The 221,597-nt window shown below is 39.6% G+C and overlaps 2 protein-coding genes and 1 long non-coding RNA gene across 8 annotated transcripts; 2 read left to right on the top strand and 1 right to left on the bottom strand.

Moving 5' to 3' along the window:
• The first annotated feature begins 19,468 nt into the window (after window positions 1-19,468).
• On the top strand, window positions 19,469-141,165 carry CDK19 (cyclin dependent kinase 19). Its single transcript, XM_031504391.2, has 13 exons — window positions 19,469-19,699; window positions 38,342-38,417; window positions 66,301-66,411; window positions 76,605-76,745; window positions 105,004-105,061; window positions 106,311-106,442; window positions 121,817-121,960; window positions 122,222-122,291; window positions 123,476-123,548; window positions 127,204-127,301; window positions 128,793-128,871; window positions 133,445-133,711; window positions 136,501-141,165. Exons 1-13 carry the CDS (start codon window positions 19,572-19,574, stop codon window positions 136,630-136,632), a joined length of 1,509 nt encoding a protein of 502 aa, XP_031360251.1. The 5' UTR covers window positions 19,469-19,571; the 3' UTR covers window positions 136,633-141,165.
• A 29,720-nt stretch (window positions 141,166-170,885) lies between these two features.
• LOC110483715 (D-aspartate oxidase) lies at window positions 170,886-216,987 on the top strand. 5 transcript variants are annotated; one of them, XM_021553815.2, is made up of 11 exons: window positions 170,886-171,033; window positions 185,973-186,449; window positions 189,020-189,137; window positions 191,022-191,571; window positions 193,436-193,563; window positions 193,957-194,066; window positions 194,565-194,664; window positions 211,061-211,268; window positions 211,485-211,593; window positions 212,403-212,579; window positions 215,088-216,987. In XM_021553815.2, the coding sequence occupies exons 1-11, from the start codon at window positions 170,984-170,986 to the stop codon at window positions 215,653-215,655; spliced, it is 2,595 nt and encodes an 864-aa protein (XP_021409490.2). In that variant the 5' UTR covers window positions 170,886-170,983; the 3' UTR covers window positions 215,656-216,987. The 5 variants fall into 5 exon arrangements, with proteins under 5 accessions (XP_021409490.2, XP_021409493.2, XP_021409495.1 ...); XM_021553818.3 differs by lacking the exons at window positions 170,886-171,033; window positions 211,061-211,268; window positions 211,485-211,593; window positions 212,403-212,579; window positions 215,088-216,987 and adding an exon at window positions 199,569-202,545 and having other exon boundaries at window positions 185,819-186,449; XM_021553820.3 differs by lacking the exons at window positions 170,886-171,033; window positions 185,973-186,449; window positions 189,020-189,137; ... (2 more) ...; window positions 193,957-194,066; window positions 194,565-194,664 and adding exons at window positions 206,891-207,001; window positions 209,163-209,269.
• LOC116183419 (uncharacterized) lies at window positions 197,201-207,133 on the bottom strand. 2 transcript variants are annotated; one of them, XR_013339729.1, is made up of 4 exons: window positions 206,999-207,133; window positions 206,570-206,747; window positions 202,198-202,279; window positions 197,201-199,220 (listed from the first exon to the last, which is right to left on the bottom strand). It is a non-coding gene; the product is annotated as an uncharacterized LOC116183419 (long non-coding RNA). The 2 variants fall into 2 exon arrangements; XR_004148050.2 differs by lacking the exon at window positions 206,999-207,133 and having other exon boundaries at window positions 206,570-206,834.
• Window positions 216,988-221,597: the final 4,610 nt, after the last annotated feature.

Consider the following 221,597-nt stretch of genomic DNA (forward strand, 5'->3'; position numbering starts at 1 on the left):
CTAAGATCTCAGCTGAACATTGACCTGAGACCACTTGTCTTCCATCTTTAGAGCACCAGCACTGGAATTTGCATTATCTAACTTAAGATGTCTGCAGTTCTGATGTCTGCATCTGACGGGGAGTCAAAGCGGAGTCGGTAACTGACAAGCCCAGGGTTTGTGGATGTGGCTCCATGGAAAACTCTGCTGTCAGCCTGCAACAGCTGACACTGCAACACCGGAGTACACTCATGCAGGCTGCTCAGCCTGACACAACCCAGCCTCACCAAGTGTGATTGTGCAGGGTGGAGCCACACCAAAAGGTGATGTCACCCTGTGCTAACTTGCACTGCACTCCTCTGTGCAGAATTTTTTCCATTAGAGGCATTAGGATCAGTTTCACACATTTCTCTGTTGCACAGTTTTTATTTTCTTTTTCTGTTTAACAAAAATCCATACTTTGCAACTTTCTGTCACCAGCACAAGATCTGTAAAAGATACTGTACCTTGCATTTCTTATCTGCATATCTTTCATATACATGGAACTTAACTAAGTCCTTCTAAAATGATGACTCATTATAGGAAAATAATGATTTAATTTTGAACTGGAAAAAATAACACTGTGGAATAATGTTTCTGGGCCTAAAACTCACTGCACCAGGAGGTGAATCTGTTTTGCAGGTCTTGTGTGACTAGCACTGGATGAAGAAATTCAGAGTGAAGAAAGCCACATAAATGAAATTGCGTGCTGAAGAGGTGCTGGCCCTGGCCTTCATCAAAGAGACACCAAAGTGAGAGCCACTCTGATGACAGATAAGCAAATAGCATTCATACTCTAGAAGTTAGCAAGCCAGACAGTAGGCAATCAATTGGGCTGGAAAATCCACAGGGAACACAGTTGTCATGCAGGTCTGCAAGATTACCAAGCATCTCCTACTTTCTTGAGATTATGAATCAGGGTGGTGCCTGGGGAACAGAGGAATCTGAAGTGGGGGATGATGAGGTTGTGGTAGGGAAATAGGTTGGGCGCATCCTGAGTCTGCATCCTCTGAATACAAATGGGCATATTTGTCCATGATGTAAACCTTGGCTGATCAAGGAAGGTCTATAATACTCAGAGGAAACATTTTTCTTTGACTGTTTTTATTGAAGGGTGGATAGTGAAACTTGGCCTTTTCTTCCCAAATGCAGAAACCAAAAAGAAGAGATCCAACTTTTGTTTTAGAAAATGCAATATGAATGTCATTGATTTGCTTAAAATTCAGAAGCAACACACCCTATTAAGCCTGGTCTGAGTGAAATAAGCATGCCGTTGTGACTGCTGCGTACTTTTAGTTCAGGTTTTGTGAGGTCTGTTTTAAGCAATAGGAAAAGCACGGTAGTAGATTGGTAAGTTGAGTAGGCAAACATCTGGTCAGTTTCTATGGCATTGTTTGGTTAAGGGAAACAGAGGATCCCTTCAGAATTGTGTTCTCAGGAGGGTTATTTGCTGATAGTCCGTTTTCCTATTATTGACCTTGGAAACAATAATTGGTTTCAAATTAACTACATGCATTACTGAATTCTCCTTGGTTTGAGGTCAGAGTCCAGAGACTAGAGGAGGGTTTGGAAATACCCAGGAGTAAAGAACACACTTTGGAAGCAAAGAGAACACGCAGCACCGATGCAGGATACTTCTGGGGAATCCACCTTTTGCTGCCACCTACACGATCTAAATGTACACCTCTAGGAAGGCATCTGCAGAGCAGAAGACCTTCCAAGCCAAAAGACTAATGTGTATTCACTCGCTGCTCGGCCAGAACATTCTTTCTGAATTCCCTCCCCCTCTCTTCCTGCCCTTAGAAATTCACCACTTCAGGCCCTGCTCTTTTCGAGCTGCCGGGCAGCGCGGTGCCAGAGGGCGAGCGGCAGGAATCACCCTGCCCGCGCTCAGCCGGGGAGGACGAGGATTGGTTTCGATGATCTCAGAGGCCTTTTCCAATCGAATGGGTGCTGAGAGACTCTGTGACAAGTAAAGGACAAGGCAGACGGGAGTTAGACACGGAGTGCATGGCTGGTAAGGGCAGCTAGGATTGAGGAGGGGGCTGCGAGTCCCCACTCGGGTGTGTGGCGTGTGGTCAAGCTTGTGTTGTACAAGAACGTGTGGTCAAGCTTCAAATGAAAGTGTTTTTACAGAAAATTCTGTTTTTCAGTCAGCATTGTCATTACAAAGCAAACCTATTCTTATGCTAAACCAAAGTGCCGGGGTTTGGTGCTGCTAACATTAGCATATGGACACGCAGCACGCCGGCAATGTACTCTGCTGTTTTCCGTGCTCAGGGAGAAAAGCCCAACTGGTATGGTAGAACAACTTCACAGGAAGTTAATTTCGCAATTTAAATATCCTTATTGAAAGCAATCAGAAGTAAATAGAGCAATGAGCGAGTATGTATGGGATCAAGAATTCCTCAACACTTTTTGGCTTGACAGATTAATGGGCTAAACCTGCCTTTTCCCAGTGAGCCAGTTCTGTACAGGTACTCAGATCAGCGGGTTTCCCTGGCTGGGTAATCAGGCTGGTAAGGAACGTGGCGGTAGCTGCTGTTCTCAGGGCAGACCGGGAATTACAGCTCTGCAGCCATGGACATTTGAGAAATTCCAAGAAGGAATTTGAGCCTGAGGGAATGCTTGTTTCTTTTGCTCCACGACTCCTCAACTTGTCTAAAGAGCTGATTGATAACAGATGCACCTATCTGTCTTTCTGTTTCTATTGAAGCATGTTGTTTTTCTGCAACAGGATTTTCTCCTGTGATCTCCCCAGGATATTTCTCCCTTTACTGTGTATACTCATGGTCAGCATTCTTTGTGTAATAAAGAGGCTATGGAAGTCTATTATCCCTTGTTTAACCCGTTTTCCCCCTAAATCTGCAGCCATCCTTTGGCAGTTACGGAGACTGCAGTTGTCTAGGTGCTTCCATCAAAGGAGAGAATGTTAGATTTTCTTGGTTACAGAAGGAGATTTCTGAACCTTCTTTCTCTGCAGGAATTTCTGTCCCTTTCCAAACAGCTTGCTGGGGTGAAGACATTGCTGCAGGGAAGCTAAATTGCTGGGGATTGCCTGTGAGTCTTATGAAAGGGGGAACTAATGTAGTGGATCTTAAAGCAGGAGGACTGGAACAGTGCAGTCAGTGTCAAACTCAGTACAGGAAGCAGTGGTTATGTCCCCAGCAGTGACAAAGGCCTAGGTACACACAGTTGCAGGTTCCCAACCATATGTACCGAGATGACCCAAGGGCATATCCTCATGGAGTGAAAAAAGCTTGGGAACCTAAGAAAATTATGTGGAGGGATTAAAAACGATCCAGAAGGATGAAAAGGCCATTTTTCTATAGGTAAAATATATATTCTGATGCAATCAGAATTTTTCCCTTGTCTGTGAGCTGAAAAAAATCCAGCTACCACTAAAAGCCTTCCTTTCTTATGCTAAGAGATAGAAGAAAAGAAAAGGCTGCTCCTTTCAAGTGAAGAAAAAGTCAAGTTCAAGCATTCCCACAAAGGAAAAATCATACATTTTAAAGCAATATGTAGTAGGACATTCTTGAGCTCCTATCCCCTTTCCTTGATGTACTTGATTCTTTGTAAATCTATCTCTAATCCCATCCTGTTTCAAAAAACCCGTGTCTCTCCACACTGAAGCCTGCTCTGCCTTAACACTCTGCACTCTGCTCACTCTTCAGAGCTGGGGGTTTTGATCCATTTCAAATGTGAGCTCTTTGGCAGAATTATATCATTCAGGCAACACAAAAACTGAGTTTTGACATCAGTTTTGTGATGGAAATATGGATAGAGATGACAAAAATTAACACTTTGATTGCTATAGAGGATGTATTCATTAGAGGTTCAAGACAGTAAATAAAAAACCACTCAGAACTATGGCATTACTATGGAGGTTGACCAGCAGAGCATACTCTCTGCTGTGTCCTCTCATATGCTTTTCATGATGATATACGAATCAAAAGCAAATAGATTCAGGATCAGTAGTCAATCTGTAGGTCATAGATAAAGAAATGATAAGCCTTTCCAAGAGCCCTTGTGGTACCAGAGAAACTAGATACAAACAGCTTTGGCTTCTTAGAAATACATCCAACTTTAATAGAAATTGCAGTTATTAATGGGCTCTCACATAATAGCACAGAATGACTTGAGCAGGACTCTACCAAAAGCTCTGCCCACTTTGGTGAGCCCAGTTCAGTCTGGTGTTAAATATGATTAACTGCAGTGGCTTTGGGTGGCTTAACATTTTATTTCCAACACCCAGTTTCTTACAATATATGAAGCAATCTGAAGATAATCACAATCTGAAGATAATACGGCCATAGATTTTTTTTAAATGACATAAGAGCATTTAATGGAAAATGATAGTATTAAAAAGAAAGCAAGAGTATATATGACTATTAACAATATATAAGATAATGTAATAAGCATAATACAAAAGTAGCATTCTTAGTATGAGAGTAAAGTGGTTAATTTTGCCACATAATTCCAGATGATAATAGACTATACAAAGGTGGAAAATATTCTGATTACATGCCACACACCACTCAGGAGCTACATTGGTTCAAAAAATGATAGAGAAATAAACTCCTTATTCTCTGTATTGTGTGCTAATTTCTCAGTCACAACTGGATCTGGGACAAACCTTAAGTCCATCAGTGAAACAGAGAGAGTACCTTCCTGTCAAACCCTACCTCCAATGCAACTTCTTGCAAGCCACAAATTTGGCTTCTGAGCACTGGGTTTGTTTAGCTCTTCTGGGGCTCGTGCTCCCTCTTGTACTGATTGTCTCACAGTATGTGAAACTTTATGCAAATTACTACAAAGTATTTGTGTCTGTCCGGGACACACCTTGGTTGCTGAGTGTTCCTGCATTTTCTGCATAAATGTAGTAGCAGTAGCAGACAGGCATCTCACTGAGGTAATGTGAAGGCAGGGTCCACAGTCCCTGTACAACACAGCCACATGTTTATCTGCTTGAACTCAGGGCTGTGAGGACCACGTGCAAAATACTCCGGGCCAGGAGCTGACACGGTGTGTTTGGGGAAAAAAATGGGATATAACACTCCCTTATTTTTTATCAACAAGGGTGAGGGTGCAAGGTGGCGTCTACTTGACAGGAGAGTGCAAGGATAATGAGACCTCCTTCAGCCTTCCCACCCACAGTACCAAATGGTCCCGTTGTTTTGAGCTGCTGAGCAGTTTGGAGTCATGTTTTGTCAAATCTTTTCTGAGACAGGGTGTACTTCAAGTTTGCTTTGTGTCTTGACTTTCAGAGGGAAGTGCTGTTTTTTTGCTTCAGGGGTAGTTTCGCTTCAGGATTCTTGTCCGAGGTTTCTGATTCCTGAGCTGGGAAACATATCTTCCATCAAACTCTCTATGTTATACAAGGTTATTCTAAAGGAAAAACAGGGAAGGGTAAGCATAATCCCATTAACTCCAACCAGATTACATAATTATTATGCTGTCAGTGCGCTGTCCCAGAATTTTCCCTTACTCTGGGATACTCTTATACAATTAATTATTGGGAGATCAGCTTCTGCCATTTCTTTTTGCTACTTGCCTGTCCAAATGTTTTTATTCCAGTAAATGGAATCTTGGCTAGAAATAGTAGGTAGATTCAGGTCTTAATGTGCGATCTTAAGTCTCATCTAAAGATTTTTAATGATAAATCTAAATTATTTGAATCAATAAATAAGATGTCTTGCTTTCATATACTGGTACTGCTATTTTTAATATTAACAGGCTATTTATTTTTATATATATCTAAACACACACATAAATATATCTATATTAATTACAGTGGGGCTTTCAGAATGACTTCAGCTTCAGCTGACTAAGAAAGCTAGCTGAATTTGCTATTCTCATGCAGAAATTGTTCCACAGGATCAAATTATGTGATTTGGATTTGTTGTAAGATTACAGAAAAGAAACCTCCTGCCATGATCAGAGTGCTGCAAAATATTTGCATTCCTAAGACATTGTGGATTGCCTAGGTGGAGCTTCTAGCAAGTATTAAGCCACTTCTGAACTCTCTAACTCTGATGCTGCCTTTGGGAAGACTGTCATTCAGTTCTTAACTCTATTAGAAATTTGGGTGGCTGACAGGCACAGCACAGGATTACTTGCCCACCATGTGGCCATGGGCACTGGCAAGTGCTCAAATATGCATTATTGCCTGCAGGTTTTGGCTCCCCAGATCTACTGTGCTTGTCCACAGCTTCACAGCTCAGCAGGACAGTATGTTCTGAGGACTGTGTGATTCAGGCGCAGGGAAAGGGAAGAGCAGACCTTTACAGTGGCATGTAAATATGCAGAAGGCACGGTGCTGAACTGCACCTGAAGGTTACACCCACAAAGGGAATGCACTGATAGAAGCATCCAAGCAGGTAAGCAGCCTTGTTACCCATGTTAATGCAATCTTATGATTAGAAAAAGTTAGTAATTTTATGTGTTATGTATTTATGCATTCTATATACATTTGCATATAGCAATGAATTCCGGCTAGGTTTCTTAAGGAAGATATTTTTTAAACAAGGGGTATAATTTTGAAATATATTGTATAATAAATAGAATGTTGTGGTTGAAGGAATTTAATATCAGGGACTATCAATTTATTCCGCTGTTTTACTTGGTTTCAAGTTGTATCCTTTCAAATTGCCACCAAAGGGCATTCAGGAGACCTGCTGCAGCTGAGGGCTATAAGCACCCCTCAGTGTGGCACATTCCATGTCACACAGCATGGGAACAACATAATAACTTACAGCCCAACCCTCCCAGCTATCCTGCAGCTTCATTTGGCCCTGCTCAGTAGTTGTTTTTTTTTTTTTTTCTTTTGCTTTATTTGGCTGATAAAGACATCCTAAAACTACTTAAAAATGGTACTATTTTACATTGCAGTGCAATTAGATAATATTAAATTAAAATTGCCTAATGAGATGATAAAGATACTAGTTTTTTATGCTTATATATTGGGTCAGGATGCAACAATACTTCATGCTGTAGATTATGATAAAATTTCTTATTGTATTAGAGAGAAATTTACAGGAATATCCCATCAGTGAAAAAAACTCCTTTAGAATGCTGTAAATGTGCTTGCACAGGGGGGTTACCTGCTTAGCATTATTGATTTTTCCAATCAATATAGCAAGTATATTACACAAGGCTGTTTGCAGTCAAGGCTTTAGCATGGTTTAGATCTGTTTACACTGGTTTAGCTGTCAGCAGAGCTGCAGATGGATGTTTCCTTCCCGACACAGCTGGAACTGATGTAGATCCAGCACCTGGTTGCTTGTTACCATCCAGCAGCAGGTTACTGCACCCACACCTGTTGTGTAGGTGCTCTTTGGCTCATCCCCTTGGATACTTCCCTGGAGCTTGCTTGCCAGCCTTGCTGGCACCAGGGACCTGTTTGGGGTCAGTCTGGCAGAACTGTGGTGGTAAGTGGCCTTTTGCAAATGATCAGTGATAAAGGGCTGGGGAGAAATAATGACTCTGAATGGAGCAAATGTTTGAAAACTTAATTTGTGCTTATGGTGTAAATGTATAGTCATAAAACAAATGGATAAAAATAGTTCTAAGTCGATGTAAGAGAAACCACACACAAAAATTGGATTTGTTTGGTTAATAGCGCATGAAATAAGTCCATATAGCTTCTGTATGTAGGAAAGAGGTCCTGAAGGGGATTTTTATGTGACTTGCCTGCTGAAAGCTCTGCAGTGGTCAGGGCACAGCACTTAGATCTGCATTTTACACACGATCTGTTTGAGCTGGGAAATCAAATTCCCCATATTCTCAGGGTTTCTTCCATATTTCATCTTTATTTCTAATAGTGTTTCTCATATATATGTACAGAATTTCTCTATTAGCCCCCTTCTCTGTGAAAGTGTATGATGTGCTCTGCTGCCTGACCAACAGGAGCTACAGTCACTGTATATTATTTCCTCATCAGTAATTTACCAGATTTACTCCTCTATTTTCAGTTTACTTAGAATTATATGATCACCTGAATGGTTTCAGACATTAAGTTCTTCTGAAACATATTTTTTTATACTAGATGGATTTTGTTACTATTTCAGGGACCTGACATATTTTCATTGCAATCCAAATTCTTGCCAGTCAAAAATAATTTAATTAGAAATACCACAGAGTTCAGCACATATCTTTGTCTTTCTTCCATCAAGGTCACGCCAAGGTGAATTTGCATCTGGCTTTTTTTTTCTCTTTTTCCCCCTCACTTTTAGTGTGCTTTGGAAGGGATAAGCATGACACGTGGCATCAATATTCAAATGATATCAAGGAGAAGAGATTATACAGTAAAGAAAGCATACAATTTTATCAGGTTTTACAACAGACATCATGCTACTTGAACTATGCCAAAACTAGTTCTTTTTGCGTCTGAATTCAGGTCAGGTACAGCCTAAAATGCCCAAAATGTGAAAAAAATAATGCTCTTAATAAAAGCAGAAAGTACAGTCATACATACACTGCCAGTGATTCTCATCTGTGGATGTTCAAGTAGAGGGTCTTTTGTATGCAGGAAGTCCTAAAGGAAGTGAAAATCTTTCATTCAGTAGAAGTTTATAGTATGGACCTATTAATTTTTTCTTTTTCCTTTCTAATTTATATATAATCCTGTCTAGGATTATATATAATTCTGACAATAAACTACAATTATATTTGTTTGGGAATGATGCCTAACTGCTGAAGCAGAGACATTTAACAAGGACGCATGTTCTGGCTCCTGATATGTGCTCCCAATGTCTACTAATTTCTGTATGAACCCAAATAAATCAAACCCACTGTGCATTTTCTGCTAAATGGCTTTGGAGATTTCCCTTGAATATTGTAAATGGTAAGGAAACTCCTGAGATCAGTATTTTGCATAGTGCCCATACCTTCCGTCATTAAACCTCATTTATAAACTTCTGGGAACTGTATCTATTACATTGTCAAAGGATACTTCTCTGGGACTGTAAGCCTCAGGAAACAGGGCTTAGATGATATGTTGTTTGCCTACCCATCTTGTCAGACCCTCTCTAATAATTTTAGAATCTGTAAGTTCATTTCAGTTACATTTGGCTCAGAAACAGAAAACTTCAGTCTATGAAGTTCCTCCAAGTTTTAAGAAACATAACAGCTCAGTAAAGGAAAGACTACTTCCTTCAAATTACTACTGTGACTGAAAGGCTGCTGCCTGAGCTCAAAGGTTATTTATTATGTTGGGTTTGCTGGCAGCCAGTACATGCTCAGCTCAAAAGCAGTCCCTTGGTTCTCGCCCAGCTGGTAGCAGGGAGGCAGGAAGAAGGAGCTGGGCAGTGAACCTGAGGTGTGGACATGGGGAAAGCATGAGGAATAGGACAGAGACCCAAAGAAGCCAGGCCTTTTCTTAAGAACAGAACTTGAGCTCTACTTGGGAGTGACTAGAGTCAAAAGCAACACATCAAAATTAAGCAGACTGATGTGAGCTTAGCACAACAGTCACCATTTCAACAAATTATCTTAGTTTATCTTCTTTCCCTTAAGCATCCAGTTCATGACATACAAAGGTTGGGATTTCACTACTGAGAACAGCTTGATAATCTGATGCCAGTCTACTGTTATTGTTTCTGTTACTGTTGATAGCACAAGTATTTCTATTTCAAGTATGCTTACTTCTACAACAAGCATGATAAAATTACACCTCCCAGTGTTTTGTCTTATTCCAGAGAATCCATTGCAAGTGAGGGACTCAATGGGTTATATGAAGATACCTTTGTTTGCACTGGCAGCTATAATTTTGCAATAATAAAGTACTACTAAGGAAAGGACTACTAAAGGAAAGGTTACTACTCAGAGTGCCCACAGTTACCAATTAGATTTGAGACAGCCCTATTAAGGATGTCTAAAGAGGATTGTTCCTACTTTATAGCCAGAAGAACTGAAACATGTGATACATTTTTTCCACTCTCCTAACCAAGTGGTTTGAAACAGACTCTGAATTAAACATGTCTCCATTAACTTACTATTAAAGCTCTATTTAAAGAGTGTACTAAATGCACATCCTAAAATTTGCGTCTCCTTACTCTGAGATGACAAACAAACAATAAAACCCTTTCCATATTTTTTTTTGCTTTCCAACAGTCCTGAAAAGTTCATGCATGTGTAGAATCCAAATTCTTGCAGTTCCTCAGAAGTCTCAGGGTTACTTGCTCCTCTCAGAGAGGAGCTTGTTTTACCACAGGTTTACCCATCAATAGAAAAACTTAGGGAAAAATTTCAGTTTGGATGTCATGGTATCAGACTGGGTCTGTGCAGAATCAAACACAATTTTTCAGAATAAGAAAGATAAGAGATGAAAGCTCAAGTTCATGTGACATCCCATCACGCCAAGGAGAGGTCAAACTTTAGAATGACTTTATAGGCTATTGGTAAGGATTCTGCTGGAGAGTAGAGCTGTGCCCAAGGTGGCAGGGTAATTTTGGCTTTACTGGCCTTAATCAGTTTGCTTTTTTCTGACAGCTGGACATACAGAAGGTGCAGAAACTTCCACAGCTACACTGCCTGCTATCTGTCTGTCATTTGGTGTAGCTCTTGCAGAAGCCACATATGAGCTATAGATTGCCTATGCATGCATTAAAGGTTGGAAAAAACAGCACATTTTGTTTACCGCTTTGTTAATCCCTTTGAGATCCATACTGCCTTCTTGCTTACACCAGCAGATGTGAAAGAGAGAATGAACTGTAACTTCTTGCAACAAGTCCCTAACAATTAGAATTTGGTTGTTTATACCTACAGAATCGAAGAAGAGAGCCATGGCCAAGCAATTAGCCCAGTAAGATGCATCCCATTTCCTTCTCGTTCTTTCTCGGAGCTTTTCTGTGGGTGGTGGGTTGACCCGGCCAGCCACTAAACACCCACACAGCTTCTCCCTTACTCCCCTGGGTGGGATGGGGGAGACAGTTGGAAGGGCAAAAGCAAGAAAAAGGCATGGGTCAAGATAAAGACAGTTTCATAAGGTAATGAAAGAAAAAAGGATGAAAAAAAAGAAGTAAGTGATGGAAAGGTACTCACCACCTCCCACGAGCAGACTGATGCCCAGCCTGCAAGCAATGGCAACTTTGCAAAACCTCCCCCCTAGTTCCATAACTGGGCATGATGTTACACAGTGTGCAGGACCTCTTTGGTCAGCTCATGTCAGCCTACGTGCTGTGGGGGCAGAGTGAGAAACAGAGAAGGCCTTGATGCTGTGCTCAGCAGTAGCTTAAACACGGGTGTGTTATCAAAATTGCTTTGGTCACAAATCTAAAACACAACACCACACAGGCTGCTGTGAGGAAACTTAACCCCCTCCCAACCAGACACAATATACTAACAGAGGCTGCAGGAAACCAAGGGCACTTTATCCTTCAAGGAAACATTAACATGGAAGTTAAACATACTTCATCTTAGGAGCATTGATTCAACACTTTAGATAGTTCTAATTTTACTGAGTGACTGTGTAAAATTGGAGTGAAGATAAGACAGAAGCAAGTGATAAGAAGTTAGCAGCAAGGGCATTCATATTCTGTAGTAAGAGTGACTGAGAATGCATCATCCCCATGCTTCTAGTCTTGTTTTTGCATCTTCTGTGAGGCCACAGTCACCTTCTCCTTGATACTTCATCCAGCCAAAAGCACTGTAGGGGTTTGACAATAAAATTTTTGAGGTCTGGTAGCAAGGGCTTAATTTTTTTTTTTTCAGCAGTCAGAGCTTAAGCCTTTTCTATATATGGCATTAACAATACGAATTTGACTCAGGATATTTTTTTTTTCCTGATTTGTATTGGCAGTATTGTAGCCTGCAGTATAAAAATATTTTGGTCAGTTCTTTTTTTAGGCTGGTTGAAATTTGACTGAGTGCAAATTTTTTACTGGTTGATGGACAGAGCTAGTAAAGCTAAGTGATAGTTTTTGTAATACTTAAATATAAAAGTTTTCCTAAAGATGGAAAAATATTATACCTTGCATTACAGGTAGAAAACCTGCTCCACAAAGAAATATAACCATGCAGGACAATGGAACTTCTGGTTCCTGCTCTCATTGGACCATCTGGAATTCTTTTAAAATTCAGAGTTGCTCAACTTCTTCAGCATTGTGAGCCAGCAGCCAATGTTGTCATTTCCTATTTGGCTGTAAATACAGTTCTGGAATCTAGATAATTTAGGATTTTGCCACTGAGGCACAGATGGAATTAGGAAATAATAAAATTAGGGTGGAAATAAGAAAACCAGAACTTTAGCAATATATTGAGGCTCTCAGAATAGGAGTTCTTAGGTTTTTCTAAATCTAATTCCACCACAGTTACACAAAATCATTCACAGGCAGGAGGGATTTAGCTCTTGGATCACTCATTTCTTTTGTTAGCACAGCTCCTCATATTCTAACAAACTGTGTTCCAGTGAATTCCTGTGCTGGAAGTTTTGTCTGGACCATAGTATATAATAGCTGTAAATGACACAATATTAATCAAATATGCCTTTTGTCTCAATTTATTTTTACCATTTATCACCTCCCCTCCCCCAAATAATTTATCCTCCCAGCTAACAAATCCAAATGTATTTAGCCTTTCTCCATAGGGTCATAAGAATGGTGGCTGTAGTAGACAAGACCAGAGGCCCAACGAGCACACAATTAAAAAAGTATCTGAAAAGGGCAATGAGGTAGCAATAATGCCTTCAGTATGCCTTCCCATTTTCCAGAAATATGAGTACTGCAGACGTGCTAAGACAGTGCCAGTATTCTGTATTTAAAAGCTGTTAATGTATTTGCATTTTGCCATTTCGATTTTCTGGATTTTGTTTATTCAATTCTGAATGTTACTGTAAACCTTGCTATATACACTTTGAGATAGGGTAACTAGAACTAATAATGAGGGTGCTCTTACCCCTCTCTCACCAGCACTGTGGACTTAAAACATGCAAGTAGTGTACTGCACTATAAATGTGAATTTCATTATGTTTTCTTATCCTTTTCCTACAGAAGTTCATCTTTCTTGTGTTATTAATCACTTCCGAGCACTGAACCTTTGTTCAGAGAATTACTCACAGTGACTACAAGGCTTTTCCTGGTTGACACTAGCTTTTAGAATTTGTCATGTCTGTATGTTTTTATCCTCTTGTGCATTATGCTGCTTTGTGCTTTGGAATACTGTTTCTCAACTACCACTTCTCGCATTGTTGTGAAGCCTCTCTCAGTACTTTTCAATCAGCTTTAGATCTGAATTACTAAATATGTTCTTCAAACATTGTCACATCATTATTCGTGCCTTTTTCCACTTCATTTATGAACTGTGAACAGCTCAGTGTTAGGTATGAATCCTTGTGGGATAACCTTTCTGTCACGAAAAGACCCAGATTACTTTTGTCTTTTAACTGGTTAGTCCGTGAACTGAGGATCCTTCTTATTCTATATAGAATAACAGAGACATGGGAAAATAGGTCTGGAAAGAAAAACAAGAAATCTAATTTCTCATCATGTTTATGCCACCTTACCGACAAAATTTCTGACAGAGGTTTATCTGATCTTTTCTTTAAAAAAATCTGATTATTTTAATTTTAGTCTAATGATTACACAGTATCTTCATCACTAAAAGATTTTCCCATATATACATCTCATTGGTACAACTGGTATTTGTTATTCCTTGTTCCATGTGTCCTACTCTAAGATGATTTATTGATATCCTTATGAACATTTGCTGTTGAAAACATTTGTAATAGGGCATCAGAATCTGATTGGCTAGGAGCAACACTAATCTCCATATAAATGATGTACATTGTATAGACCTGTCATCAAATATTGTTCTGTAGCTGTAGCTTGCATTTAGGATGGATTCTGCCAAAACTGATTATATCCAAGCAAGAAGGTGAAAACCTAAGAGTAGAACTCAATGTGGCTCAGGTTATCCTTTTAGCACAATTCTATTTCTTCTGTGGGAATGAACAGCAGAAAGTTATCAGAGTAGTTTAGCTATATTCTCCTTTATATGCTTCAAGGGTAAGCAAAGAAACATCTTTCCTTTTTCATTACATAGTACTGTCTTTTCCAGTGGATTTTAATGCAAAGTTTAGAATTACTTAACTTCCAAAAACTTTAACCACTGGCAAGGAAATACAGTGGATGGAACATGATAGTGCTAGAATGAGAATGCCAACAATGCAGGAAGACTGAAACCATGTATACCAATGAAGACAAGGAAACATAGCTAAACTGACTGTGAAGCTCCAAAGGATGAAATTTTAGGCTGCTATATTTGGAGTTAGGGTTTATGCTTTCTCTATAATTATGGGCAAATTCTACATTTTTGGAATTCAAGGTTTTCTCTAAATCTCTGCTTTGGGGGTATTGGCTTGCCTTCTAGACCAGCTGTCATACTGATTCTCAAATGTGAACACAAAGGCATCAGTTAATAGTATCCTCTGGCTCTTTTGTTATTTTTTTTTCCCTATCAAACTGAAGCCAGCCCACAATACTGCATGCTGCACCCCAAATGAAATAAGCTTGTGCATCTTGTTTCACAATTCACAGGGAGTAAGTGGATATCCTAAAAATGATGTACATGTGGTTACGCTGCTTGAGCAATAAGGTTGAGGTATAGAGGCATAATGATGAACTCTAGCACAGTGAGCAACACAGAATTATTTCATTTTAATTCATTCACTTTAACCACTTTATTTCACATAAACTATTTTACTTTGCTGTCTCACACTGAATTACTATGATTTTGTCAAGTAAGTGTTCATACTTGCTAGTCTGTAAAGAGAAGGTAAGGAATAGCTTTTGCAAGAGTTCTCTTAACATGGAGTAAAGCAGTACAGACTATTCTGGAATCAGCTTCCTGGATTATGCTCAAGAAAAGCAGCACGAGGTTTCTCATTCAGTACTATTTGGATTATGGTACTATAAAAATGAATTAGAAAACCCCCAACAAAACAGAGCTAGCCAAATAATTATATCATGAGTGCAGAAGTCAGCCCTCCCTTCTTTCATTCCTAGCATGCTCTCTAGATTTACTGTAAAATTATAAAAGAACCCCTGAGTTACGTACTTTGTTTTTTTACAACAATATAACAAGGTTAATACTTTTACTATAGAGGTTTAGAAGTTAATTGACATAAAAGATTCCAAAATTCAGAGCTTTACTGGGAATCATAACATATGAACTTGAATTGATATTAATCAGTTGGGGAGTTTCTAATCTATCCCTATTAGAAGTCTTCTGGTATTCTGTCCCATTTTCATTAGCTCTTCACACTGCCATTAGTATGTTTAAAAATTCCAAGTATATCTCTACACATTCTGAAACAGGTCTGCTAGTTTTCCTCTGCTTATGAAGAGATGATAATACAGTACATACGAGACTTCTATCCATCCTAAGGTTTCTCTACTTATATCCCTGGGAATTCTGAGAGCCATCCTTCCACTCTGAAGTGAAGCAACATTGGCTTTAAATGTGACAGACAGAAGTCCACACTGAGTGCATATGTTTATTAATATCACACTCAAGATCTACTGGAAAAAATGCTATCTTGATCCCTAAGAATAAAAAATTTCCTATTTGATTAACAAGTAAAAGCTTACAAAGAGAGTGAATTAGGAAAAGGTGCTGCTACTTCCAAATGTGGCCAAGAAAAAGAAAAAAATCCCACCACCTATCTTTTAGTCTCATTAAAAAATGAAGAGAGATTTCTAACAGATTGCCCAAGGAATGAAACATGCTGGAAAGCAAATAGGAGTGTATTTTAAGTGCAAGGCAATCTACAAAGAACAACAAAGTTCTGCATGTATCACTTTCTTGGCACTGAAGTGTTAAAAACCAAATTTTTCCTTTTTGCATGAGAAACTCATGTCTTATCTGTGTTGGAAAATTGCTTAGAGATCTGGTAAGGATACTCAATTCCTCAACTTTCAGTCTTGCTTGACATATCTTTTACCTCCAGTGCAACTTGAGTTTTGACTCCAGTGACTTGAGTTTTGGAAGAAATGGTGATTCTAATGACTGACAATATGGCATCTTCAGTTAGGCTAGCAGGCTGAAAAAAGTCCTTCTTGCAATCTGCAACCTTGTAATTTTCTGTTTCCATTGCTAGGACTACTCAAACTTTATGTGTCAGTACAATTAACAAACGATATGGCACTGCATATTAAAAATGTTACATGAATGCTATTAAATATGTGTTACTGGTATCACAACTGTTCCACTAACTTGGAAGCGCAATGAAAATGTCATAGTATTTTTCTGTCTCTTTCTCTCGAACAATTTGCTGTCACTGCTCTGTAAATGGCTGCTTGCTACTGCTTCTCCTCTGGGAACCACCTGGAGAGGAGATGCCAGGTAGCTGTTTTCCAGCAGGTCTGACAGCCTGTGCCACATACAGTGTTTTTTCCACCTTTATGAATTTGAAACGGAATCCTGCTGTATACTCCAATCTCAAGAAGAAACAAATGGGCCCATTTCCATCTTCCAACCATAATAAAACTTCTGCACAAATGAGATGGTAGCCTCATTCTCATCAGCTCTAATCTGGCCCGTGCTTGAAGCTGTTTAATTGGTTCTACACTTTTAGTGGCTTTTGTGTGGCCAACATAAGGATTCAGAAAGTAGAAGTAGGGCTGAGTCATGAGAGAAGGAATCAGGGCACAGATCACATTCTGGGCTTTTCCACAACCTGACTTGTACCAGTCCAGCCTTCACTGGTGGGGCTCACAAAGGGAATGAGAAGAGCATGGCTTTATTAGTCCAGCAAAATCAAGGCTGCGTGGGGATGAGACTGCTGTCTATAAATACTTTTGGCAGGGGTACACACAGGAGAGCAGGAAAGGCTACTTCAGGACAGTATTTGCACAGCAAGAAAAGATGGACGTGGTACTGGTCACAAGGAAACGTAGGTTTGACATTTTTAAAAGGCTTCCAGCTGTTAGAGAGGTTTTTCCTCGGACAGCCTCCCAGTAGCAGCACTGAAGGCCAAAAAATTTACTGGCAAAGCACAATTAATTTAGGGAAGAAAGGATAAAATGGCTGCTTGCAACACTAGGGAACAGTGTACAGTAGAGGGTGGAGGGAAAATTATACTGCCTTGGCTTACAATGCCAGGTCACCATAATGAGGGTGCTCTTACCCCTCTCTCACCAGCACTGTGGACTTAAAACAAATTATAGTAAAAGACAGTCTTGTCAGTACACTGTAAAATTAAAAGAGTAAAAACAAATGCCTTACTGATGAAAAGGGGCAATAATGGTTATTTTTCTTGGTCAAAGAGGGCAATAGGAACTACTTGAAGAGTTTATTGTTACAAATATTACCAACACCAAGGTAGTCTGTATTCCATTTGATGTTAAAACTGCCAGAATGAATCTGGGTAAAATAACCTTCTACAGATAAGTTCTCTTTTTTATGTCTGCATCTTTCTTCTCGGTGTTCGTTTTGATTACTAGTTGACCAAAGATGTGAACGCTTTGCAAAATTTAAATAGTTAGCTCTAATTTTAGTAAATGTCTTTAATGGTGACTGTGAAAGATCGATGGTGTTCTTTGTCCTGTTCAGGAAAATTGCCAGCTCATGATCAGGCCTTGCTCAGAAAGATCCACATCTGCAACTGCAAAGCAAAGCACTTGAGCTCTCTGGAAATTATTACTTTGGTAAAGGAGCAATGAAGTTTCTGAGAACTTCAGTTGCTAGCTACCTGTCTCAAGGGAAATTCTGAATCATCTCTTGCCTTCTGGAAGAAATAATCACCTCAAAATGGTTACACTCCTGCCTTTCCTTGAGAAACAAACTTCTGGCTATGACCTCATGACTTAGCTATGCACTAGTAATCATATATAGTACCCTACCTTATCATGCACTTGACACCTCCCTTTGCTTTGTCAGCAACGACAGCTTCTCATCAGCTTCTCTACCCCTCCCATCCAGCATGTGGAAAAACTTTCCATTGTGGTAAGTAATGCTGGCAGAGCAGGTGACGAACTGAGATTGTTTTTGTGTATGGAGAGATGCCATTTTTATTCTCCCCTCCTCTAATTTAATTCTGCTTCATTCACTTGCTGCTGGCGGGAGTAATCGAAGGTTGAACACACAAGGTGGACGCTCAAGTGCTTTGCTTCTAGAGTGGGATGTAACCTGCAGGTCAGGTCAAGGCTGACCTTACACTCCCTACAGCTCCCTGAAAGGAAGCTGTAGGTGCGGGTCAGCCTCTTCTCCCAGACAACAGGTGACGGGATGAGAGGAGATCATCTCAAGCTGCTCCACTGGGGGCTTATGCTGGACATGAGGAAGAATTTCTTTACAGACAGGGTCATTAGATTTTGGAATGGAATGCCTGGAGAGGTGGTGGAGTCACCATCTCTGGAGATATTTAGGGAAAGAACGGACATGGCACTTAGCGCCACGGCCTGTAGTTGATATGGTGGTGTTTGGTCATGGACTGGATTCGCTCTCAGAGGTCTTTTCCAGCCTGACTGACTCTGTGATTCTGTGTGACTCTTCGTACAGTTGCCTCTGCCTGGCACTTCCATAATGCAAGTAAGATTGCAGACTGGTGCTTTTCACAAAAAAAGATCTTCGAGAGACCAAGACATAACATTAAAAGGCCTGAATGTTTCTGTGATCTCAAAGTGCTTTGACGAAATCTGAACCCCAAAGCAGCGCCGCGTTTATCTAAAAATCTCTCTGCTCGGGGCTGAAGGGGCACAGCCTTGCTACGGCATCGGATCATAAAGACGCAGCAATACGCCTGGCTTCTATCCGAGCGCAAACACAGTATGTACCCCCGTATTTCTGTAAGCGACCGGTTTATTTAGCAGCACCTAACGACGCGAATCCTAGCAGGATTCCCGTTTCCAACATGGACCCGCAGCGCCAAGCCCTGGAGCCGGCCGGGCCCGGCCCCGCCCGCCGCACGGCGGGGCAGCACTGACCAATCACAGGGCAGCATCCCGCAGGGAGGCGGGGCCGGACCGTGAATGGCAGCTGGCGAGATAAACAAGTCGCCGCACTGTTCGGCGCCCCGCAGCATGGGTGCGTGTGCACTGTCTGCTCCTCTGTTCCTCCCTCCATCTCTCCCTGCCAGCCAGAGGCGCCGCGTCCGGCTGTGCTCGCCGCTCCCGCCTGTGCGCGCAATGTGAAGAGTCAGCAAGTTCCCAGCGGCCGCTGAAACGCTCCGGTGTCTCCGGAGAGGGCAGTGCGCCGACGCCGCCCGGCCGGGGTGGCCCGAGGCATGCCGGGAGTTGTAGTTCTGCCGCTACGGCGTCCTGCCTGCGGCGGCGGGGCCGGCTCCCGCAGCCGCACTACGACTCCCGGCACCTCGCGCGCCGCGCCGCGAGGAGCCCAGTTGAAGCGGGTGGCGGCGGCGGAGCGCGCCCCCTCCCCCCCGCCGAAAAGCCCCAAACCAAAACAAAAACAAACCGGCCCCCCGTCCCCCTCGCCCGCCGCCCCCGCCGAGCCCCGGACATGGCGGCGCCGGGAGGGGGCTCCGCCAGCTGCGGCTGCTGATCCGGCCGCCGCGTCCCCCTGCCCGCCCGTCCCTCCCCGCCCATGGGCGAGACATGGACTACGAGTTCAAGTCGAAGCTGGCGGCCGAGCGCGAGCGGGTGGAGGACCTGTTCGAGTACGAGGGATGCAAGGTGGGCAGAGGCACCTACGGGCACGTCTACAAGGCCCGCCGCAAGGACGGGTAAGGGCCGCGCCGAGAACCCCCTTCCAACCCCCCCATCCCCCCGCACCAGCGCCCTCCCCTCCCTCCCTCCCTCCTCGGAAAGTTTCTGGCAGCGCGGGGGCCGGAGCGCGGAGCCCGCCCGGGTAGCGCCCGCCCCGCGCCGGGAGCGGGCCCCCTGCCCCGGCCCCGGCGCCGCTGCCCGGCTGCTCAGAGCGACGGAATCGGTTATCTGGAAGAAACCTCTGAGATCATCGAGCCCACCCTGTGACCGTACATCACCATGTTCAGCTATACCGTGGCACCGAGTGCCACATCCAGTTTTTCCTTAAACACCTCCAGAGACGGAGATTCCACCACCTCTCTGGGCGGCTCATTCCAATGTCTAATCACCCTCTATGTAAGCAGTCCTACCTAATGTTCAACCTAAAGCTCGTCCCGCTCTGCCCCGTTTTCCCCCCGCCATCCCTGGTGGTGCGGTGTCAGCAGGCTGTGCCCTGGGGTCGCCTTTGCTTTGCACGCCGTGTTTCAGGTCGTCGCTTTCGTCTTTTGTGTGACCGCGTTCGTAATTTGACGGTCTGTTCCGATTACTGGCAGGGGATTGAGAAGGGAGGAGCACCTGGCTCCCGACGGCCCCTCCCCGGCTGCTCCCTCCCTGTGTGTTGGTCCCTGGTGTGTCCCCAGCCCCAGGCACCCTGCTGGTGCCAGTGCCGGGCAAGCTTGGCTTGATGGCCTGTCCGGGATGCTCCTTGTAGGCAGAGCTGGTGGCTTCTGTCCAGTACCAATGCACAGGTGTGTCTCCATCAGTTTCCCATGAAAGAGCAGGATACAAGTCCCTGTCCCTAAACACTTGGCTGGTGGCTTTATACAGAGAGTCCTTTAGGCGTTAAGCCCATGTATGTTGGCTAAGCAAGGTTTATTCTCTTCTTTGGGGAAAGCCAGTATCATGGGATAAGTATTCCATGGATGCTGTTTTCACAGTATTGTGGTTAAGAGAGCAGTGGGGAGGTAGGGTTGCAATTTGAGATTGTTTGACTGGCATACAGTTGTTAAAGGGGAGCAGTCCTGAGGCCTGAGCAAGGCTTTGTGCAGGTGTGGGTTCCAAATGGAATAATTTGCTTTCAGAAGAGCCATTGAGCACTTTTTCACTGTGATGTGTGCCTGGTGCACAAACCCAGGCTGTGTTTTCAGAGTGTTCTAAGCATACTGTAAGGTTGGATAAAATATACCTGTGAATTACAGGTGATTCCTTTCTGTCAGAATGTTAAAGGGAATAGCCTTCCATTATAGCCAATGGAAACTTTGAAAAAGAAGAGACTGAACGTGGAAAAATGACAACTTTTATTTAAAATTTTGGAAGTGGTTAATGGAATGCTGCTGCTTTAGATTAGTAGAGAAGTCTAGGGATTCTTCTGTAGGATTAAATGGCATTCTTGTGTGTCGTGAAAATTTAAACTCTGAATTAGGAGGTTGTAGTATAAAAGTGATTAATAACTGAAAGGTAGACACTAATTCCAGTGAAGGATTAACTACCCAGAAATGAGCTCTGATTCTGACTAGCTTGCTCTGCAACCTTAGGAATACTAGAGCGTAACTAACTTGAAATATCAAAGCTTTTCCAGGTATTACAGTGCCACTGAGCTCTTCCAATATTTTTGAGTTAAGTGATCCTGGTTGCTTCTTTTTCCTAATTATTAATTTATATATATATATGTAAAACATACATGGGATAGGAGGAAAGTGGTAATAAGGAAAGGAAGCAGTAACAAAACCACCAAAAATGCTAGTTAGATGTCTGTTGCTGTTCTTTGATATAGTAAGCCTAAAATTGCTGCTTGTATGAACAGCATAAAAAACGGCAGCACTTGGATTTACTGTTTCAAGAAAGAAAGAAATTCGGAGTAAGTTAAAGTCAGACATTTTTCCTTTCCATCATCTGAAAGGAAAGCCATCACAGGAATTATATTGCTGCTACAAAGCACCATAAAGAACATGTCTTCAAAATCCCTAATGATATGACAAATGCAAATGGGTAGTAAAGCAAAAGTAAATATGATAAAAAGATAGCTAATGTGTCAGAGCTGGGAATAATCAAAGGGAGACCTTGAGCTGTAAGACAACTAACTGGTAAAAGGAAGTGCAAAGTTTCAGTGCTGTCAGATAGATTGACATATAATATAACATGGCACAAATTCAACTGTACTATATACTCAGAGGCTTTACTTCATGAAGTTTGAAAGTGACTTATTTTTTCTCTTTTTTCTTTATATTAATTTTATGGCATTGGTGAGTTCACTCTTAGTTGCTCTTGTGTAAATTTAGATCATTGGGTGAAAGTAATATGTGAACAATTTAGGAAAATATTAGAAAACAACTAAAGCCATTAATATGAGATAATTTCCTTATGTAAACTCCTAGCTAAAGTATATATTCAGGTTGGAGGATATTTAGCATTAGTTATGAACTTTAAGGGATCCCTAATAAAAGAAATTAGCAAAAGAAATCTAGCAGTGGTGCATATTCATTGTGTGCTGATCACTGGGGGCTTTTGAGCCTCGTGTAAAGGAATTCTTCTTTAGCTGATTGCAGAAACTGTTTCAGTATTTCCAATTTGCAAAGCATTCCTGTATAAAAGAAACATTCTGTCTTCTTGCTTCATGTAGGTAATTTACAATCTCAGGAGGCTGAGGGCAATAAGAACCTTGTAGCTCTGCAGAAATTCCACTGAGAACTTGTCACTTCATGTTTCAAAAAGTTGGCATATGAATTTTATGAAATAGTAAAATGTGTTTTTTACAGAGCTTGGCAAGCTGTTAGATAAAATGCTGGTAGAAAAAGTGGTTGCGTTGCTTAGATCTCTGTGAATGGCTTGTGCATAAAAGCAGTTTTTTGACAAAGTAACAGCTTAGTTTGGCTTTTTCAGCCTAGAGTAGAATATAATTTTGGCATGTTTCTAGTGAGCTGACTGGTTTCTATGAAAGTTAAAAGATTTTTTCTTTTTTAAATAGTCAGATTTGAACAATGTTGGTGTTACATTTTAATGCACTGCATCATTATATTTTTAGAGATTTTGAGCAGCTGCAGCTTCTATTTAGTTCAGTAGTGTTTATATGGTCTGATGAGGTCTGGAGGTACTACTTGTGTTATACATTTAGCTAAATTAGGCACCTGTGTTTACAGAACTTTCATTAGTACCTCTGTAGTCCAGAAAGTGTAGAAAATAGGCATATGTATAACCTGTCCAATCCTTTATTTCATGTACACTAAAACCAGACCAGTGACTTTTATGGGGGAAATCATGATATAAGCTTCATGATTGCAATTCAGTCATCAATATTAGGTTTTTAGCTCTTCATGTAGCTGGAAAATCTGTTACAGTTTTTTTGTTTGTGTACTGCTTCAAAGCATCATGTTGACTTTTGCTAAGTGTTTTTTTCGGACACATTCACATCTGTCTAGTAAAGCAAAGAATGCACCTTTTCCAGTAATGTTTAGGAAAATGCAGTTTTGTTTCATGCCTTACCTCTCCTCATTATGTTCCTTGCTGCTTCTTGGATCACATTGTAAGCTACAATGTTGTGCTTAGTTGTTTAATTTCTTGGATCTCCTCCTCATATGAGAGGCAGGTTTTAGGATGAGTGAGGTTTGGAAATTCTGTTTGCAAGAGTTATTTTTCTTTACTTATTTGCAATGATCAGTCTTTGAATGCAGGCCACTACAGGGTATTTCTTCACCAGGATGTCAGTCCACCCTCAGGTGGATGTTTGCATGAGTCAGCAAGCTGAAAAGACACTACTGATGGTTTGTCAGGAGCGCAAGGAATAGTGGGATGCTTGAGCCAAGTAGAAAATAGGCCACTCTGTTCTTCATTTTGTAGCAGCAACAGCAGATGCAACACTTGCAAAAGCTGCATCTTCATGTGAATAAAACCTTTCTATTTATTGCTGCTTCTGTTTACCTGTAAGCAAAAAATTGAGGTAGTTACTTTTTCTCAGTCTTGGGCTATAAATATTTCTTCTTCAATTCCATATCTGGGTTTGGACAACAAAGATTATTATAAAAATTACCTATATAGCTACCTGGAAAGAAAAAAAAAGTCTGTAATTTTAATTTAATCTGTATGTTTCAGAACACCTTTCAAAAAGCAAGTATGTACTTTTTAATCTTGTTACTGAAGGAATGCCAGAAATACGAAGTGATCAGCTTTCCAATTGATGGCTGTAGAAGGGCCAGCATGTGTATCCTGGGCAGCTCCCAGGCTCACTGCCAGCTCAGTAGCTGGCGCTGCTGGGCAGACCCTCCTGCCACTTTATATTTTGGCAACATAAAAGATTTTGCACTGTCCTGGACTTACAATGTATCAGCTAAACCAAGGATGTAGATTTATGTGCGACTGTAGTAGTGTACTTTAGTAGCTTGTCAGATTACTGTACCTGTAACTTTTCAAAAGGGAGTTGGTATAAAATAAGTTTCACCTTCGTTGCCAAATACGGAATTCCCTTTTGAAAACTGGACAACAGTGATGCAAGTCTAGAAACATCACTGTGGAATACAGGCATAGGAAAGGGAAGACAAATGAAATATTCTTTCCTTTTCTTGACCCTATTTTTCAGTACTCTAAGTTTGTAACTGAAGAGGAGAGTCTGTTTTCTTCGTTGGACTGGCACTGGTGTGCAGCATCATTAATGTAAGGTTCTTAACTCACAGCTTCCAAGTCCACGTTAAGAGATGAGTGCCCCCTTCCTGGCAGTGTTCAAGGCCAGGTTGGATGGTGCTCTGAGCAATCTGGTCTAATGAAAGGGTTTCCTGCACATGGCAGGAAGCTGGAACTAGATTATTCCAACCCAAACCATTCTATGGTTCTATGAAAGGTAGGAATGGGGAGAGAAAGAAGGATGATGTATAGAACCAAGGCAAGTGTATAATCTTGACACAGAACTTCGGCTTGTGGTTGTGGCTGTGTCAACTTTCCTTTGTTTTAGTTTTTTTTTTTTTATTTGATGAATATTTTTTGTTTGAAGCAGAAGTAGAAAAATATTGATTGAGAGAGAAAAAAAAAATCTGCTATGAAGCATGGCTCCATTGGAAAACAGAATTCCTGCTGGAGTAACTTGGTTTATTTGGTATTTCTGCTAATATTGTTAAATTGTTCAGAGGTTGCATCTGGTCAAGGTGATGACTCAGGTCACTGTGGTAGTAGAAAACTGAAAGTGTGTAGAAGAGGTAATCTGCTTGATCTCTTAAATCAGTATTCATATAGCAATTAATTTGTGTACTGTTGCCCCCATATTCTCATTTTGTAAAACTGAAATTACTTAAGCTATATAGCAGGAGTTTGTCAGGAGAGGAAACTTCTACTCAAGTTAGCTAAATGCTGCAAATGAGCAGTGTTGGTGGCAAAATTTCGGGGGACGAGTACATGTGTATTGCAGTTGAATTTACTCTTAAAAGAGAGGGAACTCATTGATGTGGTAAGGATTATACTCTCTTGAATGTGAAACTAGAATATTATTTACCAATGCAAGTTGATACTTGTAAGACATTTGAGAGGCTATAATAATTTGTATCTTTACATTTTCTTACGTCCTCTATTTGACATTGCCTTGAACATAAGTAATTTGAATGTTGTGCTTAACACTCAAATTTAAAAGCAACACTCTAGTTGCTTTTAACTAATATAAATCTGTGACAGGCTAAATCACAGAATTACTGACTGAAGTCAAAATGCAATGTATCAGATCCTTAACAATTTAGGAATCTGCAGGAAATTTTCTCTGCAGGAAAATGCCTTACCAGTTATGGTATATGCAAACCTGTGGTTTGCTTTCCAATTTCATATTTTTTCTTTTCCTGATAGAACTTCTTATCTTTAGGAGGGTAGAATGGCTGAAGGTGTTTATGCTTTGCTAAAATCTCTCAAAAGCAAAGAAAACCTAAATACTAGATTTATATGCAAATCCTGAAAATACCTCTTAACCACTGAATGCTCTCAATATGTGTGAGAGGGAGCAGCAGAACTAAACCAAACCTGTCTAACTAGTTGCCTGCCATGCATTCTAATAGAAAAGTCCCCATCTAGGAAGAGATAATTAGTGCTTCATATCTGTGCCTTAATGAGAGCTGCTGTTGCAACTATACCGTGGCTTTGCTTCATGCCCAAAAGGATAGTGCAAGTGGTGATGAGTAATCTTTAGTGCTTCCCACAGACTCTTGCGTGTAGTTTCTCTCATGGCTATTTCGTAGTTTCTTCTCTTACTCTCCCTGAAACTAAGTTCAGAAATGAGCTGTAAAGTGCATCATCACCTTTTGGTGGTGTGGTGAAGGTAGGAGCTTGGGGAAGAAAGGGGGTCAGTAAGATGTAGGAGGGGTTGTGTTCATGCAAGAAGGTTCATGTTTCTGAGTGACGGGGCTAAGAGTTTTCCAGTAGAACTGCAGGAAAAGGAAGTGAGAGGTTCAAAGGGGAAAAGAGTTTCTTTTATATCCCACATCTGGTAATAAGGTGTAAAGCAAGACAGACCATGGACTAGGTCAGAAACGAAATGTTTCTTGTGTGAACTGCTTGACATAGCAATTTAATATGTTGCATTTCTGGGTAGTCCAATCTAACATGTTATTGTGAGTAGATGTGTAGAGGTGTTTTTTGTAAATTTATTTTCAACATGAGTATTTTTACATCGTGTATGATCTGAAAAGAAACCAAAAAATCAGCAAAAAAACCTGAAGCCCCAGAAACTGCTGTAGTTCATGATGCTGCAGATGTGTTTCTACAAGTAACCAAAATTTCTGTGGAATGTCCTAACCAAATTGCACTAGACATTTACCAGTAACATAAAATTTTCGCCTATGTTTTGAAAATACCTCCTGAAATGCAGTTTGCCTCTTCTGTGGCCCTAACAAGCTCATGGCTTGCACAGACTTGGGTCAGAAGGTGCCTTCGTGCTCTGGTTGTAGCAGCTGAGTTCTGTGTTGAGAAGTGACTCTGCACTTGCTGCTGCTTGTGCTGGGTCCTGCTGGAGGTACGGTCTGCGTGTGTCCTCAGGAAGGGATTGTTAGCAGCAGTGATAGGCAGCTCTCACATTCTGCTTCCACAGATGTGTTGTTCTTTGAGCTCCTTTGCTGGCATTTGAGAACTGACATACACTGCAGGTGTGCTTTTTTTTTTGTTTGTTTGGTTTTTTGTTTGTTTGTTTTTAACTGAAACAAAGTGTTAGAACTTAAAGATTTATTTGTTTCAATAACAGCACATTTGCTTGAAGGAATGCTGAAACTGGTCCAGGACAACTGCATTTAGAATAAATTGGCTAACTTAGTATGTGACTTCAGGAAATGAGGAACAGTTTCTACTTGTGTAGCAAACACAAGAAGTTTATTGTTTCAACTTTACTTGAGTTTCATGTTTTCTAAATAGTATAGGTTTCTAAAAGACCTCCCAGCTCTGGGAACTTAGTTTCCATGGTTTGCTTGACTGTAAGTTAGATGACTGACAGATAACAATGCTAGTTGTGATGATATTAGAAATCATTACACCCCTTGTGAAGTTCACTGTCTCAACAGATTCAGGAAAAAAAATGTGCAGAAATATTTTAAACCAAAATTTGTTGTTGACAAAGTTAACAGGGAAAGTCTTTAACTCAACTGAAACTTAACTTCTATATCTGAATATTTTATTAACATTTTTTAGACTTTTCTGTGGGAGTACAATCCTTTCCTTTAGTGGTGGGAGTTTGTTTGAGAGAGTTTATGAAATACTAGTGTATCTAATAAGATACTAATACGATATCTAATAAGAATCAATGTTGTGGAGATAGTGTCAACTGACTTTACAAAATGGGTGTCTGTAAGTGTGGATTGGCTTTTTTGGTTAGTGTGTTGTGATTGAGGTTTTTTATCTATCCTTTATTATTTATTTTATTTTACCTTATTGGAAAGAATGACTGACCTTTCTGTTTGTGAGAAAGATTGAGAGGCTGAGATTACTGAAAGAGTGAATCCCTGAAGGGCATTATTCATGTTCATGTTTGCTTCTCTCTTTTCTAGGCTTAGGAATCTTTAAAACAATATTTTCAAATGAGGACACTCTATAACTGCTTGTTTCTCCTCAGCTGTCATCTGTTTTCTACAAAATTCATAATCCTGAAATATTTTACAGTTGTTTATTTTGTAGATGAAACCACACTGAAGACAGGCTTTCTAATAGGCAGAGTAATGGCCATAGCTTGTGGTGTGTGTTGGGAGTGTCAGGTTGCTCAGTTAAGTATCTGGGTTTTGGGCTAAATAAAAGCACAGATATAACATGGAGTGAGGCTGGGACATTGTGGCTTTAAACATGTGTTCCCATAAAGTGGGCCTTGTGTGCAGTATGATTTTTTTTGTTCATTCTGTGCTGACTTAAGTAGAAAATGCTATTGATTTCTTTTTACAATCAAGTGAAAATTAGAGTTATAGGCAATTGACTTAGAGGCAGAAGCTAAATCTACTGGAATGGAAACTGCATCTGGAGGTATGCTTCACTATTTTTAAGCAATATATCTGCTTTCCTCATGCATTAGTTGAAGGAAGAATCAATCCTTTTTGTGCAGCCAGAAGGTTTTTTCCCTCTTCTGTCCTTCCTTTGTTTTGCTGTCTTTATTAGAGCACTTGGAAGCATTCACCCAGGTTATGCTGGGATTCAGCTCTGCCTCTGATTGTCCTTGACTGTCCCACCTCATTGGTAATGTTTTGGGGCCTGAGAGCGTGAAGAGATACAAGGGCCACTCATGTGTGACATTTCTAGCAGCATTTTGGCTCTGAAGTAGATTGTTTTGAGAGAGATACTTCTTATAAGTTGTGAATTCTGCAAATTCAGAGGTGTTTAGAGAAAATTCTCACCTGTGTTAATAATGAATTACCATGGATTCATGCTAAGATTTAACACCTTGCATCTTCAAAAATGCTGTGTTTGTTGCTTGCATTAATTATCATCAGTGCAGCTGAGAGTGGGTGTCAGCTCATGTCTTTGAATGTGTCTATTCCTAAAACGGAGTTTCTGTATCACTTGTTGTCTTGTTCCCAAGGACATTGTACACTTCAAAGCTAGCTTATGTTCATATCTTTTGATTAAAACCAGGCAATGTACTGGATAGCCAGTTGTTCCTTTGCCCAGTTCTGCCATGCTTCAAATGAGAAGCAGAGCTAGACAAATTGCCAAATTTAACTTGACCTTCAGAGTAACCAAGACTTGTTATGAGTAGAATGCCATTTATTCTCCTTTTAGTGTCAATTCACTGATGGGTAAAAACCAGCATAAAACTTCATCAAGTGATGTTCTTAAACCTCAGATTGTGACAGACGCCTGTTCTGACTATGGGACATGGAGTTCTAAAATTCAAAGGAAGCAGAATGCCCCTCCCTTTCCCCTGGAACAGATATGATAGATGACTAAAGACCTTGTTTGTTTTTGAGAAGTAGCAAGGTTGTCTTAGTGGCAGGAATTAAGACCTCTATCTTCGAGAAATCCTCACGTCCTGACACTAAAGTGACAGAGAAAAGTGGAGATGTTCCATTAAAAAAACCCATCAGAAATGATGGTTTTTTTACGTTTCAGACTCGGACCGCGGGATGACTTTATGTAGTTTCATTCCAGTCCTTCTACTTTACTGTGAGGGTGTTGTTTCAACTTTACAACTTTTCAGCTGTAATAAATGTGCTCTGTTTCACTCTGCCCTGCTCTGACCATATGGAATTTGGGTCTTGCTTCTTATTTATGATCTGGGTCCAGCTTTAGCACCTAAAGGCTAATTTACCACCTAAGAATTACACTCAACGTTGTGTTAGCAAGCTTTCGTGTAGATCTGGCTTTGAGAATTGGTAGTTTCACTTTAGATGGTTTGAGTTAGGAAGTCTGAAGGAAAAGAACAGAAAATTTATGATAGATCTCTGATAGATATGGGCTTTCATGTGCTTTAGGGGAAGCATTTGATTATGCCATGAGTCAGAAAAGGAAAATTGAGTAACTGGAGCTTTTAGGCCATTGCCCTGCTGTTAGATTTTACATTGAGTCAATAATTATTCATATTCTGCTATAGGTGAACCTAATGAATTATAGGGATTTAGAAAAAAAAAATCTGCACCTGGTATTTCAAACATGTTCTTGCTAAAAATACCCCAAAGCACAGGTTTCCTATTATTTGGTGCTTTGATAGTAATTTCCCACCTATCAAAGTTGTAGTATTTAGCCAGATTTAACACTACAGAGAAAGAGCTCTGATACACATTAAGCTGGATGGTGTAGTTACAGTATGGCTTTAGGACTTAAAAAATTCCTAAACGAGACAGCTCATGTCTTCACATTTATAGTTAGTTGCAAGCATTCTTCTTAAGTGATTTTATTAAGCAAATGGTAGATTCTTTTTTTAGCATAGTCTTAGGACCCTGTTTTTATGATCTTGGTATGTAATTTGCTGACAAATAAAAAATTGTTTCCTTTTCATTTCAGAGTTATTTTTCTCCTTGCTACTGCTATTCCTTCTTTTAAGGTAGCAAATCCTCACATTTGGTGCCCTTTCAGGCAGGGAGATATTTCCTAAATCTATCCGTTATCTGTAATCAAGCCTGTTTGTAAAGAAATAAAATCACTGCAGCTCTCTCTCTTCTGCTTAAATATAGCGAATGCTGGAAGAAGCTACCTGGAGCAGCAGAATAATTTTACATCTTTCAGAGCTTAATGTGAACACTTTAGTTTTTACCCTTACAAACAGGCTGTCAAATCTGCTTACCCCAATCTGCTATGAATGTACTTGTATGAAATTCACAGTTCTCAGTCAGTCCAGATACTTAGGAATCAGTCTAATTTTAGCAATAGCAACAACCCTGTAGCTGGTGGAGGTTTCTGAATTTTCATCAATAAGTCTGGAATGGGGGTGGCACTTACTGAAGTTGTGCTTTCTTTCCATGCAAATAGTTTTATTATTACACTGTAAAGGCTAAATTTTTAATAGATTAAGGTTAGTAAGATTTCCAGTGCTCTGGTATTACATAGATGACTGTGCTCTGGTATTACATAGACTGTGATGTGAAATAATCTGAGATTATTGTTAACAGTTAGAAAGTATCTATGCTACAAAGATTTGTTTTTAAATTTCTAAATTAGAAACTACTGGAATAAAGAGAAGAGCATATGGTTAAGTTAGGTATAATGGTGCTGGAATACTTTCAGTCTCCTCACATTAATACTAAGAGATCTCTACTCCTTACTCCCAGTCTAGTGAAATCATAACTAGGAAAAAGCATCTTTTTTTAATGACAGAAAACCTTATCAGTGCTCAGATTCACTTTTGATCATTTTAATCAGCTGCTCCTCATGCATGAGGAACATATCATATATCTTAGGTGAAGTTTGTGGGTGATTTATAGGTATTCAGCATCTGTTGTGAGGCTTTGTGGAAGCAGGCAATGTCAAGGGCATTGTGTTTAATTACAAGTAGCTTAGCATCACTTTAAGAACTTGCCTTGTTCTTCAACATGCACATTTCCCCCTGAGTTCATAAACTGGTTTGCAGAGGAGTAAACAAGGGGAAGGATAGCCATATCACTAGTGTGATTTAGTGATAGACTTGGGGTTGTTCTACAGATTATAAATCAAAATCTGTTTTAATTTCTCAGGAGTTTCTGTGATAGCACAAAGTATCTTAATAATATGATGCAGTTAGTACTTACAATATGAAGTCTTCTAGTCTGACAGGAACATGGCAGATTTTCTAGCAGGTGAAGCTGTGTGTAATGGTTCTTCTGCCTATTTTTCATAGTGTACATGATGAAAGGTAACTTTTCAAAAAGCTTAATTGTAGTAATCAATTGCTCTGTATTTGAATACCAGTTTATAGTAGACTTAAGCTTAGAATGCTAATTTCAACCAAAAAAACCACCCCTATTTCTTGAAAGGTTTTTTTTTTAACTAACCAACCAAGAAAAAAAAACCTAAGTATTTAAAAAATTCACTGATTGCATTATGATTCCTGAGTTAGCCTTCTTTGGCATGCATTTATGTCTGACATTGGCAAGTCAATGACATTGGCAATTACTGAAAAATGGAGTAGTAAACGATACAGTGTTCAGGAATGCAACATGGTATTGTTGCATTTTGAGAAGAGTAACATCTAAAATTCTAAAATGACTCACAAACTTCTGCCTTTTGCATGTATTCTGAGGTTGTTCTAAAGGGTTTCATGGGTAGACTTTAAGTCTTGGAGGTAGCAGAAGATAGAGAAAAGTGCTTCTGCCTTGTGTTATTCTGTGTATATACTGAGCTATCTGGTGTCATCTGATGTTTGGAGTGAGACCTGGTAGAGTTCAGTAGGTATCATCAGGCAGTGATGCCAATGGAGCTGAGAAACACTTAAGCACCTTTTTGAAAATTGAGATTGTAAGGACTTGAGACCCAAAAAACCCCCAAAAAAACAAATCAGCAAAACCCCAAAAACCAGAAATGCAATATTTACTGTAGCATACTGTCTTGATTCCAAAATTCTTTTTTCCCTCTATTTACCTGGATCAGCCTTGGACATTCTATTTTCACTCTACTTTTTTTTAATACTGTGTAGTAGAGACTGTCCTCTTTGATTAAAGTTTGTTGCATTGTTCCCACTCCTCAAGTTAACTTCCGATGTTTCTGATAAGATACAAACTCAGCTTTTAAAGATTGAAGGGTTACTGCCTGATGGGGAGGTTGGTTTACCACCCTACTGTTGTTCACAAGAATTGGTTTAGTTACCCAGTGGGCAACAAGCCGATAACTACACACTTGGGAGAGACATTGATGATTTTATTTCAGAGTTCTGCAAGCCTGGGTGCCCAGTGGAATTCCACAAATCAAGCACAACAACTGTCAAAACCTTTTGCTATTTATATGTTTAGCAAACAAAGGAATTAGTGTTCATTGGCTACATGTTACATAATCCTTGTATTAATTAGTCTTCTACCTTCTATTAGTTAATGATTCTCTCTTCTCATGCTGGTCAGTCCCATGGTGTTTCTCTTCCTTTGGGCCGATGGGTTTTTGGGTCAATGATCTGTGAGTTGGTGGCTGGGATCTCCCCCTGCAGAATTACCTTTTACCCACTCACAGCTGGTTCAGCACAGTTGCTGGGTAAGGTTTATTAGTTTCTTCCTTATCTTGGGGATTCTGCTCAATGTCCTTGTGGCCCATGAATTCTGCATTCCTTGTGTCTGCTGTCAGTGGTAAATCCTTCTCCCCAACTTTGTTAACTTCCCTCTGGGTGTGAGATCACTGAAACCTGCCAGGCCCTAAAGCTTAGCAAGGCAATTCTACCAACCAGTAATTTGTCTTTCTAGCACCTGCACATCACTTAGAACTTGTGGGCTGCTGTCTGTTTTACAGATTAAATCTCCCATCTTGTTGGTAAAGCTTGAAAGTATACAAAAATCAAACATTAAATAACATCCTTTTCTTAAGAAAATTTTACATATTCCACATTTTGCAAAACTGCCACTAAGAGGAAAGCCCAGGTCCAGGTGACATACATGTCTGCTCTTTCTGTATGAGAAGTCCTTTCCTGTGACTGACACATGTGATGTTCTGTTTGCAACACCAAGAAAGCTCCCATCAAACCCCTGGGGGATGCATCAACATAGAGGCCAGACATTACTGAAACTCTTCACAACAGCAGAATGAGGTACACACCTGCTGATTTCATCCATTCTTTTCATGGCCAAAAACAGCCAGTTGTACTTCATGTTGTAGTTTACTTGTCTGGGTCTGGGTTGTAGGAGTAGCCTGTAGCTACTGTGACGTTTTAGTTGTTGCCTGTGAAGGTGAAGGAAGACAAACCTTTCAAAGGGCAGATGCAGTTAGAGATTTCTTTTCAAATTTCTGGTTGCCATCCTTACTGTTTTACATTTTGTGTTTCTTACGTAGCTCTCAAAATGAACTAATGGCAGTGCATTGAAATACAAAGTATATACTCCTGGATAGAAATAAATTAATAGCAATCTGTAGATTCACAGCTTCTGTCATTTTGACTGGTTGTCATGTAGATGAAAATGAGCTGGCTGAGCTGCTGACTGGGTAAGGCTTGATAGGTTTGGAGGATAGCGGTAAAAGAAAATTACTGTACAGTCTGGTAAAGAACATGCACCCTAGAGACACCATGTGTAGATTTTTTTAATCTAATAATTATTTTGGCTTAGTGACTCTTCTACATCCATAAAAACACTAAAGCACAAGAACTCACTACTTTTTAGAAAGGATTATGTCCCCTTTTCCAGTCAGTCATAGATTACTTTTCTGGTACTGATACCTTTGTAAAGGGCTATGGCCATGTGCTAAATACAGGATTAAATCCATGTGCAGCTTGCCTAATGTAACCAGTGCTGAGCATGATCTATTTAGTAGTGACTTGGCTGCTGTGTTCCAGATGAGGTTTTCAGTCAGCTTCTAGTTGCACTTCAGTGTCATGGTTTTGCGTTTTCGCAGGGGGAGAAAGGTTTGCAACTCTTTGTGATCTCCTGCTGAGTGATTAAGTTAATGAGGTCTGGCAGCAATTAAACAAAGTGATCAGAATGTAACCAGATACCTCTGTGGACATTGTGTTCCAAGCAGTACTGTGAAGGACACTGAACTCCATAGTGTTCCCAGGCTTTGTCCTACAAAGTCACAAATACTTAAATTCTAGTAGTGTTGTTATGGGAGTGAATTGTTGTTCTTTTCTATTACTTTTTTTTTTTTTCTAGATAAGTCTTGAAATGGTTTTATGGTGCACTTTTTCCTGGTTAAGAAAATGTGCACTTGAATTATTATTTATTTGTGGTATTGTGCACTTAATTTAAGGCAGCTATTATTAGTTATACAGTAAGCATAATATCTCTATTAATTGATGTGATAGTCACAGTTCCAGGTTCAGAGTGATTGCAGTTTTTCAAGCCAGTTCCTTGATGTGGATAATTAATTCTGAAGTTGGGATGCATGTTAAATTATCTGTAAATTCAAGAGAGACCATCATTGAAAGTCTTCAAATTTGAATAATAGGGATAAAACAATTGTTTGAACTATGCACTGTTTTCAAATCCTTCTATTTTTTATGGTCTCAGGCAAGTTGTTTCTAGTTTTTCATTCACTTGTTTGTAAAGTAGTTTCTCATATGATGGGAGGTCTCTGAAGTACAATTGCAATGGTTAAGACAGTTTAGCTCCTTTGATATGTTGTAATTATTCCCTAAGTCTTCTGAGCTACATTTTTTTTTTTTAGTGAACTTGGTATTTTGTTCTTTCCAAAGCATTTGAAAAATGGAAACTGAAAGTGTTACCCAGAAGAAGTAGAAATCACATTTTTGTTTTCTTTATTGAGTACAGCTGGACATCAACCACTGGGTACAGTTTTTTTGGGCAAGAGAACAGTGTTCCTTTGAACAGTACCAATTAGAATATTGACAGCAACCTCAAGGACTGCAGAATCGGATATTTATTGTGAGGGAGAAAACCTTGATCTTGAAGACCAAGTTTTTATAGTGGAGGAATGTTCTCAATACTTGCTGATATGCATGAGGACCTTTGTTTTTTGCTACCTATGGCAGTTTAAAATACCATTTGGAAGTTTTTAGGAGGGCACTATCTCATACTGGCAGTGTCATTTTGGTAAAAAGTTAATCCCTCTTAGAATTGCATGAATTGTCATATTTCTGAAACCAGAAGCAATGCTGATTTTCATCTTTAACCCTTAGTTTTGGATAAGGGAACTTGAAGCTTAGAGAAGCCTTGTAGTGGTGTGATGTGGTGCTTGTTTTATCAGGCAAATTCTGCTTTAGTTTTAAAAGCATTAATAAAAATTGTTAACTCAAAGCTTCCAAAGTATGGTTTCCCTTTGAGTTCCCTTTGAGTTCTGCTTTGCTATGTTTTTTACTCAGATTAGTGAACACACTGCCACCATCAGCCTGGGGTGGCTGTTTGATACAACCTGCTTAATTAACTCTTGATCCATGGCACTTGCTTCCTGCCCTCTGACAAACTCCCTTACAGCTGGAGGTTAAGACCTTCAAGTTAGTTGGCCTGTTCCTGAGGCAGTGTTTCTGCAGACCAGATAAAAATGATTGTGGGCAAAGACCTTGCTTTCTGCTTGGCTATCCCTGGCATGGGTGTCTTGCCTCATACCAGAGCTGTGTGGTTTGTGGTTGTTGTTTGGTTTTGGTGTTAACTTGATCATGCTTGCTTTGCTCCTGTAAAAAATGTGCTGATATAGGATCTGTCAGAAAAGGATTTATAAAAACTTTCCTGCTGTGTAGTTCTGTACAATTTCTTGGAATGTGTTCAGAGTTCACTTAGAGTTTTTCTGAAATGAAATATAAGAACTTTCCCCTGTCTCAAATGTTTCGTGAGAGCATTGGTCTTTAGGGAGTTGAACAGTGTACTCACCTATCACACACACCATTTGATATTATTTATTGAATTCTTACAAGTGGGGAAATAGCTAATAAAGTACCTATGTATTCTTTTCGTTAAGACACTTCACTGAACAACCAGAATTGTTTGTTTCATCAGATTGCACTGGCTGACTTGCTTTTCAAAAGCATATAGAATATTCTTGTTTCTTTTTCGAATTGTCTTGAATGGAAAACATTATTAGCTAAAATACCACTTGGTGCTTTTTGGACATCTTTTGGAAAGTGCTTTAATTAGCTATTATATTTCCATAATAATGACAGTTAACTTTGGAAAAGAACTATCCCAGTTTCAGAAATACCTGGGTTGCAGCTCAGTAAGACTGCCTCCTTTCCCCACATGCTGTAATACCTTACGTTGTTGGATTGGTTGGGGTTTTTTTTAAACACCTTTCATAATTTCTTATTAGTATCTTGAAGTCCTGCATGGAGAGGCTGTCTGTCGTGTGCTGACAGCCTTGCCGTGGCGGTGGCGTTCAGCAGTGCTGCTGAAGGCAGTGTGTGCCAAGTGTCATGCCTGGTCTCTGCAGTGACCTTCACTCTGTGAAGGTCTGCGTAACTGGATGCAATGCTTTGCTTGTAGAACTAGTTCAAGGTTGGCCATATCAGTGTGGTCCTGTGCCTAGTTCAGTAGATGTGCCAAAAGAAGGATGTGATGCAGTGCTGTAGTGGCTACATTGCTTTGGGATTCCAGCTGATAGTTGTGTGCAGGATTGTTTGTGCTGCATAGTTTAAACATCACCATAGTTTAAATGCCATGATCAATTTTATATTTCCAGAGTTGGTTTTGGTTCTGCAGACAATATAGTTTTGTCTTCACAGTCTCTGTAAGCAACTTGAATTAATGGAATTGACACTTTGGAGTGTATGGAAATTCTCTGCATAGACAGCAGGACCATGTATAAGAGGGGGTGGGCATTTATTATTTACTGTTTAAAATTTAGACTAATTAATAAAATTGGAAACAGTTCCTGAGAGATAAGGTGTGATCTTATGACCTGTGAAGTTACACAATTTAATGTGTAGTTGGAAAACATCTGGAATTTTTAATGTTAAAATTTTATTTCAAAAAGTGTAGCTCAGTGTTAATTATGGACATGTATTGAGGGTTTAGCTGCTACTGAAAATTAGTGAGAATAATGCTTGCCTGTGTTACTTATAATATGTGTAGACAGCTATTATTTCAAGTTGTCTTGTCTTGTTCCCACATTTTTCCACTCAGTCACTTCTTACCCCATTCATTTTGGAGGGAGAGGGTCTGGTGGAAGGTGGGAAACAGGCTGAAGCTGGCAGGGCACAGACTTGGAGTTCAAAGCCAGAGAGTCTGAATCAAGTGCAAGTTCAGAATCTTTCTGTCTGGCAAAACAAAATGGTTTGGAACTGGAAGAAGGGCTAACTGAGGTCTACCAGAAATGCCACGGGAATTTGGACAGGGGCTTGTGGGTTGTTGAATTGTGACTGGTGAATTTGCAAAGGGGCATCAACACTTGGGCATTGGTGCCTACCAACATCTGTCAGTGACAGCTGAATCCTGCAAAACCATGTTGTAGGCTGGTTCTGTTAAATCATGAAAGCTTCAAGATTCTACCTCCTTTTCTTGTTCTTTTGGTGGTCCCTCTAAATCACTTCAAGCTGTGATTATTTAAAAGGATAATACAATGTTTGAGCTGAACTCTTTCGCATTCTGTCTTTGTACATCAGAGCACAGCGTTTCATGTGCTTTGTAGGGATCTGTCAGTAGCCAGTGCTTATTATATAATTAATTTAAAATAGTAGTATTTCAGAAATAAAAGTGGATTGAGAGTAGCTCATGAAATCAAGAAAAAAGCTTGTCATTCCCAGATATTTCTAGGAGAATTTTCCAGGCATGGGATACAACTGCAGTGCTTTCACAGTAGTAGACAGTATCAGAAAGTGTCCTCTAAAATTCTGTATTTGCAGTTATCTGCAGATATTATGTCTGTTTTCAGAGAGAAATGGATGTAGTTTAACCAGGTTTTCTAATAAAGAAATTTTTGTTTGGGAACTGTAAGGTCTTTGTTAAAAGAAAACTTGCTTTTCATATCAAAGTATAATTTATGCATAAAAGCAGACTGGCTTTTCAGCTTCTTGATCCAGACCAAATTAAAATGTTTATCATTATACTGATATTGAGTGGTGTAATGTAAGTCAGAGCTAAATATATTTTTCTTTCTCTCTCCTTTTTTTTTTTTTTTTTTTTTTTATGTGTGTACAGAAAAGATGAAAAGGAGTATGCACTGAAGCAAATTGAAGGTACAGGGATATCCATGTCGGCCTGTAGAGAGATTGCAGTAAGTGTACATAAATTAAAGTAATTTTACTGACATTATTACTCAACAGGTATTTTATTTTACTAGAATTAAGTAACATAGAGATTATCCAAATGTTTTCTTTAAAGTATGCAAGCATAGAAGTTTATTCAGATCTGAGCCTTTTAAAGAAGCTTTTATAATCATAATTTTCTTTTAGTCCTTTTCAGGTAATAGCAATGATTCTTTCTGATACAATTTTCTTTCATTTTATGTGTTGAGAGGGAAATAAATATGAACTTCTAAATGAAGACTTACTTTAAAAAGGAATATTTCTAAAATGACTTCTAAGAAAAAGGTTCTGAAACATTACAACTGCCATCTGAAGTCCACTTACTAATAATGTATTTATTTTAGACTAATCGTGACTTCTTGTTCTTTAGTATCCGAGAACAGTTTGTTCTCCTCATTTTTGTTTTGCTAAGTACAGGGAAATTTCATAACAAAATGAAAACCAGCTTTAATTATATTTTTATTACACGTGTCTTTTATTACATACCTATTATTCCTTCAAATTTGGTAAAAATTAAGTGTTTATAAATAAAGGTAGAATTTGATCTTTGTGTGTTTTTTATGTCTGAAAATGTGCATTACTAACAAAATGCTGGATACTGAGTAGAATTTTGTAATGCAAGTATTTCTAGCATTGCAAAAGAAGTACACTTGCTTGATTAAATATTTACCTTGTCTTACTGCTGTCACTATGCAGTCAGCTGTTGAATGTATTTTAGGATTGTGCCTAAAGCTTTTTATAATCTGGTAGTGTTGCATTGAAATACAGCATTCAGATGTACAATGCAATGTGAGGCATTAGAAACTCATGGTGTCCATGAACGGAACAAACCACTGGGTTGTGTTTTGTGTCCATGGTGATTCTGTATGAAGAGACTTAACAGATATAACTGCTGTCCTTTTAAAGTACTTATCACTATAAGGTCAAGGTCACTCATAGATTTGAGAGGTGGCCATATTGCTGTCAGTCACTTTACACCGGGTTTACCCAGTGACTTTTTTGGGTAATATTTCTGCCTTTGGAGGAAATAGGAAATCCTCTTTTAACATCAGTACTAGGTTATATTCTTAGTATTACAAAGTCATTTTTGACAATATTGAGGGGTTTTTGTTTCTTGGATTTTTGTCCTTAGTTTTAAATTCTACTGCTGTGGAGATGTGTGGATTAGTCTGAAGGAGACTTTCCTGTGAGCATGGTAGCACTGTAATATGGAGCTGGTTCTGTCTACCTGGACAAAACAATGTTAAGGAAGGAGAAAGTGTCAAATTATGTTTTAAATCCCATGATACATTTTTTTTTTTTTTAATTAGTGAAGCTTTATGCAAAGGTTAGTACAGCCTGTGAATTTTGGCATCTACTGTGTAAGTTACTTGACTGCTTTCAGTGGTTTTTCTGGTAATTCTTCCATAAGTTAGATTTCATTCTTCCTCTTCAAACCTTATTGTAAAACTCTGTAACTTGAGCTAATACAGCACATCAGCATTTGCCTCAGTGAAATTTCAGGTCAAATATTAGAATTGTGACAAAGGTAAAGGTGAAATAGTTGAAAAAAATTACCAAATTTTTGTCATACGGCCAAAATCAAGTGCATTTTCCATAAAAAGAAACAGACGTCTAAATAATGCATCAGTAGCTTATCTTGTATTTAAAGACTTAGATAGGTGACAAGGAGGGCAATGTTTACTGATTAAATAAAGATTATCAGCCTGGACAGAGGCCGTTTAAAAAATGTCATGAGTACTTCTTTTGGCACTTCTTTCCCCTTTGCTCCAGCAGCAAAACAAACCCAAATCCCACTTTGGAAGATGAAAAAATGACAGGGACACCAGTGTACCTGTTTCTCTGTGTGTATGTTCAGAATATCTTAATAGTTCTGTAAACTTTAGGCACTTGACATTGTACTCAACAAATATATTGCTAACTGAAAGGCATTCAGTTTTACAGTCCAAGACAATTTTGTGTGTCTTATTGCATAGATACCTATAATAGGATCTGCTCGCTAGCTTTCCCTAAAGGAAAAGACAGATGACTCTTCTCTTCTGACATGACAAATCAAGTTGGTCTGTCTTTGCTTAGGACTTCAAAACCCATAAAGTTTCTCTTACCGCTGTTCATTTGTAGGAGCTTTTTCTGGAAGAAAGTTTATATCAGTAAAAACATCATATAGGCAGTGGTTCCTGTGGCAAGGGATTGTTGCTTTGTTTCAGCTGTAGGCTGATCCCTGCTTAAGGAATCATTATTTCAGCAGTTCTATTGTAGCGAGTATGAAAGTATCAGAAAGGATTCTTTATACCTCAAAGAATTCTGTGAGTGTGTGAAAACCGAATTAGTTCCCTGTAACTCAAGTGTGTTCTGAAGATAACTGAAATGCTAACTATTTTCAGTGTTCTTGTTATGAGGCAGATTTTTCGAAGAGCAAAGCTGTAAAATGTAAATGGGAGTAATGACATAGTGTTTCTATGTTTAGATTATTTAGTTAATGAATGTGACATTTCTTTCAGCTCCAGGCTTGCATTAGCTTATTTTGAAACCTGAAGTGGGTTGAAAGGAAGACTTTAATTCTGCTGCTTTTGTGTTTTATATATTTCCCTTACCTTATCTAAGTAGGTTCTTTAGAACAAGAAGTGGAGATACAAGAAACAGACCAGAGGAGTATTATTCATTAAGGCTGTTTTTCCTGTTGAATACCTTGGCTGTCATCTGTTAAGAACCAAAAGCTATGATTTTAAATATCTGCAAGCATGTAGTGGTAATAGAATTTGGTATTTCTGTATCAAAAAACATGAGGGTAATACAGCTTTATCTGAGATTTCTTGTCCCAAAGGCTTCACTTCCTGTGAGAGTACATGCAAGTTAATTCAAGGACTTTGTTTTTCACAGTAAAGAGACTGTAAACTTTTAATTGTGGATTTTGGGAAAACTTAATTCAGAAAAAAAGAAAAGTAATAAGCCTTTTCTTAGTCAGTGCCATTCACCAATAATGCAAATTGTAAATACATGGATATATATCCTGTCCCTGAGCATGGAAGAACTTCAGTGCAATTGTTATTGGCTTACTTAGCTGATATGATGAGATTGAAGATGGATTCACTAAGTGAATGGAGCATGGCAAAAAGCAGGATCATGACCCTGGACTTCAGGAGAGCAGACTTGAACCTCTTCAGCTATCTGCTTGGAAGTGTTCTGTGACATACAGCCCTGGAGCCCTGGAGAGAAGAGGGATTCAGGAAAACTTGTTGGTATTCAAAGATCAGTCTGTCCAAACTTTAAAGTTTCCACCTCAGCAAGGGGGAAGGCAAGTAAGGGCAACAGGATGCCTGCATAGTTGAGAAAGAGGCTCCTTGTTGATATGGAATGGATATGAAATGGAATTATATATGAATTGGATATAGGCAGAACAAGAGAAATACAGAGTTGCTGTTTGACCTTGCAAGAACAGGAGTTAGAAAAGCCAAGGCTGACATGGAGTTGGGTCTTGCAAGGGACCAGAAAGATAACAAGAAAAGATTCTACATGTACATGAGTATCAAAAAGAAGACTAAAGAAAATCTGAGCCTGCAGCTGTATGGGAATAAGTGGTATGGGAAAGGCCAAGGTAGTCAATATTTTCTTTGTCTCAGTAAGTCCAGCCTTCAGGAGTCTCATGTCTTGAGACCAGAGAACAAACTGAGGAAGGAAGCCTTACCTTGGTGGAGGAGGTCCAGGTTAGGCAGCACTTGAACTGGACATACACAAGTCTGTGGTACCTGATGAACTGTACCCACAAGTGCTGGGAGTGGCTTGGATTTCCTTATGAGACTACTCTCGGTTATCTTAGAATAATAGTGAATGGAAGAGAACAAGTGTCGCTCCTGTTTCCAAGCTGGATCAGGGGAACTGCAAGTTGGTCAGCTCCTTAACCAACGTGCTTTTCTTGTATTATAAGATGTCTGGCTTGGTGAATGATGTAGATTCTGTTAATCTTGACTTTAGTAAGGTTTTTTAATAGTATCTTCCATAATATTCTTACAGAGCAGCTAACACAGTTCACAGACAAAAATGACTCTACTAAAGGTTTCACATGAACCAGAGACTGAGTCAAGACTTAGATGTTCTTTGTTCAGCTTCTCATCCTTTATAGCTTTTTTTTGCACCCTTGCCAATAAGAACTTCCATTTTTCCAAGGATAAAGATCCAACTCTAGCCTTCTTCTTTGTAAACAGTGACCTTAATTCTAAATATAATTCAATTTTTCTATAACAGGGTGGTTTTATAGCTCGTTCTTTTTTTTTCCTGTAGGGGAAAAAAAGAGACTGGGCTGTTGCAGATGATTTAAATGGGGGAAGCAGAGCCACAGACCACCATTGCTAGCCTAGTGTTTTTTAAGGAGTTCCCTAAATTGGTGCTGTTTTGCCCCATGTGAATGCTGGGTTTGGATCCTGTAACCATTTCAGTTGCCACATCCTGTGCCTGTGTGTGCTGGTTATTAGGGAAGGCTGCTCCTTCTGGGAGGCCTTGAAATGATGCCAGTATGCTGTGGCACACTAGTGGGAGCATTGGTTGGCCTTTGTTGTTCAAACTTGCATTTATGGGTACAGGCTAAAGTAAATTCAGACTATAATGTTAAATGAGTTACTGAAAGCTCAGTTGAACAATTTAGCATGCACAAATCATTCTCAGGCCTTTTGCCTACTCATGCAGTGTATATTCCAAAGTACTACAGCATACGAATATTTTGGTTTCTGAGGGTGGGCAAAGTTTTAGAAGCCTTACAGGTTAAATAATATATCTTTGTAACCTTCTTGTGTTTGTCAGCTCTCTTGAAAGTGTCACTTTCTCACTGTATTTACATTCTATTCTGCCTCTGTTACTTTCCATGTGGGCAGTTCTTCTGGAGTTGTGTCACCCTGTTCTTGGGTTTGGCTATGCTGTGATGTTGTGGTGCTGAAGCTGAGCCAAGGAAGTCAGCCAGACTTACCATCTCCATCTTGAAGCACTTTGTGCCTCTGCTATGTGTTTCCTCTGGTGCCATTGGCAGTGTGGCACAGGGACTCAAGGGGATGTGTTGTGCCTTGTTGGTAGAGCTAGTAAAACTTCCTTGCTTTTACCTCTGTCAGGTGCTGCACATAATTTACGAGCTGCTCTCAGCTCCCTGGTTGGAAACTGCTTAGTCAAATGAGCTAAATATGAAGTTAATTAATTTGATTGTAGACCAGGCTGGCCTTAAACATCTTTGACCTATCTCTGCATCTCTTAGTAACATGGAAAAGGTCAGCTGTACAAGAATAATGGTAACTTTTCCGTATTTATAAAACACTTAAAAGATTTGTAATGCCATTGGCTCTCTTCAAGTGAAGTTGCATAGAATTTCATAATAGGTACAAATTCTGTGCTTCACCTATATCAACCTTTTCTTTGTCCATGACTATCACAGCGGCTTGCAGTATTTGCTGCTGTGTAGACTTATGTAGGCTTTGATCCCTGGCTTTGTTGGAGGCAAGGTTGAGTAAAAAAAGGCTCAAAAAAAGTCTGTGTACCTGAGTACATTTGCTGTAGGAGATTCCTTTTGAATGTCAGGACTTCTTTTCCCATGCCAAGACAGAATAAATGAGTAGAATATTTGGCAATGTAAAATCTCCCCATAAATTCTCTACTACCTAATTAGAAAAGATTGTTTGTGGAAACTTTGAAACTCCATTCTCTCTTTCAATAGCTGGAGGTAGTAAAATAAGTGAAAAAAACCTTTTTGTGAAGGGATTTTTATTAGATAGCTAAGGCATGTGTTGGCTAGAAGTGTCTATGCATTGTGAATCAGCTGGAAAAAGGTTTTTTGGTTCAGCTATCTGACATCTCATATTTTGTGTGCCGTAGGAAGAATAGGAGCTCTCTGTATTACATGGTCTAGTCTTGTATAATCTTTGTAATTTAAATGCTTTTTGTGTAAGGGAGTACTTAAATTCCTGCTTTGGTTATTCTTCAAAAAGGTTTTGTGGACATTTTTTGTTTTCTTTATTTTATTGCATCTGAAAGAATAATTAACTTCGTTAAATGAAAAAGTACACAAGAAGTAAATATATGGAATTAAACTATTTTTGTGTAATCAATTAAGTTGATGTTTCTGTCAGTCCATAAATACACTGTAGTGTTTATAAAATAAAGTTTCACAGCTTGAAGTGCAATTTTATATCAAGAAATCGGACAGAAGTAGAGCATCATCTGAAGCAGCTAGTCAGCTCTGTTGTCTTAACTACATATATGTCCCTCACCAATTTAACAACAAAAAAGAGCATGCAGAAGAGAAAGGAAAAGGAAGATTCTGCTTTTAGATTTCTAAATGCAAAATTTGCAACTTCTTTTCACACAGAGGTTACTTGAAGTTGTGTTTCTGCTCAAAGAAGGAGAGCAATATCAATACATCTATGGAAAGTACATTAAAAAGAATAAAAAGAAAGCTTTTACCCCATTCTAACATGATATGAGCTGAGAAAATTAGTTTGATACTTGACATCAGTTAGGATATAATCCAAATTCCCAATGCAGCTGACTAGGGAAAATGACTGTTCAGTGTCATTTAGGCTCAGTTTTCACTTTGAATTTGCTGTTTTGTTCAGATTCTGAATATTGTCAGAACACACAAATCGAAAACCAACTGAACCAACTGATGGTGCCTTCAGCAGAAATGAACAAAAAACCAAAGCCAGACTGCTTCAGATTAAGCTTTAGGCAGCAATGCACCGAAAGCAAGTGGCTACTTTACCACTCAGATAAAGAAAACCAGTGTTGCCCATAATGCAAAGAAGAGATTTTAAAATACTTACTTGCCAAACTTAAATACTCCCTGCAAGACTCTGTGTGTGTGCGCACAAGTGAATATATATACTTACATGTTTTAAAGCTTCAGTTGGAATGTTTTATAAATTATGTTCTTTCCTGAATTTGCCATAAACTTTCAGTTTTCTGTTTCTCATTCTTTCTTTCACATTGCATATTCTCCTTATGTTCCTTCATTTGTGTTTTCCCTGTAGTTAAGTAAAATTAGTTTGTCCATGTTTTCAGTTTATTCTGTGTGGAGTTGTAAAATTGTTTGAATTAATATATCGATTTTGCATATCTAGAATGTCTCTAATTTAACATTACATGTAACTATTTTTATGCCTCAGGCTGAGAAGTGCTGGCATGGGTATCAGATGATGGATTATTTTTAAGTTGGAACTCCTGTTATTGAATTGTCCACTTCATTTAGAAACAGGCTCACATTTTCCTGTTCAGCCTTTCACAACCACTGTTAGGAGAAGCTCTTGTTGCACTCAACACCCCTTGTAAGTGTCAAGTCAAGGTGAGCTTCAGCTCTCTTGACAGCATCCCTACATGCCTGGGCAATGTCTGTAAACTCCTCCCATGTAGCTTGTCCCTGTTTGCACCTCTCTATACACTTGCACTTGAACTCTGACAGTCTGCTTAGCCAAAGAGGTCTACTTGTATTTCTTAACAGATCTGCCATTTTCCTGAGCAACTTTGCTCTTCAGAGCTGCTTCCTACTGGCTACCTACCAGTTTCTTCAGTAAGCTGAAGTATGCTGTTCTGAAACGCCAGGTCTGTGCTCTGCCTTCTTCACTCAGGATCTTAGAATCATAAGATAATGGAATGGCTTGGGTTGGAGGGGGCCTTAAAGATCACCTAGTTCCATCCTTCCTGCCTTGTGCCAAGGGTGCCACTACTAGATCAGTTTGCTCACGGCCCCATCCAACCTGACCAGGAACACTGCAATTGATGGGGCATCCACAACTTCTCTGGGCAACCTGTGTTAGTTTTCACTGCTCTCTGAGTAAAGAACTTCTTCCTAACTTCTAAAATATCTTTCCTTGTTGCAGCGCACCATATGGGGTGTGCTGGGTGGCTGCGAGAGGGGTGTGACCGTCCCCTTGCAAGCTCTGCAATTCCCAGTAATCACTGGTCCAGCGCAGGGACAGATAACAATGACATGGATCTTTGGAGTAAAGGCTGGATGAGTGTGGGAACTCAAAATGTCTCTCAGACATTATTAGAGGTTCCAGGCCTTGGTCAGAGGCATTCTAGACCCTGGCAGACAGCTGGAAAACAGCTGTGATTTTGAGTTTGAGCCATGGAATGAGTTACCAACTTTGGAGGTGGAACAAGCAGTCACAAAAGGTTAGATAGTATAGTAAAAGTAATTACAAAGTAGAGGGGAATTTTTTTTAGTATTGTACAGGGGGGTTTTAGCACAGGTACAGGGGGGTTTTTACTTTGTACATGGGGGTCAGAAGTTCTAAGATGGAGGAAAGTGGGCTGATCCTGTTCTTCCTCCTTCTTCTTCCTTACCTCCATGTTCTTGGTGATGTTGGCACTCACAGATTGGTTTAGAGTAGAAAAACACTTGGCAACGTAGGTAGTAGGTATTGGGGAATAATTGTAAACATGTTATACGTAATATATCTTATAAAAGATAGCAGCAGCCCTGGGCGGGGGGAGAGACGAAGAAGACAGCAGATAGAGAGGATGTCAGTGTGTGTGTGTGCCTCTACCCAGGCCGCTGATCAAATAGCCACAGTCCAAGAACATAATCTGTTAGATAACTAGCAATAAACTGCCTTGAGACCGAACAGCTAAGCCTGCGGAGTTTTTCTTTGGAAGCACGGGTTGGAGGAGGAATTTCACCACCATATGAGGCCCCAGAGCAAGGCTGGGGTTTTCACAGATGAGTTTATTGGGACAGCCAAAGACCAAGCTTGGGGCGGGGGGTGAACAGAAGTTTTTATACAGTAATTCAGGAGGAGGGGTGTAGGAACATTAACCAATGAGGGTAAGGCTGGGTAGGGGTCAAAGGTGGGGATAACTTTTTATAAACCTATCGGGGAGAACAAGGGAGGGGAATAATACAACATAACATGGGGTGTTGAGTATTACAAAATAGACAGGGAACACTCTGGAAGAAGGGGTTGGGACAAGGAGGATTGACAAGGAATGACAATGAAAGGGGTAGGCATAGGGAGGTTCTACAACTTGGAAGGGAGGAGGTTATGGTAGGGCTTAGGAAGATTGGCAGCTGGGGAGGGGAGGAGATAAGGGAGGAGAATAGGGGGCAAACTTGAACTTTAAAGCAAAACACACCACAACATTTCCTCTCTTTTTAAATTTAAAATTCTTCTCCCTTGTCCTATCACTGCCTGCCCATGTAAAAAGTCCATCTCATTTTTATAAGCCCCCTTTTACTAAGTACTGGAAAGCCACAGATGATCTCCCTGGAGCCTTCTCTTCTCTGTGCCGAATATGCTCAGGTGTACTTGATGGTTGCAACAGCCAAAGCTACCTTGTCGAATCTCCAACCAGTTCTTCCTTGTTGGAGAGCAACTGTGTGCTACCTCTATTGGCCCTTCCAGTATGTATATCAAGAAGCTGTTCCTGCTAGTCTCCCAGAACTGAGTTAATTCCATTGGATGTCAAGGAAGTAGATGTCTTCTCATAAGAATGATGGCTTGTGGATCAGAGACTTCTCTGAGTTGTAGAGAAGACTTCACCCTATTTGCCATCCTTATCAGATGGCTCTGTAATGTACTCCCAACACAATGTCCTCCTTACGTGTCTCTGGTGTCCCAGATCCGTAAACTGCCTGAGACTTCTTGGTTCCCATGGAGTCTGTGAGGCAAAAATGAAATACTATTGGTAGTGCCTAAACTGGATAAATTTGATACAGAACAGAGATGACTGGATAGCAAATGGATCCTCACTGGAAGAAAAAAATTCTAGGAATTTGTTTAAATATTGCTTTTTTTCAGTAAATTACCTGTGTATGGCTAAGTGGATAGTGTTTTTAGTCTGCAGTCATATTTTACTCCGCAAGTTTTGTGTGCAAATTGTAGTCAGCTTTGGTATTGAAGGCAAAATGTCGCCTTCTACTGAAACTTTATTGACTTAATGCAATTCCATTATGTGAACAGTTTCAGTGTGGTATTTGTTTTCTTGTGAACCTCTGTGTCTATTTCTGTGGTAAACTTAACAGTAGCTCTTTTTAAATACAGCGTCTACTGTACCCTACTGAGATTTTTCTTGTCTTTATGATGACTTGAGACATTAATGTATGGGGGTTTTAAGATGCAGGAAGCCTTTCCTGTTTTGCCATTGTAATCAAAAGTACAACACAAAGTGGAATAGCCTGGTGTCTTTAATTCTGTAATGCGTCTTACAGTGTGATGCTTTGTTTGCATTTTGATAAGAAAGGTGTGAGCATCATACTCCTGTTCTCCACTCTATTTGGCCATCTAATTGGCAAAATGTTTCTGACTTGTAGAAAGAGCATCATGCTCATGCTTTCTCTGTCACTGCACGGTCAGGATGCTTCCTGGAAGCTGCCTGTTGCCTGCATGTAGTGGATGTACTGACTTGTTGGTATGTGAATATGCCACAATTGCACTTGACCTTGAGCTTTTTCATATGCCACCACCTGAGCATACTGAAGTTAATGTAGTTCAGGCAGGCTATACTTCTGGGAAAAACTATTATTTTTTTTTAATTTGTGGAATTTTGAAAAAAGCTATCAGTAGAATGATTTTGATTGGAGGCAGTTACGAAATGGGAGATCTATTGCCAGTTCTTGAAGACATTGAGTCCCTGCCTTTTCTTTCTTGCTAATGAACTTACTCCATTCCATGGCCCCTGCAAAGTTTATTTCTCAACTGTCATTGTCTTTCCATATTTTCACTTGCTTATTAGATTAGTTTCATTTTTACCTCACTTGCCTTTTGTACTATTTCCCTTGCTTTCCTTTATCTCCAGATGTCTTTAATATTTACAATATTAAAGGCAATATAGTGGTTTTGTGTCTGCTATTTTGGATCAAGTTCTATCTTGGATCCATTTTGGTTTGATTTCTCTAAGGTCCTCCCCTAAAAAAGCTTTTTATTACTGTGATTAATGATCTCTTTCTGACCAAACTCCAAGGTTTTTTCAGTATCCTCATTTGCCTTAATATCTTTGCACTTCAGACTTTTTTGACATATTTGTTATGTATTAGTGATTTTCTGCTTGCCTAGGTTTCACCTAGTCTGTTTAATTTTTCTGAGGATGGGTGATCCTTTTAGCTTTTACATTCTGTCTCTAAATATTACACTTGTGGCCTAAAAAATATTTTACTGTTGCTAAATTGTCTTTTGTACTGTTTCACATTTGAAATTCACTGAACTTTGCTCAAAGCTGTGCAGTCAAAATAAGGAATTCTACTGTGACTTTATGTTCTAATAGTTTTTAGCTATCTCCATTGTTCAGATTTTCAGTCTAAGGCCAGATGGATGATTTATTTTTTGCTTTTTCTGAAATCCAGACCATTTTCAAGCTTTTATGTTTTTAGTCTCAGTACTTTTAGAGCTCATGCCTTCCCCCCCCCCCTTTTTTTTTTTTTCCTTTTTTTCCCCAACAGCGATGAGCCTGGAAAACGGGTCTATGGTGCTTTCTCCCTGGGATTATTTGAATAAAATTATGAAATGGTTTGGGTTGGGAAGGACCTTAAAGATCATCTAGTTCCAATCTCCCTACCGTGGGTGGGAACACCTTCCACTAGATCAAGTTGCTTCAAGCCCGATCCAACCTGGCCTTTGAACATTGCCAGGGATGGGGCAACTTGTGGCAGTATCTCATTCCCCCCTCGCAATGGAGGAATATCTTCCTAATATCTAATCCAACCCCACGCTTTTTCAGTATAAAGCCATTGACCCTTGTCCTGTCACTACATGCTCTTGTGAAAAGCCCCTCTCTGACCTTAATGCTTCTTCAATTGCGGTTTCTCTGTTTGTTGGTTTTCTATCACATGCAGATAGGAAAAAATTAAATCGATCCATCTTGCTAAAGCATGCAAAGGAATTTGGTCACCTGGTACACTTCATTGTTGTTGTTAACATTTTATTACAGAATTGTGGTGAGTTTAAGGCAACAAAAGGCATCTTCAAAGTTTAGTCTGCTGCTTCTCTCCTGAATTTGGCTAGAGGACACTAGTGAGTGTCTGTAAGGGATGAGTCCCTTTAGTGCTAGAATAGGTCCCTTTAGTGCTAGAATAGGTCCAGTAATCAAGAGGAATGGCAGTGAAAGTGACTCATTCTGCACCACATTCAGGGGGACTGAGCTGACAATTCTAGATTTGATAAGACTTGCTCTCAGCATACTCATAAGCTGCAGCATTTTCAGCTTGACAACTTGGCAGTCATGGTGGTGGAAACTGGCTGAACACAGAGCCTCAAAGTGACTGTTGCTTGGCCAAAGGACAGCGACACAGCTGTTGCTTTCAGTGCATGTGAAAGTGGACTTGAGTGTATGGGATCTAATAAATATGGGCTTAATGTTAAAAAGTCACAGCATTTGGCTGCATTAGTGGCAATGAGGGAGCAGTGGGGAGAGCGACTGTGCAGTGTGACTTAGGCTGATACTGCCCTTTTACAGTGCATGATGCTCAGAAGGATTCTGTTGTCTAGGTAACAGGGTCTGTACTTCATTTCTTAAGAAAGATGGAACAGATGTTCCTACAAGAAGCAACCAATTATCACCAGTGAGAGCATTGGCAGTATTTAAACTAATTGCTTTGTTGTTACATACAGTCCAATTCATAGGCCATGAATAGTGAAGAAAATTTAAAGGAAGGATTCTTCCTTGCATGGATTTCCCTGAATGAGGCTTTTAAAAATTGTTTGCAGTTTATAAAATTGCACTCATCCATATGCCTTTTGAGACTTCGATTTGTCACCCCTTTTTTCTCCATATAATCCAGTCTTTTCTATTTGATATTTGTAGTGTCTCTTTCATGATCCTCTGAATTCCATTGCTCCATCACATCTGTGTGTCAGATCACATTAATTTATTTTGTTTATTTAAAATACCTAAAAATCTGAAGGCAGTGGGATAAAAGGATGCTTGCAGTGGAGTAAGAGATGGAAGGGCTTTTCTAAGAGATATAAATTAGATTGAATTTTTTTTTTTCGTGGCAAAATCCAAGCATAGCAAGTACAGCAAGTCAGCTAGGGACTGTGCTATTAAAAGCTGGGGCAAAAGGAAGACATATAGACAGGTGTATACATGAAATCCAACCATGAGCTGCTTAAATGGGGATGCAACTTGTGTGTGCTGAATTAAGCAGGTGGTGACACTGGCAAGAAAGAGAGAAGAGCTGAAGGAGACAGTGTGGAACAAGGAGTGCCCGAGCTCTCTCACTGCAACACTTCCCAGCAATGTGCCTTATTTGTGTGAAAAGTTGTGCTAAAGAAACTTCATGTATGGATTAAAGTGCGTGTTTTCTTTATGGATATAGCTTTGTTAGTCTGGGAGATTATTGTAGTCATTACAGCATAAGATATGCTTCTGTCTTTTATAAGAGATTTATAAGATTTATAATTTATATTTTTATAAGAGGGAGGTGTGTGTGTAAATCTACTTTTATACCTTTGGGATAAAAATCTGATGTTGGATATTAAATAAGGAGAGAGGGCATTGGGATCAGATTCTCAGGGCACTGTTTGTGAGTCCTTAGCAAACCTAAGCCATAACGTTATGCATTTTAGACAAAAGATCTGGCCCATTTCCTGAAATTTTCCATGCTTCTTGCCAAATAAAAAGGCAAATATATTTTTTATGTAGGGCATTGCAAAAACATGGTTTTTGTCTTGGCAATAATAGGATAAAGGAAGAATCCTTGACTTTCTCTCTTTTTTGCCTTTTTTTTTTTTTTTTTCCTCTGATAAAGGACATGCTGTTTTGATTTTTATCTAACTGTGGAAAATGTCATAATGAGTGGAAACAAAGTGCATGTTGCTCTTCTTAGATTATTTGGCTGAGTTATCCTATTGTATAGTAGTGACATGTTGATTCGGACAAAATGTGTTACTACATCCAGTTATTTCAATAACCATTGTAAAATATTTGCAGTCTGAGTAGGAAAAAAAATATTAATTCTAGAGTTTTAAAATCTTCAGACTCCTTGTGTAACTTACAATCTTTTATTTGTTGTCCTTCCTCCGACTCTGGCTCCTGGCTTTTCAAGTGTTATCTCTAATTTCTATTCCAAACCTTTTCTTTATTGTACAGTTTCTTTTTTCTATGGTACCCTTCATAGTCTGTTGCTCAGACCTTCTTATGATATGTGGTGTGTAAGTATTCACAACTTCTCATTTGTGACTTCATTCCTGCTTGCTTTTCTTCTGTTAATACAGTTTTTGATTATCTCTATTTTCTCATAGGGTCTGTCAGCAGCAATATTTACTACTTTTGCTAATTCTTTTGTATTCTAGACTACTTGAAATAAAATCTTAATCAACTTCTGCAGATTTTTGACCTATTTTTATGAGAATTTTCTCCATTTTTGCAATTTAATTATATCATATATTGCCAGTCCCAGGTTCTTCTCATCACCCTTGACATAAACTTTGAGCTCTTTTCCTCTGCTACCTCTTTCCATACAAATAATTTCCACTGATTTTATTCCTGAAAGTTGTGCTCAAAGAATAAAAGAATTTGACAAGGACTATTTATTTTTCCATTATTTTCTGTCCTTGGAAATAGAAGTTTTTTTCCTTATGCTCCTTCATTTCCCTGCACCAGTTCATTTCCCTTAAGCCTCCTTTTTTCTTTTTGTGACCTGCTCACAGCACAGCCTGCCATCATAAGTAACCTCACTGTCATGGGAGCTAATGCTTAAAAGAGGAGAGCAAGAGGACAGTTTTGTCAGAGGGCTGGTGGGCCTCTGGACTTTGTGCCAAGGTTAGGAGGAGCATTTGCTATGTTGAACACATTTCTGTGCATCTCTCCTCCCTTGACATTTTTTGTATTTGCCCTTGCTTTCCCCTCCACTACTCTTTCTCTCTATTCTTCCCACATAGTTCAGTCCTTTTTACACTTCCATATCCCACTCCTCACCTCACCAGCACCATTTTTTCTGTTTTCAGCTTTGCTAGCGTCCCCCACTTTTTTTCTCTTCTCCCCCTCTTCCCTACTGTTTCCACAGCCAGTTGAATTCCTCATCACTGCTATACTGTTGTAATCCACGAATCCTTTTCACATGGTCTAGCATCTTTCTCCAAGGTCTTGCAGTTATCCTCACTTTTCATTCCAGCTCTGCCATTTCTCCTGCTCAGTGTTGCTGAGCAGAGCAGGTGGTAAGGTGCACCTCTGTTCTTCTCCTCCTGTGGCTGCCATGCTGATTTCCTTCTCCCTGGGATGGTTCTCCTGACAAGCTTTTCCTTCACCTTCTTCCTACATCTCTTTCTGGAGTGAGTTTCATGTCCATTGCCCCATAAGAAGTCAGCCTTCTCCTCAGGGACTGAATAAAGCAGGGGAAAAATGAGGGATGCTTTCTCCTTTGTTTTAATGCCAGAGGTGTCTCTGACCTGCATAATTTAATATCTCTAAAGGTTTTTCCTACAGAGTGTGCTGAAATAGCTTTTTTTTTTCCCCCACGGGAAAAAGAAGCACCAGGTGGCAGTTTGATGATCAAAATTTGCTTAGCCTGATTTTCTTTCTTTGCTAACCTGTGCAGAAGTGCAAAAGATCTCATAATACTGTGCAGCTTGTGTAATAAAATTACATTTATGTCTGTCATCTTTGAATTTTAATGTAGTGGAAATGGGAGAGAAACTATTCTACCTATTTAGAGATAGCAGTGGCTTCTTGTATGATCATTACTTCAGTGCAAGTTGAGGGTGAGGGGAGAATGTTTGTCACTCTTCTGTAAAGAGCTCCAAGATTAGGAGCAGTCAAAAAAGCAAATTCAGTGTCACTAAAATTATTTTCTGGTGAGTTTCTTAAGTCAAGACCTGAGAGCAAATCACACTTGGTTAGCCACATAAATCCCTGTGTTCAGATCATGAGTGTCTTTGTGCTATCCTGGTGTCTTTCTACTTTGGAAAGGATACAGTAACACTAGTAAAGGTAGAGAGAAGGGGAATCAAAAAAGTCGGTGAAAGAAAACTACTTCTGTATGAACAGAAACAAAGTAGACTGTGGGCTGGAAGGGAGGGAAACTGAAGGTAAATGTGGGAGGTCTAAAATCACAGACTTACATGGGAAAGTTAATTATGGAATTGTTATTCCGTGTTTATCAGAACAGAAGAACTAAGGCAACTGAAGGAAGATAGTCTCTGGATCTTAAATCCCTGATCCAGTGGGTTGCTGAAAGCTGACTGCTCAACTCTTAAAAGGCTTGTACTGTCTGTGCACTGCTCAACCTGTTATTTTCCTTGGTATTTGCGTCAGCTATGTTGGGGTAGGATAGTAAGCAGACTTTAAAAGAGTCTTCAGTCTGAATCACGTACAGCAGCTCTTACTTTTTTGGCTAAAAACACACATGTATTTTGTGTTGTTATTGCAGTGGTGTTCTTATAAGTGGCTAGATGGTTTATGTGAATAATCAGGTGTTCGCTAGTGCCCAGTCTAGAAAATTAGAAGCAATAAACATGCAGGAGGCTTGCTGTATTCTTAGTGGGTCATGGCATCATTGTGTAAGAAATTTACCTAACATGTGAAAGATAAGAGTTCTTTTTTTTCAGGCAGTCCAAAGTTGTTGTTTCGGAAGGAAGATGCACATAAATGAATGCTGTCATTTTTGCTGGGATTAGAAGAATGTTATTTGCTACTGCTAATTGCTTGCTTCATGAGATACTGGAAGAGTGCTGTTGCAGGTCTTAGGAGACTTCCAATTACTCCTTTCTGCATAACATCTGGGGCAGTGTCTGCAGTTCTCAGGAAAAAAGTCTAATGTGAGTGTCTGTAGTATGTTGCTTTCAAGGCCACATGGCTTTTGCTGCCTTGGGCAAAAAGTCAGTTCACTACCCATTTGCTTGCTGTCAAAGTCTGTTTAGAGATGAATTATATTCATTGGAAGATAAATGCATAGTGCCACATGCTTAACCTCTTATGTTGGTAAATATTAACCAGTTACTAGAAACAACCAGTTACTGGAAACAACCTACTGTTGTTTCCAAGGCCTTCTTACAAAATGGATGTTCTGATTTCTTATGGGTTGCTGTAAGAACATATTTACCATACCTTGTTTATATTTTTATCTCTTTGCCTACCAAATTTTGTAACTTGCTTTAAGTCACCTTTTGAGCCTTCCCAACTCATATTGGTCCTTATTGAGGAAAATGTGATTTTGCTGCATTCATTGTCTCATTAAAGTATTTTTTATATTTAATATAAGATTGAGGAAATAGCAGGCTATAGATTACAAACTGACTTTATTTATCCAGATGCAGTCTGATCCTGAGAGTATGAGAAGAATCTTGTGGTAGGCGTTTAATGACTTGGGAGACTGCCAGTGAACATCTTGTTTTAGCTTGCTTCACACATTAGATTAGTCTAATGTGTGGCTGAGGATTGAAGAAGATTTGGGTAAAAAGTAGAAACCTATGAGCAAAAGCAGAACAAATTTAATGGGTAATTGTGTTAATAACCTCTAAGAATGTTCTAGTGTTGTGCTTCCAGAATGAATGCTGAATTTGTTGTAAATAACTATCAACAGACTAACTGTAGAAATAATTATTGAGTAAAAACTCTAGAAGAGTAATATTTCTAAATTAATCTTATTTGGAAACAATATATAAAAAGCCTGATCTATGTGTGTTGTAAATGAAGATTTTCTGTCTCTCTGTGTACCTGTATAAAAAAATCCTGAGAGAGAGAGAAATGTGCTACTACATATGTGCACAACTTCTGCTATTATAAACAAATACAAGTTAATAAAAGGAAGTTAAAACCCCCAAAACAATACATTTACCTCCTGATGTCTGCAGGCATGTTTCTCATTTGGACAGTGGCATTAGACTCAATTTACACTTGCAACTACAGGCTTGTGTATTATCTTGTTTATGTAGAGGTAAGACATCTAAGACATTAAAGCACATCAGTTGACGTGCATCAAAGTTTAATGGATGCTGTCATTCAGAACTAAAGCGGTTTTAACTTGATTCCCATAAGGAACAGAGGTTTAATATGCTTAATATGTTTTGAATTCATACTTCTGATTTGATTTAATTTAATTTTCTATTTAAAAAAGACTGTAAGTATAAATTATGTGTCTAAACGCCCATATCCCAGTCTCAGGTAAGTAGAATGAAGCATATGAGCATAACCATTGAAGCATAACCATTAGGGTAGTGTTTGGTTGGTTATTTAGCTGGGTTTTTTCCCCCTTGTTATTTCTTTTTTCTTTTCCCACATTAACGATAAAAAACTAGTATTTTCTTTTAATCCTGAAATGCTAAAATACATACAAGTTGTCACATAATAGTATAATGGAAAACTTAATGGGATTTACAAGATTGTGTTATTCCTCCATGAAAAATCTGCTATTTCTGTGACTCAGTATCATGGAAATGGTATGTAATAGAATTGTATCCCAGTTGGAGATTGCTGTTTTGTTGGTGGATTAACCTTCTTGTTTGGTCCAGACTGGGGCATAGGCACTTAATTTAGTTTCTTCTGGGTATGTCAGAGCATGGACTTTATGCTGGCTTTAGGCAGACAGGTGTCCTGATTCTGGCCATGACAAGGTTAATCTCTGCACAAGAACCACCTCATGCCATTTTCCAGGAAGGGGAGAAGGGATCCCTTTTGGGTCTGTGTTGTCAGATGCCCTGTGATGTGGTGGTGAGTATTTGCATATGAATCATTCATCTCTCTTGCACGCACTTTTGTTATTAATATTGTTGCTGTTTCCAGTAAATTGTTCTTGTCTCAAGTCTGACCTTTGCTTTTTGTGCCTTCAATTCTGTCCAGCCCTCCACAGGAGTTGGGGAAGAGGGAGGAGTGAGCAACTGACACATGGTTTGGAGTGGTTTTGGTGGGAACACTAAATTGGAGAGTACCATTCCTAAACCATGACACAGGATAGCTGATACCTGATCTGGCATACAGCCCCTGGATACAAAATTAAGCCAAGTTAGTTATTTTTTTCCAAACAGTTTTTGAATTACAAAAGAGTGTTTCAGTAGTACTTTGTATTATCAGAAGTGTGCCTTTTTAAATGCTGTTGAACATGTTAAATTATTGTTAGACTGCTGTCTCATCATAACTGTTGATTTATATTCCTGTATATTTCTGTATTGGAGAAATAATTGTCTGAAAGTTGAGAACATGTATGTGAGAGTACTGAATAGCAGCACACCTGACTTTGAATAATACACCAAATCTTTTTATAAAGTGGGGTAGATTTAAATTCTACAGTTGGATTTGTAACTTGCAGCATGAACACTTGAGAAGCTGCATTTTTGGCCCTTTCCTGGGAGAGGGTTGGGATGCCTTCCTTCAAGCTGTAGAGAGTAACCTCTTTTACCTGGAATACTGTCCTGAGGTGCTCAAGCTGTGTCTCTCCAGGCACTGAGCCCCTTGTGATCAGCAGGTCTGAGCAGTGGAGGGGAGTGAAGCCACGTTTGCCACTTGGTGGGAGTGCTCTGGTTGTTGGAGAGGAGATGCTGGCTCACACCTTATGCACTCTGGTTCTAGAAAATGTGGGAAATTTTTATACCATAGGATATAGAACTTCAGGATAAGAAGTAGAGGTGCAGAATTGCACTTTTTCCTGAGCCCAGGTTGGGAGGCTGGTTATTAACCCTGTTCAGGTACACGAAGTTGTTTGGTGGAGGTTTTTTCAACATCTGTTTTGTTGGGCTTGTTTTTTTTTTTTTTTAATCTTTTTTGGTAACTTCAACAATTTGTGTTTATACTGCATAAAAACATGGGAAATGGTAAATAATCACAAAAATAAAAAAATTAATAATGGAAGGATTAATCAAAGAGTCAGTTAAGTAGAGGAGATAAGTAAACTTTGGGGGGAAAATGGATTGTAAAACTACTACCTTTGCAGAATAGTACTGCAATCCCTGCCCAATATTTTGTATAGGTTAGAAATTGAGAGATGCATCACTATGGTGCCATAATTAATTGAGATTGGAAAAACATGCTTTTTGACTGTTCTTTGCTAAAGCATTGTTTGTCTTACTTTGGTTCATATAGTGTTTATCTTTCTGAAGTCCTCTTGAGAGGAAAATCTTTGAAAAATGAATGATCAGCATTGATGTCTACTTATCCTATTTGCTCTTCTGCAAGAATTTTAGAGCACCACAGTTGCCATCACTGTTTATTCACTATGAGATACAGTGCTAGAGCAAGGTGATAACTGGTTGTCAGGAATTCAGAAAAGTGTGGAAATGTTAGAATAAGACCTGCAAGAGAAAACTAGTTACAGTTTAAATCTCCAGAGTGAATGTGTGGGTTTGAGAATGATGTGATGCTACTTGTGATGTGTTGTATTCCCTCTCTCCCATTTTAACATTTTAGTATAGCGTTAAGATTAAGAGTCTTTGTAAGTTTGATAGGGAAGTTATTTATCCTTTCAGTAACAGAAGAAATTTCTAGTCAACCCAGAAGCAAATTCAGGGTATCTTCAATCTTCAGAAAGGACAAACATTCATTATTACTTTTTCAGCAAGTTACTTTCAGTTTAGTTGTTGGTGTTATCAGAGTGGTTGGATGTTCTTTTATTGTAGGCCAAATAAGGAGAAAAATCTCTATAGACAGAGACAGAGCTTTGCCTTATCTATACCTTTCAGGTGGGAGGAAAAGGGTTACTGCTAATCTGTGCCAGACTGACCGAAATGAAATACACAGTTGCCTTTAAAAAAAAGAGAGTGTAGAATTCAATTGTCCTAAAGGAAATGAAGTTTCCTTTAGGAAGATGTGCAAATTCAATAATAATTCAGATTTTTTTTTTCGAGAAAAAATATGAAAAATTATATTTCTAATATGTGCACTGGAGCAAAGCTGATACTCTGTGTTCCTAATGTCAGTATTTCCTTATATAGTTGTATTAATATTGAGAAAGTTCTTGATTTGAAAGTAATTTTACAGTCATTCTTTGTCTCTATTATTAAGAAGTCTGTGCTCTGGTATATGATATTGGTAAGTAAGAAATGGAAAAAATGTTAATACTTGTATTTCTGCTCATGTGCTTAAATATAAATGCCAAAGATATATTTTTTGTTTTTGCTGGAGACCTTAAGAATTAAAAGTGCAGATATCCTAGTTTCTATTTCTTTAGCTGTGTTAGAATGTAATACTTACAAGATGTCTTTTGCCAAGCTTTTGTTTCAGAATAATAATGTTATTTAGCAATGCCAGACCATTTTCAGCTCCTGAAATGAAAATATTTATAGAATAAATACTTTCTTAATCCTTCTCATAGGAGAAGGGTGGGGCACATTTTTGCCTTCTTCCTGTCCTGACATTTGGCAATTTACTGGTTAGATTCTGTTCGTTGTCTTTTTTTTTTTTTTTTTTTTTTTTTTTTTTTAACATACTTGTTATTTCTCTTCTTGTAGTCTGAGGCTCTCACAGCTTGGGGACTGTATGCTTTGAAGAGATGCAAGTTTGAAAAAAGAAGGTTAAAGAATGTATAAAGCATACTTGGAGGGATCTTCTAATTTGAAGCTCTTCTTGTGTTCAAACTAGTCAAAATCAGATGCATGTATAGGAAGAATTAGAGGGAAGAAGAGAGTCTGCATGGACTCTACTTAGAGTCTGTTTTGAATTATTTTAGATTGCTAATTTTAATTTGCAGTGTGCCTTGGAGTAAACTCAGGCAGCACTCTTAGCAGTTTGTGTAAGAATGGCAGTTGTTAATTTTTGGCATTTTACTCTACCTCCCCTACTTGGTTTTGCATGCCAAAGGCAGTCTAAGGACGGGCCTTACCAGACCAGAGTATGATGAATATGTCTTTTCTAAAGTAGTCCTTAGGCTAATGCTTAAAATTTTACTTTCTTTTAATGTTCTTTGGATGGCTTTTTTTTTTTTTTTTTTTTTTTTTTTTGTCTATGTGTGTATCTATATTTCTCCATGTCCATTTTTATGTTGCCTGCATATTTTTGAGCCATCTCATATAAAAGTGTCAGCCATGGACAACTTAAAGCTGGAAACAAACTCTCCATGCCTGCTCAGTTTGAAGACATTACTGTAAAGTCTTTTGGTACTTGGGTTATGCAGTAACTCTGTAGTTGTAATTTCCCCAAGTAGAAATGGGGAATCCAAATTGGAAAATCCCTAACTTCAGAATCAACTGCATCACTAGAAAAAGCTGAATTTTGAGTAGTTTTCTAATGTGGTACCCTGTTTGAATTTGAATTCCCTTCTCTTTTCTTGATAACTTCTCTTAACTTGATAACTTCAAGATCTGTAGCACGGTTAGCAAAGGATTGTTCTTACATGTTATATAAAATAAATAGCCTGTTTCTTATTGTGGGGTTTTTTGTTTGTTTGTTTTGCTTTTGGGTTTTTTTTGTGGGTGGGTTTTTTTGGGTTTTGTTTTGGGTTTTGTTTTTTTTTTGAGAGAGAGGCCCATATATACCCATATATACCTTACCTGAAGGAAAAGCTGCAGCATGAACTGGATATGATAATAGGCAGCAGAGGGTCTATGGAAAGGATAATATTAATAACACAGAGGAGAGGTTCTAGTATTGATAAATAGCATTGAAACCAGTTAGAATTTTAAAAGACCTTCTGAAGAAGTAAAATTATGTTCTTTATGTTCCTTTGAAAAGCCCAGTTTCAATTAAAAAAAAACTTCAGTGGCCCTAGAGGCTTCAAATAGATTCATCACAGAAGAGGCAGCTTTAAAATTCTGTAATGTGCAATTGCTTTTATAAGCAATCAGCCTCATGCTTTGGCCTTTCCTGTGATTTCTTGTGATCCACGTTTCTGCCTGTTCGAGGTTTTTGTTCTAACCTTGAAAATGGTTCAATGCACTATGGTGTGCATTTCTATCAAAGAAACTACCAGTGCTGTTCCAGATCAGCTGAAGTACATAGATCAAAAGACTGAAGTAAACTATGTGAAAGGTGGGTACACCTCTTAGATGAGATTGCCCCCTGAATAAATTTTTGAAGGTGGTTATGGGTTTTGTCATCACTGACACAGATATACATGTTTGCTGCAAGATTAACTAGTGTTAGTCATGAGAGTGCTGGTTTGTCTTCCTGTTTTCTCTTAATTTTTCTTAGGTTTCCTTCACAGAGAGATGGAAGTGTTTGTCCTCACCCTGCTTTTTTTATGTGGTAGCTAGAAGGCATTATTCATCCAGTGAAATAAAAGTATTTCTGGGCAAGATTTATTTCCTTGAGGAATATATTTTTTGACTAGTATTTAAATGTGCTAAGTGCCTTCATAATGGATCATGCTGTTTAGCACTGCAACTCCTCTCCCATTTTTCTCCCAAAGAGATAGAAGTTGTCTATCTCTTTAGGAAAAAAAAGGAGAATTTTACCTATGTCAAAAGATCAAGAGACTTCCTAGTTGCTTGTCTACTTCTTGTAAAAGGAACTTGCATTATATGGTGATAGATGATTTTCAGGCTCAGTTCAAGCATTTAAACCAAATTGCTGTAGGGCTTGCTGTCAATCATCTTTTCCATCTGCTGGAGATGATCAGTAAAACATCACTAAACCCAGTTTTCATGAAGGCTTCTACAAGAGCACGTACTGCATAGGCATCTGTCTAGGGAATCTAGTGGACTTTTATAAAATTCATCAACTAAATTTGTTGTCCAATGTTGATAAAGAAGCAAATGAAATATGCTGTTTTCCCTGCTATTGAGAAGCTTTTCCTGAACCTTCCTGTTTATGAGATGCTAACTTGCAGGGTGATTTTTATCTTTTATTAGCCGTCTTTCTGTTTTTCAGCCATGATTATCATCTAGTGTAATGATTTCTTTCATCATTGATGCTCATATCTTTGTGTTTTAGTGGGTATCCATCTTATTTCTTTCAATATTTGATCAGTTACAGTAATTGAGAATTCCCTGCTGAGAGATGGATTGTTTTGCTCCTTTGGTCACCCTTTGCCTCTTCCTGGGAGAGTTCATATTTTGTGTGGGTGTGGAGTGGGAGGTGTTTGAGCAAAGAAAACTGCATATATTATTAAAAAAAAATCTTGGAAGCCTTTTATATATTGATATAAATAGATTCCATCCTCTCTTGTAAGAACTTCAACTAGGATATTTAATATCAGATTTACCATCTCAATTTTATTTGTTTTATGACAATCCAGTTCTACCATTTGTCACTTGCATCTGATGACTTTTCAGCCTATAGTAGAAATTCTTGGTTAGTTTTTAAGTGCATGAATTCAGATTTTGTGCTGTTGATTTAATCTTGTTTCTTTTACTCTTTTTTTACTCAGTCACAGAATAAAGTAGCATAAAAGATGATACATTATCACATTCCTTTTCTTCCTTGGAAATGCTGCCTTTATTTATTCAGATAATTTCATTCACACTCATGATGTTGATACTGAGATGGTTTTTATTAATAAACACAATACTTGTTCTTTGGTAACTCTTCAGATAGTTACTATATAAAGCTACTATACATTGAAATGTGTACCATTGTCAGCTACCCCTTTAGGGTATTTTTTTCCTCACCTTGAATGTATTCCAGTTGTCATCTTTTCCATCTGATGAAGTACTTAAAACTATTATAGGGTTGAAATTTAAACACAGATCTTCTGCTTGAGTAGAAAATAAATTATCAGAAGTCAGGATGTTTTTTTCCACACATTTTTCTTTATGTGCATTGTTTCAAAATTGTGGTTTTTTTGTATGTTTTGGATTCACAAATGTCCAAATGTCTCCTTTGTGTCCCTTTTTTGAATGTATGTGATGTATTTGCTAATTATCTGATACCACCCCTGACTTTTGCTTGTATATGATTTGTGCTAGTTTTTACTTTCTTAAGCATGAGGCATTTTTTATCTGTGTATTCATTAATTCCATAGTCAGTATCATAACTGTTATTAAAACCTGAGGTAAAACATTACAGATTTTTTTTTTCTTTATGATATCCCACTTTTACTTGCTTAATCTTTTATACTCTCTTGTGCTCCTTCTCTGGCTAGACAACCTTTACTCTCTACTTGGATTTTCTATGAAAAGTCTACCTCAGCATGACTACTGACATTTTACATTTCCAAGGCTTCTATACCAATACTGTTGCCAACTTAACTTTTTTCCTGGCATCAGAGACTCTCACATCATGACCTTCCCCTACCCCTGCTATAAGAGACATTCACTTATGAGGGAAATTCACAGTGTGCATCATAAAGAACTTATGATTGGTCAGATGGTTGAAGAAATTACTAGCAATTCTGCATATAGCAGATATCCATCTGGGAATCCTAGAAACTGTTCCATGTTGTTTGGGCTATCCAAAAGCATAATTTTAAACTTTAAGCTGTGGCATCAGCGGAGGATTGTGATAAACAAAAGATGCTTGTACAATTCTCTTGTTAATACTTTTAATAATAATCATCATAGTCTGTTTAGATGAAAGCCATTGTACAGGACAGTCAAAGTTGCACAGATATTGATAATTCACTATGAAGTCCTTCTCAATGCCTTTCTGTCTAAGCTGCCTTGTGTGCTGCTACAAGAAGGGAATGTATTGTAACTGAGACACAGGTTTTTATTAGCATTTTATCTCAAGTTGGGTATGAGGGAACTTAAATTTTAGAGGAACATCAGGTTAAAGTGCTATTCAAATGCAATGCTGTGTTTATTTACTTATAAATTATAGTAGTTGCAGATCCTTTTTATGTTCAGGTTGCTATCTTGCAATAGAAGATGTTGTCAAGTACACTGGAATTTTTCAATTACTAGGACAGTATATTAATTTCTTCCTTCTAACTTCAGACTTAAATCAACCAAGTCTTCAAACTGATTTACTTCTGCAGAAGACCTAAGAAAATAATATTGGTATTAAGCTTCATTTATCTGTTCTGTTTGTTTAAAGTTTGTACAGCAATTTGCTGCAGAAAAATTGTAGACAATGATTTACTGCATCCCTGATGTTGTCCGCATGGTTCTAGGTAGGACTGAAATGCACATTTGTCAAAGGTGATGCATGGACATAACAATCATGCCACATAAAGGTGCATCACTTACCTGTTAGATGGATGTGGCATGTGTAGGAGGTAAGTATTGACAAAATTCTAGTCAAACATCAAAGTTGTTAGGGTAGGTGGTAGATTCAGTCGTGATGCAAATAGCTTCATGATGTCACCCTTATTTTCACATTGTTGGCTTCCACCTGTCTGCTGTAATGTAAACTTCAGTTTCTGAAATGCCTCATTTCTTTTTGTCTCAGCCTTACATCGATACTTGTCTTTGAAACACTTGTCTCAAACTTACTGTCTTCTGATTTCCAGAGCTGTGTATTTGGTTCTGCCCAATATTTCTTTCCAATCACATAATTCCAGTGCTTTTAGAATGACTTCCCTTATCTCCACTTTTTATGTACCTAACAATTACATGTCTTCAGTCCCTGTGGTCACCCTCTCTCCTGCAGTAGCATGTTTCTAGATGAGATGCTTTTTAACATAAATCCGACCAACAATTTGTGTTTGTGGCTCACGCTCATCCCTTTTACCTTACATTGTAATTTTGACCTCCTGTAGTTGGTGTGGAGCACCACTGCAAGTCCAGCATAGCTAGAATAGAGCTCTCATTCTTGATGTGGTGTGTTGAACTCCTAGGGCCAACATTTCCTTGGTCTCTCTCGTGTTGCTGGAGCATTGGCTGCTGTGGCATGCACCCTTGACAGCCAGAGTGTATCAAAGAACAAGTCTCACAAGGAGCTGCTGAGGGAATTGGGGTTGTTTGGCATGAAGAAAAGGAGGCTCAGGGTTAGGGAAAGAAAGAAAAATAAGAAAGCACTTCTTACATGGTAAAAAAAAAAAGCATCTAAATTATTTCATTTGCTGGAAAACTGGAATACATTTAAGCAGCTATGATATTCCTTAGATTTCTTGTCTTGACAGATATCTGTATAGTCAAAAGATAATACAATTTAAAATAAGCATCTTGAGTCTTTTCATGTAGGGTGAAAAAATGGAAGACTCATTTCTCCCAAATGTACCTTGGAACATACTCAATTTACAATTTTGCCATCATAAATTGATTCTTGGCAATGTATATACTAGTGTTGCAGATGTAAGCAATTTCCAGATAAGACAGAAATGATCAATCATTCTGGTGACTGCAGCATAGGGGGGGGGGGGGGGAGGAAGTGATTCAATGGAAATTATGTTTTTGGGTGTACCGCTTCACAGCTCTTCCTGAACCTGGTTTAATCTGGCAGAAGGATGACTTCAGCAGCAGTGCCTGCTTTAATATGCTGTTTAATTAGTGATGGAACCAAGTTTTCTTTCTGACAAGCAATAAATAAATATGGGATGATTTCTAGATTACAGAATAGTAGTTGAAACAAACAGAAGGAAATCCATTTTGGTAAACTTTTCTTTGGAAACAATCTGTTTTCTGAGAACAACAGTCTATGAACTTTAGGGCAAGTGAGATAAGGATCCAAAGCAAAAGAAAATTATTGATAATAAAATATTTATGTGGTGATCAAGAACTGTGTTGTCCAGACAAGAACTGGACCAGCTGCACAAGTTTCATTCTGACATCCTCAAATCCTGATGTTCACCTTTGATAAGAAAACTATTATACTTGTATGTAATAACTTTTTTTAAGAAAGATACTGATGGCAAGCAGGATGAATAGGTGGGATGGGCAGCTCTGTGCTGAGTGCAGGACAGAGAAAAAAGTAGGGAGTGATGGGCAGCTATACTGTTAGAAGAACAGCCCATGCCACAGAGGCTGTGTACATCCTGATTTTGATCTTTGGAAGATAATGGGCTGAATCAGTGGTGTCTTTCCTTCTAGGGCCTGTTTTAGGACTACTTGTTTGCTATTTGACCTGTTTGGTGGTTTTGTTGCTGTGTTTGCTTTTCTTAACAAGCACAGAAGTAACAAGAGCTTCTCTGTTTCTCTGCAGCTTTTACGAGAGTTGAAGCACCCAAATGTGATTGCATTGCAGAAGGTTTTCCTTTCTCACAGTGACAGAAAGGTTTGGCTGCTGTTTGATTATGCTGAGCATGACTTGTGGGTAAGTACAGATTTCCCTGAGTATTTGAGATTGTGCAATAAGATTTTATTCAAACTGATATATGTGTGATGTACCTTTATACAGGCAGAGATGCATTAATGTGTTATTCTGTAATTAAGGGTCTAACTGATAATCCTGTTACTTTTACACTTTAAAGCTTGCCAAAGACTACATAGAAATTTTGAGTCAGATTGGGTTTTGAAGTGAAAAGGATTTTTCTGCAAGCTTTAATTAGAGTTAAAGAAAGCATTCCTAAATTGAGAGCTTCTAAAACTGTGTTTGGAAATGTATTTAATACTTTTTTTCTGACATTTTGCACATAGACACACAAGAAAAAAAGGAGAGGGACTGCTTTGATGAGTCCTCTTACTGAGAGTGACTGCAAGCGACTAGCATTCAATCATCTATATTTTAAACAGAGAATTTTTGACAGTATGAGTGGAAATAAAATAACAAGTAAGCTAGTTGGGCCTACTGATGGACACTTATTACATGGAAGAGGAGTAGTGACTTAGATGTCTGTTTTTAAGTTTCTAGCAAAATATGATTTGATTTAGTTTAGTCTGTTGTAGAGGTGGACATCAGTAACATTGTGACCTTGAAAATATTCAAGCTCCACATCTGTTGATAAGATGTAAATTACTTGAACCTGGATTTGTGTTTAAACCTGAAAGATATCAAACACGAAGTGTAATCAGTATGTTTATGATTCCTTTGAAAATACTGGCAGGGAGGGGAAGTGGAAGTATAAATTCCTTTTATTTTTGTATTACTTTTGAAGTATTACTTTTGAAGGCTTCAGTAATGCAGATGTTGCCATTACAAATGTTAGTGACAAATTGCTCAATTTCTTCATCCTTGGCTCTTGAGCTTGTAAATAACCCAAGATTTTAATTGGTTAGCAAGTAAACTTAGACAATTCAAAAAGACACTTCTGTTTCAGAACATGTAAAATCATGGTAATTTGTTCCCCTTCAAAAGCTTGAAAGATGTTTGATTTATTTCTCTTAAGGGCTAGCAGGTTTGTATTTTGCGAGTTTTCTTCATCACAGTTAAGTGGACATTGAGAGTTTGTGTATTTCACATAACGGGTAGTCATGATGAAGAGAAGTGCATCAGCTAAATTTCTGTATGACAGACTTTATTTGTGCATTAAATGAGTTTACTCATTTTATGGAACAGTCATAACAAACAAATTTAATGCTACATTTATTGCCATGTGTTTTAAACCTTTTTTCCTAACCTTTTCCATTCGTGTATGGTTTTTACACTACACAGTGATTTTTCACATGATTTAACAGCTTCAGAAGAAGAATCACTGCAGTTTGATGTTCTTGCTACTCCTCCCATATGGCTGAGTATTATAATCTCAGTGAAGTTAATGATTTTCTATTATTTAAGACTAAAATGTTTGTTACAATGAGGTTCTTGATATGAACTGGTCTCCCACTTCCTAACTCTCTTTTGTTTTTATTTTTTTCTATGGGACATGCTACACAAGTCATTTCTCCTTTCCTGTATAATTGCCCATGTTTCCTCGCTTCTTAAGCCTTTGCCAGGAATTTTTTCCTCCCTTGCATAAAGTTGGCCGTGTTCAAGGCACTCTTGGTTCTGGCTTAACCTTGGTCCTCATTTCCTTTACTGTCAGCACTTCCCAAGCATCGCTCTTAAATCCCCTTTTGTCTGTTTTGCTCACTCCCAACTTTGTGTCTTTTTCCACGCTGCCTCCTACACATGGAACAGCCTCCCAATTAACGTACGTAAAGATCCTTCACTATCGTCCTTCAAAAAACTCCTGAAAATCCACTTATTTTGTAACGCATTTCAGTAATACCAACCACTTGTCATCCTGTCTGTGTTGTGTTGTGTTTTGCATTTCCTGTGCTTTACAGCTTGTGCCCTTTCAACTTTTTGGGGTAGAAATTTTAGTAGGGGTTTAGCACTTTTTTTTTATTGCTTAGCACCATGTGCTTTGCCAGCACTACATAAAGACAAAATGAGTCTGTTTATTATGGATATATCAGTTTTTCAAGATTTAAGTTTTAGAATTAAAGGTATACTGTCACTAGAGACATGTAGATTTCCAGAGACTAATGGTTTTAAATCTAAGTAGCTTAGAGTTACTTACCAAAATCAGTAAGTATGGAAATTGTATTTCTATTCAAATCTGCACAGCTTTTAGTAACTCCTGTTGGCTTCAGTGAGAAGAATAAAAGCTCATCACATTCAATCATGAGATTAATTAAAATCATTATATTTTTCAGCTTCTGTACTGGAAACATTGGCAGGAGATGAATAAACTATATTAGATGCTATGCTATTCTGTTAATTTTCTAATGCTGAAAAATTGTCCTGTTCTAAAAGTTTGGTGCTAATTAAACTTATTAAAAAGTTCTTCTATGGTGAGCAAAAACTTTTTTTTTTTTACTTCTCATTTAATTCCCAAGAATTAAAGAAGAAACTGCTCAGATCTGAATTTTTATGTTTAGATAGCACATACTTAATAATGTTCTGCAGCTTTGGCCGATACCATTACCAAGGAATGTAGAAGCTTTGCTAATTTGAACAGCTTTAGGCGAGTATTGGTGAACACCCATTCTGCTGTCCTTGACAGCCAAGATAGTCATCATTTTTAATAACTAAGCCTATCAAAGATACTTTCTTTCCTTATCTCTCAAGATACATTGTACAAAACAGTGCAAAACGAAGAGATTACCATGGAGAAAATCTAAAAATATAGGAATTCTTTTGACAAATTGATTTATTACTAGTTTCCTTTGATTACCAGAATTCTTAGTATAATACAAGATGTTACGATTTTTCTTGGCTCTGTCTCTGCCAAAGAGAACTGGTAAAGTTCTCAGGCTGTAGGATGTTAACTTTTTATTTTTAAAGGTCAAAAATTTGTTTCAAATGCCAGAGTTCCTGCTGTCTTATCAGCAAAAGAATAACTTATTTTTTTGTTGAACTTTCATGGATGCTCTTTATAACCCTAGTCTTATACTTCTAGACAGTATACTGCTGTCCAGAACTTCCTGCATAAAGCTAGTGCATTTAAAGACATCGTTCAAATATATATCATATGCTTTAAATGCATGATGATTACTAAATTAGACTTTAAAAAAAATTTAATACAAATGAGATCTGTCCCAGAGGTGAATTTTTTGTCAATCTAGTTGCTTTTAACCACTGTAGAGGTTACAATATTTAGAACTTTTCTTTTGCTCCTTTTTACAGTAGATTTCTAATTTTGGAAGTATTTTCTAAAGCTTATGTTCTTAGTACCATAGATAAATACATCTGATGACTTCAATTTCATGGTCTCTATATTTTAAGCAGGATTTTTTATTCTAACCAACATTTTTATTATAACTTTTTAACAACTTTTTGTATTGACAGGTTATCTATATACCTTCACTAGCTATAGTATAGAGTTAATTCCCAGACTCATTTAGTATGTCAGTATAATGCCAAATTTTTAAGATCCCCTTTCCTGGAAATATATGTTGTAACTTAAATAAGAAGCTTCTGGATGGGTTTATCTCATTCTGAAAAAGGGTGACATTTTCATCACACTAAAAATGTATTAAATGTGTTTTATAGCAATAAAACCCACTGCTGTATAAGTAAGTACATAACGAATTAACTATGATTTGGTAATACTGAATGTGATGATACATTCACTATCCCAGACCAGTTAAATCATGATCTGTGAATTTTTTCAATTAGGTTGATTGTTTCTCTTTTATTATTGTAGTCTAGTGATCTCCTACAACTAAATCCTTAGCAACAAATACTACTGAGAAATGTGGAGTAAAATTAATCTTGGAATTATTGTTGATAATAATAAATATATATGGGCAGACTGACTTTGTTTTATACTAATTACTTTTATATGTTCTGCTTTTGAAAAATATAGGGTAGAGATTATTAGCACAGTCGTGAGTACCTAAAAGTAATCATCAAATAAGGGAAAGGAGAAGCTATTCTTCCTACATGTGAATTTCATAGCACTACTTGATGCTCTCAGTCTACAAATAAATATACTTAATTTCATCTAACAACGTTTTGAATAATCTTTTATGATAAATGAAATTGGGAAAATGTTGCATACTGATGTGTAAATAAACCTGTTCATTTGTTTAATCACATGAATATTGTCTAACAGCTGAGTTTTAATATATTCCTTAAATATGGTATGATCAATTATGATTCTTTCTTCAACAGGCTTCAGTTTAGTTCTTAATCATAAATATAATTGAGATGATAGTTGATGACAAATATCTTTATATACATAAAAATACTTTTCTCAGTGTAACAGTGATGGGGTTTTTTTTTAATATTTTGATTTCTCTAAGTCACGTCTACACTTTTGGTGTAATTCAGGTGATTCTGCCAGGTGGTTTTTCACACAGTCCTCTCTCTTGTATACGTATGTACCAATATAGTCTGGAAGAAGAATATAAGGTTTGTTGAGACACAAGGGAATGGGCTGGCATAGGTCTTTATGTCATGATTGATTCATTCCAAGTGCAATGAATGGGGTTTTTTGACCATCAAAATGATAGCTGAATTTCTTGCAGAGGGCAGTGCCATTCCTTGCCCATAGCTGTTTGTCATATTTTCAAAACATACACTTGCTTTTTCTGCCAGACTTGTATGAATTTGAAGGTAGTTTATATGGACTAATTTTCTGCACCGCAAAGCATGAGAAGTGGAGGAAACAATAGGTAGGAGCAGGCCTCAAAACAAAGACAAGGCTCAAAAGTATAAATGTGTGAAAAACTAAAGTGAACAGAGTGGTGTATTCCACTTTTTTTGTGTACTGAAAGGGTATCTGAATTCTGCTGATTTTTATTAACACTGTATAGAGTTATTTTGCAATATTTCTGCTGATTTTTATTAACACTGTATAGAGTTATTTTGCAATATTTAAGGCTGAAAGATACTAAAAGACATAGAAAGAGGCAGGCAAAACCTAGGAAAATTATACAGGATTTTTTTGTGGGTATGTATTATATGGGATGTGTTTGATCTGTGTTTCAAAGCTTAGATAATTAAAGCAGGCTGGCATTAGCAAAAGTTGATGTATTAAAGTTCCTTTCCCTGTTACTAAAACTGTTCACCTCTTGTCACTTGGAGTAGGGTCTTTCATTAGGCAGTTTGGTTAATGACATTTTAAAGAAGATACTGATGATGGCCATGCACTGGTACCATTTAGTGGAAACAAGCATTCTCCCTTCCCCTTCTCTTTTGAAGGACAGTTTACGTTAATTGCTCTAATGTTTCCAAAATTGGAAAATAAAGTGGTTGATCTAGAAGTACTTCTATCCGCTTCTGTTTTGATTTTATACTTGTGATAAGTACATTGACAAAATTTACTTAGTTTCTAAAATTCTAATGTCTGAAATGAGTCGTAAGTGTAGGCATATCAAACTGTGGTTTATTTTTGGAACAGCAAACAAATTACTTGGGTTCATTGGGTCTTTGCTTTCTCTTTTTGAAAATTGTGGAAACAATGTATGATACTGCCTTAAGATTTTGATTTGTTCATTCATACCCTTTTTGAATGCTTTACATTTAAAGCAAATGTAGTAATTTGAGGTGGTTTTGTGTTAAAAATGAGATTAGAAGCTGTATAAAATAAATCCTCTTGGTCTTAGTACGGATTTTACAGGTATCCAAGCTTCCCTCTCCTCAGTATTAAAATGTAACTTTACTTTTTATTGGCACATTGACATAATTCTGTTTTGTTCTCAAAAGCTGGATTAGGGATTGGATAGAATGCAGGGTTTTTGCTGAAGCACGGGAGCACAAACAGTTTGTTTCAGCAGGGAGAGCCATCTGCATTGGCATGATTGCATTGCAGTTTGAAGGAGATGCATGTAATTTTCAACAAGCATTGCCTTCAGTAGAACTCAAGCAGTCAGGTTTTCTAGAGGCTTGTGTATATGGATGTCTCATATATGTTGAGGTGGAAGCTCACTCTAACTTCATTTAATCAGACATGCATAAAATCCCTCTGTTAGCTGGCTTCCTACTTGACTAAAAAGTTTCTAGGTCTAACTTGTTTGTTTGCTTGTTTTAACCTCTGTCACACTGAACAGCAGTTCTTGGAATTGGGAATGGGATGACACAAACACAGACAGATTTGGAAGCAGACTAAAATTAGGATCTTATTGAATGCTCACTTAACTGCTGGGTAAATCCTAGGGATTTGAATTTGCTCTGTGTTGTTATGCATTATGTTTGCCTTGTTTGTGGTGGAGAATGTAGAGAATGCACACAGTTCTTCACCAGCCAGGTTTCAAAGCATTTTCAATGCACAAGGTAACACAGAAGAAGGCAGTCAAACTCCTAGATTGAATATTGTTTAATTTTATTTCCAAATGTCTAGTTTTGTTTCTCCTCTTCATTTTTTCATCATTTATATGGTCTTGCCTATGCAAGAGGTAAAATCATCTTACTGAAATAATGTGGTTCATCCAGTTTTCCTTGCAATTTTATTACATGTTTTAAAGTTGAAAATTTGGAATAAGCAGTTATTAAGTAAATCCAATAGTTCCAGATATTGCAAGCAGCAAATTATACCTTCATTGCTTTCCTAGGCTCTTGTTGAATGTGTACTTTAATGTTGGTCAGTGAAGTATTAATTTAATTTAGAATAAAGACTTAAATTACTTCTACAAAGTTGCTGTCTTGTTTAAATTAAAGCAAAAATATGTACAAACAATAGAAAAAATTTTACATTCTGTTTAATAATGAATACATAATTGGCTCACACAATTTTTGGGATCCAGTCAGTGGCAGCATATTTTTAAGATTTAGGAATCAGAAATGTACAGAAAGGGAAAATGGCTATTTTGCTGAATAGATTTCAATATTGCTTGGAGTTATGTTTGCCTCTTATGATGTGTGTTCTTCTTTTGTTTTGAAAGATTTAAAATATATCAGAAGAGAGCTTGCAGTGTTCTAATGAAGTAATTAAAATGAATTTATGTCTGCATAACATTGTGGATAGGTTTCTGTTCTGTAGCATGCAACTGGGTATAGTGTGGACTGACAATAACTTTCCATTAATTTTGCTGAATGAGTCTGTGTGTTTACCAGCTTTTTTGGCTAAGTGATCTATCAGGATATGTGAGTTATCTTTAAGGAATTTCAGTGAAAAAAGACATGGGATATACTGAAGCTTTTTGACTTTCTGCTTGTTTTTTTACAAATGTGCCTCTGACTTGCCTGGATTGTGGAAGTCCTCATGTTTTGTCCTTAATGGCTATTCATTAGGGGTAAGATTCAGCAAAGAACTTGAGTATACCTAAAGGTTACAAACTGTAGTGTACCAAGTGCACCTCATGCTTCCTAGAGAGAGGCAGAACATGCTTCATACCTGTCATGGTTCAGATTTATAGTCAGCTCACAGGAAAGTCTTAATTTTGTGCTATTCAGCAAAAAGATTCATTAAATGAGGGAAGGGTAGTTTTGAAGCCTGGTGGTTAAGTCAGTTTTCTGGGAAATGGGAAATGCAGGCTGTAATTCCTGTAAATTATTCAATGCCTTTATTAGGTCTAAGATTCTGGCTGTTATGTGCTGTACTTGAAGCAGCACCTGTTTGCTCGTCTATTTCTTAGATGGACACTGCCATTAAAATTGCTGTTTAGTGTTTGCTAGGTGTGTTGTTCTTTCTTCATATGGCTAGTTGCTTACAAGAAATTGGATGAACTACTCTTTTTTAGACAACTTTTCAGTGTAGGACTTGATCACAAACACTGTGGATTCATTCCAATGTCATGGGGCAAATATCGATTTTCAGTTCTCTATACTACTTGGCCCTGCAGTATATTTTTAGCTTTTGTTCAGTTCTCTAAACTGTGACGATTGCAGTCTTTTGGATATAAACTTCCATAGTGTAAGCTGGCAACAACATGTTTTATTTGATTTTGCAGGAAATTGGATTTTACCTAGTGGTGATATTGCTTGCTTTGAGCAAAACTATCCATTTTTATTTGCTTCTGCAATTCAATAACCCTTTGAAGAAAGGAGCTTGTTTCCTTAGCCTTTCTAACTGAGAGCCACATGGGCGGGGCAGGGACAGAAATCCAATGGCATCAACCTGGTGCTGTCTCACTCCTGGCTTCCAGAGGTATCAGAGCAGCTGAGGCAGAGCCACATGTGTTGTTCCTCCTCAACACATCTGTGGTTGTGTCCCTTTCTGTCTCATAAGACTCCTTCATTTTCTCTGTGCCTAAGGACTAATGTTTTGTGTGAGTAGTAATTGGTTTTTAGATGGGTGTAGAAATCCCTTCTACTGATCACATGCATCTTGAAAAAGGGCAGGACTGGATTTATGGGCCTTTCTGTATGACCTTTGCCTATTGGTTCCTCTGTATTTTTCATTTCTCATTTCCTGTATTAATAAATATACAAATTTGTGAGTTTATGGTATCATTACTGCTTTATAAATCATATTGTAATTGCACATGAAGGTTGCTGTCTGGTGAACATTGTGTAGTACTAGGGACTCCTAGTTGAAGTTATGAGACAGAATCTTCTTGTGACATCACAAGAAAAAATTTCTAAGGAAATAATCCCTTAAGGCATTTCAATAGTTTCCAGAGTGCACAACTAAGGATCAGGTACTAAGAGCTCATCTTGTTTACTGATCCTCATGAGTATATTGAAAACTGACAATCCTGTAAATTTCTACTGTTTTTTAGTACAGAGTCATAAATACTGTACATTTACTAGTGGAAGGCTCTGTGGGAACATTGTTGATAGGGAGTAAGCAGGCTGTTTTGGTTCATTTGGTGTTGTCTGCCTTTCTTATTTCTCTTTAAACACTATTGTTTACAGTTTTGCTAAATACAGTTTGACAGTGGCTAAAGTACTGGTGTCAGCCAGAGGCAGCATTTACCATGAGCAAACATTAACTCATTACCATTGTCACTGGGAGCAGCAGTGACAGACTGAGTGGGGAGTGGGGATGGTGGAGGAGGGAGCAGTGGTCTAATTAAAACACGGCCTTTGGCTACCTCTTTAACCTGGGAAGGGACAAGATTTTCAGCTAGACATATCCTATTTAAAAAATTGGGTAATTAATAGGCCTACTCTAGCATTTTGTATGGTTTTCAGTAAAAATGCAGACTGCTTTTATCATTCCCACCTTTCAAAAGACACATAATTAAAAACTATTTTGTTATTTGAGGTGCTTCATTGAATTGCCTTCAAAAAGGAGATTTTTTTTTTTCCATCTCAATGACCATATTTAGTTGTTTGCTGAATATATTAGGATTGGATTTGTGCCCTGCAAAGCCCCACCTCTCTGAGGATTGAAATGGTAGAATGGCCTGACTCCAGTTAATTTTTTGTACAGGGTAGCAAGACCAGACCTAACCCATCATCTCCACATTGATCTTAGAATTTATTAGTTTATGACTATTTCATGATCTCTCAGCAATCTTTCAATTACTTTTTTTTTAATTCCTTCAACTAATACTGGGGTCCTTTACTGCATTATATGTTTTCGAGTGGTGTTTGTCCTCCAGTGGACAGACTGACTTCTGTAACCCAAGAGCCACCAGCTTGTCATCATCAGTGAAGTACGCAGCCATAAACTGGGAGCAAGAAGATAACCATTTTTAGATGTTTGAACATGATCTCACCCAAATGTTGTGGTGTGGGGTTTTTGGAGTTCTACCTTCCCCGCCTTCAAATATTTATTAAAATATTTATTTAATCTGTCTACTGGGATCCTGATTTTGGGAGGAATAGTAGTTGCAAGTATGCTAGCCTGGGTGTTTCTGAAGAGGAGGAGGGAAAGTCTCTATGAATAGAGTGTGGTCCTCCTACTAGTAGGCACTCCTGGTTTGAAAAGTTCTGGTCTAGCTGCCAAGGGTAAGAGGATGCCATATGGGGAGAAGGGAGGAAGGAGAATGTCTAAGATCCTTTACTGAAGGTAAGTAGCCAGTATTTAGATATTCACAAAAATTTCACAGCTGTTCTTTGAAGCAAGTCAGAGAATAAAAACAATTTTAAGAGAATTGTGAGTGCATCACTATTACTTTAATTCCAGAATTCAACAGACATTGTATCTCATTCCATTCTTTAGTGTTAGAAGTTAAAATATCCCAAAACGCCCAACCTTCTCACCTAATACCTAACTTTCTTCATGTTTCTACTTGTTTTATTTCTAGCATATTATCAAGTTTCACCGTGCCTCAAAAGCAAATAAAAAACCCATGCAGTTGCCAAGATCTATGGTTAAATCCCTACTCTACCAGATCCTCGATGGAATCCATTACCTCCATGCAAACTGGGTGCTTCACAGAGATCTGGTAAGTGTGGCATGTGATACCTGGCTGAGAGAGTTCCATGTGCGTGTTGCTGGGTAGGACAAGAACAGCCCCTGTTCATAATCTTGCGTATCGATCCCAGCAGCTCTTCCTGTTATTGTTGCAAGAGACCAGTTGTGCCTTTAAACATGAAAACAAACTATGCTTTCACATTGTTTTTATCTGAGTCATCTGAGCTCGGACAATGATGCCAGATCCGGTAAAGGGATTGCAGATATCAATATCCAAAAACAGTACATGAGACAGCTGATATATGTTGGTTGAACATTCTTGCAACTTTTCACATGACTTTGAAAATGCATCCAAATAGGCGAGTGATTGATACCCTTTTACATTGTTTGGTTTACGTGCAAGTTAGCATAAAAGCTAGTGAAAGAGTAGTTTTTTCATGGAGTATTTCTTTTCCATGTGGTATTTTTTTCTGACCGTGGGAAGAGAACTATAAAAGAGTTATCATCTTGAAATTTCTCATGACCTGAAGTAGCTCTTGAAGTTGATTGCAGATTACAAGGGCAGCCAGTTGCCTTGTCTCTAGTTCCCCTTTTCCCCTTAAAGTTTTCCATCTCTCTCATAATTACATGAAGTGCTACCGTGGTTTACGAAAAGAATACTAATACAGGTATGCTTCCACTTGCATTCTTACTAGAACATTTGGCATGAAACATAGTGATGGTTAATAACCCAAATAACACTCTTAGGTATGCTAATCTGTGTATGAAGTCACTGCTTTAATTTTGGTTATTTTTGGTTTTTCATAGTTGCCCCAGTATGTCAAAATAGAGCTGCCTGTCCAGAAACTTAGAGTCACTAATTGTTATTGAGTGTTTAATAATAAGTAGGAACTTTGATTAATTTTTGATTGTAGACCAATTTTTTTTTAATAGATAAGTATAAAGTAAGGCAGGCCTGGAATACAAGTCACAAACATTTTCTGAACAGAATCTTGTTTAATTTTGTTTAATTTTTGTAATACCCAACAACAGTGGTCAGAGTGGGTTTCAGTTTTTGTTGTGGATCTTTTTTTTTTACTTTGTTCCTTGGTTGTTTATTGTCTATTTTTCCGTGAAATTCCAGATGTTAGTATATTTGGGGAGGGGCAGAGGGTGTGGTTTGCCTTTGGAATAGTAGCCATGACCAAAAAACAGGAAGCATGTACAACTCTGATTTTCAAGTTACAATTACTACTTTCCTAAAGAGTCAGCTGCTGCTTTGGCAGAGTGATCAGCTGTGATTAGCCACAGCTTGAGAAGTAACACCTGAAAAGTCTATATCCAGCTCTGCCTAAGGGGAACATAGCTGTTCATGGAACTGTTAATTACATATACACTGAAATGGCATACATGAACTCGTTATTTTGATAGGAAATACAAGATGGTATCTAAGATAATAACAACAAATAGCCTTGAGAATTTTCTTGCTGGTGTTGTTATTTTCAGCCTGCAGCACCAGGTGTTTTGCATGACTAGTGCTGCTACTTTGCAGTTTTTATCTGTTGCTGATGAGTTGCAGCAAAGCTGTTGTCTAGTATCTTTGTCTTTTCTTTTGGAATGTTGGGAGATGATGGCTGCTGTTGTGAAAAAGACTATATTTTTTGGTTTTGGAATGATAGTGCTTGAATGATGTTGGCATAATTGATAAGAGAGAAGAACAGTAATTTGTGAAGTCTTAATGTATTCTTGATCTGCAAATAAATGTAAACTGATGGATTCTGGGATGGCTCAGTTAGGCAAAGGAAACAATTTCAAAAATTGTTTTGATACACTAGTTATTTAAAAGTATAATCAAAATCCTTTGCCTTTTAAATTTTTTTTCTGGATTTCTAGAGGATTCACGTATGCCAAATAGTTCTGTTTTGAGCATGGTAAGAAAAAAACTGATGTCATTCTGGATGTGTCCTTGTGTCTGCACTTGAAATTAGAGATTAATATAACTAGTAACCAATTTAAATCCTGGATTAACCAAAATTTTTTATTTATCTGTAATTTTTATTTGTATGCTTGTGTTTGTAACTTTTTGCTACTAAGAATGATACCTCAGGCACAATTTCACTGGAATCAGTTTCTTGCATAATACATAAATACCAGTTCCCCAGTGTCTTCTTAAGATGGGGAGCAGTTTTTCTGGTGGTTATCTCTTAGCTGTTTGAATTTACAGCTGCTGGAAAAAGTATTTTTCTATTTTGTATAAACCAAATTTTGCATCAAAACACCTTGTACTTTCTTGGTTTAATATAACTCTGTTCTTACTATTTTTAAGGTCTATTTGGATGTAGACCAGAAATGGTGACATCCATAAAAGTCATGTTATGCTTATTTCATTGCTCAATAAAATCAGATTTTCCAGGAATATTTATCATAATATTAGTCAAATTCTCCTGAGCCATGGAAATGACCTCTGTAATTTATTTAACAAATGCTGTTGTGAAAAAACTGACACCTGGGAGGTTAAGTATTTGCTTAGCAGTATTTGAAGAACATTATTTAAATCTTAATTTGCTACTGCCTTAAATCAAAGAAGTTTTTAAAGAAGCTGAAATACTGAATTCATTACTTAAAAACCTTAGAATTACTAAGATATTTTTAGTTAAATCATTTTTAAGATCAGCAGTAGCCAGCAAGTGCATGACAGGGTCATAAAAGTGGTGAACAATGCGAACTTGGTGACTTGAGTTCCATGTCCTTTCCTTGGGCTGAGCTGATGGGTGGCTGTTACCCAAAGACACAGTCTCCTTCTCCCAGCCCTGCTGATGGCCTGGCAGGGGACACTCGCCTGGCTCCTGGTGAGCTCATTCAGGGAGTTAAACCCACACAAAGTGTCACAGAAAGCTTTTCCCCTGCAGAGCTTGTTTTCTGCAGGGTTAAGTCCTGGAGGAACCTCACTGGGGGCTTATCTGAGTGTGTAGGAGCTTTTGGAGGCAGTGTGAGGCGGGAGGTGGTGGCAGAAAGCTTAGCAGAGGCCATTCCAGCATCACTTGTCATAAAATCTGGTTATTTTCTTGTTAAAATGCACTATTTTGGTTCTTAGGAGGGAGTGCAAGTGTTTTTAAAAGATTAAACTGGTATAACTTTATAATGCAAGACATACAGCTGCTTAAGATTGCCAACACAAGTCCAGCTTTAGGAAAGTGCCCAAATTGAGGCAAACACCAAGTAGACTTGTACTCATGCTTCTAGAAATTGGGAACTAATTTAGTATTGTGTATCTTTCAATTTTTTTGTAGTATTTGGGTTATTTTGAGTCTGGCTTTTGTATCCTGAGGGTAGCTGAAAGGTGCTAAATTACTTTTTTTTTTTTTTTTTTAATTAAGCTAAGCTATTAATTTCTCTCACGTACAAAACATTCAGCCTTTATGGCATGATTCAAACAAGTATAGACTATGGGACAGGAGCACTGGGTTACTGATTTCTTTGACTAGCATTGTGTCAGTTTATATGTCTTGGAGTTGACCTAAGTCTGTGAAAATCCATACATTTGTTCTCCTGTGATCTCATTTTGAGTGAGATTTTGCTGTTGAATTGTGTGTCCTTGGGCAGTGATAATTTTGCCTTTACAGCATAGCAGCGTTCCTGAAAGCCGTGCACAAGAGGAGGGAGGATTTGCTGGCTTTCCTAGCTGCTGGAGTGTTTCATTATGAACAAGAGGTTAATAGAGATAGATATTGGAGAAAAAACCTTTGAGTACTAAGCTTTTAGCTTTTTAAAATACTCTGTTTACACTGTGAGCTGTCTTGAATGGGGTCTAACCAGTGCTCCATACCGTGAGGTAAGAGCAAGCACTTGAAGTACACTATTTCAGAGTGTTCTGAGATCTTTGCCCCCTCCTCTCCTAGAAGGGAAATACTTAGATTACACAGGAATGTTCAGCAAAGTTCTTAGTTTGCCAAGATGTCAACAAATGGAGATTTTCCATACAGTGCTTGCAATGGCTGTTCAGGTTAGCAACTGAAGGGATTTGAACACTTCCTTGTTCTAGCAATCCTTCTGTAGATTAGTTCCTTAAGGTCAAAAGCAGATAGAGACCATATCCTTTATAACCTGACAAAAGCAATTTCTATTTGTAACAGAATGTGTTTTCCTGAAGGTAGGTGTTACCTATGGGATATTTGAAGTGCACAGAATCCACACAGAGAAATTAATTAAATGTTCCACTTACATACCTTGGGCATTTCTGTAGACCACTGCTTAATATTAAAAGACTGGTTGAAAAATAAATATTGGAATTCAAACTCATCAGAGAAAGGCATATTTCTTCTTCCCCTCCCCACGGAGTTAAATGGCTGCTCTAAGAATTCTGAAATAGAAAACTTGCTTGTGATGGTCATACAAAGTAACTTTGTAAGATGAGCAAAGTTGCTTAAGTGTTTTTATTATATAAACATTAATCTGGGCACATCTATGTCCATGTGGGGTTTTCTCAATGTAACACATTCTCTCCAAATTAACCTTTTCACTCTAATTTCACAAATTCACTAAGAAGAGAGAGGAGGAATCCAGTTGTGGTAAAGACTTTGCTACTGGTTTCCTATATTCAGCTTTTTTATTACCATCTCTTTTTCTCTTAAAGAAGGAGAAAATAATGTCTGTGTTCTGTAGTTTGTGTCACTATGTCATCTGTATTGGGAAAAGCTGTTTTCATTGTGTGCTTAAACTAAGGTTTTCTGTTTCTTTATGGAGTGGATTAGGGGGGGACTATGTGCTTCTCCCACCTTCAGAATTTATGGAGAGCTAATCTGGGCATTTTTGGTGGAAGGACATAGCAGACAATTGAGGTTGACATAATTTTGACTCCACATATCTGTCTGTATAGTAAATATCTATATGCAGCCTTTAGGTGATCAAATGTGTGAGCTGTCAGATTCAGGCATCTTAACAAGTTTCCTGGATACCCAGCTGGTGTAGGAGCAGGAAGCCAAGGGTATCTTTCCAAGGGTAAATTCTGAGCAGAGCCAAGAGATATCAGTGTGGTATCTAGCACTGGCTGGCTGTGATTGCATTCAGGACAAGCTGTCTTCTCCAGTGGTCCTGCTCTGCATCTCTTTTGGAACTGTGTGGAGTGGAAAATGCAGTATTTTTGTCTCTTCGGGTTTTCTGGAAACTGCAGCCATCTGGAACCTGGGTTTTCTTCTGTCAGAAGTAAAGCAGAAAGGGATAGCCCAAACTGAAGGGGTCAGACAGATAATTTTCTGTGGGAATCTGTAATTTCTGTCTCCATACAAGCACAGCCTATTCAGAAATAATTGAACTAAATAGGTTTTCATCCTCTAACTTTGATAATTTATGGGGTTTTTAAAAAATATTTTTGTTTATTCAAAATAAGTATTTTGAATGACCCATGACAATTTTTCTGCAGATTAGCACTATTTTAGTAAATTTTCAGTAATTCAGTTCAATAAAGTTCTAACAGTTTTCAGGTTTTTAGTTGACTTTTAGTTTAGGAAAAGCCCCTAGTAATTTTCTCATAGTAATCCTTTTCTAGCCAGCAGGTAAATATAGAGTTTCTTACCATGGACTCTGCTCTGAAACTTTGCACTCACATTATACAACTCACTTAACTTGTCTTTGCCTCTGTTTCCCAATCTGTAACCTATTTATGGGTCTATTTCATAGCTCACTGCTTAATGTGCTGTGAAATTGGTATGGTATGGTTTATGTAGGTGACTTATTTTTTGTTGTTTGATGCTCTTCTTCTAAAAATAAAAACAATTGCAGGTTGAATGAAGGCACCAGAAGACTTTCTGTTGTATAGATACTCACTTTTTTTTTTCTGCTCTTATGCTTTAATTTCAAAACCTTTGATAAATGCTTATTATTACTAGTTTATATCACTTAAATACTTCCCCCACTTCCTCCCTGTGCCCTCCCAAGATTTTACAGTAAATGATTAGAAAAGTTACCCAAAAAGCAGCAGAACTGAAGTGGATTTTAAATTTCTCACTTGCATTTTGCTATGCAAGCAAACTGTGGGTTTGAAGAATAAAATGTAAATAGATGAGTGTGGGAAACTCCCCTTTTACTAGCAATTTTAAAATGGGATTTTTATGTGCTGATATCAAAAGTAAATTTAGATACAGGTTCATGCATCCCTCTCTTGACAGGCAGCTGCTGTGTAGGAATGTAGAACTGTTGAGTCCTGCCTTCTGCCAGTAATTTTGTACTGGCTTGAAAAGCTTCTTGGCCCTGTTGTACCCATTTGTGCATGCACATGACTCCTATAAATAAATACCGAGTCAACCTGTCTACCGGTTTCTTTAAACTTTTAAAACCACTGTAATTGTAATGCCCACCATTCTGTGTCATGGTGTGTGTGTGTGTGTGTGCATGGGGAGGGTGCAGGAATATGTCCGGACATGCACTCCTGGCTTGTATTCTTCCCAAGCTGTGTATGGGTTCAGGACTCCTAATAATTTATTTTTCCATCTGCATCATCTCTTTGGGGTAGAGGACACTTTGCACAGTCTCAGAGAATCTTATGAATGATCATACTCAGCTTGAAGATTTCCCAAAGGAAAGAAAATGCAGGCTAAACCCATGTTTCAAGAAATAGAACTCCACTGATGACTTTAGAAAGTGACTTGAATTTACTAACTCAAAGGTCAACACATTTTTCTCCTTTTATATCTGGTTAGCGAGAAGATAATTTTTTTTTTTATTTACTAGTGAGGAAGAGCAGTGTGGCAGTGCTTATACATGTATCTGTACATGCTTCTAGATTGATAAATGAACCAGAAATTTTGCATGATGATTAACAAACTGAGTTTTATCAGCATGTACTTTTATATATATATTTTTTTTAATATTAAGCATATATTGAGGGCACCTCTTAAAAATGGTGCATTTCTCATTACTTGGAACTTTGCTTTTGTCCTTCAGTTGTAAAAACTAATCTTCACATGATTTAAAAAGGTATGTGAAGACGTGCAGATCGTTACCTGTGTTGTGTACATGGAAACAGCAATTTTTCCATGGCTGACTAATGCATACCTTTTGGTTTGTGGCAAGAGTATTAAGATGTTTGTAGATTAATTTTTACTAATAAAAATAATTACAGTTGAAGAGAAATACTTTACCTCAGGTTCTGAAACAAGCTTATGCTTATAAAACCCTGACTGCATATAAATTCAGATGAGTCAGAAGAAACAAAGGGACTGATTTAATGTTCTTTTGGCTGTGTTTTGCTGCTAAAGTCAACAAATTGCATATGGCCTGTGGACTTCTTATCTCTTTTCCTGAGATGGAAAAAGGATGACAAGGAAGTGAAAGTATTAAAATAATTTTAAAATTTATTTGGTTTTTTTTTCCCTGATACAGAATAAACAGATTGAAAATGACATATTTTCTAATAGCCTGAGTTTAGCTTCCCATTTGCTGTGAGGAGGCTTCTAGTAAGTACATGATGTATTTAAACTTACTGTTGCAGCAAACTGTTTAGGGTGAGCATACTGAGTTTGCCTTCTAAATAAAAATGCAAATGTTAGAAGCTGCTTTTACAAGTTTTTCTTTTGTAGAAGTATTACTATCCTTATTGTGTTGGAAAAGGTACCCTTGGGATAATGGGAGTGACTACAAGTGCATTTATGGGATTATTTCTGTTTGGACTCATTACCTCTTCTGAATAAAGCTACAGAAGTTGGCACCATATTGTTTTATAGTAATAGAAATTAGTGAGACTTAAGAAAAGTATGTTACAATCAGTGAATACAACTAATCCAAGAACATGTAATCGAAAAATAATAAGAAAAAAAAGCCTTTTTTTCTCCATGTTGCTTGCCATCTTGTGCTTTCTCATGTGCATTTCTCTTAATTTGCAAATATGCTCTAGTTATTGCTGCTCTACTATGCAGTTGCAGTTACATTGCAGATTGTCTTGCATTTGAATTAAGGATCTTTGATTGGTGATCCAGGAAGCTGCAGTGACTATCATAGGATGTTAGTTTGTTTCTCATTTTACTATGTGTGAACTTTGTCAAAGAAACTGGCTCTGCTGCAAAAAAATGACTGATAGGCTGGTATTTCCCAAATGGCTTAACTTGGGACCTCTGTCTTCTCCAGCCTCCATGCTTTCTGCTTTCTGGCTAATGCTTCAGAAATCACTGGCCTTATGGTAGCTCTTAAGACTGAATACCACAGTTATGTGAGTTAAAACAAAGGAAATACTTTGCATAATCTGTCAAGTGACCCTACTGTGTGTAGTGATCCTGTCAGAAACTGGGCATTAGGTCTTCAGATTCATCTTTAGGGAGGTTTCTGAATTTCACATAAAACTATCTTGGAATTAAAATTTCAATACACTTTATTTAATACAAGAACAGTTCCTTCAGGATTTCTGGACCACTGGTAAAATATTTATAATATTCTATCACCTATTTTAACGGTGAAGCACCAAATCTTTCAAGACAGAAAAGGTTTGTCATAGTGCAAGTAGTCAATAGCACAATTTTCTGAATACCAAATTGAAGTACTAAGAGGATTCTTTAAACTGCTATTCTCTGTAGTTTTCCTGCACTCTGTAAGCTAAATCCCATGTAAATATGACCATTGATTTGACAGATCCCATTTGACTTTGTTCAGCGCCTCAGTGGTGTTACAGCACAGTTCACCTTCTGGTTTCCTCTGAGTGGCTTGGAGAAGCACTTCCAAGCAGTTCAGTAACATTTCTGTGCTACTATGTAAAGTAGTTGAAAACTTTGTGGAAATTCTTTTTTTTCTATTTAAGTTATATGGTGGCATTTGAAAAATGTTCTATATATTAGACTTACTTACATTTTCCTGAAACTCCTTCCTCCCACCCCCAAGCTAGCTCTCCATCTGTGACGTTGCTCCTACTGCTATAATAATCTTTGAACATAGGTTGAGGCTATTTTTCTATTATTTTATTTCTTCTTAACCAATTCTGGTGTGTTGGGGATGTTTTTGTGTGGTGTTTTTTTTTTTTTTTTTTTTTTTTTTTTGGTTGAAGTATTTTACTTAACCAAAAAAAATAATCATAAAAATGAAATTAGGTTGTACTAGGATTTTATGCCTGCTTGTTTTGCTAGTTTAAATATTGAGGCCAAATCCCAAAATTTAGTGTGGTACTGTTCTGTGTAGCTGGTGTTCTCAAACATAACTAATGAAAAATAAAATTCCATAGCCAGTATTTTGCATTCCTGGAAATCCTCTTGGAATGGGAGTTTTCAAGATTTCAGCTACTCAAGCAATTTTGTCTTACACAGTAGTTTTTGCCAAAGAGAAGATTTTTCAGAAGTGTGTCTTCTGTTTTGCATTCTTCTCTAATTCATGAAATGCACTTGTACATTTTTACTTTGATTTGCCTTTCATGTAGTTACTTTTGATGTAATAGTTGTGGATGATGAATGTTAGAATTATGAAATAATTCTAACCAGTAGGTTACATTTTAATGAACTGATACTGACTTCTAATGCTATGAAAACTGTTTTTGTGGCTGTTCAACTGTGAGCTAATGATTAGTTATTTGCCAGCTCAGCTGAAATACAACTTCTTGAATAAGATATTTAAAGTTTGGGTTGTTTCTTGATATTCAGAGGGTGAATCCCAGTCTCAGCCCTAAAACTATTTATCAAGTAAATATTAATTTGAATTCTTGATAACTAAACCAAATAGAATTGCAGGCCCATTTAAGGTTTTGGGTAAGGCTTGTGCTTGAAGTTCTGGTTATAGCTGGATAATATAATACGTTTTCAGTAGCTTCTTAGTAATTTTGCTGTCAGCAAATATATATGCTGTTGCTGGCTGGCTGCTGCTCTTTTCTTGGATGCAGGATTTACTTGAAGTTTGTTTCTCTGTGCACACCCTTGCTCTGGTGGGGAGCTCTTCTTTGGTGCCAGCTTCTGCAGTGCAATGGGAAGAGCTTTCAGTAGCAGTGGACCTTTTAGGGGACCTAAAAGTAATCCTTTCTACCTACCAGAAGAGTGCTGGAGTGTATATTGCAAGTGGTTTGTTATGTTTGAAAAAATGTTAGATCAAGCTGTTTTCTTGTTTATCTCATTTAAAGATCTTTTTTACCTTCTGCAATGTGAAGTTTTGATTCTTATTTTTTCCCTTCTCTACAGGGATGTGTGTTCCTATTCTTTTGCACTCCTTTTTACATTCCTTTATAACTTGTAGCTTACTGAAATGCTGATCCCCACTGTTCTGCTCACTTCAGGAGTCTAATTTTTGCTTCATTGAAAAAATACTGGATGCTAATCTCTCTTCCTCACTCTCATGGGTGGTGTACATGGGGACACTCAATAAATTCTGCATAAAGTGTTGAACTAGATTACCTAAACTGCATTAAACTTGTCCTGTGGCTCTTCTGAGTGGTCTGAAAAGTGCCTATTTGGCTGTTCTGAAAGTGGTCTGTGCCCTGTCCAGCTGTACCAGTGCGAGGCAGTGGTGTCCCTGCCCAGCCCTCTGCGGCACTGGGGGCGATGCTGGGTGCTCAGTGATGGGAAGGTGCTTCTCCACTGTGTCTGACCCAGCCCATGGCCCCAGTGCTGCCTTTGAGGTGCTAAAAGTGGACTGGAGTGCTATAGCAGAGGAGCCCATCCACTCCATCCATCTGCTTGCCTGGGCGATTTATTTCCAGCCAAGATAGCATGGGCTGTTAGAGGAAGGAACATTTTAAACTATACAGCTGTTTCTCTTGGTGCACATGATGTGGAACCCTATTTTAGTATTTTGGTAGTTTTAATGTAGTTGAAAACTTTAAACTAATGCAGAGGGTATGACTACATGAACAAGTTACAGAAAGGTAATCTAGGGTGTGGATTTACTCTTCATTAGGTGCTCTGTAGTATGTGCTCACCTGCATGATTTTTTCTGCAGAAAATGCATAGTCCTTTGATATTTCACTCCTTAATAGGATGAGATAAAATTGTCTATTTACTATCATTAAAACTGGACAACTATTTCAGTGATTTCCAAGTGCTTTACATTGTTTCTGAGAGTGATTTAATTAAAATGCAAGTGACTAAAATGTCAGGGTAGTAATAATGACAGTATGGTATTGGGCTTTTCTGATTGGTACCCACATGCTAAGCTTGTAGAACAATGCAGCATTTTGGGTACAGTTTTTCTACATTGTATGTCTAATTTAGGCTTCAGCATGCAAGAAGCACTTCAGTCTTAGAAAAAATTTTGTTCAGAATTGAAGGTGTGAGTGTCTCTTTTCATCTTAATAATATTAGATTTCAAGTTGTTAAATGTATTGATAGCTTTGGGATTTTTAATATTAGGAACGTTGCAGCCATTAAATCTTTATCAAAATTATTATTGCCTCCAATAAAGCTTCCCTAAACTTTAATCCTGGTCCTAAATTTGTAACTATTCTCAAAACTGATGTTGCAACTTATAGAGAAGAATTTCAGCTCGTGAGCATAGACTATACAAAACATGGGACAGAGTAAGAGGAAGTATAAAGAGCAGGGATTTTCTCAAAGGCATTTTGTTACACAGTAAACTTTTCAAAAGTCATAATCTGGCTTTGAGTAACAGGATTTGAGAGTCTAGCCTGTTTATGCAGTTTGAAAAAAAGAAAAAAAAATTTCACAGAGAGTTTGTTTGCATTTTAAGCACTTGATTTTTGTGAGAATATTTAAAGACTTATTTGCAACATCAACAGTGAGGTAAATCCTAAGACTTGAGCACTGAAAACATAGATATTTTATCTAGTAAGCTAAGGCACAAATTTGCTGTAACAAGTACAGTTGTGTCTTACTTTGAAAGTGTGGTATGTGTTTGGAGTTGTTTAATTAAAAAAAAAAAATTAAAAATTAGGGCAGCTTGACCTGCCACTCTTTAACAGGCTCATGTTTTTTACATGAATCACAATGTTTCTCAGGAATCTCACAGCCATTGCATGTCTATGCAGGTTGTTTTTCATTTTTAAAAAGGGCATAATTGTTGAATGGAAAAATATTATAATTAGTTCTGAACTACTTCAGATTTTGTTTTTGGCATGTAGAATGTTCACAACTATTTTTCTGAGCTTTTACTTGACACAAATCTTTCATTTGCTTCCAGCTTCCTTCTCCTCTGCCCACGTTCCGTATCGGTTGATCTGCCTTTTGCCACTTCTTTAACATTACTCATATAACCTTGACTCAGCTTTGACTTTCCTGAAATACTCCTCTATCTCATCTTCACAATCTTAATTATCGCTCCTCCCTTTGGCCTCTGTAACTTTGAGTTCTGTGGCTGGTACAGGTAGAATGCTGTATTTCATAACTTGACCCCCATGTAAGAAAAGCTCACACATTCCAGGTGGAGTGACTTTCCTTTGTTTTAGGTTCTCATTAAGAGTACCATGTTCATACAAAAACTTTACCCACTCATTAAAACTTAATCTCTAGATTCTGAATTCAGTAACACTCTTTACTGTAGTGGCTCTGCCTCAGAAAAGGTGTTGAGATTGACTTTTTTAAGGCTTTTGTTTCCCAAAACAGCCTTCTGTGTTTCCCCACTCAAAATTATATGTACTAAATTGTCTTTCCCTATCTCTTCTAGCTTTTAGCTTCCATTAGTAACTTTATGTGTGAATATGGTCATGTATGTTTAAATTCCTATGATCTATAGTTCTGATATGTCTTAGTTTTTGAATAATTCTTCTAAAGCATTTGGAGATCATTGGGAAAATAGTTTACAAGATAAAAGGGAGTTAATCCATTTTGGGTTTGGCAGGTTTTTTTTTTAAACAGCAAATAATTTTTTTTGTCAGTACACATAAAAAAAAAAAAGATTAAAAAAATTGAACTTTCCAGAAATGTTTGTGTTATTTACATTACCAGTAGTATATGTATTACTGCAGGATTTTTGGAGTTAGTTATCATAATTAACTAGCTTGCATGAAAGTTGAAAATCTTCAGCCACAGACTTCAGTCTAGGGTCAGCCTTGATTGACAATTGATTGAAAAAACTGTTAGTAATCGGTGCTGTAAACTGTCTGCAGGTATTCCAAGTTAATAATTAATCAGCCATTCCACATGGTATTAGATACAGCATAGCAACTTCAGTGTGTAAGAGGCATCTTGATGCTTGCTAGAAACTATTGTAAAGCTGCTGCGAGTAACTCCAGAGATATTAACAAGGCTTTATTTAAATGCTAATGTGTTTAATTTTTCTGAGGTGACTTAATTTCTTTGTTTTGTGTTGCGTGTGTCATTTGGAAAGAGCCTAATCTTCAAAAGTAATTAACACTCTCACATCTTGTCTTAAGCTAGCTCATCTAAAATATTTAAGCATCACCTGTTAATATCCTGCCAAGAAATGCTTTTTAGTTTGCATTAATGAGGACAAGTAATACTAATACCTGATGTATTTATTCATTAAAACATCTCTTAACATAATTGTCTTCTGATGCATTTTTATTAGGTAGTAAAATAAAAAATGGAGATTCTGGCAATATGCTACAGAAACAAAATTTTAAGAATTTGAAATGCTATGTCGTAGCAGTATGTTACACTATATAAATATATTTAATGTACTTTCTTTGCCCCCAAAAAAGCTCTTGTACACTTCTGAAGAAAGGAAATAAAGAACCAACTTGCTTTTTGTGTAAATTAATCTGGCCTAGTTGCCATCACTGCTTCCCCAAATTTTTTTTCTTCTGATTATAGTCACAAATCAAGATTATTTTTAGGACAGAAAATTAGCATTTTGCTTTAGATACTGTGCAGTTTTAATAAACTGTAGTAATTTCCATTAACACTTCAAGTCACTGTATCAAGTATGTTCAGTACAAACACTCTTCTTTATCTACCTAGGTTATTTTAAATTTACGGGCTGAAAAGCTTTCTTATGTATTATGGAAGCCTAAATGGAATACTCATATCTCTGACAGAGTGTCATCACCTCAGTCTTCTGTAAGATATTGGGTCAGGTGGATAAACTCATTAATAATCTAGAGAGATTTCATCACTGATCTGCTGCACCTCAGTTTTCATTTCAGCTATCAGTGTAGTCTATAACCTGAGGAACCTCTTGCTCTGAGGCTTGCAGGTTAGAGCATAAGCATGTTTTCTTGAAGGAGATGTTTTTTATGCTGTGGAGAAGTATGCCATTGAAAACCTACTGCTTTTGGTTATTCAGGCAAATATATATGAAGGGTGCTGGCAACTTCCCATTAGCATAGAAGGGCTGTGTAAGCTCTTTGTGGCCAGAGCTTTCAACCTGGTTCAAAACCAGGTTGTCTAAACTCTTGTGAAGTTTTTGGTCCTCAAACATAATCTCATTGCTAGTAAGAGATTCACAGACTGAAAGAAGGGAGCACCTCTTACCAGCTCTGAAGTGATGATGATGTGGAGTTAGGAACCTTCCTTGCATGTGTCCAGCATACTTCAACTCAGCATCTACAGAGTCTTTATTTTTAAATTTTGGAGGTACTGGTTTGAAATTAATGTCTGCAAGTATTCTGTGGAAAGACTCTTCTGAATAAGTGATGTTTTTCTGTGTGAAAACCTGGAAACTGGATTAACACTTAGGCAAAAATACTTGTGCCCAAGGTGGCAGGGTACATAAGTACTTAAAGCCTTTGCTTCTAGTTTGTCTTAGGCTGTGACTGTTGATACTAAAGCACAAATTACAAATGTCATTTTTAAAGTGAAACTGTTTGATTTTCAATAATAGTTTTTAAAATATAAATATTTATCAAGCTGTGTAAATGATGTGATATCTGGAAAGGAATATTTTTTCTATTCCTAGGCAAGAAAATTTAGCAATCTTGGACTATACCTACAGTAGCTAAGTAAGTGGGATAAGTGCTCAAGAGTCTTAAAAGATAATTTGTGGTCTCCATAATTTTTTAATTGGCATATTAAATCTTAACTTTAAATAGTATTCCTTTTCTTCAGCCAATTTCAGATTTTCAGTCTCTGTATTCAGAGCCTTTTTACCCCATGTTGCTTATACATTTTCACAGCCTTTACCAGCTATGCCTGTGGCTGGAGAAACCTTCCTTGGTCTCAGTCCCTTGGTCTCAGTCCCTCCCAGTTTCAATGTTTTGTGTGTCAGTCTTTGCTTGAAAGGACCTCTCTGGTTACTGTTCTCCAAGTTCTCTCCCTCCCTGAAGCCAAAGCCCTGAGCTGTGTTGGTGCAGTTGCTGCATCTTCCTTACACAGCGTGCACTGCTCTCTGTTCACTCCCATGTTTTGTTGCTGTACTGGCCTTTCCCAGGCTCCGGCTTACCAAAGCAGGAGCTGGTTTTTGGTACTTTAGATACTGTGCCCTTTGTGCAAGAAAGGCTGCATAAACAAACAGTAAAATACTTGAATTGGTACTTGTGTAGGCACTGTTCACTTCTGTTTGGAATAGCAGTATTCCAGATCTATGCCTTTCAGTTATTTATGGTAATTTTGGGAAGTACATTCTGTATTGAAAGGGTTCATGCTTGTTCCTGCCTGGCCTGTTAGAAAATTATTTTAATCGATGGGAAACCTTTTTAAACACAGATAACCTTTAATTTATGTGAATAATTGTTGTGATGAGATGCTTTTAAATTGTTTTGAGGTGATGCTAGTTCTGAATTAGTGCTGAATTAAGGGTTAAGTCTTCAGTTCTTCACATCTAGACCATCTAGACCTTTATTGTTACACTGGATTTATAATGATTGAAGCTTATGCTACAAAAAGAACACCATAAAAATTTGAATCCAAGCTGAAGATTAAGCTCCTTTCCCCCTAGTATTTTCTGATAAAATGAGAAAAAAGGGAATGCAGTATTATTCTAAATCTGAGTGCATTGTATTGAGAAACATTACCAAGACATCATGAATGTAAATACATGCAGATGTGCTGCTTCGTATCTCTTAATCTTGTCTGTGTGTGGGAGTAATGGCAGATAATGAATACGTCTCAGACTTCAAAAAACAAGTAGAAATACTATAACTTATGAATCAATCTGCAAACATAGCCTTTGTTACATCTTTCTGACTTTTTCATCTACAAGAAAAGAGCCTAAAAAGATTTCAGGGAATCATCCTGTAGGGAGCACTGTGGTGGCCCCACACTGGGCACCAGTCTGTAGGGAGAGATGTGCTCCAGGACAGTTTAGATGAATGGAGATGAGAGATCCCTGAAGGCTGCTCTTGGGGTATAAGGTTTATTAGGGATGGAGAAAGGTCTTGCTTGGAGCTGCCAGACGCAGCACGTGGCAAGGCTTGAGGTGATGGGGGAGGGAAGAGACAAGAGGATGCTCTAGGAGAGGGTGGAGGTCCTAAGAAGGGGGGAGATCCAAGAGAGCGTCTGGCCCCTCGGAGACCCCTGGGCTGGAACAAAGCTTGGGCCAATGGGGTTACAGGCACTTGATGTTTTAGGGGAGGGTTACAGGTGCGGGGTGAACCATACATTTTGGGGGCTGAGATGGAACAGTCCACTTGACCCCTGGACCCATCCGTAGGCAAGAGCATTGTCCAGCCAGCAGGGAGGATAGGTCTCATCCTGGCTGTATTATTTATGAATAATTATAACATCATCCTATCTTGTTGGTTCTTTACTAACTTTGTAAATACTGCCTCATAAAATCTTATCAGTGCCGTTTCATCCAAGGGAATTGTTGAGCCCCATCCATGACAGAGCACCTTGAGCACATGAGCGGGTTGGCTCTGGGGTGAGCACTGTAGCTACCCAGGGACCCTGCTTTAAGGAGTACAGTACTGTAATGGAGATGTGGGCTGCAGAGGCAGGGCAAGTCTTGAGATGGAGTGGGGATTCTGTAGTCTGGTTAATGTGAAACAAGTGCTCTGAAGAACAGTGGAAATAAGTGTCTGTGACCTTGTTTTAGCATGCCATTGTCTGGCTGCATTTACTGATTACTTAAAAGACTTCATAGCTACTTGTTCAGGTGGAGACACTTAAGGAAAACCAACAAAAAACTAGGAGCACAAGACTCCTCTAACTTAATGTTACAAGACTGGGTTTGAAATACAACAGCTGAAGAAGCTGGCCATTGATGCTTGTCTTCTTAAAAGTCAGAGTCTTCATGAGCCTGAAGATCTCCTGTAAGTCAGGAAGCTGAGAACTGACTGAGAGATAAAGAGAGATTTAATCTGCATCCTGAGGTGAACAGGGTGATGGTGATAACTAGGAGAAAAGCTTCTGTTAGGACAGGTTTCAAAGGTTATGTTTTATTTAGCTTTGTTTGTAATGCATGTGTCAGCTGAACAGTGGTACTTTGTCTATCTGCTTGCTTTGGGGTCTGCATTTGCTTTTATTGCACTTCAAGACACCTGGGGTCATGCTGCCTCAAGTGATACATCAGTTAATTGCCTAAACATGGTAACTGGATGTTGAGGTTGAGACCTTAAGGTCCAGACGACTGTTATGTCCCAGTCAGTATTGCTGTAGGCACAAGGCTTGTATTAGGGTGATAAAATTTCTTTTTGAAACATGAAAACTGATCTGCTGGACAAATCATGAGGAAAAAGGGACACTTAACCTAGCCCTGCAAAGAGTGGAATGTGGGAGATTGCTTTAAGAAGATGCTCCAAGAAAGACTATATATAAGGATTTGTCTTACATTATAAATCACTGATCTAGATTGTTTCCACACAGAGAAGGTTGATGCTATAGTATAACAAGCATTTGAATGGCTCATATAGGTAAGGGTTATTTTTAGTCTTTAGACTCAACATCAAGGAAGGAGGGAAGAAGAGATGGCATTTCACTTTTTTATTCTTGAGATAATGAGAATAGAAAAACAGCATATGTGAAAATGAATAAAAAAATATAGCTTGATGCTACAAAATTAGATATGTAATAAAGTGACAAAAGCTAATAAAAATATATTAAATACTATTAGACATAAACCTTTGATTGTTAAAGTCCTGTAAAATGTTTTTACTGCTTTTCTAAATCTTGCCAAGTTTATACTCCAATAACAAAAGAAAAATGTATTCCATAGTTCTGAGTCCTTTCAGCTATATGCCCATTTCCATATGCAGACAAAAGGGGACTCGTTAAGATCCACTCACTATGGAAGTAACCACTTCAGGTAATCATGCTACCCTATTCTTTTCCTCCTTTGAAATTTCCATTAAAGGCTTTTAGTATTTCAACCTAATTCAGTCAATCTAAGCTATCCAAGCAGAAGCTTGTTTGTAATGAAAATGGGTTACATTTATATCTATTCATTTGGTACTATATTATTTATTGCAGTCAGAAAAGCTTTGTTAATTATTTGACTCTACCAGACTCTTGGGGGAATGGAGATATTGGAGTTTTACTGCCAAAAATACTTTGTGAAAGGCAATTAAGAAAATGTTTTATGATTTTGTCACCAGTCTCACTTTCAGTCATTTATTGTTTGATTGGATAGAGGCTTCATGCTCCTGTCTTAATAACCCTACTAAATCAAGAGGAGTTGTCAGAATGTAAAACAAATACCAGATTTTGGCAGTGTTGGAATTTAGTGCTGCAACTGAAAGAATTAGCAGTTATGGTATCTATTTTTCATGCTGCTGTAACAGAAATAAAGTAATGCAAGGAACAGGTGAGAATTGCATCATGTCATTTCCCCCTTCTCTTAAGTTCTAGTCCTAAGCTTAGTACAGGCATAGGCTTTCTTATATTAGTGTTCTGTCAGACTTACTGTCTCCTGGCTTTTGCTTTTAAAAAGGTGAAGAAATTAGTAGTGTTGTAATGTTTCACGTGTGCACATCACAGTTTGGAAATGGGGTAGCAGAGGTTGGACAGTCTGTCTTGTCCTGTGCTATGCCTGGTGCTCCCAAAAAGCACAGGCAAGGTCTAAAAAAAAGGCTCTAGATGGTTGCTGGGTATCTTCATTGGAATTTTGCTGGAGTGTGTACTGCAGTTTGTTGAAAATTCTAGGGACAATGTGAATTCAGAATATTATTTGAACGTTTGTATTATGACCTTTTATTTTTCATTGAAAAATTATAATCATATTTGTTTCTTTATCCTTCTCAAGGTTGCATGTAACATTTTAAGTTCAAGTATGCTATTGCAGCACTAGTAACGGCAGAATGCTTTGGATAATGTTGCATAGCAACATAAAATTTAGTTTGTGTCAAATGTTTTGGCATTCTCCTAATGTGATTTTTTTCATTCTTTTCTTTTTCACTTAAATTGCATAGCATTGATTGGATTGAAACTATTGGTACACTGGTATATTGTAAAGATTGTTTTAATCAAAGCAATGCCCAGCATCCAAGCTTGTCTGGAGTTTTTGTTATTTTTTTTGTCGTGCATTGGTTTAATGCCTTGTCAGCCATAAGAAACCTGAAATGGTGTGTGAAAGGAAGACTGTTTCATTTCTGAACTTTTATGCAGCCCAGAATTATATTATCTTCTTGTGATTACTCTTATTTCATATTCCTCTTGTGTGTATAGTCCATTTCCCAATGACGTAAGTGCAACTATATTATCCATTGGTTAACCAGGGAGTAGAGTTGTTGAACAGTCTTTTCTTGTTTCAACAATAATCAAAGCATCTTTGAGTTTATAAGTCAAATATTTTATCTAGCAATTGCCTAAGAAACCATTGTTTCAGATGGATTTTGAACCAGAGTATTCTTATAAGGAGCATGGATGTTTTGGCCATTTCTGGGGAAGGCCTAGACAGAAGTGAGGGGAGTGAATTTAAAGAATTAATATCACTTGAGGTATATGCTTAATTACATCTCAAGAGAACATCTGACTTATGAAAAATCAAGTCAGAGACATGAATATTCTACCTGACCACTGGATTTAATTGAGTGGTTATATATGAGAGTAACTGAAGGAGTAGTAACTTAATTAGAATGTACATCTATGTGTGATATGTGTGATTTGGTTAAAATGAAGGTGGGAGTGGAAAAGTCTGTTTTTCCCTTTGATGAAATATTTAAGTTGTTCTAGAGACTGGACTTCCAGGCTGACGCTGACATCTCAGATTTATTTTTCTGGTGCTAAATGGCTCTGGAGCTGTTCAGCCAAAGGTGCAGTAGGGTTGGTTACAGCAGGGTGACAGAGATGCTCTGTGAGCCTCAGCTGTCCTGCCACTCAGCTCGGCAGCATGAGTGGTTTGAGGGGACTTGAGCTATGGAGGTTGTAGAAATGGTGAAGCTTTCTTAAGGAGGATTACAGGAGGAGGATGGGGGAACAGATCTATGTTTTAACAAGAGACATTTTGATTAGGTGATGGGAAACAGTTTTTTGCCAGGTGTTGCCCACCAGAAGGGCTTGGTAACCTCCAGTGTTGGAGACTTGCAGCTCCCTTGGTCATGATGCTGAGTAATCTGATGCAGCTTCAAATTTGACATTTGCAAAATGTCCACATGACCTCTAGAGGTCCTATCCAGCTCAAAGCATTCTATGATTTTGGCTGATCCTCCAGATGAGTATCCAGAGTCTTGGGCTGTTGAAATCAGTCTGAAATGAAGCCTGTGTAGTGACATCTTTGCTTTTGTTGAGGGCTAGATCACCTTAAGCTTAATTAATGGACTTTTTAAAAAGAAATATATGCCAATCTATGGTTGCACTATGGCCACAGTTTGGGGTTTTTTCTGCTTTCCTTTACCTTTGCTTTTTATGCCATGTTTTATAAGAGTATATAGCATGAAAATATTTCTTTGATAACTAGCTTACATATGAAAAGAGCACATTTCCCTTTTCAACACATACTGAATACAAGCAAGGAATGTGTTTAACCAAAATCTTTACCTAAGGCATTCCAAAGAAATATTTCAGGTATCTTCTGTGTGTTTTGTTCCTACTTCTAGTTAGTAATATGTTTTACCATCAGTCTTAGGTAAATTCTGCAGATGTAGTTGCTATAGAATTCATGGTAGCTGGAGTTAAATGCCTATTTTGACCACATCTGATCAGCTGCTATACATAATAGCATAAATACATAATGTAGAATGTAGACTAGTAGAAATACATAATGTAGAAATACATAAGTCACTTCCATAATCTGACAACTTGGTTTTTGACTGAATATGCAGTTTCCATATCTCAGAATCCCATGAAAGCATTTTTCCTTTATTAGTTCTGTACACATTTAATTTTAAAAATTATTTTATAAGTACTAAGAGTGGAGATAAAAAGTTACTGTGCACTTTTAAATGTTTCTGTTGTCACTAATATTCCTCTAATGGTAATAAAATTAATTTTGGGAACTTTTTAAACACAGTCTGGTGACACTTAGCTGTAAAATTTTGTGTACTGTTTTATGGTGGTTGGACCTGGGTTGGATGCCTTGTGCCCACCAAAACCCCTTCAACTGGACAGGGGAGAGAAAATAAAAAAAAAAAAAGGCTGATGGGGTGAGAGAAGGACAGGGAGAGATCACTCACGAGTTGCCATCACAGGCAAACCAGGCTTAACTTAAGGAAATTAGTTGAATTTATTCCCAATTGAAATCAGAGCTGGATAATGAGAAGTAAAACAAATCCTAAAACCACATCCCTCACTCTCCTGCCTAGGATTAACTTTGTTCCCAATTCTCTACCTCCTCCCCATTCAGTGGCACAGGGAGATAGGGAATGGGGTTAGCAGTGAGTTAATCCCATGTTGGTTCTGCCACTCAGGGAGGGAGTCCTTCCCCTGCTCCACTGCCATGTCCCTCACATGGGAGACACTCTTCCATGAACTTCCCTGAGGAGTCTTTCCTATGGATTTCAGTTCCTCACTGGCTGCTCCAGCATGGGTCCTTCAGCATGGCTCCCCCATGGGATCTCAAGTCCTGTGTCACAATTGTCTTTTGGGCATCCACCTGCTCCAGCATGGGTTTCTCCACAGGCTACAGATGGATCTCTGCTTCACTGTAGATCACCATGGGCCACAGGGAAACATCCTGCCTCACCATGGTCTGCACCACAGGCTGCAGGAGAGTTTTGGCTCCAGAGACTGGATCACCTCCTGCTCCTCCTTCTTCACTGATCTTGGTGTCTGCAGAGTTTCTCTTATATATTCCCACTCTTCTTTAATCTGACCTCAAATACTTCTGTGCAATAACATTTTTTTTCCTTTTAAAATCTGTTATCCCAGAGGCACAAGCACTCTGCTTGATCAGATAAAAGTATTCTGTGGTACTCTTTGTTTCCCCGTGTTCTTTTTATTTACTTAGTGTTTACATTTTTTTTTTCCTCCTTTTCAGATTTAAATAAGTTTTAAGTTCACTTGAATGCTCTACCATTTCAAAGCATTTTGTATGCCTTGAGAGTTTGCTGACTCTTTAGATCATGTGCTGTTGTAATCAGCTTTATGTTTGGCCTTTTGATAATTTGATAATATCTGTATTATTACATTATTGATTCAGATGAAATAATAATTATCTTGATGGGATTTGTTAAAGATATTACTTTGCAAGGTGAATAATTTCAACAGAATAGAGCAATAATGGAAGAAAATAGTATGATTACAAATCTAGGCCAAAAATGTAATGAAATATGGTTGGGTTTTTATAACATTAAGGATAACAGCTGATAAAAACCAAACTGAAAGTGATGTTATGTAATCAGAGTAGTGACTCTTATATGAGTGTGCAATATGTAAGGCTAAAAAGAAGCAGATGTGGAAATATTTTACTCTATATGGTATACTTCTGTCTAGTGCTTCAGTATCAGAAAAATGTTGACCAAACAGTTTTCTGAAAAAGAGAAGTGGGAATAACAATTTTCCTGCATGCCTTTCAATACATGGAAGTATCTTAAATGGAAATGATAATGATTTGGAGGTTTGCAGTGCATAATAAAATATTTTAAGAACCTTTAATTTTTAAAATTAAATTTAATTTAGCTCAGTTGTTACCAGCAGTGTTAGTACCTGTGTGCCAGTTTATTGATCTGAGCACTAGGTTTGAACAGTGTTGGTTTAAGGCAGGGAAGTGCCTACATTTTCCTTACAGATGAGAAAAACAAAAGCTTTGTTTGCACATTTCAATGAACAATCAGCATCTCCCTCTTAATCTTGAACTGAGAGGTTCAGTGGTCTTTGGAGTAGTGCCTGCAGAGTGGAGCACTGCCATCTCACTCAGGACCTCTGTCATTTGGGGAGCAGCATGCTGAAAGCTGAGACAAAAATACTATTGCTCTCCTCTTGCTTGTGAAATGAAAGTGTCTCTATATATCAACACTGTTCTGTTTACAATTGTTTTTTCAAATAATGGAGACTTGAAAAGACCTTATCACAAGGCAGTGTCACTAACTGTGGGGAGAGCTTTTCTGTAAGGTTTGCAATTTCTTTTACAATAGATGCCTCCTAATTTGATATTATTCTTTTTCCAGTGGCACATTCCAAAAAGGAAACACATTTGTTTGGATATAAACAATAAAGAATTGTTTATGGGAAGTGGTATACCCCTATGGACATTTTCTCATAGGACTAATTCTGCACCAAATCTCTTATGAATTGTGTCACTGCTGTATTAAGGAGATCACAACAACCTTTAAAACTGAAGTGTTGCCATCTATTGTTAGGTTGTTGTTCCTGTTTTGAACTGTTATACTCTTTTAATACCATAGATGGTTTATTTTCTTTCAACCATTCTTCTGTTTTACTGTCTAAATATTAAAATTAGAAGTGTGTCTTGACATGGATGTCTGTACGAGTCCCAGTCATGACACATCTAGTATTTGTGAAAACACATTTGTTAATTTGACATTTTAATTCCTCTTCCACCAAGATTTTTTAAATTGTTTTTTTCCCTCTCCTCCACCAGTGTAGAAAAGTAAATGTTATTATCTATGCATATTACTTGTAAAGAACCTCTTGTAAAGACTCATAAAGAATCATTGTCATCTTCCTCCCTTTTTGCAAGTATTTCAGTTTCTTGCTTCGACTGTTTGTTGCTGTTAACCTTGCTCTTTTTGCAAATGTTTTTTAGACCATCAAACCTCAACTGAATTTCTCAGCAGGGATTTGCCTGTTCATTTTTGTGGCTTATATTAAATGTGAGACTCCTAATTCTTACTGTTTCTGTTGTTCCTATAGCAACTAGGTAGGGGGAGATGCAGCAGCATCACTTTGCTTCCCAGCTGGTGTTTGTGTTCTCAGCAAAGGGGGAGAGTAAGAGGAAAATAGATTATTAATTAGGATGTAACTGGTTTAAAAGTATACTCCTTGTTGGGTTGTCTCACCCAACTACTACTCTAGAGGAGTTAGTTAATGATTTTAAGCAGGGCTTTTCAAACTTTCTTTATTAAAATTTTGTCCTCTTGGATAGAGACACAATTTATTCTAAGTATGTGCCAACTTTCGGTCTTTTAGCTGCTGCTTGGTTTCTGATGGTTCCTTCCAGCTAAAATTCTGTTTTCCTCATCAGATAGCTGACAGTAGGATTTGTGTCAGTAGCTAGATTGGTGTTTATGACTTATATATAGCCTGAACATAAATAAAGTGTGGGGCTTTTTAATACCTGATTTTTGCAGCTGTACAGTAACTGTAGTATACTAGGCTGTAGTTTTATTTTTGACTAAGTGATGATCTTGGAGTAAAATGTTTTGATATTTAAATGCTACATTTTCAGAGATTGCTAAGAACTAAGGTAGAGCTAACATGTTCTACCTTCTCCAAGAAGCAGAGGTTGTTTGAATTCTCCTTCAGTAGTCCTTTCTCTTACCTTGTGATAGAAACCTTCATAGCATAGTTTTCTGAGGATCTCTGATGCCAAATTACTCTCTCTGAGGTAAACCAAAATCTTTCCTCCATACCTGAGCACCTGAAGTTCTGCTGCTCTGCCTTGGTGCCTCTTTTTTAGCTGAGCACTACTGCTCTGTGAGGGTTGTGTTTCTCTCACCATGGTATGTGCATTGTGAAGACTCTGGGAAGAGTTTTACAATATTCAAGCCATTATTATATGAAACAACCACAGAATATTTGACCTATATTTTAAGCTCCTCTGAAGCTGTTTGTTTTTATTAAATAAAAATTATTTGGCACAGGAACTGGATATCATATATTGCATCTCAAGAAGATGGGTCCCATCTGGTTTAGCATATATGCATTGAAAAGCCTTTCCTAGCCAGAACAGATCTGATTAGCAAGAGGAACTTAGAAAGTGCTGATTAGTAGATAATCAAGTGGTTAATTTGCTCATGTGGGAATAAGAGGTTGAGATGTAGACTTCTTGTTACTTAAAAAACAGGTTGGAATCAAGACTTATAACCTCTCAGGAAGGTGCCACGATGCAGTGTTACTGACACAGTGGGGATCCTGCAGGCATCAGGTTGCCATTCTTGAAATCCCTGCTGTCTTCCCACTGGTGGTGGTGCCTCAGGAGAAGCGCTTACTATTTTGCTCAATTAAAGTTTTTAATTGTTTCCCATTTTATTCCTTCCCTGTTTCCCCTGCCCCTGACTCTCTCAGAGGGGTTCACAAGAGCTAATGAACATGACATCTGCTAAGTTTATAAATCAGTATGTTTCTCTGCAGGCGGCCTAAGCAGGGTTCCAATCCTCAGTGGATTACATATTAGAACAGATTTAAATTTTAATCAGAACAACATCTCTTCTAAACATTCTGGCTTTAAAAATATATAAATGGACAAGTCACTTGCTTCCATAGGCTCTAACCTAGCATATCTCCTGTATTCATGGGACCACTAAGTCTCCTAGGACTTTGGGGAGTTTTTCTGAGGCTGAGGGTGCTGGGGCTATTCTGCCTCTAGAAGGCTCATGTGGGATCTTATCAATGTGTATGTGTGCCTGATAAGTGTGATTAAAGAACACTGAGCCAGACTCCATGCAGTGCTACCCAGTGGCAGAACAGGAGGCAGTAGATGTAAATGTACTGTATTGATAAGCCTTTTTTACTGTGAGAGTGGTCAAACACTGGAAGTTTGAGAGAGAGGCTGTGAAGTCTCCATCTGTGGAGAAGTTTAAAACCCAACTTGGCTTAGGCCTGAGCAGTCTGCTGTAATTTGTAACCCTCCTTTGAGGCTTGGTTATCTCCAGAGGTCCTTTCCAACCTGAAATATTTTGTGAATATTGTGGATTATGTCAGCAGATAAAAGAGTTGGGAGTTTTTTTTCTGTGAATAAATTGCTGCTTGGAGAATATTATATTGCCAAAGATAAAATACAGCTTTTGTGAGTTCTGAAAGTCCTTTCTTCTTAGATTTTAATTTTTATCTTACAAAATCTTCTGAATTGGAATGTTTATTTATTACAACTTAATTCAATTATTAGAAACAACCTAACCTATAAATCAGTGCAGTAATAACATTTTTATCAGCTTGCTTCGCTTGACAAGTAAATGTATTTTTATAGTTTTTAAAATCCAATCCTGAATGTAAAGGTCTATTGAAGTATTTTTGATTCATAGAATCATTAAGATTGAAAAATCCCTCTAAGATTGAGTCCAGCCATTAACCTCACATCACCATGTGTAGAACTAAACCATACCCTCAAGTACCAAATCCTTGGTTTTTTTAAAACTTCCAGGGATAGTGATTCTAAGTTTCTTGGGCAGGCTGTTCCAATGCCTGCAGCTACAGCTTTCCAGCCACTTTTCCCCAGCCTGCAGCACTGCATGGGATTGGTGTGACCCAAGGGCACGAGACAGCACTTTGCCTTGTTGAACCTCATACAGTTGGCTTTAGTGCATCAATCCAGCAAACTCACCATACTCAACTCTGAATCAAAGTTGCTAGGCAAAAGTTTAGGAAGAATTTAATCAAGAAAACTGGAGTTTTGCTCCCTTGGTTAGGACAATTGTATCCATTTGATTTCTAACAGGTAAAATGTAGTGTGAACTTGCATGCATCTCTTGCTGCCTGGTTACTGAATATGCAGATAGTGATTGTTCTGTTCTCTGGAATATTCAATTCAGGGTAATACATAAATGTACAACCAGAGTTCTACAATTGCCTCGAGGTGTTGATTTTATTGTCATTAAATATTACCTAAGAGCAAGTATCTTCTTTCCTAGATTTGCTGGTGTTTGCTCAAGGTCAGTTGAAATGGCTTGTGTTTTCCAAGAAGGGAGTGCATTTTGCCCCTTAAATGGTCCCAATATATGTTGGAGAATTAAAAGTCAGTGATGGTGTTGAGAATTACAGATTAAAAAAGGAAGAATAAAAGAGGCATCTGGAAAGAGAGGCAGTGGTTGGAGCCAGGGAAGAAACAATGGGTGTGGGGTGGGAAGAACAGCTTCCTGGAGGAAGGAGAAAGAAGAGGTGAAGTAGGGTGCTTTTTATTGTTTGTTTGTTTGCTTTTCCAAAAAAAGCTAAAGATGTGTAGTTTTGAATCAAATGAGTAACTCTAGTTTGAGTATCTCATTTCAGGTAAATAGTGACAAAGAACTGAGAATTTAAGTGAGATTCACTCATTGGTTTTCTGGACATCTCTTTCAGATTCTTGAATAAATCCTGCTTGAGCAGACCCTTCTGCAGGCATTAAAGATTTAAATATAATTATTGTTTGGATGAACATTCGAAAACTTCTGCTTTGAAGCTTTGTTATGCATCTCTTCATTCAAATCCCTTAATGTTTTCAATCTTGTTTACTTTTTACAGCTGTTAACACAATAGGGCAAAAGCTTCCAAGGAATGACTATTGATGTCTGAGGGAACCTAGATGCTAATTGCTGAACAATTGCTGTGATGTCATGTGCAGATTTTATGTGGTGTTCACAAACAGCTGGTTGCAAACAAATAGATTGCAAAAAATGCATATAAAGGTTTTGTTCTACTTGTAAAGCTGCTGTCTGCACTCTCAAAAGCTTTTGGGATGTAGTTGTGTGTGAATACTCCTGCTTCAAGAGAATTCTCATAGCATGAAATCAAATTTGTGGAAAAAAGTGCTTTTGCCCATGTGATTTTTATAATTCGTACACTAAAAACAAACACAGCTCTAAAAATGTAGTTATATAGGATGAAAACAGAAATGGCTCTCAACTATGCATTTGTATACCAAGATTTGGCATCACTTTAAATAAGTTATGCCAGCAAAAGTTGTTCCTGCCAGATTATTAATGTGTAGCATAAAAGTTAGCCTAATATAAAACTTTCCCCTAGAAGAAAATCTCTCCAGTGAATATGATTATTCTAGTAACAATAGAAATGCACATTTAGTTAAAGATGGCATTTCTTACTGTGAAATGTCAAAATATATTTCTGTTTTCTAATTGTGAAATTGGTAACTAGAGAGAAAAACTAAATGTCAGCAAGATAAAGGAATGATAATTTTAGATTTCTAAAGTTATTTGTAGACATGATTTAGTTATAAAATACATGTATGTAATTTTATTATTCTCAAAAGTAATCATCAAAGGCTGATCAGCTAAAAATTCTGCTTTTGTTTTCCAGAAACCAGCAAACATTCTGGTAATGGGGGAAGGTCCTGAAAGAGGAAGAGTCAAAATAGGTAAACTTTTTGAGAAAATTTTATTGTGCAGCTGAGAAATTGCTATAATAAAAAAATGCATCTTCTGTGTAAGATAGAAACAGATCTTCAGTATTCTTTGAGTGTATGTATTTACAGCCTCTAGTTCAATTTTAAATCTCATTCACTGGGTATACAGACTTAAGAAATTCCAAATATGTAATTAGGCATTTCTAAACTTGCCAAGGGTATTGGATGAGACATAAAAGTATCTGTATGAAACAAAAAAGTTATAAGCACAGAGAACAGTGGCAATAACGAGATTTCTCTTGAGTTCTACTATGATTAGTTAGCATAAGTTAGCATTGTTACTTATGAATTGTGTTTGGTTTTTTATTTTTATATAAATAACATTACTGCACATATTTGTAGAAATCAAAAGGTTTGTTATGCAGAAGTTATTTGGTGTCAAGGTGAGCAACACATGTAACTGTGATGGTCTTTATCCAAAATCGAATTGCCTTCTCAGTTTTAGTGATGTTACCTATTTTAGGTTTTAGGATATTACCTATTTCAAATAAATCTTGTGGTAATACTGAAGTTTGTGTGAAAGAAAAGTTTTAGATTTGAATTGGGTTTAAAATGTGTGGGTTTGACAGTACACCAAATTTTGTGCTTTCCCTCTAGCATTTCTTACGGTTACTTACCAGGCTCATTCTAAGGAGAACTTCTGAGTTCTATAGAATGAATGCTTAGTTTTAAAATACACTTCTGTAACAGTGCATGCTGACTGACTCTGGAGCTCAGTCCTCCAAAGCATCTCAGAGACATGCCTTGAAAAACAGTGCAAAACAATCTACACTGCAGTCATTTTAATTTTGCACTTTGGGTAAATATATAGCAGTCACAAGGACTCACAGTTTTGCAAGCATGTATAAAAGTAAAGGAGAAAATGTACATTAGAGACCTACTACTGTTGACTTCAGTTAACCAAGTTTCTGTTACAGTTTTAAAAAATGAACAGGCATCTGTAGTATGTAAAGTTTTACAACAGCAAAACACATCAGATATTATCCTTCATAGTTTTAGGAATTAATTAAATGGAATTTAGCCTTAGAAAAATTTGGTCCAGTATTATTGTAAGTAGTTTTTATTTTGTTAGAAACTTTGACTTGTAATATTTAATGTTTTTGAGCTGTTGTTGTAATTGTTTTTGACAATACTGTTGAATTTTGATTTATTTGTATTAAAATTTGAATATTCTTCCCATTTTTTTCTCCTCATTCTCCAGCTGATATGGGTTTTGCAAGACTGTTTAACTCACCTCTGAAGCCATTGGCAGACTTGGATCCGGTTGTGGTGACATTCTGGTACAGAGCTCCAGAGCTGTTACTTGGGGCCAGACATTACACAAAGGCCATTGGTGAGTTGTCCTGTAAGAAAGATGTTTGCCTGCAAGTTCTCTAAGGATAGTAGCCCTATAATAGATAGTTTGCTCAGCTGACCAGCTAGTTTTGGGATTTTGTCACTGAAGTAGTAGCAGATGATCCCATCCATGAAGGGTTAATCAAGATTAAAACTTTTTGAGGACTGTGCTTTTGTATTTTGATATAACCTAGACATTTTAAATATCTAGTTTGTTTTGTTTTTAAAACAGTAATATCCTTTGAATTGGTATGTATGTTTTCTTAATATTGCCTTAGAGATCTTGTAATGTTGTAAACCTTTGAAAGGGAAAGAGCTGTGGCATTCTTGTAGGGTGTTACATGTCCAGATGCTTCTATGAAATGTGTGTCTTGATAAGTAGAAGGCTGGGCTCCTGTGCTGTGCATAATGTGCAAATCATTTCCTCCTGATAACTTACGAAGCTCCATGTTCAGGAAATGCTGATAGCCAGGCGCTTTCTGCCATAGTAAGTTCCAGAAACAGCCCAGCAGTCTAGAGAATTCTAGCATTGAGGTGTATGGGAGGCATGATTGGCTTATATATTGAAGTGCAAAGGAAACAGTGACCTTGTTTTAATAGTGTTAAATCATTCCTATGAGTACAGAGGTGGCTTTCTTGGCAGGCATTTTTCTGTTGCAGAAGTTTTTGGAGATGCTCTTTGGGCCTTTGTTCAGAGAGTTACAAAATACTGTGTTGTACTGGCATCTCAGTTTGAGTGTTGTCTTGGGTGGATCAACACTTTTAAGGCTCATGGTGTGTTTTTTTAAAAGTATTTCCTTTTTATTCAACTACCATATACAGCAAAAAGTTTGGATAATGAATGAACTGACACCTGACTTGTTGATGTAGACTTGCGCTTCCCATTTCTTTATTGCTTTTCCTCTTCCATTTGGAATCCTCCAGTGCAGGAATTTATTTGTGTACTCTAGGAAAACTCTGCAGCAAAAGCTGAAGTATCAGAAGGAAAATCGAATCCATTTCAAAACCAAAAACCTGGTCCAAAGAAAAATACTAACTGCAGACAGTTTCAGTCAGGTCAGAAGGGACCCTGGGAGGTTTCTTGTTCATGCTCCTATTCAAAAAAGTGCCCACTATGAATTCTGCCTGGTCTGTTGAGGGATTTGTCCAGCTACATCTTGAAAACCTCTAAGAACAAAGATTTCACACCCTCTCTGGTTAACCTGCTCCACTGCAAAATCATCCTCGTAGCAAAGAAATTGTTTTTATACTTAGTTACAACTTTTGTTTTGGTTTATGCCAATAATCTCTTGCTCTTCTGTTGTATACCATTGTAAGGCCTTAGCTCCATCATCATGGTCACCTCTGTGTAGGTTCTGGGTGGGTTGCTCATAGATTCCTCTTCAGTCTGAACAAGCCCATGTACCTCATTATCTTCTCCTGGAGCAGATTCTCCAGCTTCTAACCATGCTGGTTACCTCTGCTTCTTGCCTTTGTTACTCCACTGTTCCATGGTCGTTAGAACCAAGGCTGCCATTGATTATCATATCCCCAAGCAGGTTCTTCCTTCCTCCTCAACAGCAGATCTGAGGGATGACACATATAGTTTACCCCTAAGTCCACTAGAAATCTTTTCAGCATCCCTGAAGTGACCCTGCTTATGTTCTGTTTGTTCTCCATGATGCCCCATGGTCTGTTCACCTCCTCTCACAGCTCCTTTTGCTAGTGTCCCAGTGCCCTAACCAGAGTGTCTCTCCCAGTGTCACCCTGCAGACTGACTCCTGCATGGCAGCACCCTCCCTCTGGAGCTCTACCTCGCCTGAGACAGAGGCATCTCAGGGGATCTGCTTCCAGTGGGAGCTGGGGATGGAGCCTTGTAATGCCTCTGTCTCCTGCATGGTTTTGGAACGATCCATAGTGGCAGGAGCAGACTCTTATGGCCTGCTTTGCATCTCTCACTATGCAGAATGGGCTGCTGACTACTAAATCTGTGTTTGCTGGAGTGTTTTAAAGAAAATACCAACAGGATTGCCTCAAACACCTACAGATCAGATGCTTAAATTGCCCTTTGTTCATAGTGGAGAACACTGATGTGAATGGACCAGATTACTGAGTGACCTGCATGTGTGGTACAGGGAAGTTACCTCAACTGACAGCTACCTGGTTTTGATAGATGGCTTGTTGTTTGGAGATTTGGGTGAGTGATATGTACCACTATCTCAGAGTATCTCTTTGAAGGGTGAATTAGTATAATGCTGTTGTTTGTTTAATTATGTCATAAATAACTTAGTTCTTGCCCTGAGGGATCTCTAGTCTATACTAAAACACAGGCAAGAAGTTCCTATGAAATGTCAGGGGATGATAGTACTTTGGTGAGATCTGGTTTTGCTAGTAGTTTATTATTTCTGAGGCTTTTATTTCTTGTATCACACCAGTGAGTCACCCAGGAGGGGTGTGAATGGTTACATAGTACCTGGCATTCAGTGTGAGTGCTGAGGGCACTCAAAACTGTTTGGGCAGCAAAATAAAAAATACGGAAATGAAAACAAGGAGAATTGCAAGTTGAGATTTGTAGGCTGACTGAAGGGTTAGAGAACATGTGATTGAAGAGAAAAAAGGTACATGGAGCTGATCTATTTAAATGCAGCTTTAAGGCAAAGAGAAGAAGTGAGTAACAAAATGACAGTAGTGATGATGTTCATGCAGTTTATTGAGTCCAGACTTGTGTTTTGCTTCTAGCACTATGTGCACTTTAAAAAAGGCTGTTTTCATGAGCTAAGCATGCTAGTGAGTTTAATTCAATCACTAATATTTTTGGCAAAAGATGCAACTCTTAAAACTTTCTCTTAAGTCTCTGTGCAAGAAATACGATTTTAATATCTCTTAATATTACATAATTTTCAGGAAGTCTAAAGTGTTGCTTTTAGTTAGAACTCAGAAATTAAGTAAGATTCTCATTTAAATGCTCTTAAGTTGGAAACAATAATTTTGAAGAAAGGTGATCAGATACAGCAAATTATGGGGGAAAAATATTATTTAGTGTAGCTACTTGTTTTCCATAGCTATTTTCCCATGTCTTTTGGATAATACATAACTTTTATTGATTAGTAAATACAACTAAGATAAGGCTAAAAGCAGAGTTTTCTTTCGATTTTGTCATAGTGAGAAATATTTGTGTTTGAATTTACCATGAAGTCATTGTCATTAGTTCTCTTCTGCAATGTCCTAACATTGTCCAAGAGTTGCTATATGATTCAGATATTTGCTTAGGTTTTTACTGACTTCATCTTGATTTTACTTAATATAATTTTTTTTTTGTATTCTACATGTAATACTCTCTTATCTTTGTTTCACATATAATTTAATTATTAGCAGTGTATTCAAAATATCCTGGACACTGTCTACTATAGTGTGGAATTTGGTTTTATTTTTGTAATAAAGCCTTTAGGTGTGCTTGCTTGCATGTAAATAATTCTCATACAAGATCAAAGACTGAAATTAGAATTTGACTTTTGACTTATTCAGGATTTTTGTCTTTGATTTCTGAACCTGATCTTAGTTGCATTTTAAGGGTTTGAGGGAAATTTGGAGTAAATACAATCTGTTTAGAAAGTGCTATATATTACACAAAACAATACATAAGTATATTTTAGTATTATTTTAGGTGTGACTTTTCAGTGATATTTGTCTTTTATTTAGTTTGTCTCTTCCTACTAAGTAAATATTCTACTTTTAATTTATTTCCTTGCAGAACAGATAGTTGTTCATCCTATATATAACATGTTTTAAAGAGATGTAGAAATCAGGAAAATATTGTTGCTGAAAAGCAGAAATAGCTTTTGCTTTCTCCATGTTAAAAGGATAATAAAAAGCCCATGCTAGGATTTCATGGAGAGTAATATTTTATTGTGAATATTTGTAATGTAAGCCCTACTTGTTAAAAGAAGTTTCACATGTAATATCTGTTGCCATAGTTACAAGTAACTAACTTACCAGATGAATGCAAATTGGGAAAATGGTGTAGAAACCAAAGTTCATTCTCTATTCCTTTACCTCAATATGAATTTGTACTAAATTCATTATTGCCTGTGAAGGTTTCCTGCATTTTCAGCATCAAAATTCAAAAACAAAATATGTTTCTCTGTGTTCATCAGGTCTTAATACTTCAGCAAAGATGTAAAACCTGCAAATAAAAGTAACTTGAACAAGCTTCAGGTGAAACCAAGTAGCTGCAAAAATGTAAATTGCTTGCAATCATGAAAACTTTTATAAAATTACTGAACAACTAGAAAGTCCAGGACAACACAAAATGCCTTTATGCTCAAAATACTGAAGAAACAAGGCTGAAGTTAGTGGCAAGGTACAATGGTGCTTTCATGTATGAGCAAAGACTTCTGCAGTTTAATTTTAAGGAAACTAAAGGAAATGACTATGGTAAAATGAAAGAAAAGTTAAGCTGACTTTGAGCTTGAAAGGAGACATTAATCAGAGTGTATTTTTTCACTCTGGGAACATCAGATTAGAAAAGAATGTTTTAGTAGGTGAAGCAAATAGTAAAAAACTCTTTCATCATTGGTTTTTAAGAAAGCATGTGGCAGTCTCCAATATGATTCATTCTGAGGCATCTTGTAGCATATCAAGGTAATAACATAATTATGACTTGTTTTTATCAAGCTGCAGCTTGTATAGTTATCAGTGCTATCAAACAAGCTTGTTATCTTACCTCTCTTTACCACTTGCCTTAATTAAAGCAATAGCTTAATGTTTGATAAATGGCAGATGACTTATAGTATTTTAGATAGTTTGGATTTTATTCACAAAAGAATTCTTTAAAGTTCAACCACCCATTAAGCAAGGCTAAAACACTGTCCTGAACAATAAAAAAAAAGATGGGCTTGTTTATAGTGAAAAATAAATCTGGAAACCTGGGAAATCTCCATTTCTTAGGTACCTTTTTGCACTTCTCTACATTATAGCAGAAATGTCAGAAATGGCTCTGTGGCAACTGCATTTACCAGCCCAAGTGAGACTTAGATGTAGAGAAACTGTAATTCAAAGCCTTGGTAGTGCACTGCCACCTCATTCTATTTCCAGAGTACCATGCAGTTATGAAAGCTGGAAATGTGTGAAAGGTATAAGCAGATACCAAAACACCTTTGAAAGCAAATGTCACAGGAAAATATTTGGTGTATCAGAAGGAATGAATTTATAACAAATGCTGGGATCTGTCAGAGTTTCAACAATTCCATTTGACCTCATGAAGGAATAAAAGAGAGGGAAATATCTGGGGTGTATTATGTAGGATTTAGGATGGAAATATGTGCATATGTGTTCCATATTGCCCATGCAGTGAGTCCCACACATTCCAAGTGCATCAGATGTCCCTACTGTGCATGCACAGATTGTTGGCATGCTGGCCAGCCTGTGGGGCCTCTGGAAATCTTGGACTGATGCCCGAAGCTCTTTTGGTCTCATGTTCTGGGAGGGTTGGAAGGAAAAAAAAGAAGACCTCTCTGGAAAATCTGGTAAACCAGAAATTACAGTTGGGATCAGCCAGAAGATTGAAAACTCTTCAGGAAAAATGTACAGGGGAGGTTCCCACCTGTCATCTGTGGAGCCGCAGGAGCAGGGGGACTGCTTTTTAGCCTCCATGAGAAATAATTAAGAAGAACAAATCCATGGTCAGCATTTGGTTGCTGTATAAGAATTCACATTCTTGTTTGTGAGAAGTTGTGATTTGAAGAAGGGGTTGTGGAAAAACTAGAAAAATAAACTAAATTAGAGAGTTTTAGAAAATACTCATTTATGCACGCTGAAAAGAAAATCTCAGGCTGCACTGAGAAGGGAGCCCTGGAAAATGTTATACAACATGAGGGGTAATTGGATTCAGATGATATTTTGTGTTAAACTTGTTTTGGCATGTGGTAAACTTTCTAAATATTTATTATCAAAGTTGTTCTTATGCTTTTTCTGAGAGGCAAAATATTTTAATAGCAAGGATTAATTGTTGCTCTCTTATCTAGTTATTGCAGGTACTGGGTGATTGACTGCTGTTTTTTCTTCTTGCTCTCTAAAATAGTAAAATATGTCTAAAATACTATACAAGCTTCTTTTATTAAAAAATAGAGAGCATTTTTTACTACAATAATCTAAGAAAGGTAAAGTTATATAAAGGATTATTAGATCACCTAATTAGAACATTTTAAAGCTATATTAGTATTTTGGGAAGCTTGGGATGCTGACAGCAACTCACGGAATATTGTCTGCAGGATTGTTGCACACTTTGACACATTATCAACTGTTTTGTGCTCTAGTTCCTTCCTTCTTCTAACTCCTCTATTACTCTTGCTTCTCAAATATGTTAAGTCTGGAAATCAGCTTGTGGTCATTGTCAACTCTGAAGAGTCTGAGAGGTGTGTAGTAGTTTAATAGTCAGAAGAATGAGCACGGTGCTGTGGGTCTGGCCTGTCCCTGCTGGTATAAAACCAATGGACATACTGTAATGTCAGGCAGGCTAAGTTTCATTTCTTAGGACAGTAAGCTGGGTCTCAAAAGACTTGGCTTTAAATACTGATTCAGTCCCAAGGGTTGTATGTAGTTGGCCACACTTAATTTATTCCATCCCAAGTGTTGTTTCATTATCTATAAATTGAGGACAGTACTTAATGGTATTGTCCTGAAGACAAAGTCAGTTAAGGATAATAGTGAACTCCAGTACAAGTATGCTGTAAATTGTTTTTCTTAACTCAATGAATGGATTATTTGTCTGAGAAACTGAGATGTCTCTTGGCAATTAACTTGAGACATTTACACATTCTGGACATTAAAAAAAGCAAAAAGGAAAGAAAAGAAAAACAAAACCACTAAATCTTGAACACAACTACAATCTGCTAATTGTCCTGATTTGGATTGCTTGGTAAATTAACCTGTAAACTTCCACATGTGGTCACCCACTACTTTTTCTATTCTTACGACTGTTTCCCCTTGCAGCACTTATGAAGGGACGTACTGGATGCTTTTGCCATTTTGTTTAGTATTTTGACAGATTTGCTGCTGCATGATGATTACTAAGACTTAACTGTATATGGCTTATTTTAAAGCAGAAAAAATAAGATAAAAATACTCAGAAGACAGAATATCCTCTGTAGCAATACCTCTGAGATAAAAACCCACTTTTGAGCAAGAGGTGCCTTTAAAACTCTGTCTACACTTAGTCCTATGTGCATCAAGAGTCGTTAATGATTTGTGGGCTAAAAAGCCTCTATACTGGTCATAATTTTAGTTCCATGTCTTTTTTCCTTCTAAATCTTTTTCCTCCAAGTATTAGCTTTATGTTCTTTTAAACTGTTAATAACCATGAGGACTCACCTGGGCAAGCTTTTTCTTCCCTAGTATCTCACTGACTTTGCCCTTTACCAGGCAGATAGATGAGTTTTGCAGCTGCATGTTGATTCTTTAATCTTCCTGAGCAACATATGCCATGAACTCAGTTAAAAAAAAGATTTAGATTTTTTTTTAAAAGAAAGATTACTTAGGGAAGTAAGACAGGAATTTTTCTCATGAAAGTTGGTTCCATAAACATGTTACTCTCACTGTACTGTGCAGTAATGAGTAGCTTTTAATGTGCACTTTTTGCTACCAAATCTGAAAAGTTGGCTCCTAAAAGTTCATTTTGGCTGAAAACCAAGTGCCTACTCTCCTAACAAGATGCATACTTCTGGTGCAGAGGAGTTGTTTTAGCTGATCCTTCAGTTTGATCATCAAGCATAATTACTTCAGCAATTATCAACTGAAACTTTCAACATTACAGCACTGATTGAGTAGAATGACTGGTTTTCAGGACAGGTGTGATTGCTTCATAAGTTGACTTCTTGTCAATAACTGTGATTGACAGCAGAATTACTCTTCACACCAGTTTGTTTCATGTATTATCCAGTGGAGTTGCTTATAATTATGTTGGAGTTATTGTCAATGCCTTACTGAAAATAGTTGTAAGGCTGAAAACCTTAGTAACAGACATGTTAAGATATTGTAAAGTAAAACACTCTGTTTGGAAGGACAAAGAAGCTTCTCCAGTGGTACTGTCTGGGAGGCAAGGTTTCTTCATGCACATTCCTCTCCACTGACTGAAATAAAGTAGGTATCAGAATCTTTGATATCTTCTAGAAAAGACTGTCATGTCTTTTGAAGTGGAACAGTCCAAGAAAGTATTCTTCACAGATGTTCCTTGTTATAACTCAATCTACCAGATAGCGCAGGTTTTGCTCACCTTGTTAGCTCTGAAATTTCTGACATGTTGGATCTATTAAAAAGTTCAAATAGTTAAAGACACAAGGCGAGTGAGAGCACACAACAGATAAAAAACTCACTGTTCCTCTTTAGTTAGCATGGAGTTAACCTGCAAAGAGTTCCACTGTCTACAAAATGAGCTGTTTTATTAAAATATTTTGCATTTATATTTCCCTTTCAAAGAATATGTACTGCTTTCTTATTTGCTATTGTCAGTAATTTTTTCCACATGATTTTATGAAATGCAGATCTATGCATATTTCCTGAAAAGTTTTGTAAATACTATTTTACCTAACAGTGTCTGATCTTGCCTGTTGTTAGTTCAGTCATCATCACAGGAAGAATAGTAACAATTTCTGTATTAGACCCGCCTAATACTTTGCAGTATAAGAGAGATTAATGACCTTTGCAATAAGTTTTCATACTTCTTTACTTGCTACAGTTTGATATTTGTTAGCAGGAAGTAGCCCTGAAGCTACAAAGGTGCCTTTTATCACCCCTTACATTCCTTTTGAAGAGACTTTTGAAGAGTTGTCACTGAAAGGCCCTTTTTCTTTTTTCCCTTGTTTCCACAAAGCTTGCCAGGGTACTTCTTGGACCCTTGGAGGTATAAGTATGGCTGTTGCTGAACCAAAAGTAGCAGTATGTTTTTTACTAAGTCTTGGAGGTGATGGAGTTGTCATAATGTTCCTCTACCATCTCCAACCATCTAAAGATTTAGGATTAGGGAAAACGTGAGACTATAACACCCTTTCCATGCCAGAAGTAAATGATTGTCCCACTGACTTAATTCATTGTCCTGAAATGACACCAGCTGAGGCTGTAGCAACCCCAGATTCTGGAAGAACTGAGAGGAGGAAGAAGATGGAACTGTCACTCTATTCTGCATTCATGCAATCATCACTCTATGCTCCTGAGGAAGTGAGCTGCTCTGCTGCTAGCTAATATAGTAGATCACCTGGTTTATGTAGTAGTAGTCTTGGAGACACAAGTGAGGAGTTAAAGAACTGCTGATGACAGTATGGTATGTAGGATTCATGGGTTGAGGCGGGAGAGGAGTCTTTGAGAAGACAGTCACTGAAAATCCTTGCAAAAGCAATATAATGTTGGTGAAGGTTTAGTTGCTGGAAAAAGTCAAATTCTTGTGTTATGGGGTTACAGTTGTTGGTAAGGTATCAGTCTTGATGATTCCTGTCTTCAGGAATCTGCACATTTTAAATACAATGTTTCATATAGAAACATAAACCTGGAATTTCCAGATTATTGGATATGAAGTTCTGAAAATCAAGGATTAAGTTATTTTACAGGATTTTGCTGTTTGAAATAACATTTTTGCTGCATGAAAAGACCACTTAGGGCCTCTGGATTTGTTGCCACTCCCTGTATTAAATCTATTGTACCTGTGTTGTCAAGCTTAGCACAGTAATTTTAGTGTAATGTTGCAAGCTAGATAATGTATCTGCATAGCAGAAGTCTGAAATAATATAATCCAGGATCTTCATTTAATGATATACTGAGGAATAGAAATTTAAGTGGGAAAAGAAAGTATTTTGACAGCCTTGAATACCTCTGTTAAGAGAGAATGTTGAAATCCTGGCCCATTAAAGCACTGCAGAAAATAACAATTTATTTAAATGAACTCAGAATTTTAGTCAAGATTCTTAAAAAAATTTAGAATTGTATTAATTGTATTCAATTGTTAGTGCAAACATAAGAAGAAGGCAGCTTAGTTTAAAATGCTAGGATGAAGGCATAGAGGTAAAAAGAAAAGTAAGGATGTGCATTTCATTATTAATTCAAGTTAGTATGGTTTTGCAGTTAAAAGTTTTGAATTATCTTGACATTACATCATAGCACAGATGATGCACTTTTGAAATAAAACATTGTTCTTAGATACATGGTTGGCTGGCTCTGAACATCCCTTGGATTAGTGGGAGGTTTTGTTTCTGTCTGCAGCACAGTCATCTTCGTGTCTTTACAGTGTAAGTTATTCTTTAGTCAAGGTCTGTTGAGATGCTGTTTGTTAAAAATTGGTCAACATTTCCTAACATCAGAGTGAAAGCAAATTTCTGACCCTTAACCCACTGACACCATTTTTTGCTTCCCCTTGAAAAGCCTGTCACATGAAAATGTTTGACCCCATTTTCACTTCTTCATAGAAGGTGTCAAGTTTAAAAGGCTAGTAACCACTTCCTCGACCTTCTCTTTTGCTGACTAAAGTCTAAATGAAATACATAAAAACTTAATGTATGAATGGGAAGGACTTTCCCTTGTCTATATGTGTTATAACAGAACATATGTAACAGGCATGTTTTGTTCACCTTACCAGACTAAAGAAATCCCTCTTTAAGGATATATTATTTTCTTAAATCTAATTTCTAATGCTAAAACCAGCATTAAAAACAATAAACTCTTTTTCAATACTATCTCTGTGCTCCTAGAGTCTTGTGTGTAAAGATTCCAGGTCAGTCTAGAATGTGCTGTTGGGTCAGCAGGAGATGGAGTCTTTTTTTGATAGAGGTTATATCTTTTTATTAAACCAGTTGATGGCTATTTGAAAAACTTAGACACATTTGCCTGTACAGCCCCATTTTAAGTTTTCAGTCCATTGATGTGTTTGTTGTCCTTGCCTTGACTGGAAAGTTTTGGAGGATCTTAAATAAATGCTGTAGCTCTTACAGGTGGCCTGTATGGGCTAAGGTCTTGCTAACTAGCTCTTGGGTAGCCTGGTTGTTGCATTAGCCCTTGGCATGTGCAGGGAAGCTGTATTCTGCTGTCTGTCCTGCTCTTCATTGCCTTTACCAGCATTCATATGTGTCCAAGAGAGTAGACCTTGTGTTCAAAATGTTCAAAACAACAACAGGAAAAAAGCATTTTGGTCAAGTACTGATGCTATTATGCTAAACCTCACTGATAAATTCCTCAGATTGATTGCACCTAAATAGATGTTTTCCAAGTCTTTACTTGCTTTCTTTAAGAGAATTTTATTGAAGAATTCTATAAGATTATGAGATCATTTCTTTATTTCTTTTATTGGATATAGTTAAGAATTATGATGTATTTAATCTTGGATTCTGTCCTGTGTTCAGTGAAAACTTTTGCTTAAAATGCATGGGAAAAGATGTTTCCTTTTATGAGTCAAGGCTATTGCTTAATAAATTGTCTTATTGTCTTAAGTGGTCATACTATTCTTAAAGAATATTTTGAAGATACTGGAAAAAATACAGAAATGAGATTATTATTCCACAGAAATGAAAGAATACACAAGCATTTGTCTGCTTAATCAGCCCTATCATTGAAACAGCATCCCTTTGTTCTTGCTTCTTGGCTACAGTGCTGAAGTAGAGCAGGACATGTAGGATTTTCTCAGCTGACCTATAAAGCTATTAGAGTCCCAGATTTTAAAACTGGGACATAGGCAGCCATACAAATATTTTAATAATCTGTGCACACAGGCATTTATATAGGTAGTCTGTTTACCAATCACAAGTGTCCATCCATAAAAGGCTGGGGTTTATTTCTTTTCATAAAATTATATAGTACTTGAGAAGTTTTGTCATAGTGGAAGGATATTTCAGTGGAGAACACGTTTGAATGGAACCTGAGGAAGTTGCATGGATAAGAGTCACTCCTACCCCTCTTTTCAGAGCCTGGGAGCAAAACTGGCTTGCACTGGGGTCCAGTGTAAACCTGGGGAAAGTGAGGACTCTGGAAGTCTCGGGGGTGGAGGAGAACATCAACAAAAACCTTTCACCATGGATCAGTCCTGAAGCCGAGTGACAGTAGAAAAGACTGTAGGGAACAGAACCATCTTTACAGGAATGTTTGTGTTACTCTGATAAACTTATTTGCATCCTGCCAAGACATCAAGATGGGAAAACATTTCCTCCGAAGATGGGGAAATATTAGTACCGAGTTCAAATCTGTAGGACCTTTGTTGTCCCAGTTTTCAGTGGGTCTGGGACATAAATGGATGCCTTCAGGAGTTTTAGCTTTGGCTCAGGAGCAATGAGGCCACTCACTGTCTTGATCATTAGTAGAGGGGAGAGGGGAGAATTAATTGCTGGATAATTTTTGCCACTCATTTTGGTGCTTGCTTTTAAAAAAAATTATTTTTAATGAAATTTTAAAATTGCATTATAAGAAGCTCCTTTAGCGAGGCAGATGATGTGCATTAGAATAATAATACACTGTACTTGAAAAATACTACTTGTGTGTTTTAAGGTTTGCTCTGTCAGTGCCCACTGCTGAGTAGTAGGTGTTTACTTGGAATATATTTGAAGTAGATATAATAATAATTATTTTTTAAGCTTCATAAATGGAAAACCTTAAATGGTACACTAGACAAGGACTTTTTCCCCATTGTTAGACCTAAAATTTGTATTTGGTTGACTACTGTGAACAGTGAGGAGATAAATACTATTAAGATTGCTTGTATCTATGAGGTGTTTAAACTTAGCAGAATTTAATGAAGCATTCCTGCTTGAAAAAGTGCCACATGTGATATGTAATTATTGCAAATTATGAATGTTTTTAGAAGAAACAAACAAAAGAACTAACTAATCTTGGCAGAAAGTCATTAACTGTGAATGGTATCAATATATGCCAAGGATGTGTTCAAGATCAGGTTACATCAAATGTTCATGAAGAGAAGACCCTGACCTGCGTGAGCTGCATGGCTGCAAGGCCTTTTCTATATATTTAATCTTTTCTTACATAAATTAAAGCTTCAGGTTTTCTGTACCAAGTCTTTTGGATTACTTTATATTACTTCTTTGGAGATGAAGAATATCTGGCAAGAAACATAAAGGGTTGAGCACCAGCATGTGAACTCCTAGAAAATATAACAATTGATCAAAGTTAAAGCAGTCTTATGTTTGACTTGCCCAATAATGCCATCCCACCGAAAATTATAACACCATCGTGGAGGTTTCCAATGTTTATACAGACACAATATCCAGTTGGTACTATGTTTGTCTTTCTGCATTCTTAGAGGGTTTAAAATGCACTCTCTGTACACTGTATAGTGGCTTTTCTCTCACACAGTGCAGGTGGTGAAGGAAAAACTATTTTTGAAGTTCCATTTTGCTGTCAGGGAGAATACTGGATTACTAGATTTTACCTTTTTTTTTCATTAAAAGGATAAGGTCAGTCTGGATAGAACACTTATGAATGTAATAATGAATAGTGGCCTGGACTCTCCCTCACAATGTGATGGACAATGAACACTGTATAAAGCCATGAAAACTAAGAGAGCTGCATTTCTTTTGGCCTCTAGATAAGCCATCTCCAAAAGGATTCGTTATCATATGAAAATAAGTGAATAGATACTGTTAAATGAAGATTCCATTCTTCAATTAATAAATAGATTCCATTCTGGAGTAGATAATTTATGCCTACTACCCAGGCAGCAGTTGTGATTAATATGCTGCATTAGTTGCTTGAGTAGATAAAATCTCAACAGCTAAAGATCTTGTTTTCATGCAGATAAGGCTAATAGGAAAATCAAAGGAAGATAAAACCTCGAGAATGTGATGCAACACACAGAGCAGGTTACACCCTGTCAAAACTGTAAAGTCTGAATTAAATGTTATCAGATTTTCCTGTAAGGGAGGTTGGAAGAAAGGATTATATATTGGGACACCTCAAGCTCCACACCTGTAACATGATGGAAATGGAGCTGGTAAATAGACTATGATGGTAAATAGAATGTGATGGCTCATTTCTTTATTTCCTACATAAGGAGAGCAGTACTTTTTCTTAAGGACACCCTGTGTCTCATAGGCAGCATGGCCCAAACACCACCATTGACAGCAAGTGAAGTTTGGAGTCTCAGAATAATTGCAACAACCAAGAGACTTTTCTTGGTGTTCCTTTACTCCGAATACAATAAACTAAACTCTGGTTAAATAATTTTTTTTTATCTCTTAGACTCATACATGAAAGTTAATTTTTTTAAAATATATTTTCTAATTTATTAGATTAGAAAAAATAAAAAAGTTTTCCTAGGGTCATCCAATTTAACTTCAATTATTACACAAATCTCCACACTCTTGTATTCAGCAGACTGTGCTTATTATTAATCTGATCTCAACACCTTTTCCAAAGTTGTTTCTCCCAGTATCCCAGACACATATTTATCAGCATAGCAAATCCTTCAAAACTTTTTTGTTGTTTGGTTTTTTGGGGTTTTTTTTTGTTTGTTTGTTTGGTTGGTTGGTTTGGTTTGGTTTTTTTGAGCTGGTAACAAGCTTCTTCTCACTGACAAATTCACATTAAGATGCTTAATAAACCATTTGGGTCATACAGAACACTAAGATGGATGGTAATAACCTGTAACTAGAATGCATATGTGTAATCTGAAAAGCTGTTCTCTTGTAAATTAATGTTTTGGTCCACAATAGAGTTAATCTAAAAAAGCATATTAATGAGAATTTTATGAAATAGAAGGGTTTTTTTTCCTTTCAGTACATAGAATCATTAAGGTAGAAAAAATGTTTAAGATCATGAAGTCCAACTGTCAACTATCATGCTGTTGTTTTCTTTATGTACATGAGATGTAGATGACACAGTTAAAATATTGTTGCTGTGGGAGTCCGTTGTCAAGTAGGATTTTAATTTTTTCAAAGTTTGGTACTCAATCTTCTTACACTTGATTAAAATTAGGATCCTTTTTTCATAATTTTAACTAATTTGCATTTGGTTAAACATATGAGCCATTAGTCTTCTCTTTAGTATTTATTTGGTTATCAATTATCTGTTTGGAATTGTTCTGAAATATGTGGTAGAAGTATTATTTCAGTATCTTTGTGAGGGATAATCTTTGGTCAACTGAATGCCCTTTAAGCTATGTTGTATGCAAATATTTTGTAGGTTTCTGACATAACTGTGAATATGTTAAGTGCTGGACTGCCACTGTACCAATTGGCTTTCGAGAGTTTAATTTTGTTTTATAGAAAGCATATCTCCAGATTTTACCCTTTTTAATATATTATGTTAATGCATTGTTTTTAAATGTGAAGCATTTAATCTTACTGTTGTTATACAGGTTGAGAAGTCATGCAGAAACAAAAACCAGAGCAAATTATCCCCCTTCTTTTGTAGATATTTGGGCAATTGGCTGCATATTTGCTGAGCTATTGACTTCAGAACCTATATTTCACTGTCGCCAGGAGGACATCAAAACAAGTAATCCTTTTCATCATGATCAGCTAGACCGCATTTTCAGTGTAATGGGATTCCCTGCAGGTAATTTATTTTCATTAAAGCAGCCAACATAACTCTAGTGATTTGTTTGTTGGCTTTTTCCTAAAGGAAATTACTAGGTATTTGTATAGGTATGAAGAAACTGGCAGTTTGATGGATTTGGAAATGCTGGCAATTAAAGAACAATAACACTAGCCAACAAACAGGAAGTCAAACAATTCCTGTAGTTATTTCTTTCTGAGTATTACTTACCCTACATGTCCAGAATTCTAACTGCCTTTTTTTTTTTCCACACTACCTAAGATAAAGACTGGGAAGACATAAGAAAGATGCCAGAATATCCAACTCTTCAGAAAGATTTTAGAAGAACAACGTAAGTAATGATAATGTAACAACAGTTCATTGAGCATGACAGAGGCAGAGTTCCTATCCTCTGGAACTGGGGAGAGGATTTTGAAGTATTTGGGTTCTAACACTGTGGCAGCTGTCATGTTTGAATTAGGTGGTTTACATGAATGGTGTTCTCTCCCTCAGCTGCTTGTTAAGAACATCAACTGAGTGGCCTCCTCATTTCTCTAGAAGGGGTTGTTATAATTTTAATTTAATCTATGGCAGACACAGACAAATGAGCTTCCTTAACCCATTTCTATTACATATCAATGATAATGTTTATTTTGTGTGAGAAAGAATAGGGAAGTGCTGGTATTTTTGACAAGTGGATATGTGGAGACAGCAATGTATTGGACAGAAATTTGTATTGAAGGTAACACCTTCAATAGGTTGTGATTCAAAGCCTGTCCGGGATCTGAGAATTTTCACTTTTGCTGTTTCCTGTAGTGATCTGTTATCACCACTTTTATGCTTCGGCTAAATTAGTCAAGCGGTGATAATAGATCAGAGCTGGTAAGGAGTCACATGGACTCCTTAAAGTAAGGTAGAGGATATGGATTTGGGAGTTTTGGATTCTGTTTCCAGCTCTGACATGGATTAATTCCATTGGCTTTACACAAAATATGAAGCTTCTGTCTTTTAAAAATGGCTATAGATAACCTATAAATTAAAGGCAAGGCACACGTCATAGATATTTAGGGCAATTTTGAACTTGGGAGCTGTAAGGACTCTATATGGTTTTCTGGAGGCTGGGAAGACAGAATGGTAAACTAACTACTCTGCCAAGTTCTAACCAGAAACAATAGTTTAAATGTTAAGCTGTGATGAACTGCTGACTGCTTTCTGTGGCAGAGTTGCTTTAGAAAAACAGAGTATAAACTTCAAGTTGTGTCTCTCTGTCATTGTCCTTATCAACAGCTTATCCATATACTATGAAAGTTGCATGTTTCATGGAGATAATCTTTACACAGTTGATAGCACTCCTATTTGGTGAAAAGCACAGTTTGTGTGCAACTGCTAGATAAATATCTGACATGTCTTCTGATAGCAGTTCTTTTTACAGTTTATTTCCTGAGGGTTGGGAGATGTTTCTGTGGTCTTGATAGAGTTCCATGTTTTTAATGCACTGTTATTTCAGACATGTCTTTCTTTAACTGTATTTTTCAGATATGCCAATAGTAGCCTCATAAAATACATGGAGAAACACAAAGTCAAGCCTGACAGCAAAGTTTTTCTTTTGGTAGGTGCAACTTGAAAATTGCTGTGATGACATGAATGAAATTGCATTTCTAAGGGTAATATCTGTGTCTGTTTTCCTATCTCATTATAAAGAACACCAATATTAAAGAAAGCTATTTATCACTAACCAGCCATTTTTGAAATGTGTTTTCTTCATACACAAATTGCTTAAACTGCTGGAATTGAAGATCTGAGAGTCTTCTCTAATTAAGATCTGCAAGACCCTTGTATACACAGCCTTACCTTTAGGTTTGCTGTGCAAATAAGAGAGTGAGTATAATTTGTGTCTTGATTCTGTGTGGCTTCAGAGACCTGAAGAGCCCCCAAAAGCTAAAGAGTTTTGTGAAGAAGGGGAAGAGGAAAGGAAAAATTTATTTCCTGTAGTAATTTGGTTTTTCTTTTTCTTCCTCTGACAGTAGTCAACCACTGCTCTGGGGATGATTCCAAACAAAATCCCTAAAGATATATTTGCTGGTTGCCTAGTTGAGTCATCCATTGTAGGCCAACACAGGGTTGCTGTGTCTAATACAGCATCATTTCTGGATGTCTCTGTGATGACTTAGTGCTGTCTAAATTTAGGAATGAAGTTCAAAGTGACTTTGCTAATGCTGTGTACAGGGAGCTCTGTAATGAGGCTCTTAGTGCAGCTTGACTTTCAGTGGTCTGTTTTCAGTTACAAATTCAGCATAGCAGTCATCTCTCTATGTCCTGGCAAAGATTTGCTCTTTGACTCATTAGTTGCTGCTGGATGATGACACAAATAGCTGTGGAAACAGAATAGGTTGGTTCCAAGTGGGTGGAAGGAAAGAATTTCCATAAGAGTGAGACTTGTAGAAAAATTAATTAAAATTTCAAACTCAGCTTACTGGGCATACATTGGAGTCACCTGGAGGGTAAGTCTAACTGAAAAGATGACAATTATAAGAGACATCATTATTTAGCACGTGAATTTCCGTATTTTCCTACCACAAGTGAAATCCACCAGAAAACCTGCTTGCTGTCTGCTTATATTACTAATTCCCTAAGGCTGAACACTGAGTTGAGACCCATCTTGGGTGGGTTGGCTGCTTTTCCCAGGGGAAATATTAACCAGATCTCTGAAGAACAACAAAAATAAGCATACTTTGCCCTTCTTTCTGAACGTTGTGACAAAGACTTAGTTCTCTAAATCAGGTGGTTTATTAGATTTTTCTTGCAGTTCAAGGAATGAATAAGGGTGGCTTAATGATCAGAGACAGAGGCTGATCTCAAGTAGGTCAGTCTCCCAAATCTCTGAATAAGAATGCCCAGGAGTATGGACTACCTTCCTGATATCTCATTGCTATACATTGGAGGTACATGTATTGTGAAGCAGACTCCCTATAACTCCTTGTTCATATCCAAAGTAGTTATTTTTATGAGATGACCTCCATCTTGCAGGTGACCTCTGAAGACATTTGCTTTGTAGCAGTCATTGATTGAGACTGTGCTAATGAGTACAGGAAGTGTGGTGCGTGGGGAACAGATGGCTTCAAGTAGATCAGTGCAGGATAGCAAATGACTCTCAACAAAGAGAATGATATTATGTCATTCTGTTGTTTGACATTGAATGATAATGTCTACATGAAGGGCAGAATGTTTTCCATTCAGGGAAAAGCATCTGTTCTTGCTGTCCTGGAAAAGGTACAAGCATAGTATTCATAGCTGTCATGTCAGGCCAGTGGAGCTTGAGAGCCTGAGAGCTTGAGACCTGCTGGAAAGTATGAGATTTTGATGAAATCTAGTCTCATTGGTTTCCTATGTTGTCTCAGCATCTGCTGCTCTAAAAACAAATTGTCTCCAGACTTTTTTTTTTAATTCATTTTCCCAGAAGCTACAGATAATCAGAATTTCTCAAAGAAGTTGGTTCACAGTAGCATCACCAATAGGCAGGTTATTTTGCTGGGAGTGATACTGTGGTTGGTACTACTTGGAATGGGCTTGCTGATTGTATCCTCAGGAGTGAAGCAGGAATGATAATGGAAGGAGTCCAGGGGGCAGAGGCTGAGGCCCTGTGCTTTTCTGTCAATGATGACATCTGTTACCAAAGATCAGGAGTGGCCTTGTACAGAATATACATTTTTGTCCCTGCAAGTCTCTGTGGAGGAACTGGGAAATTTGCATAACCTGTAATAGTGGCAGCAGCTGCTGTAGCTGACAAAAAATTTTCATGTAGGGAAAGGTGATTTGAAGTAAAGATACTGAGTACCAAACTATTGTCTATATTGTATTGTGTGAGGTCACTATGTAGAGAGGCAACATATCATTAGAAGTTCAGTTTGTGAAGGTGCACAGAAAATGTAGGGTTAAGAGTTACTTCACCACACAAAAATACAGTAAGTACCCATTCAAAGCCTCCAGGTGTATACAGTGCAGGAATAGCTTGAGGTGTGTCTCTAGGCAAGCAGCAGAAGTCCATTGAGAAGCTAGTTGCAAATGAACTGATAGGTGGCGAGACAGTCCAAATGGCTGTTTTGCTGTGAGTCTTTTGAGGTCTGTGACCAATAAAGTATGTGAATAAAAAGAGCTGGGAAGGAAATGGCAAACATACAGAGAGTCTTGAGAGTTTATCTATCAAGCAGAATTAACTACAACTATTGAGAAATACGATTTCTTGCATTTCCTTTCTTGAGGAGGATGAGTGCTTTTATTGAGGCTGTTTGCTGTAGCATATATATAGACTATAGAATTGTATGTCAGGTTTTTATTTTATTAGAATAAAAAGCCCCAAATACCCATGCCAAGATCACATTATTTTGTTGAATATTCAGGCAGTTTTTGTTGGAGACCTGAAAGAGAGTTTGAGCTGAGATGCCCTTTACGGAAGGAAATTTATTTTCACTACTGGCTTGAATTAAAAGAGCTTTGTGTGAGAGCAGGATACTGTACAATGTGAGCACCCAAATTTCCTACTGTAAGTTTATCAGAATGTGATAAATAAGTAACTATTTTAAATGGTGTGATATGCCTATAATTCCTGTTTTATACTACTAATATATTGTAATCCTCTTTTATAGCCTACTGTAATCAAAAGCATTCTAGCTAATAAATTTGTGCTTGTTTTCCTCCTAGCAAGGAAGAAAGGTTACTAGAAAGGGTCTGTTCCTTCTCATTTTGATACCAATTAGAGTGGGTTTGGGAGCTGCATGAGTAGCAGAGTGCTCTGATTCTGGAATGTTGCCAGTGCAAGAAATGAAGATTTATTGTTTCCATCCCTAAAGCGATATGGAGACTCCTGGTTGTGTTCAGTCCATTCTGACACTTTTTTCCTTCTGTGTCAGCTATGTAGAACAGTATAAAAGCTATACATGTACCACAACAAAAACCTATTATTTAGAAATAATGTTTTATAAACTTGCAATAGCTGAATTTATCATTGCTTTAGTGCAGTGGTTCAGACTGAGCAATTAATACTGATACACTTAACTTTATTACATGAGAAGTACTTCACAGCCACAGTATTTTGATGGATGTGCAGTGTAGTTCTTGGGAACTTCACTGAATGAGCAATGTTAACTTAGGCTTGTCTGGACAAGCCAGAAATAATTTGGCAATCCACAATCCAAGACATACAAGTCATAGTTTGAAAAATGATAGTTTGATAAGCTTTTTGCTATTTTTATTGTTATGCTTTGCAGCTTCAGAAGCTTCTTACTATGGACCCTACAAAGAGAATTACCTCAGAGCAGGCTTTGCAGGACCCCTATTTTCAAGAGGATCCTCTGCCTACGTCAGAGTATGTATTCCCTCTTCTGTGCACATCTGAGGCAACTTCTTTCTGCTACATGGTAGTCCCTGAAATTACATGGTACCTCCCTGTGTCCACAAGAAGTTGCAGCTTAGCCATGCTCGGTAGAAACTACAAGTGTAGTACAGAAGTGTCTGTATTTACTGGTGCCAGAGCTGAGTGGTCATGAAAAATAACCCAGTACTGCAGCAGTTTTGTAATTCTGAGCATACTACCAAAGCAAGAGTTACAACATTATTGCAGCATTTAGAGAATCAATCTCTGCCTCACACAGTCTCACAGAGCCCTGTTCTCCATTGCCTGGTTGACTGTGCCCCTCCCTAGGAGTGGGACAGTTCTCTGACCTACAGCCCATTCCCATGCCCTCTTTTCACAGGGTAGCAGTATGAGAAAAGAGAAGAGATAAATGGCTGCCTAAAATCCCACAAATCCCTTGTTCAGAAGGCTTGAGAGTACACAAATGGTACCTGTATATTTTGTTGTCATGAAAAGTTCAAATTACATATTTAATTCCAGGTGGCAGACTTTGTCCATTTCTCTTCCCAATTTTCCAGAAGCATGGTGGTGCATAGCATTATGATCTGTATGAACTTGATGCAGGTAGTCTTCTACCTTTGCTTTCACTGTTTCCTCAACTAGCAGGCAACACCAAAAGGAGGGAACAGTCACTGGAATGAAAAAGGAGTCTAGTTGAGACTAGTTGGGTTTTTTAAATTAATTTTTCTGTTTGAAAAAATTAAACACTACATAGCAGCAAGATTAAGAACTGTTCACACCCTTTTAAAAACCACGTCATGTTCATTGTATTCTGAATGTTGGCACAGAAATGTAAGAAATTTATACTGGTCAAGATCTACCAGTAATTTTCTGCTTAGTGTTTATCTGATGCTATCCTGTGGAGGACTGTAGCTCCCCATGGATTACAGGATAACATTATGATAAGGTCTCTGCCATAAACATTAAGGAATGTTCCAAATTCCATTGGTCAGATGAATTTGAAAGTGACTTTTTTTTTTCCTAAACAAGACCTGAGAAGCTTAGTGAAAGTAACTCTGCAATTGTGATTAGCAAATATATTAAAACCTGTTGTAAGCCAAGGCAGGCTCATAAGATACTAATACTGTTTGGATCAGTCCCCTTATTCAGTGAGCCATACATGTTCCAACTGGGTGTTGTGGAACCTCTGACACTGTGTTTGTTCATTTTACCATCTGGATCAACAAGTGGTCGTTCTGGCATTTGGGCATGTTCAACCATGCCGTGATTTCTAAATGACAGCCTTGTGCCAACAGCAAAGAGATCTGACATTACAATCAGCACCTATCTTGGGTGCTCACACTGCCACTCACTTGTGGAAACAGGATTTGTCAAATACAAGAAATGAAGTTGTGTTATACGCACTCATTTTTAACATAGCGTTAAGTAAATGTGTGCCATGTGTACATATTTGTGAAGTGTTTACTGTTTACTGTGTTTCAGTGTATTTGCTGGCTGTCAGATTCCATATCCAAAAAGAGAATTCCTCAATGAAGATGAACCTGAAGAGAAAGGGGATAAGGTATAGTAAACTCCTTGTTTGGTTGGGGCTTTTTTACTTTCAAGTGTGCAATAAGAAAGCATCATGGTTCCAAATGAAAACTAATGAAACATGAAGAGTTAACCAAAAATGTGTTTCCAAGGCAAAGCTCTCATAAAACTGCTTCTCAGACAGTTGAAAAGTATCAGATGCCTTGGGGTGTCTCAGGTGGTATCACCATCACGGTTTGCCCTGACCTGTGGGGAATGAACTGGATGGGCTGTTCTGTCAGCTGTAGCCTGCTGTCAGTTGCTGTCATTCCAAGAAGACCTTGCTACCTCCTCCAGCATTGCATGATCAAAATACATTGTGAGCACATTTAAAGAATGGCATTCTCATTGTATGACTGGCATCCATCCAGCCATTTGAATGTCGATGGCTGTCGGGACAAATAAATAGTGGCAGCCTGCTTCTGGCACTACATCAGAACATTTCATCCATCTGCATGCAGTTTCCTGATCATGTTGCAAGGGCCCTTAGACAAAGGAGTAATAAGGATTCTGAACTATTCTGGTAGCAACAATCTGCTCTGGATATTCTCTTTTCCATAGCCCCATAGACACGAGCAAGAACTTGGTTGTGATAATAAATTTTGTTGTGTTTGCAACATAATCTGATCTGCTTGGTGCATGTAGCTCAGCTGTGCTGTGTGGCCATAGCAATTGTCCCATAGTGCTGGGAAGGCCAGACAATGTTGCTATAGTGTAGGAAGCAGTGTGTTATTTTCACAGAACAAGGTACAGTGAGGCACCAGCAGTGATGTATAGCTAAGAAAATGTGAAGAACAGTCTTGGACTGTCGTTATCTGAGGACTATGTGAGAAGGGCTGTTCTCCTTCAGAGAAACCATTTGACTACATGAATATTCTGTTTGCAATTTTCTGCACAGCAGGACAAACTAGCTGAGCTTAAACATATATTTTAGAGAGCAAATTTTGTTTTCAGAACTGATATTGCAAATTTTTGTTTACTGACAACAAGTGATAGTATCCATGATTTTTGTGTCCAGATAGTTTTTTCCAAAGGAGGAAACAGACCCCTGAGCAAAAATAAAATCAAATTCATTATACTAATTTGATTGTAATTTAGTTACTAGTTTTGCTTCAACTCCCACAGCCTCAAAAAACAAGATGAAACCTTATGAATTAAAATTACTCTGGCTTTTTTATATTTAAGTCAGTGTACTTGAAAGGAAATATCTGTCTTTTCCCAGATAGTGTTGCAGGAGTGATGACAATGGCATATTTATATTTAAAACGGCCAATATATAAATGGTCTTCAAGATTGTTGAGGACAGTCAGGTATTTATGCACACTCCAAATTAAACCTTTTCTTAGACCACTTAGGTAATACAAATCCTACATTACTCACTGAATATGTTCCTGCAGTGTAGAAAATGTGGAGATAAAGGCTATTCTGAAAGTTGAATCTGTTCCATGTTTTGTTGCTTTATGATGTTATTGTAAATGAAAAGTTTTTTGGTTTTTTTTTAGGCTACTTTGTTACTGTTTTGTTTTTAAAACCCTAAATATCTGTATAATCATTCATATAATCACAACCTGGGGAAGTTTTCTCTGTTTATTTGGAACTTGCATCTGAGTTAAATAACATTTAGCATAAGCATCTATTCTTCAAAATGGTTGTTAGTTAGCAAGACTAAAAATGAGGGTTTGTAAAACCAAGTGAAAATACATTTTTGTAATTTAAATTCTGTTAGGCAAGTTTCTTCTAGGTTTGTTTCCAGGTAGGACTGAAATTTCATTTTGGTAATTTGTGGCTGAGAGGTGACGTATGGCAATGGGTTGTTAAGTGTAGACCTTTCATGAGTTTAGTCATTTAGGAACTGCCATGAACCAGACTGACCTGAGGACAGGGTTTTTGCTGGTGAAAGCCATTTTTGTGCAGTTAGGTGGTGCAGCCAGGCCCCAGCTGGAGACTGACAGAGCAGGTCTCAGTCTCTAGCCAGGCAGTAGCAATAGTAGTTCCACACAAGAGCCAACTCTGGCTAGTCAACTAAATTTTGTGCTAAAATCTGAAGTGCAAAACCTGGGACCTACAACAAGCTCTTGCCTTTAATTGTGAGAGTCCCTTTAATATTTGTCTACACAAAAAACCCCTAAGTTTTTTCAGTTCACACAATAGTAATTACCTTACTTGCATCCAAACACTCCTATGAAAACACAAATCTCAGAATTCTAACACAAAATAGTACCTTAGTTATTGATGTTTTGTTTGTGTAAGCAAAGTTCAAACCATTATGAAAAATAAATTACTTCTTAATAGTTTTTTTGTTTACAAGCTAGTTTGATTAACTTTTTAGATTATTGAAGTCTAAATCTCCCAGGAAATAGAATCTGACCAAGATGAGATTTGAGGACTGCATGCAGGAGGATACATTATGGCTTTTGCTAAATGTGAAATGGAATTGCAGGCCATCTCTTAAGTCCTTGAAGGTGCAAGTCTTCTTTGCAGTCTTAAATTAATACATCACTGCAAATTTTGTTGGAATGTGTCTCGGGAGACTATTGTCATGAATGGCATAGATGCAGATCTTTAATGTCATTTATCTGGGGTAACTAAAAGCCTCAAGGTGAAGGGGGCATCAAGAATTTGCTAGTGGCAACTGGTTGTCATAATTTCTGAAAAACTAATAAAGTAAGGTTTTTAATTAAAAGGCTGTCATACTAAAGTTTTGGTCATTATATTAGCGGATATTCTAGCAAAAAAAAAAAAAAAAAAAAAAAAAGCCCTATCCTGGAATGTTCCCTACAGTATGCTGGGGAAGGATAGGAAGGCTTTTTAATTCAATCTGTGTCAGTTGAAGGTTTTTTTCATTCATCTTTCTCAGAACTGTAGCCACAGAGGACAGAGTTGCTCTCAGTTGGTTATTCTGACCTTCCCTCCACTTCCTCAAATATTCCTTTTAGTCTGTAGCCCTCTGAAGCCAGAAGAACTCTCGATGTCTTTTGTTCTTGTGTTCTTCTTCTTAACCTTTTTTTTTCCCCTCTGTGACACTTTTCTCTGTTTATTTTCCTGCTAGGAGCCAGTGTCATCTTAATTATCTGGCTTCTCTTCCTTTGCTAGTTTTCTCCTTCCCTTGCCAGATCCTTCTTTCAGTGTTTCCTCCTCTTTTGTCTTTAACACTTCTGGTTTATTTTCATTTTTCTGCTGTTTTCTGACCCTGTACATAGTGCACCATGCTGGGCCCTATTCCCAGTACAGCACTCTTTGCAAAGTGCTTAAAACCACAGGAAACCAAAATAGTAATAAAACCCATTTCCTCGCAACCAAGAAGACATGATAGAATTTCTTTGGTCTCAATGTGCTTACCTTTCTGGCAGTAATACTGTCAGCCTTATTCAGGTGAAAAGTGAAAGTTTGAAACATGGTTTTGATTCTGCATGAACAAGGCCATTGAAGCACTTAGAACAACTTACTGTGGGTTCCCCATGTCTGCCACTGAGCACTAGGGAAATTTTGGGTGCTTTGATTTGCTTTATTAGGTTATTACTGCTTTATAAAGGGTTCCTTTTATCCTTTCTGAGAGCCTGGTGTCTTGATTTGAATAAGACAGGTGTCCACTAAGGGATGCAGGAGTCTTCATTGAAATGGAAAATGTAAACCCCCTCCCTCCAAATTATTATAATTTTTGAAATTAGGAGGCTCTCAGGCAAAAATATGGGAATAGGAATAACAATTCTTTACTAGGAAAATTAAAAATACAAATGCAGTAGGACAAAAAAAAAAACAACAAAAAAAACCAAAACAAAACAAAAAAAACACCACCAAAAAAAAACACTGGCAGAGTTAGAATATGACCTGACACCCTGTGGGTCAGGGTGTTTGGTAGCAGTCTGATTAAACGGTGGCTGCAGTGCTTCTGGATTGACAGATGTGGTTCTGCTAAAACAGTGATCCTGTAGAAGGGTGTAGTTTTCCTCTGAACATTCAGTGGTGGTATAGGTGGGCCTGTCTTCCTCTGGGAATCCAGTGGAGAAGAAAGCTGCTTCTCTTGAAATCCAGTGGAAAAGGCTGCCTGTGGTGTTCCAAATCTCAGATTATATCCAGGTAGGAATGCTTGGCTCCTCCCCCTGGGCAGAGCATCTCACAATGGGATGATGTAATTTTACCAGTGAGACTCAAGGACCCATTAACAGAAGATATCTCCCCGAGGGAGGATTGGTTGTAGAAGAGATAAAGAAAAACTGTAAAATTAACAGAAGATAACTGCTCTTCCTCTAACAGATGATAACAGAATACACAACCCCACCCACATCTTGCAGCCAGGACACCTGGGTAGCCGCAGGAGGCACTCAACTGTCTTTCCAGTTTAAGTCCAGCTTATCTCATTGAAAAAGCAAAATGACCACAAGTGGGACACCCCACAGGTGTGCAGGTCTGTACTGGGGGTGAACTTCTCCCAGCATTCAGCCTTGGTGTGTTTTCCCATCACATGAGGGCCTGCCTCCCCATCAGTGACACCGGGTTGGCAGCTCCACGAAGCTGACAAACCTAGCTCAGAGCAAGTGACCCTGTTGTGTTGCTTCTTCCCTCAGAATCAGCAGCAGCAGAATCAGCATCAGCAGCAAACAGCACCTCAGCAGCAGGCGCAGGCAGCGCCGCAGCAGCCGCAGCCGCAGCAGCAGAACAGCAGCCAGACCAACGGGACGGCGGCGGGCGCCGGCGGGGCAGGCGGGGGCGCGGGCGCGGGGCTCCAGCACAGCCAGGACTCCAGCCTCAGCCAGGTGCCTCCGAACAAGAAACCACGCATAGGGCCTTCAGGCGCTAACTCAGGCGGGCCTGTCATGCCTTCGGATTATCAGGTACCTCTGCAAGTTTTGCTGCTTCTGACACTATAGGGCCAAGGGACAAAATGTCATTTTCCCCCCTTCCCAACTGCAAGAACAGACCACGTTTTAATGAATTTTTGATGTGACCTGAGGCATGCTGAGGTTTTGTTCTGTGATTAGTAAATTTCGATAGAACACAGTTTGAGTTGTATCTACTGCACCCTGTAAAGTGCTGAGGACTAGTCCACTCCAGGAAAAAACTTAAATATTTGCTTAGCTTTATATTTTAGAGTAATCTTGCTGAAGCCAGGGGATGTAAATGCTGCATTGCATCAAGTTTAGGATACTCGGGTCTTGGCAATATTAAATCCCATGTGAGGCGCAGATGTGAGACAATCCTGAGAAGGAGAAGCAAAGGTAGAACCAGGCTCTCCCATTTCATTCCTCCTATTGTCACATGTATGAAGTGGTTCTGTAGTTTATTCTGGTATCTTTCTAAGACTACTTCTAATGTTAAAGAAAAAAATGCATGTAAGGACAGGAATGACCATTTGGTTCATCTGTTTGATTCATGCCAGAGTAGGGCACAAAGACATGCGTTGTTTCTAATGTGACCAAAGTAGAACACATTTCATGTTTTCTGGTACAGTAGCATTCATAAGGAAAAGCACTATCACTGAATATTTTTTGAATTTGCGTATTTGTCTTTGCTTACCAGAATTTTATTTTCCACCAAAAAAGTGACTTTCATTAAATGTAGAAAGCATTGAACTTAGCAGGATGTTCAGTACTTTGAAGTTTATACTTGCTGGAGCAGTAATTAGTTGAAAGAAGAAAAAAAAGTTAGATATTAAGGGTAAATTTTAAATTATGCTAGGGATTCTGTCTGCTCCTAGCCTCCAAGGGTATCCCACCTTGGAGAATGGTCTTTTCAGGCTGTTTTAAAGTTAAAATAAGTAGGGTTTAAGTTACCAGCTCTACAGTTGTCTTAGCTGTCCAGACCTTCTCCACAGACAATTGATTACTCAATGCCAGACATATTTCTCCCATTTTTGTTTAACTCCTTTAGTTACAATTTTCATGAAAGCATCGAGGGCAATTTAAGGGGAAAGACAACTAGGTTTCTTTTTTGAAAAGTTCCAGCCAGGCTTGATGCCTGAACAGATCAGTACATCTGTCTGACTGCAGCAGTATTTATGGCCAGTCTGGTTTGGTCTATACTTTGAGGACTGGTGTGCTGCATTTGATGATATCCATTATAGAATTCTTATCCAGTTCTCTGAATTGTTGGCAAAGTTGCCCCTTACAAGTTGCTAGTAGTCTAAATATTCTTTTTTTCAGTTTTTTTTTGCCCTCTGTGATGCTTTCCTTCTAAACTTTAACAGCACAGGCATCAAAATCATGATCTGTATGTTTCTTTTACGTCATTCACTAAATTGTATGGTCTGATTATCCATTTTTACACTTGTTTGGCTATATGCCTTTTAACATCAAGCTATCTTCTGTTCCAGAAAGGAATGTCTGCAATTTGCCCAAGTCTGACTTTATTAAAAACAAATTCTCATATGTGAAAAAAAATAAGCATGGGCAAGTTAATGAATTCATTTAGTCTTAAAAAACTCCATTTTATCTTATTCGGAAGTAGACAGAAGATCTTCTTTGCTTTGATTTCATTTAACTTGTGATCTGAAGTCTCCGTTGAAGTTTTTGTTGTCATTCACCAGCCTCAATATATGTTGCTTCCACAAATGACAGTGCAAAACTCTTTGTTGAATTTTACTGAGCCTTCCTTATGTGACCTTGGTATTTTGCTTACTAGGTGAGCTGATGCTTTTCATCCAGAAAGAGCACCTATAAAGTCATAGAATTTATCACAATTCTTTTTCTTTTCCATTAAAAGTTGAAAACTTCCCAGAATTTTGAGAAAAAAATTCTGGTTTCAGACACTGTGTTACACAACCAGCCTTAACCAGGATTGTGGTGGGGTTTACCTTGCTGGACAGTCTCCTGTCCATTGAGCAGTACTTCTCATGCCAAGTGATTTTTCAACTTGGATTATTGAGCAGCTCATGATTAATTCTGAATGGGAAATGGTTATGATAATGGAAGGGCAAATTCAGCACACCAGAGGTTGCAAGATCTGCAGATTTGTCTTGCTGAGGTTGGAGTCCACTGAGCTGACAGTCCCAAACTATGGAAGGGAAAAAAATACTCAGGAAAATTAATGTTAGGTTATGTACATACACATACCCATTTTTAAGCAGTTGTCCTTGTTTGCAGTAGTTAAGGGATCAAGTTAAAAGACTCACTTAATGTTATATTATTTAGTCTTAATGGACAATTTTTCGTTTAGATAAGTTGAGTAGTAGTCATGGTTGTCTTTTTCTCAGAAAAGAATAAAACATTTATAACGTTTAGTATTGTCTATCTTGAGAAGGGTGTTTGTAGTCTTAGTACTGATAGCATTTACAATAGCCATAGATGTAAGTGTAAGAAACAGACGAATTTTGAAAGGGAGTCTGCTCTCTTTGTCTCCTGTGTATTTTTTCTTCAGAAAATGTGTGTGTACATGCTGTACTTTTAGGTACAAAAGTACTTAACTCCAAGGGTTCTTGTGTATTTTGTGTGCTGTGTTAAAGCTGATTGCAGATCAGAATGATGACTTGTTTTATGGGACCCTAAATAGCAGCACTATTTAGTCAGCTTCCCCAACAATCATGTTTAATGAGCACCAGACAGGTTAAAACTTTCCTGAACTGCACGGTCCTGGCAGGCTGAACATGTTATGATTGTTCCATTGATCCCTCTCTTTTTTCCTGCAGCACTCCAGCTCACGCCTGAGTTACCAAAGCAACATTCAGGGATCTTCTCAGTCCCAGAGTACAATGGGCTATTCCACATCGTCTCAGCAGAGCTCTCAGTATCACCAATCTCATCAGTCTCACAGGTACTGAGGGGCCTGACAGGCTGCACTCAGAAAGAAATGGACTAGAAGCCAGAAGACTCCAGCAATATGAAGTTCATAACGATGAGAAGACCAAAAATACAAACTATGATGCAGAATTAAAATTCATGATGATAAAAGGAAAACTTCACTCACTGAAGACTTCCCCCATCCCTGCCCCATCCCCATCCCTTTATTGCCATAAAGGAGATTCTTGTGAAGTTTTCCTTCCTTCCTGCCCTTGCATGTGCTCCATTGTGGTTACTCTAATGAACCCTTCTGATCTGAACCCAGCACTTAACTTCTTTATCCTTTGGAATTTTGAAGGATTCCTGGTGCACCTTCCTTATGCTGTAGTGATTGCCATAAATCTGTCTTTTCAATCTCTTTGATGGGATTTTAAAGTTTTAAAATCTTGAACTCCCAGGCTTTCAAGCTTGTATATAGTTAGTTTTGTACTAGGCAAACCAGTTTAGCTATACAGGTATATTGCACCTTTTTAAAGCACTATGTTATTTTCACAGGATATTACTGTTTTGCTCATGGATGTCAAGAACAGCAAAATTTTACTGTTCCAGAGTATTTTACTATTCTGTTTTTATTAGTCTAGTTTTCAGGCAAAGTATTAAAAATAAAAAATTTTAAAAATTAATAAAATGAAAAAAAGAAAAATGAAAAAAGAAAAAACCCACCCAAGTCTCTGCAGCAACAGATATGCTTCATGCTACTGGACTGAATGCCAAACAGAAGATTGCTGATATTTCTTAACTCATTCACATTGAATTCTTGAAATCACAGTGATCATGCTCTGACTAGTTTTAAATTAAGCATTACTTTAAATGAAACCAGGACAGTCACATAAAAAGGAGATGCTTTCAGGATCTGTTGGAACAGAAGAATGGAATGTCTTCCCAGGCTGGACACCAAAATAGTCAGGAAAATGTATTTACTGCCCTCAAGTCTCAGTAGGAATGTGGATGTCAGGCTTTTTCTGTATTTCTGAGAAGTAGCTTATTAATGTGTGTGAGAGTTCTATAAATTTAGCTTTCTTTCACATTCCAGAGTCAGTTCTCAAAACTTAAAGGTGACAGAAATACTAAGACTTGCAAAAACAAATGAATTTAATCATTTTATGTTAGAATTTATAATTAAGAGAAATTATTGTGCAGTTTGAAAAGCATGTTGAAAATTGTTCCTTTTTGTTGTTTATTATGCATATTCTGTGTCCCTCACATTGCTGTGATTAACCAGATTAGTTACACCAGATGCGCTTGATTGCACTGAAATGTTTCTTTTTCCCTAGAGCAAACATGTTTTGATTGTGCCTAAGGGACTGTAAGTGGATGGGTAGCTGGCAGAAAATCCCTAGTAATTAAGCAAGAGTTCAGAAGCATAATCAGAGGATTATTGTCCAACTTCTGGAACCACAGTTATTCAGAGAGACACAACATGTAATTTGGGACAGCTTCGTTTTTGCTTCAGCCTTCAGAAATAAGGCTGACTCCTGTGGCAGAAAACCTAGAGGAATGCATTTAGAAAGCTACTGGCAGTGTAACATCAGAGAGCTTCTACAGCTGGTGTCCAGAGAAGAGGTGACAGGAGTTCAGGTGTAAATGGTCAGTGGTAACAGATTTTTATACTGCAGAGTGTTATCTTCTGTCCCATGCCCACACACAAAAAAAAAATAAAAAAAAAATGGTGTACCCATGCACATTCACACTGAAGTTGTGATCAGATGTAGCAGATGAGTAGGTCTGTTTGCTCTGAGGAGAATGCTTTTCATCACATATATGGTTCTACTGGATTTGATCTCCCAGTCATCTTTAGTGCCCCCTTCCTCCTCAAACTCGTGCTGTTTTCCTGCTTTGTGTGAGCAGTTGGCTTGCTTTGGCCATACCTACCATCATGTGATTTTGACAACACACAGCTGCTCCAGAAAAGCAGCTAAAACCTGCTTTTGTCATCAAATGGATAAGAAGGTGGTGAAAAACTAAATGAAGCAATTGAAGGGAAAAATTATTTCTGGGGAAAAATAATCTCCCAGAGGATACTTTCAATGTATAACCCTTGAAATGCTACATTTTATACATACTGTAGTACTCTGAAAGGACAGGTTTTAATTGTTCCTTTATTTAACTGACTGTGGGGTGACAATTCTTTCTGTCTCCTCCCTTACTGATGTTAGGATGAGGTACTTTTGATCAAATGGATATTTGGCCTATGCTATTAAGTAACACTTCTTTTATACTTCTGCGATTTGAATGTCACATTTCTGGAAATTAACTTATGGCAGAGTGATTTTTGTCCCCTTGTGTTCTTTTCATCCGTCTGTTCTCTCAGAATTATTTTGTCTTTTCTACTACAGTTATCTAACATTTATTTTCCCTGCTGTGACTTGCAGCTGATCATCAAAATTCATACAAGATCAGGAGGTAGCAGGGGACCACTGGTTAATTAAGGTGGGCTCTTGTGCCAATAAGGCAAAATCATGGTGTAGATTAATCTCTGTGTAGAGTGTGAAACTTCACAGCAATGTAAGGTGCTTTAATTGAGTGAACTTCCAGCTTCTAGCATGACTGCCACAACCTCTCTCAGCTGTACTTGGCTTTCTTGTCTTGGTTGGGTTGATAGATGACCACATGCCACTCCTCTCTCTAGCTTCTATGTGCACAGGTGAAGCTGAGCTGTCTTCTTCTGTTCCTCCAAATTCACAACTGGGAGGAGAGGGAATAAAAGCAGCAGCACTGGCTGCAAAATGTAGGCTCTGCACACTCTTGTAGATTCTTCCTGGGGGTGAAATAATTTGCCTTTTCTTGGGAGCTTGATGCATGCTGCCAGGGTTGGTGGCAGTCATAGTGGAAGAAGACTTGCTGCCTAGGGTTTTTTTTCCCATGAGGTAAAAAACTCTCTGCTTTCAGAAATGAATTGTGCAGTTTGATGTGGGAAACCAGGACTGTGTCATTTTTATGGGGTTTTTTTTTGCCTGTGCAGTTTCTTTATTACTCAGCTCTGTCTCTGCCCATAACCTACAGACTCTCAGCAAAGTGTTTCACACCTCTACTGAGAGGTGCAGAGCTGTCTTCTCCATCCTGGTGAGAGAACAGGCTGCTGAGCACAACTTTTCATGTCACGGCTCAGAGGAAACAAACACGTGGGGAATTAATGGGATGAGCAGCCTGGTTCGCGTTGGTGAAGTTTATGTAGCACAAACTGCACAATGAAGGAAAAATAATAGGGAAAGCTGCGACTCCTGCACTGTATCTGTGACACTGTATCTGGGGAGGGGGAGGGAAGTGCATTCGTAGTGGGAGGGGTGGCGGGAAGCTAGAAGTGTTCAAATATGTATGATATTTTATATAAACATAATAAGCTTAGTTCCCCTTCATAATCTTCAGGAATGGTACTTTAACACCATTAAGTAAAGAATTGTTTTAGGATTAAATAAATGTATTGTACATAAGGCCATACGTAATCTTCTAAAAATGTCGCCAGACAGGAGCGATGTGTATTACAATATGAAAAAAGTCCTTAATGCACTGTTATCTCCTAAATATTTAGTAGTAAATTAATGCTATTTAATTTTTTTAAAAATTTGTCTTGTGTAGACACTAAAAAGTATTACACAAAATCTGGACAGAATATGTCCTTTTTAACAGCAATTTAAAGAACTTTTTATATATGTAAGGTAGTAACTTTTCAAATTGTTCTAGTTGTATATTCCCATGTTTACTATTTGTGGAAGTGTGCCTGTCTCTACTCAGTTTTTTTTTTTCCTAATAATTTCATGCACGCATCTTTCATTTTCGCAGTTTCCATTAGAAATTACTGTGTATGCGCCTGGTGCTGCCACAAAACTTTCCTGCTCTAGATTTGTGGTGGCTGCATTCAGTAGTGCCCGTGCCAATGGGCTACCAAAACCACAAAGCAAAATACTTGTTTCTCATTCTAGAGTTGAGAGTTTACTGCTTTTAAGTTGTCCTGATGTCACTCTTGAAATGACTGTTAAAACTAAGCTATGAGTTCATTGCATTTATTTTATATTCTTGGTTGTAATGAAATGGAATTGACTTTGCTTCAGTGTGAATTTTTTTAATAAAATAATATACATTTGTAATAATAATAAAAAGTTCAAATCAAATAAGTGTGCAGAAAAGTTTTTGTAAACATCAACTCTGGGCTACCAGTAGGGAAAATACAGCCCACAAAATTGCAGTTGCAATTATATTCAGGATGTTTATGATATCTTACACCACAGAAAACAAAGCTTCCAAAGCCTCAGGGTTGAAATTACAGTTTTTAAAATGCCCACGAGAATATTCACAGCTATGTGTCTATCAAAATAGAATGAAGCTTTATGGAAAGCAGGATTGATGGAGTGTTCTCTTAGGTTTTGCTCTCCACTTGTAAGCGTATGGATCTGCCACACTGATGACACTTGCTGAGATTCATTATAACTTGCATGACAATCCTGTAGATGCATTTTCTGAAAAAGAAAGCTGTTTTACTCTGTTCTGAAAATAAATGCTTTCCTGTTTTCTCCTCCTGCTGGGTATTGGAACAGCTCAAGTATTTCAGGTGGCAACATGGAAAGTATGAGCTAGAGCATTATTGGTGGGTTTTCACAATGGGATTTTCTGTGCTTTGCTAGTCTGTGTGTTTCTGTTCCATCTAACTTTGGATGGATGGATGGATGACTTCTTCCAAAAATCCCACTTGTCTTTTCCATAACAGTTGCATGGGTAAGAACGGTTGGGATTTACTTGCACTGCCCATTGCCTTTAGAAAGAGGCTTTGTTTTTTGATGTGCCTGTTACACAACGGTAGGAATAGGAGTGGCCTTTTGACAAAAAGCTTAGTCTCCATCTCTGACGCCTCAAGACAGAGCTGTTCTTCACCTCAATGCAACTGAATATTCCCAACTTTGTAACCCTCAGGGTTTCTGCTTCTGTTGTCCTTTTGTTGATACAATTGTGCTTAGTAAGCAGCTTTGGCTTGCATGTTTCTGAAACCTCCCGTGCCAGCTCTGTCTCAATCTCCATTCTTTTACAACAGTACATCTCTTTCTGTATTTCCTACCTGCTCGTTCAGTTTACAGTCTAATCCAGCCTGATCATACTGATCTAGATTAATGGTGTTCCTTTTTTGTCCTCGACAGCTAAACAACTTTGATTTCACAGCCACTGAGAAAGTTGCAGAGTAGGTTGTTTGCAGAGTAGGTTGTTTGTTAGTCTTTTGCTTTGACTTGTTGCTTCTTGCTCTGTGTTATTGCCCTGGCTCTGCCATCTCTGTTGCATTAGTTGTAAAGCTTCTCTCTTCACTTGCTCATGACTGCCAAAGCCTGCTGTTACGCTATCCCTCTTAATGAAATCAAGACGTTATGTAAGTTACCTCTTGGTCTCATTGTCCCACCAGGTCAGCCCTTGCACCCTTAATTTTTAGTCTTCTAAAAAAGCATTTGTAGGCTCTGTTTCCAATTGCCCACTGTTTCTGAAGAGATGTTGCATATAATTCTGAAAAATTCCCTTCTTAGTGTCTTCTGCATCCCTCATTAAAACCCCTTGGCATTGATGTATACATAAGTTTAGTATTGTATGCTACTGGTGTGCAAGGAGTCATATCTATGGTGTAAATGAAAACTGCTCCAGTGTTCATCTTGCCTTCCAGTCTGTCTGCATCCATCATATCCCTGCATGCTCCTTGCAAGCTCCCTGTGACAAGAACAGTCATTTTGTTCTGATACAGTAGTTTCATGACTGGGGATTGCAGCTCTCTGGAATATGAATAATAATCACTGCAATATCATGGTGTTTCACTGCTGGACAATACACAATACTAGTGTTGCCACTTCCCATGTGGCACTTTCAACACAAGAAGCATCATCTTCGTGCCATATACCAATTTAACCTGGCTAATCCCAGAAACTGAGCAAGCATTATTCCAATAGCTAGCAAAGGTTAATGATGGTGTTCTCGTAATGTTGTTTGAAAAGGTAGGTTCTGCTTTTTTACTTTCCGGGGAGCTTCATATCCTTGTTTGCGATCACAGGAAAAAAAAACCCAGAAACTTTGGCTTATTTTGGTGGTTTTATAGTAATTTAGAAAATTATTACTGCATAATTACTACAATGATTTTTTTTTTCATTTTCAAGAAATATTTATTAGAACAGCACTTATTGACGTAGATTAAAATCACCAACAAGGTTATGAAAGATATGTGTACAGTCATAGCTGAGCTGGTAAAACTGCTGGGGGAGTACCACAACTGTTATGTAACAGATTGCCAAGTTAATCCAGAGTAGGTGTTTAAAATATTATTATTGTTGTTGTTATTACTATCATTATTATTGCAAGTCTGCAAGTAATACCAACCTACCTAATATTTTTTATATAATGTACTTGCTTTGGAATAGGGTCCATTTTTCCAGCTTGGTGTATTGGCATACTGCTCTGTGTATTGTAGGGTCTGTAACAGGCCATTTCTATGATTATTTCGTGTGTTCTTTGAATTGTTATAAAGAGGACAGACAGCCTGAGAGTATTTAACTCCTACATGTGCATTGCATGCACAGAACTTGTGGCTGAATGAAGTATTTAGCAATACATTAACTTAGCTAAAATGTCTTATGATGCTGTTCAGTAAAAAGTTGTTTGAATAAAGCTGGTATATTAAATTATTACAGAAATAATTTTGATTCTGAAATAATTTTAAATAATTTTGCTTTGCTTGCACTGTCAGTAAATGTGGTAAATAAATTAGTAAAGGAAAATCTGAATTATTTTTTAAATATTACTTTAAAAAATAGTTGTTTGCTATTGAATCTTGGATGTAATGAGATAGCCAACAATAATACATTTTATTCCATCTTCATCCCACAAGAAGACATCATGTCTCAAGTACCAAAAAATCTAATACATAATGCACTGAAGAAAGGAATTCTTCATACCTATCAGAAGCAGACAAAGTTTTAATTATGAACCAAATATGCCAAGTGGTGTATGGTTCAGACATCCTTTCTATGGGCTGCATGTAAGCCTACACTGGTAAGATTCTTCCCTGTATTCACAAATAGGAATTCCCTGGGTGGTTGTGGAGGGAGAAGGGAGTGGAAGCATGCAGCCTTCTGATTTTGTAAAGAAGTTTTAATGCTATCAAATGTAGGTATCTGCAGTTCTCCAGCTCATAATGAAATTCTAAATATTTTATGTATTTTTAACATTTGTTAAAAATGTTTTTTACCCTTGTCTGGGCAATGTGGTATAGCCCTGCTCTGAAAAAATAACCTCAACTCTGCTTGCATGACCTGGTCAGGGGCATGGTTGTCAATTCAGTCTTGCAGACAATTTATACAAGTGGACACTGAACTTTAACCTGTAAACTCAGGTCACACAGATCTGTGGAAAGCAATCAGCTTTTACAGAAAACACATTTTTTTTGGCTGGAAAGTGAACCAGAGAACTGCAAAATTAAAGACTTGAAGTCTTATGCAAAAGGCTCCTGTGGCCCCCCAGTTTGACAGACAGTGTTATGAGATGATTGTAAATTATCAGATCATATAATTGCTGCTAGGCTGTGCAGTTCTAAAACATCTATTGTTCTAAAACATCTTGCCATTATCTAGTATGATGTAGAATAAGTAATTTGTGGAAGCGTAATTACAGTTTTCAGTTTTCAACCTTTTGTAATTGTAAGACTTGTTTTTGCAGTGGTACAGAAGAAAGAAGGACAGTTTCCAGTAGTTTGGTTTTGGCAGTAAAACTCAGAACATTAACTTGCTAAGGAAGAAGAACCAAAGGAGATCAAGCTTCTCCCTTGCTGGTGTCAATCCTTCCGGTGCAGCAGAGGAGATTCAAGGAGGCAGATCATACCATGACATAGTAACTGCAACACTCGCTTTTGAAAAAGAAATATTTTTAAGTGCAGCATTAGAACCATAGAAAGTATACCCAGAAAAGTTGATGTGAGTTAGTCACCTTTATGAAATTCCTTTCACATGGAAAGCAGTCTGATTTGGTCATGTCGAGAAGTTTATTGACTTTGGTCTTGCCTACCCATAAATGCATGAAAATCTGCAAAGTTTTTGGTTTCAGAGTACTTCCCCTTGTAATAATGGAGCTTTTCTTTAAACATATGAAAGTTTTCTTGTAGCTTGCAGTATCCCACAAGCATAGAAATAAATCCCTACTCATTTAAGAAACAATGGGGACATCTACTAACACACCCTGGTGGTATGTCCCAATGGGGATTATAAAGAGCTGCTTCTACATCATGCTGCTGCTAGATGAAAGCTGTAAGTCCCCTGTGACTTTGAAACAGTTGGCTCTGGAAAGTAGGAAGGAAGCAGCTTCTTTTAGCATCTGGAGCGATATTAGAGGTATTTGAAGTGCATTTGGGTCATCTGAGATTGTGACATGTATCATATTTGAACAGTGGCTGCACACTTCCAACTCCAAGAACTCAATCTCGCACAATAACATTTACATATATTGTCTGTGGAGACATGCTCAACTGTGACTTGCTAACTTAAATCTTACGAAATATTTGTCAGTGGATTGCTTGTGCTGGAGGATGTAAGGAACAACCTGCCAGCTCTATCAGAACCAGGCATATTCTCTTCCCACCTAACGTGCCAAGCTCATAAATCAGTCGCAGTGCGTCATGCTTTTATTAATACACAGAGGTTGTACTATTCCAAGACTGCATTATCGCTGCTGCTTCTCATGCATCAGAGATGTGGTAATCCATCTGTATTCTGCCTAGCTCCTTTAGGATGTTTCATGTGTGGCTCTGGGGAGACCAGCAATGCACTGGCCCTGACTCTGGATAGCCTATACATCACCTTGAAAATTAACTCAGAAGAGCACCACAGTGGAATTCAGTCTTGTCCTTTTGTGGGCTGAAATTCAGTACATGCGACATGGCACTCTTACAGAGGGGACACAGGAAGAGAGTGGGAGCTACTCCTGCTTCTGTGAGATTAGGGATGGTTTCTGGATATGCTATGTATGAATATGAAAACCACACTTTTGCTTCGGTATTTCAGGATCCTACCCTACAGGTGAATTACAAGAGTATGCAGGTTTAAATTATTGGGATATGTCCTAAGTTTGTTTAGACCAGCATGATTAATGAAACTGTGTTGACATTGATAGTTGCTATCACTTCTTAAACAAAAAAAACTTAAGGAAGTTTCCTATGTCTTGCTTCTCTCATGCACATATCCAAATGTGGAGCTAAGGAATAACTGGTTTCCCAAAAATGCCCTGAGAAAAGAGGATACCCTGTGTAGCCAGCATAGCTATGCATCCTAAATATAACAGTGCTGAGCATTTGCAGAGCAGGGTTCAGGTTTTCACCACGTATGGCAGCCTGGGATGTTCAGGGCCAGACATCCCCACTGTGTAACGTGATCGCTTCCTTGGGTGCCAGACCAGCTCCCAGCCTGGCAGCTGCTGGCTGGGGATGGAGTTTCCTGACCCAGACCCACCTCCTCCCATCTAGAACCATCCCTGCAAGGGAAGATGGTGTGTGGCACGGGCAGGTCTCTCAGCCCCTGCACAGACCTGATGTGGAGGTTTGCTGCTGCTGATGGATGTGAGCTGTTGGGTTGGTGTGCTGCACTCCAGGGTGGCAGCAGCAGTGGTGGGTGCAAGGGGTGGTGAGTGCAATGTGCCACCATGGAGCAGCTCCGGAGCGGGGCCCGCGTGCAGACATGGGAAGGAAGAGCGGCCAGCCCCCAGGAGCTTGGGCCCCACCTTCTGCAAGCTGTCCACACAGGTTGCTGCAGTGGGCGTCCTGGGAAGGTGCCGACAGCGCCTGGGCAGCCTGGGAGCGGGTAGCGCTGCTGGTGTGCCACTCCTCTCTGGGACAGAGGGGTTCTGGCACTGGGCTCCTCTCTTACGGACACTTTACAAAGACCAAGGTGCCTCACAGAAATTCTCTGGGCCTCCTGAAGCCTCATGGCAAATGCCAGCCTTGCAAACTGGGGCACGAGCAGCTGGAAGCGTGAAGGAGGCTGGTGCCAGCAGCAAGGTGCCAGCCGGTGCAGCGATGGGCATGTTGTGCATTGCTTCCCCCCACGCACGCCGCTCCCCAGGGCCTCCGGCGGGAGAGGCAGAGGGGAAGGTGCCACGTGAAGACCAGCTCACTCCTGGCTGGAAGGGTGATGCACTGGGTTGCCCAGCTCTGTGGTTGTGTGCCTCCATGGAGCGAGGCTGCAGTACCCATCTTCCAACATGTTTTTGACCCTGAGATTTTTTTGGGCAGTCTTATGAGTCCCACATGTGGATGAGGGTAGGAATTTGGGTAGTTTTGGGAAGCGTGTTCTGCTTCTCTGCAGTGTCCCAGATACAGATCTTGTTTTGCTCTGCTATCCCACAGGAGGGTATCACAGTTACTAGCAGTTCACTGGATTTGGGTGGACTTGAAGAAGGTTTGATCCCTTCCAATCTTTTTTCCCTGCACTGTTTTCATCTGCGAGGGCTGCTGTAAGCTCTGGCAAAAATGCCCCTTTTCATATTATGGTTCAGCTTTGCCCAGTCTACACAAAGCTTCTCTTCTCCAGACACCTGGCAATCTGTACCTGAGGAGACCATTTTGTGGTTAATGGCAGATTTTAAAAAGCAGGAATTTTAAAAAACAGGTGTATTCAGAGGGCCCTTGGGTGGTTTGTTTCACTTTACTGCCAAGGAGGATATCTGCTGTTAGTGCTGTCTGCTGTCCTGGGGAATTTTCTGACAGCTTGGATATTTGGCTGTCAGGTTATCTAACATGACAGCGTGTATTTCAGAGCACAGTCTGAGCACTCTTGGGATTATAGTCTTCAAATTTTCTTACATATGATATACCACTGTGGATTAAAGCATTGTGTGCTTCACGGAGACTACTGAGGAAGCAGTGAAGAAAAGACTAGTCCTACCTGGGACAGAGTAAGGCAGTTCAGCAGGCATCATCACCACGCAGGCATCATCTGCCTGGAAGCTGGATCCTCTACTTGGGGAACACAAGTCTTGCTGCATCTCATTGATCTGCAAGTTAAAGAGTAAGGGCTGATGGAAACTTGGATCCTTGGCTGTGGCAGGCAAAAGGAAGTCTCCAAATACTATGTTTGTGTGGGGCTCCAGATGACCCATCTGGACCAGGCAAGGTATGGTTTGTGCAAGCCCTCTGCAAGCAGGAAGCTGCTGCCTCCTTAAATCATCTGATGGGCAGGCAGCCGCAGCCTCTAAGGGAGGGTCTGAAGCAAGAAGGGGGTCTCCAGCATCTTTTTGAAGGGCTGCAGGATTATCACTTCCTCAGACATCAAGCAGGGGGACTGGCTGCCCCTTGTGCTCTGCCCCCTGCAGAGTGGGACCCTGAGCATCCCCCAGCATCATCATCCTCCTCTCCTCTCTCTGTAGCCTGACCTGCCTTGCCCCAAAATCCCAGGGAGCAGCTGCTTTGGAGGAAGATTCCCAGCTAAAGACTACACTGACTCAAATGACTTTCCCACTTGGGGAGAAAAGGGTGAGACCTAGACCCTCTTCCAGAAAACGCTTGAAAATATGTGATTTTACTTCCCTTTGAGATGCTGGCAGGGAACAAGGACAGGGAGGATCTGAACAAACCCTGACAGAATCCATTAGAGGGACTGACATCCTAGTAGGGGGAAAGAGGTGGGGCAGGCTCCTAGGCCCCAGGGGGTGCTCTTTTATATTTAATTTATGAACCCTTGATTTGTATCTGGCTGGGGTTTGAGCCCACGTGAGTCACATTCACATGGGCAGGTGGGAGTGGCTTCATTATTTTCTCTTGAATCACCTCACATTTCTCTGTCACCAGAACATGCTTGAACAGCCACGTGCATGTGGGTATATGTGGTGCGTGCCAGACCCAGCCAGCCTGGTGGGAATGGGCTCAGCTGACTTTGCCTCAGCTTGGTGGACTTGGCTGTCTTTGTCTTGCAGTTAGACTTGCTGATCTTAAAGGTCTCTTTCAACCTTAACGGATCCAAGATTTTATGATATGTGAACTGTGGTATTATGAGCTGTGAGCAAATGCCATTCTGCAGGAGTTTCTCACTGCTTGTTTTTTACACAGGGCTCTCCACTGAGGGGTCAGGACCCCTTTTATGACTCCTCCTCTGGATTCTTGGAACACCAGTGTGCTTTTTCTCTTTGCTTTGTAGCTGGGCAGCATGAGCCCGTAGCAGTCATTGCTGTAGGACCTCAGTAGTGCTAATGTCATCACAAACTTTTAGAATCATAGAATGGTTTGGTTTGGAAGAGACCTTAAAGATCATCCAGTTCACTCCCTGCCATGGGCAGGGACACCTTCTACTAGATCAGGTTACTTAGGTACCTGTCCAACCTGACTTTGAACACTTGCAGGGATGGGGCAGCCACGACTCTCCAGGCAACGTTTCATGCCTCACCATGCTCACACTGAAGAGTTTCTTCCTTGTATCTAATCTAGACTTGCCCTCTTTCAGTTTAAAACTGTTGACCCTTGTCCTGTCACTTTCTGCCCATATAAAGTCTCTCTGCCTTCTTTTTGTAATCCTTCTTAAGGTACTGGAAGGCCACAAGGAGGTCTCCCTGTAGCCCTCTTTTTTCCAGGCTGAGCAATCCCAGCTCACTCAGCCTGTCTGGGCAGGAGGGGTGCTCCATCCCTCTGATCACCTTCATGGCCTCCTCTGGACTCGCTCTAACAGGTTCACATCTTGTACTGGGAACCCCAGAGCTGGATGCAGCACTCAAGGTGGGGACTCAGAGAGCAGAGTAAAGGGGCAGAATCGCCTCCCTTGACCTGCTGGCCACACCTCTTCATGCAGCCCAGGATGTGTTTGGCTTTCTGGGCTGCAAGTGCTCAGTTGGCTTATGTCCAGCTTTTCATCCTCTCTGTTCTTCTTGCAGTCTGTACTCACCTCTGGGATTGTCCAGACTCTACAGTGCCTTGCACCTGGCCTTGTTGAACCTCATGAGGTTCTCATGCTCCCCACTTCTCCAGTTTATCCAGGTTCCTCTGGATGGCATCCCTTCCTTCTGTTGTGCCAACTGCACCGCTCATCTTTGTGCCGTCAGCAAGCTTGCTGAGGGTGAATTTGACCCCATTTTCTATGTTCTTGATGAAGAGTTTGAAGAACATTGGTCCCAAAATAAGAACCCTCAAAGGACCTGAAATCTCTCTGAGCCACTGGTAGCCTGAGAGCATAGAACCATCACATGCAGACAAGGTGTAGGGCTGCCCAGTGTTGGGGCTGCAGCAAGACCAGGCATCTGGGCAGTAGAGCTGTCTCTGTCTCAAACCCCAGCTTTGCTCATCACAGTGCCTGGCAGGCATCTCTGCAGGGGTGATGGCTGTCCTGGCTTGGAGCAGCTGGTGCAGCCCCTGGGAAAACATGTATGGGAGATGAGAGGAATGGGGTAGCACACACCCTGTGTGGGCAGAGCTGGCCCTGTGAGGGCTGTGCCATAGCTCCCAACATGCTTGAAGAGGAGAGCAGCCTTTCAACTATGCTGGGAGCACACCAGACTGCAAATCGTGTGCGTGTGAACAGGCAGCCAGGCCAGTGGATGCTGTGCTCAGCAGTCCCCTTACACTCCAACTGGCTCCTGGTGATGCCAATAGGAGGGCAAAAATCCAGCAATCTGCTGTGTCCACTGGGAGATATGACCACTGAGCTGTTGCATGTGCACCTGCAAATGGAGATGTGAGTGAGAAGCTCCTCAGGATGTGCCCAGGCCTTGTGCCTCCTGGTGCCAGAGCATGGATAAGGCACAGGAAATGTGTGACAGCCTTTGGCTGCTGGTCAGAGTGTGTGGTGCAAGTGGAGGAAGGAGAAGAGCCTTGAGGCCCTGCTGTCCAGCCCAGCAGCCCACAGAGCTGGGGCTGCTCCACGAAGCTGGAATGGCCACAGGGCCAGCTCTGTCCCACCAGCACCAGCCACAACTCCTGGTAAGCCTGGGAGAGCCAGGGCTTGCAGGTCTGCCGGTGGAGGGGTGGCTCTTTAGGAAGATGGTGCTGTGTATTTTTTGGGGGTTTTTTTGTGGGTTTTCACCTCTTAAGACACCTACAGTCAAATGTGAAATTCTCATTTCTCTACAGGGCTTTTGCTGAATACTCTCCAACACAAACCACAAAAAATTTGAACACAGTTCTGAGCCAGCTCCTTTCCTAGAGCCTTTCAGAGTTGGCTTGTTACACTGGGAGTTTTCAGAGCAAAACACAGTGGTTTCACTGGGAGGTTTCAGAGCTAAACTTGCATCCTGGGTTTGATTTTGCAAACAGCTTCTTGAGGCTTGAAAAAAAACAACCAAATGCCTGTCCCTAGCTGTTGCCATTTTCTGCTTGGCAAGAGTCTCTGCCAGCAGAGACCCCTCCATGGTGTTATGATGGGTTTTGTGAAAGTGGTTTGTCTTGGCCCTTGTCCTGGGCAATGACCAGGACTCGAATCTGAAGTCTGTGGTGCAGTATCTGTTTGCTCCTTGGTGTTGGCATGGAGTGTTTGATAATGGGCCTCTTCTTCCTTAAGTATAGGATTGGGGAAGGGGCCAGAGAGCTGGGAGGAGACCTTTCTGCTGTTCAGGTGGGACTGAGGAGCTCACTAGCCAAGCGCAACTGGCCAAGACTTCTGTGGCTGACTGGTGATGACCTCTGCCAGGGGTTGCCTGCCATCTACTGGCAAATCCCATGGGATGGACAGAACCTAGGAGAGCACTGCAAAAGGAAAGCTGCTGTGGTTAGGTAGTATTGCTCTGGCCAGAGACAATATTTCTAACAGAATCAAGGGCCAAGGGTTCATCACTCTGTTTGCTTCCAGCTAGTGAGACTGAAGACTTCATTAGTGTCCAATACAGTTCCATAACCCCATTGCTCTGGTCAGGTTGCAGAGATACAAGACCTTCAAAGAAAAGGTCTGAAATTCCTGATCTGCTGTTGCCTGGCATTCACATACATCCTGATGCCAGCATCTTGTCTCTGTGTCCATCTTCTGCCCACCACCACCAGGGCCTGCAGTGACCACCGTCCCAGCCTGCTCTCTGCAGTTTTGTAGCCCTGAGCTGCAGGCATCACCAGTGCCTTTCCTCTGGGGCTGCAGGAGGCTGATGCCACAGTAGAGCGTTGACTGTGTGGTCAGCAGGGCAAGACCATGAAAGGATGCTGGGACCAGCACTACAGCCAAGGGTGATCTCTGCAGGCCGAGGAGGAGCTGCTGAAATGCCCAGGGCAGGCAGAGCACTGAGGTCTGTGTGGACAGGGAGAGAGCAGGCAGCTGGGCACTCCAGTAACATGACGGGGCAGATGTTGGTGAGTTCAGAGTGCCCAGATGGGAGTTCTGTGCCTCTGAGTAGCAGTGCCTGAATCTATTTACACACTAGAATGCTCTTGTGGTCTGGAGCCCAGGCAACCAGGCAAAGAGGATCTGTACATGCTCCTGGTGCAGAAAGGGCAACGCTGTGATTTACAGCAAGTGCCTCCCTTCCCCTATCTCTGCCATGGAGATAAGCACTGTTTTGCCCGAGTCTTGCTGTTTGCACAGGGAACCTGTTTTCCAGATTACTCGGCACATATTTTGTCTTCATGTCTGAGCTGTCAGATAATGCTGGAGGCTGAGTTAATGTGCAGACCACGGCGAGGGCCCAGCCTGCTGGGTCAAGCACCATTAGCACCACCAGCAGGAGCAGCAGATTGGCTCACATGCCAGGGGCTGCTGCAGCTGATCCTCTGCTCCGTGCTCTCCACCAGCTCTGCTCCTCTGCTACCAGGCTCTCTGCCCCTTGGCTGCAGGGACTGAGCCCCACCGGCAGTGAGGACACTGGGCAGCCCAGGCAGCACACGATGGGCTTCTGCAGGAGGGCAAGAACCTGCCCAGGGGGGTGCTCTTTGTGCTGATGGCTCAGTCTGCCTTCTCTCTGTCCTTCTTTCCCCACTCTGAATAGCTGGGCTGGATTAAACTACTCTGCATTGCCCATCATGGGCATGGCTCTTTTTTTAATTTCCCTACTAATTTTCTTTTTGTATCCATTAGGACTAGATTAGTCTGAGTTTTGTGGCTGGGCATGCTGGAGTAGTGCCAGACCCTGGTTGTGAGCAGTGGTAGTTGTGTGAGACAGAGATTTTGGGCAGGTTTTTTCTTGGGAAATTGTGGCATTCCAGCACATCCATCTGTGCAAAACCAGGCAGTATGTCTGCTCAGACCCTTTTGTACATTTTGAACATTCCTGAATTACAGCTATGTGTGGGCAGTTCAGAAATGAAGCTGGGAACACTTCTGGTGCCAGGAAACTGGCATCCTCAGGTATCACCTCTGGCTACGGTGACAGTTACTTATTTTAGCCTTGAGAGTTACAGGAGCCAATGCCTACAATAATTTTTGCTACCTCTTAGCTTTGATTTTTTTATCCATGAATTTTCCCACTCTGTTTCACTCTCTTGTCTCACTCAGGTGTGCTAGCTATGCCTTTTTTGTAATAAACTTTTAAATACTTGCACTGATTATTACATCCCTAACCCGGGGAGGAGATTAGTAATGGTTATGTAGAAATCCCGTCTGTGAGCAGCAAGGCCCACTGCAATCACTTTGTATCAGAATCTGAAGGCAGACACATGGCCCTAAATATAAGGCAGGTATTTGTAAATGGGATGGGTACCATGATTATAAAAAGAAGTTTAATGAAATGGCAGATGCTGTGCATGTGTGTGACTTTCACTGCAAAGCTATAAAAATTGTCCATCTTTCTCTCTAAGCTTCTTTCTGTCTGTGTGTCTGTATCCCTCACAATACAGAGCTGTTGAAAGAGATCTAAATATTCAGGGTATTGCACAATTTGAGATAATGCTGCCAGTCTTGCTCAATGGCAGAGGGATAATAATGGCAGACTCTCACAAAAAATACCTGCAGGGAGAGATCCCAGTTTCATTGGTTTGTTTGTTTAAAGTTGAACTGCTGTATTTGCATTTGGTGTTGCCAAACTCTTTTGCTCCCTCTGCCATATAACTGAATGCTTGGCTTGGTTACCCTAGAATGTAGCATGAATTCCCATCCTGCACCAACTGCTGGAAAACATACAGCTGAGGAGAAGGGTGTTTTCAGGCAATAATTCATCAGTGAGAATGGAAGGTGATGCTCAGGAGATTGGCACCTCACAGGCAGCTCTCCGAGGAAACTCAGTGCAGGAGAGGAAGGAGTAACAGCATTTCTTGCTTCATTTGCAGAGCCGCGGACTTTTACTCTGTTTTCCTGAGGCCCCTCACCACCAAGCTGTCCTTAGTGTTTTAACCATACCCTACTAATCGCTGGCATCCAAAACAGAGGGGCTTCTGTGCTGTGCCGTGGCTCGGGCAGCGCTGGCACCTGGCCCGGGACAGCCAGGCTGCCAAGAGCCACTGCCACCCGCCCCTCCAGAGAGAACCCGACACCGGGCAAAGCCAGGACAGCTGCAGCACACACACCAGCACGCCATTTGGGGGCTTACAACAATGAGCTGTGCCTTAATATAACCCCTTGCAGCCAGCTAAACCACGCTTTGCAGAAGGAAATTGCATCTCCCACAATACATGCTGATGCCATTGCTGCACGGAGGTGCTCTGAAGGCACCATAATATCTTTAAAAGGCATCAGACAAAATGAAACGTTTTTCTTATGGTGTCACAGTAATCCCGATTAGGGCTATAATGCAGGAATGCGTGAGATACAAGGTTTCTTAAACAGGGGCTGTTTATGCAAGCATTTCCTTGCCATGCCTGCTGGGAATACAGCCTTGACAGGAAAACGGCATTTGCAAACAAATGAGCAGAGAGACACCAGCAAGTTCTTATCTCGGAGGAAAATTAGCATTTTAATATTCCGTGCAGGGCTCTGCTAGGCGGCCAGGGCTCGTAGGTGCTGTGCAATAATGACACCAATAATTAATAATAAAGCTAATGCTGAAATGCCACGGAGTTAGGGCTGTCTGCATCCTGGGAATGTGGCAGGGGCTCAGAATGGAAGCCAATCTTGTGGCAGATAGCTTCCTAAGAATATTTTACAAACAGGGACAGGAGACTCGTGGCTAAAATTGAGGGATATGAGGGGTGGCCGGTAAGTGAGCTGAGTGGCATGGAAGTAAGGAAAAACTTTAGTGCTGAGAGAAAGAAAGACAAAGGATTCATAGGCCTGATGAATGCTGCACTGGGACAGAGCATCCTTGAGCAGTGCTGGCCCAGGCTTTCCACCCTTTGCAAACTGCTGGTCCCATCTGGGCAGGGACAGTGAGGACATGGTGCCTGTTGGATGCAGAGTGCGACAAACAACGATGGAGGCAGGGGCAGCGGAGTCCCTGCAGCTCTCTCAGTGGAACAGAGAGGATGGAACAACCTGAGGAATGGGAAAAAGGATGGACAGAGCCACCACTGATGGCAGGCTGGGAGGCAGCATGAAAGGAAGGCAGGAGTTGTTGGCTGGCAGGTGTAACCTCCATGTGCCTCCGGGGAAGTGGATGCTGCTGGTCTGTGCCTGAATGCCTGGTCTGGGGACTCACATTTCTCCTTCATAACCTTGTGCAGAGCTGGGAGGAGATGCTGCCACAGCTCCTGGCTGGCCCAGCTCTACCATCCATTTCAAAATCTTGTAAAGGAGGGGTGCAGAAAATATGAAAACCATATGGAACCTTTACATGGAAATCATCTCTTATGAGCAGCTCCTCCTGTGGCTGACTTAGGGCCACCAGCTTAAGATCTTGAAGTCTTGAAGGTTCCTTAGCACATGCTGTTGAACCTCCACCTCTCCCAGAACTGCAGGATCCAAGATAACTGGGAGTGTTTATGGCTTAAAGGGGTTTGTTCCCCAGCAAGCTGCTTGGAGGGATGCTCTAAGGGGTGGCTTTTCACAGGCAAGGCACATCTCACAACACCGCCGTATGCCGCATATAGCCTCAGTGAAGTGTTTCTGGCAGCATCTGATGCCATGGCAATTAATTAACTGTGGGCACAGCAGGTGCCTCTTTAGCCCGAAGCTGCAATTTCACCACAGGCATTTCCCCATAACCTGCTTCTGATGTGATTTTTCTGTCAAACGTATCTGTTGCTCTCACTCTTTTTCTTTTTTTTTTAAATTTTAAATTTTAATGATGCCTTTTACTACTCTCTCCAGAGCCATTTGCCAGCTGCTGCAGTCAGCCATTCCCCACATGAAGAAGAAGCTCAGACTAGGGCTTCATTTCACAGAAGGTGAGAAATGCACAGGCTGGGGCTGGGGACTGGCATTGCTCTTTTCCAGGGTACACTCAGAGCCCCAGCTGCTCTTTTCCCTCCTTCCTGGGCCTGGCCAGCACAAACTCATCCTTACTGCTCTGGCCAGGAGCCTCTGGGAGCTGACTGCTCTTCATTGTTTTATCTCCTATTTCTGTACATGTATTTTGGAGGTTTTCTCTGAGGTCTGCCTGGGTGGCTTTTGCCTCTTTTATGGGATTCTAAAATTATTGGCTGATGTTTATTCTCTTCATTGGTGAAACACTTTCAGCCTCTTGCTAAATCTGAACGGTTCCTCTCTAATTTGTGTTTCTGTCTTCTCAGACCTTAAAGGGAGAGGGAGAGATATTTTGAGTCCAAATTAGTTGTTTGAAAATTGTACTTTGAGGGGGAAAACATGCTGCTAACTGTGCTGTAGGGAAGTTGGAACCCAGCTGAGGAGGGGATTTTACTCAGACCATTTTCTTCCTATATGCCTGCCCATTCTTCTGGGCTACATGGACTGCTAATGTAAAAGGGAGAACTGATTTTAGATCCCTGATTTCATAATAACGTTATGGGCTCCTATCAGCTGTTGCTAAGAATGTTGTTGTTTGGAGTTTCCAAACTTTGAAATTTGGAATTGGGTGAGGAGGAAGCAGAGTAGCAAATATGATTACAGCTATGGACTTGAGGAAAGCTGAAGTTGCTGAGTACCTTCTTTGCACCAGTCTTCACTGACAAGACCATCCCTCAGGAATCTCTGACTCAGGAGACCAAGGTAAAGGACTTTTGGAAGGAAGACTTTCCATTGGTCAAGGAGGATTAGGTTAGAGAACACCTAGGAAAACTTGGCCTCCAAAAATCGATGGGCCCTGATGGGATGCATCCGTAAGTGCTGAGAAAGCTGGTGGATACCAGAATGAGGCCATTTGTGATCATCTCTAAAAGGTTGTAGCAATCAGGAGTGGAGCCTGAGGACTTGGAGAAAAAAAAATGTCATCCTGGTCTTGAAAAAGGGCAAGAATGAGTACCCAGAGGTCATGCTCACCTCAATCCCTGGAAAGGTGATGGAGAGTCTCATTCTGGAAGTCACCTCTATCCATATAGATGACATGAAGGTGATCAGGAGTAGTCAGCATTGGTTCACTAAAGGTAAATCCTGCTTGAACAACCTGAATGCCTTTTGTGATGTGACAACTACCTGGAGGGATGAGGGGACAGCAGTGAATATGGTATACCTTGGCTTTAGCAAGGATTTTGATACTGACTCTCACAACATCCTCATAGGCAAATTCAGGAAGTGTGGCCTGGATGAGTGGACAGTGAGGTGATTGAGAACTGGCTGAACAGCAGACCCCAGAGGGTCATGATCAGCGACACAGGGTCTGGTTGGAAGCCTGTCACTGGTGGTACCCTCACAGGTCAATAGTTATCCATCTGTTACTTGGATGAAGGGGAGGTACCTCCTCAGCAAGTTCGCTGATGACACAAATCTGGAGAGGCTGATACCCCAGGGTGTTGTGCAGCTCTTCAGTGGGACCTCAACAGGTTGGAGAGATGGGCAAAGAACTGTGTGAAGTTCAACAAAGACAAATGCAGGGTCCTGGACCTGAGGAGGAATAACCCTGGGCACCAGTACAGGCTGGGCCTGACCCGCTGGAAAGCAGCTCTGAGGAGAGGGACCTGGGGATCCCTGAGGACAACAAGCTGTTCAGGAGCCAGCAGTGTCCTTGTGGCCAAGAGGACCAATGGCATCCTGGGTACATTAGGAAAAGCATTGCCAGCAGGTCGAGGGAGGAGATCCTGCCCCTCCAGAGGTCACATCTGGAATGCTGTGTCCATTTCTGGGCTCCTCAGGACAAGAGAGATATGGAGCTCCTGGAGTGGGTCCAGTGGAAGGTAACAAGAATGATATGGGGTCTAGAGCATTTCTCTTACAAGGAAAAGCTGAGGGAGCTGGGTCTGTTCAGCCTTGAGAAGAAACAACTGAGAGATGACCTTATCAATGTCTACCAGTATCTGCAGGGGGGCAGCCAGGAAGATGAAGTCAGGCTCTTCTTGGTGGTGCCAAGAAACAGGACAAGAGGCAATGGACAGAAACTGATGCACTGGAAGTTCCACCTGAACTTGAGTCAGAACGTCTTTACTGCATGGGTGACTGGGCACTGGAACAGGCTGCCCAGAGAGCTTGTGGAGTCTCCCTCATGGGAGATATTCAAGAACTGCCTGGACACAATCCTGTGCCTTGTGCTCTAGGATGACCCTGCTTGAGCCTACCAAACTAAGCCCAGCCTCTTTAGTTTGACTTGCACCCTGTCCTCTCTACTGAGAGTTGTCCAGGGGTTTGGTGCCTGCTGTTGCCCTTCACAGGCCATAAGCCAGACAATTCCCAAGCTGAAACTCTGTGCAGGCTGGTGGCACTGAAGCCACAACCTGGAACACCTATGGAGTGGATCCAGGCTGAACAAGGATGAGCTTATGAGACTGCAAAGTAATTTTTTTTCTGGCAATGGAGATGGAAACAGCCAAAAAATGCTCCCAGCTAAATGGAATGTTTTAGCAATGGTTTTAGGACAGTCAAAATGATCATCTATGTAACCCACATAGCTTCTGAGAAAGGAAGATCAGGCCTGTAATTGGAGCAATGAAAGGGAAAGATCTGCCGTGGTCCATATTTTGCCAGTTATTCCTAGCATGCCTATGAGGTGTCAGGCTGGCCATGCAGCTTAGTGTTAGGCAGGGTTTTCTTATCCTGCCATGCTTTGCCTGTGCTTAGGACCACATCTCTCACAACCACATCAGTCCTGCCCCAAAATAAATGATATATGAATAAATTAGGAATGACAAAAATATTGCCATTTCAATTTCAAGCAGCATTTAGCCAGATCTGTTCTATTTTTTCTTTATGATCTGGTCAGTTCTAGCACAAATGTGGCTCTGAAGGCAATTTGTAAGAGGTGGAAGCATGAGAGCAGATTTTCCACAGAGGACTCTGCAGATCAGTGATTTACTCTATTTTTCATCTACAGTGGGAAGAGAACTCAGTTAAATAAAGGGAGCTTTTTGAGAGAAAGTGATTGTCAAACACCTCCAGGATTTTGCTTTGTCAGAGATGAGGAGGATGTTATTTGCATTCTCAGAGAAAAGTATATTTTCTTCATCTCACTGGTGCCCAGACCATGCAGATTCGATAAAGAGCTTTGTCTTCAGTGCTTCTCTCATGTACCCACTCACGTACATACAAAGGATCACACTAGGGAACAAGTGATATAGCTGAAGTTGCAGCTTTTTCATCTCTGTAAATCTAGCCAGGGTTCCTGAGGGAGGTTTGGGATATTAGGCGGGCTGTAAAAAACAGCACCTGAACAAGCAGGAGGTTGTCTGTAGCCTGACTTTCGCATTTATTTTTATTTTTTAATCTCTTCTCAAGCAGGCTGTCTTGCTGCCTCCCTGACTGCAGTGCACGCATGCATGTCGGATGGAGATAAAGTATCACCATCTACTGGAGGCTGCAAGGATAACGGCAGAAAAGTTTAGAAGGTAATGGTGCCTTGCCAGGTACCGCTGTGAGATGAGGCAGAAAGCCCTGCTCCGAGGGAAGGTGGCTTACAGCCTCCTTGGCTGCTGTGTTAGAGCAGCTGAAGCCTGGAAGGTAATTTCTCATTTCCCCTTGCTACGGCAGTGCCTGTATTGGTCCTGTGTGAGGGAAAGGTTGGTGCTCCTGGCGCTGTTTGCCCTGGGTTTGCATGACACATGATGGGCTGAAGCAGTTGTGGCTTCGGTGCCTGGAAATGAGAACTGAGGGCTGAGCCCATGAACCACGATGCCCAGGAGAGAGCCAGACCCCCACAGGACGTGGGCTCAAGTCGCTGGGCACTCCAGCCAGCTGGACACTTCCAGGCTGGGAAAGCCAGGTGCCAAGTGCAGAAAAGATCCTGGCTGTGCTATGCCCCTTGCAGCAAAGTAACCTGTGAACCCAGAGCAGGGGTGTGTGAAAGTAGGAGGAATGCTATTTGCTTCTCTGATTCAAATGTGTTGATAGGCTGTTGATGTCATCCAGGGGGACAGGGAGGAGGTGGGAGTCACCTCCTGGTGTCAGGGAAGGTGTTCCACAGCTCACACTTTGCTGCTGTCCTTGCCTAAATAGTGAAGGAGAGCACAGCCATGGCTTGCTTTGTGTTCCTCAGCAGAGGCATGGGGTCCTACAGCCCATGCACAGTCCTTGGCAGGTGAAGGCATGGGTGAGCATAGAGGGAACGCTGCTAGGAACAGGATCTGTGCTCATAGCTATGGAGTCCCATCACTGCAGTCAGTGAGTGGCAGTGGTGTGCAGGCAGTGGCTCTGAGCTGCACCTGTGGTGTGGGCACACTTTGTTGAGCTCAGAGAGTGGAGACCACGGAGCTGACCACCAGCAGCGTGCAGGGCAGCACCCACACTCACCTGGGATATCTTTCCCTGAGAGCTGCTCACAAGTCCTAGCCAGTCTTTGGCCAGCGCTCACCAGCTCCTTTAGGATTTGAGGGAGATGGAGCAGAGGAGAAAGGGAGATGATGGGAGAAAACAGAGTGAAGGGGTATTAGAAGACAACTGGGAAACTGAGAGGAGAACACCCAAGGATTTCATGGGGGATCTCCTTCATAACAGCAGCTGAAGAGCAGCTCTTGCTCTGTTTCCTCAAGATACTCATGCGACTTGTTCTGCTAATAAAACCTTGCCTTTGGATAACATGAGAAGTATGTCAAGGTGGCAACCACCCTGGAAGTTACAATACAATGCACACAGCTTTATTCCCTACGTGGTCATTCATTTCCTACTTTCTGGATGGGTTTGAAGCTGGGGCCAAGTTTTGTGTTGCTGCAGCTGCCAGCATCCAGGGTTTAGCATGGACACAGTCTCTGCTGAGACAGCAGGATAAAAACAGTCTGCACATATCTTTGTCTCTTGTCAGTAAAGGTGCATAGAAGATGTGTCTCTTCTTCCCAAGCAACTTGGACCTGTTGTGTTGAATATTCCTTAAAGGAATTCCTACTACCAGCAGCAGCCAGCAGATGGATCATGTGGACTTCTTGGATAGATACCATGATGCTCCACTAAATCTTGACTTTGCTTCCGATCGCCAGTTAAAAGGCAGTCAGAGAGAAGAGGGATTAAGAGCCACCCCATCTTTAGTTTTTTACGCTTTTTCTTGCTGAGGACATTATAAATTCTCTTTAAACACCGTCATCTCCCCTTCACATTTGCAAAAGGCCACAGTAAAGCTGCAAGAAACACCTCCAGATTTCAAGGAAACACTGTTCAGGGTGAGCCTCTCTGTCCATCCATCACTGCTGTTTCCCTCTCTTCAGTCTACCATTCTTGGCATTTGCAATGTGCCACAGCAATCACAGCTCACATCTGTGCAGAAGCAGTGCCTGTTGCTCACTCCAGTGCCTGTGGCCAATGGAGCAACAGCTGAGTTGGGAGCTTGTGCTGGGAGTCTTCTCTGACACTGTCACAAGGCATTGGAATATTTTGGTCTTCTTTCACTTAGCTTCAAAACTCCAATACATCACATTTTTTATGGAAGGGACTTGCAACCTCGGCAGTGGAAAAAGCAGCAAGTCTCAACTGGAAATGTCTGAAATGATGAAACCTAGCAAGTTTCATTCTGGAAATTGTGGGCCTGTGGGCTCCTGAGAAGTTGAAAATAGAGCAACTCGTGTTGCTAGTAAATGAGTCCTTGTCGGGCAGCCAGGGAATGGTGCTGAGCAACTGCTTAGGATGAGTGTGGGCTCCTCTGAAACTTTGCCAAAGTCCTAGCCTTTCCACAAGATATTTCAACATCACTGAATTGGCAAATTCTAATTAAAAAAAAATATATTTCAGCTCATTTTTCTTTACCAAGGAAGAGACGCAGCTTGTTAGAACAAGCACTTTGGTAACACATCCAAAATCACAAATTTCCTGGTTTTGGTCCCCTCTATCTTTATGTATGCTTCAAATCAATCACAGCTTGATGTTTTTCAAACAAGTGGAAGAAAATGGAGAGCTTGACTATTTTACTGCTTTAATTTCACAACTCTCTGCCTGTTTTTTCTTTCTGAATTGAAGTAGTGTTGTAGGATGGTGGACCCAATTTTTCCATCTAGCCAAATTTCTGTCAGGAGTAACTGTCTTGGGATGACTTTTGTTTGTATATTGGGGAATCTCTGAGAAGCAGGTGATATATAGTTAGCACACAAAATCACTCCTATAGTTTCCTGAGTTGTTGAGTTTTAAGCTGTCAAAACACTGAGTGGTTTGGTTTGGTATTAAAAGTGTCGTGGTTTGACACGGAAAAAGAAAATCAAGTGCATTTTAATAATGCCCTTTAGAAAACTCAGCTGTGTATCCTGTGTGATTTGTTTTGAATAGAAACAATATTTAGTACCTTAAAATAATTTTCTTGAGAGGACTGGAAGTCCTTGAGCCTGTGCAGTCTTAGTTCAGTCCCTCTTGAGGCAGCCAGACAAATTCAAAAGTAACAGGAGCAGCATCCTGAATAATCACTGCTTTCTGCTTGAAATCTCACACAGGCCAGCATGACAGGGTGTAGGAGGAATACTAAACAAACTGTTAATCCCAAAGGCTTGGCAAGAACTTGCTGAGCATACCTGCCTCACTGTGGTCTTATAGCATATAGCAGGCATCAGAAATCCAGTAAAGGAATAAACTGGGTCAACTGGGAGTGAAGTAATTGGGGGGAAAAATGGTGTAGTCTAGGTCATTTTCACTGTGAGACTGAAGATCTAAGTGTATCAAAGTGAAAGCAAAACAGCTGAAATGCCTTGGATAGGATATTGGCTTCTCTAGCACATCACCAAAGTTCATTTGTACTTTCATATTTGTCTAAAGCGCATAGGACCATGCAAATCTGGAACAGTCACACACGCCAATTTCAGAAGTGAAAAGGAGGGGCAGCTTCAGCTGGTAACAGGTTAAGCTAGCAGTGGCTGTTGATAACTGTTTTAAGTGAGGGGAGGCACAGGAAATATAAAGTTTTTTTGGTGCAGGGTGCATGTGCTACAGAGTGTGAAATGTCATCTGTTGTGGGATTCTCTACTCAGATATTATTTACCTTCTACAGGAAATCAGTTACAGTTAAGTGCATAATAGCCAAAATTGCCAGTGAACTTTGCTCAAATGAATTTACAAACTATGTCATTTTTTCTCGCCTCTGTTGTCTAGGAGTGGTGGTGTGCCTTCAAGGACAGACAAGACCATCTCTTGGTAGGGATTCTCCTGGAAGGTCCTTGTTGCAGTGTTACCCATCTGTGCTGCCTGGCTTTGGCATTATCTTCACCTACTTTTGTTTCCCTTGTTCTACTTTAGCACAGAAAAACCCATCTGGAGTGTTGCTCATGAGAGTGGACTCTCCACACCTCTGAAGAAACAATGGACATGGCCACAGGACTTGGCACAAGGTTTTCTATTGGGGTGTGCTTTGACAAGGTTGGAAAATTAGAGTTTGGATTTGCTTTCTAGCCATTTGTGGATTTCACCTGCCTCAGCTTGGCAGGAATCATCAAATCTTTAAAGTGTTTATGTAGCCAACATCAACCTGAGATTGAGTTTTCTGAGTGAGGGATGCTTGCATGTGTCCTTGGAAATTCAGCCTCCTATTTCTTTGACTCTTTGTAGCCTAAATGCAAGCAGCCCATGAATGCAAATACACCCATGACATTTTGTGTCCCTAAATGGTATGCAGAATAATTGTGTTTCTATAATTGTGTGAATCAGTTGACAAAGTTGTCTAAAATCTTTGACTTCAAACTAGAATTTTTGGTGAGAGTATCTGAAAACATCTGGATGCATATCCACATATAGCCTCCATCTGATTTTTGTGAAACACACACAAAATATGTCTCTTGTTTTTGGTACTTTTCTTGCACTAAGGAAGTAATTTTTTCCTCAAAAATTTCAGTTACTCTTCATTGCTCTTTACCATATGTTAAAGTCACATTGCATTAGAGAACGAGTAGCTCCTGTTGACGCATGGTCTGCTTTATTAGCCAGGGTGTTATTTTGCAGTGTACAGTACACGCAGTATACATTCCAGATCCCTGAGGTGCTTGATCTTGGCATCCTTCCTGCTCTGAAATCTGTGCTGCCACTTCCTCCTTGCTGAGACCACCAACAGACGGGATCTGGGAGTCCAAATGCAGTGGTTTAAGATACTGCTGGCACTCAGGTCCAGCCCATGTTTCTGCCAATACAGAGAGGGCCAAATAATATGAAATCTGAACCTCATCCAGGCAGTTTCACAGACCATATATTTGCTGAGGCATCAAGCAGAGGGCATGGAGCAGACACCTGGTACTGGTATCATCCTCAATCACTTAATCTAACTCTGTCAAATCTATGTCCTTGGTTAATCATGCTAAAGAGCTTAAGATAACATGATGTGCTGCTGGCTTTTTCTGCACTGTTGAGCACTGGTAAGGAGCCACAATGCTTTTCTTTGAGGTCCCAAAGAAAGTCCAGTTTTCAAAAACAGCTCCAAACATTGGCATGACAGCAGCAAAATTAATTCTGTAATTGCCTGTGTGGTTTTACTAATCAGCTGCAAGAAAAATTTCTCCTCATCAATTTTCTCACTGAATATATTTGTAAGTTAGAAGGCACATCTTGCATATCTGTTCATTTGCATAATGAAAGATACAGACTTTCAACTTAGTTTATTATATAACTCACTTGATAAATACTATCTGTATATGAGAATATCGCCATATAGCAAATAGATGTATATCTATAGAAGAGAAAAACATCTAATTTGATGATATTTAGAAACTTTCAAGGAGTGAAGAAAGCATCAGTTCCTTTGGTTGATGGCTTCAGTAATTATTTACAATTTCTGCCATGGCCATGGACCTTGTTTCTCATTTTAATGAACCTGGCTTAAACCTTCAGCTTCTAATTTATATTATCTCTGTTTCTGCTAGTGTATAGAGCCATTTGCTTAATCTATTTTTTTTCCTTATTTAGGTTCTAATGCAGCATAAATTCTAGTCACGTCTTTGTTTTCCTTCTAACAAGATTATAAAATTGAACTGTGAGTTCTCTTCACCCTCTTTGAAGCATTTTCTTATCTATATCTTTTGGTAAGAAAGGTACTAAAGATCCAAACATAACCAGTATAAAATGCAGGATACTCTAAAATGATACATATTCTAAAGAGGCCTTCTCACTTCCCCAACTAAATACAGACTGGCAAAGAATAAATTGGTAACACTGCTGTTGCAGTCAATGCTCCTGTTTTAGGAGGACTCTAGGGAGTTCACAAGGCCACACTGTCACTTTACTGGTCACATTAGTGTCCAGGAAGTTGTGGTGAAAATTTGAGAGTATTTGCCACTGAAGCTGTGTCTGCTGGTGTGCTTTCTGGTGCCGTGTCCTGGCCAGTGGGGGATCACTGGTAATACAGGAAGGGAGGAAACCTACTAAGGGAATAATGATAGAATCATTATTTGGGTTTGGGTTGGAAGGAAGCTTAAAGATCATCCAGTTCCAACCTGCCTACTGTGGACAGCACTTCCACTAGACCAGCAAAGCCCCATCCAATCTGTCCTTGAACACCTTCAGGGATGGGACATCCACAGCTTCTCTGGGCAACCTGTTCTAATGCCTCACCACCCTCACTGGGAAGAATTTCTTCCTTATATCTAGATCCTCCCTCTTTCATAATAATTGAATAAAAATCAAATATGGGATTTTGAGTGTGCTGTGTTTTGTTTAATTACAGCACTCTCCTCAGAATTTCTCTTTAAACTTTTGCTAAAATGTATTTTTATGACCCTATCAGATGGGTCTGTCTTTTATACCACATTACTAAAGCGCTCTGTTGTGAAGTTATGTGGACTTTAGCTTCTACTTTCCCTAAAAGGCAAACTCAATGTGTACATCCTGTAGATACAGTCCAAAACTGAAACAATATTCAGATAAATCCTCATTGCCATCTTCCTTATAGACTAGCAGGCTTCTATTACCCTAGAGACTTGAGATGGAGTAATGACCTGTAAAGATTTCATTGTTGTCCTGAACATTCAACTTGCTTTTCTGAATTTCTGTATGATTTTAAGATTATTCAAGGGGGGGTGTTTATTAATATTGGACCAGTAAAGAAAGTTCCACGATGAAAGACTCTGTTCATATACATTCAACACCTGTATGGCTGCAATAACTAAATACAAAAGCACACTGTGAAGGAAGAACTCTTGAAAGTGTGAAGCTGAAGCGGCTCACACTGAAGTATCATGGTTACATATACCCTTGTGGTTGGCAACAGTACAGCTAGGAAACACTCTCTAGGCTTTCAAAATCATATCTGGGCCTTTATTCCACTGAATACAAATCCTGAGCGAGTTCTCTAGGGGGGGCCTCTCATGATTATTCCAGATCTCTGCCCAGGACACAGTGGAAGAAGAAATATAGCCAAAGCCATAGTGAATGACTTTGGGCTGCTACCACTGCTCCTGCCTGGCCTGCTTTGAGCAGCAGCAGGGAGGAAAACAAGGTATATTGAGCATATTTGCAGCAGCTGCCAACCACTCTCCCATCAACCTTGCCACAGCTCTGTAGCAAGGTTCTGGTTCTTGCAGACTGATGAGACAGTGCTTGGACTCCTGAGAAATCAGGGAATTGCAGATTTCCTTCCTTGTAGTTCAGAAGAATACCTAAAGTTTTTCCTTAGCTGGGTACATGTGTTGATCTGCTTTATCAGCCTGCTTGCTACACTGCTGACCATGTTTGTAAGTAAAATGATGAACAAGGTACTGCAGTGTAATTGCAATTCCAAACTGCCAAAATAAATGACTTATAATGCCTTCGTTTACTTTCTAGCAGATAAAAATAACTTCTGCACCACTGCCTAACCTTTCATAAAGACAAGTTTTCTGCAAGAGTTCTTCAACACCAGCAATTCAATGGCTGGCACACATTTATGCAAATAAAACTTGTTTTGGGTTTACTCTCTAGAAGCTGTGTTTTCATTGATAAATATGTTTGCCATGGCTCCTGCAGGCTTTTTTTCCTGCAAGGGAACAGAAATTTCTAACTTCAAAAGAGAAGTGAGAGCTTATAATCAAGATGTGTTGTGGTTGATTTCAGTAAGGGTTTTTTTCACTAGTGTGATAAAAGCAGATGTCAAGAGATCACTCATGATGGAGTCTACCTGAAAGCCTGGGGGAGTAGGTAGATCAACTGTGTTTCTTGTTTCTTGCAGTTCCTGCAAGAAACTGCTCCTCATTTCTGATCTACAAACCTCACCAATGGAAGTGGGGAAACAGATGGGTTGGGAATTGGCTCTGTTTAAGAAGTCATTATCTATGTCCATGGAGCTGTGTTGGCAACACTGCCAGTTATCTGCCATCCACACCACTTTGGTGTTTTGGGTTCAGCTGCAATGTGAAACTCTGTGTACATACATGGGTGTATTAGAACACATTCCTCTAACACCTCTTATGTATTGGTGACACTCTCGACTTAAAAAAGGGGAGACCATGAACAGACCTTAGCAGTAGGTGCTAGGTTTTTCCTAGTGGGAATATCATACTGAAGGAGATTATTTTGTAAGCTGTCTCATCTCCTGTTACACATTGTAAAGTTCACTCCTTCCTCAAGGACTGTGCAGTATCAAATGCCTCTGTTGAACAACAGTCTGCTTGTGAGTGCCAGGAATGAGGTTAACTCAAATTTTATTGTGATCGACCATTGCACATTCCCCTTGCAGGATTAAAAGACCAACATTTTAAACTTCTAGAATACCCTGTGGAGTGTTTGTGAACACCTTTGACGCTTCCACCTGAAGACATTATAGGAAAGGGATCAACCTTGCTTCTTCTGAATAAATCCCTAATAAAATCCCTAAAATTCTTCAATAAGTAGAGTTTGGTGTGGATGGCCCACCTTGACACATTTTAATTACAGAAATCTATCGTGCCTTCTCTGATGTTCCCTGTAGTTTCTGTTGCACAAGAGTTTATCATGGAGCACCATCCTTTGGGAAGAGAGCTGTGTATTGTGTGAGAACAGTGCTATGACTGTTTTCAGGCGCCTGGTGAAAAACAACTGTCAGGAGTGATGGGGACTAAATGCACAGTTACTACTTCATGTAGGATTGGCATAACACGATAGGAGAAAAGGCAAGCTTGAACCTTGTTGTGCATGTTCACAGGCTTGAAAGAAACAAGGCAAATCTCTGACTGCCACAAGAGAGCAGGCATTACATTAATAACCCTTAGAAATGCAGGCATGTGGGAGTTTGTTATTAACTTTAATAGGAGTGTGTGCAATTTTTTTTCCTTTGCTATGGGCAGTAAAGTCATGATATTATCAAAGAGACAAGCATGGAAATGTGTACAAGAATGCCTACAAGAGGTTGGAAAGAGAAATTTATGAATAATTTATTATTTATGGATCTTTTTGGGCTTAAAAAGTGTCGCTGAAAGGGATTAGGTTTTCTCTTGTGCTCAACTTTTACATCAAAATTAGATATTCCCTACTCACTGTGAAGCTACTGAAAACTGATTAATTTACGTAGGAAGCAAGACACTAAAACCAGGCACATGACCAGCAATGCAATATTTAACCAGAATGTTTACTATTCATTGGTATTTATGCAAATAATTATTTGGCTATTGTGGCTCTTTGAAGAAAGAAACACTTCGTTAAAGTACCTGTACTGCATTCAAGCAAATACCATTTTAAACCTGAAGAACATTCTGCAGGAAAAAACACCCCCAAAAAAAATTCCCAAAGAACCCCCCAAACCCCAGGATGATTAAATTTAATGCTGCTATTTTTAAGGTAAAACTGAAGCAATTAAAAAATTCATACCAAAAGAAAACAGATCTATCCTTAGGCTTTCTGGCTTACGTAGCCTAAGAAAGGACCACAACAAAGTCTAGATTCAGTGTTAAAAATGTCCTTTGCAGATGCAGAGACATATGGGGAGCTTTGTCAGAAGTAGCAAAGCCTTCAGAGCTGGTGGATGAGGTGAGTGGTCTCACAACTCATCAGCTGCAAGGAGCAATCCTCTGCTGAACTCATTATTCAGGTTGTGTAACTTACTATTTGCTCATTTTGCTGGTGTGGTCAGGAGTCACTCAGAGCCAAAGAGCCTGACAAACATCTGCTTTTTCCAGGTCTATGCTGGAACAGATTGTCACCCTGAAGCCCCAACATCTGCTCTGTGCAGAGGAACAGTTGTGGTACTTGCTTGGTGCCAGAGCCTCTTAAAGGCACATTTCCCTGTGAAGCAGCAGAGTCTCGGTGTGATGGCCGAAGGGTCAGGTTTTGGAGACAGAAGGTTGACTTCCAGGGATTTAACAGGGATTTACCTCTCAGCTTTTCCTGTGCTTCCTAAAAAAGTACACAAGTAGTAAGGTAGAATTTACTTGGCGGTTTTTTGCCGATTTGTTTTGATTTGGTTTCGGTCTTCTGTGTTTTTCAATAGAGCAGCCCAGAAAGAGATAATGCCATCTGCTGGAAAATGTGTCTTACATCACAGAGTCATAAAAACACTTAGGTTGGAAGGGGACTTTGGAGGGCATCTGGTGCACCACCTTTCTCTGAGCAGGGAAAGCTTACAACTTGTATCTGTTTGAGCAGGGAAATGAAGTTCTCTAGGGAAGAAAAGCCTTAAATATGAGAGCTGCACCTGCAACAGTTTTGGGATTTTTTCACTGTATTTTGCCTGATTAGCAGAGCCCAGAGTAACTGGGCTGCTAAACAAAACCCTCTGCTAAGCTAATTACAAAGATCTTCTGTTGCAACTCACTTTGCTAATCCTCAAACAAATTCAAAGTGATTATTTTGGCCTACTATGGGCAAGGCAGAAAAGTAACTCCAAATGTAATAGAAGCTTCGTTACAAATTTGAGAACTAATGACAGTCAAGCAGATATGGGACATGTTACATATTTTACTTTTATTAAATGATAATTCTATTTTACATTGTGTGCTAAAACTTTAGGGACAGGGGAGGAAGGTGATGTATCCAAATAGCAGTGCAGATTGTAAGTCTACTAAAAATTATTTTGATATTGCCCTGCGGGGAAAAAATATGGTTTTACCCTCCTTTAATTCAAAACGTCCACGTGAAATACACTACAGTCTAAATATATTGGATTATTGGACTGTAACAGGAGGATGTAAGCACATAACTGCCTCCTTTAATTTCGTTTTAACATGAAAACCATGAACGGGCTGAGGCGCTCGGTCATGCGGGAGGTTGAACCGCTCGCCCGGGAGCCAAGGCTCCACAGTGGCGACACGGGGGGTGCGACTGGCCCGGGGCGGGCCCGGGGCGCGCAGGGCCCCCCCAGGGGAGTTGCCAGGTGCGGCTCCCGGGTCCGGCTCCCGGGTCCGGCTCCCGGGTGCGGCTCCCGGGTCCGGCTCCCGGGTCCGGTTCCCGGGTCCGGCTCCCGGGTCCCGCTCCCGGGTCCCGCTCCCGGGTCCGGCTCCCGGGTGCGGCTCCCGGGTCCCGCCGCCAGGTGCGGCTCCCGGGTCCGGCTCCCGGGTCCGGCTCCCGGGTCCGGCTCCCGGGTCCGGCTCCCGGGTCCCGCTCCCGGGTCCCGCTCCCGGGTCCGGCTCCCGGGTCCCGCTCCCGGGTGCGGCTCCCGGGTCCCGCTCCCGGGTCCGGCTCCCGGGTTCGGCTCCCGGGTTCGGCTCCCGGGTGCGGCTCCCGGGTCCGGCTCCCGGGTCCGGCTCCCGGGTCCCGCCGCCGGGTTCGGCTCCCGGGTGCGGCTCCCGGGTCCCGCTCCCGGGTCCGGCTCCCGGGTTCGGCTCCCGGGTTCGGCTCCCGGGTGCGGCTCCCGGGTCCGGCTCCCGGGTCCCGCTCCCGGGTCCCGCTCCCGGGTCCCGCTCCCGGGTCCGGCTCCCGGGTCCCGCCGCCGGGTTCGGCTCCCGGGTGCGGCTCCCGGGTGCGGCTCCCGGGTCCCGCCGCCGGGCCCGGCTCCCGGTTCGGGCCGGACGCGCCCGTTACTCCCGCCCGCCGTTCCCGCCCGCCCTTCCCCTCGCGGCGGGCGGGGCGCCGGGGCCGGGCGGTCGCCGGGGGCGGGGTGGGGACGGACGGGACGGGACGGGACGGGACAGTGCCTCTTCCCCGCAGCGCCGGGACAGCGACGCCGAGGCTCCCGGCTTGCGGCCGCCCCGCCATGGCTCTCAGCTCCGAGCGGCTCTTCGACTCCCTGGGACATTTCGGCAGGTACTGCGGTGCCCCGCGCACGCGGCTGTCGCGCCCGCACATCCCCGTCCGGCGCTGATGGCTGCCCGCGCTGGCCGGGTGTCGCAGCTGCCCCGGGGGAGACGGCACCGTGCGCCCGTGTGCATCGCGCAGGCTGCGGGGCGCTCACCCGGACACGCGCCGGCCGCCGCACCGGCACTCAGGGGACTGTCACACGCACGCAGAAAATGACACGCGGCACCGCGCTGTGTGAGCTCACGCGAAACTGACAGGCACTGCTGCTTGCGTTGGCAGCACTCGACACTCCCCCCGCAACATGCGCTTTTCCACACAGGCGCAGCGCTCCACGCGTGTGCTCGCTCGGACCGCGCAGCGCATCCCTGCGTGTGCCGCGCTCGCACGGGCACCACAGCGCCGATCCCACATGGCCTCGGAGACCTGCCGGCACCACGTGCGGACAGCCACCCCGTCATGGCCATGCACTCCCAGACGCTTAAAACTCACACTTTTCTTGCACGTGTGAACACACACACACAGACACACAGAGACACAAACACACACGGCCTCAGGGTCTGGAACAGCGTGCACACTGCAGGGGTGACAGAGGGACAGAAGGGCACAAGCAGCATGCAGGGGAGCACTGTGTGACACTCAGGCTGCTCTGCTTAGGGACGCAGGGTTGTTAAGTGCAAGAGGTGATGTTTTTTTTATCGAGGCTGGGTTTGTTGTCTGTGTTACAGGCAGAGCATGTGCGTGTATCCTTATCAGCAAGGGTTTACCTGTACGGTAAATGATGTGTGCCTGGTGGCGAGTTTCCTTTGATGTGCCTTGTGCTTGTGGGGAGTGTGTGTGTACAGAGGCCTGGGTTTGTTGGATGGATGCACAGACATGGCGTGTGTGTGTGTTTATGTGCTTCTGTAGCTTTGGATGCAAGGCTGGTATCTGAGACTGCTTATGGCAGGTAATGGAGAAGAAATGTTAGGCAAGGAAATTAAGTTTTAGAGGATATGAATATTAAGGCTAATGGGTGCACATCCTCACAGTGAGCTCTCTCCTGCATTTCCATGATGTGCTGATCATCATGGGTTTTGCAGGCACACGCTCCTCAGAGCAGATGGCTGGAATAGACCCATGTGCCACAATTTGGCTATGAGTTCAATCTGTTAAATTGCAGTGTTGTGCTTTCTATCTCCGTGACCAGTGAGCCAGCCTAACCCACAGTGTTGGTCTTCTCTCAGGGGCAGGCAGGGGCAGCATTTTGGACAAAGCCTGGGAGCTCCTTGTAATGGTTGAAGTGCCTGAACTGCAGCAGGAGAGGCTCTTAATATCATATGCAAGCAGTAGTGGTGGGTATCAATAGCCTCTTCAGATGGTTAGGATGGAAAGAAGTTTTCTGGCTTAAGTGGCACCTGTGCTTAAATTAGATATTCGACTAGGCTGTGACTTACAGGCACGTGTATCTGAACAAATCTCAGTTGTTATCAATTCTGGGTCAGCCACAAAAATACCTTGTTCTGTGTGAACTAGGAGAGAAGCCCTAGCAATCAGTTGATTTTGCTGCTGTTTTTCTTTTTTTTTTTTTTTTTTTTTTGCTGTTGTTTTTCTATTTTGTGATCTTTGTGGAAATCAAGCACTTGACACTGAATACTGAAATAACCCAAAAATAGTTATTTTTAATTACTGGAGTAGTTTTCCTACTTGAGAACATTTATGAATACTTTAGATAAAGTTTTCAAAACTACTTGCAGTTAAAAGGAGACCAATTCTACAGAACCTGACATCTAGGGACCAGATTGTTTGAGATGCAGTTCAATAAGAGCTGCTTTAAGTTTAGGAGCTTTTAGATGAGATGCAAGCTACCAAAATTTGCATAGTCCTGTTAGACTTATGGCTGTTTGAGATTTCAAAGGTCACACTAGTGGTATAGTATAACAGTAAGTATAATAGAAGCTTATGGTGGGTGGAGCTATTTAAAAATATCGTAAAATCTTTTTAAATACCTTGATAGTAATAGATAAATTATCCTATTTCATTTGAAAAGTTGTTCATAACTGTAACCATCGAGTTAGTTCTGTTCAGTTTGCAGCATTCTGGCACTGAGAGATAATCAGTGGTTCATTTCTTCAGTTCAGGCAGTTCCCATAAGGCCCATATAACTTATGCACTATATATAGATTCTATAGATTTGACACAGTCAGTTTCTGACCAATCCAAGCACGACTGTTAGTATTTTGAGACTGTTTTGATTTTTCTTAAAATCTGACAGATGCAGTAGAGAATGAGCAGCTGTTCATACATACATAAATACAGAGATAGTGTGCATGCATCTTATATATAAGACAGCTATAGCTGTATATATAGCTGTATATATAGCTGTATTATATATATTATAGCTATATATAAGTTATTGATATACAGATAATATTAATAATATTAATTGATTAAGGTTGTGAATTTTACAGAATTGACATTCACATGGATGCTGACAATATTTTTGCTTTCTGTTTGAGCTCTCTTTCACAAGCCTCAGTGATGCCATTGTTCTTAATAGGGTCTTGAGACATGCATGAACAACCATAGACATGTCATGGTTCCTGTAGCCTATGCCATTAAAGGAAGACTTTATGCCTCTGTTCGAATTTGGGCATGGGTAGCATCTGTGTCCTATAAATTCAAGCAGGTTGTTTTAAACATTTAAACATTGTTCTTGAGTCTGTGGAGCATGAGATCACTGGTCACTATTGCAGAGATTGGGTGACAGACAAATAGTGCTGTCTGACTCAGATGGCCTCATCACTAAAGGGTTGCCAAGACCTAAAGCTCCCGATGTACCTGCAGCGAACTGCGCCCTTCTCCATGCAGCTGATCCTGCCAGACTGCACCTATGGGCTCTCCCTCTCAACCCCCTGCCTCAGCCCCTCTCTGCCCACCCACTCCGAGTCCAAAAACCCTCTCAGGGGCCCATCAGGTAAAGTCAGGTGCAGTCAGACACTGGCTGTCCCTGGCAGGCCCTGTGCTGGGAAAGGGGAGGCATGACCAGTGGGCATAAGGTTGGTAGCAAAGTGTGGGCATAGTGGGTAGGTGAGCCTTGGGAGATGGTTCACACTGCCTGCATGTCTAATTCCCAGGTAAACTAAAGGGCTTTTGATAACTTCAGTGTCTTTAATCTGCCAGCAGGACACAAAACGTACATATGTGGTTGCTGGTGAGAAACAGGCTATGTATTCTGTCTCTTTCATCTGCACCATGGCAGTGTGCTGAGTGGAGACATGATCTAATCAGGAATGAGTGTCTAAAGAGAGATCTGGGGAGGTGCCCCTTCTGGTAAGTGTGGATGAGCGTAAGGATTTGATTTCCCAGCTGGAACGTCTGGTAGCTCTGAGATGCAGCTTACATGATGTGCAGCGTTTTCCTTGTGATTAACAGTTTTCAAATCTTGGCTTATACTTGAGCTAAAAGCAGGTGGTGAAAATTGTCGGGGAGAGAGAGGAAGATTGGGTGTCACTGGCACTATTTCCAGATTTTGTAACGAAGTATTTCCATAATATTTTTTTAAAAGATTGTCTCTTCTTTTGAAATATTCTGTTTTTTACAAAGTTGAGTATATTACCTAGATTTTCAGATATTGGTTTTATAAAGAATACATTTTACTAGCAGCTAGACTATCTAATAAATTAAAAATTACTGCTATTTATCTTTACTGAGATATTTATGTATTTATTCAGGTTTTGACATCTTTGCATTGTTGTCTTTTATGAAATTTTGCTGGAGTTGTGGGGTTGCTACTGTTTGGACTTTAGAAGCAAGCAAACTGAAGATTAGCAATGGCTATTGTGAGGAGGAGGGAAGCAGGACAGGCTGCCTGTTTGGATAGAACAATCACCTGTTCCAGCCAAACAAGGGATTTAGTAGACATTAATACACATACAAACAGTTTCAATGTCTCTTTATTACCCTGGAACAGTTCTAGTGTTTATAAAGATATGAGAGAGTCTGCTTAGCTAAAAAACTTGCTTGACTTTTGTAGAAATTCTTTGTATTGGATTTCTGCTGACTGCTGCTCAGTGCCATGGTAGCAATATTTAAGTGTCTGGTGCTAACACTGTTTTTCTTCTCCCTACTTTGCAGAGCTTTGGTGTGCTTCTAAAGCTCTACACCGAACATTGTCTTCTTTTCACATCTTGGACATTTTCCAGGCTCCTCTTTTCATGCTGTTGCCCTTATCCTCTCTCTTATTTCACAGCTCAAAGCTCTTGTGATCAGATTACATCTGCAAATTGTGCTGTGTACATTTTGCTTCCAGAAATTCTTGTTTTGTGTCAATTAAGAAGGAGCCCCAAGTATCTCAAAGATTGTGCTCACCTCTTTTTTTCACAAAAAGAAAAAAAGAACACTTTCAAACAATGATTTTTGACACTCGTGTGTTTTACAGATACCTTGAAAGGTTCTTTATCAGCAAAAATATATTTTTCAAGTGGAGAAGTGTGCTTGTTAGATATGGAAAGAAATTGTTTTTTCTTTTTCAAATTTTTCAGATTTCAAATTAGTATGGAGAAGCAGGCCACTGTATTCATATTCAGCATTTAAACAGTCAAGTTTTAATTTAAAAAGTGGAAGCATTACAAGATTTTTCTCAAATACTAATACATTTAGTACTTAGTACATTCTGCACTAAATATTTTTAAACATATAATGTGAATTTCTGCTTAACCTTTGAGTAGTTTGCTGAAGGTGAACAAAGTGTCATGATTTGGAGATTGTTTTTTTTAAAAAATCCTTTTTTCCACCATGTGCTACCTTATGCAGTGGAAAAGTTTATTGCAATATATCTGTCATTCAGTTTTCAAAATGTACCAGTGGACAGCTGTCAGTCAGAAGAATCTCATATCTAAGTCCTCCTTTGGCTCCTAGTCAGGGGTGGTGTTTGACAGAAATGTTTCATAAGCATTCTTACAACTATGCTATATTATAACATCTGAGTCAGCCTGTGCTTATTTCAGATGTTCATAGGATGAAACAGGGGGACTTGGCAGCATTTCTTTTTTCCCCTCTTTTTTTTTATTGTGTCTGTGTAGGAGGGATTTTGCAAATAGTACTTAACCTTGTTGGTTGAAAGGCATCATAATAGCTTTGGAGCACCGAGACAGCCCATGTGTTTTCAGAGAGCAAACTCTAGCAGCCTAAACAAAGGCCTTATTATCTATGCCTGACTAGGCAAAAGTGGAAATTTTCTCAAGACTCAGAACCAAAGCTGGATACTGGCAAGTGCTCCAGGATAATGGTGGCAGTGTACCAGCAGCATGGTCTGCAGGAGGTTCTAACAGCATTTGCTGGGATCCAGGTCATACTGGGGGCAGTCTAAAGCAAGAGCTGCACAGACCAAAGTGTTCTGCCACAGAACGTGCTGGCATCCTCACCCTGGAGGTGCCTGCCTGTTTCTGACTTGAAAAAGTAGATTATAGTAAGAGAAGCAGATGAAAAAGTAGATTGCCATAATAGAAAGGTGACTAAATAAAAAGTGGGAGGAAATCGCACCTGCACTATCCATTTCTTCTCTAAGGCTACAACCTGCAGTGTGAGCAACACTGAAACTTAAAGCTGATAAATGAATTATGATTTGTAAACCAGACAGCTGAGATTCACCTCTGAAATGTTGCCAACACCCCAGGGTGGCTTCTAAACCAAGCTGTAGCAGAGACACAGTTATGGCAGCATAAGGCAGTTATCACACATGTCAAGGAGCTGATGATCAATTCTTTCATCTTAAAATATTATGGTGTGAATGAATGTGAAATATGTAGGGCACTGGACAGTGTGTTCCCTGTAATACAATGCCTAGGACAGGGATTCCATTCCTATAAAAGCTATATCAGTAATTTTCTTACAATAGTGATGATTTTCAGCAATACTGAGGTATCTCTAAGTTGGAAGGAAATTTTTATTAAAGGCCTTACTCATGGAAAGTTTGCATTTATTGCAGGAAGTAAAATCATGCAAGCTGAAAACAGCTTTAAATTTAGGGACTTTTTGGAAGGCCCCAGGAGCCTTTATCACATTCTGTGACAATTTCTGTCCACCATTTTGCTATACACAAGGATGGTACTGAGATACATACCCTGCTGATGTTTTATACTTAAGATAATTTGAGGCACAAAACTCCAGCAGCTGAACAAGAGCTTGAGATCCTCAACTTTTCAGAAATATGGAAAAAATAGCAAGCCAGAGAAGATATCAGCTGAGGTAGCTATATATTTTTTAATGAAATATTCAAAAAAAGCTAATAAAGCAGAGGCATCTACCTCAACTTTTTGGTTTTGCTTTTGATAAAGAGTCACTATGGTGAATGCCAGAATTAACAAAGTACATTGTAAGAGTTGCAAGTGGAGCCGGAGAGAGTAAAATGACACATTATCTAGTATAAACTGCTTTATGTAGCTCATAGAAATAGACTAAATTACCTTAACCAAATTCAAGGCTGCAAAAGTAATGTTATGGATAAAATCACTGCTAATATTAAGGAAGATTTATAGGATGGAGCAAGTCAAAATTCTATGACAATTCTCTCGAGTATTTATAGAAATTATTCAAACATGCTTTGATCCATGGAGCTAATATTCCATATTATTTCTAACTGAAAACTCAGAAGATACTCATAGGTACAGGAACAGCTACACTTTCCCTAGGAAAGTGATGTCCAGTGTTCTTAAATTAATTACTCAGACTCCCCACTTGTTTTACACTTTTCTTTGAGAACTTCCAAAACCCTGTAAGAATTAGTAATTTTATAATCATTTTCCAGGAAGGAATTAAATTTCAAGTATAAAAATTTAAAACCTTGGGTAGTATGCTTAACAATATGTGGCAGGATGTGAAGAGAATTTAAGCAGAATTTTTACTGAAAATGAGTTGTCTGTTTTCAAATCTTCTTGGGTGTGACTATGAATGGGAAACATCAACAAAGAAAGAGTTCTTAAAAGGCATAATATAACTGTGAGAACTGTAAGGCTTAATTATTTTGTGAATTAATCTTTAAAAAATAGATTGCTCATTGCTTCAGAATAGGCAGTTTTCACCACTCAGAAGTAGATATTTAGTTCATGTGTTTGTCCTGTCAGCTGCAACAGATTTAAGGTTTTGCAGAATAAATATGCAAATAGAATAACAGAGGAGTAAGAATGTAATTAGTATAACAACCAGTTAGTTTTCTTTCAGGATTATAGAAAGGAAAAAAAAAGATAAAATAAATATAAGCTAGTTTGGGCACAGTTAGTCCATTGTGTCAGCAATGCAACCAGCAGAAAGTGTCCTATTTCTTAAATGGGAAAGAAAGAATGAAATGTAACTGTCTATACATGAAGTACTGCCTATGTCTATAATTAGATGGAATTGCAATAAAAACACTGAAATTCTATTAGACACCTTATAGATTATGATGTGAAATTATTTGCTTACGTAACCTGATGGAAACGGTACAGTGTGGAAGGGAATGAAATACCTAATTTGGATTTGTCCATGAAAAAGAGGCTAACCAAAAGAAAACAGTGTTACCAGAGAAACTGGAATTGAGCTTTCCCTGTGACAAGTAATGCTAGTGATACATCATGCAGAGTACATACTAATTTTCTAAATGGTAGATGTTTATAGAAATGCCATTCCTGGAATAGAAACTTCCAAGTATAGAGCCTGAAGTGTTACTACTGTTCAAGTGTAACCACTCTGCTGTGTGTAACATTAGTCCAAATTATTCCAAAACAAAGCTAAATTGCTTAAAAACTGCATGGTCATGTTCTTTCTTAATTAAATGACCTGGCATATGTCCTTAACCCATGTATAGCAGAAAGGGCAAGTGGGTAACGAGAATAAAAAAATACTGACTCCATTGTTGGAATTGCTGTTGCTCCCAGTGGTGTGCTCCCCCTTAATCAGAGGTTGCTTTCCCAGGAAAGTTGAGTGGAATGTTTATGTGTACCGTGGTTGCTTGAGTACAAATCCAGAGCCTCTGTGTCTTTCCCAGTTTCACTGCTATGTGAATAAGAAGGTTGGGCACTGGGCTGGAGTGATCACACCATCTTCTGGCTGGCTCTCCCCTGGGGCAGCCACCCTTGGCAGGGGGGCACAAGAAACTCTGGGGCACCTTTAGCAGCAGCTCCCTTTCAGCTGTGCGTGTCTGTCCATAGGTGAAAGCTGTGCTACTCAACTGTTGAAACCCAGCAATATTTATTATTTTGGCACAGGTGATGACAGGAACCTTATGTGCCTGACCTAAATAGTCAAAATGAAGAACTGTAGAACTGTTCTATTAGGTTTCAAAATATATATATATATTTAAGTATGGCCCTTAATTCTGTAGCTCTGTTTCTTTATTTTCATGCTGATGTGACTTCCTTCATCTGTCATACCAAGTCCATAGTAAGCAGCCACTGTATTTTTCTTCTTGACTCTGGTCAACAAATGCTGAACTTGTCTTGAATCAAAGGCAAATGTGCATAAGTTTAATGAAATAGAAGTGAATTCTTTAGAGAATCAGTTTTAAATGTAAGAATGGTTTGGTGTCTGATGTTTGGTGACTACTCATTGATGTATACATTGTTGTCAATGATTATAACATTTAATTCCTGAGGTCCTCCTGATCTCTCTGGTTTCCTTTATTCCTGTTTCATCTGTGCTGTTGATAGGTTTAAACTGGACATCAAACACAGCATCTTCTGCCTCTGTAAACAAATTCTGGCAATAACCATGTGGGCTGGGACTCTCAGCATAGTTCAAATTGACCTTAGGAGGGAAGGAAGTTTATTCTTGACACCATAAGTCAAATAAGGCTGTGCATGCTGTATATTTAAGGCTGCTTCCAAATCTGCATCTCTGCACCACAGCAAAAATAGTCTTGAGTCACATTCAGTTCCTTTCCTCTCAAAAGAGAAATGTGGAAGTGCATCATAGCTTTTTGGTTTAGAGTGGAAAGAATGCTGAATGTTTTTTCTCACATGAAAAAAAAAACAAACAACAAAAACCCAATCAACCCAGGATAAAATACAGAGGTTAAAGTGGTTACTGAACAGAAACTCTTTCAGAAATAGTAAATATCTGGAAATTTCTTTCCATTGAATTTATGCTGTTGAGTGTACACTGCACAACAAAAATGTAATGTGTTTTCTGACTTAAGCAACTTACAGATGAGGTCATTGACAAAACAAGCAGTAAAAATAGTTCTTGTAAAGCCTGTGGAGTAGTAGAAATATTCTGCTAATCACAGAACAGTTTTGTGAGTCTATTCTACACCAAAATTATTTCAGATGTTTATATTAGATTTTGATGAATATCCAGTAATTTCTCCTCTTTTTGATGGACAAACAAGGAAATCAGAATCATATGTTATTTAACATAAAATTAGTGTCCAATAGCAAGTCTTGTCCCCGCTGTACACTGCAATAACTGACAATGCTAAAAGTACTCTCAGGCTGGGGATTTATTCTCTAAAATATATGGGGCAATGTGCACTTCAAGTATTTTTTGTATGTGAGATGGATGACTTTCCAAATAGACTGGTGTGGATAATTTGCATGGATGTAATATAAATTAGGCTGAAAAACTAGTCTAGCTTATTTGGTTTGTGTTTCATTTTTAAAAATTAAATATCTATTTTGGCTTTTTCATTCAAGTCAGATCGGTTTGCCAGACAAAGTTCACAGATGGTCCACAAAAGAAATACCACCACAGCTGAGGCTAGAGTGTACTGGGTCTCAAGGGGGGAATAAACAGTGGCAAAAGAGAAAGGAGAAAATATCTTGTAGCTACAGTGCCACAGAGTTGTTGTGCCATGAGATTACATCCAGAGCAACAGTGGTCTGAGATCTAGTTCATTGTCTTTATGGAACAGTATTTCTCATATTCAGGTAGTGACATTATATTACCAGTTGTTTTTCTTCCTGATCTTTGAACTTGTGCAGAGGAAATAGAAAATGCAAAGATCTTTTTTTACTATAAGCTGCAAAGTGAAAAAAAAATATATACTGTGGAGAAATATCACAAATATTTTTAGAGGGACTGGAATGTTTTCATGTTGTGTCTTGCTTTTGTGAAGACAATTTTAGGCTCATTTGACTTCTGGCATTCATTAAGCATCTCTATACTGGAGCAGTAACCTATAAAGTCTTCCTGACTTCTATATTTGACACTCCTGGCAAGAGTGACAAAATGTACTTGCCAAATAATTATCTCCCATGGCAAGTCACTGAAGAGATGGAAAAACACTGAGAGAAATTATCATACCTTTTAGGACAGTCATCATGTTCACAAAACTTTTTTTAAATGGCAAAAAATGGTGTTTTTAGGACGGAAAACATATCTGTAAAAGAGGTTAGATTGTTTGCAACAATATATGCTCTATAATCTGTTATGTGTATATGAAGATGACTGGTATCTAAAGTCCTATTGCCAAAATCTGCCCTTTTTGAGATCAGTCCTGGAAAATAAATCACAGAATTTGCTTTCTTTTGGGGAATTTCAATAGTGTTTTTTGCTCCTGCAATGATATTTTCTTACCATTTCAATGCATGAACAACAGTATTTCTTTATTCAGGGAAATTTAACTTTTAACATTGAGTTTGGTGTGGTTAATAAAGGGATTATAGTATATACTTGTCTGCAACAGAGAGCAGACAATAAAGCTCAGTAATAAAGGACTTCCTTGTCGGTTTGGTGTTCTTAAATTAAGAATTTGGGAAGAAGTTAATAATTTACAGTGAGGAGCAAGGACAGCCTGGACTTTACCCTGTGCCAGTACAGGTCAGTGAAGTGCAGGACCTGTAGATGTTGTTCTGTGACCTCCTGGCCACGCACAGGTCCCGGGAGCTGCTCCGGGCTGCCGCAAAGGCCGGAGGCTGCTGGGCCATGGCACGACCACGGCCCAGGGACCCGTCCCAGGGCTCTGAGACCGGGCCAGGGCATCCACATGGCCACAGCACAGCGTCTGAGATACAACTCATGTACCCAGGGCTTCAAAGGGAGGCATCCCAGGTGGCAACACAGGAGGCAGAGTCTCTGTGCTCCTCCTCGCTCAGCACTCTGCCACCCCAGTCTCTGCTCCAGCAACCCTCTGTCTGCCCTGATGCTGGACCTGTGCCTTTGTTCCTAATCTCCAGCTGCTCTGGAAAGCAAAATTCCATGAACCTCTAGGATTCTCCCATCTCCTTCCATCCCTACACAGTTACCTTCCTACATCCCTATACAATCATCTCCCTACACACTTTTCATTTTTTCCCTGTGTTTTCCCTAATGGTCTGATTCAGTCCTCTTTGGTAACTATACAGGTTAAGGAATTTCCTGACATTTATACCACTGGTCTTTCTGGGAAAAAAATCTCTTCCTACCCACAGGAGATTGCCAGAAGCTCATAATCTGGGATCAGTGGGAATGCTGTTACAACACTGCTGTAGTCAGCAATGGGTTTTTTCTTCACAGAAAAACAGGGCTTTCAGGGTAGTTTTTCTGTGTTTTGTATCTACAAAAATGTGCACATACAGAGTATATAAAGAGAAGAGCTTAGCCAGCCCAGTGTGGAATTTTACTGGAGACAGCAGTAAATAGTTTTTGAAGGCAGGGAAGCAGCCTGTTAGCGTGGTGCAGAGTGCCTTCAGACTCTGGTGTTTCCAAATGCTTTTCTAACTTCACATCAGGCCTTATTCCTCCCTATCCCCCTGCCTGCTCCTTGGCTCTTTTATTGAGCAGGTAGAGGTTAAAATCTGCAGTGCAATCCTGCCTGCAAAATTCTGTTCAACACGGTAATTTTGCTGTAAAAACCCATTTTCCTATTCTTCAATGAAGTCATATCCAGCATAAATTATGTCTGTTAATGTATATCTGATATTCTGACTTATTATGTTTGCTTAACATGGATGCTGCAAATTAGGTAAGAAAAAGAATGGTGCTACAGAGTGGATTTCTTTGTTGAAACTGAATAAGATTTTCATAGCATTGGAAATGGAAGGATGTTTTTACAAGAATAAACTATATCTAATTGTAAGTGAAACCCTTAAAAGATGGGTGAAATATTGTATGACACATATTTCTTTAAAATGAATCCTTTATTGATTTATACAGAGGTGGAAAGAAAGGACACCAAGAAAAGGAAAGGGTAACAGACTCTAGTTTGTATGGTTGTAGGCAGTAACAGGAGGAGAACTGAGAATTCTGTACAATGAAGTCATAAAAGAAAAGGAAGATTTATTCAAGATTGTACCAGGGTGCTTTATAAGCTAATAATAGTCTTATATTAGAAAAGGGGACATAGAGATTAGATTTAATGAGAAACTTACCCACAAAAAGATTTGACAGTGGAGGGGTCTGTCAAAATGGTCATTGAAGTATGATCACAAGAAATGTTCAGGAAGAAATAAGATAAAACTCTCAAGTGAGTAGTGAGAGCAGAGATTAACAAGACCTGGTCGTAGCCCAGGTGATACTGTTGGGCTTTGAATTTGTAAAAATTTGTGTAGTGGATTGTTTCATGCCACCTTCTCACACTCTATCCTAAAATGTTGTTATCTCCCTGAAGCTTCTCTGACAAAAAAAAAAAAAAAAAAGAAAAAAGAAAAAAAAGGCATAAATATATTTTTCCTACTTACTGAGATGAAGATAAATGATGATCCTGATATTTCTTGTATTGCAAGAACTGATCAGGAAACTCAAGAGGTGTGTATGAGAGTTTGAAATTATTTCGTTCTCCCTCTCTCTCAGAAATACCAAGTGAATTATTTGACACTGCCATTTTCTAATGCATAGTGACAGATATTGCAAATACTGGGGACCCTGGTTCCAAGTATGCCACTTTTAACTAGCTAGTAGAAGATGTGACAGCTTCTAGATGTTTAATTCACTATTATCTCTTTCTAGCATTCTGCATACTGCAGCAGTAGCCCAGGTTGTTGAATTTGGTCATCCTCTGCTATTTTTAAAATGATTTTGTGTCTTTTGATGGGAACAGTTTAAAATGAAACTGGAGAAGAGGAACTAAAAAACATCATTGACCATATTTGTCTGCATCAATAGGGTCCCAAGGGTTGCATTTCAAAATAACCTTTGTGTTTTTTTATGGTCCAAGATAGCTCAAACACCTTTCAGAGCTGTTTCGGCCTTGCTTTGATCTATGGCTAGCCACTTAATCTCAAGAAGCCGTTCTCTTGAGAGAGAATTGATGGACTTTAAAGGGTTGCTGTGGTTATGTTCAGTTTCTCTTGCCCATACCTTTCAGTTTTGTTCGGGAAGGAGCAGCACAGCACCTGTGTGAGGATTGCCTTGCAGTATTCTCCAGAGGGAAGTGGAGCCCGATTTTGAGCTGCCACAGTGGGTTTAGCAATTCAACTCACTCCTCAGACTGCTGCAGAAAAGTCAATAGAGCTGCTAGTCAAGAGAAAGGCGGATAAAAAGCACTGCAGCGGAACAACAGCAATGTCAAATACTACTGGAAGGACAGGATAGGCCACTGGGTTTGCATTTACCAATGAAATAAGAACCAAGCTAAAAGGCAGAGGAGAATGGGGATGGCGAATGGAGGTGTGCTTTACAAGAGAACTGTTTTATTGGAAAGGTTAATTGGCTATTAAGACAATGCAGCCAGTAAATTCTGCTTCAACACTTTGCTTATAGATAGATTCAAAATTATTTAGAAATTTAGATGATAGATTTAAAAGTCCTAAGGTATGTACTGTTGAGATCTATATTATGGGAATTAATGGCTAGATTAGATACATTTTGGAGAAGGAGTATCTAGAGTCTGCAATTGTTACAGGGATTGGGATTGCTCTGACTTTTCCCAGAAGACATTTCATGGCAATAGGTTTTAGACATTATTTCCTATAACTTCAGCAGAGATAGCTTCTGATCATGTGAAAAAAAATCTGCTTTTTGTTTCACACTGCCAAGGCTTGCTGCATCCTGCAGTAAGAATGTATGTATCGAAGCTCATTGAATACTTCTTGAAATTATTGCAATTGATTTGCCTCCAGGAAATAAAAAAGGGAGGAGAACAAAAGCTTTTTTGTTTTTTCTGAACAGATGTTGTACTAATTATATGCATAATTTAAACATTTAATTGAGAAAATGTCTCCTTATGCTTAAATTATCAGAAACTGTCTAGAATTTGCATACAGTGACACTAGAGTTCATTGCAAGTCTTTTGAAATTCCAAACACATCCAATTTTTTTGCTAAGATTTACTTGCATCTCAAGCAAGTTTTAAAAGCTGTTAAAATGCCAAAATTCAGGCTATGCATAAAACATTCTTTTACTAGGTTTGCTTTATGATACAATCTTTAATGGATAACTGCACACCATGTTTAAGCCAAAACCCAACCCAGTTCAGAGCTCTGTTTTGCTACAAAACATTTCACATTGTTCAGATTCTATCTTCTACGTGTGTCTACATGTATTCTCTCTTTGTCTTTTGGCTGCAATGAAGAGAGTTGGAAAATAAATGGAATTCAGCTGCAGAGATACAATTAGATGGAATGAGGGTCATGATGTGTTTGGTTTGTTTTATTTGATGCACATATCTCTATCCCCAAGAACCCGAGGATGCAACATTTTGGTTTTTCTAAGCATTCAAGTAATCTAAGGCCTTATTTTAAGGGGATGTGCTACAGAGAATTGGAGGGTGGAAGGCTGCTTCAAACTAAGTGCTTAAGGTCAGAACTGTTTCATTTTAAATTGTTTTCTCTGTATGACTGAACACATAACTAAGAGCAGCACTCATTTCTTAACAATAGATTCCTAATTGTGGATCTTTTTTTCATCTTTCTCATCTCTCTCATAGAGATTAGCTAATACTGAAGCAGCGCCACACAACAAAACACTAGACACATTAATGATAATTCCTTTTACTGATCTACCAAAACAATTATGCTGAATATTTTTTCATGTATAGAGGGCTTTTCCTCAGTAAAATGTTTTCTTTCCCTTTACAGATTTCAAGCATGTGTTTATTTTGCATCTGTCTTTCAAGCTATGTCATGTGGTATCCATTACTTAGCATCTGTGTTCATGGCTGTTACTCCTAACTTTGTATGCGGGTTCCCTGGAAATGTGAGTAGCGTTCTTTTCCACAACTCCTCTGCATCGAGTATAGAGGACATCTGGACACTATGGACATCAACAGAAAACTACGTTGTAGTCCAGCTGGGAAATGGAGAAATTTGGGAACTTGATCAATGCAGCAGGTCCAAACGAGAAGTCAGTTTGGATCTGGCATATGAATACAAAGGCAACAAGTCTGTATTTCCTTGTTCTGATGGATTTCTCTATGATGATACAAAGTGGAAGAGCACAGTTGTTACGCAGTGGGATCTGGTCTGTGACAGAGAATGGCTTGCAAAATTAATCCAGCCTATGTTCATGCTTGGAGTCTTGATTGGAGCAGTGATTTTTGGTGATATCGCTGACAGGTAAAGTGCTGTCCTCTGTAAACTGTTGCTTCAGGCTACAGTAACTCCTTGTGTTTTTGTTGTTTCCATTCATTGTGTATTCATAATTACATATGCAGTGTTCAGGTGTTTTGAATATTGCTTTATTCACAGATCTGTTTAACTTGGTTTCTTTTTCCTATAACAAGTCCTAATTTTAAAATGTATTCTCAAGTAATTTACTTTTAAAAGTTTTTCATATGTTCTCATACATTGTTCTAGGCCTTGATCCCTGAAATCACCCTGTGCAGCTAGTATTTTCCTTTAGATTTTTATTTATTTATTTGTCTGTTTACTTATTTTGACAGGAATAGCAATGGCTCATTGTAAGAGCAACGTTAAAATCTGGGAGTAGATTTTCACCTCATTTTTCATGAGAATAGGTTCCTTATGGAAATGCAGATTTTATTTTTTTTTTTTTTTTTGTAATATGACAAATAGCTGAAGGGCTACTAGAAGGTTAAATGTCATGTATTTGAAAATCACCTTTCCTAACCTCTGTCATGAGTACAGCTCAATGAAGCAGATGCAAAGGCTTTGAGGATTTAATCAAGTCCCACCTTCTTAAAATATATTATACTACCCATATACTATTTTTCCTTGCTGTCCAGTTCTAGGTTTGCCCTTGAAAAAATTAGCTTAAACTTCAGTCTCTGGAAAGCTTGTGAACATAAGAGGCAAAATGGGCGTGGGTGAGCTGTGCTGTAGCTTCACTCATTTACCAGCATGTACAAAGTTCTGTTTGAGCACAAGGAGCATCAGTCCTGGAGGGACTTGACCCAGGCAGTCTCTTGCTCACAGTTCCAAGGCCCATTTCTTGTCCAACGCTTCCTCCCTGAGTGTTAGCTCAGATCATGCACTGAAATCCAGCATCAGAGCTGGACTGAGAGCAATGAGCCTCGGGGTGTACATCTGTGGCCTCCTGCCTCAGCTGGTTTTCTCTCCCAACACGAACAGGCATATTCCTGCCTCAGAGAGCACCCAGCCATGCCTGTCTGTCCATATGAGAATCAAATATCCAGGTTATGTTGAACTTAGCTTTGTCTTGGGCACCTTCTATACCTGTGCTTTGCTTTGAAAGCTGGTTTAGAGTTATTTATGTCTTTCTATAAAGGAGCTTGTTGACTGACAGTTCTGTTAGGTGGAAAGTGAAGTTTCATCCCACATCTAAGAGTGTAAGCAGAACAAGGAGATCAGACGTGTTGTTTTCTGATTTTCCTTCATTAGCACCACACTACAGTGTGACAGTCACAACATGGGAATACAAAAGCAATGATGAATTTTTCTTTTTAATTTGGCTTTTAGAACACATGGAATCAATCTGCCTCCCAATCCCAGGCTCTGTAAAACTATTTAATTCAAAACCAGAATATAATGCCAACATCTGTTTTTAGTCCATTTAAATAATTCATAACTTTATTAGTTAATACTTGGATATGATTTATAAAGTTAGGATTGTATTGTTCTCATTTCCATTAATTCAACCCATGGACAACCAGTTAAGATAATACACGCATTCTGAGTTGCAGATTTACGGCTGCAGAATTTACAGCTGCAAGTTATTATTTTCTGACACATCCTGGCTCATGGGAAATAAGGTTTTGTATCCCTCCCATTACCAATTAACAGATTTCCCAACAGAAGAGCTCAGATAGCTAAGACTTATTGGGATCTTTCCTGGCAGGGATCAAAGACCAAATCATGACTTCAGGTCAAGGCTGGGAAAAAACAGAAGGAATTTTACTGGAGTACGAAATACTCACATTAAAAAAACACTCCAAACGTCCTCAAACTCTCTATCTAAAAGTAATATCCCCATTTGTGAAAAGCTGTTTGCAATGGAGAAGGTAATAAGAACCAAGGAGTTATTATCAAGGAAGAAAAATAATTCCACACAGTTTGTGTTACAAAGCATTTGTAGATAGAATGTAGTGAATTCCCAATGGAGTCTTGTATATCTACTGCTGCAGCTAGTATTAGACATGATTTTTTTGGCCATTATTTTACTTTCTTCCTGGATTTCTGTGTTTTTATATGCATGTATATGTGCTGTCAGAAATCAGAGAATTATGAGAGACTGTGTGATTGTCATTTGTTAGAAAATTCAATTTTAAAGAACTGGATAAAGGTACAGAGACCTTTCATTACTATCAAAATTGGTTGTAACTTTGACAAAAGATGGCATGTGTTATCACAGCTAACTTTTGTCAGAAATTATTAACATGATATACTACTTGATATAAAATATCTGAAAAACTGATTTATGTCCTCATAAATAAAAGTAAAATTACCAATCAGTTATGTAGAAGTTAAAACTGAAGGTGAACATATGTAATGCTCACTGCACATTGCTTCCAGACAAGAATTGTGGAATGGAAGTTCCATTCATCCTTTTTCTTGGAAGTTGGAATTACTGACAAATTAATACAGGTAACTAAACCAGAATTTCTGTGGTGAGTTATTAACTTCCATCTAGGCTCTCTGGAGCTGCAGGTGTATTTTAATAGAATGTTTGTGGTTATTGCTGATTTTGTTACTGCTGTGATTTGCAGACTGGGAAGACAGCGTGTTATATGGTTCACAAGTGCTGGTCAGTTTGTATTTGGCATTGCAGTGGCCTTCACGTTTGACTACTACAGTTTCGTGATTGTGCGCTTTCTCCTCGCTATGGTAAGAAAGGCAGTTCACCCTGGCCCTTTTCCATGTCACTTCTTACCCCTTCTCAGGAAAACCTCCCTTTTGTTATTATTTCCTCTCCTACTTCATTATTCTAAAGCCCCGTCTGTTGCACTTATTTCAGCAGAGCAGGGAGAGTCTGAATGTTCTTGGACCACAGCAGTTTTCCTCTTTGAATTAATAGAAAGCGTCTGTATGAAGCAGTGTTTGGTACTTCCTCCATCCCAACCTCTGCTGGACTGGTAATTAAATACCAAGCGTGAGCAGCGAACTCTGGATTCTGCATTGCAGCTGCTGTTGCATTTCTCCTTATTGTTAGAAATGGAATATATTTTTTTCTTAAACTAGCAAATCTATAATAAGTATTATTTTTATCTCTACCATTTTGAGTGATGGAGGAGAGATGCACATTTTCTCTTCCATGCATCTCTTTGGTCTTTTAAGCTGTATCTGGAATACTAAATACATAGGCAGATATGTTTAACACCTAGATGTTTTATACTGTACTTAAGGATATTTCAGTTTGTGTGTTTATGCAGACCCACACACACAAGTTTATATATGTGTGGTATATATCAAATATCTGACATGTATTCAATATTTACATAATAACCAATCTAAAATAACATTTTACAGCCTAAAGTACATTCTTGAACTTTTCACTGCATGATGCATAAAGAAATTAGAATGCCATCACAAAAAAAAAAAAAAGCTTATTGAACATGGGTTATATATTTGAAATTATTCCCATAATTTATTTTGTTCCTGCGGTGACAGTGCATTAGTCAAGACAGGACCTTGTATCTGCAGCTCCCTTTGCCTGAATTTCCTAGCAGGAAAACCTGCATCAGGTCAGTCTGGAGCAGTGAGATCTACAGTAGTCTTTCTGCTGACTACCTTGGCTGTTGATGCCAGGTCCTGTGGTAGTTCAGATAAGCAAAAAGCTTTGACCAGACCAATGCTGTAGGTTTTATCTGGCCACTGGGACTGATTTGTAAGGTGCAGTCCTAAACTCTAGCCCCATGACCCTGCGGTCAGTGCAGCTTTCTTATCAGTGGGTTCAGAATTGGAGACTATTAGCTGGAATATTTTTAACAGGAAAATTGATTAATCAAAGCAATATACTGAAATATTTTCTAGTCTATATTCTCTAGCTGTGTTTTGCAATGTTTTAAGACACCAGGAATTTGATGTTGAGATATTTGAGAAATATATATATATTCAATAATATATATATATATGTATTCAGTGAAGAAATACTATTATGCAGAACATGCCAGTAATTGCATTCACTTGATACCACATGAGAACCTGTAATTGTGTATATATGAGATTCTTTTCCAATATTGTAAAAACTTTGATTTAATGAGATCTTTTACAAGTGTGTGGAAGGTAATTGTTCATAAATGTGCAGTTTTCTGACATGCAGGTTATTAACGGTCTGCTTAAAAGTTGAGATAAAGATTTTCAGAAGTGACAACTACTTCAGGGGACCTCTCTTTCCCAAGCATCCAGTTTGTGATGTCATTAAGGGATCTGATTTTTGGAGGAGAAGGGCTTAATGACATCAGCAAATTAAGTTTCTTCACAGGTGTCTCTTGCTGGCTGTCCCTCACTACAGAGAAGCATCCTAATTCAATTTACATTTTTAAATAGTGTCCAGGCAGTATGAAGGTTTGAGTGAATTTATTCTCCAGCTGATTCGCCTTCATTGTGACCTTTTTTTCTGTCAGTGTGAGACAGGCCAGTGCAGTGACAGTTTAGCATACACAGATGTATAACACTGTTAGCTGTTTGTTTTCACTGCTGGTGCACAGAGAGAGTAGAAACAAACCTCACTCTGTTTTTTTTTTTCTTTTCTCTCTCCCACCCTCCCAGGTTTCAAGTGGCTATCTGGTTGTGGCTTTTGTTTATGTGACTGAATTTGTTGGCATTAAAGCACGAACCTGGGCTTCTATGCATGTCCATGCTTTTTTTGCTATGGGAATTATGATTGTGGCACTCGTGGGATTTTTGGTTCGGACCTGGTGGGTCTATCAGATATTTCTCTCCATAGCAACTATTCCCTTTGTCTTGTGCTGCTGGATGCTCCCAGAAACACCTTTTTGGCTGCTGTCAGAGGAAAGATATGAAGATGCACAAAAAGTGATTGATACAATGGCAAGATGGAATAAAGTCAGCACTCCCTGCAAAGTTTCTGAACTGTGCTCAGTCCAACAAGATGATCCAGCCAGCAGCAGAATGGGTGATGATGATACATCCTCAGCAAAGAAGCACAACATCTTAGACCTGTTTTGTAACTGGCAAATTGCAAGAAGGACCATCACAGTCTGGCTGATCTGGTTCACTGGGAGCTTGGGGTACTATGTCTTCTCCCTCAGTTCTGTCAGTCTAGGAGGCAATGAATATTTAAACCTCTTTCTCATAGGTAAATATTCTTGTACCTTATTCTGTTAATAACAGAACTGGAAGATAGCATTGAAAAATGTCTATAGATTTGACAGCCAACTTTTTACTTTGTTCATTCAATTGTGAACCGTGTTTGAAAAGTTTCATGCTAACTCTTCATAAAGTTGACTAACACAGTATCATTCACTCCAAATTTCACTGTATCTGAGAAAAAAAAATTAGAATTTGTTGGTGCACAGAGTTCTTCTCTGTTTGTTTTTCTGATTGTAAAACCATATTCTGGCTTGTCTTCTTTTTGCCTTGGATGCTTATAATAAATCCACACAAACACCAGGGGAAGCAGTCAGACAAGCAACACAAAATTCACTCAGCTCTGTTAAAGGCACAAACTAGGAAAATGGGAGGAAAAAATATTCCTTTTATCACTTACAGTTGTGATATATTGAGTTTGTCTGTGTGGAAAATATAATTGTCAGAAGGAAAAGTCATTTTAGTTTTCTCAGAAGTGTAATTTTAATTAAGTTGTAATACTCCTTTAATTTTATCATCCTGGCTGTAATCTTTCTTTGGCATGTAAGTTGTTTATAAAGGCAGCTCAGTGCATTCAAGGCCTGATCCAAATTTGTTAACATCAGTGGAAATATTCCACTGACTTCAGAAGACTCTAGATCAGACTTGCAGCTCTGAGCCAGTGAAGAATTAAATCATGTGCTTTACTTTGTGCAGCTGAGTACTCTCAGTGAAGTAAATGTGACTGATCATGTATACAGGCTCACAGAAGGACTGGGGTTCTCATAATTCCAGTTTGTTTTGTCATGTATTACAGTGTATTGTTAGACTGATGTGTTGAAGAGTGGGTGCTGGTGTTGCCCAGATAACTAAACTACTATTGTGGAGTACACTGTACCCACCTCTTCTAAAAATGTTTTAGCACAGACACCAAATAATTACAACTTGCTTTTTCCAACATAACCCCAAAAGATTGTTTCCTGATATTACAGGTGTATTGACATACTATACCTAATAAAGGAATCCAGGCTGTTCAGGGCTGTATCTTATGTTCTTCCTTGATTTTACATTGGACATAGTAGCATTCTTCCTAAGCAAATTGGCTTAAAACATGTCCAAACTGGCTTTGGCTCAGTATTGTTTGTCTAGGGGCAAATCATGTTTACACAGTGCAAACAGGTCTAGCCAAATGCCAGGTCCTTAGAGCAGCAGAAGTTTTTCTCTGGAAAGAAATACTAGGACAGGATAATCTGTATTATGAGTGGGATATTGTAAACCCTCTTTTTTTATGGAGAAGGGACAAAGCTGGAACTGCACTCTGTATTAGTGGGGCTTACTCAGAAAACTGGATGTGGACAGACCTTTCTTGCCTTTTACTTTAACATGATTTTGAGCTGATTCTGGGAGAGGCACCTATGGCTACCATCCCTGTCCAGGTGGAAGCTGGCAAATCCTGAAAGGTGTGTCGGTGTGACACCAGCAATATTCCCTGTGGGCACACTTGAGCTTTTAAAGTGAAAATATCTGAAGGAGCAAATGTAGAGCTTTCAGACAGCAGCATCATTGTCATAGAAGCAGAACTGTGGCCTTGCTCTTTTCTGTAATTTTCCACCCCAAAGAGAACTGGAGCTGCTCTGTGCTGTGAAACCTGTTTCCCTTGTCCTTCTCCACTCCCACTTCCGTATTTTAGGCTGTTCTCTGTCTTCTGTCAGACTTTCTGTAACCAAATTAACTAGCCCAACACACTGGTTATCTTTAGACTTTACTTGTTTACTACCCCCTAGATCAGATAAATTCCTCATAAAGAGGAAGTTACAGTTATGAGATGAATATGTGTAATCATGGCTTAAACTGAGATAATTTCATACTGACAGGTGCTGTGGAGTTGCCTTGCTATATCATTGCTTGCGTTGCGATGGACAAACTGGGAAGGAGAAACACACTCATTCCGTTCCTTATTTTAAGTGCACTGATCTGTGTTTTAATTATGTTCATACCTCAGGTTAGTCACGTATGGTTGGAAGTGTTCCTATAGCAGAAATTTATTTTAAAGGCTCTTAAGTCGGTAGATACAGCTGCTCTTTATAAATCATAGAATAGTTAAATAAAGGCTGGTTTTAAGTTGCAGCTGCCAGTCTAAGATAGATTTCTGTATTTTCAGTACAAGTTTCAATCTCATTGCTGGAGTCACACATAAAATGTTCCTAGGGCTTCAGTGAACCAGGACTAGTAAAAAGTGATATGGAAACTAGTAATTTACTGAACAATTTTTAAAAAGCAAGCAATGAGTATTCCTTATTGTTTAAAGAAGAGTCACAACTTTTGAAGAATGTAAATTATGTTTGGAAGGGTGTAATTTGCTGGTGATATATTTATTTGTGCTCTCTTTCAATAGGATTTCAATATATTAATTATCTTAGCAAATATGGCTGGAAAATTTTCCATAGGTGTGGCATTTGGCCTTATATATCTCTACACAGCAGAACTTTACCCAACAATAGTAAGGTAAGAACTTTTGCCAGTTATATATTTTTCATTAATTAATTTTCATTAATTAATTTGTTATTCTACACAAGATCCAGCAGTTCTTGGCATCAGTGGTGGTGATCTGAGAGACTTGGGATGGGATGAGTTCCTCAGCTGCCTCAGAGCTGTCTGGAGTTTGGCTGTACCATAGTTTTTTATTTATTTTGCATTCCATGTGCATTGATAGGTTCCATTAGGGAACTAGAAGAATACTCAATACTTTCTTAAACATCTTTATGCCTTTCTTATAAGTCCTTGTTATTCATCCTGTGATCTGTGCTGAATGATAATTATATTTTTAATCTTAATTACAGAAGCAGCTGAATTTCACTACAATATAAATTTACATTGGCATAGCAAGAGCTTCTTAGTATAATTGCTTAAAGACACAAATCTTACTGATGTTTTAAGTGTCTGTGCATTTCTAATCGTTTCCTTTAACTGCAACAATTCTTACTCAAATTCTTTTCTGTGTAGATCACTTGCTGTTGGAAGTGGAAGCATGATGTGCCGTGTAGGAAGTGTGGTTGCTCCTTTCTGTGTATATCTGAGAAGTGTCTGGATTTTCATGCCACTTGTAGGTATTTATTTCAATGGTGAATGTTTTTTGAAAAGGTGTATATGTTGCTTTTTTCTCTTTAGTAATTTACCAAATATGTTTTTCATGTGACAAGGGAACCAAAAGCTGAACATTTATTTAAAAAAGAAAATTGAGTAAACCATTCTAGTTTGATATTTTCAAGTCCCAAATTCTAGTAGCCTCATATTGTTAAAAATATGCTGCTAAAGCAAAAGGGAGACTGAATCACTGAAATATTCAGGAAAGTTTTTATGACAGAAGACAGAGAAAATATTTATGCTCTGAATCCTAGCATAAAATTGATAAAAATATTCTGTATTTGCCATGTAACATTTAGGAATTGTTGTAGTCCACACTTTTTTGCAGACCTAGCAATTTTTGACCATGCTCCTGATTTAGTTTCACTTTTTTTAAAAGGCATAGTTCTTCTATTCCTGAAGTCACCACAGGTGGCTGGATTTTCTGACAATTATGCCTTAACATTTTCCACAGCTTCTTTGGGATGTTGCATCTTTGGAATAGCCTCCCAAGATAATAATGTTTTGTGCTTACTATATTTGGTCTCCACACCTCTCCCAAAGCTCCTGTTCTGTGTTTTTTGCCAGAACTGAACAAAACAGTTAATGAGATAGAAAAAGATAAGGAAATGGTACATTGATCAGCTTCATGGTGACTTTGACAAGCAACAGAACCAGGTCAGATTACCATTAGGTCTTGTCTTTTACCACCAGTTGCCCCAGAAAAGAGAAGTGGGACCATTCCTTTGTGTACTTTGGGCATTATGTAGTAGATCCACTACTACAAAATATTTTATATGTTACCTGCTCACACATGAATGACATTCCTTCATTGCATTTCTGTTACGAAGCTTTTGCTGCTTAGAAATTCTGCAGCAATTCAATCCATTTTTTCTTCTGAAGGATAAATTATGCCTATATATGTAAAACTAGATGGAATTACAAAATTTGCATTAGAGCTTTAAGTAAAGGAACGTTTCTTAATGATTTTAAATGTGTTTAAATTCTTTCAAAAACCCCTTAGAATTCACTATGACTAGGGCACTGCTGTTATATGTAGTTTATACATGTCAGAAAGTGAAAGTGTAATGGGATGTGTCTTTAACCTGGATTCTTAGTCAAATTGTATCCACCATATTGGAATTTCCTAACCAAGGGCATTGTGTCACTTTGATTTGGTAACTAAAAAATCTTAAGTTTAGATTGTTTCACAGAATTCTTCTGAGCTCATTTTATGATTTAAATTAATTAGTTTTGGTTGTTTTCAATGAAAACTAAGAGGATGAAGGAGACTACAAATGAATTTATTTCTTCAAGTTCCTAAAAATGTTTTCTTTCTTAACAATGTCTCCACATAAAACAAGATATGATCCCAGAAAAGACAAAGAAACATTTTCACAGCAGAGTAGTCATGGGAGAACATTTCTTTTTTTGTCTTGTCAGCATTTTGCCTTTTCTGTCTGAAATAAGATTTAGCTGTGCAGAAGTGCTGCAGTTAGACCACAGATGGGGGAGTGCTCAAACATTTTGGAGAGCAGTGCAAATGCCATTATAAGCACAGGAATTATTTCAGCTATGAACAACTCTCAGGGCAAAAAAGCTATCCAGAATTTTTGTAGAGTTGAGTAGTAGTTCACAGTGAACATGTTTCCATTATTAGCTCCTGTTAAAGAGCATTTGTCAGTTTATTAAATAGGCTGGTCTTGAGTTGGAGCATAGCATGCCAAGTCTCAGGTCAAGTAAGTGTTTTGGAATGGAAGTGAAATCAAATGTATTACATTTGTAAGTAAACTGATACACATCACCCTGATCTATTGCAAACACCACACACTGTTGAACAGTTACTACTGCTATTTGTTTGGCACTCTGCCTCGTGCACAGTTATGCCACCTGTGAGTACTGTAAGCATCTTGAGTGGCTGTAAATCTTCAATAAGTCTATAAATTGAATAACTTGACAAGTATGTTTTTCATGTGACAACTTTATAGAAAATGTGCAGTAAAACAACTGCTCCTTATATAACCTATTTCTGTTTCTCAGCTGTTAAGAATTATGTAGCAATAGCCCTTTAACAGGCTTGATTTTCCTCTCAGAAAAAAGATAAATTAGAAAATTAAAAAGCCCACACTGATGTTAATAAATTAATACAAACTCTCTACCAAATACTACCAGTTTTTCATGTCGAAATATAACCTTTTTTGTTGAAGTAGGACTTTTACAGGGGTATTTAACTCAAATAATCTTTTGCTCTGGAGTATATATATCAAGTCCTAGTCTTAGACCAATGCAGAATTATAAATGTTGCTCCAAAAAGGGAAAAGGACATAAGAAAAATTATGGTAAATATTTTCTGAAGGTTTCTATGGTATCTGTTAGAAGCTGCTGGTTGTACTGAAGTGTTGGGAACACTCTAAGAGTTTGACTAAGCAAAAAGTCAGATTTCAAATTAACACCCTGAAAACACAATGCATTTAAGCATATATGACTGTCAAATTAACTTCAACATACTTAATACCTTGTACAATAACTCAAATACACTTTATTTGCAGACATAAGCATTTGACCATATCAGGAGAACATTTTCTGATACTGAATTATATATTTAAAATAGCAAATACATACATACAAAATGCACACATTTGTAGCGTGCAAGCAAAGGGTTAAATTATGTCAGATGCCTTATGAAGAAGTGTGCCAAGACTGCAAAAGAGTTGCTTTTACGAAATGTAAGTCCCTTCATTGATAACTGTGGCTACTGCCCCTGAAAAGGTAGATTACATTTGAGAAGTCCTTGAATTAATACACTGTGACTTAATTGTTGCATACTCTGTTGTAGGAAATACTGGAAAGGGGTTTGAGGGTCAGGGAGAAGGGAAATGTACTGAATTGCTCAGCATGCAGCAGCTTTCACATAGAGAAAAAGAAGAGAAACTAACATGGCATGAAATAGAGTTATGAGAGCTGAGATGAAAAGGCAGGAAAGGGTGTGGTGTGTACACTTACAGAATAGTGAGAGTTCTCAGGGGAATGAGACGTAGGTTCATGAGGAGGGAAAACACGAGAAGAATGCCAAGTGTCTAAAAAGAATAACGAAAAAAGACACATATTCAAAGCACACAGTGTTACTTTAAGCTTGTTCTTTTGAGTATCACTACTGACCCAGTTCTCATACACTCCAAATTTATGGGTGTCTACAAGATTCAATATCCTTTACAGGCCCCAATATCCTCAGTTATCAACTTCTGACAGACTAAAGGGTGTACATAAAAGAGGATACTGTGGAGTAGCTGCCATGTGTCAATTTATCCTGTATTTCCATAGCAGAAAATCATGTCTGAATAGCGGAGAAAACATTTGACACTCAGAGATGAGATTTTAGTATTTTGGAATATATTTTTTAAATATCACTCCTGCCACATAGATGTCTAAAAGGATCTCCCTCAGTTTGTGCCATTTCCTCTAGTCCTATTACTGCTAGGATTCTTTTTTAACTTTCATGGAAAGACTGTGGCTTATATTTTCACTGTAATTTGTAGTATTTAACAGTATTTTTATTTTTTTTTTTTGTCTGCCTCTATATTTATTGCAAATGTGAAAAGGAGGGTATGCAACAGTGCATTTTGCTTCTCAAAAGAATACGTTAAACAAACTGTCCTCTTTTTTTTTGCAAGGGAAGAGAAGCAAAACCAGCATGGTGCATAGGCAGGCAAATAGCACTGTTCAAGGTTACAGTAGGGAATTCTGATTTTAAAGCACCTTTCTGACTTAAAGTCTGGCTTAGCTAAAGATAGTAGCTGTGCAGTTCTTGTCTCAAGCTCTGTGTGAGAGATGTAGGCACAGTGATTCCAAATGTTCTCTCTCACCCTTGGAAAGAATGCATTAAACAAAGGACAGACTTCAGAATCGGCACAGGGCAAGATAAGGATAATACAGCATCAAAGTTCACAGTCACAGAATGGAAAAACACTGAGACCAGGCATGATGCTCTGTGTGAAAGCTTTTCTATGATGAGAGAATTAGGTCGTTTATAACCTGGTGTTGGAGGACTGGTAGGGGTTTAATGCTGTTCTGTACTCAGAGGACCAAAGCGGGAATTGGTGTCATTGAACAAGGCATAGAAATGTCTGTGTGAAGGGAATGTGAAAAGAAAGAGTAGATATTCCTAGAACAACTGAGTGTTTCTCTACTGACCCCACATTATCCTGATCCTTGCACCACTTATGCTGTTGCTGTGGAATTGTGTACACCATGGATGGGCATATCCAAAATGGGATCCCAGTGCTATGTCAGTAGATGACTGCACTCCTAGCAGTTCTTTGAAACTAAGTTTAGCAAAGTATTCCTGTTGAGAGCTAGCTCATCATCTACTGAAGAGCTCTCCTGAGCACAGATGTGCACTTTTGTGGCTCTGGGCCAATTGAGAAATTCCAATCTGGTTGTATAGAGCAGGAACAAGCACACAGGTACAGGTACACAGGAGCTGGAGTGTGAATTGAGATTACAGGTGGTAGGGAAATTGTAACTCTGTGAAGATGCCTGTAAAAATAAATGTATGCAATCTTAGAATCAGTTCTTAAATACACGCCTGATACTGAAATACCAAATGAAGGTAATATGTGTTGTTAAACAGAATTATTCTTGCTTGCACTGTATTGATCCCTTGTGAACAAAACACTTGACTTGCTCATTCATTAATTCTGCTGCATAATCTTTTCATTTATGCAGCAAAAAAGGTTGATCTTTTATACAGGCAACATTTAAGACTTACGATCTTTGCTTTACAGTTGCTTGTGCTTTATTTTAGATTTACTCTCAAGCAAGATCAAAACTATGGTTAGCTTGAAAGACTTATCTACCTTTACAGCTGCTGTTTATTTCTTCCAGTTGCTTGTTGGAATCATGGCTCTTCTGAGTGGAATATTAACCATAATGCTTCCAGAAACACTGGGAAAACCACTAACTAATACTTTGGTGGAAGCTACAGAAATTGGAAGAAACAAGAAAAGCTCTTCAGAAAAGACTCCTCCAGCACATAATGGTGCAGAATTAGAAAAGATAGAGCTGTTTGGTCAAGAAAAAGTCAGCACTGACAAATAAAGCAGCAGCAAAATGTCTGTTCCCAATTTTAATCACTATCTAATTTGTAAGATCATTGTATTCAAGAAATGGGACTGTTATATAACATCTGTGCCTTTTACTTTGTATTCTGTCTTCCCTTTTCAGTAGAGCAATTGTATGAAACCTTTTCAAAGTGACTGAGTTACTGCAGAAAATTTGATAGGATTTCTAGATCCCTTGTCAGAATTATCCAGACTTTAAAACACTTGTCTGACTTGGTGTGACCAGTTGGAATGATTAGTCTAAATGCTGGAACCTGATTACTTGTATGTAAAAGAAATATGCCAATTCTTTGGTTCACATTTTCTGCAGTTAGATTTGTCGACCTACAACAAAGTGCCCTGCCTGATCTTGTCCTTTTGCAGCTGCCAGTTACAGGCTTGAGACTTCAGAACACAGTTACAATTCAAGAGAGAAGCCTTAACATTGCATCAGGTCATATCAAGAATTTGAAACTAATTTATTATTTTTATTTTTCTTACAAGTTTTCTACTAGACATGGTGCCATTGCTAACAAAGGAAAATATTCTATGGCACAGGTTCTGACTGAAAAAGAATACTAAGTTTGCAAAACGTGCAAATAGTTTGTATATTCATTCTGTTGAATGGCAAATGTATTTTTATTAGGGGTTTAGGAAAAATAAAAGTTCCCTGGATCTACTGCTGTTTTAGTTTAGGTAAAACTAAACTGTCTGATCCCATTTAAAATCATATTCATTCCAGACCATTATTTCAGTGCACCCTTTCTCACTTATTTCAGCTTAGATCTAGCATCAGATTTTTCATAACTTCTAAGAGTAGACCTGCAACTTTGCCAAATACCTCCAGCGAGGTCTTCATAGTCCTCAGTGAAAAGGAATAAATGGCATATGTCTTTTGTTCAGGCTCTCTGCACAGAAGTGAATTTACTTATTATTTTTTGGTAGAAACGGTTTCCACTCACCATTTTTCTCATAGACCAGCTGTCTGTAACTCATTTTTCCTTATTATATCACACAAAACCAGTTAGAAAAATAGAATTTAAAAGATGGTAGCTGGAGAACACTGATCACTAGAAGACTGTCTAGTTTTAGTCAAAGTGTCAGAATATCCCACTGCTGCTACACCTCATGTGCATGAACACTTGTTGGTGCAGTGGTTCTGCCTTATGACTCTGGACCATAGAAAACTGATAGAAAGGAATGCATCATTCTGGTTGCTTCTTTTATGACTTGCTCCCACCTCCCCTTTTTCAGTCTTTCTCTAGACCTGGGGATTTCTTCTTTGTCTGAGGATCTGCATCTCTTTTGCTTGACCACCCTTGGTTTGAAGGGAACAGAACAGGCACATCTGCGTGTTGAGGTTCAGACAACCCTCTCTTGCCTGGGTTGTGTGATTTCAGTCCTTCCTGGTTTGAAATCAGTGTTTTCCCCTCTCAGGCCCTATTCTCATGGCATAGTCTCATTAAAACAAGTCTTCCTTGACCTTTGCCATGTACCTACCCCAAAAGATATCTATATTACTGTAGATATTCTATATACTGTAGAAATTACTGGCCACATTTTTCAACTATATCTGCACAGTTTTATTAGTTTCAATGACTTCTGAAACCAGAATAATGGTTTATATCCCCTTACAAAAGATTTTATTCTTCACTGCATTCTTCTAGAAGTTGGTCCTGCTGTTAGAAGAAAATAATACCCTATATGAGGATTAGCATGCTTTGAAGCAAGCAAAAATCAGTAAATTTAAGTTTAGGTAGTACCTCTGAGATAATTACATAGAAAGCAGAAAGGTGTCTTCATGCTTCTTATTTAATTCTATGGGTGTTCCAGTGTTTGCAGGGAAAACCTCCAGAAAGACCTGCATAGAATACTGTGGCTTCTGTCCAGATATATGAGTTCAGCAAAAACACTTAACCTTCCCCCTGTGAGTAATCCCATCATTATTCTGAGAATGACTTGAATACCTACTTTCATGACTGAAGGTCAGATTACTCACATGCTGTGGTTTTTTATTTTGCTGAAGAGCAAATCCAGTATTCTTCCACTGCTTTCAGGTTCCCCTCCACTTCCCAGAGCAGAACAGCTCTCTTTATCTCCAAGATCTACTGCCAAACTCTGCCTGCCCTGCCTTAAATAAGGGTTTAATCATGCTAAAAACCCACCATCATACAATACACCTATCAAGGAATTAAACTGGTACTGTCTTGCCTTTCAACCACCCTCCCCACACACACAGCTCCAAATTCCATGTTTTTGAGTTCTTTCACACTGATACTCCCTTTTCAAATATCTTAAAACTCTAACTCCATCTATCTCAAAACTCACTACTCATAACTTTTAGGAATAGTACAGTCTATTTCTAACAAGGTACTAAAGAATATTTACAATTAATTTTTCTGTTATTTCCTTACCTGCTGTGTAACTGATTTCGGTCTCAGAATTGAAATCAGCCAATGCATATTCTGTGTTCCTTTGGCTTGAGGGATTAATGACCTAGTCATGTGTAATCAGTACACATAAGGTGAAGAAAAGAACAAGTAGAAAATTAAATACACAATGATACTGATACTGCTTACAACTAAAATTTAATTATTATTTTAGACCACAATGTATCTTGATGGATTAACCCCAAAAGCCATTTCCTCCTGTCGCTGAAGTTAGTTGGTATTGGTCTATGATTCAAATGACCCCTGAATTTCCCTGAACTATTGATGTTACTGTTTTTCCTTGGAAATAAAATATTTGTTGATTTACACGTACATCTTTTGTGATTTTATGCATCAATAGCAAATATTACTTAAAAAAAAAAAGAAAACAGCATGTATCTCTATGTCTCTAGCATTTCTATTTGCTTGTTTTTTCCATATGGGCAAAAATATGTAAATACTAGTCATGCATTATAAATGTAGGAAAATCAGGGTGAGTTGATTCCTTTCTCTTAAATATTCATAGATTTTTTTAAAATCCTTTTGCAAGAGACCACTGAGTTTGAGAACAAATACTTCTCTTCCTATGGGGTATATTTTCATTTCAATGTTCATAAAAAGAATTAGTTTTCATAGTTTCTCACTTTGGTTCACAAGTCCTTTTATGTTTGTATTTGCTATCCTTAATGCGAATTTTCTGTGCTCATCAATGTCTCTGGAGTTACACATAGTTCTATGAGATAGTGAATTAGAATTCTTAGCTGTCTTAATTGCTGGGCACTATTGCATGATGGCAAATGTTTTTGTCCAGAATTTGATATCCAGTAGACAGTCTTGCAATTTGTTAAGGACATACCTTTCTGGGTTAAATATAAGAATAAAAGCAACTATTGTTAGTTTAATGGTAACTAAGGAAAAATAACAAGTACATGTGTTTGGTATTTCAAAATTGTATTTTTAAGCTATACTAAAGGATGTATTTTCTACTTTAACAACATCAATTGTGCAAAATCCTGTAATTTAACCAACTAAATATAAAAAAAAATGCTATGCAAATCATGTTCAGTTATCATATGCTTTGGGTGGTACCCTGAATATCTGAACAAGGGGTGAAGCCTCCTTGAAGGCTGAGGGCTTTTGTGTAGTGGCTCTGTGGAAAGACAAAATGGCCTGACATTCCAGCTCTGGGATGGAGTGAAGGACTTACTGGCATTCTCCTGTGTCTTCCAGTGATTTATTTTACCAACCCCTTAGGTGCAGTCACTTAAGAAGCCTCTGTGGCATCAGGCTCAGCAGTGTGCATGGCCTGTGAGTGCCTTTTGGAAAGGCTTAGGAAGAGGTGAGCTCACTTGTGCCATGGACTCTTGGTCCAGAAGGGCATTGTGACTACAAAAAGGAGGCTCTGAATTCATCCTGTGCCCTTTACAAACATCTGAAAAATGTTTGTCTGAATCCTCGAACAAATTCCTAGGGGAGAAATTAGACACAAAGACTAAAAAGAAAATAGAGTGTTGACAAAAACTGAGTTTATTCTATCAGGGAAAATTCTAGTCAATGCTGACAATTAGTTACCTCTCACAGGAAGAAAGACTAAAACACATCTATGTTCTGACAGCCTTAATTTTATTCACACTCCGTTTAAGTGTGTGGCTGGTGTTTTGGCATTCCATGGAGATCCCTACAGTTCAGGATGGCAAATATCATGTGTGTGTCTTTTCCCTGTTTGTCTTTGCAGGTGTAAGCCAAGATTTGGATAATGTATTAAGTGGTGACTATGACAAAAGGTGCATTAAAAATGTGGCATGTTTTGCATTTCAGTTGCAGGAAAAACATTATTTTTGTCTTGCCTTTGTTTGTATAAGCTGACTGGAGCAGTAGTCCCTCAGACACGTTCAGTAGTGACAAAAATAGCTGCAGATACTGAGGAATGTGTATGTGGTACCAGAAGAGAGAGTAGGTGACCACAGGAATGACAGAACAATGTACTTGTAAGCACATGGTGTTCAGTGCATGTGAAGACTAACTATAGCTTCCTCATGCGGGAACTGGAGTGGGCTGACAGCACAAGGAAATAAGAATTGCAGCAATTCATAGCTTTATTGTTATTTGTCCCCTTAGAGCATCTCAGGAACCTATTTATTCTTCAGTTCCCTTAAATCTCTAATTAGGGCATATGACCAAATTTTCCATGCATATTTTATTAAAATTGTATTTTCTGATTAAGTTACACCCATTGCTTTGCTTCATCATTTACATTTTGAAGGCTTAATGCATCCTTGCCAGGTGATTTATGTTCCTCTCTGAAAGTAACTGGAGTGAATGGTCCAAATAGTTGCTGCTAAAGCTGAGAAATTTGAATCAAGCCTGACAGACTGATTTCGAGAGCACTGAGTTCAGTCAAGCTGAATTCAATCAAGCCTAAGAAGTATATACTTCATATGGCAAAATATCCTTTTTAGTATGACTGGTATATAAACAGTGATTACAGATTCCAGTTTCTGGACAAAACACCACTTTTCAAAAAAATTACTAACCTAGATTTATGAACAATCAGAAGTAATGGGGAATGTCTCATTTAGTGAAAAACCCACTATTCTGTCTCTGCATTCCTGGCTAACATACAAGCTATGGGTATTTGCTTGGCTATTTGTTGCAGGTAAGTAGGATCCAGCTATGGAATGCTCATAGACGTTTAGTTATTAACCTTGCCTCATAATCTTCCACATGGAGATGAACAGACTTGCATGGGAATAAGAACAAAACAGCATTAAGGGGTGATTATTGTAAAGATTGTTTCCACAGTCTCACCGCCAGTGATGAAATTAAAAAGTGGTTTTGATTGAGGTAATCAGGAACATGGTAAAACAACCAGGGATAAATGGGCTATCTCTCAGTAGATATTTTCACAAAACTTTTAAATAGGAATGTCATCACTGCTGGTTTCTTCCACGTGGAGAGAGAATTCCCCCCATAAGTAAGTAAATAACATGGGACAACAGCAAAATGAGGCACAGCTGAAACTCTTTGTTGAAATAGTAACTTGCTATGGACACTGATGCTTGACTTGAACTGGTTAAAGAAGTGGCAGATAAATTATGCATATTATTTACAAGGTCTGAAATAGGTCAGCGCTACTGTGTTTAGAGGGGTCATTTCTGACCGTTGTTATGGCTCTGTTCAGGATAGCACACAAATACTAAGGTGAAAGGTAACATTTCTTCAGGACTGCTTCAGCTGAGTTGGTGGTGTTCTGGGATGCCACTGCCTGTTATGGCTCAGGACGAGCTCCAAGTACAATCAGGGCTGTGTTTGTTCTGTGCCAGAAGGCTGGCATTCTCTTCCCAAATGCACAAATCATGAGTTGCGCTTTACCAAACACAATGTGTTTATTCACCTTTGCAAAGTACTTTAGCCCATAGAAGATTATTTTCAATGACATTACTATTAGCTTTGGTATCCCAAACCAGCTTGAATTTTTTGCATTTTATTCTCAGGAAAAAACACACTGAGAATTCCCTAAAACCTTCAGACTTGCACAAACATCTGTCACAGAACGTTTTGATCCAAATAATTTCAATTTGGCAAAGTTCTAAGCAATAAGCAGTAGAATCTCAGGAGAAGTAGCAGGCAGTTTTTATCTTAGGTGGAACTGCAACCTCTGTTTATATTTGTATATTTCCATATGTGAAAGGAACCTCTCCAAATCTATTGCAGATACCCTGCAATGACTTAGAATAGTATTCATTTTTACAATACAGCAAGCCCGTCGTTAAAACTTTAACTTGTAAACAAGCAAACCTGTCTTTGCTGCCTTCCCTGTCTTAATCCCCTATTTTCAGAACACTCAGAAAAATGAAACTATACTGTAATTTGGGAGAATTCTGCCTTGTTGAAGGGAAAATCTTTTAAAAAACATGTATCTTAAAGGTCAGTGATGTGTAATGTATCATGGCTTTAGTTTTAAGAGCACAGCTAGCTTGGGAGGCAAGAGCAATCCACCGTGTGTGGAACACGCTGTTGCTGTTCATGCAGATATGGATGAACAGCAACATATCTGTTCATATGGATGAACATATCCATCATATGGATGGCTTTGGATGGCTGCTGGTCTGAATTCAAATGGCTACAGAGAAAAGGCAGCTGCTTGGAAGACCCGCTGCAAATGCTGTTCGACAGGGCTGGGGGAGCGGTCGGCAAACACTGTCCTGCTGAGTGTTCAGGGACGAATGCCCAGGCTGTCAAATATTAGCCAAAACATCCTGCCAACGGCTAGTGCCCCGGAGGCAATAAACCGGGGTATAAGCATGCAATTTCATCCCAGAGTTCCTGCAGAGAGGTTTGTTTTTGACAGACTCACGTTTTCCTGCTGCAGTCAGCCCTGCCTGGCTGGCTCACTGGGGATCTGCGGTCTGGCAGGAACCCGCTCGCTCCTCGCCGCCCTGCGGTGGCTGGAGTTCCCCTCCTGGCGCCCGCGCCATTGCTCAAGAGCCGGGGCAATCCTCAGGCAGCGCCAGAAACACTCCGAACATGACTGCCTGTCAGCGAGGGAGCAGGACAATGTATTCCCTGCGGCACAGCGGGTCCCGCTGGGCCTCCCCCAGAGGGAATATCGGGGGGAAGGTTCTGGCAGGCGGCGGAGGGCCCGGCCCCGGCGGAGGCTGCGGGAGCGCTGCCAGCGCCGGCGGCGGCCCGAGCCCAGCCCGGCACAAGCGGCTCCTTCGGCCAGGCCCCGGGACGGCAGCGCGGCGGGCCCCGCGCTCCGCGGGACCGGGGGTCTCCTCCTCACCAGGTATCGCCTGCTCTCCCCGCTCGGGTTGTTTCCAGACCGTACTTGTAGGTGGAAAAGTACACGTTGGTGCCGGAGCCCTTTCGCTGCCGAGGGCCGGGGATCTGCCCGCCGTGGCTGCGCGGGGGATTCCCGCGGGCAGATCCCGTCTCCCGGAGCCGGGGCAGGGAGGGTCAGCCCACACACGGGGGCGAGGGGTGAACCGCAGGGCTTAGCGGGGGGATGTCCGGGATCACAGCTGCTCCCTGCTCCCTTCTTCCTCGCCCAGAGCGGCCCTGGGCGAGCGGGGGTCGCAGAGAGGATTGCTTTCCTCTCCCGTTTGGGAGGAAAGCGAGAGCAGCTCGGTGTTAAGGTGCTCTGGTAGCCGCGGGGTCCCCTGTGGCAGTGGCTCTCTGTGAATCCTGCTTTCTGGCTGAGGGGATCCCGAGAAGCCTCTACAGTCCTTTGCTGGGTGAAGATATCCTTGCCTTTCTCCTGCAGTACTTGCTAAATGTACATCTCACAGGGCAGCCCAAAGAGCAGAAAGGGCATCTGGCCAGGGTCAAAAAGCTCCTCTGCAGCAAACACCCAAGAATGAATTTGTCTCTGCCCAGAAAAAAACCCCTCTCTGGGGCCGTGTGAAGGGAAGAAACAGCAAGGGTGCTTGTAAATTGGGGAAGGGATAAAACAAAAGTGATCAACAAAAAAATGAAGGGAAAAAGTGTTCCATGACAGGGACAGTGGGTACAGCTGCCGTGGTGGATGAGGAGTCCCTCCAGCAGCTTGGAAAGGCTTGAGCCTTCGCTCCCCAGTACCACAGGCTTCACACAATTCAAAACAGTGTTTCAGCACTTACTTATGATAAGAGTCAGTTACAAAAAACCCAACAAACCAAGCCTTCCAAATATAACAGGTTTTGGTTTTCTTTAGTTACTTCCTGTTCTAACTTTTCTGGTCAACAGTTCAGCTGGGCTTTTTCCACTGTTTATTTGGGTGTGTAAATATGCTTATTTTTGTAGGCCAGCCGGATTGCGACACAAGCTAAGAGTGTTCAGCCTGCTGTGACTGTGGGCTGCAGCTGCAGCTGGCAGTGGATGTACATGTTCCTCTGTCTGTGTGTGTGCTGGAGAACAATCTATATTGGCCATGTTACCCACTGCCAGAATGATGTTAGAGCTGAGAGTTAGTGGCACTTAGTGGTGACATACAACTATTTGAGGCAAGAAAGAATAAAGACCTCCTTGTGTCACATGAGACTGACATTGTGTCTCAGCTGCAGGGATTGGTAGGTGAAGTAATGTCACAAAGGATCTCAATATTTTTAAAACTTGTTCTGGCCTGGGAGAAGCAGGAGGGTGACAGGGACATGAAACCCACATCCGGCAACTGGTGTCCTCATTGCTGGGGAATACAGCTCCAGGTGATTCCCTCTGGCTTCTGTCCTGTTCTTCCTACACTATGAAGAGACAGAGAGCTAAACAACACCTGACAGCATTCACCTCACTCCCCAAGAGCTACTGCAACTGATCTGCTTTTTAAATGCTGATTTTTGCAAAACGCTCAGGCCTGTCTGAGAGGATGAGAAGTGTCAACCCTGCTGGGACTAAGCTGGGCTGCCACATCAGCTAAAAATAGTTTTTCCTTCTCTGCCCTCCACCCAGCAAGATACCAGCTGTGCTGTGAGGGCAGAGCCATAGGTGGGCCTTGTATTCAAAGTGGGATCAGTAGTTCTGCAAAGCCTGAGCTGTGCTTGCTCATACAAGCTGTGTGTAGCCTCTGCTTTGCACCCAGTTAGTTTTTGACATGAGGGCTTGTGCTCCTGGACTGTAGCAGTAGGTGCAGGAAAAGTGGTGTATTGAACAGGTGCTTGTCATGGTCTTCTGAGCTGCTCTCACAGGCTCCAGCACTGTCAGCAGCCCCTTCCTGCCCTCGCTGGATTTTGAAGCATAGGGATCAGTTGATATCAAACTGGCTCATCTGCAAAAATCCCATCTGAACTGGGTAGACTTGTGAAACCTGAATCTCCACCAAGCCACAGCTCCCCTTTCTTTGCCAGGGACAGGGAGGTCAGTCAGGAAATTCAATCTCCACCATGGTCCGAGGGCTTCAGTGAAGGAGAGTTGTGAGGGACAACTGAAAGCACATCTCTGGCAGGTGGATAATGTACCCATTGCATATGTTCCAGGGCAGCTGAAAAAGTAGAGCTGTGCTTGTCCATGGACTGCTGGGAGGATCACTGGGCACTCTGAGAGCCACACATCATTTCCACAGCTGTCAATTCTGAGTGAGAAGGTTTGTTCATAAACATGTATTTTGGTACCTTTCTCAGAACCAGTTTTCCTCAGTAATTACAGAATTATTACCCAGGCCCCCCAATTTCTTGTCACCAATATTCTTCCTTACTTTCCCTTTCCACAGCATTTTTCCAGACTGGGTTTCTGGGTGTCAGCCATGCAGGCCAGCAGTTCTGGTCCAGGGGCCAATTTCCCCCCTCTACTGTGTCCTCTTCCTCTGTGCCTACTGTGCAGGCACTTCTGTAATCAGCTTATGAAAGAAGATGTAATAATTAGCAGAAAGAAACTTATGTGTTGCCCAGAGAGGAAGAAGACGGGTTGTAACAATCCTTGGCTGTGATGCAGAAGGAATGCAATGACAGGCAACAGTTCCTGCTGCTCTTTCCCTTCTTACATAGCAAGACATTAAATTTTAAGTAATAGAACCTCAGGGGTAAGTGAGAAGCTGTGTGAACAGTTATGAACAAGAATCTCATAAGTAAACCTGACCTATCATAATTCCAGGTTGTCTGTCTAGCCTAAATTTACATCAAAGACTCCAAAAAGCCACAGGAAGGTGCTAAATCAACCTGTCATTTTCAGTGCAGGCACTGATTTCCAGTAAAAGTTCTCAGAAAGTATTTAGCAGGGCAGGATCTCTACAGTCACTGATAAGCAGGCCCCATAGGAGAAACTAGAACCATCAGAGCATAGAACTGAATGTCTGTCTCACTCAGCATCCTCTCGGAGAGTGAATATTGTAGCTATTCCAGGAAAAAGTTAGTCATAGGCATAAGGGATCCTCCCCCTACCTCCTTGGTCAGATTTTGGCAGTGACCTTTGGAAGGGGTGCCTGACCCAGCAGCAGCACCCCTACTCACCTGTTCAAAGCTGCTAAAAGATTTATCACCTCTGAGGTTGCCCAGTGTCTCTCTTCTGGGCCCATTTAGTCCTGGCTTTGGGCAGTTTGCAGGGTGCACGGAGCTGCATGGTGTAGTTCTGCTTGGTGCCTTTGTCAGTGGCACCTGAGCTGGCCATGGCCAGGAACACAGGCTGGCACCTCACTGGGATGGGTAACCAAGTGACTGTCTACCAAGAGCTGTGTGCCACTCCCCAGGACAGGTGCCAGCTCCAAAGCTTGCCCAGGACAGGGGAAAATAGAGACACTGCACTTCCTGAAGTTGCAATCAGCAGATGAGGAGTGGAGTGGAGCTGCTCCAGGACATAAAGCAAGTTATAAAGAAATGAAGATAAAGCAGCAAGACTGGCTGGCACCTGGGGACTACCATGTGCTGCTGAGAGAGCATGGCAGCCTTGGATGCCCACAAATCTGTCCAAGGTAGTGAGTCATGCTGGCAGGTACAAGGACCAAGAATGGATTGGAAGCCTCCAGTGTGATTTGCTTCTGCTGCCCAGGCAGTGATAACCCTCACTGCTGGAGATACCAAAATTCAAGTAACCTTTAGGCTTAAAAAGCTTTTAAAAAGCCAATTTCTTCAGAGCTCTGTGCCTTTTGCACCTGACATGATAGAAAACTTGATGGGTGCCTCACTCCCTCAGATTTTATTGAGGAAACCTTCCCCAAACCAGCCCATGCTCTAATGGTGCATGTTACACATCACTCACTTGTGCTGAGGATGAAGTAATGGCTGCTTAAAGACATTTCAAAACTTTTTTTGTCATATCAAAGGCTGATTTTTTTTAATCCTAACCACAGTCCTGGGATTATGTTACATTATATGTGGGTATTTCATAGCCTGATACTCGCCCTGGATGACAGTGATGTGTGATATGTTGTTTCCAAATGCAGGTAGGAACCTGTCTCCTCTGGCTCTGCATCCTGGAGATGGCCTCACCCAAGGTTGCAGTGGTGGGTGCAGGTGTCATCGGCCTGTCCACAGCACTGTGCATCACAGAGACTTGTCCCAGCTGCTCTGTGACAGTCCTTTCGGACCAGTTCAGCCCCAACACAACGAGTGATGTGGCAGCTGGAATGCTCATCCCTCACACTTACCCAGGTTCGTTTAATTCAGGGCAGCACTGCCCATGGCTCATGCAGCTGTGTCCAGGTGTGCAGTGGTGCATGGATGCTGAGGAAAAAAGTGCCTTGACCTGTGTTCCCTGTCTGTCCCATATCCTTGACACTCATTTGTATGATTCTTTTCCTTGACACTCATTTGTATGATTCTTTTCTTTGCATTATTCTCTGCAAGTTTGGTTTTGTTCACATGCAGACACACCAATCCACAGGCAGAAGCAGTGGTTCAAAGAGACCTTCACTTACCTTTTTGCTATCAGCAACTCAGCCGAGGCATCAGAGGCTGGCATTCACCTTGTCTCTGGGTAAGAGCAACCTCTGGGGAAGCCTTTGGTACATTTGTCCTGTGTTCTGGATCAAGCAGACAGGTTTTCTTTGCTAGAATTCAGGGGTATTCCCTTCAGGGAGTAGCTTTTATGTCTGTATTCCCAAGAAACTGCATTATAGCTGCTTATATACAATGTATTTTTAGGCAAAGTTCAGGAACATGTGTGCACAGAAAACCCACCCAAGTCTGACTAGCACCAGCTATCTTTTAATAACCTATGTTTTCCACACTGTCACCCGCTAGTTGTTTGCAGCAGGGATCATCTCCATAGGGATGGGACTGCAGGTTTCTCCAGCTTCAGCAACTTGGTACAGGGGTTCAATTGGGGCATGTGTGTTGGGGGTGTTTTCTGGTGCCTATTATGTACTGAGAAATTCACCTCTTAGGAGTATTGAGACTGAGCACTCTGCAGCTTTATGGATACCCAAGGAATGGTGAACAGGTGTGCAAGTGGCCCCACTGGGTCCAGCCAGGTGTCTGCAGTTGTCGTGGGGACACTGTATGAGGGCACTCTCTACATACACTATCTCTGGTAGGGCTCTCTGCAGTTTATTTACTCTGGTGTGCCATCCTCACACTCAGTTGTGCTGATCTTCTGCCTTTTTGCCCAGGCAGGTATTACAGGAGCAGGCAGCAATTTTTCTGCACTGCTGTTAGCCTTGCAGAGCTGCACTCTGCAGGGGAAAGAGGTTCCTGAGCTCCTGGGTTTGTGCTAAGATTGCCATGACACATAACATGGCAGAGCAATAGCAGTGACGTTTCCTAGATTTTTCTCTGTCTTTTTAGTTGGCAGATCTTTAAAAGCACTCCCAAGGAAGAGTTACCTTTCTGGTCAGATATTGTGCTGGGATTTCGACCAATGTCCGAAACAGAACTCCAAAAGTTCCCGCAGCACCGATTTGGTCAGGCCTTTACGACCCTGAAATGCGACTGCCCACCCTACCTGCTGTGGCTGGAGAAAAGGTAGGGTTTGCTACAGGCTGGGCATACAGAGGGAAACCCTGGCAGAGGGACTGGAGGCAAGATGGGATTTCCTTGAGAGCCTTAGATTTTAACAAAACTGGGAAAAGGCTGTTTCTCATTGCAGAAAATGCAACAAGGTCTTGCTTGGGGAGAAGCACAGGAAGTAAATACAGAACTTTTCTGAAATGTGAAAGGTCCTATTTATGCAATGTCCACTTTCTCCCAGTGTGTCTGTACAGTGGGGCTCGGAGTGTGAGTGACCCTGGGCATAGGGCCAGTAGCCAGAGGGGCCATGCTTGGCCAGCCAGACCTTGAAGGTACATCAGGAACCTCCCATGTCCTGAGAAAACATTTGGCCGCTCCACATTTGCCAAACTTCCCAAATAATATCTCTCTGTTTTTGAAGAGACATCCAGTCCCTGTGAGAATAAGCTCATCTAGGAAGGTGTCTTATTGTGAAGACTTTGCTCCTATGAAGTAGCTGGACCAATTAATCTCAAATTTGTTCAACAATTGGAGTAATTTCTTAATCCATTTAGGTGAAAAAAGCCCCAAAATGTTAAACAGTATCATCTTGTAAGAAATTTTTGAAAACATTTGCCTGCATAAGATGGGTGATGTACTCATTCTGAGGAGTTGTAGCTTCAGAGCTCATACCTGGATTGACATCAAAGTTAGAAAATCTGCCAATTTCCAAATTTTTAAGTTTCTCCCCAATACCTCAATTTTGGAGAACCATAGGAGAGACAGGATGCAGATCTAAAAGGGCTCTGACACCCTGGGACATACTGGGTTAAGTATTTAATCCAAATAAGTACCTCCAAAGTGAGCAAATGGCTGTATCCACTTGAGAGAAAGAGACATGCTGCAAGCTGATTTGGGGTTAAGTAAAGAGATGTGTACTGACACCAAGGTACAAATTGCCAGCTCAGCTGGTTACTTGGATGCCTTTCATCACGCTGCAAAATATGAAAAAGCATTTCTTGTTGTGGCAGCCAAGTGGGCTGGGAGTTCTCCTGTGGCACCAGTGCCATGTGAGGTCTGTGCCATCCACTTGGTACGCATGATCTGTCATGTTTCATTGCCTAACTGAAGCAAATTTCTGCTGCAGGACAGCTAAGTTGTACAACCATTTAGTATCTGCCGTGTGATTTCTGCTCCCTCCTTATTCCTGCTGTAGTCTTCTTATTTCTCAAAGGGTGTAGTCTAATGAGATGATCAAGATCCTTTTTTTTCTCTTCTCCCTGATAATGAGAAGTGAGAATATTAAACACGTAACTAATTCTCAAACCCCTAGCGACCTTAGCAGTATTTATAGACCATTCTCCTGGCAATCCACAAGGAAAATTGTTACTGTGCCCACCTTGCTTGGCCAAAAATAGACTTCAGGAATTTTTTCCTGCTTACTTGCCCAAATTCAGGAGTTTTCAGCAGTTTTTTTCATTGTGTATTATTTATGGCATAGTGACAGAATCCTAGTTACAGCTCTTAGGAGCTCTTCCTGAATGTTGCCCAGCTGCAGCTACTGCATGAGATCTCCCGTTCTTCCCAGACAGCTTCAGTGTCTTGCTACATCAAGCTCCAGAGCATCAACTATGCCCTTGATTCTTGGCTCACTCACTGCTTTGTGGGAAACCACTGCTTTCATAGCAGAGTTGATAATTTTGCCAGCTGCTAGAATGTTGCAGAGGATGGGATTTTCTACTTAGTCCATCACAGACCTGTCTTCTAACTTGTTTATGCTAAAACCCCCAGCAAAAAACCCCTGCAAAGGGATCCAGCTGACAGCATGCAGGGACTCCAATTAATACCAGTGATTTTCCACAGGGAATGGCTTCAAAATTCAGGGGAGGATTTGGCTTGAAATTGAGCTCAAAAATGAATCTCAAGAAAAGGTGACTTTCACTGAAGAGTAGACATATATGTATAGTGCTCTGAGCCATCCTGGGTGACTCCTGGCTGCTGCTCCAGAAGGTTATGGGCACCCTGGGAGCCCTGCACCACATCTGCCCAGTCTTAGTGCAGATCTTAGGACTTGGCACATGGCACTAGATGGCTATGTAGCTCAGAAGGTGAGTTGGGAATGAAGCATATAACAGGCACATTAAAAGGGGTGTAGGACAATAGCTCTGCCACTAGCATGAGCAAGTTGGTAAATAAATCTGTTGTTTCCCAGCTTGCTTGGACTGTTAAAGCTTGATACTGTTACAGAAATTAATCGGACCATGAAGACCTGACTATTTGCATAGGGTCTGATGCCAGACCCTTCTCTAAAACTGCTCAAATTGATGTACTTTTTTCAGCCCAGCCAGGCTAAATACCTCTGATCAAATCAGACAAATCACAAACAGAACCTCAATGGCATTTTCTTTACATTTTGTTCTACCTATTGTTTGGTCTTGATCACTATGTAAAGGCAAAGGCAATCTAATTTACTTAATGTTTATAATAATTACATAAGGGTTTAGGGGTTTGTTTTCTGCCTCACTTTCTGGAGTCTTTTTGCAGGTTGAAAGCAACTGGCACCCAGATGTACACCAGGAAAGTGGCAGACTTGTGGGAGCTGCACAGTGAATATGACATTGTTGTCAACTGCACGGGCATAGGAGCCCAACAGCTGGTGGGGGACAAGCAGCTCTTCCCTGTCAGAGGACAAGTACTCAAGGTTTATGCTCCTTGGGTGAAACAATTCATCCGGGATGGAGATGGCTTAACTTACATCTACCCAGGGATACACAAGGTGACCCTGGGGGGAACCAGGGAAAAGGGGATCTGGAGTCTTTCCCCTGATGCTTACACTACTAGAGACATCTTTGACAGATGCTGCTCCCTTGAGCCCTCACTGCAGGCAGCCCAGGATATCAAGGTGAAGGTGGGCCTGAGGCCATCCAGGCAGTGTGTGAGACTGCAGACAGAGGTTTTGAGCCAAGGAGGAGTTAAGCTCCCAGTGGTTCACAACTATGGGCATGGGGCAGGTGGCTTTTCAGTGCACAGAGGCACAGCCAAAGAGGCTGCTCACCTGGTGGAAGTGTGCATTTCTGCTCTGCAAGGCTCCTCATCGAGGGCCAAGCTTTGAATCCCAGAAGCTCCTTTTCCATTTACAGGTAGTGCTGCATCTCCTAGAAGTAGCTTGGACTTTAAGTCCATTACTGTATAGAAGGGAACTAAGTCAACATCTTGTTCCAGTGCAGATACTCAGTGGTATCTTTAATCACCTTGGAAAGGCGTGATTTGTTGGTCCAAGTATTAGCTCAGCTGATCATCTCCTCCATTTGCCCTGGGCATTTGTCCTAGTCTCATGTGAAGAAGACAAGATACATAAATACTCTTCACATAACAGGGATCAGATTGCTGCAGTATAATATAAATAACATCAATTTAGCATTTCTTCATCTGCATATAAAGGTTGTCAGATGCAGTAGGCTCAGATTCAGTAAAAGTAAATTGTCTTCTCTTGTACCAAATCTAATCTAGAATTGCCCTTGTTTCTGCCACCTTGCTAACAAATTTTATCATTGTCTATATGATTTAACAGGAAAAGAAAACTCCATGCATTGCTGCATTACAGTGCTTCAGTCAACTCTTACAGAAAGCAGCATTAGGTCACTGTCACATACAGTGACCAGACAAGTGTGATTTTAAGAACAGGTCTGTGATATCCATCACTGCATTTGCTCATATTGCACCTCAGGGAACTTAAAGTTTCTGCTAATATTGCCCCGCAAGGTACAATTTTGTGTGTCTTTTCTCACTCTAGTTTGCAAATCTGCTTTTTCCCTCAAGGCCCTCAGATTTTGCTCTCAGACACCAATAATTTGCCCCCCAGCCCCTCCCCTCCTCCCCCACACAGCAACATTGTTATGGCCTTTGTTCTACTGAAGAGGATTTTTCAGTGTGGGCTGGGGAATGCAACATCCCTTTTCTACTTCACAACAACACTGTCTGCTTTCCTTGCAACAGCTGATATGAATAAATTGGAGACAAACCAACAAGGATTCTAACCGGCATTAGTTTTGTAGAAGAGCCATTTAAGACTAGATAAACACTCTAAGGAAAAATTTATCTGTAACTAGACATGAGCAAGCTCCTCTGCTGTAAGAAAGCTGAGTCACCAGAGTCCAGATCCTCTCACTCTGTGGCAGAGGCTCTGTTGGGCTTTACACTCCCCTCAGCAATTCATTCCCCTTGGATGTGTCTGAAGATAATCACTACCCAAAACTGGATCTTGCTATCAAAGCACAGGTCTGACTCCTAGTGATTAAATGACTCGTTAAATCTTTAATGGCTCACTTGAGGGTGTTATCATCCTTCTTTGTCCATAGAATTACAAAACCATTCAAAAATGTTCAGTAATTCCAGTGATTAAAATTACCTGATAAATAAAGTTCTAATAATGGAGCAAAGGTCACTTCTGTAGTGTTTCCTTTCATAAGCAAGAGATTTTCTGTCATTTGGGATGGCCTGGCAGGGCCAAGAAAGACCACATTCAGCTACCAACTCCTGCTGTTCTCAGGGGGGATGAGGACAGTTATCATTTGCAAGGGACAGCTGTCAGAAGAAACATCACCAAATTAAATTATGGGTCAATAAGAGCTTGGGACCAGCCTGAGCTAGCCCTGCCTTCAGCAGGGCTGAAGAAGAATGAAAAAGAGAATCCTCTTTCTCTCAGCTCTGAAAGCTAATTTTGCACTCCCTGCATTGTCCCCCCCACCCCCACCCCCCCTGCCCATTTGTCTTTCTCAGTGGTATGAGAGGGCAGAGCTGCTGCTTTTGGCAGCAGTGTTAGCTTAGGGCTTGTCAGACTTTAGCTTTGTCCTCAGCTAACACAGAACATAAAAATACATGGAAAAAGAATAAAAGAGTGGGCTCTTTTTCTTAATCTTTATTTTAAGTTTTAGAATAGCAAACAGTGTAACTAATCCCAGAGCAAGAAATGCTACTAACGCTAATAGGGTGATCATAGTCCCATAAGAAAGCAAAGCTGTGCTTATGCACTTCTCTGCAGGGTAACAGGGTTTCTTCTAATCTACTTCTAAAAATTGTCTGGTTGATAAAGTGTCAGAACAGGTTTGCCTGCAAAGCTTATCCATCTGGCATCTCAGCTCTGCTCATTCCAAGCAGGGAGGACAGCCACTTCTGGTCTAGGGTCTTCCTTATCTGAGGGGTATCTTAGCATTTCAGATTATTTATCTTCCACACAGTTGTTGACTTGCTTTTAAAACCATTTATGGTGCTTCTATACTCCTAAACATCCTGTGAAACCAGGTTCTGTAAAGGGAGAAACTGCTTTGTCCAGAAGCAGAGCTTGTTGTCTTCATCTTTGTCTTGAACCTAAAAACATCATCTGATGCCCCTTTCTTTCATGTTATGAGAGGTAGTGACTCCATGGCCCATTTGAGTTTATAAAGCTCCACCATACTCTCTCTCAGACTCTTCTTTCCCACCTTGAAGAATCTTGGTTTACATAATACATAATTTCCTCACTTTCACAAGCCCTGATCCTCATGGGTATATACCTGTTGGAGAAGACAGCACAGTAAAGCATAAGCAATCCAGGAGGTTCCTTCTCCAAGTGATAGAGCAGCCAACAAGGCAAGGTGCTATGTTGGACCCTGTTCTTGTCAACAAGGAGAGGCCGGTGTTCCAAGTGAAGATATTTCTCAGGGATCAGTTTTGGGGCTGGTGCTGTTAAAAAACTTTGTCAGTGACATGGACAGTGGGACTGAGAGGATCCTCACTAAGTTTGCCAATTACACCAGGCCATCTGGTGCAGTGGACACACTGGAGGGAAAGGATGTCATCCAGAGGGATCTTGGCAGGTTTGAGAGATGGGACTGTACAAACCTTGTCATATTCAGCAAGGCCAAGTGCAATCCTGCACCTGGGTTGGGGCAATCCCAAACACAAATACAGGTTGGGTGGAGAATGGACTGAGAGCAGCCCTGAGGAGAAGGACCTGGGTGTGTTGGTTGAGGAGAAGCTCAACATGACCTGGCAATGTGTGCTCACAGCCCAGGAAGCCAACTGTATGCTTGTCTACGTCAAAGCAGAGTGACCAGCAGGTTGAGGAGGGTGATTCTCCTCCTCTCCTCTGCTCTTGTGAGACCCTACCTCGAGGGCTGCATCCAGCTCTGGGAACCCCAACATAAGAAGAATATGCACCTGCTAGAGGGAGTCCAGAGGAGGTAATGAAGGTGATCAGAGGGCTGGAGAATCTCTCCTATGTATATATAGGCTGAGAGACCTGGGGTTATTCAGCCTAGAGAGGAGACAGCTCTGGAGAGACCTTACATCACCTCCCAGTACGTAAAGGGGGTTTACACGAGAGTTGAGGAGAGAATCTTTGCAAGGGCATGTAGTAACAGGACAAGGAGAAATGGCTTTATAATGAAAGAGGGTGGATTTAGATTAGGAAAAATTCTTCACTGTGAGGGTGGTGATTGGTTGTCTAGAGATTGGAGTGCCTTTTACCTAGAAGCATCCAAAGCCAAGTTAAATGGGGCTTTAAGCAACCAAGTCTAACCTAGGCATATGCCTGCCCATGCTAGGGTGTGGAATTAGATGATCTTTAATGTCCCTTCCAACCCAAACCATTCCATTAACTCTATGACCCCTCTTCCCTTCATTATATATTAAAATGCTTTATAGTAATTGATAAGCATTTAAGTGGCAATCAGATACCTGTCCTGAGTAGGACTAACTGTTTCAAAGGCCATGGCTGTGGCTGGTAATGGGGCAGTCTTCCTCCCAGCTCAGCCAGGTGTTTTTCTCTGCTGTTAGCTATAGTGATTTTCACCTGCCATTACTTTGTGCAAACTCATTAGATGGTTTTTGCAACTCCTTTAGGCAGTTTGCATTTTACTGCCTTGAACAAACATGTACCACCAGATCAGTCATTTGCCTGACTAATGGGTCTGTGGATGAACACTGGCCCTACCATGATCCCTCTAAGATGCCATGGGTAGTTTCTCTCCACTGTGAAGAATGGATAATTTATCCTTACCGTGTCTCTATCCTGTATGTAGTTGCTGACTCATGAGAGGATCTTCCCTCTTACCCCATGCCAGATTAGCTTAATGGGTCCTTGGTGACAGATGTTGTTAAAGGCTTTTCAGAAGCTGAGCAGATCACAGCAAGCTGATTTCTCTCATCTGCAGCTTCACAGTTTCCTCTGAAGCTGTCAGAGGGTGGTGGAGCACAGCTTCATAGGCTCTCACTGCAAAGCTCTGCCAATTCTCCCCTCTTAGTCTGTGTCTCTCCTTGCAACTATTCTGTTACTATGGCTTTTGCTGTTTGCCTGCCACAGGTGTCAGATTTAATGGCTTGCATTTCTCTAGATCATTTACAGCACTTAAAAGAAAATAGTATCGTTGCCATCCTTTATCTTCAGCTGTTTTAAGTTAAAGATTATACACTGGCTCTTATAGTGCAATAATTTCCATTAGCATTCTTTAAAATCCCACAAGCGAGTAACATCTGCTTTTCATGAATTTGTTACTATCCCTTGCATTTATTTGTTCTAAAGCTTCATCTAACAACTCTTCAATCTGAGGCAGCTTCTCTGCATTATCCCTTTAACAAATAGTTCTGCCATGGGAATTTCACTAAGCTTTTCTGCACTGAACACAGACACAAATAATCTGTTTAGCTGTTGTGTTAGGACATGTTTCCTCTCAAACTCCTTTGCTACCTTGATCATCTGCTGACTGCACATCCTGGTCACCTGCAGAAACCCTCCAGCAGGCTCCCTGCTCCTGCTAGGATAGAGGAGGCTTTTTGTCTAGTAGCAAGTTTCTTCCAAATATTTTTTAGTCTTCCTTTCTGTTTCTGCTTTTAATTTGACAGAGTTCATGTCCTTTTCCTAGTTTGGAGGGGTTCTATTTTGGTTCTTTCCCATGTAATTTTTATCATGCTATTACAATGAGCCAGTAATTATCTTCCTTCTAGAATATGTCTGATATTTCTGACTTGTGATTATAAAGAGGTAAAATGGCATCTTTAAACAAATGTCATAATGATTGTCTGCTCCTCTCTTCCTCCTCACTTCCCCAGTTTCTAGCTTGAAATTCTTTTTTAAATCTTACTCCTTCTCACAGAGGTTTTCTCCCTGGTTAAAGTCATGCCACAAAAGATTGATCATTCCATTCAGAAGCCTCACCTTTTTGTTCCAAAAGCTTTCAATTTGCCAAGAATATGCCCTAATATTTTGGGAATAACTGAACATCCTTCTGTTATGCTTCCCTAGGCACAGAAAATTTAAATAATCTGAAATATATCCTAGATACACAGTGATGCTGTCCTGTGTCAGTGGTACACCTGCCTACAAAGGGGAATCACACATTTCAGTGCCTTCAGGCCAGCTCACTGACATTGACTGCTTTTAGGCAGTTGAAGTTTGTTGAAACGAGTCCTGGCTTGCTTCAGCTGCCCAGCCCCAGGTGTCAGTCTCTGGCAATATCTCATCAGCCATCCCTGAGTTTCTGCTCCTCACCCAAGACTTGTGCCAGGAGCTGAAGCAAAGCTGTGGCCTCTGTTACCTCTCCAGCTCCAGCTGAAGCTGAGCTGAGCAGCTGAGGAATTTTCAAAACTCCATTTTGATCTTAAATCTGTCTGTGCTGACACATCAGCTCTGTAGGTTTCATCTTGAATCACAGAACAAGTGTCAGAGAAACACTCACACATGGGAGAGGATTATTAAACCTCCCTGACCTCCTCATGCTGATGAAAGGTGTCCTGAAAGAAAGACTTAGCTGTCACCTGGGCAAAGCATTTCATCCCTGTGCTGTTCTTTAAGCTTGTACATGTCTGGACATAAGTTATCCAAACTGTGCTTGAGTATTTCCCTCTTATCCACACTTTTTGATCTACATTGAAGAGGCACCCCTGGCAGATGGCAACCAATCTGTCACACTCACATGGAACTTCAAAGGTGTAATTGTGGTATAGAAAGAGAACGATTATATTTTGAGACATTTTTATCAATCCTTGCAATTCCACAGAGCAGATGGGATGTGTGAT

This window comes from Lonchura striata, chromosome 3 (assembly GCF_046129695.1).
Source record: "Lonchura striata isolate bLonStr1 chromosome 3, bLonStr1.mat, whole genome shotgun sequence".
NCBI classification, from domain to species: domain Eukaryota; kingdom Metazoa; phylum Chordata; class Aves; order Passeriformes; family Estrildidae; genus Lonchura; species Lonchura striata.

Coding starts and splice junctions, on each gene's coding strand:
- CDK19 (XM_031504391.2), top strand. CDS start 19,572: ATGGACTACGAGTTCAAGTCGAAGCTGGCGGCCGAGCGCGAGCGGGTG. Junction 106,443..121,816: donor ACATTACACAAAGGCCATTG/GTGAGTTGTCCT, acceptor CTTCTTTTGTAG/ATATTTGGGCAATTGGCTGC. Junction 127,302..128,792: donor GATCCTCTGCCTACGTCAGA/GTATGTATTCCC, acceptor ACTGTGTTTCAG/TGTATTTGCTGGCTGTCAGA.
- LOC110483715 (XM_021553815.2), top strand. CDS start 170,984: ATGGCTCTCAGCTCCGAGCGGCTCTTCGACTCCCTGGGACATTTCGGC. Junction 171,034..185,972: donor TCCCTGGGACATTTCGGCAG/GTACTGCGGTGC, acceptor TTCCCTTTACAG/ATTTCAAGCATGTGTTTATT. Junction 211,594..212,402: donor GGCATTCACCTTGTCTCTGG/GTAAGAGCAACC, acceptor CTGTCTTTTTAG/TTGGCAGATCTTTAAAAGCA.